Raw genomic sequence first — 276,441 nt, forward strand, 5'->3', positions numbered from 1 at the left:
CACCTTAAAGCTAAACGTGCAGCACATTAATTATTATCATAACTAATAATTATAACTGTACAGGGAATAAATGATCAGCTACAGAAATAAACTGAATTTACACCAGAGATTAATTAGTTAAGTTTCTGTAGCAACGCCTATAGAAACTGAGTTAGCATCATTTCTTCACTAAGCTAAACCAGTCCAGTAAAATCCATTCATGTTTTTGGCAGTAAACTGACATCATGTGTGAAAGGTCAAGGGTCATTCATTCCCTTGCGACCTCCTGCAGTTTCACAAAGAAATGCGGCGCAACAAAGATGGCTGCGCAGCGGCCAGGAAAATGGCCGCCAGCCCAGATCTGTGAGCTAGCATGTTTACAGTTCTCAGCGCTCCGCTGTTTGGATAACCTTTCCTCACAGAGCGGCCACACATACACACACACACACACACACACACACACACACACACACACACACACACACACACACACACACACACACACACACACACACACACACACACACACACACACAGAGCGAGCGCCGCCGGCCTCCAGAGGAAGCCCCGTCATGGGAGCGGCCCTGTGGAGCTTATCAGATCGCGGCTCTCCGACCTCACACGGTGACCTCCGGCTCCCCTGCTGCCCCCTGCTGGTCGGGTTCCTGCAGCAGTCAGGCTGCGCAGCTGGATGAGATTCTAACTGGCAGAAATCTAATAAACCATCATCTGAACATTCGCTAGCTAACTGGGCTAACTGGTTTCTGTCATTTCTTTCATCAGATTCCTTCACACGGTCCAAACCAGCCAGAGCTGGTCGGTGCCTCCCATAAATCATCTCATTTTACCACAGAACACAGACCTAAAATTTAATATTTCTTTATTGATAATGAGAAAATTATTGAACTGGATTGGACAGTTTCAGCAAAAATAACTTAAAATATTTTAAATTATTTAAAATTTTGATTTAATTTTTAAATTACTGACAAGTTTACTCTGTAAAAAAAAACCTCATTGATTGTTGGGTTGCCATAGTAACGTCCTGGTGCTTTGAGCTCAGCCAGTTAATCCCAGATCCCAGCGTTTCTATGGAGACCGGTCCGTTTGGTCCGTCTGAGGCTGTGATGGAGAAAGTTATAAAGAAAGTTGGAATATTAATAATCATCTTTGTTTTCAGTCTCAGTTTAAAAACAAGAAACTAAAAATAGTTCAGCCAGAAATATTGCTAATTTACTAGTTTAGTTTCTGTATTAAAGTTTTCACCCCCTTCATGCTACCATCAGCAACTATAACCCCTTGGTTTGTTCAGAACCAACAAGCCAACCTGGACCGGTTCGTTTCTGACCCAGAACCGGATCATCAGAGTAATCTGTTTCTGTTTCAGATCCAGACGGAAGAAAATCTCATAAAGTCCGTTCTCTTGTTCTTTCTATGGTAATGACAAATAAAACATTGGCAGCAGGATCAGGTGATGGCAGCATCATGGCAGCTGATGCCCCGCCCTCAGGAAGGAACCAGCCAATCAGAACACAGGCCAGGAAGAGTTCATCCATCCATCCATTTTCTACAACTTTGATCCTAATGGGTCAGGAGGAGCTGCTGCCTCTCCAGCCAACGTTTTGGGCGAGAGGCGGGGTCACCTGGACAGGTCGCCAGTCTGTCCCCGGGCAACACAGAGACAGACAGAACACACACACACACACACACACACACACACACACACACACACACACACACACACACACACACACACACACACAGGGAGAATTTAGAGACCAATTAACCTGACAGTTTCTGGACTGTGGGAGGAAGCCGGAGAACCGGACAGAACCCACCATGCACAGGAAGAACATGCAGAAAGATCGAACCCTGGACCTTCTTGCTGTAAGGCAACAGCTCTACCCACTGCACCACTGTGCAGCCTCAGGAAGAGTTCAATGGAGAGAAAACATCTGAGAAAACTCAAAGTTAACAGTTGAAATGACAGCAGCTAAGCTAATGCTAACTGGAGAAAGTGAGGATCAGTTTGTCCTGCAGAGTGGGGGCCACACGCAGAGGCCCACAGACCTGAGGCTGTTTTCCCGGCCTCCACGGCCCCCAGGGCCCCAACGATTGGCCCGTTAACAGCCTGGGCCTTCTGATTGGCCCGGTAAGAGCCGGCCCCCTGGGGAGCGTCTGATTGGCCCGTTAAGAGCCCTAGAAAACACACATCCCCTAATTTATAGACACGGAAACAATTAGTAGCTATTATAGAGCATTATAGATAAAATCTAGAAAACTTCCCGTTGTTGACTAAACGTCTACCAGATACACACACACACACAGAGAGACACCGACACACACACACACACACACACACAGAAAAAGACACACACACACACACACACACACACACACACACACACACACACACACACACACACACAGCAGTGAACAGAGGAAGGTAAACATGGTGTTTGTTGCGTCTCGGCTGTTTTCAGAACCAGACTATAAAAAGCAGCAGATCAGAACATGGAGGCCTCTGAGTCCAGCGGACCACCCAGAACCGGACCGGATGGAGGCGGGACCCAGAACCGGACCGTCTGTCCTGCAGCGGTTCTGGAGGAGGGTGATCCGATCCGACAGTAACTGGATGTTTGAACTGATTCCTCCGAAAGGGTCATATATATACATACACCCCAGCAGGGCTGAGGGAGCTGGAGCCCAAGTCCTTATGGCGACATGGAGGCGGCCTCACCAGAACCGGGTCGGTTCCTGCTGCAGCTTTTCTTCACATGGCGGCTCCAGAACCACCAGCACTGTTTCACTGTGGCAGGCCGCAGGAATCAAATCCATGTTAAACTTAGAGTTTTATGAAAAATCATGTTTTCCCTGCAGTGTTGCTTTGATTCTTTCATGATTGAGAAATCCTTTAGTCTCCATGGCAACCATTCAGCTGCTAAACACCTGGACCAAGCCCCGCCTTCAAGGCGCAGCTCCTGCTGCCGGTTCTGCTGCCGGTTCTGCTGCCGGTTCTGCTGCAGGTTCTGCTGCTCTCAGTCGCTCAAACCAAACCCAATAAAATAAAATAAACTTGTTTCAGGTGAAATGGAAGATGAGAGGAAACTTGTGCACCACGTCTGGAGGAACCAGAGAGGGGGGGGGGGGGAGGTGGTGGTGGTGGGGGGGGGGGGGGGGGGGGGGGGGCGTCTGCAGCTGCGGAGCTCCGAGGATCAGCGGCTGATCAGACGATGGTGGCAGCGGAGCAGGACAGAACTGCTGCTGGGCTTCAGACGGTCAGTTCGGTTCTGTTCGGGTCGGGACGGTTTCGGTTCGGTTCTGCTGCTGCCATGTTCGATCACTCCGACTATCCGTTCAACTGTTTCAACTATGACGGGGACGGATACCCGACCTCTGGGACGGACGAAGACAAGAAGATATGCAGACCCGCTTACAGGCAGGAAGACTTTATTATTATTATTATTATTATTATTATTATTATTATTATTATTATTATTATTATTATTATTATTATTATTATCATTATTATTATTATTATTATTATTATCCTGCTCATAAAAGTCTAATTACTTTGCAGTCTACATTTATTTAAACTACAATAAAAATAATGACAATTATCTTCTGTTATTGTAATAAATTCAGTTTGAGAAAAATATCTAAATAAAAATTGTTTCTATGGAGGAATTGATCTCAAATTAAATATAACTTAAAATACAGAAATGACCAACACAACGCTGGATATTTATCTGCTTCAGTTATGATTTATTTGTATATTTTGGAAAAACTACATTATTTTCTACAACAATGAAAATAAAGTTTTAATAGTTAAAAAAACATCAAGTAAATTTGACTAAAATACAAAAAGCAGGAGAGCGTCACATCCTGTCCAAAAACATTTACAAAATATGATCATTAAATGTTATTAAACTGAGATGAGAGCAGATTCTGTTCAAACAATGATTTTTTTTAATGTTCTTTATTAAAACATTAAAAATGAATCTGGAAAAAGAAACGTTTCCATGTTTTAATCATCTGATTCATTAAAATATTATTTTATTGTTAAGCAGCAAAAAATACGAAAATAAAAAAGTTTAAAACACTTAAAGAGAAAAACAGGAAACCGTCTGAGGCTCCGAAGCGGGACAGTAGGAACCGGCTTCAGTCGGGTCAGAACCGGGTCAGAACTGGTTCTTTTCTGTGTGTGGCAGCTACATCGCTCTGATCGCCATGGCGATCCAGCAGAACCCGGACCAGCGGGTCACTCTGTCCGGCATCTACGACTTCATCATGAGGCGGTTCCCCTACTACCGGTCCAACCAGCGAGCCTGGCAGAACTCCATCCGGCACAACCTGTCGCTCAACAGCTGCTTCATCAAGGTACCGACCCGATCCGACCCAGTTCTGATTCTGCTTCTGGTTGTAATACTGGTGTTGGTTCTGGTACCGCCCTGCTCAGGTTCATCCAGACCAGCAGCCAGAAGGTGAACCGATCAGAGAACCGCTTCTCTGATCGGTTCGGTTCCACCAGAACCTGAAAGATTCGGATTCTGCCTGATTTCTGTTGAAGGAAAAGTAACTGCGGATCAGAACCGGTGTGTGTAAAACGGGCCGGTTCTGACCGGTGTGTTCTGGGCCTCAGGTTCCGCGGACGGAGGGGAACGAGAAGGGGAAGGGGAACTTCTGGACCTTCGCCGCCGGCTGCGAGTCGATGCTCGACCTCTTCGAGAACGGAAACTTCCGGCGCCGCCGCCGCCGCCGGAACCCCAAGATCGGCCTCCGGGACCCGGCTGAGGTTCGGCGAGACCCGGCGGCACGGCGACCGCAGCTGGACTCCGCCCTCCGCGCGCTGCCCCCTGACCGGCCCGGCCCACTCCAGAACCGCCGCCAGAAATCCGAGCCGGAGATCAAGTTCAGCATCGATTACATCCTGTCCGCTCCGGACCCGCCGCCGGCCGCGTTCAGGACCGGTGCCGGCCCGGTTCGCCTGGGCCCGACCGGGCCGCCGGTTCTGGAGCCTCCGCACCTCAACCTGCACTTCTGGACTCTCTGAGGCCACAGGAGGCGAGACTTGGACTAGGACAGAGAGGTTCTACTGGACCAGCGCCGGGACCGGTCCAGAACATCAGAACTCAGAGTCCCTGTGCTGTCTGTGACGTAACTTGAATACCATGTCGCGTGTAATCGATATTCATTTTAGTCTAACTGTGTTGTGAAGGTGGACCGGGTCGAACCCGGCAGAACTTATCAGAACCCGGCGATCATTTCTGCCGGGAGGGAAAAACCTCGGAGTTTAAATCAGAAAGAGAAAAATGATAATTCAGTTTTCATTTTCTTTCATTTCATAAATAGAAAAGTTTAGAAATGAGATGAATTTAAATTTTAGAGGCAGAAAAGTTCAGACAAAATGAAATAATCCAAATATTCTGTTAATAAATAAGTTTCTGCTGGAAAACAGTTTAAAGAAACAAACTGTTTCATATAAAAGTGATTTAGATGCTGATCTGAATGGACTCCAATAATTTCCTCTTTTGTTCCCATCAAAGTTCTGAATGTTCTGGTTCGGCCCGGTTCTGCGGGTTGTTCTGTTTCTGCTCTGATGACCCAAATCATCATTAATTTTCTAAAAATGAAAACAGAAATGATAGAAATATGAGGAAAATGGATCCGAGTCGCAAAACATGAACCCAGAGGTTCAGATCTCCCATGATGCTTTGCCGGTTCGGCCCGCTTGTAGCTCGTGTTCCGTTGACCTTTATGGCGCCTGAGTGACACCTGAACGGCGGGCGTGACGTCAGCAGGAGGGGCCCGTGGAAACGGGAGCCGAGGAGATCAATCATGGCGTTTCCCAGCTTAACCTTTAGATCGAGTCTCTCCGCCGTGACTGGCAGCTAATAACGGGAACAGCGCGGGGTGAGGCCGGCTGACCCATTTAAATACCACGGCCCAGACGGCGGCTCCTCCCCCGGCCGCAGGTACCGCTAAACACACCTTCCGCCTGCTGACGGTTCTGCCCGCCAGCTACCCGCCCGGCACCGAGCCTTCATGGATCAGCGGCTTTCCATTAACACAGTTGTTGCTGCCGTGGATATATTTGGATAAATTAACTTAGCATAAAGTGCTGGGAGGCTGCAGGAGTGTTTGCAGGATGAAAAGTCAGCGCACACCGTGAAGCGTCGAGAAAGCGGCGCCGCTTCCGCCGCTGACGGAAACTCATAATTACTTCCAGAGTTTCTGACGTCTGAATACGAGCAGCTCATTATGAGCCGCTGACGGCTACAGCGGCTCCGCTAAAGGGACTGGAAATTGGGAAACTACTGATGTGCGACATTAATAACAATAAATAATAAACACAAAGAGGTCATTTAATCTGCGATGTTTGGTTGAGGTTTTGCTTTTCACCGAGGCTGTGGAGAGAATTACAGGAATCAACTGAAATATTGTTCATAAACTTCCTCAGAGTTCACGTCATAAAAATATGTTTTTATGTTGAAATGTCAGCTTTGGTCTCTTCTGCAAAACTTTCAATTACATTTTTAAAAATAATATATATAGATTAATAATAAATAACACGAGCTCACCTGCTACAAAACTTTCCATTTAAAAATATCCTGCTTTTTACTAATGCAAATAAAAGTAAAAATGGATCAATAAAAAATGTACTTGAAAAATATGTCGTACAATATTTACACAGAAAATATATTTAAGCAAATTTAAAATGTAGTGAATATTCAGTAAAAATTAATAATATGAACAAAAATGGGGAATATATTTATAAACACACGCAATGAATAAATATATAAAATGAGCAAAAATAGTTTATCTGGAGATCAGCAGGAAGAGTTTCCTCAAGAAACGGGACGTTTAGTAGAGAAAATGTTTGACATTTAAATGAAGAATAAAATGAACCAATTGAATAAAATTTTAATAAAATGGCTTCATGGAGTTTTTAAGTGCAGATTTCAAACCAAAAGCAAAAAACTGTTGTGGTTAAAAATCACAGAATCTCTGACTTTCTAACTAAAACGACTTCATGCACAGAGGAGGACCTGTGATGCTGCGGGCTCAGACCGTGACATCATCATTAATATTCCAGTCAAATCCCAACAGGAAGTACTCACACCCCGACCTCTGACCTCTGACCTGAGTTCATCCTGAAAGTCCTCAGAAACCAGAAACAATCAGGATGAAATTACAGGAACTTTTACTTTTGAAACACATTCTGGATCAAAATCATTTCAGTGTTTTTATAGAAATATTACAAACTTTACACTTAATTATTAATGAAGAGGATCAATTAAATGGTGGAAGAATAAGAACCTCTCTGGAAGAACAGAATGTCCTTATATGGACATCAGGGGCGGGGCTTCCGGGTCTGAACGGGTTCAAATCTTCGGATTGATTTTCTGTAATAATCTCATTAAGAGAGAATCTGATGGTTCACAGCTGCTGAAAACCAATAATCAAAATGATCAATAATAAACTGACTTTACAGTTTAATGAATCCGAGTTCGACTTTCTGAACTAAATTAATTTCTTGCTGAGCTTTAGGATGACGAGGTCAGTGTGGAGGTCAGGAAACTGGGAAGAAAAACCTGGAGATGGATGTGGATCACACCGATTATTTTATTTAGAGTTCATGCATAATTGAAGGAACACAAAGAACAGAAAGATGGAGCAGCCCAGATCCAACATGGCGGCTCCGAGTTCAGATCCAACATGGCGGCTTCGCTCTGGAACCAGAATCACCAGCGACAACAAAACCCAGGAAACCAAACGAAATCTCTAAAAAGTGCAATCTTCATGTTGGTTATTGTTCTGGTGACTTCAGACTAAAACCTTCATCTTCATCTTCATCATTTGATTTCAACCAACGACATAAATCCTGATCAGCAGCAGCGGGTGGGGGAGGGGGAGGAATCTCTTCAGCAGAAACAGAAGCAACAACATTAAAGTCCAGACATGATGCCAGTTGATCCTCAGCTCAATAAAATACTTAAATACTGATCAGAGAATAAATTACTTCTGCAGCTCAACGGAAACGCTCGTTGCCGCGGCGACCAAGCGCTGGTCTGGACCTAAACGCTGCGACTCTTTTCTGAAAACTAATGTGGTGTTGAAAGGTCAGGCCTCTGAGGATGTCAGCAAATCTGTAGATCAATAACGATGATGTGCAAACTCCATCTGTAGTGTGAAGCTGAATCAGAAACAGGAAGTCGAATCGAAACGTTTGGTCCTCTAAACGAGTTCAGGACAAAACAAACAGTGAAGGCAGAGCCGGCCCAAGGCATGAGCAAACGTTGCGGCAGCAGCTTCTTTTAACAGTCAGGATATAATGTAAGGGGGCCCCACGGTGGGGGACAGGGGCCCCGGGCCCCTGGGGGCTTTGGGCCGGCCCTGCCAGCAGCTTCAGTTGGATCAACAGGAAGTTCCCGCCTTTCTTTTTCCTGTCGCATCATGGAGGTTTTTCCCTTTTTGTTCTGAACAGAAACTAATGAAACCAGCGACTCTGAAGCAAATATACACCAAACATTTACAAACCAACTGGGAGATGATTTGACTAGGACAAACATCAGAGAGGACGGTCAGTCCTACAGAACCAAACGGGTCGGTTCTGCTTAGAAGCAGCTAAAACAAACCCAACGCTGATATGAGGGCCGTCCTGCCTCAGAGTTACTGAAAATGTCTGGAAACAGGAAGTGGGACACAGGAAGCAGGAAGTGGGTGACCTGGACGTCTCTGGACTGCAGCCGTTCTGGTCTGGAGACGTAGGAGGATCAACGGGGTCTGATGGTCTACATGGCCAGCAGAGCGTCTTCCTGTCTCCCCGTCTTCTTCCTGCTGGGCGTTCCCTGCGCCGCGCCACTGGGGGGCGACGGCGGGCCGGTCTCGGCGGCTTTGGCCCGCTCCTCCAGGAACTTATCGAACTCTGGAAGAAGGAGAGCTGGGATGAAGCTAAACGACGCCAACTGACTCTGCAACAGGAAACAGGAAGTGAAACCAGCTCTACGTCTTACCTTCGCTGGTCACGCCTTCCTCTCCTTCGTCTCCTGTCTGTTGGACAGAAAAACCAGAGAAACGTCACGACTGCAGGGCAACGTCTGAAAAGTGTGGAGTGCATTTGGATTCAAGCCAAGTAACTGATACCACAGCTGGTTGCAATAAATCTATAAATTACATTTTAATAGATTAAAATGAACTCAATAATTTCCACTGTGATGATTAATACGTTTTGTATTAATCATCAGTTAATCAACAGTTTTGTTGTTTGACTTTATTTATTCTGGTTTGTTTGGTTTTACTTTATTTATTGGTTTTGGTTACTTTATTTATTTTTTATTTTATGATTATATTAGTTCAAAATGATCTCAAAACAACGATATTATTGTTCATCACAATAATTACTGGGACATTTTATCATCAGTCTTCAGAAGTCACATAATTACTAATTATAGAATCTCAGGCTCCATGCACGGTGGTGGCAGCATCATGCTGTGGGAAGGCGGATGGAGCTGAGACTGGAGGTTCAGCTTAGAGCAGGACGACCAGCCAGAGATATTATCTGATGCTTTAGGTCAGAGCACATTCATGGCCTAGTCAAAGTCCAGACCTGCATCCAAATTTTTTGTGTTTTTTTCCTCCAAAGAGATTAAATATTCTCTAGATGTGTGAAGATGGAAGAGAAATGCCACAGAAAATTCTTCTAGAAAGCTGTAACTCACAGCTGCTGAACATAAATGCACACCACACTTTTCAGATTTCCTTAGAAAACTCCATTTATTTCCATCTGATAATTGACTTTGACACATAAAACCAGTTAAATACTTAAAGTTTATGGTTGTAAATCAGATCAATGTTTGTAGAAGAAAATGTTAAGAATTTCAGGTCTGATGAATTTAATTCATTTGATGTGAAACAAACATGTAAACCTGACAGAGCTGATATCTAATCCATCAAGTTGATCAGTTTTTATTCTTGGATCATTTCCTTCACCAACACTTAGCGGTGCGTTTAGCGGTAAACTCAGCTTAGCGAGAAAAGAAACCAGGAAATGATTAATCCCACTTCAAGGAAATGAGACGTTTTATTTTCCAGAGAAACTCAACAGAAGGAAAAGCAAAGAAAAAGATGAGAACTAAAAGTTGTGATGCGTCTCACCACATCGGTGCTCAGCCACTCCTCTATGTCATCCATGACAGAGGACTGACGCTCCTGGCCCTGCAGGGGGCGCCGCAGGAGGCCGCCAAATGAAAAACACACAAATAAACATCCAAAGAAACAGAAACCAAACTGAAACGCATTAAAACACGTTGAGGAAGATGACGAACAGAAAAAGACGGAAAATAATCTGGAGATGGAGATTACATCATCTGGAACGGAGCCGCTAATCCACCTGCTGCTCTCCTCACCTCAAATAATAGTTTGGTAATTATTATGTATTAGATTTACGTTTTATTTCATGGTGAGTATCTGCATGTGTGACTCCAGTAAACAGACCCAAACGGGTCAGAACCAGTAAAACATCTGGACTAACTAATTAATCTGACAGCAAAAAGAAACATTCTGCAGGTTTTTCATTTAAGCTTATTTTATACAAAATGAGAAAAAATGATTTTTTTAAAAATAAACATTTTTAAGAGCTTTCCTCTAGAGAACATCTGATCATCTGCAGCAAAAATCCTTCAAACGTCGACATGAGAAAATCTGAACATCCATTCTGGGGATTATTATTGATTAACTGGTTAATAACTGAACAGGAAAAGGTGATCAATGTGAACCAGGACAGGCCAACAGATTTACACACTAAATATTTGTTTTAACTTCAATTCAAATTGTTTCGATTTATTTCTGCTCTGCTGTCTTTCACAAAAAGAGTCTGTGGACGTTAATTCATTCATCAATTACTAAATTAGATGATTATTTCAACAATCAATTAACCAGTTCAGAAGAAAACAAATTAATTACAGTTGAGATTTAAGTTTTTATGAGGATTATTTACAATTATTTCAATAATCCTGAGGATACGAGACATTTTCTGTCCCATTAATTGTCAGAATAAGTGATAGATTAATTGGTAACTAAAATAATCATTAGCGGCAGCCAAAATCAAAACTGTTAAAATTCCGAATGACCAGGATGAAATGGGTCCAGAGGTGGAGGACATGGACCCAAACTGGTGTGCTTAGTGGTCCCAGTAGGAAGTGAAGGCTGGGTATGAAATAATCAAAACGAAGCAAACTAAAAGAATCTTTTCCTGGTGGAGTCAGACGTAACGGAGAGTTTTATCAGTGGGAGAAGAATTTAGTCATGAATGCTGGGATAACATTTATGACAAATGTTTTGTTGTCCCCAATAAAGAATCCTTTCCTTCCAATTGGAGGATAATCTGACATTTAAAGGCTCAGGAAGTGACATCACAACTCACCGCGCCCGCAGCAGCCGGCTGCTGGACGTCCAGCGTGGGCGGAGGGTCGTCCGCTGCAGCATCTGCTGCTGACAACCTGAGAGCAAAACAATGCAGTTAGACTTCAGCAGCTGGAGGTTAGGCAGGGGAAACCCTGGAGCTCCTGCAGGGGAAACCCTGGAGCTCCTGCAGGGGAAACCCTGGAGCTCCTGCAGGGGAAACCCTGGAGCTCCAACGGAAGGAACCATGACCGGATTCTTACGTTCTGTGTGGTTCTGCCAGCGCGCCGCTCCGGGTCTGAGCGAACACGTCAAAGTCATCCTGCGCTGCTGCTGGCTTGCAGCTGCTGAGCGTGCTCAGAGTGCTACTGACGCTGTCGGCGCCCACGTCTGCAGGAGATGCAGAAAAAAAGCCAGTCAGGCATAACGCAGGCAGGATCAGCTACACAACATTAAAGCAAAAATCATCTTTAAAACTTAGCTCGTTTTATTTATTTACGATTTATTACCAATTAATAAATCTCTGGCTGACCATATTTTGAATCGTTTCAGTGTGCATGAATAAATGATAGTCCGGCATGAATTACATCTGTAGCACTGCTGCCTCCTAGTGGTCAAACCTGGGAGCTACAGCAGCAGCTGGCTCATGCTTCAAGCTTGTTAGAGATGAGGTTCTTTCAGTGTCTAGTGTTTGGATATGATTATACAAAAAACTAAGCAAACTAAAATCAATTTGTGAATCTATTCTCTACAGAACTGATTTTGTCTGGACCTCCAGTTACTGTGAACATGTTACTGCATGTGTAATGTGTAACTGCAGAAACGAGGTGGAAATGGACCTAAACCGGCCAGGCGGGAGGCCAGGGAGGCCGGGGACGAGGGCCTCCCTGCAGCGCTGCTCAGGGCGGGGGGCAGGCTGGACGGAGCGGCGCTGGACATGTTGCTGACCACCGCAGGCGAGCCGGGTCCAAGGTCAATCAGATTGTCCTCTGTGGCCTCACTGAGCACCTAATCAATAAACAATAATCAATACTTAAAGCTCAGGAGAAACTGGAACACTTTGCAATACTTTAATCATCAGAACATAAAGTCCGGTGAGATGCACAGCGGTGAACAGCTCAGTGGTTAGCGCAGGGAAACATGAGGACAACAGGAAGTAGCTGCTTCTTAAGGGGACAGACAGGAAAACACACCGAGGGTCAGAAAAGGAGAATCAGCAGAGATTACAACATGGCCGTGCTACAGGCTTTTATTTTGGTGCCTAGATCTACTTCCTGTTTAAGGCGATGAGAGAAGGTGAAGGGAAGACATGCTGATGGCAGCAGCTCACAACCTGACGACAACAGGAAGCAGCTTGGAGGAAAAGCTTTAGAGGGTTAAACCTCAGGAGGAAGTAGGTCCAAACGCTGAACTTCTTCTCAACTCCAAACTAATCCTCCTTTCTCCCTCATTTACAAACTAATGGAGCGCTCGCTCCTGATTGGCCGACAGACTGACGAGAGCTCGCTCCTGATTGGCCGACGGGCCCCTGTAATGTAATGCCTCTCTGCTTCTGCCACGTCCAACGGCGCCGCACGGTGAGCCGTCACCATGCCTGTAGCATCAAGCTAACACGCTGCTTCATCTTCCAGAGCTTTACCTCCAGCAGCCGCAGTGTGTCGGGTTTTATCAGTGGCTGGTTGCTTTGCACAGGTTAAATCTGAAAGGTTTGAGAGCTGCTGCCATACGGGGTAAAAGTACTGGAAGCTAAAGAAACCGCCATCTTTTATTGCCTCTGAGGTGGCGGCTGATTTAGAGAGGAGGACAGTTTCCATACTTGCCTGTCTCAGCTAGCCACAGAAACACATGGACAGAGAGGAAGAGACAGTGGACAATGTTAGCATGCTAGCACAGAGACAATGAGGTGACGGTCAGTCTGGATGAAGATCCCCGCCTGAAGCTGCATCTCTCATAGCGCCACGCCAAAACTAAACTGTGCATTAGAGTTAATTTGAAGAAAATTTAGAAAGTAGAAAGAAAAGCTTCATGTGGATTTGTGTTCATCCCCCTTTTCTCTGGAGCCCCTAAAGAAAATCCACAGCCTGAACAAGTTGCCTAATTAGTAGACAGCAACCTGTGAGAGTAAACACAGAACTGGATAACAGGGCGTGAATACCTTCAAAGGCTGCGCCGGTCAGAAGCAGCCTTTGTTTTTTTTACCCCACCAGGGGGTCTTTTGTGGGCTCTAGTGCCCCTTATATGACAGCAGGCTGGCAGGAAACGGGGAAGGACAGGGGGAAAGACATGCGGCAAATGTCATCGGGTCCGGGAGTCGAACCCGTGACGGCCGCGTCGAGGACTGAAGGCCTCCAAATACGGGTCGCGCTGACCGCTACGCCACCACGGCACGCCCAGCCATTTTTAACTGAAGGCATTCAGAGGCTGAAACAAAGCAGGTTTCATGTAAGCTGCTTAGAAACCGGGATGGAGCTTTGACTAGACCGTTTTAGGTCTGCAATGGAGAACAGCAGCTCAGCTCCTGATCATTACAATGTCTCCATAACCAGGATGCATTTACTTTGGATCCAGCCCGTGTGGCGCCCCCTGCTGGGCACAACCTGGTCTCAGTATAAATCTACACCTATTGAAGGTTTTAGAGGAGAAAGTGACGGTTGGTTCCAGCTGCCTGGATCTCAGGCTGGGCCTGTTCATCTGATGGACCATCTTTCACACCATGATGAAATGTGAAAACATAAGAAGAAATAACCGAGAGCAGCTAATCAGCCACAGGTGAGTTTAAAGAAAAGGTTCAAAAAGCCAGGTGGAGATGTTCAGAAAGTCTGCGGCGACTCACCCCGTTGTTGACACTCTGAGCCGAGGATCTGCCGGACCGAAACCGCTCGTACCTGCAGCACAAGAAACAGACACCGAATCAAACTGGAAACCAACAAATTTCAAACTGACAAGGCCAAAAGTTCTGGGACTGACCCAAAACTGGGTTCAGAGCAAAACCAGGCGGGAACCGGCATGAAACCAGGTGGAAAACAACCGGAAACCAGGCAGAAACCAGCCGGAAACTAGCATGAAACCAGGCGGGAACCAGATGGAAACAGGCCGGAAAACAGGCAGAAAATAACCGGAAACCAGGTAGAAACCAGGCAGAAAACAACTGGGAAACAACCGGAAACCAGGCACTTCAGGGCTCTGACCTGTCATAGCGGAGGAAAATGTTGTTGAGGTCGTCGTTGGCGTGCAGCAGCTCCTCGGTCACCGCCTCGTTGGAGACGCAGGAGATGAGCTCCACTATCCTCTGCTGCATGGCTCGGCACGTCCTGTTCAGCTCCTGACAACGCAGACAGACGATTCGTGGTTTATGACGGTGTTCAGAGTTAACCCGAGGCCCGAGGCCCGAGGCCCGACCTGCAGCAGCTCGTAGTCTGATGCGTCCTCCTGCCCTGGCACCATCTCCGTCAGCATCTCTGACATCACCTTGGTGTTTCCACGGACGACGTCCAGCTCGCTGCGGAGCCGGCTAATCTGAGCAACACAAACACCAACAACCATTAGGCTGCAAGCTGGAACAAACACCAAATAAAGCTGCAGTTTGTAACTTTAATAAAAATGTTTTTACATATTTATTAAACTGACTCCATGTTGTTACAGTCTGAACAGATCAATCCTCTCCTGCTCCTCCCTGAGCTGCTGCTGCCGTCTGAAACCATTCAGGATCAAAAACAACCAATCAGAGCCAGGGGGAGGGGCTTAGAGCTGTCAATTATACTCATGTACTCGCTGCTAAATGTGCTAATGGCAGAGAAACAACTTACCATTACAGGAAAACTGTCCATCCGCCGTCATCGGTGGCTATGCTAACTAGCATTAGCTTTTATGACAGGCTATGCTATCTGTAGCGTAGCAGTGGGCAATTGTGAAGACGAGCAGCACAACATGGAGGGCGATTGACAGCGCTAAGTCCCGCCTCCCGGCTCTGATTGGTTGTTAGAATTGGGAGAAATCAGAGGAGCTTCATTTTTCACAGCTCATCTTTTTAAACCATCATGACATTTTCAACAAATATTAAAAAATATTATTAATATTATTAAAGTTACATACTGCAGCTTTAAATCACTAAACCTGCTTTAATCTGCGTTTAGATAAATCATCAGGTCAGTGAAGCGGTTCGCTGCAGCACCTGCTCAGGACTGGGGGTGACGGCGCCCCCCGGCTGCAGGCTGGGGGCCTGCGGCGCGCTGTAGGCTGGTGGGATGGGCTGCAGCGCGGCTTTAGTCTTGCTGCTGTACTTGTGGAGCGCAGAGTCGCCCTCTGGAGCCGACGCCGCCTGCAAACGACACACAAGGAGGCCATGGATAAAGCTGCAGAGGTCAGGGAGAGTGGGGGCGTTTAGTGAGAAGCGGCGGCGGCTCTGACCCGCTGAGGGGTGTGGATGGGAGACAGAGTCTCCAGCTCTGAGGTGGGGAACTCGATGCCTTTCCTCTTCAGCTCCTCGTACACCTGGACCACACCTGTGAGGTCCGGACTGCTCCTGAACGCATCGGCCCAAGCCTGCAGGAACAGAACCAGCAGTTAACCCACTTCCTGTATGAGCCGAAAACCTTCAGCGGCCATCTTCAGAGCCGAGGTTTCACACTGCAGCACTTAGAGTCTGTTCCTGAAAATTAGAGCTGAAATGACTCATCAGATCAATCGATTATTGAATTGATCTGCAACTAATGTAGTGATTCATCGTTAACTGAAGCGCAGGTGCTAAAAAAGAGTAACCAGAGCGGTAATTAAACCAAAACTGTAGACCTGTCACGATAAACGATAAATCAATTAATCGTATGATAAATTAAAACCATCGACGTCATTTCAATTATCGGCATTATCGTCTCTTCCGACCTTTTTCTCTTTCTGTTGATGACACCGAATGAAAAAAGGCTCAACTCCGGTGCTCTCCACTGACCCTCCTTCCTCATTTCCTCAGTGTAAAGCCCAGCGCAGACACACGATCTTAGAGCTGTCAGCCGATTGTCGGTCCATTTTCAAACCCTGACAGACCACACATTAGCCGACAGAAATCCTGGGTATAACGGTTCGATCGGGTTCGGTCCTGCCGTGTGGTGTCCAACAATGGGCACAAAATAATGACTACAAGTTCAGTGAACTAATTTTAAAACCAGGTATTAATCAATGCTTTACTACAATCTACCTGCAATGCATGTGGCTAGTGTCAGAGTAAAGTCCTGACTGAATGAAAATCATTAGAACCTGTTTACGTCACGTTAACGAAGAACAGCTGAAAAGTTACCGGGTTTATCAACTGCGGTAGCAATTTCGCTCCAACTCCTCCTCTTGTCATTTCTATATTCTTTGCATGTTGAATAAACATTAATGTTGTTTCCACGTCCGCTGGACTTCGGGTTGCGCCGTGTCAGCTGTTTGGGATTCCCCTCCGTAATTTCCCCTCAGAAAACACGGAGGAGAATCCGCGCTTTCTGATTGGCTACCTGTCACATTCAACAGGCTGCATTAAGATCCCAGTCGGGGAAAAACCCTGATTTAGATCAGAGCGGCAACGATGATCTACCGTAACACACCACACAATCTTAGGAAGACCAACGTTTTAAGATTGTCGAAAAATAGGAGCAAAAAATCATGTAGTGTGAACTATTGCATCATGTAGTCGATGTGCCCATTTTCTCTATTTAAATCTAATTATTACTGAAGGGCAATATAATATACAGACTTCATAATCTGCCCTCTTTTGGTTGAATGCAGTATTTATTTCCACTTTGGCTTTATGTTGTTTAGTTTTTATCAAGTACATTTTTTGTTAATGGAGACTGAGAATCCATTTTGTTTTTGGTTGTTTTGTTTATCAGCTCCAGTGTTAAATATTATTTTGAAAATAAAGTGTATCTATCTTTGGCAGGAAATCACATGCATTATTACATCACTTCCATTAAATCAGTGTAAAAAGGTCTTCAGACAATATTATCGTTTATCGCAATAATTTTTAAGACAATTAATCGTTGAGCAAAATTTGCTATCGTGACAGGCCTACCAAACTGTATGAAACTTTTTGCATGCAAGATAAAAACCTTCTTTATCTGTAAATATGTGAGTTAGTTTGTACTTTTGGTTTAATTATCGCTCTGAGTTTTTCTTCCAGATCAATCAATTATTCCAGTAATCAATTCGTTTGTCCAGTTGTTCCAGCTCTACTTCAGTAGCTCCGTCTTGACAGCCGCTCAGGTGGAAACAGGAGCTGCAGAGTCACCTGATCTGGTTCAGGTAACCCAGAACCACAGTGACCCAGACTACCTGCAGCTGTCCTACCTGGATCAGAGCCAGGACTTTGTCTTGAACGATGGTGGGCGGATTGTTCTTAGGAGAGATGACTTTAACGAGGACGCCGTCCACAAAGTCCTTACTGGTCACCAAGGCGTGGAAACGATGGCCGCAGTTCTTCACACACGTCTCCAGAACCTGGTGGAGATGCAGCAGCTGTCAGCGCGTTTCATCACAGAAGAGAGGCAACCTTCACTCCTCAGACATGCTGACAGATTTATCCTGCAGCTGCTGCATCTCACCGTGAGAGTCAGCATCACTTCCCTGTAGTTTCTGTTGCCGCTCAGCCGCTTCTTCACCGCTCTCATCGCATCCTTCGGCCTGAAGGGAAGAGACACAGAGCCGGACGTCAGCCTGGCGTTCTGAAGCCTCCGCATGGGTTCAGACAGGACAAATACCAGCAACACACCATGAGAAGAAAGATAACCAGCAACATCTTCAGGGAGACGCCATTCAAACTTTTTCACACCCTACCAATCAATCAATCAATCAACCAATCAATCAATCAATCAGTCAAATTTGATCTGTATAACACATTTCAGCAGCAAGGCATTTCAAAGAGCTTTACATCATAAACATAAAAACACAAAGTCATGCAGCACAGGTGCATAGAAGCTGAATGCTGCTTCTCCTCATTTGGTTCTGATTCTGATGCAGAGTAGAACCAGAACCTGAACCTGAGGGGTCTGGAAGGTTGATCCAGCAGCAGCAGATCTTTAATGTGTTCAGTGATTTAACTAACAGAATTTAAAGTTTATTCTCTGAGCTACAGGGAGCCAGTGGAGGTTCTGGAGAACTGGGTTTATGTCTCTATCCTCCTGGTTCTGGTCAGAACTCCAGCAGCAGCATTCTGGATCAGCTGCAGCTGGAGGATTGATTTGTTGGACAGACCTGTGAAGACGCTGCTGCAGGAATCAAAGCGACTGGATGAGTTTCTCTTGATCATTTTTCTAGATCTATGAGCTTTTTTCATGTTAACCACAAACATTGATGGAAATATTATAATTTCATATGAAAAACCAACACTTCATAACTGAAGTGGAAAGAAAATAGTTTTGATTTTTAAGCAAAATCCTAAGCGTGGCATGCATTTAAACTCTCTCCCCAGATTTGCACAGAGGAAGAACGTTTAGCTAGCTGCTATTAAACACACCAAGCTTTATTTGTGGAAAAGGTTGATTGAATTTTCTTCTGAAAACTTAATAAAACTTAATAAATGACATTGAGCCCTGCTGGGTGATAAGTTGAGCCAGTAGTTATTGTGATAAATGATAATATTGTCATGTTGAGACAATTTTCAAGTAATATAATGAAAATGTCATAATAATCCAAGCACAGAATCTCAAAGATTAATAAACTTTAATTTCTAATGAACACTTAGTTCGGTAATGGAACTGGAAGACATTTTAAATATCCAAAACAAACAAACCAAAGAACAGAAACAACAAATAAAATGAATTATGAAATCTGTTGGACTAACGGGGCCAGCTGAGACCGAAGGCTCGAATCATCCAGTGTTTTTAGAGACAGATGAGGGAAAACTATCATGCAAATAGAAATGATCAAGTTCACTTCGACTTATCATGCAATTAGTTGATTTATTGCAACAAGCTTCAGAACAAGAACATGTGAAAATAAAACCTGTTGCTAATTGTGGATGGATCAGCAGGTGAGGGAAGGTGAAAACAAAGAAAAAGTGTTTGCTATTCTCCAAGAGTCCACCTTCACTCAGGCATGCTGAGTGAAACCAGCTGAAGCTGCTCTGGAGGGAGGGTTAGGGTTAGGGTTAGGGTTAGGGTTAGGCAGCTGCAGCATTTCAGTCGCAGTTTGTTTTAATGTGAAAGAGATCTGCCGGGCCGGGCCGGGCCGGCCGTTTACGACCCGCTAATCAAACAGAAAGCTGGACTTCACACACCAGCTAAAGGAATAAAAGCAGAGGATTATGGAGCAGGAGATAAGCACTGAGGCCCCACACACCCAGAGCTGGACTCCTTTTCTCACCTTGGCCCAGGTATGGAGGACAGGTGAGGGAGGAACTCTGAGGGCCTTCAGTCAGCCTTTCCTCAGGTAAAAACAGCCGAGTACAGATTATTAGCCTACAGTGATGGCTACTCACCCGTCCTCTGTCTCATTGATGATGTCACAGATCTCCATGTTGAGGGTCCAGTCTTCACTCTGCAGGGACCCATCAGTGGCTCTCTCTGGAACAAACATTAAAACATTAACGTCTTTCCATAACCACAGCAGCCTGATGACGATGACTGGTGGCTAGCAGAGAGCTAACTTCACCCCAGCCCCTTAGCTAAAACAGACCTGACTGCTAATACAGTTAGCACCAACTAGCGTTAATTACAAGCACATAAAGGAGACGTCTAACTAGTTAACATCCAGGTTTCCACGGTGACCAGGGTAGGACTAGAGGCTCATTAGCTAGGCGGCTAACGGAGGCTCCACTCATTCAGAGACGTCAGCATGCTAAAGTAGCAACATTTTAAATGACTTCTCACATAAACCTCGAACATGTCCATCTTGTGCGACCTCGGGATTTTCTGACTCACCGATACAATGACCCACCGGGGTACTGAAAGGATTTCCCAGAAGGAACTCCATCTTGCTCGACAATAAACAAGTCAGTCCATGGGACGACGGTGATGATGCAATAGGAGACGTCTACTAAGCCACGCCCACAGACTTACACAATTGGTCAACAGATTCTAGAGCTTTATTTTGATTGGACAGTCCCAGCACTCATTAAACGGGCTGTAGATAACGCTTGCCAAAGGTTGGGTCAATAAACTCCTGATAACGGAACTGCAATATTCATCTTATCAATGTAATTATGAAAATAAAGAATATGTTCTACTTTTGTTTATTTCCATACAACAGGTAACAGTAACATGAATTTAAAGAGGTTGCACAATATAATACTTTAATAAGTAATTAGGCTACAAATATTCTAATTAAAATGAAGTTGTAGATAAATGCATTGAAGATGCTATCATGATTATTTCAGTCAATAAATACTTAAGTGAATAATTATTCAATTCAAATGAAAAATACTTTGTTGACCCTAAAGTGAAACTAACTGTAGCTGTAACTCATATTATAAAAGGTTCATCAAAAAATTATTCTAGATGGTGATGGATGTGGGCAGCAAGGATCTCCTGTAGCAGTCTGCACTACAGCAAATGTGAAGAAGCCTCTGACTGAGATAGAAAGTCACGGAGAGTCTATATTATGACTTGGAAAGTTAAAATTATGACTTTAAAACTCTAAATTATGACTTCTTGTTGGGCTTTTATTTTCTCTTTCTTGGCAGAAATGGGCTTCCATATATTTGCACTTGTTCGGATGAGATGTCAAGGTCACAAGTTTAGAGTTCAAGAAAGCAAAAAACTGAAGAGGTTGATCACAGAATCCAATATGGCTGCTGACTTAACCGACTGTCCTTTTTTATACGTTATATTAATATCAGTTTTGACTAAATTTCATATCAGTGCATCTCTAATGTCTTTAGTTTTGATCACATCCAAGAATCTAATTCCAACCTGTGAGATCAGCAAGGACCTTTATCAGTAAAATTTGGATTCTTCAACCTGCAGCATTTGGGGTCAAAGGTTAAACCCAACAAACATGTTTTCTATTGTAAACTGGGAAATCATTGGGATGTTCCAGCTGCTGGTTGCTGTGAGAACAGAAAGAAGCTGGAAAACATGCACAGTCAGCAAGTTACTCACAGACAAACTCCTGGACAGGTGAGCTTGGTATTTACTGACATGACGCTTTATTTTGAAAGGGTTGAGGACCAACCTGGTCCAGAATGTCCCAACAGAAAGTGAAGAGTTACAACATTTTAAAAAACCTACAAAAAGAAAAACTGATCTGAGATTTAGTTGACCTGACAACAGTCTGCTGTGATTGGCCGCTCCAGAACCATGTGACCCGACGGTCTGGATGTTTCCGGGCCGGTTTCCAGAACCAGCCGATCAGTCCTGCATCAGTTTGTGTTTGACGGTTGAGCTCTCGGATGAGAGGTGAACGAACAGCGCTCCCGCTGCCGTCCGCGCCTGCAGCTCATACATGTCGTAGTCATGAGCCCACTCCACGTTTCCCCAGCGCCGGATCTGACAAATAACCACGAAAGATGAAAGATAAAGCAGGTCAAGTTCAGCCAACAAATCTTTGAAAAACATTTTAAACCAGACAAAATCTTGGTCAGACCAATCTGAAAGACAGACAGGCCTAACTGTGACCAGCTGACATAACTAGGACACACCGACCCACTCGATTCCCTTCCGATACCGATACTGATATCTGAAGTTCAGTATCGGTCGATACCAATCCGATACAGAAAAACAGCTGAACTGACTTAAAACATTAATTTTTTTTAAAACACAGAAATAAATGTACTGAATTACTAATTTATTTGATAAATAAATTTTATTGAATTTATTTTTTTCACCAGAACAGCTCATTCAAATACAGCAGTAGCGCCACCAGCTGGTCAAACATGTAAAAACAACTTTAACCTGGAGTCAGGAGCAAAACAGCCAATGGAAAATAAGAAACTGACTAAAACAATAAGTTCACTACTTTAGTTAAATACGTAAAAATAAACTAACAATGTTCAGAAAGTTCAATTAGGAATTTTACGTTAAGAATTAGATAAAAATAAATCTGTCCTTAGGACCAGCCATATTGTCACTGATTCTCAATCTAGAAATTATTTTAATATTGGGACCGATACAGATATCAATATTGGATCGGTGCATCTCTGCAGATAACTCCCTAAAGCAGGTGCGGTTCTGTGATTGGTCAGTTCTACCTGGTATTCCTCCTCCAGTCTGGACAGCAGCACGGCCCGCTCTACGCTCAGGTGCCGGTCCAGCATTCCCAGTGACAGAACCAGAGACTTCAGCTGTGTGATGACGAACTCCAGCCCTGCACAGCAGCAGACACACGTCAGCAGGAACCGGCGCCCGGCCCGAAGCAGTGGCCACAGCGAGCCTCACCTGTCAGGGGCCAGAGGGAGAAGGAGCCCAGGTGCTGTCTGAACGTCTCCCTGGTTCCCTCTGGGACCTGGGGACCCAGAATGCTGGATGATGATCCGATAGTGACCTTGTATCTGTCGGTGAAACGCAGGTCAGCGGGTCATTGTTGTTGCATCTCGTCTCCAGCTGAATCTAACTGTTACCTGCTTTCGATCCAGTGCAGCACAGGATCCCACTCATTCCTCTGCAGCTCAACCAAACCTGGAGGTTCATCTACTCTGTAGCTAAAAACACAGAAAGCAGCTTTACTACAGAACAATCGAATACCTATTTTAATTTCACTCTTTAAAATTCAATCTAATCTCAAGTCCAGAAACACACACACACACAGATTGCTCTTCCACAAAACTTTCCATTAATGTTTTTGTTTGAGATGAGACGTCCAATAAACGCTGAATGATGCTTTCAGGTTCTGGTGCATCCCTGTTAGTTCCTTAGCGGTTTGATACAGCCAAACCAGGTTTTACAGATACTACAACAACATGATAAAACGTCAGAACCTGAAAACAGCAGAAAGTGAGTTTAGGTACAATGAGATTAAGAAAATAGGAAATGTGTCTGTAGGTTTAAAAGGCAGAAAGTCTAAATTTTGGCTACAGAGACAATGTCTCATCTAAATGCAGCAGCAGCAGCAGAAAAACATTTATTTAAAACATGATACCAGATGGTGTCAGTTTCCAGAAACTTCAGAGCGGCGCTGATCATCTGCTCTTTGCTGCGCTGAGTGGGATTATCCAGAGCCGTGTTGCACAGAGTGGTCTGCAGAAAACATTTCATCATCAGTTCAAATTCATCAGGACAAAGATCCGCTCTGAGGTTAGAGCTTCATCTGCTCAGGTGATGCTCATCATGTCTCAAACTCTGGTTTCAGCTTTTTGCTAAAAACTGAAATTATTTCTCCTGTTTCCAACAGACTGACAGACACGCTGCCTTTTGTATGGTTATATGCGATCAATCAAATATTCTGGCACATATCTGGTAAAACCGTACCAAATGCATGGTGTAGAACTTGATGGAGTCTTTCTGAGCGTCCCACTCCGTAGCCACGGCGATGGCCAGGGCTTCATTTGGCACGGTGAACAGCTTCCCACTGGGGGTCTTCAACTTTTTTCTGTCCAGGTTTACCTCATACAGACCACCTGGAGGTTCATTCACATCATTAACGCATATTATCCACTAGAAAGCAGAATCATGTCCAGTCAGATCTGGGGGAGCCTCGCCGTTTCTTAGGAAGGTAATAAACTGATTCAGGGTTTGTATATTATATTATATTATATTAATGCTTACCTTCACTTTGGGATATACTGACATGTTGGTAAAATCTCTTCCTCTCTAGAAAAGAGCAAACACAAAATCCATTGAGAACATAAGATAGCAGGGTTGGCACAATAATTTATCTGCCCAGTTTCATCCGACCTGCTGAGGCTGTGGAGTATTTCACCGCATTCCTGAAAGGTTCATGTCTGGGACACACTTTACAAAAGGTAATCACACCACCTAAGCGGCTCTGCAGTCTAATAACGTTTTTAAACATAGCGGAGCTTAATGAGGAGCACTGCTACAGTAGATAAAATCTCAGATAACTGACAGCTCTTCATTTAATTTCACGCAGCGTTGCTGGAGTCCGTCTCCTTTAGCGGTAAGTAGCTAACTGTCCAGCAGCTAAGCTAATTTCTGCTGTTTTTATTTGTTTCTCGTATTACGCAGCAGCTCCTCTGTTCAAAAACACGCTTCTGACCTTCTCCTTCAAACTTCTTCCCAAATGTCTTTAACTGAAGGGAAATGTAGTCTTGTAGAACCTCTGTAGATGCGTGGAACACAACGAAATAAACTACACTCAAATGTTCACGTAAAGTCTTCCGCGGTTTACTCCAATCAGCGTTTCCGATGTTTGGGTCGTGAATTCCGTTGACCAATGAGAGAGGCTGATGCTCCCGGTCAGAGCGCAGCGACGAAGTCCACTTTACTTCTCGGGCAGCTTGGTTAAACTGTGCCGCGGCGGAGATAAACGGGTGTTTGGATGTTTTTGAACAGATCCAGCGTTTCTTTAGCGGTTTCTAGAAGCGACTGGAGTCCTTCGCCAGCACGGCTGCGGTTGGTGCCTGCGGTTGGTGCCCAGCCAGCGAAGCAGGAGACATGCCCGTCCCCGCTGGATACCTCAGCGACTTCCCTGCGGCCTTCACATCCTCGGCCTCGCTTATTCCGCCGCCGCCGATAAACACCCAGCAGCCGGGCGTCGTCACCTCGCTCCTGTACAGCGGCTCCAAATTCAGGGGCCACCAGAAAAGCAAAGGAAACTCTTATGACGTGGAGGTTGTGTTACAGGTAGGGAAGTGAAATGTTTGCGTGTGAATGTTTTGGTGTAAATGTGACAGAAATGTGGTGATGTGTCAATCTGACGCGGTGATGACTGACAGCTGGAGAAAAACGGGTCTGTCCCGGCCTGCCCTGAACTAAGTCACCTAGCTGGGGGTGTAGCAGAGCAAACTTCTGCTCTTCACTAAAAAACACTATAGAATCATTTCTAATGATTATTTAATGCGGTTTAAATGTTGATAAGTCATTATAAACAGTATGAACAGCAGCAGGCAGATTTTTTTTGCTACATAAGTGGATAGAAATGAGTAGTGGAATGAAAATATTCTCTCTTTCTCTCTCAAAGCATGTGACCATGGAGGATTCCTACCTGTGTGGCTACCTGAAGATTAAAGGATTGACAGAAGTCAGTGCTTCTTCATGTTTGTTTCCATACCAGCAGACAGAAAAGCTGCTTTTTTAAAACATATATATGTCTGTCCACATGGTCTGAAAGGTCATTCACATGTATACAGTTTACTGGCTCTTCAATCCATCCTTTTATACAATTATTTCACTTTTCTTGGTGGATTTTCAGGTAAATTATAAATGTTTGAATGATGGTGATAAATTATAAATGGATGATTGAATCCAAACTGCCGTGTTCAGGAGGCCAACATGTTTCAAAACAAACTTCATTTTTTAATTTTTGTCATAAATCCTATGATCTTCAAAGAATCTCCGGTAGCAGTCAGTTTTGCAGCAAATCCAAAGAAGCCTCTGACTGAAGACTGTTGCTGTATGAAGGTTTCATGGCCATCAGAATATGCTAGCAGCCTGTTAGCGTTACTATTCCATAGCAACATGACTGATGGACAAAAACCCAGGATCTATTTCAGCTAATGGGAAATTGAAGGAGCTTTAGCTGAACAAAAACCTTCACTACCTGTCTTCCAACCATTTCACAAAGTGTTTAAAACTGTTATTTAATTAGGATGCCCCTCCCCTGCTTGTTTATGTAGGAATACCCAACACTGACCACCTTCTTTGCTGGAGAGATCATCAGCAGGAAGCGTCCGTTTCTCACCAGGAAGTGGGATGCAGATGAAGACGTGGATCGTAAACACTGGGTATGTAGAACCTTTTAAAACTGTCTGGCGTCCACAGACATCCCATAATAATCCGGTTTCTGTTCAGGGGAAGTTCCAGGCCTTCTACCAGTATGCAAAGACCTTCAACTCTGATGAGTTTGACTACGAGGATCTGAAGAGCTCCGACTATATCTTCATGAGGTGGAAAGTAAGCTGGAGTTTAAAGGTGGGTCCGGTCCGGTTCTGTTCTCCTGCTGCTAACGGTTCTCCTGGTTCTGACCCCCAGGAGCAGTTTCTGGTTCCCGATCACACCATTAAGGACATCAGTGGCGCCTCCTTTGCCGGTTTCTACTACATCTGCTTCCAGAAGTCCACAGCGACCATCGAGGGTTTTTACTACCACCGGAGCTCTGAATGGTAACGCCTGCAGTTCCAGTTATCCCAGTTAGGCTGACCAGTGAAACTAGTGTCAACATTAATACAGTTGTTACAGCTGATAATAAATGTATTGGATATATTTATCTACAGTGAAAGATGACCAGAACCTTTTCTAGGCTAATGCTAACAGATGTTCAGTCTGTTGTGATAGGACTTGTTGATGTTTCGGCTCGTTAGCACTGGTCCAGTTCTGCTGTGGTCAGAACCTGCTCTCCTGTTTCTGGGTTCTTGGTCACAGACTCTTCATGCAGTGTTCTGGTTCTGCTGTCCAGGTACCAGTCCCTGAACCTGACCCATGTTCCTGAGCACAGCGCCGCCATCTACGAGTTCCGGTGACGCCGCGCGCTTCCAGGCACTTCCTGTTGGACGGGCAGAGGGTCCAAAGCTGCTGAGAGGACAGAGGACAGACGCTCCCACTTCCTGAACGGCTCAGTGAATGTACGGAGGAGCCTGGACGGACCGGACCGGTTCCTGTAGAGTTCCCCTTCCCTTCGTTTGTTTCACTGCCTGGTTTAAATGCTTGGCTCAGCTTACCGAGACACGGACCGGATCGGCACCGGCTCTCAGAACCGTACTGATTTCAGAACCAGTCCGGTTCCTTCCAGAACCAGCAGCTTGCACACACTGAGCGGGTGAGGACTCGGGTCCGGTGTTGGACCTGAAACAGCAGGAATTCATTTAGTAATTTTGCTCTGAGGTTGAGGAGTGAGCGGTGCGTTCAAGAGACAGTACAACCTGGGAGATCCCAGCTTTGCTTTGTTTTGGTTGTGCTGCTTTCTGGGACAAACTGTTGTGGAGTTCCTTCTGTTCTCCATCTCTGTGTTACCATGACGCCCACAATGAGGGTTTTAGACAGAAGTCAAGTTTTAACAGTGAATCTTTGAGCCAAAATAATCCTATAAAGTATTAAAGGAGGGAATTTATCCGTCGGCATCATCAGATGATGCTCCCACAGCTATGCAACTCTAGAGAAAGCAAATGTTAGAGGTTTCACACTTTATTCCTATAATATATAAACAGATTTATCTTCATTAAAGAGACTATTTTTGTTAAATCGCCTGCCCCCCCATCATGTTTCTCTATGATGCCATGGTTTCCACAGCGCCACCTACCTGAGGGTGTTTGTGAATTAAGGTTGGAGTGAGTGTAAAGAGTGACTATTGGAATCAAAGAAACATTTAAAACCTGCTTCTGTGTCTTTTATCATAAATTAATACATATCCATATGATACATTTACCATGAACTAATGTATATTTACCAAAGTCAAACTATGGTTGCATTTATTTTCCAAGATGAACTGATGTTCCCTGAAGGGGTCGGAGCAGAATCCACAATGAAAGCCTCGCTGCCCCCTGCTGGCGGGGCAAAGCTCTGCTGCGCTGCCCCCTTTCCTGATTAACACTAATTAATTAAAGTTTATCTGAAAGGGACAGACAAACAGAACAGTGGTTCCCTGTTTGTCAGTGTTTAGATCACAGGTGTCAAACTCCAGTCCTGGGGGCCCGCTGCCCTGAAACGTTTAGATGAGCCTCTGCTGCAGCAGCTGAACAGAATAATCAGGTCATTAAGGCTCTGAGACCTGAGCTACACCAGGAGGAAATGAAGCCGTTTCATTCCAGGGTTTTGTTCCAGAGGCTCATCTAAAACCTGCAGGACAGCGACTGGAGTTTGACTCCCCTGTTCTGTTTAGAGCAACAGCTAATACGCAGCACTTGTCCCTAGATGGGCTTTTAAACAGTACATCTTAAAACTAGGAAAAATTGAAATATTCATTTAAAATAGCACAACATAAACACAATCATGCATATAAAACAGTGAGACATAAGACTTTAAGTATAGATGCAGTTCTGTTTTTGACATAACCAGTTTTTTTAACACAAACTGGTTACAGACAGATTAGATATCTTCTTATGATTATTTTGGAGTCGCCACAGTCAATAATTTATTTAATTTAAATTTCACACTGCACATTGATCATATGACACACTGGACACAATATTTATGCCAACATGAGGCTGTCAGGACCTGGAGCCCCAAAATGTTCACAGGGGAAGAAAACAACATATTTCTTCACTTTTCTTTCTAGCTACATAAAGAAGGTTCACTGTAAATATAGTAAGATTAAAAGGATTTTTAAGTAAACAGAAAACAAAGTGTTTCAGAAGTAGGTGAAGTTTCTAAATGCTTTTAGAAATCAAAATATGGTTAAAGGCCATTTAAAGGTTTTCTGGGTCTGCAGAGGCTCAGCAGATCAAATATCAGATGAATATTCATGAGATTAATTTGGCTCAGCGAGCAGAACAGAGGCTGCGCCGCTCAGTCCGCCCGCTAGGTGGCAGCACAGTCTGCTCTGCCTGCGCTGGTTTATCCCGACAGCTGGACAAACCTCAAACATTTCAGTGAGATTTTCTGAGAAAACTAAAAGTATCAAATAATTATGAAAAAATAACGCATGATTTTATTTTTTCCAAATTAAAAAAGAATAAAAATGTAAAGTTCAGATAATCTGAAGGAGAAAACCTGAGCACAGATCTATACTGAACGTTTCACTCTACAAAACAGGCTCCGTCCTAACATGGTGGTGGCAGCATCATGCTGTGGGAAGATGGATGGAGCTAATTGAGAAAAATCCTGGAGGAAAACCTGGAAATGAGCTGAGACGGGGTCAAAGTTCAGCTTCCAGCAGGACGAGCAGCCAGAGATGTTAGAGTCATGGCCTAGTCAAAGTCCAGACCTGAATCCATCTGTGAATCAATGGAAAGATCTGAAACCGGACTGATTCCTGTCAAAGCCATTTAGTTTTAATATTCCCAGATTTCCTTTTGTTGGTTTTCCTTGTTTGGTTGTTTCTTCGTTATTTTCACTGATTTTCTAAAAAACAAAATCCAAATCAACCGCTTCAACATTCTTACAAACTTTACAAAAACATAAAATAAATTACCACACAAACTATTTGAGCAACATTGAAACCAAATTAAAACAAAGAAATAAAAACTAAATATTAATGCGATTCATGGATTCATTAACATTTTCATGACTTGAATATTTCAGACTCAGTTCTGCTTGGTTTCATTTTCTGACACATTCATGTCTCTGAGTCAGAACCGGGTCAGAACCTGTCAAAACTTTTCACAAATTAAATCATGGCCTCTTGTCTGGAGTTGATGTTTGATGATTTTATTTAGGGGCGTCTGCCTGGAGGGGCTGCGGTTTGTGTTTTGGTCTGTCCTGTTTTCAGACGTTTCGGTTCTGGATGATGAAACTGGGTTATTTCTGGCCCACAGCCTGATGCTGCCATCGCCGGACCAGACGCCGCTTCCTTCCTGGTGAGTCGCAAACAGCAGGCTGAAAACAGCCTGAAGTATTTTTGGTATGAGACTCATCAGCTGCAGCCACAGCAGGCAGAAATACACACCCTGATGGGACCAAATATAGAAAAACACACCTAGACTCTGAGGAAGAGGAGCTCATTCAACAGAAAGAAGAAAACTGGAAAAGTTTCTGGATGTTTCTTCATTTTACTTGAACAAAACTTCCTGTCTTCATCCTCTTACCGAACTAAAGCAGGGAACTGAGCCCGGTTCCGGTTCTACTGGAGGCTCCTTTATTTTTATTTGTCTACAATTGCTACTCAGTGGTGGTTGTTGTGTGTCTTGTCTCTATGCTGCTGTAACTGCGAAATAATTTCCCTGCTGGGATGAATAAAGTAATTCTTCTTCTTCCTGTCCTCTCCTCTGTCGCCCCCTGCTGGTCTAGGAGGAGTGATGCTGCGGGTCAGTGAGGTCATGCTCTGCTGAGGTTCCTCAGATCAGGGGTGTACAAACTTTCTGCCATAAGAACCAAAATAGTTAAACTGAAAACATTTTTGTTTGATCCTTTTTTTATTTTAACTGCTCAATAATAAACTAAAAATGACCAAAATAGTTGGATCTTAGTTTTGCAGGAAGCAGCAGGCCTCCAGGCTCATCAGGTTAGTTTCAGGATTTGATCTCCAGTAAAATCAGGTCAGTCAGTTTGGATCTAGTTTCTCCAAAATTAAGATGAAACAAAAACTTCCTTCATAAATGGGAATCTATCAATATTTTTATTCAGAACGATGGGCCACACTTTTACACTTAACAACATTTTAAACTAATTTAATGAATAAACTGAACTTAAAGAGGAGCTTGATAATACTTCATTGTTCCTGAAGTGCTTTGTGTGAACCGGACTGGTCGGACTGGTCTGACTGGTTTGTAACTGGACACATTTACAGTATTTGATTGTCGGGAATCGCTGCGCTGCTCTGACTCACTGCAGGTGAAACGTGGGGTTCGGTCTATTCCTGGAAATGAAGGACGCAGAATTATTTTCATAACCAGAAAACAAATGCCTCAGGAAACGCCTCCATGATGAAGAGCGACCTGCAGGTCAGAGGTCAAACCTTTCATAAAGAGCAGCTGAGTCATTTTCAGGCCAAACAGAGTGAAGTGGATCTGTGTCAGTCTTAATGATCCGGTTTCCAGGCAGAGAAATCCAGTTTGATCTCTGGACTGTTTGGGAAGCGTTTGACTCATGGTGACCTTTGGTCTGACCTCCTCACCATCATCCTGGGCCACCAAATCAAGGAAACGCAGCTCGAGAAAACAAATTTACCAAGCAGCTTCCTTCAGGGTTTTCATTGTTTCACAAGCAGTCAGAGCCGCGCCTGTACCTGGACAGAAAACATTTTTATTGCACAGACGAGAAATGACGGCTGCAGCACAGAACAAAAGGTGCCAGCTTCACGTCACGTCTTTTATTTCCTCGGTAGCCAGACGTTATCTCTCCTGCAGATTAAAGTGACACTAAAACAACTCACATAATCAGAAAACAGAAGCAGCAACTATTTCACTTCCATCTTTAATCAGTTATGGTTTTAATTCAAACGTCCTGTACAAAAAATGTCTGATAAAGTCCTAATCTTACAAAATAGCTCTGCTAATTCTAAAGCGCTACATTAATATGGTCTTTTATCAGAAGCTAATGCTAAAGCGCTAACTACCACCGTTGATTCCCAACGTGCGTCATGAGGACAAAAAGGCTTTCAAAACAATTCAGAAACATGAATATTTGCATTTATTTCTTTAATTAACTCCTGGTTGTTTGTTCATGTAAGTGTCGTCATCTTCCTTTGATGTTTCCTAGAGATTTGCTCAATAAGGTTGAATGAAAAGGAGATAAAACCAAAAGAGGAATCGGAACCGCTGCTTTCAGACTTCAAAATAAGAGCACAAATAGCCATCTAACTAATGGTACTGATCGCAAATGACGTCAAAATACTAAATTTAGAACAACGAAGTTCCCTGTTGGGGGGAAACGTCTGAACAGCTGATTTAGTTTGATCGCCTGATTCCAGTTATTAATATGTACAATTTATTGTCCACCAATAGTTGTTTGTTAACCACAAATAAACTCAAGAAGAAGAACTGTTTCATAACGCCAAGCTTTTATGGCGGCAGTGTTGTTCACGAACTGCGACAGGAGCTTTAACCGATTCACACGTTTTCTGAATTAATATTTAATAGGAAAAATTAACGGAAAAGCATTGACGAATCAATATTTTTACCAAACTGATTACCGAGCAGGAACTTGGTAGAGACGGCCCAGATAAGTTAGTGCTAGCGAGTGTTAGCTTTCACACTGTCCATATCCAGAAAATAACTAACCTTTGAACCGACGCTGCCTTCTTCCTGCTCACTTTGAGTTTTCTGCTTTTCAAGCATTGTTTAAGTTTGTCCGCTCTGAGCTTCTGTATGGGAGAATATTGAAACGAAGCTCCCTGGACACCAAGTCCACCCAAGTTCACCTCACTGCAGCAAACAGGAAGGGCGGGACGGACGCTGTCAGTTTCATAGCTTATTTGGAAATGGGACCACTGCACTCCGGAAGGAAGGGGGCGCTATTTCCTGTATTATCCGCGGTCTCCCGTTTTTATTTTCTTTTAAAATCTGTGATATATCTTCACCTTTAGGAAGGATTTTCACTCTCAGCATGTATTTGAACTTTTCTCTTTTATTTACTTCAGCGCAGCTCACAGTTTTTAACACATTCTGTAGCTTTCTGTGAACTTCTAAATCTGCTCCTTAGTTGCATCTTTTCGGGCCTGATACTGCCTCTAGTGGCGTGGGGGTGGTAACACAACTAATATAATTACATTACTAAATCAGAATAGCACAAAGTCTTTATTATTTATTATTAATCCCGGCATTATTGGCACCATGAAAAATTAATTTACTAATAAAACACCATACTTTTTATTTTCTTAACAATGTAGAGCTAATTAAATGACATAAACAAGACCATTACACGTTCTGAATAATATCTACCTCTCTTCATCAATTATATAAAAGAAATAAGGAGACATGAAAAGCAACATAATAAACTATAATAAAAACCATTTACAATGTATGCATAAGAAACTTAATTAAGCAAAAATCAACAACAAACAAATGAATTAGGTTCACAGAGGAATAACAGCCCTGGTTCTTACAACCAGGGCTGTTAAACAGATACAAGCAAAAATTCACAGTTTTGCTTTTACAGTGTCATACATATTATTCTGAGACACTTTTTGTTGGTAGAGTCTCATACAGAAGAAAAAATAATATGAAACTATTTAGTATATTATGGTGGAAACTTTCCTTTGACTCTAAAACAATAAAATAAAACGCATTCATAGAATCACAATATCAACAATCTTTGCATCGAGTAAAAGACTTTGCATGCTATAGATAAATGTTATCATTAAGTTTGGTTAAGAATGAAACACCTGCAGTGTTTCTAACTGCTTCCTTCTAATCAGCTGAAGAAAATGAACAAACATGAAGATTAGATAGAAAAAGTGAAATTATGAGCAGGTTTGATCTTTTCTTTATTTTATTCCCTTTAAATGTTCCAGAACATTTTAGATTTAAGATAAAAGCTGATAAAAGATTCAATCAGTTATCCAAACCAGCCTCTTTTATTACATCATAAATTTACTGTAATTATCAACACTTTAACCAGAGCAGGTCAAAGGTCATCCTGAGTGCCAGGTATCAGCTTCTGCTGCAGAGGGAGGAACAGATTGGTTTTTACTCAGATCATCTCCAGGTTCATATTAGAGATAATCTCAGAACAGATCCAGATTAAATTATTACAGCAAAAATTTCATTTATTTCAACATGTTTCGGTTTTTTAGGTCAAATTTATTACAAAACCCTCAGATTATGGAAAGTTAGGAGATCAAATGTTTATGACTAAACCTGAACTAAAACTGAACTAAACCTGAACTAAAACTGAACTAAAACTGAACTAAACCTGAACTAAAACTGAACTAAACCTGAACTAAAACTGAACTAAAACTGAACTAAACCTGAACTAAAACTGAACTAAACCTGAACTAAAACTGAACTAAAACTGGACTAAACCCGAACTAAAACTGAACTAAACCTGAACTAAACCTGAACTAAAACTGAACTAAACCTGAACTAAACCTGAACTAAAACTGAACTAAACCTGAACTAAAACTGAACTAAAACTGAACTAAACCTGAACTAAAACTGAACTAAAACTGGACTAAACCTGAACTAAAACTGAACTAAACCTGAACTAAACCTGAACTAAACCTGAACTAAAACTGAACTAAACCTGAACTAAAACTGAACTAAACCTGAACTAAAACTGAACTAAACCTGAACTAAAACTGAACTAAACCTGAACTAAAACTGAACTAAGCCTGAACTAAAACTGAACTAAACCTGAACTAAAACTGAACTAAGCCTGAACTAAAAGATGTTTCTCAGCTTCTCTTTCCTGGAGTTTCTGACAGTGACATCACTTCCTGTTCCATCAGTCCTTGTTGTGCTGAATGAGGCTGGCTGGAAAGGTCTAGCATGGATGACCTTTGACCCTCTGACTAGGAGGAAGTTTGATCTGCAGTTTCCCAGCCTGACAGATCTGAGCAGGAATCACCATCCTCCCCATCAACTGGACTTTGACTAGGCCATTCTTTCCTGCAAATCAGCTTTTATTGTGCTTCTATGCCAATAACCATGCCATAAAATTTGAAGACTTCGTTCTGTAGTTTGATTTTATCTTCCAGTCCAAACTTTTATCACTCAACATGAAGTTACAAAAAAATCAACAATAAAAATCTCTTTTATGATAAATATTTAAACATGTTTATTACAGACACAACATGTTTGACTGCAGCAGTGAGAAATACGGATGGATGTTTGCAGTGACGTGCGGTGAGGTTCATAGCTGGTGAGGCACTGACGTCATCAGAATCAGATTTGCAAATAGATGCATAGATTGACAGCAGTTTACAGGTTATGTTTCACTTCTGCATCCTTACACATACAAACTGTAGCTCACAAAATCTATCGCTGCACTTGACTTGCTTCCCGAATCGTTTAGCCTAGCTCGCTGTCACTTACTCGGCAGTTGAGGAGTGAACAAGACGAACGTCTGGGATCTTGAGCGCCCCCTGCCATGAGGCAAGAGAACTGCCTGCCTCACCTCGAACCTGTTCTCTGCCGTTTATAATCGCTCATTACACGAAACACGTTACACAAACACAGTTGGTGACAAAAAGCACTGTACATTATATACATAAGCTAAATTATTGGAAATAAGTTCACATATTAAATTTGTTTAAACCATTTTATTGACGCCGTACAGCAACATGCTCTCTCCGCTTAGCAGCCAGCGCAGAGCCAGGGGTTGCGCAATCCAAGGTGAGGCAGAGCTCGCTGCTGCCTCACCGGCATCGCTTCCAAGCATTTGAATGGGAAAATAAGAAAATTCAGCGATTTTGAACAAATAAAAATCGAAATTGGTGAAGCTACATGAAAAATAAATATTTTTTAGTACAAACCACCGGATGAATATAACAATTTAAATTACTTTATGATTATATATTTTCTTTCTTTCCATGATGGCTGGTGAGGCACTGCCTCACCTGCCTCCCCTGACCGCACGTCACTGGATGTTTGAAAGGTTTGTGTTTCCAGATGTTTCTGGTGACTCTGTTGTTTCTGATCTCGGCTGATCAGGTCAGAAAACCTTCAGGTATTTTATGCTTCCAGAAAATCAGATCAGGTTTGAGAAGAATGCAGAACAATAGAACGCCTTGTATTGCTGAATACTGAATGCAGATCCAGTCATTCCTCTCTTTTGTTCTACAGCGGGAGGGAAACCAGTAGCCAAACTGGTTCTGCTGGTTCCCAAGAACCACTGGCCCAGTGGGTCGGGTCTGAACTCTCATTTCTCTGGGGTTTATCCTGCACACATCCAGAGTTTGAGTTTGTCCTTCTATTCTCCCTAATAATAATAATAATAACTTTATCTAAGCAGGTTTGAGATCAAAAGTCTGTTTTTCAAAACAAAGTGAAAGTTTTCTGATGTGATGAAGATGATAAAGTCCAGAGGCTGCAGGTTCTGCTGCAGAAAGAGATCAGATTACAGATCAGTTCTGTCAGATTAACTATGAAAACTGCTTTCGCAGACAGTGATGAGTTATGGCTCAGATAATAATTCATCAGATAATCTGAGATTTGCAACCTTTGCAGTGCAAAACAACTTCAAAGCAAATGTGTTATTTTTATTTTCATGTCTGGAAATAAATAAAAACAAGAGATTTGCAACATGGATGTTTTTCCAAAAAGCACAATATAGTTTAAAGGCTAATGAGAAGAAAAACTGAACGATTAAGCAAATGCAAAACCTGCATGTTATTGTTATTATATCTATACTTAAGATTATTTATTAGAGCCAAAGAGCCGCAGGGTGGAGACCCCGCTGTGATCAATAATCAGTCAATAATCAGAAGAAAGTTTGACCAAATTTACCCCAAAAACAGAATTTATTTGATTAATTTACAAACCTAAAATCCAAGTGAACGATAATTCCCATCACGTCCAAACCTCACGTGTTTCAGGTTCAAAGCTCCACAAACCCGACATTCAACGCTGCAGCACGTGCCGCCTGTGTGTGTGTGTGTGTGTGTGTGTGTGTGAGTGAGTGATAAATACTGGCATCCCTTCACAGCAGGGGCTTCACATCCACCTGATGAGAGCAGCGATAAGCCCTTTGAAGAAACACCTGCTAACACACACACACACACACACACACACACACACACACACAGGTGAGCGGTTTTAATGGCGCTGGATGACAGCAGCAGTGATGTCAGCGGCTGAATGTGATGAATTTATGTTTTCATCATTTATTGAAACAATAAACTAAACTAGTTTATTTATGTTTGATCTCAGTTTTTAAATATGCTTCTTCTTCTTAACATCATTTTATTTTTTAAATCTTTTTCACATTTTACTTTTACCTCATTTTAAACATGTTTTCTTTTGTATGAAATATTTCATGCTTTATATTTTCGTCACAGCCGCCATGTTGGTTTTAATATGAACGATGGTTTGAAACATTTTTGTTTCCTTATTCTTCTGCATATTCCGCCTCATACAGCGGCTGTTTCCCGGTTGGAGATGTTTACGGTCTCTGCTGCAGGTTGGTGCCTCACCTGTGTGACGTCATTCCGCGGTGCTGCTGCTGCTGACGCCCCGCCCCCCTGCATCCTGGCTCCGCCCTCTTTGTTTCACATAACTAGAGGAGATGCGGCTGCTGGAGCTTCACATCCTCACCTTCATCCTCCTCATCCTCAGCGGCAGCCACTGACCTCAGAACCAGAACCAGAACCAGAACCAGAACCGCGGCAGGATGACCGGAGATCAGCGCTACGTCATCAGCGTCAGGTTGGTTGGAGGAGTCCGCAGAGAGAAGCCGAGACTGAAGGTTGGTTAAAACCTCACAAAGGTTTTATTTATTCATTTCATGTCAGAAAATAATCAGCTCTCCTCCTCAGACATTCATGCTGTCCGTCCTCTGGTCCGATGAGTCGGAAGTGATCATCTACAGGTCCTTCCAGGACTTCCGGTCATTTCATGTAAGTCAGGAAAAATCCGAGCTGCAAACCATGAAATCATTTTCGTTTTTATTTAGTTTATAATAATAAAAAGAAATTAAAAACTGTCAAATAAAAATCATTTCATAACTACATTTCTCCAACAGACGCAGCTGAAGAAAAGATTTCCAAACTTTAATCCCTTCAGGAAGAACGACAGGAAAATCCCAAAGTTCTCCGGTGAGCAAACAATAAATCCAGCCTGGAGAAGAAAATATAGAAAATGTTTTATGATCTTATGATTTATGACAATAAAAGTCAGTAGGTGGAGAAAAAGGAGCAGTTCACCATTTTTACAGATTAGAACCTGGATCTGTTTTATAAGGAATTAGTAAATCTAGTTTTCAATAAACTCATTAAAAACAAATAAAAATAGAAACTAAATGTTGAATTAAAGCATCTGAAGATAGAAGGATAAATTCAAACATTAATGAAAAGTTTATTTATTTCAGTAACTCATTAATTCGAAGCTGTGAAGTTTTTATTTGTGATGATTTATTATTTATGATGAAAACATTCTCGATGCAGAAAATAATCCTTCATGTTTGCTTAAGTTATTTAAAATAACTGACCAAACGAGCCTCAGCTGATTGAGATCTGGAACATTTTTCATCTGCAGATTGTTTCATCTTTAGTTGATTTTATTAGATTTGTTCTGGTTGTTAACTGGTTCTGGTTCTGGTTCTGGTCCAGGGAAGGCCCGGCGCAGCAGCCTGCAGCAGACCGGATCCAGGAAGTCGGTGAGGCAGATGAGCTTCTTGCAGAGTTACTGCGAGGAGCTGCTGCGCTGCGATCAGACCGTGACCTTGAGTTCAGAGGTCACCCGGTTCTTCACGCCCAGAGATCACGACCTGCAGACGGACTTCACCAAGAACACGTAAGTTCTGGTTCCGGTCGGGTTCCGGCGGCCGCTTTGATCCGTTTCTAACACGTGGTCTGCTGCAGCGTCATGATCCTGATGTCTGACGAGGCGCAGGACGCAGCGGGCGGCGCGCGGCGCCAGCAGGTGGGCAGCGTGACGCATCCGTTCGTGACGCAGACGTACCGCTGCGTGGCGCCGTACGAGACCAGAGACACCAAGAACCGGACCTTTAAGGCGGCTGCCGACGACAAGCTGGACGTCCTAATCAAAGACCCGGCAGGTCAGATGATGAAGCTCATCCTTACACTGTAAAAACTGAACAGTTGTTCCAAACTAAATATTTAATGTGGAGTTTTCAAACTAAACATTTTGCTCCAAATTAAATATTCAGCTAAGAAAATAAATATTATTTCCCAACTAAATGTTTAGTTTTCAAATTAAATATTTAGTTTGGAAAATAAATATATGGCTCAATAAACCAAATTATTGCTGTTAACATTTTACTGTGTACAATATGAGTTGAGGCCACGGCAGCAGCATGCTAACTGCTAACTGCTAACTGCCCGTTGCCTGCAGGGTGGTGGTTGGTGGAGAGCGAGGACAAGCGGTTAGCCTGGTTTCCAGCGCCTTACCTGGAGCTCTGTGACGAGGAAGAGGAAGAGGAGGGAGGATTCCTGGGAGGTGAGTCACTCTTCATCACCTGGACCGGACTCTGTCCAGAACCTCCTGAGATGTTGACGGGTGGTCTGCGTGTTGCCTTCAGGGTCCCTGTACTGCGCCGTGAGGAACTACTCCACCTCCAAGAGCGACGAGGTGGGCGTGGCCATCGGCTGCGTGGTCGAGGCGCTGCGCAAGTCTGACGACGGCTGGTGGCTGGTCAGGTACAGAACCACAACAGAACCACAACAGAACCACAACAGATCATCTTACAGAACATTTTAAATCCATTCAGAAATGAACACATTATTAAATACATTTTGAAGTAATAAAATCAACACTTTATTTCCTGACGCCAGTGACAGCGCCCTCTAGTGGCGGTTTGGTCAAACATGAGAATCGGTGCAGCGGCTGGATTATTTTCTAGATTAATAACTTAGATATTAATAGGAGATATCTGACCAGAACCGAACCGGTGGAGTTCTGGTGAACAGATGAACAGACTGAGACGCTTTTCATTTGAAATGTTTGTGTTTACAGTTTCCGGCTCAAATGGCATTTTAAATGAGTAATTACTAAATTAGAGGAGGACTATTTGATTGATCGATGGGTCCTGATTGATCGATCGGTCCTGCTGCTCTGTGTTTGTCAGATCTAACTCTGACTCCGCCCCCTCCAGGTGCGGCGGCAGGGTGGGCTACCTGCCCTCCATGTACCTGCAGCCCTACAGCAACCCGCGGCGCGGGCTGCACGGCCGCCACCTGCACGGCTCCTCCCTCAACCTGGCCTCCAGCGGCGCCCGGGGCTCCCGCTCCTCCCAGCCGGTCCAGAACCAGGAGCCGGGCTCCAGGCGGGGGTCCGCGGTCCCGGAGCGGCTCCCCAGAGCACAGTCCCTGGACGTGCTGTCAGAGAGCTGGCTGCAGGACGCCGCCGCGCCATCATCATCATCATCATCATCATCATCATCATCATCATCACCATCATCATCATCATCTTCATCAGCCGCATCCCACAGCAACGACTCCATCTTCTCCAGCTTCTCCTCCAGCAGCGCCTCGTCCTCCTCCAGCCTGAGGGACGAGCCGGGCCGCACCGACCCGACCCGCTCCTCCAGGTCCAGCACCGGGAGCTCCGGGTCGGCCGGTTCCAAAGGCAGCGAGCCGGGCCCGGCCCCCGGCGTCCCCCGCAGACCCGACACCCAGGAGATCCTGGTGCGCTGCAGCACCATGACCCGCAAGGCAGCGCTGGCCTCCAGAACCCGGCTGCAGCCGCAGGACGACCCGGTCCACAGCCGGCTGTAGAACCGCTGCTTTGGGACTGAGGCACCGAGTCTTTGTTATCATATTAATAACTAAATATGGACTCTGGGGGGCGCTGTTTGTCCAGTTACACTGTAAAAAATGAACAGAAATAATTGGTTGCCGTCATATTTCCTCCATGTTGCTCCAACAATAACGTCACAGATCCAAACTAAAGATTTAGTCATTTTTTACTAACGTGTTACAAACTAAATATTGATTTGACCGGCTGTGTATTTTATCATTTTTCCTGTGTAACCATAGAAACGGCTCTTTGTATCACAGCAGACTTTATATGTTTCAGCTGCTCAGTTTGTAGCTTCAGTGAAGCAGAAAACCTGATTGAACCTTTGATTCATTTCATCTCTTCCTCTTCCTCTTCCTCTTCCTCAATCAGATCAATCAACCTGTTTGAACTCACATTGTTTTGTTTGCTTCAGTGAAACAATAAAGGTTTAATATTCAAACACAAGTTTACACAAACTCCGTAATATTTCAACTGGATTCAGTTGATGATGGAAATCATCAGGTCACAATTATACATACCCCCACCAAACATCAGTTCAGTTCAGTTCAGTTCAGTGTTCGGTTCAGTTTAGTGTTCAGTTCAGTTTAGTGTAGTTCAGTTCAGTTCAATGTTCAGTTCAGTTCAGTGTTCAGTTCAGTTTAGTGTAGTTCAGTTCAGTTCAATGTTCAGTTCAGTTCAGTGTTCAGTACAGTTCAGTGTTTGGTTTGGTTCAGTTCAGTGTTCAGTTCAGTTCGGTGTTCGGTTCAGTTCAGTTCAGTGTTCAGTTCAGTTCAGTGTTCGGTTCAGTTTAGTTCGGTTCAGTTCAGTTTAGTTTAGTTTAGTTCAGTTCAGTTCAGTGTTCGGTTCAGTTTAGTTCAGTTCAGTTCAATGTTCGGTTCGGTTCAGTTCAGTTCAGTGTTTGGTTCAGTTCAGTTCAATGTTCGGTTCAGTTCAGTTCAGTTTGGTGTTCGGTTCAGTTCAGTTCAGTTCAGTGTTCAGTTCAGTTCAGTGTTCGGTTCAGTTCAGTGTTCGGTTCAGTTTAGTTCAGTTCAGTTCAGTGTTCAGTTCGGTGTTCGGTTCAGTTCAGTGTTCAGTTCAGTTCAGTTTAGTTTAGTTTAGTTTAGTTCAGTTCAATGTTCGGTTCGGTTCGGTTCAGTTCAGTTCAGTTCAGTGTTCGGTTCGGTTCAGTTCAGTTCAATGTTCGGTTCGGTTCGGTTCGGTTCAGTTCAGTTCAGTTCAGTGTTCGGTTCGGTTCAGTTCAGTTCAATGTTCGGTTCGGTTCAGTTCAGTTCAGTGTTCGGTTCGGTTCAGTTCAGTTCAATGTTCGGTTCGGTTCAGTTCAGTTCAGTGTTCGGTTCGGTTCGGTTCGGTTCAGTTCAGTTCAGTTCAGTTCAGTTCAATGTTCGGTTCGGTTCGGTTCAGTTCAGTTCAGTGTTCGGTTTGGTTCAGTTCAGTTCAGTTCAGTTTAGTTTAGTTTAGTTCAGTTCAATGTTCGGTTCGGTTCAGTTCAGTTCAGTGTTCGGTTCGGTTCAGTTCAGTTCAGTTCAGTTCAGTGTTCGGTTCGGTTCGGTTCGGTTCAGTTCAGTTCAGTTCAATGTTCGGTTCGGTTCGGTTCAGTTCAGTTCAGTGTTCGGTTCGGTTCGGTACAGTTCAGTTCAGTTCAATGTTCGGTTCGGTTCAGTTCAGTTCAATGTTCGGTTCGGTTCAGTTCAGTTCAGTGTTCGGTTCGGTTCAGTTCAGTTCAGTTCAGTTCAGTTCAATGTTCGGTTCGGTTCGGTTCAGTTCAGTTCAGTGTTCGGTTCGGTTCAGTTCAGTTCAGTTCAGTTCAGTGTTCGGTTCGGTTCGGTTCGGTTCGGTTCGGTTCGGTTCGGTTCAGTTCAGTTCGGTGTTCGGTTCAGTTCAGTTCAGTATCAAATTCTTCAATCAGTTTTTATTTGCACATCTTCAGATTTCCGTCAATATAAAAACAAGTTACATTAATAAACTTCTTCCATAAAAAAGAGAATAAAATTACATACAAAAAGAATAAAAAACGAAATAGCAGAAACGTTTACAATACATAAAAACACATAATGAGTATAAGACTCGAATGATGAGTTGCATAATTAATGATGCCATAATTTTATTTTCTGAAATGATTTTAAAGCTTCATAATCCGAGATTCAAAACCTGCAACATTTTAGAGACAGAAGCTTCAGCAGGAAAGATTTATTTCCTTATTTATATTTATTCAAATATAAAATCCTCACAAAACAAGACATGAAGCATTTTATGACTCTGGTATGTTTATATTTTATGGAGCCAGTTTTTCCACCAAATCGTTTTTATTAAATTAATATTCACCATTATTGCTGCAGATGTTTTAGGAGACGTTTGTTTAATCGAATCGTTTTATTTTTATTTAATGTTGTGACTAAAGATGCCTGCCGTGGTTTAATGCAGAAGGAATATTAAAGAAAAGTTTTTTATTCAATATTAAAATATTTTTCAATCAATGGGAAAAGAAAATAATTCTGATTAGAAAAATTCTTTGTGTAACTTTTCCTAAAAATATTTTATTCATTCTGTTTTAACTGAGCTGCAGCAGGAAGAGCGACTGAGAAGTTCATCCAAACACCTTTTGTTACCTGTTCAGGTGTGGTTCATTCCTGCTGAAGCATCGGATGACCTTCTGACCTTCTGACCTTCACCAGCCGCCGCTCGCAGGCCGTCGGTCTGCATACAGACGTTAGCAATGGCCAGAGCTAATGCTGCAGCACAGGCTGTGTGTGTGTGTGTGTGTGTGTGTAGATGGGAGCCATTGAGGAATATTTCTATCTCTGCTGAATCTGAAGCGTCCAGATTTCCTGCTCAAAAATTAAAACGTCTCGCCAGATGTTTCTGTCTTGTTCTTCAATTTCCACCTCATGAAGCAGAAAATTAAATATTTCAGCAAAAAGTCTTGCTTTGCTGAAAGCAAACTCTTTACCACTGAACAATTCAAGATGGCTGCCATGCCATCTTGCCATGGTTAAGAAAAAAATATTTGCCAAAATTTGTCCCAAATTAATACTTCTGGTGTCAAACCAGACATAACTGGACCCATAGAAATCATATTTACTGATACTGATTTTTTAAGATGTCCGACATGGTTACCATACCAACTTTATTATGAAGCACTTTATACACCAACAGGACCAAAGTGCTATACACAATCATAAAATACAATGCGATTATAAAATAGAAAAATGGTTATGAAAATTTTATTTTTGCATTAAAATGGAGAACTGGGTGAATGTGTTTGTGTCAGATTATGGTCTACATATTTCAAACCATGCATATAGAAATCATGCATGTTTTCTTGATCTTGTTTCCATTTTCTGACTGTAAAGCAGTTATTAGCCACCACTTACTAAAAAGTGACGTTCAATAACCAATAAATCACTAAACAAGAATCATATAATCATATAGTCGCATGAAAACATTACTGGAAGCTAACGCTAATGCGCTAAATTGTTAGCGCCAGAGCTCAAACATTGAGGGCCTGGATGTTTGATCTGTCCGCCTCTCCTGAGCTGCAGAACCGGCTTCGTTTGTCGCCGGGAGGCAGAAAGTGAGTTTCCTGTTCAGTTGGACTGAAGCCTGATCGTTAGCTTAGCAGCAGCTTCTTGCATCACGTCTGTTACAGTAAGACCAGGGAACAGAAACCTAATTTATGCTTCTGCTTCTGAAAGTTCCTGGTGTTTCTGAGCATTCGCCTGGTTTCTCCTGAAGACAAATAAAACTTCCCCAGATGTTGGAACAATGCGTCTCTGTGTTCAACCTGGCAACCCATCAGAAATGAGATTTTCACTGAAGGTTTCTGTGAACCTTTAGAAACAGACTTTAATCATCACAGCTGGGTGTCTGAACGCTGCAGGTGAACCCAGATCTTCTGAAGACGCAGGAAACCGATCAGCTCCGGTTGCTCAGATCTCCTCCTGCAGCAGGTTGTCGGTTTCAAACCCAGATGTTCTGGTTGAGTCCACCATGAAGATGTTTGCTGTGCAGGAAGGGGTTAAAGTTCAGCAACCTGGGTGACAAACTAAACTGATTCATTCAGTTTGATTGCAAAACAGTAAAAAGTCCAAACAAGAAGGTCAAAGGTCAAAACTGTCAAAGAGGTTCACAAACAGCAGTTTATTGTTTTTTGACTAAAGATCAGAAACCTTCAGTCAGTTATTTTATAGTTAATATAATAAATACATAAATAATTCAATACACATGAGCAGAGTGGTGAATGAATGAACCTCGTCTCTGACTGATGAACGTGTGATTTTCCTCCTGGTATTTTGTAGCTGCAGAAAATCACCTGGACAGGAAACATTCAAGCTGCATCGCTTGGTTCTCCTGCTGGGTTTCCACGTCCAGGTCATCAGCGCGGGATTCAGTGTGTTGGAGGTCATGACCGCACAGGAGGTCATGACCCCACAGGAGTCTGCTGTCTGTAATATAGAAACAAAATAAAAGTAAAATGTAACAAACGAAGGGAAAGCCGAGTTGAACAAAGATCCTGTTCTGCTCCATTAAATATAAAAATGAAACCTGATCCTCACTCCAGGGAAACGAAGCCAACCTGCTGCATCGAGCGCAGGGTGCTGGGCACCGGGCGCAGGGTGCAGATCGCAGGGCACAAGGCGCAGGGTGCAGATCGCAGGGCACAAGGCGCAGGGCGCCGGGCACAGGGCGCCGGGCACAAGGCGCAGGGCACAAGGCGCAGGGCGCCGGGCACAGGGCGCCGGGCACAGGGCGCAGGGCACAGGGCGCAGGGCACAAGGCGCAGGGCGCCGGGCACAGGGCGCCGGGCACAGGGCGCAGGGCACAGGGCGCCGGGCACAGGGCACAGGGCACAAGGCGCAGGGCGCCGGGCACAGGGCGCCGGGCGCCGGGCACAGGGCGCCGGGCACAGGGCACAAGGCGCAGGGCGCCGGGCACAGGGCGCAGGGCGCCGAGGATCCGGGTCAGATTGGCTGCAGGTGGAGCTAATGGAGGAAACGAGCTGCAGACGTTCAAATCCAGAAATACTTCATTGATCCCAAAGGGAAAATAAGTGTTGTTGTAACTCATTTTAATTCAAATTCTTCAAGACATATAGACACTGACAGCTGTTGGCAGGAAAGATCTCCTGCAGCAGTCTGTATTGCAGCACAACTTAAGAAGCCTCTGACTGAAGACGTTCTGTTACTGCTGCTGAACGTCTTCAGTCAGCAGCAGAAGACGGATGAGCTGCTGAGCTCATCGATCCTCATCGATCCTCGCGGGTCAGCATGCGGGTTAAAGACGACCTCTGGCCTCTGATCAGGGTCAGATGAAGTTTCAATGCATTAATAATCCATTCCTCATAATAAACCAGCTGTGAAGTATATTTAACTTCCTTTAATAAACCACTTGGAACATATTTTAGCGTTCCTGGGCTGCACTGAATGAGAGAGGTCAAAGGTTATCAAGTTTACCATTAATCATAAAACAGCTTTGTTTCCTTTAGGCCACTTACCATCAACAGCGTTTATGGAGAAATATGAGGAAGCCTGAGGTGAGTCATGATGGGAATCAGCGATGGATGTTTTTGTTCCTCAGTGTCCGACCTTCAGGTTGCTGGAAAACTTCCCTGCAAAGCTCCTTTCACATAATAATTGACCTTCTTTACTCCATAATTAACTCATAAAACACGTCCGTTTTGTGTGTTAACCCTGTTTTGGTGTGTGAGCCCAGAGGAAAGCAGCGATTTGTCTGGCAGACGTCCAGGATCCTCTGATAAGCTCCGGTTGGGTCCACTGAGCCGCAGAACCACTTCCTTCAGAGAAACGCCTGAAAGCTTTTCCTTTCAGGCAAAAGGAAAAGATGGTTTGCTAATAATAAACCTGGGCAGGTTTGACTCACTCCTCTGTTTGTTTGAACCTTTTTCCTGCTGAGCTTCAGGAACTCTGCTCTTCATTTAATCATAAAGGAATTCATGCAGTTATTGTTTTGAAATGAGTCACTGTTGTTTTGTTTCAGGAAGAAGATTTGAAATTTACCACAAGTGTTACAGGACATAATGGCTGCTGCACCTTTTCCCCAAAGTGACAATAAAAACGACTCGTTTAAAATATTTAAGGTGGAGCTGATGTTGGCTGGATGGCTGAAGCTTTTCATGTTTTCAGCTTCTGACAGAAACTGGGTCAAAGGTCAGGAAATAAAATAATAAAAAGACTTTATGGATCAAAAAGGGAAATTAAATCAGAAGCTCACTTCCTTTAACCACCCAGCCATCGTCTGCACCATGCAGGGTCACGGGGTCACGGGGTGCCAATGTCTCTCTCTCCAGCTGTCTCTGGTTCACTAATCTCAGGCCCATAGAGACCAGTTAACCCAGTTAACCCAGTTAACCCAGTAAGAGCTGGAGTACCCAGAGAGCATCACAGAAAGAGCTGGGCCGGGATTCGAACCGCGACCTTCTTGTTGCTAGGTAACAGTGTTGCCATATTTCAGAGCTCTGCTGGTTTCTGGAAACTTCTAGAAAGTTTCCTGCAGTCTGGTTCACCAGAACACAACCAGTCACCATCTGGGAGGAAAACCAGTGCTACCAGTCCACCATCCTGTCACATCTGACCCTCTGCAAGGCGCCACAATGCATTCTGGGTAAACGTATCTCCATCACTGCTTTGGCTTTCACTCACTCTCTCTGTTTCCTCCAAGCAGCTTGTTGGCTTCCAGGCTGGAGATCTGCTGGATCTCTGAGACAGACAGTAAGAATCCAGCAGATCTCCAGATCTGATGGGAAACAGAAAATCTAAGGCCAGTCTGCAGCTGGTTCGGCCAGCCAACCAGTTTAACCTTATATGGTCACATCCTGCCTAGAAGCTGCAGTTCCTGTGTTCCAGCGCCATCTACTGGTTGTGACGAATGTTTGAGAGTCAACAGGATCTTTGGGAGATATTTAGATTATTATCACCTCTTAGAACCTGAAACATGAAAATATGAAAACATGAGAATTATTTTTTTCATTGCTCCAAAGGAATCAGTTCTGAATCAGAGGCAGATTTCTGTAGAGTTATCCAATCAGAAACAACCAGCAATTATTTGGTCTATTTAATCTGTAATGAGAGAAAAAAAGATCAATAATTTTCATTCTAATTTTCACCGTGTTATTATTCATTCATTTATAAATGTCAAAGTTCAAAGGTAAATATTTATTTAGCTTCAAACCAAATATTTAGTTAGCCAGCTACATATTTAAGTTTACAAATTCTTTCTGATAAGCAGAAGTTCATTACCAAAATAAAAGTTGCGTATTTCAGGAAACTTTGTTACTGAACACAAACATTAAAGTGAAATATGAATAAATCAGACAACATGTCAGCGAATCAGCAGCAGCTGTTTGTGTGAAACCAACTAAAATAAATGAAACAATAACAGAATGACGTTATGGCGTCTGCTTCCATTTCTAATTTGATAAACAAATATATATTATTTTTATCTATTTATTTTTCAGAACGGCTTTTTCTAGTTTAGATTTTCTCCACATGGACTCGCCTGATGTAAAAACCTCAGATGGCGGCGGCGGCTAAATGCTGAAGCGGCAGCTAAATGCTGCGGCGGCGGCTAAATGCTACGACGGCGGCAGCTAAATGCTGCGGCGGCTAAATGCTGCGGCGGCTAAATGCTGCGGCGGCTAAATGCGGCGGCGGCTAAATGCTACGACGGCGGCAGCGGCGGCTAAATGCTGCGGCGGCGGCGGCTAAATGCTGCGGCGGCGGCGGCTAAATGCTGCGGCGGCGGCGGCTAAATGCGGCGGCGGCTAAATGCTGCGGCGGCTAAATGCGGCGGTGGCTAAATGCTACGACGGCGGCAGCGGCGGCTAAATGCTGCGTCGGCGGCTAAATGCTGCGTCGGCGGCTAAATGCTGCGTCGGCGGCTAAATGCTGCGGCGGTGGCTAAATACTACGACGGCGGCAGCTAAATGCTGCGGCGGCTAAATGCTGCGGCGGCTAAATGCGGCGGCGGCTAAATGCTACGACGGCGGCAGCGGCGGCTAAATGCTGCGGCGGCTAAATGCTGCGGCGGCTAAATGCGGCGGCGGCTAAATGCTACGACGGCGGCAGCGGCGGCTAAATGCTGCATCGGCGGCTAAATGCTGCGGCGGCGGCTAAATGCTGCGGCGGCGGCAGCTAAATGCTGCGGCGGCTAAATGCTGCGGCGGTGGCTAAATACTACGACGGCGGCAGCTAAATGCTGCGTCGGCGGCTAAATGCTGCGGCGGCGGCAGCTAAATGCTGCGGCGGCTAAATGCTGCGGCGGTGGCTAAATACTACGACGGCGGCAGCTAAATGCTGCGGCGGCGGCTAAATGCTGCGGCGGTGGCTAAATACTACGACGGCGGCAGCTAAATGCTGCGGCGGCTAAATGCTGCGGCGGTGGCTAAATACTATAACGGCGGCAGCTAAATGCTGCGGCGGCTAAATGCTGAAGCGGCAGCTAAATGCTGCGGCGGCGGCTAAATGCTGCGTCGGCGGCTAAATGCTGCGGCGGCGGCTAAATGCTGAAGCGGCAGCTAAATGCTGCGGCGGTGGCTAAATGCTACGACGGCGGCTAAATGCTACGACGGCGGCAGCGGCGGCTAAATGCTGTGGCGGCTAAATGCTGAAGCGGCAGCTAAATGCTGCGGCGGCGGCTAAATGCTGCTGCGGCTGCTAAATGCTGCGGCGGCTAAATGCTACGACGGCGGCAGCGGCGGCGGCGGCTAAATGCTGAAGCGGCAGCTAAATGCTGCGGCGGCGGCTAAATGCTACGACGGCGGCAGCTAAATGCTACGACGGCGGCAGCTAAATGCTGCGGCGGCTAAATGCTGAAGCGGCAGCTAAATGCTGCGGCGGCGGCTAAATGCTACGACGGCGGCAGCTAAATGCTACGACGGCGGCAGCTAAATGCTGCGGCGGCTAAATGCTGAAGCGGCAGCTAAATGCTGCGGCGGCGGCTAAATGCTGCTGCGGCTGCTAAATGCTGCGGCGGCTAAATTCTACGACGGCGGCAGCGGCGGCTAAAAGCTGCGGCGGCGGCTAAATGCAGCGGCGGCTAAATGCTACGATGGCGGCAGCGGCGGCGGCGGCTAAATGCTGAAGCGGCAGCTAAATGCTGCGGCGGCGGCTAAATGCTACGACGGCGGCAGCTAAATGCTACGACGGCGGCAGCTAAATGCTGCGGCGGCTAAATGCTGAAGCGGCAGTTAAATGCTGCGGCGGCGGCTAAATGCTGCGGCGGCGGCTAAATGCTACGACGGCGGCTAAATGCTGCAGCGTCCGTCCAGGACTCAGTAATGGTCTGACTGCTTATTGGCTTATCAACCCAATAAAACATGAGGTTTTGGAGCCTTTATGGTTGATGGATTATTATATTGTGTTTCTATGGAGATATTAGACTCTGAGGTGGAAGAATAAATATCCACATATTTATTTAAAAAGCTTTTATTTCTGAATGTTTCACATCTAATATTCCAAAATAAAACTGATTTATGTTGAATAAATAACTAAAATCAGATTATTGACATGTAAACTTGTTTAAACTGGATGAATTCGTTTTTTAAACATGAAGGTTTTTTGGTTTTACTCGGTTCTTCATGGTTTCCTCAGCAGCGAGGCACTAGCAGTGAGCGTCGGCCGGATCCTCCCAGGAGGAACTGAGGGACTCGTCCATCCCAGCATGCATCAGCGGGACGGAAATGTCGTCCATGTTTGGCAGCACAAACACTTTCTAAACAGGAAAAAGGAGAAAGCAAAGGAAACATGAGAACTTGGTTCAGAACGAAAGACGTTTTTTTATCTTCCTCACCTGGAACTCGTCCTGGAGCTTCTTCTCGATCCAGTCGCTCACATGGCAAAAGCTCAGCTCTCGCTGCCCCAGCTTGGGGCAAACATGCAGGTCCAGTTTGGGCGGCACGCAGAAGCTGTACCTGCAGAGGAGACGGAAGAAACCGGTCCGAGTCTGAAACACGAGAAGACCTGACTGCTGCACTAACCACGAGAAGGAAGGAAATGATTTTACTTTTGGAAGGAAATGGGGAGAAAATTATTTCACATGATGCAGATTGTGATCAGGTTTTGATCAGATTGTGATCAGGTTTTGATCAGATTGTGATCAGATCATTGATCTCTGGTAATTTCTGGATGTTTTACACAGGAAGTTGATGAAGCTGTGGCTGCTGCGTCCGTCAGGCTGTGAAAGTTGAGCCTCAACGTTAAAGATGAAGAATCGGCTTCATCACACGATTTTAACCATATTTTTAGGAAAACTAAAAATGGCTCCTCAGTTCTTCCAAAAGCAGTAAAGATTTTATGAATCTGATTCTGCAACCAGAATATTGAGTTTGTGTGTGAAGCTCTTCTTCTGTTCCTCCTGGCCATGCAGCTAGGAGGCGCTGTGCCGCCCGTCATCATCCTGTAAATATTCACCACTTTATGGTCAAATCAGCTGATAATGTAAACAAAATGTAAATATTCGCAAAACAAACTGCCAGTTTGTGAGACTGGACGACCTTTAACCCCCGGGCAGGGCAGGATGTCACAGCGACCCAGGAAGATTTAATTCCTCCTCTCCATCGTCTGCATGTTGATGCCTTACCAGATCCTGTCAGTAGGGGGCGCTGGGATGTTGACCACCAGCGTGCCGGACAGTTCCCGGACCTCCACCGACAGCAGCAGGGGCGTGTTGGACAAATCCTCAAACTTCCTCCTGATGAACTCGTTCTCCGCCGCTCGCTGGAAACACTTGGATTTGGCGATTTTGTCCACAAATCTTAAAATCTTCCTCCCGGTTCTTCCTCTGCGAAAAAACGCAAAAAGGAGGAGAGTTTTACTCATCCTGTTTTTGGCAGCAGTTTGGAGGAGAGACTCTGCATCCAGAGCCATCTGCAGCTTCACAGATTTCACCTTTTATGGAAATGATTTCATAAAACTGCAGAAGCTGCATAAAGTATTCACGCCCCTCACACACACTGATGTTCATGTCTTGTTTTTATTGTTGCTTAATAAAAAAATGAAAAATGTGGAGAGCACCTTTCACTCTGTTACCCCCAAAATAAGTCAGAGCTGAGACTGGGTGGAGGTTACTCTTCCATCAGGAGAACCGAGGACAGGGGTCAGCGACCTTTTCCATTCAAAATAAGATGTCTGCAGCTACAGAAACAGATGAGCTAAGGGAAATGCTTATTTCTGTTCATTCCATCTTTTATACGTCACAAACTTGTTTTATCACAGCAGAACGTGGCCTAGTCAAAGTCCAGTCCCTCCAATCTCACTACTGCTCTTCTATTTTGCGAAGAAAACTGGCAAAAATGTGAAGTGAAGGCTGACGCAGAAACGCTGAATATACGTGCACTCCACACTAATCAGGTTTTTGTGGTAATAAAATTAGAAAATGTCGTTTTTCTGTGGACCGTTACAGTGAGTCGGCTTGTGATGGTGGTAGTTTCTGGTTTTAGCCTGGGGCCAGGAGCATGACGGTGTGTGTTTACCCTTCAGGGGGCGCCACCGAGCCTTTCTCCCCGGCTGAACAGTGAGGCTCCGACAGCAGCAGCTCCTCTTCATCAGAAGAAGCAGCACTGGACGACTCTTCATCGCTGTCCGCCAACACGCTGAGGACGGGCCTGCAGCTGGAGACCACACGCAGCAGCCAATCAGAGGCCAGCAGGAGGAGACAGGCCAATCAGAGGCCAGCAGGAAACAGACAGAACAATTAATATTCATGTTTCATAACTTCCTGTTTCTGGAGAAAAGCAGCTGAACTAAAAAAACCTCAGATGGTTCCTGACAGCCTCATTAAGGGAGAAAGATGGGGGAGGTGTCTGTGTGTGTGTGTCTCTGTGTGTGTGTGTGTCTGTCTCTGTGTGTGTGTGTCTCTGTGTGTGTGTCTATCTCTGTCTGTGTGTGTGTCTGTCTCTGTGTGTGTGTGTATGTGTGTGTGTCTCTGTGTGTGTGTGTATGTGTGTGTGTCTCTGTGTGTGTGTCTGTCTCTGTGTGTGTGTGTATGTGTGTGTGTGTCTGTGTGTGTGTGACCTGGGGCCTCCAGCTTCGGGGCCGCTCTGCGCTGTCTCCTCTCTGCTCTCTCTGCCCAGCTTGGACAGGTTGAACTTGGTCTGCAGCGTCATCTGCAGGTTCCCCGTGTAAACCAGCTGCAGTTGCACCCACAGACCTGCAGGGGGCGCACAGAGCAGCTCAACACCAGGCTGACAAGACAGGCCAAAGGTCATGGTGCCTAATCTGATCCCGGGTCTGGCTGAGAAGATCGGGACAAGAATCATTAGTCCTCTTTAGAAGCTGAGGGAGAAGGGAAGATCTGGTGGAAGGATGACCTCTGGATACGCCGTACAAGGACACTGACTTCTATATTTACTAGAGTTGGAATTAGATTAAAATTTGAATCTGGTTAATTGCAGGTTCTGTAAGTAATTAAGCATCTATGACACTTTAAATTCCAATTCTCTTTTTCCTGCTAAATTATTGAATGAATATGATCAGATATGAATATCTGAGATATTTCTGGTTTTTAATCTTCAGGTTGTTGTAGCATTAGCTGCTACATGTTACCATTCAGGTGCTATTTTAGGCTAGCATAGCTTTGCTGATAGGCTAACTGCTTTAGCACAACAATAGTGTTTTCCATTGTCCAATCAGATCGTAATGAACAGAGAATCAGCTTCCATCGCTGCTGTTAGCGATGTAGCTTTAGCATCGCGGATAAGAAATCGTGGTTTTGGGCAAAATCTTAATGTGTAAAAAAGAAACAAAAAAAACAATTGCATTTAATCCATGTAATTATTTATCCATCCATCCATCCATCTTCTTCCGCTTATCCGAGGTCGGGTCGCGGGGGTAGCAGCTTCAGAAGGGAGGCCCAGACTTCCCTCTCCCCAGCCACTTCTTCTAGCTCCTCCGGGGGAATCCCGAGGCGTTCCCAGGCCAGCCGAGAGACATAGTCCCTCCAGCGTGTACTGGGTCTTCCCCGGGGCCTCCTCCCGGTGGGACGTGCCCGGAACACCTCACCAGGGAGGCGTCCAGGAGGCATCCTGACCAGATGCCCGAGCCACCTCAACTGGCTCCTCTCGATGTGAAGGAGCAGCGGCTCTACTCTGAGTCCCTCCCGGATGACTGAGCTTCTCTCTCTAAGGGAGAGCCCAGCCACCCTAAGGAGAAAACCCATTTCGGCCGCTTGTATCCGCGATCTCGTTCTTTCAGTCATGACCCAAAGCTCATGACCATAGATGAGGGTGGGAACGTAGATCGACCGGTAAATCGAGAGCTTCGCTTTTTGGCTCAGCTCTCTCTTCACCACGACGGACCGGTACAGCGCCCGCTTGACAGCAGACGCTGCGCCAATCTGCCTGTCGATCTCCCGCTCCCTTCTTCCCTCATGTAATTATTCAAAACGTGTTAAATGTATTCTGCTATAACTTTTTTATTTTACCAAAATGATTGCAGTAATGCTGTGAAAGGTGGTAGAGGACCCAGCAGCCAGCAGGGGGCAGTCTGACTCCTGGTGGAGCGGGATTAAAAAACACTCAGCAGTGGAGAGGAACCACAGATAGAAAACAGGATGAACAAATTTGGACATTTAAGAAAAAAATGCGGAAGAATCTAACTAATCTAAACAAACAAATTAAAGTGTTAGCATCTTCTGAGCAGGAAGCTGCAGGCTGAGCTGACCTCTGTGGTTGACCTCTGGCCTGGAGGCGGCCACGATGTGCGGCATGCTGCAGCCCATGTCCAGCTCGGTCAGCGTCAGCTCGTTCATGAAGTAAGGCAGCTGCAGGAGGAGGAAGCCGTCAGTTTATTACGTATCGATAGACGACCGTCTGCTTCTGCTCGTCCAGCCTCACTCTGATTCTGCTCAGCTTCTTCTGGATCTTATGGGCGACGGCGTCGGCCCACTGCTTCTCTCGCAGGAAGTCCCAGAAGATCCGGCCAATCAGAGCGTTGACCCAGGAGGCGGGGCCGGCTCCGGGGGGCGTGGCCTGATCGCAGGTACACTGAGAAAGGAAGCAGCTAAGAGTCGCTCCAGATCCATTCACAGGAAATAAAATCTCTCCTAGCTTACGGTGGTGTTAGCGGTGGGGCTAGCCTCTGCGCTGCTAGCCCCGGGGCTGCATGGGGGCGTGGCCTCATGTGCAGCCAGGAGGTGGGCCATGTAGCTGTGGTAGTCAAGCGCAGAAAGACCCCTGGTGGCGCTGCAGGGATCTGCAGGACCATAGTAGGCCGCGGGCGCGGCGGGCGAAGCAGGCATGGCGGCGGGCGAAGCAGGCATGGCGGCGGGCGAAGCAGGCATGGCGACGGGCGAAGCAGGCGCGGCGGCGGCGGCGCTGCTGGGGCCTCGGCTCCGCGGGACGGGGACGCTCTGGGACGGAGCGCCTGGAGGACAGAGATCTGCTGCAGATTATTCAGTGTTATACATTAAGTTTCCTCCAAAATGCAGAGAATCCAGGCAAAGCGAGTTTCTGGATGTTACCTCAGACAGGAGCAGAGGTTCTCAACATGAGGGTCGCAAAATGATTTCTGCACGGAAACCATCAGGTGGATCCACAAATGATCTTAGTGGTTTAGGCTGTGAGTCTCATGGGAGACCAGGAACCGTCCGTTTAGAAACCTGGTTTGTGTTACAGCACCACCGACTGGCCCGGCAGACCTACTGCAGCGCTTTCTGTCTCATTGACCAATATTTTATCTCACAAACCGAAAATAAACTGTCTCATTAAGAATCACAGTGATGTGTATGGAGGCCCAAAAGAGACAAATTAGACAGTCAATACATTGTGAAATAAATAAGTATATCATTATATGTCTGACTGAATAATGTAATATACTTTCTGAATGATATAATTATTTCACTGTTTAATGAAATAGGATGAAATAATGATGTATTTTTTGAGAAATCTGCTTTCTGGCAAACATCTGATAATAAATGCAGATTTCATTACAATATGATAATCTCACATTAACACAACCATTTATTTGAGTCAGTTAATCTGTGAGGATAACTCATTCAGAAATTATTGGCACCCTAATAATTCCTATAAAATCTGTCTTCAGTTTTAATCTGAGGTGAAAGTGAGCCTGTTAATCATCTGTAGGAGCCATTTTCTACGGTTTCTTTCTGCCTTTTCATGTTCTGTTCATCAGTTTTAATATTCCTGATGGTTTTGCTCTGTTTTTTTAATATTTTAGGTTTTTCTGTTCTGCAGCTCTGGTTGTTTTCTGTAGAACCGATTTCAATTTAAAAAATGCTCTTTTCTTTAGATTAGTGGATTTATCTAACTAGATATTTAATTTGAAGCTAAGTGTTTGTATTAGCATTAATTTTTAGTTTACAAACTAAATATTTAATTATATTTAATAAATATTCAATATTTAATTTGAAAGTTTCATTTATTTACGACTGAAAAACAGTGAAAATGATCCTCGTTGTTTCTCTTGTCCATATTTAACTATATTATTGCTGTTAATCTCTGACTGTGTGACGTCACTAACGCCGCCCGCTTCCCGACCCGCTGCAGCATTTGGACTCTCAGTAGTTCTGGTTCTGCCTTTAGCGTTAGCGTTAGCCTCTACAGCATTTATTCATGTGGATGATTTCCCAGGAGACTTTCTGATCTCTTTCAGTCCAGAACCGGAGGCGTTTGTTACCGGGTCGTTCGTTTGTTACCGGGTCGTTTGTTACCGGGTCGGGTGGACCATCGGCCGGGGCTCGGCCCGGTCCGGACCGCAGACGCCAACAGGAGATGGCGGAACCACTCCTCCTTCTCCCGGCCCGTGCGTCCGAACAGGTAGAGCGCAGGCGGGGCGGCACCAGGTTGTGTGGAGGAAGTCTGTGCTGGATCAGAACCCAGGTTCTGTTCTGACCCGGTTCCGTCGTCCTCTGCTCCAAGCTGGATGCAGATGGGATACTTGGGGTTCCAGACTCTCTTCCGAGCCAGCGCCGCCGGCAGGAGGAAGACCTTCAGGAAGGAGGCAGCATGATGAAGAGTCAGACCCATCAGAACCAGAACCGCAAGTTTTCCTGTGGAACTCTGCAGTAAAACATGACTCTTCAGATCAAAAACTCTTTGTTCTTTGATTCCTGAATGAATTTTTTGAACGTTTATAATCACCTCATTTATTATCTGTTATCATTTTCAGCTTTAGTTTTAAATGCATCTGTTATGTATTTTTATGTCTTCAAAGCTTTTTATTTCTGCCTGTTTTGAAAATGATAATGATTAATAAAAAGGTCATTATTACAAAGGTGATTAAGTAAACAAGCTAATAAAGAGACAAACGTTTGTCTCACTGTCTAATATAATTACCGCCAGCATTTATTAATTTACCGTATTTTTCATCTTTTGCTTATTTTTCGAGCATTTTTTAAAATTTCTCTATTTTCTCATCATTATGGCAGGATTGGCTCTCCATAGTTTACCGCCTCACTTTTTCATCAGTCAGTTGAATTTTCTGCTCCTGAACCCAGAGCATAAATCTGCATTAAGAATGAAAAGTGAAATGAAATGTTCAGATCTTACTTTGCTCTTTTCCAGCCGGAAGCAGCGCGTCTTGACGAAGCCGACTTCCTGCGGCGGGTCGTCGTGCGTGGCGCGGCGCCTGATGTTGCAGCGTGGGTAATCCAGGCGGAGGCCGCAGCCCTGCAGCGTGGCGAACACGGAGTGAGTCAGAGCCGGGTGGAAGATTTCTGGGTCGTAATCCTGGATCTCATTCATCCAACCCTGAAGACGACAGCAGGTTTAACACCAACATTCATTCAGCAGCTGCTGACCTTCAGGAATCAGCGACTTGAGCTGAACAGGTCAATAATTACTATCATTACAACGTTTATGATTACAATTATAACTATCATCAATAATGATAATAATAGTGATAAAAATTACATGATCAATAATGAGCTCTGTTAGCTCTGCTGTTTGGATCATTATTCCTCTGGTTCTGTGCAGCTGGCAGGATTGTTGCTCTCTTTTACCTTTGGACAGTTGTTATGGAGCGTAACCATGGTAACAAGGTTATTAGCATCCCAAAAGCTCAAATAATGCCTGGAGTATGAAGTCAAGCATCAAGACGGACATGAACCAAATCCCAGACTCCCTCTCTCTACTCGTCTTTCTAACCAACGGATTTAAAGAGGAGCAGCAAAAGCAAAGGAGGAGGATTAGCAGAGCTAGCTAACAACTGGTGATGGCACCCAGGATGTGGCTGTGGAATATCAACTCTGCTGCCTGACGAGCTGCTAGCATGTTAGCATGAGACCAATCAGTCTTCAGTCAGAGGCCTCTGCAGACTCGCTGAAACACTGACTGCTACAGGAGCTCCTTCCTGCCCTCAGCAAGAAAGTTGGAGGATCTGAGTTAAAAACATTCAGTTTCCCTTTGGAGAAGAACGGATTCCTGAACCAGCTGCGTTTAGACAAACAAACCAGACGATATAAAAAGATTAAAAAGACTTGGAAAACCTTCTGAGTTCGGAACGTTTTGAAGCTCCGAGCTAAAGCCAAGCTGCTAGTGATCAACCGGGACAGAGATTATCCTTCTACAGCGTTTTCATCCTCCAACATGGAGCTGCTGATGGCGACCTCTGACCTCCTCCAGCCTCTGAAGCCTCCTGCTGCAGCCGGCTGCCAGGAGCGGCTAATTACGGTGCCGCCGCAGTTCTAACGGGCCTAATTGGACCCAGGGCGCCTGATGTTCTGGACTTGCGTTCCTTTTAATAAGACTTTAATCTGTGATGGAGACGGACGGAGGAAGGGAAGCGGCTCGGACAACAACCAGGAGAAAAGCAGCACAGCTTCCTGCTGTTCAGGTTAAATTCTGGTTCTGGATGTAAAATATTTGTAATATTTAATATTGTTGGTGTTGATGCAGCCTGAATCTACTTTAGATCTTCAGTTCTGTTCTACCTCCCGTATATCTGAGCTCTGACAACATTTGGTATGAAAACTTTTGACCCGAGCTTCAGTTTAATCAGCAGAAGATAAAAAGAAACAGAGTGGGAGTCGAACTCTGTCAGGAATAAAAGATCTAAGTTATGAGTTTTTTGTGAATCTTTTCTTTCAGTTCTAATGGATGAAATGCCTGAAAATGTAATAACAGATGATTTATTATCTCAGGTTCACATATGAGTATCTGAAACCTGCGGAGACGAATGAATGAGATGAAGCTGCTGCGACGTCGAGCTTCTGTAAAGTTACAGTCAAAAATTAGCAGCAATAATTTAATTTATCCTGTAATAAGAGAAAAAATGGGATTCATTTTTAGGTCTTATTCATTTATTCAGTTATAAATGTCATATTTTCAAACTAAATATGTGAATCCACTTGCCTATAAGCAAAAGTAGACTATCAAAATAAAAGTTGAGTTGCCGCTGATGCAACATGTTGCCGCAGATCCGTTGCTAAATGTCTGGATTGCCTTTAAAACAGAGAATCTTTGTTTTAAGCTGAAATGTTCAAGAACAGAAACAAAGATAGAGATGACATGAAGCGACTTGAAAGCAGGAGTTTATCGAGGCTACAAAGAGACAGCTTTTATTTTGGTAGTTCACTTCCTGGTAGCGGCAGGTGAATTAGCTTCCAAGCTAAATATTTAGTCCTGAGCTAAATGCTAATGTCCAAACTAAATATCTGGCTTGAAACTGACATTTATAACAGCAGCTTTGTGACAATATGACTTATTAATCCAGATTGTTGGTGGTAATTGTTGACGTCACAAACGGCAGCCCGTACTTCAAGTCACCTACCTGAAGGACGTCGGACTCGGCGCTGGAGCCACCTGGGAAACGGGCCTCAGCCTGACGGGTCAGCGCTGCTCTGTGCACGTTAGCCGAGCCGGATGAACCGATCCGAATGAGGAACAGGCCAAGCAGGAAGCCCAGAGCCAGTCCCAACGCCAGACCCGAGACGTACGGACCCAGAGGAAGGATGAAGTAGCCGTAGGACAGAACCGCCACGCAGAGTAGACTCATGCGTGGCAGAGGAGGCTGAGGATCCGGACCGGACCTGGAGCTGTTCGGTGCTGGAGAGCCAGGCAACCTCCTGGGAGCTTCAATGGCAAACACTTGCATCGTGTCATCATCTTGGCATATTTCCAGCTCCTGCTCTCTGTGGTGATGGACGGGACATGGGCGGTGCCGCGCTCCGGGCCGCCCTTCAACCGAAGGCCAGTCAAACACGGGCAGAACGTCTCCATCTGCTCTCCTTCCGGTCCTCACCGGAGACTCTGAGAGGACGGTGTCCACGCTGCCGTCCCTCCCCTGATGAGCCGCCGTGGACCTGCTCTGGTGTTTGGGGCTTCCTGCGCCGTCTTCCCCCATGATCTTACTGAACATGCTGCTCAGAGGCTCATGCATGGCCTCAGACAGCTTCCTCTTCGTGTCCTCCAGCTCCATCTTGAAGAAGCCCCCCTTCAGGCCCTCCGCACTGGGAGAGAGAGCGCTGGGGGATGGCGGGGCCGTCCGGGGTTTGGTTTGGGTCAGCTGCTTCCACAGGTGGAGGTTGAGACGGGAGTCCGATCTGGACTGAGACACTTCGGGCTCCGAGTGGGACAGCTCCGTGGAGATGGACTTCACCAGGCTGAGGAGAGGCTTGGGTCTGAGGGTGGAGCCCTCTTTCGGCTCAAGTTCAGTGGAGCGTGACTTGACGAGGCTGGCCAGGGGCCGCTGGCTGGGTGAGGGCGGCCCTGGGGAGAGGAAGCTAGGGGGCGCTGCAGAGCAGTTCCCCAGGGAACCAGGCGATGACGGGGAAAGAGGAACATGGAAGTTCTGGGACTTCAAGTCTCTGTCGTCCTCCGCAGGAAGCGGCTTCTCCTCGCCATGGTCCAGGGGGAAGATGAGCTCATCGTCCTCCAAGCTGTCCCACTCCCCTTCGGTGCCGGTCAGATGGATCACAATCCCTCGGGACTGGTTCCGCTTCGTGACGCCAAGTGGGAAGAGACTGTGAGGGTCATGAAAGGACCTGCTGCCCTCGCCTGAGTCCTTCCTGCCTCCTCCCTCCCCGTTTTTTCCATCATCCGCCATTTCTCTAGTTCACATCTCCAAACCGAGACACCTGCGGGTCAGTAGAAGACAAACACGGTCAGGCACATCAGCTCTACGCCTCCCCACCTCTGCCCCACGTCGCCTCTACCCCTCGTCGCCTCTACCCCTCGTCAAACTACTTTTCATAGCTTCTGATTCATTTCTGCAAAAAGAGCACCAACCAGGCATTAACTTGTCACATTTTTGTCCTCTGGCTTTAAAGAATTATGAAATAATCTGAGGACTAGTGAGTCTGAATCCCAGCCAAGTCAACATGTCGCTCTATATACCGATGAGCTTCTCAGGCTCACAGTTTCTCTCTGAATCTGGGGCGACTGGGCCTGGAGTTTGATAACCAAACGTCTGATTCAGACACATCCTTCACAAGAACAGGAAGAAAATGTTTAATGACAGAAGAGTCACTCTGACATCTGAATTAAAATCCATTCCAGATCATTATCTTCAGCAGACTCTTAGTAACCAGCTGTGTGTAACTCAGGCTGCGTTCACACACCCAACGTCCTTTGGTTCGTTTGTTTGGTCCGGAACAAAAAAAAAACTTTATATTGTTTGGTTTGGTTTGTTTTGGTTTCGGTTTATTCGATAATCCGTAAACAATTCCACGTGTTCTATGATCTTTGCTCTCTTTGGGCAGAAATGACGGACAGACCCGCAGAACCCAACAGTCCAGTTCTGCTCGTTCAGCTTTATGATGTCATATTTCTGATTCTGGATCTGCGGCGGTAAATTCTGCTGAGGCTCTGCAGGTTCTGACCCACAACCTGCTGGCAGCACCGCGAAGCAGGAAATGGATCAGGTTCAGTCCAATCAGAACCAGCAATGTTAGCAACCCGGAAGGCCCATCGTTACCATGACGCCCAACTACGGTGGCTCATGAAGTCCTAAAAGACGTTTATTTCCTGTAGTTGGTTTGGATCGAGGTTGGTTTGGACTCACACTAGAACTGGACCAGGAAGCGGTTCTGGTTCCGGTTTTGTAGAGTTCTGGTTCAGAGCAGCTGATTTTATTGAGACAGAAAATCTCAAAAAAATACATAACATTTGAATCTGAAGTGATAAAGTTAGTGATGCAGCAATCAGGCGCTGATTAGTTTGGTCTGACCATCAAACATTGAACTTGTTTTAAAACAGAAGATTTTCTCTGATCCACGTTGATCTGAGTCAGAAAATCAGCTGTGAGTTTTGCTGCTGGTCAACGGTTCATCATCATCTGGATCAGAGGAGCAGCGGCTCATTTCCTCCGTAACGACTTCACCGGATGGAAGTGGTAGAAATGAAAGCATCTTAAATCCTCCTCAGGCTGCTGGAGCCTCATCGCTGCTCTGCTTCCAGCTGAGATGAAACCAGTTGTCCTTCCTGGAAACGGCAGGAAGCTCAGCGACGTGGCTGCAGGTCAAGCTCTGGATGCAAGTTAACCCGACTTCTAACTGATCACATTTATGTAACGGCATTAAAATGCCACGCGGCACAATGTGAACTAAGTCCACAGCAGCTGGTGGAGTCGCTATAATCTGCTCTCGTCCAAAATGGACGGAGGGGGATGAACCTGAGGGCTGGGGTCAGTCTGAGTCCCAGAGTTTCCCCTGGTGGGACGGGAAGCTGCAGCATCAGAACCGTTTCATTTCCTGAGCAGTAAACCGGCTTCGCCTGAAGGGAGAGATGCTGCTGAGAGATTCTTTATCCATTCCTGCTGTTGGATTTTACACTATTAGAAAATGAAATAAATATTTCTGCCCAAGAAAGGAGGAGATTAAAGAGTTACAGTATATTTTATCTGAGTGGAACAGTATTCATCATGAAAATGTTTCTCTGGATAAAATCTGCATAATGAGTTCTTGGGCGTCGGTTATTAAATTATATCAACATATTTCTTTACAGATTTGTGTTGCAGAAGCAGCCATCTTGGTTTGACTTACAATATCTGCAGAAAAGTCAAAAGCAGATGGGTCTGGTGTTTTACTCGTCTGACCAGAATATTTTGTTAATCTGATGGAAACATGGCCGTCGTTAGCATTGTTAGCATCTCTGTAGAAAACAGGCTAACAATGCATCATGCTGACATCATAAATGATACAAAATTAAACCAGAGCAGATTTGGAAAGTCATAAAAAAAGGTTTCACAAACTGGAGCTCAAAGTTCAGACGTAGTTTGACTAGGCCATTTTCATAGCCGGCCTGAGGTAAAAGCAAACTGCAGCTGCTCAAAGCCCAAACAAGAAATCCTCAGATTGACGAACTTCAGCTAAAGATAATTGATCAGTTTTAAATCTCTAGATCTGCTCGTGTCCAGGTCTGTGGGCCGTCTGAACGCTCACACCCACCAACAAACTCAGATTATCGTTAAATCAGGATTTTACTGTAAAATCTGACAAATCATCCAGCAGGATTAGGAGCTAAAGCTAAAGCTAAAGCTGATTCCCATTAACTTTCCATCTTGGAGTCTCCAGGTCTGAGCGGCTGCAGCTCACTGAGCTTTTAGTTATTTATGCTTCACATAAAAATTCATTTATCTGCTAGAGCAGCTCTGGTCGGGTCCTGGGTTCCCTCTGGGTCCGCCAGCTTCCTCCCATGACTGTTACTGGGTTTACTGGTTCCTCTCAGTGATCTGTGGAGACCCCAGCCCCCCTGCAGGGATAATCGGTCTAGACAAAGGATGGACACTTAATGTAGAAAAGGTCCCAGAGAAACCGTCCAGCTGACAGAATTAGGAGTTAATCTGTTGGTTTATTAATCTCTAATCTGATTATTAGTTCTGGATCATCCCCCTGGAAAATTTCAGTTCATGTCAGATTCATCACTTCATCAGCAACAATAAATACAATAAAACTGTCAGGTTAAAATGTTCTGTTGTTTCTGTCAATATTTATGACAGTTTGCAGATAAATTTACCAGAAGCAGATAATCTGATAATCTGATCATTTGTGGAACAATAAACTGCTATTCAGTTGCTTTTAGTTCTGTGTTCATAAAATAACAATAATTTAAAACATGATGACCATCCAGGCTCAGCTGCAGAACGTGAAGTCTAAATTTAATCATCATATTTAAACCTTTCAGTGTTTTCAGTGAGGCTGCATGTCTAATATTTCAGTTTATGATCAGGCTTCTTCAGGGCAGCCTCACATGAACAGCTGTGAAAACTTTTATCACTAAACTGCAGGTAGTAATTATATTTCAGCATATTGTTGAGTTTATTGATATTTATTGATGTTTCTCAGCAAAATAGAAAACAGTAAACGCAACAATCCTGACAATTTAGTCTACATAACTGGAATTTAATGGTTTTATTAAAAATCTAAATTCTTATGAGAAATTTCCCATGACAACGGTGAACGATGCGATGAACGATCCGGTGAACGATGCGATAAACGATCCGGTGAACGATGCGATAAACGATCCGGTGAACGATGCGATGAACGATCCGGTGAACGATGCGATAAACGATCCGGTGAACGATGCGATGAACGATCCGGTGAACGATGCGATGAACGATCCGGTGAACGATGCGATAAACGATCCGGTGAACGATGCGATGAACGATCCGGTGAACGATGCGATAAACGATTAAACGTTACTTTTGCTTATAGGCAAGTGGATTCACAAATTTAGTTTGATAAACGATAAACTTTCATTATTGAAGTGATATTAAATTTCAGACATCATTCGTGTATTTACCTGATATTTTAATTAGTTAATGACAGTAATAATCTATGACTTATTCGCAGAGAGCAGAAGTAGGAATGAAAAGTTCTGCTCTGCAAAGAGGGAAACACATGTTAATAATAATAAATAACAATAATAATAATCATTCAGTTTAAAAAACAAAGCTTTTAATAAGGAGGAATAAAGACGTTTGACTCACCGAGCCTTAAGCTGCGGCTCCAGGTTGGTTCTGCTGTTGGTTCCGGTTCCATCTGAGAGGTTCTGGACCGAAGAGCGGAGGAAAATCTCTCTCTCTCTCTCAGCCTCCCAGACTACCAGATGTGTGACGCTGCAGGATAATCCAGATTAAATAATCCAGCTGTCTGCCAGCGGCTGCTGCCTGCTCTCCTATAGCTGGACGTCTATAGGTTCTGCCATAGCTCCTTATATGGGCAGTTTCCGGTTTACAGCTAAAAGGCCTAATTCAAGTAGCAGTGTGCCAAGATTAATTCTAAAATGATGAATATTTTCTCATGTTTTATTGACATTTTATGTGATATAAAGTATTGAAATTCTGCATGTTTCTGTTTTTACAAATAAAATGTTGCTTTTATTAAGGAGTGAATACTTTGTGAACCAGCTGCAGTCATTTAAAGGGGCAGCATTTCGTGTTTTCCAAGTTCATAGTTCCATTTTATATCACAACCAGTAACTATATTACCTTCAGTTGTTATAAAATGCTATAAATATTAAATATAATCTACTTTGTAATTTAAGGCGTTGACATTGGGCCTCTGTCTCTTTAAAAGTTCCTGCTGTTTCTGAAGCTCCGCCTCCAGGAAGTCGTCCCAACATGGCTCCTCTATTAACGGATCCAAACCATCCCATAATATCTGTCTGGATGTTCAAGCTCGTCGTCCTGCTGAACCTTCAACTCTTCTCCAGAGTTGAACTCTTGGTCATTTCTCGTCTTCAGCTCCGGCCGGCTTCCTGTTCCCACAGGAAGCAGGAAGTTGCTCCTGTTTCTGCTTCCTGTTCCTGCTGGAAAAAAGACTCTCAGCTTGTGGTGAAGCTGCTTCTCCCAAACATTTCTCTCTTCCACACATTTCGTGGTTTGCTCCAAACTTGAAACCAAACCTGTTGAGAATTTTCTCCAGCGATGTTGTTGTTCCTTAAGGCTCAGACTTGTGAAGTGTTTTTCCTTTCAGCAGACTTTCCACCTGAACCATGGTTCCCTGCAGCTCCTCTGGAGTTACTCAGGCCTGTTGATCACTTCTTGTGGTTTTAAAAATGTGAAAAAGTTTTGGTTCTTCATTATCTCTTGTGCAGAAATGGGTCAAGAAATGAAGCAGAGGAGATGAAATGAGAATAAATCTCTTCCTCCACACTGACCTACAAACACCAGAGAGAGAGGGAGAGAGAAAAGAGTGGAGTGGAGACGTCTGCATTATCCATCACTGAGTGGAGACTCAGCGTGACTCAGCTACACAGAAACTAACCTCCGTGTTTTCCTTCATATCAGATTTATAATAACAGGAAAGTTTATTGTGAAGGAATTAATTTCCTGCTGCAGTGAATCCTCTGATGTGATTAACAGCAGATGAAACGAACCTGCAGGTTTCTGTCGACTCTGGAGGAGCTAAACTTTCCTCTACTGGGGTTTCCTCTGGTAACACAGTGGGCGGCCATCTTTAATTAGCGTGCTTTATGAATGTTTGTATCCCGGATGTTTCTGCAAGTTCCCCCTGAACATGATGTGTAAGAATTCATTCTGATTGGATCTGATGTAATGATTTAAAATGATGTTGGATTTAGTTGTTCCTGTTATTCCCGTTCATTCAATGCTCACACACACACACACACACACACACACACATATACACACACACACACACATACATATACACACACACACACCTCTCCCCTGTTGACACAGGCAGCCATTTAAAAATAGCCCCAGCAGAGCAGAGGCCTGCTGAAGTGTCCATGGTGCCTCCGGTCTTCATGTGTTGGACTGAGGTCAGACGATCAGCCAGTTTGACTGGAAACTTTGATCCTTATTGTTTTTATTAGCTGGTTCCGTTGGTTCTGATTGACAGAAAACGAAATGGACCTGCAGGCTCTTTCTGACCAGTTCCTGGAGTTTCACCCCAACCACGGTACCAACATAATCCTGGACCAGTCGGGAACGCAGGCCACCCGAGTGGAAAGCTTTGCTAATGGGGTTTGCTTCAGCAAACGACCGCTGAAACCCGGACAGATCTTCCTGATAGAGATCGAGGAGAAGGAGCTGGGCTGGTGCGGCCACCTGCGGGTCGGCCTGACCGCCTGGGACCCGGACAGCCTGGCCGTGGTCCCTGAATACTCCATCCCAGACCTGATGGAGCTGGGAGACAGCTGGGTGTTCGCCATCACTCGGAACCACAACAAGGTCCTGGAGGAGCCTGAGGTCCGACACGCCGGGCGGAGACTTGGACGAGGAGAGGAAGAGGACGGAGTTCAGGGAGAAGAAGGTGGAGGCAACACCAAACCAGAGACTTTCTTCACGGACTCTCACCTGTACATTGACTCGGTCCGAATCCCCAGAGACAAACTGGCCGGCCGGAGCCGTCCGGGGCGTTTCAGCCACATCCTGGACGACCTGTATAAGAGCAACGCGCTGCCGCCCACGGCTAGACGCAGCAGGATCGGAGTTCTGTACGTACCGAAGAGCAGAGACACGGCCGACATGCACATCGTGATCAACGGAGAGGACATGGGGGCCTCCGCCAAGGGACTCCCGTCCAGCAGGCCGCTGTACGCCGTGGTGGACGTCTTCGCTGCCACCAAGACAGTTCGCATCGTCCAGGTGGAGTACGGATGTGAGTGTCAGGAGCCATCTTCACATCCAATCTTTATGTGAATTTTGAGTGAACTTTTAAAATGTTGCAAATGAAAATGTGAGTGAGTCATACTTCCATCTACTGGTTTGGCTCGAATCCACAAGCAGAGCGTAATGGTGCCGATTGTTGGCGCTACGCATAATCCATCTGGTTCTGATGGATGTTCTTATTAACTTTATGTTCTAATAATTTAAAAGTAATTCAACCTCTCTGTCTGTCATCTCAGATGAACTTCCTGACGCCATTTTTAATTCCTAACAGGAAGTGCTGGTTATTTTGAAGCAATCTGATTGGCTGACGGGTGTTAGCATAGCGCTACACTGCCCCCTATGGGTTGGCATGTTTAAAACAATGCTCAGGAGATCGATTCTACATTTTTAAAAATGTGAAAGAGATATTTATTTTTATGAACACTCTGCTATGTGTGGACAAGTCTTCTTTGAAAAAGCCAAAAACATCCAGCAAATGTAAAACCTTTTTTTTTTTTTGCAAAATTGAGGAAGTTATTAGTTTTTCTGTTTCCATTAACTTTTTCTAATGCGGAAATGACTTTAATAAGAGTCTGGATGAGAAGAAATAAGAAATGTATTAAAACGTTGCAAGGTGAGAACAGAAACACAGAATGAAAGGAGTCCGTCTGTCTGCTCTGACCAACAGTGGATCCGGTTCCTTTTATAGGTTCTGGTCAGAGAAGAGAGACTTGATTGGACTAGAGGTGTGAATCCCTGATTGAGATGAACCAGGGATTCTGTAGCCCAACACAGATGGTCTGGCCATTCGTCTGTTGTTAAGGACAGGGGGTTGTTCTTTGGTGCTAAAGGGGCAGATAAGTTCTGGGTTGGGAAGAAACATTTCGATGGTCTCCAGGATCGAGGAGCTCCTGCTGTTATATGACACTGCAGGGGTCAATGTGAGAGCAGCTTGACCAGTCTCATGATGAGACTATGCAGACAACCAGGAGCGGTTAATGGAATGGAAAACAGTATTTTCCTGTTGATGGAAACACGACTGTGGGATGTCATGGTGTTGTTGGGCTGACATGGTTAGAATTTATTTTTCAATTGTTCCTCAGATAGATCTCTGTCATGTTGTCTTCTTATTATAGTTTCTGGAAATTATTTGCTCTTATTTGAGATTTTCTGCTTCTGCATTCATCAGCATCTCTTTTAGGAGCCTTTTATGGTAGCTTTGTGTTTTTGACAGGTTTCTAAGTGGTGTCCTGTAGATTTCTCCTGATAAGTGATCTGTTGTCTCTCTCAGTCTCCTCTCTGCAGACGCTGTGCAGGCAGGCCATTCAGAAGCACATTGTCCACAGGACGGCCATCGACTGGCTGCAGCTGCCTGCCGCGCTGAAGCACTACTGCAAGTATGAATGAAGCGTCTGGATGTGCAGAAAAAAGAAGAACCAGCGGAGATCTTTTCAAATGTCTGTGAAGAAATGAAATAAAAACTTCCATTAATTTCTCCCAGATAAACTGTTCTTGTTTTTTATGCTAAATAAAGCAGAAAATGATCGGACTGAGTCCAGCTGCCATATGAAACAAATAATATCCTGCTGTTGTCCGACACTGCCATCTAGCGGCAGCCATGATGGAGGGGAGGAGCTCCACCTTTATAGTGCTATTAGCCGTGATGACGTCACACGTAGCAACCAGAATCTAACGCTTAGATTCTAAGCGGTGCCGTCAGTGAGGAGGAACAGAATCCAGATTAGGATTATCTTTGTGGTTCTGGTCGAGCAACCGAACATGTCCTTCTGTCGGTTCGGTGGAGAGGAAATCTACCAGGATCACTTTAAACCAGGTGAGTCAACCGGAAGTGACGTTACATCCCAGAACGGATTTTAGAGAAGGTTCTGCTAGATTCTGGATCAGTCAGGAGACGTTTCCATCAGAACTAACAGAAACTCAGTGAAGTCGGCCCCGATCAGCTGCAGCGGTACCAACGACTGGACCTCCAGAACACCATGCCCACAGTGAAGCATGGTAGTGGCAGCATCATGCTTTAGGCAGCGCTTCGATTTTTATCATAGAAATACAACATCAACAGTTCACTGCATTTTTTTTTGCACTGATGGATAATTGTGAGTTATGTTTTTTGTTGCAAATTTTCAACAAAAAAATGGTTAAAAACATTTAGCTCAAGTGATGCTACCTCCCACCTGCAGGTGGCAGTATTTCGTACTGCGCTGCCTCAGCCTGACCTATGACCTGTTATTGTCCGTGATCGATGTGGAGAGTAACAGACACCAAACTATTTTAAGTTCTTTAAAGAACAAAAATGTTTGTGTGTCCAATTTGCCCGCTTATTATTTTGTTTTAATAATAATGATAATAATTCATGTTGTGTATCAGCACCTTTTAAGTCGCTCTGCAGGAAGGAAGAGAATTTGGATGAGAAATGATTCTGTTGAATCTGATCTGGATGTTGTAGCAGTGATGCTACCTTCAAGAATAACCTCTGACCTCCTCCATGCAGTGACCTCTGACCTCCTCCATGCAGGGCTGTACGTCTGCTCCCGCTGTCTCCACCCCCTGTTCTCCAGCCGCTCCAAGTTCCCCCACTCGTCTCCATGGCCGGCGTTCAGAGACACACTGAGGGAAGACAGCGTCACCAAGATGATGGAGACCCTCACCGCCTTCAAGGTCCGATCGGATCCAGGACCAGAACCAGGACCAGTACCATGGAGGACTAACCCCCTTCTGTTTCTCCTTCACAGGTTCTGTGTGGGAAGTATGACTCCGGACTGGGCCACCAGTTGCTGAACGACGGTCCAGAAAACGGGACGTCCCGGTTCTGAATCTTCAGCCATTCTATCCACTTCATCCCAAACAAAGGTGCTGGCGACCCGGTCCTCTCTGCGGCCCGGTTTATTTCAGAACTCTGTGTTTAGGATCTGCCGGGTCAGGAGAGTCCAGAATCAATTCGGGGGAAACAAATGAAATACTGTAATGAAATTATTAAAGAGACAGTATTCTGTGGCACAGAGTTTTATTTTACAGCATAAGCCAGTAACTATGTCACCTTCAGCTGTTATAATGCTATATATATCAAATTTAACTCCTTGAAATTGGGCCACTGTCTCTTTAAGAACTCCTGCTCTTCCTGAAGCTCCGCCTCCAGGAAGTCGCCCCAACATGGCTCCTCTATTAACCCTTTAATGTTTTTACCAGCGCTGCTCTGAGCAGCAGCTCCAATAATGAGCTGTTTGCTAATTGCTGCTGGCTAGTCTGGAGGAGCTGAGAGGGGGAGGAGCTGCACCTCGGAGGCGGGGCTAGGTCTAACTGGGCATTTTAACAGCTGAATGGTTGCCATGGAGATCAAAGGATTTCTCAAACATGAAAGAGTTAAAGCAACACTGCAGGTTTAATGTTATGAGGGGAAAACATAAAAACAAGATGAAAAATCAAAACATGATTTTACACGACACCGGCCCTTTAAACTTAACTACAGCAAATGTTTTTAAAGGGACATGACCTTTAAAAAGGTCATGACCTTAGTCCTGATCTTTCTGATGAAAATAGACACTTTGTTTCTAAAACTATCAGCAGAGAGGATTCATTTCCTTCTAATAACATGAAAAAACACTTTTTATGTTTTGGATCTACAGTATTTTCCATCCCTCCCTACAAAAGCATAAATTCTTTATTTTTAAAATTAAAATCTAGATAGGTGAGTTTATTGTTTTACGGATAAAATAAGATTTACAAGACAATTTTAGATGATTTTATATTTTGCTATTTTGCTCTCAGTGTAGAGAAGTTTGGACCTCTGCTGAGTTAGCTCACTGGCGCCCCTTCTGGCAGAATTTGCATTTCTTGGTTTGGGGCATTTCTGTTCAGGCGCTCTGTGGGTCAGCTTCTTGAATCCTGTAGGACCTCAAAGGGTGCTCCTCTGGTGTTTGGGTCGTCATCTTGTTTGAGAATCAAACTGAATCTTTGTTTTCTGATCGAATGTTTGAGAAACGTCAATGAGTTCTTCCTCTGGCAGCAGACTGGCCCCAGAGCATGATGCTGCCACCACCCTGCTATAAAGCTAGCCAACTTCCTGTTAGGGGTTTAGTTCCCGTGTCAGATCGGGTTTTGGTCAAAGAAATCACTTTAAAAGTTTCAGTGTTAGTTCCAAACAGAAGCCAAGCTTTATTAAGACGTTTGATGATGGGGTTTTGTTGCTGTTTTATGTCTGACCTGTTGCAGGTGAGGAGGAGCTTTAGAGACGCTGGTTCTGCTCAGACCGGGTCGGGTCAGAGGGCGACGTGGATGAGGAAAAGCCTGAGAAGGACGCCCTGCCTGCTGAAGAATCATGACCAGCTCAACCTGTAAAAACTGAACTTATTCTGTTCCTGTTGGTCAGAAACACTTAAAAGCAACATGAAGCTTTACTCTGCTGTGGAAGAAGAACTTTTTATTTTTGTTTTCAATCAGAGTAAAATCATTACAGCCCAATTAAAATCTTACAATAGAAAATGTTGGCTGGAGCAGAAAGTATTGAACCCCCAGGATCACATCTATCCAGCAGCTCCAGATCAGCTCTAATCAATTTATTAAACTTGGAAATTTAATAAAAATGACCTAAATATTGTTTTTATTGCTCAGAACAGATAAAAAAGTTTTTTTTTTATTTTCTGTCTAGACTTTTAAAAATGTCAAAGTGGATTCCTTTCTTTTAAGAGACAAACCTCCTTTTAACATTTTTAATTTCCAAAAGTCTACACAACCTTTTCCAGCAAAAAACAACACATTTATTTATTTAACTAAAGTATTGCTACCCAGTTTATTATTGAGAAGGTGAAAAGTTTTAGCTTCTCAGTAATAAACTGTGTCCTTTTCCCCTGTTTTTTTGGGCCTGAGTCATTTTGACTTGGTGATTTGTGATAAAACGTTTTGGTGCCCAGGTTGCTGATCCTCCGTCTGCAGCCGTTGTTCTCCATGTTGGCTTCAGCAGAGCAAGGCGCCGCCAGCGGGACAACCCCCCAAAAAAAACCACTTTCTGTGTTTTTGTTGTTTTTATATTAGTATTTAATAAAGGAATCTGTTCCTGCAGCAACACCAGGTCACACAGAACATTTTAAATCCAGACTTTTTTTTCTACATTTATTCAAATATGAAAAATGTTAACGTGACACAATAATTAATATCTTCTGTCTTCTGTGAATAAGAACTGATAACATTTCATAACTGATAACTAAAGAGGACTCTCTCTACAGATTAAGTGTGGCCTGAAGGCAGGTCAAATGTATTCTTCAGAATTCTGATAAAATTGTTTTATAGTTTTGTTCAGTTTTTTTTCTTAGAAAAAATGTAAAAACTTTTTTTTTAGTGAATTTAATTTCAATGATCCCCCCTCAGAATTCTAATTTTAATCAAAAAGTAACGTTGTGAGTTCAGGACGTTTTTGTGTGTGGCAATATTGATGTTCCATAGCTCATGGTGTTGGTGTTTTTACAGAGTTTCCCTATGGGCAGCGCAGAGGGTCATATTTAGGGTCATATTTAGGGGCATGAGCTGCGCTGTTTGGTCCGGGGAGGAGCTGCGGCCTCGGGCTGCGGCGCTACTTCCTGCGCCGGTCCGGGGAAGAGGAAGAGGCCGAGGAAGAGGAGAGCCGGAGGAAGAAGCCCCCCTCCAGGATTATTGCGCTCAGCGTCGCTAGCTCGTCGGCTAACGGTCCGGACAGCAGCCATGAAGAGCCGCTGGAGCCAGTGAAAGTTCGCCGCCTCTCACTTCTGGACTCTAATGTACGTAAATGTGCCCAGAAGGAGGTTCTGGGAGGTTCTGGTGGGATGTCGGACCTCAGCGGAAACTTTTCCCTAAATTTTCTCCTCCGAGAGGGAAGAGGGGCTAGCTGGTGGTGCTAGCAGCCGCTTTCTAACTGGGTTCGGGCTCCAATGGTTCTGGCTTGTTTTTCCCTGTCATAGCGACGGCTGCGCGGTTCGGGAAGTTCGGGTAACTGGGCCAGAACCCGCTGGAGAAGCCCGACCTGAAGAGACTCGGCTGGCGGAGGAGCGAAGATGAAGAAGCAGTTCAATCGGATGAAGCAGCTCGCTAATCAGACTGTTGGCAGGTTAGTGGGGAAGTTTAACTGGACAGAACCAGAACCGCTGCTCACTGGGCTTCTTTATTGCAACAGCTGCACACACAGGCCCGGCTGGCTCTCAGTCAGTTACTTTCAGTTTGAATTCAGAGAGAACAGAAGTCACATGAGTCTAAATATAAAGTACAATCCGAGCATTTCTTGTGTTTTTGATTATGGCAGCAGAAACACAGCAGGGTGCGAAGACTTTCTAAAGGCCACAAGTACGGAAAAAAACATTTTCACGTGTGGGAAATAAAAATCAAACATCAGATAAATGTATCGCATTATAACGTGGGACCTAAAAGCCACAGATCCACAATAAAACCAAAAAATGTGGAAATCTGTCATTTAAGAGGAAATATCTAGAACCACCATCTTTCTTCATGTTCATCAGTTTTTGCAGTTGTGAATAATCTGTTGCTGCTTTTATTCACAAATTATTAAATTATCCAACTCAGTAATAAATCTGCAATAAAGTCTTTATTGTTTATGCTTCAAATGAGTTAAAAAGAGCTGAGAAGTTTTCAGTTTGGATGGATGTTTATCTCATAATCAAACAGGAAGTTGCACAAATGAAAGGACTGAATGATTTGATTGGCTGTGATTTTATTAAAACCGTCCAGTAGAATATTTATCCAGCCACTGACGTCCGGAGGCTCGGAGAGTCTCAGTCACCGTGTTCAGCAACCTATTGATTATTGATCGCTAGCTTCAACAAACGCTAACGTTCACTGAGGATCCAGGTTTGAGTTGAGCCGTAGTGATGCAGCAGCAGGCGGTGCTGCAGCAGCAGGCGGTGCTGCAGCAGCAGGCGGTGCTGGTAAACAGGCTGATGGATGCTCAGCCACTTTGTGTTCATAAATTTGCTGAATTTTCAGATGAAGGAGAAAACAGGATCTGATTCGTCGTCTGAGGTCACCAGGCGTCTCCATGTTCCAACTCAAACTTTATTTAAAGGGCCGGTGTCGTGTAAAATCAACTTTTTGATCTGTCAGCTATTAACACAGATAAACCTAGCCCCGCCTTCAAAGTGCAGCTCCTCCCTCTCAGCTCCTCCAGACTAGCCAGCAGCAATTAGCAAACAGCTGATTATAGGAGCTGCTGCTCAGAGCAGTGCTGGTAGAAACTTTAAAGGATTAATAGAGGAGCCATGTTGGGACGACTTCCTGGAGGCGGAGCTTCAGAAAGAGCAGGAGATCTTAAAGAGACAGAGACCCAATTTGAAGATATTAAATTAAAGTTGCATTTATTTCAAGTAATATTTGATATATGCAGCATTATAACAGCTGATTTCAAAATAGTCACTGGCTTATGCTTTAAAAGGCACCATGTGCCTGGAAAACACACAGCACCGCCCCGTTAAGAGAATAGAAATGTCCTTATCGGCCCTCAGTGGAAACGTTGAGGTGAGACAGAATCAGCTCCAGCACCAAGCTGCACATCTGGAGACGTCGCCGTTTGTTTTTACAGCAGCAGCAGAGAAAATGCAGAAGCAGACGCCTTTTTTCCTGCTGCTGCGTCGGCATCAGAGGGGTTAAACTGCCAGGTTCAGGCGGCGTCTGCAGCATCCGTCGGGCTGCGTGTCTCTGCAGCTCGGCGGCCTTCCCCGCCGCCCGGGGTTCCTGTGATTGTGCGAAGGCAGAACAGCGTGTCCAGAGCGCGGCGGCGCAGGAAGTCTCTCCTCTGTCTTCTACAAACAGGAAGATGGCTCCATTTTCTGGAGAGACCGACGCAATTAGAGCAGGCAGCACATGATCCAGGTCAGCAAACATCTTTAATTTCTTCATGTAAGCTACTCTGATTTACTGCGTTTGACCTCTGAACCCGTCCTGGTGAGGCAGTCGGGTCAGAGGAGAAGATCAGACGCTGCAGCCTGGAGGATAATAACCCTAAAATCAGCCGAGTGAAAACCTTCACAGGACGTTTAAGGCCATACGCATATCCAAAATAAGCAAGATTTCAGAAGAATTAGAATTATGAACAGTCCCTTGTTGCCATGGCTGCGCTCAGCGGAGGTATGGATTGGACCAGCAGGGGGCGACGCTGCACAGACTGGTGCATCGGTTGATGAAAAACGAAGAAACGATGTTTGTGTTGGTTGAATGTTTGTTCCAGAGGGAACCACTCATCTCCTCGCTTGATTTGTTGGATTTTATGACATCATTGACGTAAAGCTGTTACCAGAACCGGGTCGATGTTTACAGTCTGAACAATGAAACGGATGGTTCTGATGACCTCACTTATATTTGATAGTCCAGTGGTGGACCTGAGGTTCCCCCTGACCTCTGACCCCTGTGGGGTTGGGCGGGCCGCTGGTACCGACCTCCAGCGAGACACTTCGGGCGAGAGGCGGGGTCACCTGCTCAGTCCAAGGTGGCGGCTGCCACTCTGAGCTCCGTTAATCCTGCGGCTCCGTCCATCTGGACCGGGGTCCGCTGCCGTCGCCCTGAAGCCGTCTCTTCCTGCTGATCGACGCTAACAGTCTGTCCAGTTTGCTCATGGCTTCAGCTTTCACTTCCTGTCTACTTTCATCCTGAATCGCCATGGTTACCGTTCAGCTGAGGGCACAGGATGTTGACCTTGCTGCTGCGGTGCGGCGCGTTGGGTCGGCCATGATGGTTCTGATCAGCTGACTCAGCAGAACAGTTGCTGTCCTGTTGGTTCGTCCCAGGAAGCAAACGGCTGATGATCCTCGGAGGTTGCAGACGTCTGGAGAACACCGACTGGACCGGGCTCAGAGAAATGAAACCAGAACCCGACCATAAAGGGAAACATTAAAACTTTTTGTTCCACCTGGTTCACATTCTGGAAAATAATCGTGTTCAGCATCTTTTGCATGTTATTAATCTGTCAATAACAAAGCAGAAAGTCTTTTTAGCTGCAGATGGAAACCTTCAGTAAGGGAAGGAGAGGAGAAACAAGAACATATTCATTTTCTGATTTTTAAAACAGGAATTGAATTATTTGCATATTAAGTATTTCTGATATTATATAAAAAAGGCTTAGGTGGTTAAATCTGCAGAATGTGTCTTTAATCAGAATAATTCCTAAAATAATCGTTAGCTGCAGCCATTTAGCGCCGTTATCCAGTAGCTCTGAAGCTAACTCAGCATATAAAGCATGAGGGCAGACAAGCTTAGCGTTAGCAACGAGCTTATGGCAGAACAATGGCTCCAGACTGGGGAGGTGTGTGTGTGTGTGTGTATAAATCAGTTAGATCCCAGTAAACACTTTGAAGTTTGTGGTTCAGTTTATTTACATCCTGCTGCTAATAAATGCCTCAAAGTGCATCAGAAAGACAAATCAGCTTCTCCAGAGAAACGTGACGTCACTTCACATTGTCAACATGAGTAGTTGAAAGGTGTGAATAGTTTTGCTCCTGTCCTTCTGTAGAGGCCAAAGGGAAGCCGTCGTTTTGAAGCTGCTGGCTGAATTGTGCCGAGTCGGGAGGTTTTTCCTGACCTCTTAGGCTGCCCAGCCGCGCTGCCCCAAACCCCCACCAGTTTCCCTCCGAGTCCAGCCCAGGCTCGGCCCAATAAAGACGCTCTCCATTCATCTCCAGCCTCTAAAACGCAGCGTCTGTGTTTTGGTGCCGCAGCCTCAGCTGTAAGTGGAAGCAGCTGTTGGAGGTAACTGGAGTTCATGGTGAAGCTGCTGCAGCCAGGCCTGGGCTGCATTTAGAGCTGCAGCACTCAGACTGGCAGCTGCTGCATGCCACTTTAGAGTTTAGTAGTGAAATCTGGTAATTTATGCTAATTTCTTCACTTTATAGCTTAAACATGCATTAATATTAGATTAAAATGTTTAATGGTTAATTTCAGGGTCTGTTGTTATATAACCACATTTTATTCAAACTATATATCTCAACAAAATAAATAAATAAATTTTAAATGTTCAATTAAATAGACAAATAAGCTCAACATCATAAATATCAAGTCAATATCAGAGATGAGTTCATCTCAGAGTTTCTCATCATTTATGGAGCTTCTTTAGAAATCTGCACTGTGGACGCTAACATTAGCATTAGCTGCTACATGTTAGCATTCAGGTGCTATTTTAAGCTAGCATGGCTTTTCTGATAGGCTAACTGCTGTTAGCACAACTTGAACACAACAACAGTCTCTTCCATCGTCCAATCAGATCGTTTAGAAACAGAAACTATCTGAGAGAATCGGCCTCCATCGCTGCTGTTAGCAATGTAGCTTTAGCATCAGATTTACAGGCGGATAAGAAAGCATGGGTTCAGGAAGAACCTTCATATGTCAAAAAAATAAAGAATAATTGTGATTTATTGAGTTAGAATCTATGTAATTAATTAATCGTTAGTGGATCAGGTTTATGGCTACCAGAAACAAAATCCACAGGGTTCGGCTCAGTACTTCTGTCTGCGTTAAAATCTTTGTAATTATCAAAACGAGTGCTGTTAATTAGACCCGCTGCTAATTAATACTCATACATGTCAGCAGGTTCATACAGCAGTCTGATCATTTCAGTGTCTTTTCTCCTACAGTAAATCAGGTTTAGTCTAAATAAACGTGGTTCTGGTGAACCTGCAGTCGTTCCTCACTCAGCCCGGTTCCCTCCTCTTTCTTTAACTGAATCTAATCTGCATGACCTCTTCCACCTCAACTCTTAGTTTGCTATTAATAGGCTCAGATCTGCATGGCTGTTACCTCGAGTCTCTGCAGACATGAGGGCAAGACCAGAAACTGAGAGCAGAAACACAACATCTGTCTTCTTCTCTTGTTTTAGAATCTGTATTTATCACTAAAGCTTTCATAGATAACACACAATAAACACACAATATAACTATTATGAAGCTGGATGGTATTTAGGAAACGTGTTGAAGTGGATTATGTTTCTGATCAGAGGATTGATGATGTTCCTGTTTTCCTTCGCTGTCTTTTCTCCCCACAGAGCAGAGAAGACAGAAGTCCTCAGCGATGACCTCCTGCAGGTAAATCATTACCTCCCAACACGGCTACACCTGTTAGCGTCTCAGTGGAGTCACCAAGCAGCCATCTGATTGGCTGGAAGCAGCTCCACTCCATCTGCTCTTCTCCAGCCTGAGAGTCTAGAAGAGTCTGGTTTCCTCCACCATCACTCTGGTTCTCATGTGGGAATTAAATCTGTCCGCTCAGCTGATTTGTTTTTCTACTACACACAGGAAGTGATGTCACATCTAAATGTTTTGGTTCCTCATGTTCAGGGTTGCTGTTTTTACTTTGAGCTAACTAATGGGTCCCGGTCGATCGCAGAAGGTTCTGAGTGGATCTCGGCAGCAGGTGACAAACTGAACGGCGCCAGGACGCTGAGACCAGAACTTCCTCTTCTGACGCGCTTATCAAAATATTCACTAAGATCCTAAAGCTTCATTAAAGAAGAAGAATAAAAATTTACAAAACATGTTAAAATTAATAATCTCAGTAATTACTGTTTCAACAAGGTGTTGCGCAATTCGGTGCGTTTTGGTTTCATTAACAAAAAAGCGACTCAGAGAGCAACTGGCAGCAGAGCAGGAGTTTAAATCAGCTGATCAATAACAGAGAAATAAATATCAAGCCTGGAAAATTGATACCGTAACGAACTGAATGTCATGTTTTTAACGTAACCTCTGCTCGGCTTGCGGGGCGCAGGCGGTTGCCATGGTAACAGGTGTGCTTAATGACAAAAAGAGAGAGAGAGTAAAAAGGTAGGAGTGGTTCCGAGTTGATCACCTGTTCAGGTTATTTTACCTTTGTTTACCTTCGCTGTGGCTCATCACAGCCGCCGTAGTTTCTGAACGTTCAATAAACGACAAACTTGGACTGATGACCTCGTTCCAGTATAAGTCATTAACAACAAACATCAAACAGGACAAATATATTTCAGTAAGTAACAAACAAATGGCTTCTACCGCCATAATTATATCCCAACTTCAGAAGATTTGCCTTTACCTTTACAGAGCTCTTTGGTTCCTCCTGTCAGTTTCTCATATTGAGGTCAAAGTTCAGATCTACCATAACTGACTGACACCTGCTGGCCTCAGGTTTGCAACCAGCTTGTGACTGAGAAACCAGTAACCTCCTCCCAGTGACAGAGTCTCACTGAGGAAGAAACTGCATCAGGTTTTCTGTCACTTTATTATTTCTGCTGTAACTGATGGACATAAAATAAATCAATAGAGTTTAATTTACAATTTTTATGTCTTCGTGTCGTGAGGCAGATCTCAGCCGCTGGTGAGAGAAAACGTAGATCTTGGTCTCGTTTGGGCTCCCCTGAGCTAACGGGTCAGCACCGGTCCTGACCAGAACTCCCTGCATGACCAGGTTCTGGAGGTTCTGGTGGGTTGGCCTGCTGGAGGTTCTCCCCTTGTCCAGGTGTGGATCATGGTTCTGCTGAGGTTCTCTGGAGCCCAGAGCCTTAGACCCGGTTCTGTGAGCTTAGACCCGGTTCTGTGAGCGTTTCGGTTTGTTTGGGCCTACTTGGTGAAGTCGGACATAAACCTGGAGGTTTTTCTAACGTTGGTGCTTTTAGCGACTCTGTCCTGAAGTTTCCTAAAACTGGATCATCGTCCTTAAGATTATTCCTGCATATTTCTGGTTGCAGCTGTAAAGAAACGGGGAATCAGAACTTCATGCCTCTTAAATCGGGCCGATGGTTCGTTTCTGCCTCTTCTTTAGTTTTTTAGCTTCCCTAATAAAAACAACTTTTGAAACCCAAGTCCCTGTTTAATTGAATAAAGACATTAAATCCACACAGTGAGCCAGAGTTCCCTCATCCTGGTCCTGGAGCCAGAACCACTCACTTCCTGCATTTCTACAATAATCTAAGATTCAGGATTATTTTTCAGATTTTTTGGAGTCAAAGTCTCTGATTTTGTGGTGCTGCTTTTTAAATATTTCTTCCTCATTAAAATCCATCTAAAATCTATGAATTGAAGAAAAAGACGAGAAAACAAACTTAAATAACTTGATAGTTGCCGTATGGATCTCGATCATAACTTGTTATGGTACCAGAAAGAAACTCGTCATGACTGGAAGTGAGAACTGAGCCACATCTACCAGTCCAGGACTCGTCTGGACTCGTGTTCTAGTCGGTAAATAAACTGGGTCGTGTCTTTGGGATTCGCTGACCTGTGACACATCATGAGACCGACCAGGGAGCGACGTCTTCACACAGCAGGAGGAAGAACACACACTCTGTGTGTGTGTGTTGGCGCTGCATGGAGCCCAGCTGCTCTGGGAATGCTGGGTCGCTGCGGGGGTCAGGAATGACGTGGGACGGGGAGCAGAGGATTCCTGATTCAGGCCGGTTTTTGGGTTTCCTCGCCGTTCGTCTCCATTTCCTTCCAGTTTCCATCCAGATGCTGCTGCCAACTTCAGCTGCTGGCCAGAAGTTAAGCTGATTTAAACTCATCAGACGGTGACAGTTAGTCTAACGCTGACTGTGAGACGCCTGGCAGGACGGGGACACGACCCCCCACAGAGCTGCTGCGGCGTCCGTCTTTGAACCTGATTGGCTGAGACCGCAGTCGGGCCAGAGCCGGGCCAGAGCCGGGCCGCCCTGAGTGGCTCTGGGTGGGGAGGTGGTCCCGGTCATGTTTAAGGGTTTTCCTTCTCCTGACCTGGTGAATGAATCAGATTTCATATCTATAAAAATGAAAAGCATGTGTAATTTCCATTCTGCTTTAGAATGACTCTCTACATTTAGTTGCTATCTGAAACAAGACGAACTTCTGAAGCTTGAGTTTTTGAAGGGACTCAGTGTAAAAGTTGTGAATATTTCAGGCGTTCATTCAGTCTGTTGCTGACAGATTGAGCGGCGCATGGAGTTGGTCCGCGTTGTTTCCCACAACACGCACAAGAAGATGGTGTCATGTCTGCAGGGTCACATCGGAGCAGAAGCAGAGAAGAGACATGTAAGTTCATCACCTGTTGATCCCTAAATGTCCGAGTTGTTTCTGCACCGCAGGGGTCGGCAGAATGCTCCATGATGTTCTGTTTCTGTTTCTGACCAGTCTGTCCCGCGCCTCTATACAGGAAACGGTCAGGTAAAAACCTCCTGAATCGTCACGTCTTCCTCTCCTTTCCATCTCAGTGTCTGTTTTCCACGCATGAAACTCTGGGAAGCAGAACTGGATCTTCATCTCCAGCTCTTCATCACTTCGTCTTCCTCCCTAGTCTTCCTCCTCTTGTCCTGCTCAGTGGAAGCTGCTGAAGGCTTTTCCACTGCTGCAGCTGTAGATCCAGAGCTTTGCTGGTTTCCTCTGTAATGTGAGCTACTGTGTTGTTTCAGAAAAAGCTTCCTCTCACCGCTCTGTCCCAGGCCATGGTGGAGGGAGGAACCCAGCTGGGGGAAGACTCGTTGATGGGGTGAGTCCAGTATCGGCTGCCGTCGGTTCCGGGTGAGAAACCGTCACCCGGCCTGATCCTGTCTGCGTCCACAGGAAGATGATGGAGGTGTGTGGCGAGGTGGAGAACCGTCTGGCCACAGAGCTGATGCAGCACGAGCTGCAGATGGAGAAGGAGGTTCTGGACCCGCTCAGCCAGCTGGCAGAGGTCCGACATGCTGACGGGTCTGGTTCTGGTCCATTATGATGGAGGGACCTGGGCCGACTTCCTCCTGGATGTGTGCTTCCGTGTTGAACTGGACTGTTTCTGTCCTGCTTGGTGATTTCAGGTAGAAATCCCAAACATCCTGAAGCAGAGGAAGCAGCTGGCCAAGTTGGTGCTGGACTACGATTCTGCCAGAGCCCGGTCCGTCTGCCTCGGTTTGGTTCTGATCGTTTCCAGGCCTTCCTCCGTGTTTCTAACGTTTGCTTTGCGCTGCTGCTCTGGACTCAGGTGGTTGCAGGCGACCAAGTCGATAATCTCAGGAACAAACACTCAGGCGCTGACGGCCAAGGCGGACCTGCTGAAGGAGGAAGTGGACGAGGCCATGAACAAGGTGGAGCTCTGCAAGGTAACCCACGGCAACGCTCTGCAGTCACTGTGCGGCGTTATCATCACGCCACAGAAGAAAATGTGATTTCAGAGCTGCTGTGACGGTCTGCCGCTTCGCTGATTAAGTTTTCTAAACACATCAGAGACATAACTCCTTCATATCCTTCATAACTCCTTCATATCCTTCATAACTAACTCATGATGCTGCCTTGCTCAATGGCTTCACTGCTGAGGTCCCAGTAAAACAAACTGGGAGGAAACCAGGGCGGCAGGTTGCAGTTTCCAGAAGTTGTTTTACAGCAACATAGTTTGCTGTTTTTATTTATTTTATTCTATTATGATGTTTTAAAAATCATAATAAACACATTTAGGGCTGCAAATGATTATTTCAGTAAATATTATTCTGTTGATTATTCTGGCATTCAGATTAAAGTCACATTCTGCAGATTTTTCATTTAACCGCTTCATCTTAATTCATGCAATATTAGAAATACATTAAAAGATGAAAATAAACATTTTATTGCCTAAAAGTCACTTTTTTCATTCCTTTAGTGAAAGTTTAATCATCTGCAGTTTAAAACTCTTCACACATGAAAAGCCCAACAGAAATGCAGAGTATGGATGATCTGGGGATTATTATTGATTATCTGATTAATTAATGGGATAAATCTTCCAGGATGTGAAGCTAAAACTGAACCAGAGGAGTTAGAAGAGATTTACAGACTAATAATGTTCTTATTTTATATGCTAAATGTTTTTAGATTTTGTGTAGTTTGGCTTCATTACTGCTGTGTTTCAGTAAATGTCCTTTTTTAGTCTTTATTCTGCAGCTAATAATGAATGGTTGCTGTAATGTGATTAACGGTTTGTGGAACAGGACCAGCTGGCTGCAGACATGTACACCTTCTTCTCTAAAGAAGGCGACTACGCCCACTACTTCATCACCGTGAGTTCACGTCTGCAGAGCCGCCAGCAGCGTATCCATCCATGATGTTTGTTATTGTGCATCAGCTGATCCCTCCCTCCTCTCGCTCTGTGTGTGTGTGGGTGTGTGTGTGTGTGCGCAGCTCCTGGAGGCTCAGGCTGATTACCACAGGAAGTCTTTGTCTGTCCTGGAGAGCGTTCTGCCGGCCATCCGGGCCCAGCAAGGTAGAAACCTGCAGGAAACACCAAACGGCTCAGCTGTCCACTTACTGTTCACCACATTCAGCGAAACCAGAACCAGAGTCCGTCCTCTGCTTCAGATCCTGAGCCGTGAAGATTTCATCTAGTTTTTATTTCTTTGCTCTGCAGCCTGGTTGCTTTCTGTTTGACCAAACATGTGACCTTAATCAGCCCAGCATGAGGCCCTGACTCACAGCCTACACACACACACACACACACACACCTGGTTTTTCTAGCCGCCCTCCCGTCTCACTCTCTCTGATCTGTATTGACTCTGACATCTCACTGCTGATTGGACAAAGTGTTTAGGAGAGTTTTGGACGGTAAACATGCATCAACAATAACCTTTGACCCTCAGTCTGATGCTCAAACTCCTGCTAGACATTTTCTTTCTAACTTAGTCCCACAGAGGCAGACAGAGAAACATTTCAAAAACATTTAAATGACCACAGGACGCGGCAGGGGGAGGAGCTTAGCAGCTAATGCTAATGCTAGCTGTATAAATGAAGGCTGACGGTGGTAAACGGCAAAAAGAAATAATATGGCAGCTATAGAGGACATGGAAGAGATTAATGTTCACAAAGCTTCATGTCAGGGGAGTTACCATGGCAACGGGAGCGTTTGCTCAGAGCTGTAAATAAAGTGAAGTCACTAAAAACGACACTGATGGAGGATCGCGTTTTTTAAATTTATATCCAAAGCACTTAAACAAAACCAGATTATTAAGAAGAGAAACAAACGAAACTTAAAACAAACAGATTCAGAACAGTGATGATGGAAAGATGCATTCTAGTTAACGGTGTCACTTTATACAGTATCTATAGTGTGAAACCACTATGATGAAGCATTAAATAATCTGATGTTTGGTGTATTTGAAATAGGTTCCTAACTGATTTTCTCTTTTTGTGAAGACGGAGCAGGTACAAGTTTATTCTTTCATTCAGGATTTCTTCTGGTTCTTACATGAACTATTCTACTAGAGAAAGGAAAGAAATCATCTCCATTCCCTCTGCTGTCTCCTTTTCCGGCTCAGACTCCTGGATAGAGAAACCGGCGTTTGGAACGGCTCTGGACGATCACCTGAAGAGGAGCGGCAGAGAGATCGCCGTGCCGATGGAGGCCTGCGTCATGATGCTGCTGGAGACGGGCATGAAGGAGGAGGTGAGCCGCTCAGCTGGAGGACAGGCTAGCATCGCTCTGCTAGCAGCAGCAGAGAGCAGCTTTGACTGGTTAACAGGAGACAAATGTATCATTTCTTCTATCAGTCTTAGAAAACAATGGTCTGATCTCTAAGCTGCTGTCAGTAAATCACAGCTTTCAGACAGAAGAAGTGCTGCATCTGTCCTGGCTGCTCCGCCGCCGTGTGTTTGGCTTCCTGCTGTGCAGCAGCAGATCCATTTTACTCATCAGATCTGGAAGCTGTTCACAGTCAGGGCTGGCTTCTGCAGTTTCTCTGTGTTTTAACTCACATTTCTGCCTGTTTCTATGTTCCAGGGTCTGTTCAGGATCGCAGCTGGAGCCTCCAAGCTGAAGAAGCTGAAGGCGGCGCTGGACTGCTCCACCTCCCAGCTGGAGGAGTTCTACTCGGACCCCCACGCTGTCGCCGGTACGGTCCAACCCGCTCACAGCAGGTGGCTGCAGTGGCCGGCCAAAGTATTCACACCCTAGAACTTTTTCACCTTCATTCAGTCATAAACTCAGGTTAGAAAACAGCGTCGGCCAGCCTGAAATGTTGAGTGGTGGAAAGCTAACTCTGACTCACCATCCCCTCGGTGAGGCAGGGTGGTGGCAGCATCATGCTGTGGGAAGATGGCTGGAGCTACTTCAGGTATATCCTGTTGGAAAAACTGTCAGTTTCTGCAGAAGAGCTGAGGCTGGAGGTTCATCTTCCAGCAGTTCAAACATTCCTCCCCAACATCAAAGGGTTGAATTAACACCCATGTTTTACATTAATTATAAATTAGTTTGTTCAATCATACAAAAATCCATTCACTGAAAAATACATTCAAAACTTGACAAGCCCAGGAATCATAGGCATTAAGAATGCTAAAAGCATTAGCATTTCAAAACATGTCAAAAACTTCATAAAAATGAATAAATGGGTCCATGGCAGTTCAGCCGAATCGTTACGGATCCTTCCAACATCAACCAGTGCTAATCAGTAGTCCTGCTTCAGGATCTCAAATAGTTTTATACACAAACTTATCAAAAATAACCAAACTTCGGGTGTGCCGTGGTGGCGTAGCGGTTAGCGCGACCCATATTTGGAGGCCTTGAGTCCTCGACGCAGCCGTCGCGGGTTCGACTCCCGGACCCGACGACATTTACCGCATGTCTTCCCCCCTCTCCTTCCCCGTTTCCTGTCAGCCTGCTGTCACATAAGGGACACTAGAGCCACAAAAGACCCTGGAGGGGTAAAAAAAAATAACCAAACTTCTCTGTGGAGTTCTGATCCGAGAACCAGAAACGATCAAATAGACAAAATGACCTAAAAACAAATCCCAGCAAAATAATTAGCAACTCCCAACAAAACGACCCAAACACCCTGAAAGTCGAGCAACTTGCCGCTGAAATAGTAACTTCATACCAAGTTTCCATGGAGTTCAGGACGAATGAGGCAGACGGCGCCCCCTGTGGCTGGAGGGATGAAGGGTCACATAGAGCAGGCCTGGTGAGGTAGCAGAAATGTCCAGTTGTTTTCTGGTTAGTTTTTTTCCAGCCGGTTGAACTGAAGCCGTTTTGCAGTGGATTGTTTCTGTGTTTTTAATCAGGCGCTCTGAAGTCGTACCTGCGGGAGCTCCCTGACCCTCTGATGACCTCCCAGCTTTACGACGAGTGGATCCAGGCCTCCAGGCAAGGCGCCCAGCTCCCTGCAGCAGACACGGAGGATCTCTGTCCAGCCTGAAGCTAACGGCTCCTCTGTGTTCCTGTGGTTCCAGTGTTTCAGACCCAGATAAACGGCTGCAGGCGCTCTGGCTCGTCTGTGATAAACTACCAAAGAACAACAGGAACAACCTGAGGTCAGTCAGCTCAGCCTTCCTTTAGCGCTGCGTTTCAGGTTTCAGCGTCCGTCCCCCGTCTCCCTGCAGGTACCTGGTGAAGTTTTTAGCCAGACTGGCTCAGGACAGCGAGACGAACAAAATGACACCGAGCAACATGGCCATCGTCCTGGGACCCAACCTGCTGTGGGCCAAGACTGAGGGGTAGGAGGCGGAGCGGGCGCTCGCTCATCGGCTCGTCTTGTCTGGGTCTCATCTCTGCTCTCGTCTCGCTGGCCTGCAGGAGTCTGGCGGAGATGGCGGCAGCGACCTCAGTGCATGTGGTGGCCATCATAGAGCCCATCATCCAGCACGCCGACTGGTTCTTCCCTGAGGGTAGGTTCTGGCCGAGTCGGGACCTTTGGGCCGGCTGTGGTTCTGGCCCTTCATCACTCTGGAACAGGAAGTGGAGCTTTAGAACTTCCTGTTCCTGGCTGAAAGCTGGACATGATAGTAACGGTCTGCTTCCTGTCCAGACGTGAAGTTTAATGTTTCCGGCATGTTTGTGATGCCGCCGCCGGCAGCGTCCAATCACAGCAGCCCGCCGGACGCCGACTGCAGCGTGGAGAGGAAGAGGAGCAGCATGCTGGGAGCAGACGCTGACGCCACGCGGAGAGACAAGTAATCACCCTAAGCTCCGCCCCCCAGGAAGCCCTTAGCTCCTTCTCCTCCTCTGATCCGCCTGTCAGGAGTTTATTCTGACTTCAGTTCTTCCTCTTAAAGGGCCAGCATCATAAAATCACGTTTTGATCTTTCATCATGTTTTCCCTGCAGTGTTGCTTTGATTCTTTCATGTTAGAGGAATCCTTTAGTCTCCATGGCAACCATTCAGCTGATAGAACACCTGGGTGGGCCTAGCCCCGCCTCCAAGCTTCAGCTCCTCCAGACTAGCCAGCAGCAATTAGCAACCAGCTGAGCTCATTATAGCTGCTGCTCAGAACAACGCAGTAAAAACGTTAAAGGGTTAATAGAGGAGCCATGTTGGGACGACTTCCTGGAGGCGGAGCTTCAGGAAGGGCAGGAGCTTCTTAAAGAGACGGAGGCCCAATTTCATTTTTTATACAAACAGCATTTTCTACCACCTGAAGGGGCTGTTGGGGTAAATCTGTGCCGTTTTGTCCTCCTGCCCCCCCAGCTCTAACAAGCAGTCGGACCCCGCCCTCCGTAGAGGCAGTAGCACCTTAGCTAGAAAGCAGCACACCTCACCTGCCTTCCAGCCTCCCCTGACCCCTGTGGAGGCCCCCATCCTGGGCCCTGGGGTCCCTCACGGCCCCCAGGGCCCTCAGGTTGACTCTCAGCCCCCGCCTCCAGTGGGGGGGTCGGGGCTGGACGGCCCCCAGCTCAGCCTGGTCCAGGATCTGGCAGCAGCGCAGCAGCTGCTGACCCAGAACACAGAGGAGCTCAGGTAAGAGCTGCTGCAGCAGCATGGCTGTTGCTGCAGCAGCTGCTGCAGCTCCAGATGTTTTGCTGTTTAAACAAACATCTCCAGATCTTCATGAATTCTGGTGTTAAATGTTTAGTGATGTCATCAATGTGTTCCTGGATCCAGTCCAGTAATCAGATTACAGTCTGTAACTTACAGTCACTGTAATCTGGATAAGTTACTATTTTGATGAGCGTCGAGTTTAAAGGAGACATGATGGATGAGCTGGAACAGGAAACAGGAAACAGGAACAGGAAACCTCCTGCTCCCTGGAGGCCGTCGCCCCCCGGTGGAGGATGGAGGCACAGCAGGAAAATTAATGTTCATATTTTCATGTCGACTCCAAAGTGAAATAATAATAATGAGTCGCAGCTTCACACCAGCAGAGAGCAGCTCTGCACTTTGACTAGGCCATTCTTTAAGGTGACTCTCCAGCCCAGACTCAGGTTTTCCTCCAGGGTTCTTCTGGGTTTCGTTCCGTCCTTGAACTCTGACCTGCCTCCCACAGCATGATACTGCCGCCACCGTGTTTCACTGTGGCCGCGTTGTGTTCAGGGAGAATCGTTTCTTTGTGTTGATCGGATAAAATGTGACCGATGGAGTTGAACAGCAGCAGCAGCTGATGCTCAGCCCGGGTTCTGACCCACAGTGTCCAGAACCAGAACACGATGGCTGCTGGTTCTGGACCAGAACCTCCTGCTGATGGACTCTGGTTCTGGTTTCTGTTCTCTGTGCAGCAGCCTGAAGCTGCGGGACTGCGCTGCGGCGGCGCCCACGCCGGTTCCTCAGAGGAACGGTTCTGGAGGCGGCGGGTCGTCTGGGACCGGATCCATGGGGCCCAGTCCTCACACGATGCGGCGAGGTGAGTCGGCGCCCGACGCTTCACTGCGGTCTGATCTGATCTGTGGTTGCCTAGCAACAACCTGCTGGAGCAGCAGCAGCTTCAGGTTTTTTCACTTTGTGGAGTAAAACAGGAAACGTCTCCACCAGGTATGAACATGGAACCGGATCAGAACCGGGTCTCTAAACCCGTCAGTCAGTTTGGATGATATGATCAAACTGTGACGGTTTTTAGTTTCAGTGACCTGGTGATGACATCAGAACCTGTCCGTCTGTCCTCCAGGTACCAAGAAGCAGGCTCCGCCCCCTCCCAAGCCGTCCAATCCCCTGCCCAGCCAGCCGGTGGCCCCGCCCTCCTCCTGCGGCCCCGCCTCCCCCCCGCCCTGCGCCGCGCCCCGCCGCCACTCCAACAACCAGCCCCCCCTCCACGCCCCCAACCACCCTCCGCCGGCGCCGCCCGCTCCGGGCCCCCCGCCCTGGACCGACCCGCCCTGCCCAGAACCAGAACCCTCTCCTCCGGGTACCCCGAGCCCCCCGGACTCCCCCCCTCCCCCCTCCACCGCCGGCCAGGACGCCGTCCCGCCCCCGACCCAGTCCGGGTTTGGGTCGCTCCCCCGGCCGCGTCCAGTCCCGAAGCCTCGGAACCGGCCCAGCATGCCGCCGCCGCCGCAGCCCCCCGCCCTGAGCGGCGACACCAACGGCGTCTGCAAGATGGCGGGTGGGTACCAGCTGAGACCCGGTTCCGGTCCAAGGCTGCCGGGTCCAGGTTCTAATGCTGTTATTGCTTCCACAGGGTAGAGTAGCGGTAGTGAGGTTGGTAGATTCTGGTTCTGGTTCTGTCCAACATGTCCAGAACCACCAGAGTTCTGGAAACTGGGTCGATTTAAACCAGACCTCCAGCCGGGCCGCTCCTGAACATCCATCATAACGAAACCAGATTCGGAAGGGGATTTATTTCAGGGCAGCGTATCGTTCAGTATCGACCCAACGAGCCTCGGGCCGGGCCGACCCGGAGAGTATTCCAGAATTTATTCGCCATGGAGAAAATGGTTCTGAATTTAATCACGTTTGAGCCAAAACCCAAATGACCTGAATACATTCCTCCCTCAAGAATTCACCTAAACCCAGATGGACCAGAACCACAGCTGGTTCTGATCCGACCGGATGTTTGATTCAGATTCAGCCGACAGGAAACCGCCCGATTTCAGCCTTCAGAGGAGACCAGCGTCCATCTGTCTGTCCATCCCTGAACATCCGGATCATCTGAACCCAGTTCTGTTCAGACGATTCTGGTTTCATTTGGATCAGAATCATTTTAATGAGACGGACTCGGAGCTTTAAGTATCTCCATTCCTGCGCATCTTCCTCTGTCGCCGCTTTCCCGCCCTGAGCCGAACACCGCCCCCTGCTGGTCAGAGCAGCAGGAAGAAGCGGCTCCGTCACATCCTGGGAACATCCAGAGCTGAAGCTCCTCGTCCGTCGGTCCGTCCGGTCCACTCAGGGACTCACAGCTTCCTCACGCTGTCGCCGAGGTTCGGGACAAACTAGGTCAGAAATGTGAAGAAAAGTGAAGCAGGGTCCAATTTTACACCTTAAAACGTTGCAGTAGTTTGATGTTTGGATCCGGTCCAGAACATCTGAGATGTTTCATCAGATTGGAGCAACGTGCAAATTTCCAGTTTCTCTGATTCATGGAGCTTATTAAAAAAAGAGAGGATCATTTAATGCTAGCTTTGGACAAAACCTTTGGGTCCTTCCTCCTCTTTTAATTTAGCCCGGGATCGAGCGGCGTTCTCCATGAGCGACCCGCAACCGCGTGCTGCTAAAACGAAACAACAACAAAGCGTGTTGACGTCACAGATCACAGAGTTTAATCTCATACAAAGCAATCGACAACAAAGCTGCAGAGGAACAGAGATATGCATTTTCTCATAAAAATAAAAACACACAAGGGGAAGACAGACAAACACAAAACACATAAGACAGACAAAGGCGCCCAACGTGGAGTAAAAAGATGAAAAAAAAACTCTCCGTTGGCTTGCTGACTTGTACTTTTTTAATGAAAGAGGTGTTTCCCTATTTAATATATGCAGTCAAGGCGTTCCGTTCTTTGACCAATTAGAAACTTAGAAACTCCCCTCATCACAGCCCCGATGTCTGGTTTTTGTCTAAGTGAAAGGGCGGACGACTTCGTCTTGGGCCGCGCCAGGTACGAGGGAGAGGCGCCAAGAAGTCTCTTCCCCCTTTTCGGAATGCAAATTTATTGCTCTGTCTTCAGCGGGGGAGGCAAAAAAGGCCCTGCCTTGTCTGCTGCATTCCCAACTGCTCAACAGAAACTATTCCAAATTAAAGTGTTGGCTATACCTTTACACATGTCGTGGATTAGCTGTATTAAGCACCAAACAATAATTATTTTTCTTTAACAGTCCCCCTTTTGAGGTCTGAAAAACAGACCTCACTAAAATTGATTAAGCCTTCTAATACAGAGCCAAAAACTGTGTATTAAACTAAAAGAAAAACGAAAAAAACCAAAAAATGAAAACCAAAAGAGTGACGTACCCTAATTATATCCAGTCCCCCTTTTTAAACAAAACCCAAGGGTAAGAAATACTTATCCTTACAAAAAATGTAAAATCATAAAACAAAAATTATCACAATACAATCAAAAACACAGGACAACAAAAAACCTAAAGTATAAAATGAAAAAAATAAAACAGGAACATACATAGAAAAATTAGTAAGAAATGTCTGCAACTTAAAGGACAACATTCACCACAAAATTACAATCTGTCAAATGAGAAACACACAAAATTACAATCTGTTGCTCGTCTTTTTCTGTTTTTTTTTTTTTTAAATGTCCATGAACAGTCTCTCAAAAAAAAATATGAAGTCTTCGTCAGGAATTGTTCAAAAAATGCGCGCAAAAAACAAAACGACAGTCCTTGTCAGAGTTCACAACGAACGAAAAAACACGCAATAAAAATTAATGTCGATCCTCTTGCAGCCTGAACTCCTCGGTTGGAAACCTCAAGTTTCCACCTTAGCGTCCGTTGCTCACTGAAAATTGGATTATTATGCCAATATAACCGTGAGTTTCAAAAAGAAAGTGAAATCTCCTCGTGAGGAAATTAGATCTTAGGAAACGACCTGTCACAGGTTAATAAAACAGACATTTTGTTTCAACATGAATTTCATTAGCATCAGAAACACAATTACAACATTCTTTAATATCATCTGCATTACTGTCAGCATAATCAAACGATGGTTTCACCTAAAAATAAATTTGCTTTGTTACTTCCCATCAGAGGAACTATTTTAATCCTTTTTATCAAAGAACGCAGAGTTTGAATGAGACCACACCCACAGGGCACCAGGAAAACGGCTGCAAACTGAAACGACAAACAGAGATCAGATTTTCCAAAAGCATCATTCATTTTGTGTATTCAACACAAACATCTCAAGTCACTCGTGTCTGAGTGAATCCTCCACCGCTCGTGACTCTGTGGCTGCTATCGTTTAAAAAGTGTGAAACCGCTCCTCCAAGCAGCCGCACTCCTCCTCAAACGACAGCTTGTGTGACAGAGTCCCACCTGGAGCTCGAAACTCCAGGCCAGTCTGTGTGTAAAACCATGAGCAACTCATCCCGTGAAGCCTTATCTCCTACTTTGTCCAGTTCTGTTCATCAAATGGTGGATGTGATCCATTCAATTTACGTTGCTATTATTATATACTATAGCTCCAACCGATGAAAAATACCAAAACCCTGTAATCTTTTGCTTCAAAAGACATGTTTCCAAAGTAACGTTTTCCCAGAATGTTAAACAAATGCAGATTTTTTCTTAAAGCAATCTTGTAAAAATAGGATCAAACAAACGAAACAAAACAAACACAAAAACCTAAAAATGTAGTTGTAAAGCTTACATTTACCATCAAAAATGAATAACAATGTGAATTAAACAGTCCAGGTCAAATTACTTTTATAGAACAAACTAGATCTTACTGGTTGTTTGTCTAAATCATTTTACATGCGTTCCTTAAACAAAATTCAAAAGAGTCAAACCTGGAGAAATTATAATGTAACAAATCCAGACATTTTCAAAATATACCAATCTTACCTAGGCTTTTACTTGTCGTCGAATTTAAAGTTTTATTCAAAATCGTTTTAAATGGATGTAAATCAAAAAATCAAAATCAAGTTTAGAAAAATCATTATAATCCCGCCTGTGTACTTTTACTGATTAGTGATAACTTTAATCAAGAACAGATTCTTCAAAACATTTCTTAAAACATTCATGCTCCATTAAAGCAATGCTCTGAAAATGGCTGACACAATAATATTTTAATTTCTATAATTATTTTCCCAAGTTAATTAACCAAAATATGCTTCATTATCACTATAAATTTATCTAATTTCTCAAAATATGTTAGCCCATTGTCAGAAAATCTTTTAATGGAGAACAACTCAAAGCCATGTAAAATAAGCACATATCAGACAAGTTCTTCAAAAGTTTTGTTTAAGTAATATAAGTGTTTCAGTAATCTAATTAAATAATATAAAAATAAAAATAAACCCATAACATATTCTCCCTCTGTATGATACATTACTGGCTAATGTATCATCATTACCTAATATGTTAACTAACGATGTTGATGAAACAGGGTCATTATTTTACTGAGAAATTCTACCCAATACTGCCCCGTCCTAACAGGCAAACTGTCAAAACAAACAGAACAAGTTATTATAGCATGCTGTAAACCTTCAAGATTACTATTTTCAAAAAACATTTCACATTACAGTTTTAAAACTCATAATTACATTTTACTGTTATGATTGTCAAATAAGTCATTTTACAAACTTCTCAAAAATTTTCACTAGCGTTTGACAAAACGTGTGTACCAATTAAGACTCAGTGAAGGTTATGCATAAACCAGGCAGAAAGACGTTGAAGAAAAAATTCAAACACAGTTAACAAAGAAAATCCAAAAATAACAAATTGGGCCCCTACTGAAATCAACATAACAAAAAACAACACAGGTATAACAGAACGACGTAAGCACAAACTGACCGAATAAGACATGAGGGGAACTTAGATAACGGCTGATCAGACCATTAACACACTAAGGGGTAATTAAACACAAAATCCTAAAATACTGGTCAGTATATCACTAAATCTACAAATGAAAGAAATTAAACTAAAGACCAAATTTCCCCCTCCCCTTTCGAACGGGTCAAGAGGAAACTGGTGACTCAAAAGAAAGAAAGTAATTTGTTATATTTAACAAATAGACAAAGAACTGACACAAATAGCTAAATAAAAAGTCAGACTAATGAAAACAAATTTAAAGATAAAATCTAAACCACTCACTACTCAATATATAAAGTAATATGAGAGGAAACCAGAAAATCATTACCAAGAGTGTCAGCATGTGACAGTCGACTCAGTGTTTTGACGCTAAAAACTTATATTTAACATCTTCCACATTATTCCTTACTCACTATGTATTCGCTTGTTTAAACTATCTACTTTAAAGAGAAAATGTTTCACTAAATCTAGGAAACCAAACTGCATCAAAAATCCTGTCTTATGTGATGAGAAAAGACTCTCTACTCCTTCCTATAATCTATAATGTGAAACAATACCCTAAAATTTAAACAGCCAATCTCTATGGTCCTTAGGGAAAAAAAAAATTAAATCCTTTTGTATTGTTAAATTTTACAAGTTGTATTTTTAAAGTCACTACACTTATCCGAGCAACCTCTTCTGCCAGAGCACAAATCAAATCTACAACCCACCATAAAACCCCTCCCTCACCTCTTGGAGGGGCTGATTTTATGGCAGGAAGAGAGCCGATAAGGATTTCAGGAGGAACACCTAATTCTTTATTAGGCTTTGGCACTGGAATCATCAGATATGTTTTAGTTCCTTCTACTTTTAAAAATGAACTTACATGCAGATATTTCGTCAGGAAGTACTGTAAACGATGGGAGAGAGTATAATTTGCCTTACAGCTGCTGGTGCTCCCTTGCTGAACTTCTGTGAGCAGAGGTTGCTTCGCACTTAAAATTAGTGGTATACAAAGAGGCTTCACATGTTAATTAGTTGAATCTAGTGGGGGTAGAAGTTACAGCACAGCTGTAGCTCGTTCTCCCGTGCTGAAGTTCTGTGAATGGGGTTATAACTCCTCCTTGAGCTCCATCAGTCTCATGTCTAAATAAACATACTTGTCGCTTCTTCTCGTTTCGTGCTATTTATTTATTTTCCTTAATTTTCTTATGTTATTTGCAGCCCTCTCGTCTGTCTACAGGCACTATTTAATCATCTCTTATTACAGTTTAATATTGATTCTCTACAATAGTTCCATATAATGTTTTTTATTAACCAATAAGTTATTTCAAACTTAATGTTATCCTTCAACAACAAATCTTGTAAATTTTAGCAAACTTTTCTATATTTAACCAATTTCTATTTAACAAGAGAGTGACTTCTAATTTATCCTGTCTAATTATCCGTAAGTCCTGTAGATTTAACAATATTTTATCTATCTTAAAGTGTTGGTCTGTTTGAAAAAGACTGATTGTGAAAATATCTAGAGTCAGTTGCATATTGCAGTTTGTTGTTATCTGAACAATTACCTCTTACAGTTAGAGCCTGTTTCTCTAAAAATCTTCGTTTTTTCTTTATCCTCAACTCATTAAAAAGGTCCTATTTCAACTCATTGTATTTTATTCTATTTTCCAGCTACCTTCTCAGCCTAGAATGAATAATTAACATTTTTATCTACTATTTTAGTTCTCAATTCTATATACAGTTTTATTTTATGTATTTCTCTACTTAATCAGTCATGTATTTAGCTATTTATCCATTCACTTCATTTATGTATTTATCTATTAATTTGCCAATACATCATTACTACAATCCTCCGTGACCTAATTTTCTTGGCTTATTCTTTCTTATTTTATTTATGTATTTATTCATTTATTTAACCTTAGAACCCATAATTTATTTTCAATTTGTTCAGATGATTTATTTTATCAAAATTCTATCCTTTAATCACCTTCCTAACTTTACACTGCAGTTCACACTTACTGCTGTTATTGTTTAATTTTAAGAAGTTAGTTCAATTTAACACAGAGGATGTTTGTAAAAACTAGAAATTTTGCACCATCAAACAGCACTGAGAAATTGCTCTGTATTTATATGACATAAAATACCAAATGGTATCTTATCTCCGATCACACACTCTTTCAGACCAACACGAATGACAACACAAACGAAGACAAAAAACACAAAACACAACACATCTGGCCAAGTTTTATAGTCAGTCAAAATTTCCTCAGTCAGTCATCATTTTATCAAAGTTTTACTGTAATTTATATCAAATTTACTGAAATTTATATCAAATTTACTGAAGCTTCAGGAATTGTCCAATGTTTTATTAACATATTTTCATGTGTCAATTTAATTAATTTTAAACTCCAATCTTAAGGAACCTTTTAATTCCCCGTGCACGTTTAAAAAGAGAGATCTCAAAGTTATGTTAAAATCAAACCACAACCAATAATTTTGTTTTCTGGTACCAGTTTTTATGTACTTAACTCCTATTTTATTTATTTAATTATTTATTTTTTAAACTAAAAGACCACGTTTCGCCATCGTTCTACTTTCCCCGTTAAGACTCTTCTACGAACCCCGACCATAAAATAGCGTATAGCACGTGTCGCAACTCAGTGTCCATAATAACTGTACAATAAAACGCAGCAAAATCAACTCACGTTCACGCGAACAGCGCTTTGCAAACAACTTAACACTCTGCTCAAACACACAGCCAGCCCGAACTCGCGCACGCGCACACACACGGCCACACAGATACACACACACAGACACACACAGACACACATACACAGTTACAAACAAACGTAAGAGACAAACGGGGGAATTAAAAATAAAATGCCGGCTTCAAAAATGCATCCATTTTCCAACTTGCAAAGTTAGTCCTCTGAGTGATTCAACTCGAAACCCAATATAAGTCCAATAGAGCGATTCAGCTCGAGTCCAATATAAGTCCTATTTCAAGAGCGATTCAACCCCTTTTTCAATGTTTGACCAGAGAAAAATTAATTTAACATACTTTTCAAGATTTAACCGATGAATAGAGCGATTCAACGCGAAACCCAATATAAGTCCAATAAAGCGATTCAGCTTGATTCCAATATAAGTCCTATAGAGCGATTCAACTCCTTTTCAATGTTTCACCAGAGAAAAATTAATTTAACATACTTTACTAGATTTAACCGATATAGGCCAATATAAGTCCGCTGGAGCTGAGTCAAATCTCCGGGCCGATTCAAGCCCAAACTACCAAATTGATACACAATTCCCAAATTGCTTTTTTAGGGACCCAGTCATTGATTCCCAGGGCACAAGAAAAATAATTAAGAAACCCAGCATTTTTACGATAGAGGCAACGTAAACTCCTTCCATCTGAATCCGCCACGATTCCCTGTAATGTGCATCTTCCTGTTAAATTAGTAAACAACAGACTCTTTTAAAAAACAAATCTATCTTCTCCTGCAGCGTCGAACCTCCGCGTGGCTGTACACAACAAAAGAGTAATTAAAAAACGTCTTACCGCACGAGCCGGACAGATCGATCGGGGAGAGACCGCCACCCGCCAAGATTCCAGAACCGGACGAAGCCCCCAATTATTAAAAAAAGAGAGGATCATTTAATGCTAGCTTTGGACAAAACCTTTGGGTCCTTCCTCCTCTTTTAATTTAGCCCGGGATCGAGCGGCGTTCTCCATGAGCGACCCGCAACCGCGTGCTGCTAAAACGAAACAACAACAAAGCGTGTTGACGTCACAGATCACAGAGTTTAATCTCATACAAAGCAATCGACAACAAAGCTGCAGAGGAACAGAGATATGCATTTTCTCATAAAAATAAAAACACACAAGGGGAAGACAGACAAACACAAAACACATAAGACAGACAAAGGCGCCCAACGTGGAGTAAAAAGATGAAAAAAAAACTCTCCGTTGGCTTGCTGACTTGTACTTTTTTAATGAAAGAGGTGTTTCCCTATTTAATATATGCAGTCAAGGCGTTCCGTTCTTTGACCAATTAGAAACTTAGAAACTCCCCTCATCACAGCCCCGATGTCTGGTTTTTGTCTAAGTGAAAGGGCGGACGACTTCGTCTTGGGCCGCGCCAGGTACGAGGGAGAGGCGCCAAGAAGTCTCTTCCCCCTTTTCGGAATGCAAATTTATTGCTCTGTCTTCAGCGGGGGAGGCAAAAAAGGCCCTGCCTTGTCTGCTGCATTCCCAACTGCTCAACAGAAACTATTCCAAATTAAAGTGTTGGCTATACCTTTACACATGTCGTGGATTAGCTGTATTAAGCACCAAACAATAATTATTTTTCTTTAACAAGCTTCTTTAGAAATTTGGACTGTGGATGCTAACATTAGCATTAGCTGCTACATGTTAGCATTCAGATGCTGTTTTAGGCAGTTAGCCTATCAGCTTGTTAGCACAACTTGAAATCAACAGCAGTGTCTTCGGGCGTCCAATCAGATCGTTTGGAGCAGCTTCATGTTAGCCGATGTAGCTTTACTGTCTGACTGTCGGGTGGTCCGGAAATCGCGGTTTCAGGCATAATATTAATATGTGAAAAATAATAATAATCGCTGAAAAATTTAAACGACTTCAAATCTATGTAATGAATCTAAATGAAAGCGCCAAAGTCCCGGTTCTAGTTCAACTTTTTCTTTTTCCTTCCATTGATGTGTTTAGTAGAGCTCTTCATCATCATCATCGTCAGTCACTCACCTGTTCTGTCTCATTTAGAGCCGCTGATGTCTTTGAAGAGACCCGGTCAGGCTTCCGTACCCGAGCTCACTGTGGACCAGCAGCTAACGGCCGCCAACTCTTCCTCCTCCTCCTCTTCCTCCTGCGACCTGGACACTGAGAGCACCGCTCTATGAGGACCAGTGCATGACCTCACGATGACCTCACGGCCCAGCCCTCCACACCGTCGCGTCCTGCTCATATGAACTGAACTGATTCACGTGGTTCGACGCGTCACACTGCCCCCTACTGGCTGCTGTTATGTACTACACACACAAGTGTCTTTAAGCCAAAGTTCCTGTTGGAAGCGACATAGCAGCTTCTCTGTGTAACATCGTTCTCTCACACACACACACACACGCACACACACACACACACACCACCAGGTGTGTTTCTACACGGCTCTTTGTTCTGAATTAGCTGGAGACAATCGGAGTCGGTGAAAATGACGGGACGAGTTTTCTTCCTGTTTTCTAGTTGAATCTGATTCAGATCAGGTGAAGAAGTGACTGCTGGTTCTCAGTCATCAGTTTCTCCTCCATGTTTGTATTTATTAGGTGGTTTAAGAACACACACACACACACACACACACACTGCAGTTCAGCGCCAGCCATGCCTTACGGTTCTGTTTCTGCCTTCAGGGACATGAGCTGCCATCCCTCACTAGAACCCGGTTCTGGTCAGAGTTTCTGCCTTTCCTCAGCGCCGTCTGGGTCAGAGTGAATGTAGAGTGGGCCGGTTCCGAGCGACCGGTTTTGCACAGATGGACTGATGATGATGATGACAATGCCTTCGTCCCCCTCTGAGCTGACAGGAAGCCTCAGCCATGACGCCGGGGGAGGTTCTGCCGGGTCGGGTCTCGCTCGGTGTGTTTGGGTCAGACGGAACATGAAGGCGTTGGCCGCTCGGCTCTCCCTCCTGAACCTCGCTGCCTTATTTCCCAGAATCCTTCAGGCTCATTTATTGTAACGTTTATCATGTTTTCTGAGCTGAAATATGAAAAATCCTGTAATATTGAAGCTTCCCAAAGAAAATAAAGTATATGAAGATTAAACATGTTTGATGGCATCTGCATGTTTCTGATCAGAATAATCAGGAAATGTTTTATTACGATAAAAAATGTGGAAAAATAAAAACCCTTATTAAATCATGAGTTATCTGAAATCAGTTATTGAAATAATCAACTAACTTAATCATTGATTAGTTGAATTATTGAACCAAAACTGTTCAATATGAACATTTAATATAATATCTTTATTCTGTTCTACCAGAACTCCTCTAATAGAGGAAATGAAATCATTTAAATTTATTTTAATCTTTTATTGTATTTCTAACAGTTTATAGAATAAGATCAAATATTCAATGAAAAATCTGCATAATTTACCAATTTGTTTTTATTCAGATGACTGTTCGTTCTTTGGTTCCTTTCAGAAGAACATCTTAAGTTCTGCTAGAACTTTTTCTGAAAACCAGAACTGAACAGGACTGACCCGGTTCTGACCCAAAGCGTCGGAACCGGAGAATAAATGTAAGGAGTCAAAATCCAAAACATGAAGTTTATTTAAAGCAGAAAAGCTTCCAGAACCACAGAACCAGAACAGAACCTTACTGGAACTAGAAATATGCTACCAGCTGCACATCCCAACAGGAAGTGACGTCATGCCGCTGCGCCGCGTCGCCTCACCGAAGCCGCAGAACAAGAAAAAGTTTCATAAGAAAATAAACGGATTTTTGGGGCGGAGCCAACAAGCAGGATGCATAGAAAGATCAGAAAGAGACTGAACAGGATGAGTCGCCATGGTTACCAGGTAAACCAGCAGGCAGCGGCAAATATCTGGACTCAGTTTATTAATAACCTGAAGCCAAACTGAGGCTAACGGATCAGAACGGATTTTATCGGATCGCAGACTGAAGTGATGAAAAACGTTTATCAGATCAGAAATTTCTTCATATCGGCTTCTTAAAAAATAAAAGCATTTTTACGTAATAAATATTCACTTCGCTCTCCGTCTGATCGTCACTGATGTCAGATTAAATCTAGAATCATCTGGAGTAAATCTGGACCGCAGCTCCTCCAGAAAACTGATCCAATCTATCTGGTAAAATCTATGCTTCAGCTCAGATGAAAAATAATCTCCAGAAGTGAAAACATGAATTTACTGGAGCTGCAGAACAAACCGAATATCAGATATTAACGTCAGGATATTTAACGTGAAAACTTAATATTTACAATATTATCATAATATTAGCAATAATAATATTATTAATAATATTATTATTAATGACAATAAATATTCTCCTTCTTACAGAGATAGCAATGTTCTGTCTGTTTCAGCACCTAATCTAACACCTGATCCAGTTCTGATCCGGTCCGGTCGGCCCGGCGGCTCCTACCAGGCCATGGGGGAGGACAGTCGGGGGCTGCGGGGGTTCTCAGGACTCTGGGTCTCACTCAGCGCTCTCTGAAAGACAGAACCAGAACCAGAACCAGAACCTTTACCAGGCTACTCTTACATGAGGCGCAGGCGCTCCGTCTTGCTGAAAACGAGACGCTTCCTGCCTGAGCCGGATCCAATTTAGCCCGGCCGGTTCCGGGAGGCGGCTCACCTCAAACTTGGACATGAACTCTGCAAAGATGGCGAAGAAGGAGTCGGTGCTGGTGGACCGGCTGTCCTCCCCGAAGAAGGACGCTACCTTGGAGAACTCGGCCATGGCCCGGGACTGGAGGGACTCCAGGGACTGCAGGGCCGGGTGGCTGTTCTCCAGAAAACTCTGTGGAAGGAAGACAGACTTCACTTACTGTCTGGGTCTGCTGGTCCGGTCCAGAACCAGAACCAGAAGTCGTTCAGCTTGATGGATAAATATTTGATTAGAGATAAAGACTAGCTTCAAACTGAATATTTAATTTGTAGCTAAATCTTTATCTGGAAACTGAAACATATGAATGAATGAATGAATGAATGAATGAATGAATGAATGAATGAATGAATGAATGAATGAATGAATGAATGAATGAATGATCTTTTCTTTGCTGGTAATCTGTGAATGTGTGAATGACTTGCTCTCCAGTCCTGGTCTGTTTTTATTCTCTCCATTCAGTTTTTCCATCTAGATGATATTGTAAACGTTTTATTGTAAACATTTTATTGTAAACGTTTTATTGTAAATATGTTTTTGCTTACGCTCATGACAGAAGCGAAGTGATCGTCGGCCGTCGCCGGGAGCGTCTGGCAGGCCGTCCGGATGTCCTGGGCCGCGGCGTGAAGCTCGCTCAGCTCCGTAGTGACGGCCCTCTGGTTGACTGGAGCAGAACAGCGACAGGGGGCGCTACTGAGCAGCTGCCGGTGGCGTCATACTGACCTGCAGGAAGTGGCGGCGTACCTTTAGCGGCCAGAGGAACCGTCGGCAGCTCTCTGGGGAAGCTCAGCAGCTCGGGGAAGTGCTGACTCAGCGACTTGGCCAGAATATGAAGAAAGGTGGATTTTCCATCGACAGTCTTCGTCGTGCTTAACTATGAAATATGTAGAGTTATTAAAACAACTGGATCTCATCATTTTATTCATTCATTCATAAATGTCTCAGTTTCAAACTAAATATTTAGTTAGAAATCTGAATATCTCATGTGGAGCTAAATGTTGCTATGGTTACGGTCTTACCTCCGTCAGGAAGTTGATCTTGAAGCTCGTGGTTCTGTGGCTCTTAGGCTGACCGTTGTTCAGGTAGTTCCCCATCGCCAGGACAAACTGTGGGCCGCAAACAGAACCAATGAGAACCACTCAGAACCAGCAGAACCGTCCGGTACCGACCCACCTCCAGGATCTTGGCCAGCTTCCTGCTGCCCTTCAGCTCCGCCGAGGCCTTGTAGATGTAGTCAAAGGCCGCCTTCATCTCCTCGGCCCGCTCCTGCAGTGTGGTTTTGAACAGGAGGCTGCGCAGCCGGGTCTTGTACTCCGGAACCGTCAGCATCTGAAACGGGCCGGCGGTCAGTGTGAGGGTCGGTTCTGCCTGGGCCCGGCGGGCCGTCGGCGCGGTACCTGGTAGATGAACTGGTCCGGCTCGCTGAGCTTGGCCGGGTCCTGCTGGAAGCGCTGGTACTGCTGGACCTCGTCCTGGTCGGGCGCGTAGAGCAGCAGCTGCTTGATGTGGGCCGGTTCCAGCCGGTCCGTGCTCAGGTCCAACAGAACCTGGCGCAGCTCGTCAGGAGACAGCTTCAGGTGGGCCATGAGGATGGCTGCAGGGTCAGCACAAAGGTCAAATCTGCTGCTTCCTGATTGGCTGCTGAGGTCGATTAGATCATCAGTAACAGATCCATCCATTCTGTTAAAAGCCTTCAGTTTTCAGTTTGAGGATTTCTATGTAAAGTTCTACATTTCTGTTGGATATAAATTAAATTTAATGTAAACTTTCAATAAAAGGATGGATGTTTATAAAGTTACAGGCAAAAGTTAACAGACATAATAAATTGGGGGTAATTATTTATTTACATAAATGTCACAATTTCAAACTAGTTAGTAGTTAAATATTTAATTTGAAGCTGAATATTTAGGCAGCAAGTTAAATATTTAGTTAACCAACTAAATACATAGTTATAAAAATATTTCTGCTTGCTGCCTAAATATTGAGTTTAGAAAACACAAAATCAAAAGCAGCAGAAAAACGCTGCAATCACAGAAACCAGAAAGGAAAAGCTGCTGAGTGCATGAAATGCTCCAAACCGGCGTCACCTAACGGACCTCCAGGCCACTAGGGGGAGTCTGGAGGACCTAATGCTACCTAGGTAAATATCCTGATGTTGTTTAATGTTGTAAAAGAATGTTTGAAAAGACATGAAGTGGACATCCTGTCTTACTGAGTCTGGAGCCATCTGGTCCGCAGCTCGACTCCCCCTAGTGGCCTGGAGGCCTCCATGTGGTGCAGCCAGTTTGCAGCGTTTTTATATTAGCTGTTTTTGCTACTTGCAGCTTTTTCTCAGTTTTTCTGTTTTATTGTTTGACTTTTAGAGTTTGCATCATTAGTGTGTTTGCTGAACGTTTGCCGTCCTGCTCCGCGCTAACGCTAATGCTAACCCTGCCGGTGGTTAGGGAAGTTTGAGCTGGTTCTGTTCAGAGTTCCTGGGTTATGACTGAACAGAGTGAACTGCACATCAGCCAGGATGAAACCTGCAGTAAATGCGCTGCAGATTGAGGACAGCTGGTTTTATTAGCTTCTCTCTGTGGTCGGGTTGGTTAGAAGTTTCTGGTCATGCTTCTGTTAGCGTGGTCTCATTCATGTTGGTCTGTTTGCTGCGGCTCTTACAGGCGTTGTAGGCCTTCTTGTGGGACAGGATCTCCACCACGTCTTTCTTCTTCAGGTTCTCTGGCAGGAATGCTGGTTCTGTAGGAGAAACTGGCCATTTTAACAGACAGAGAGTCAATGCTGGTTCTCCAGGCACCAGGAGGTCAGTTAGCATCAACGCAGCTCTGCCACGACAGACCGCAACGCTTCGACCGCTGAACGGGTTGCTCCTCTGTCGCTGGCAGAGCCTGAAGAATGAAGCGCCCTGCTGAGGTTTTCATACCCTTTGACCTTTCCAACATGATGCTGGCCAACAAACTGCAGACCAAAGCTGAGTGGAAACAGTTCCACTGAATTTAAAAACTCTGAATTCTTCACTTTTTGCCTCACAAAATAAAGTGCTGCTTCGTTTTGGTCCATCATCTGAAAATGAAATAAAATACTGGAAGGTTGTGAAAACCTGAGCAGAGCTCAGCAGCTGACGGCGGACATGACAGTCTGAGGTTAATGGCGCCTTATGGAGAACGGGAGGAGCAGCGCGACAAACATCCTCAGTAAGCCGAGATGCAGATCAGCAGAATGAAAAGTAAATGACAGGAGGTGATTACTGACAGGAAGTCACCATGTGACGCTTTATTTTGAAAAGAAGGCTAGGTTGTTCCAGAATCACTCACTGGGTCGGCGCTGAGTCCCAAAGTGCAGGTCCAGGTCCAAGTACTTCACCATGTCACTGAGCTTATCGTAGTCCGAGTCTTCTCTGAGCTGAAAGCAAACAGACTGGTTCCAGTCACGACTGGTGTCTCACCAGTTAGCTTGTTAGCTCGTTCCTGTAGCGCTCCAGAACTCACCTGACCCCAGATGGTTCCCTCCGAGTTCTCCACCTGCTCCCAGCGCAGACGCTTCACGCTCATGTGGTTGGCGTCGGACAGCTGCTGGCCAGCTGGCAGCGGGGGGGGGTCACAGGGCGGTGGGAGGGGAGGGGGCGGAGGAGGCGGAGCCTAAGACCGACACACATCATGAACAAAGCGACTCCTTCAGGCAGCAGCCAGAGATTTACCTGCAGCCTCACCTGCTGGGACTGCGGCTCCGGTGGGGGGGCGTCAAAGCTGCCGGTGTGGGTGGGGAGGGAGGAGTTCTGGTTCTGGTTCTGGTTCTGCAGGGAGGGGGGCAGAGGGCCCTGGTAGCTGTGCTGGTGGTGCAGCTGATGGTGGCGCTGCAGCACCAGCTGGCTGGGCCGGAGCGGCAGGGGGGAGGCCTGGGGGGCGGGCTGCGGCTGGCTGAGCTGGCGGGGCAGGTGGGTGCTGCGGGGGGGGGTGGCGCGCAGCGTGCAGCAGGTCGGGGCGGCGCCCTGCGAGAAGCGGCTGGACGAGGAGCGGAACCGCTGCCGGGCCTTCTCCACCTCCTCCCTGGTGGGCTTGAGCAGCGGCGAGCGCGCGGCCAGCAGTGTGCGGGGGGGCGGCGGCGGCGGCGGGATGATGGGGTGCTGCGGCTGGAAGGGGGCGCGGCCGCGGGGGCCGCGCTCTGGGGAGAACCGCGCCGGTGGCAGCGGGTCGGTGAACTGGACGGGGGGCGGGATCAGCGCCTGGAGGGGCGGGGGGGGCGGGGGGCTCTGGTCGGGCGGGGGGGGGATGGGCTCCGACCCGGAGGAGGACGAGGGAGAGGGGGCGTCCTCGTCGCCGCTGCTGCTGCTGCGCTCCGCGCTGCTGCCGCTGCTGAGGCGCCGCGGCCGGAAGGCCACGCCCACTTCCTCTGGGAAGCTCATCTGCAAGGAGGGAGAGGTCAGAGGTCAGCAGTGTCAGGCTCTGGTCCTGATGTGTCCTAACTGGACCCAGTTCCAGTCGTGTTGGGTCGTTCTGTAGAACCGGGTCAATCGATCAGATTAATCAATATCTGGTTTGTTAGTTTAAATGTGAAAATGCAAAATAAAACCTTTTAACGTCTCAGTTTTATGGTTTTGTTTCTCGTTTCACTGATTCGTCACTGACTGCAGCACCAGGCGCCGCTGTTACCACGGTAACCCTGGCCTCAGAGAGGCTTTCAGGATTTCCCAGTATTCTGGTTTCAGGACGTTCCCTCTTCACTGGAACTGGGTTTATAAGTCGATGCTAACTGAAAGGCTAACGGCGCGTAAAGGAAACGCTGCATTTTTCCAGTTTCCTGTTTATAAAAGCTGATCTGCATGAAACACAGAGATGAAGCTTCACAAACCTCTGAACTCCTCCCAGCTTGACCAGGTGGAAAACTGACATGGAGGGAAAATGAAACGTTTTCCACATTGTTACAGAAAACACTCTGAAACGTGTGGCTTGCATCCGTTTTCAGCTACCATGAATCAGAACATCAAACCATGAGTCATTTTCCTTCATCTCCACCGTTAGATCCCAGTGAAACCAGTAAAACCAGTAAAACATTTTGCTGTGAAAGTGTTCAGAGGTGAATACTTTAGAGTGGCTAACATGCTGCTGCGCTCCGGCGTGTATGGAGCCAGAAACGCAACGCTGCGACGGAAAAGCTCTAAATAAAGAAAAACTGTTTGAATGTCAACGTAAAGATCAGGTAGAACATTATGACCACCTTCAGCTGCCAGAGCATCTATCTATCTATCTATCTATCTATCTATCTATCTATCTATCTATCTATCTATCTATCTATCTATCTATCTATCTATCTATCTATCTATCTATCTATCTATCTATCTATCTATCTATCTATCTATCTATCTATCTATCTATCTATCTATCCTTCATTTTAATGTTTAAAATACCAGAAATGTTTCTCTCTCTGTACTTTAGTCGCCTTTTGTTCATATTTTTTTATCCTATTTTCTCCTTTTACTTGAGTCAAATCATATTTTAGTGTTTTTATCAGCTCTGACCTGCTGCTTCACACTAACGGCAGAGATGATGGAAACCCTCTGGTCATAATGTTGTGCCTGATCCCTGCTGATGTGTTTAAAAGTTTCAGCTGCTACTAAGAAACAGGTTTTACTTACAGACAACCCTCTTCCTCTGTAACCATGACAATCACCTTCATCAATCTGTTCATTGAAGCAAACAGGAGAGTCGCTGAGTTTTACTGATGGAGCATGAAGGCATCACCAGCTGCTTCCTGTCAGCCTGGCACTCTAACGCCAATACAATCATTCGACATGCACTGTCCCTGTGGCTCCGCCCCTTTCTGGTTGAACATGTTCCCCTGTGACTCCGCCCCCTTTCTGACTGAATGCGTTCCCTTGTGGCTCCGCCCCCTTTCTGGTTGAACGTGTTCCCTTGTGGCTCCGCCCCCTTTCTGGTTGAACATGTTCCCTTGTGGCTCCGCCCCCTTTCTGACTGAATGCGTTCCCTTGTGGCTCCGCCCCCTTTCTGGTTGAACGTGTTCCCCTGTGGCTCCGCCCCCTTTCTGGTTGAACGCGTTCCCCTGTGGCTCCGCCCCCTTTCTGACTGAATGCGTTCCCTTGTGGCTCCGCCCCCTTTCTGGTTGAACGTGTTCCCCTGTGGCTCCGCCCCCTTTCTGACTGAATGCGTTCCCTTGTGGCTCCGCCCCCTTTCTGACTGAACGCGTTCCCCTGTGGCTCCGCCCCCTTTCTGGTTGAACGCGTTCCCCTGTGGCTCCGCCCCCTTTCTGGTTGAACGCGTTCCCCTGTGGCTCCGCCCCCTTTCTGACTGAACGCGTTCCCCTGTGGCTCCGCCCCCTTTCTGGTTGAATGCGTTCCCTTGTGGCTCCGCCCCCTTTCTGACTGAACGCGTTCCCTTGTGGCTCCGCCCCCTTTGTGACTGAATGCGTTCCCTTGTGGCTCCGCCCCCTTTGTGACTGAATGCGTTCCCTTGTGGCTCCGCCCCCTTTCTAGCTCAACGAGTTCCCCCTGTGGCTCCGCCCCCTCACCTCCTCGTAGTCGTTGTCGTCCACCAGGGTGACCCGGTGGCCCAGCTGCTCGCTCAGAGCGTCCAGGAACTTGTCAGTGTCGCGGCTGCGGGGCGGCCTGGAGAAGGTGAATAACTTCCTGCGGCGGGTCAGCGTGCTGGGGCCGCTGGCGGGGCGCGGCGGCGAGGCGGGGGGGCTCTCCAGGCTGACGTATGGGTTGGACTCCACGCTGCTCTGGTGCTGCACCTGGTAGATGGCGGAGGGGAGCGGCTCCTTCCAGGACAGGGACAGACCCGATTTCCTGCTGCCTGTGGGACAAACGGACACGCCGTCTCTACCTGCGGCTGATCGGCCGGATGCAGCTGGGGTAACCATGGCAACGGGCTGCATGAGGCTGAGCTGCAACACATTCAACAATCAGTGGCTATTATGTCATGATGAGAGAATCTGAGTTAGCATGATGTCATCATGACATCATCATCCGCCAGCAGGGCTTCTCTTCATTAACCAATCAGACGCTGCTGATGAATGACATCAGACCACTGAAGGAAGCAGCTGAGAACCTGTGTGTGTGTGTATGTGGGGTGGTGTCTCTGTGAGTGTGTGTGTGAGTGTGTGTGTGTGTGTGTGTGTGTCAGCCCTGGTACCTGTGAGCGGGGGCAGAGTGAGGGGGGACAGAGAGCGGCTGTAGGCCTCGGTCTGTCCCGCTGCCTCAGGCTCTGCGGGCGACACGCTCTTCCCTGCGTACAGGTTCTCCAGCTCCGTGTACACACCTGTCATCTACGGGTGAAGGCATGATCAGCTGGTTAGCACACTGTCGCCGACGGCAACGCCTCGGCTCGCACATCAGAGCTGCAGATGTGCGAGCCGAGAGCAGAAAGAACCTGCAGCGCTCTGCAGACTTACTGGCAGCCTCGAAGCGAAACACGAAATTCATCTCTAACAGCAGAAAACCATTTTACTCAGGTTGTTGTTTTAAATGAAAAGGTGATAAAACAGAGACACTAATTGGTTATTATTTTATAAACGGTAATTTCTTAATGTGCATTTCCTTTGGGTGCTGTTTGTTACACAGTCTGGAAAAATTCAGGTTTCATTTGCAAAGTCGTATTTTCATCATGTTTATCATTTCAATATTAATTCAATATTTAGCTTAGAGATAAATTCAAGCAAAGCATTTGGCTCCTAACTAAATATTACAGCTAGCTGATTAGTTCTAAACTAAATATTTAGTTTAGAGATCTTTAGCTTCAGGTTAGTTTACAAGCTAACTATTTACCTCCAAGCTAAATATTACAGTTAGCAAGCTAAATGTTAGTTAGCTTGTTAGCTAAAGGTTTAGTTTAGCTAACAAACTAAGCATTTATTTTGAAACTGTGACATTGATAAATGAATAAATAACGATGAAAATGTGATTTTGAAAAATGAACCCTCATTTCTTCTCTCATAAGAGGTGAAATAATAAACATTGCTTTTCATTTTGACAGTGTAACTTTAAAATGGCACCATATCTTCTAAGCCAAGGAAAAAGAGAATGAATATGACTTAACTTTGGTGGTTTTACATGTTTGGCCATCAGGTGCCAGTAGGTGGCAGGGTGCCATGATGGTGTGTGTGCAGAGCGGCATGCTGGGAAGCTGCAGGTCTACCTACATGGCTGAGGTCCGGGGACTCGGGGAAGGAGGTCCCGTCTCCAGACTGCCTCTCCTCCGGGCTCCCACATTCATCCACATGAATTCCTGAAGCAGAGCGTGGAGAGACATGGCCGTGAGCCCGGCTCCGCCCGGCTCGCCCGGAGGAGAGCAGGAAGCACAGAGAAGCAGCTGCAGCTGATGGAGGCGACGCGCGGTGGACATGAGCTCAGCTCCTATCTCTGACATCAGGCCTGACTACTGGTGGAGCAGCAGCTCACATCCTCAACAAATAATAAAAGCTGCCTACTAGCCTCAAAGGATTTCACAATAAAATACATAATTAATTTGGAGACAAATGCTGTAAAACAGAAACACCTCTGGAGTCACAGCTGTTGGTTTTTCCCACCTAAACAAACAATAAAAACGATTCTAGACCAATGGAAAATCTATAGTTAGATTTCTGTGAAGCCGGCGGTTCTGTCCGGCCCGTGTTTCCAGGCGGCGTACCCATTCCCAGGTGAGTCCCGATGATGCAGTCGTCAGAACTCCGCTCCCTGACGCAGCTGCGATACGACGATCCAGTCACCCGCATGGAGCTGCTGCGTTTGTGGTGCTCTGGAGCGCCGTCAGGATCCAGCAGCACTACAGACAGACAGACAGGGAGGGAGACAGACAGACAGACAGGGAGACAGACAGTCTAAGTCTAAGTCTATAAATGTCACAGTTTCTAGCTAAATATTTAGATCTAAATATTTATCCAACAAGCTAAATATTTAGGTTGGAATTTCAATATTTATTTCCAAATATTTGCAAACTAAATATTTAGTTGTCTATTTGCCTCAAAGGGGCTAAACATCACGTTAGCAAGCTCACTATTTAGCTTTCTAAATATTTGTACAATTTGTGCAAATAAAATTATGCTGAGTATTTCTACTCAGACCCGTTCCTTCTAAGCCCTGAGTTCTGACCCGGGCGGTTCTGACCCGTACCGCTGCTCTTGAAGCCCAGGAAGCGAGACAGCTTGCTCTGGCAGCGCTCCTGCTCGTCGTAGGTCAGCAGCTGGTGGATGAACTGCCAGATCAGCTGCTTGGCCGGAGTGTCCAGCACCGGGAAGATGTCCACTATCAGGCTGTCCAGGTTCCTGCCAGCAACAACACACCATATGAGGTCACTTCCTGCTCCCCGCCCCACATTGCCCCACATTGCCCCACATTGCCCCGCATCGCCCCGCATTGCCCCGGCCGTTGCTCACCTGTGCTGGAAGAAAGTCTCCAGGGCCTTGCAGACGGTGTAGCGCTCCTGGATGGTCAGCAGATGCTCCAGCTGCTGGCTGAAGGTCCGACCCTGAACCTTTATGCTGGGAGGGAGGATCTCTGCCACCCACTGCAGGGAGCTGAGCGCCGGGGACCTTCCAGCAGAGACACAGAGTCCAGCAGAGACACAGAGTCCAGCAGAGACAGGGACAGAGTGTCAGGAATGTCTTCCTCTGTCTCTGCTGTTTGTTTGTCTGAACATAACTCATCTTCACTATTGTAGCACAAATTAATAATGAATTTGTTATTTAAATTAATAATGAATTTGTTATTTAAATTAATAATGAATTTGTTATTTAAATCAGACGGAGGAAGTGAACTGCAGCCTGGTAGAAAAGTAAATCAACTTTTCAAGATGCCTTCTATTAACATTGTGTAAATAAAAGTTGATTTTAGAAAACAACTTTATCTTACATACTACAATATTCTAAAAAAACATAATTAACAGTAAAATGTCTTCCTTATTTTAACCAGAGGCCTAAAGCTTTCTGATAAAACTGGAGGATCTCTGAGTATCTGTGAGGCTAAAGAGCTTCTGTGCCGACCTGGAGCGGGGAACCATGGCAGGAGCCAGACTGGGGGATTCTTCTGGGTCGGTCTGGTCCGAGGAGTAGTCTGACGGGCCGTCCTCCACCAGCAGGGTGGGCACCGCCCCGCTGCCCTGCAGCATGGACACCACCTTCTCGTGGGAGCAGTTCCTGCAGGAAGACGAGATGGAGGGTCTGAAACAGGAGATGCAACAAACCATCCAGAAACAGAAACCTGCTCCAGGCCTCTGCCGGGTTCCACATGAAGCCCAAGAGCAGAACCAGAGGAAATAACACAATAAACGGATTATTCTGAGCTAAACACGGAGAAAATGGAGGCCGATTCTCCCCGTTCATTTCTGTTTCTAAATGATCTGATTGGACGATGGAAGAGACTGTTGTTGTGTTCAAGTTGTGCTAACAGCAGTTAGCCTATCAGAAGCTATGCTAGCTTAAAATAGCATCTGAATGCTAACATGTAGCAGCTAATGCTAATGTTAGCGTCCACAGTCCAGATTTCTAAAGAATGAACGATGAGAGAAACTCTGAGATGAACTCATCTGACGTTCAGATCTGATCATATTTTGTCAATAATTTAGCAGAAAAAAAGAGAAATTGAATTAAAAATATTAATTATTTTGTCCATAGAGTTTGATTAACTGGAATTGTCCTGATGAAACATTTTAACGGCGCCAGTTTTGAGTCGTCTGTTTATGAAAACATGAAATCATCACCATATTCAGCTCAGCTGTTTTCCTCCTGATCTGGAAGCGGTTTCCATGGTTACGGCTGTTTTGCACCGTATGTTGCCTCTGCAGGTGCTACGCTGCTGCCGTCGCCTGGTTCGGCAGCTAAACGATCAGGTCGCCATGGCAACAGCTCTCACATGGCTGCCAGGTGACAGCATGAGTCAGGACGGGTTTCAGACCGAGCCGGTCCCAGATTTAACAGCAGGTTCTGCTCTTCATGTCGTTCATGAAGCTTTGAGTTTCATGGGGAGCCGGTGATGTGAGGTGGGAACAGCAGCAGCACAGCAATATTACATAATGGCTGCTGCAGCGCTAAGCTAACTCATGCAGCTATCGCTGACAGTAAGCACTGAAAACTGGCCTGGTTCTGATCTGAAGCTGTCAGAAGAATTAAAGTTTAGCATTTCTATGTTTAGGAGAACGAAGAGACGAACCTCCTTGCTGGGTAACTGCAGCGTTTTACCAACCAGCAGCAGTGAAACCTTCATGTTTCCTCTGATTTCTGCTCTGGATTTCCAAAGCAGATTTCAGTAAATAGATGCAAACATTATCAGGGAGAGAAAAATCATCCAAAAATGACTTTAGGAGAAACTGATTTGTAGATTCTAGCTTCCCTGAGATCTGTAGGAACATCTGAATGATTTTTAATTTGTTTAAGAAGTTTCCAGAGGCACAGTGGTGCAGTGGGTAGAGCTGTTGCCTTACAGCAAGAAGGTCCAGGGTTCGATTCCCGGGGTCTTTCTGCATGTTCTCCCTGTGCATGGTGGGTTCTGTCTGGTTCTCCGGCTTCCTCCCACAGTCCAGAAACATGACTGTCAGGTTAACTGGTCTCTAAATTCTCCCTGTGTGTGTGTGTGTGGTTGTGTGACCTGTCCAGGTGACCCTGTCCAGGTGACCCCACCTCTCTCGAAACGTGGCTGCAGAGGCAGCAGCTCCTGACCCAGTAGGGTCAAGGTGTTAGAAGATGGAAGTTTCCAGATATGCTGCATTGAAACCAGCCTGATGTTTTCTTAATGTTAACCAGGAAAATAAAAATAAAACATTATTGTTCAGTTGGACTTCACTCACTGTGTGCAGTATTGACCCTACATGCCTCCCCACAGTAACGGCTGGTTCGGTTCTAAATGTGCAGAATTTAACCTGAAATCTGGTTCATTTTGAACTGAACCTGAATTTGAAGATGAATCAGAGGAGAACCTGCAGGTCCAGAGTACTGGACCTGGTTCTGAAGGTTGGTCAGGAAGGGACCGACCTCATGTCCAGGCCGTTCAGGAACAGGATGCGGTCACCGGGTTTCAGGCCACACTCCTCAGCAGGGCTGTCTGAGAGGGACAAGACAGGAATAATCAATCAATCAATCAATCAATCAATCAATCAATCAATCAATCGTTTACTAGTAGCACATCTCAGCAACAGGGCAGGTCCGAAAAACATCACTGAGTCACTAATAAGAGAACAAATGCACATTTTGATGAGTGTTCACAATCATCAAACATATTGATCAATATTCAATTTGTTACGGTGCTAAAACAACTAAACATGATTTTAGTCTGGATTTAAAGGACCTCAGAGTTTCAGCTGTTTTCCAGAAGTTTGTTGCCTAGAAGCTCAAAGCAGTGACCGAAAAACGCCTGGATGAGTTTCTCTGACGCTCAGGAGTTGGTCTCTGTTCCTGCGCCGACAGAAGGCCGGCTTTGGAGCCTCTTTATGTGGCTCTGAGGGTCCAGACACACAGTAACCCCAGCAGACCGACAGCGGCTCCAGTTCTGCTCTCTGTTCTTCGTGGCTCGTCTTCCTCGGCAGGTCTGGCGTCGGCCTCACGACGCTCCGCCCCCAGCAGGCCCACTGAGTCAGGCCGGTGGGCGGCGGTGGGCGGCTGGGCGCCGTCATCGCTGAAGCTTCAATAACAACCTGATGCTTTCATCTCGGAAACCCAAAGCAGATTATTATGAACTGATATAAAGGATCGTTATTAATCTTACGGGATTAAATTAACAGCTTCAGTCTCATGTTAAAATATCTCAGACAAAAACAAGTGAAAATACTAAAGAAAAAAGAAAAACAAGCTAAAGTACTAAAAGTCCAACCAACACAAAGTGCAGCAGGACCAGGCAGGGGGAATTCAACAAATAAAATCTGAAAAGTGTGGCATGTTTCTCTACTCAGACTGGCTGAGTCAGAACTGTGCAGAAGCTGCAGTTTTCAACGTCTACAGACTGAAATCTTTCTCTGCCACAGATTCTTAAGGGTAGTTAAATCTGGACTTGGACTAGGCCATTCTAACACATTAAGTCAGGCTGATTGTCCCAGCTCTTCTTCAGCCCCTCACAGGTTTTCCTCCAGGATTGTCCTGATTCAGTTCCCAGCATGATGCTGCCACCACCGTGTTGCCCCTTGTGTTCAGATCACAGCTTCCCACTGCTCAGCGTTTCGTTTTGTTCGCCTCCCTCCACAGGCGATGCTGGAGGTCAACTGCAGTAACTTTCAGAAAAATAAATGCTTTTACATATTTATTCAAACTGCCTCCATGTTGTCACAGTTTGTTATGAGACAGATAATCTGTGAAAAGATCGATCTCCTCTGTCTTCACCCAGTGCTAACTGGAAACAACCAATCAGAGCAAGGGGGCGGGGCTTAGCGCAGTCAATCACAATCTTGTACCCTCAGCTAGCATAGCATATCGTGAATGCTAAGGCTAGTTAGCGCAGACACAGGTGACGGTTGATAAATGGCTTTTCTGTAGCAATAAGTTGTTTCTCCACCTTTACAACATTTAGCAGCGAGTCTGTAACATGATTGACAGCGCTAAGCCCCGCCTCCGGCTCGAATTGGTTGTTTTTGGTGCATTTCTTCAGACAGTAGCAGATGAGGGAGGAGCTGGAGGAGATCCATGTGCTCACAGATTATCTGTCTCAACAACACGGAGACAATTTATTAAATAAGTAAAAATATTTGATAAAAGTTACAAACTGCAGATTAAAACTCAGATTATATTCTAGGAAGACAAAGCTCCACTTCCTGTTGGTCGTCACATTAAAGCACCAACCGTTAAGGCAAGTGGATCCGTTCTGATCCAACCCGGGTTCTGATCCGACCCGATCTGAACCGACCCGGTCAGAACTGACCTGGCGTGAACCAACCCGTTCTGAACCGACCCGGGTTCTGATCCGACCCGGTCAGAACTGACCTGGTGTGAACCAACCCGTTCTGAACCGACCCGGGTTCTGATCTGGAAGCGGTACCTGGGATGACGGAGTCGATGCAGACGGGGGCGTGGCCTCGCAGCGTGAAGCCGAAGCTCTTCTTCCCTCTGTAGACTCGGATCACCCTGCAGACGGAGACATCAGCTGGTACCAGCAGAACCGGGCCGCTGGTACCGGCTCGCAACCAGGCCTGGAACCATTAACCCCGTACTGGAATAATCACCAACTAATCCAGTAACAGATTAATCTGGATTTACAGACTAAAAGAGGACAATCAGAAATGACACAAAATAAATAAACAATTTGGATTTAAGATGAAAAATCGTCTTTTCCAAAAACTCCTCCGGTTTAGTCTAGTCTAGTTTAGTCTAGTCTAGTTTAGTCTAGTTTAGTTTAGTCTAGAGTAGTTTAGTCTAGTTAGTTTAGTCTAGTTTAGTTTAGTCTAGTTTAGTTTAGTCTAGTTTAGTTTAGTCTAGTTTAGTTTAGTCTAGTCTAGTTTAGTCTAGTCTAGTTTAGTCTAGAGTAGTTTAGTCTAATTTAGTTTAGTCTAATTTAGTTTAGTCTAGTTTAGTTTAGTCTAGTCTAGTTTAGTCTAGTCTAGTTTAGTCTAGAGTAGTTTAGTCTAATTTAGTTTAGTCTAATTTAGTTTAGTCTAGTTTAGTTTAGTCTAGTCTAGTTTAGTCTAGAGTAGTTTAGTCTAGTTTAGTCTAGAGTAGTTTAGTCTAGAGTAGTTTAGTCTAGTTTAGTCTAGTCTAGTTTAGTCTAGAGTAGTTTAGTCTAGTTTAGTCTAGAGTAGTTTAGTCTAGTTAGTTTAGTCTAGTTTAGTTTAGTCTAGTTTAGTCTAGAGTAGTTTAGTCTAGTTAGTTTAGTCTAGTCTAGTTTAGTCTAGAGTAGTTTAGTCTAGTCTAGTTTAGTCTAGTCTAGTTTAGTCTAATTTAGTTTAGTCTAATTTAGTCTAGTCTAGTTTAGTCTAATTTAGTTTAGTCTAGTTTAGTCTAGAGTAGTTTAGTCTAGTTAGTTTAGTCTAATTTAGTCTAGTCTAGTTTAGTCTAATTTAGTTTAGTCTAGAGTAGTTTAGTCTAGTTAGTTTAGTCTAGTCTAGTTTAGTCTAATTTAGTTTAGTCTAGTTTAGTCTAGAGTAGTTTAGTCTAGTTAGTTTAGTCTAGTTTAGTCTAATTTAGTTTAGTCTAATTTAGTCTAGAGTAGTTTAGTCTAGTTTAGTCTAGTCTAGAGTAGTTTAGTCTAGTTAGTTTAGTCTAGTCTAATTTAGTTTAGTCTAGTCTAGAGTAGTTTAGTTTAGTCTAGAGTAGTTTAGTCTAGTCTAGTTTAGTCTAATTTAGTTTAGTCTAGTTTAGTCTAATTTAGTTTAGTCTAGTTTAGTCTAGAGTAGTTTAGTCTAGTTAGTTTAGTCTAGTTTAGTTTAGTCTAGAGTAGTTTAGTCTAGTTAGTTTAGTCTAGTCTAATTTAGTTTAGTCTAGTTTAGTTTAGTCTAGAGTAGGCTAGTCTAGTTTAGTCTAGAGTAGTTTAGTTTAGTCTAGTTTAGTCTAGAGTAGTCTAGTTTAGTTTAGTGTAGAGTAGTTTAGTCTAGAGTAGTTTAGTCTAGAGTAGTTTAGTTTAGTCTAGTCTAGAGTAGTTTAGTCTAGAGTAGTTTAGTTTAGTCTAGAGTAGTTTAGTTTAGTCTAGTTTAGTCTAGAGTAGTCTAGTTTAGTCTAGTCTAGAGTAATTTAGTTTAGTAAAGGAATGCTGCTGCTTTAGTTAGTTTATTTTTGGATTAATTTGTTTATTTGCATCAGCAGCTGATTGGTTCATATTTTCCATTTGAATAACAGCTGGGCGTTCAGGATCGCAGTCCAGGCAGCCAACGTACCACTGGGGGCCCTCGCACCACCGTTTAAGAAACAGCTTTAAGTTCCTGTTTAAACCTTTAATCTACCAGATTATTGGGATCAATTATTAAATGATTTATTGTTTATTTTGTGATTATGTAGCCTCAGCAGAACCTTGTGATGCGGTGTCAGCGGTTGGAACCGGTCCGGTCCGGTCCGGTCCGGTCCGGTCCGATCCGCTGCTGTTCGCCAGCCTGTTCTTTGTTTTTGTGTGTCACTTCCTGTCAGTGGGAGTCAAAGCAAAATTGAGGCATGACGCTCTGTTCCCTCTCTCTCTCTGTGGTTCTGTTCCCCTCCCCTGTGCGGTTCTGTCGGGTCTGTTCTGGTCCAAAATAAAACCAGATCGTGACATTTTCGTCGCCGACAACAGCCGTGACATTTCGATTGCGGCGGTGCTTCTGTCGGCTTCGTCAGCATCGGCGGTGGAGGCGGCGGAGGCCTGCTGAATGCCCAGAGCCCGTTGCCATGGAAACGGCAGGAGGCAACGCAGCCTGGGCGTTTCTGAGCCGAGGGAAACCTAAAAAGGCAACCTGCAGAGGAAAACCGGGAATCTGCAGCATCTTATGTAAGGCGGGATGAGAGCAGCCTGAGGGGAAAATTCAGTCTGATTTATTTCATATCAAACTTGATCATTTTTCTTTCCTACAAAATAAATGACAGAAAATATTTTCAAAACTGTTTTAATTCCAATCGTCCCTTCTGGGAATCAGACGATGGAATATCAGGGCCAGGCTACCCTGACAAATTTACCAGAATACAGTTTAGTTAGAATATTAGCAGAATAAACGTGTAATTTTACCAGAAAGGTTTGAGACCAAAACTTCAGTTGAGAGCAGCTCAGCTCATCTGGCTGTTTCTGTTAAACTCAGTCGGTGTTAAATGGTTTCAAAGTTCAGTAATGATTGACGCTGATGTGTTAAAGATGAACAATTTCCTTCATCTGTGAATCTGATGCCAAATTATAATTTAACAAGATGCTCAACGTTTCATTTTTACTGGACTTCTCCTAATATTGAATCTTTACTGTTTAATTTAAAAGAATAAAACTCTTAGCCTGACTCTAATATTGCATCATAGAGTTGACCTGAACTTAAAGTCCAGATAAACAGAAGCTGCCTACCAAGATGGCCGCTCTGAGTGCGATGACATCACTCTGAACTAGGGGAACCCAAAGAGCGAAACCCCAATTTCCCAAGAAGAAAAACTTTAAAGGAAGATGATTTCTGGCCCGGTCCGATAAGAGCCCGATGATCTGCTACGTTACCCGACTCCAGCCGGCCCACATCATACGCAGCGTCGGCATCTCTCTCCTTCATGAAGCGTTACGGTGAGCGTTACGCCACCGCAGCTCGCCGTGTTAATCAGAGTTTTCCTGTTTTCAAACTGCTGAGGTTAAAAATCTCACTGGGATGAAAGTTGATCAATCTGCAGGTTTCATTGATTATTGGTTTGTAAATATCAATACCTGCTGGTTAATCATTGTTTATGATTTTATTCAGGAGTCAGTTTAGGTTATTACAATGGATTTATATTTTTATAATGAATAACCAACATTAAACAGGATTATTGTAAACCACCACATACCTGAACTCTTCAGTTAAAACTGAAAATATTATATTTCTCACTTAAAACAACAAAATATATTAACAGTGGAACTTCAGGTTGTTCTTCTTCTCTTAGTAAATTTAAAAGTTGCTTGTATTTTCCTATAATTTTTGTAGATTATTTGTGAATAACTGAAACGTGTCTGTATCACATGACACCATCTAATGGCTGCTGTGACTTTAAAAATAATTTGAATTAAATAAAATGATAGATATTTGATTTTTGATACTTTTTATGCAGATAAACCATAAATGATGCAGCAAATGTTGGAATTTCAAACATCACAGGAATTATGGTAACATTAAAATCTGAGAATTTGATTAAAAATATCATTTTAAACATAAAAATGTCTGAGTTCCTCGTCTTCTTTACATTTCTGCTGCCTACCTCTGGTTGGGCCCCAGCGGGGGGTACGTGGGGCCCCCGGCCTTCCTGGCGCCCCGCTCCCTCTCTGGTTCTCCGCCGTCCCTGGGCACGGAGCTGGCCCGCTTGGAGCCGTGGCGGCGGTCGGACTGGTCCTCGCTGCGGCTGCGGCGCATGCGGCCCTGCGGCTCGCTGATGCTCTTGGAGCGGCAGAGCCGGTTGATGACGTTCTGGGAGACGGCCTCGTCGAAACGCTGCCGGTGCTTCTTGGGGACGAAGATTCTGGCAAACATGGCGGCATGCGAGGAAGACCGAGAAACGTTAGAAGGCTGTCCGTTCAGGTCCGGTTCAGATTCAGGTCCGGTTCAGTCCATGCTGGAGACAGAAACTCAGAGTTCAGATGGAACTAACTCAACAAGATTCCCTTCAGAGAACTGAAGAAACCGATTCCCAGAGGGAGAGAGGAGGAACTCCAACGAGTCTGGAGGCAGAAAACTGATCAGAGATCAGATCTGCATCTGAGGAGGAAACTCTGCCTGCTGATCAGAACTGCTGCAGAGAGAAACGGCGGCGCATCGATACAGTGGGACAGAAAAGGTGTGGGAGTGAGCGAGCGAGGTGAGATTCCTCCCTCTCTCTCTCCATCCTCCTCTCTCCTCCACTTCCGCCAGCATCTCACCTCCCTGCATCCGTCGGCCAGACAACAGAGCTGAGAGATGATTGGAGGAAAAACACGGGGATGAAACTTTGTAGACTATAGATGGACGGATGGACGGACGCTCCTGCTGTGTTTTCTCTGCTACATGCTAACATGCTAACTATCATCCAATCAGACGTCAGCAGCCTGTATGTAAATATCCGTATAAATTAGAGAAAATCCTCATTTGGTTCAATTCTTCTTAAATTCGCTGCAGTCAGATGTTACATAACGACTCCAGGCCGGAAAACAGCTGATAAAATGAATCAATAACAAATAATATCAATATAAAACTGATGATGAGTTATGAAAATGATTTTCCTCTTTCTAAACAAACAGCTGATAACTTTTCATAAAAATGGCCATAAGTCATCGTCAGATTTTAACTCTGCATCTGTTTGTGGAGGATTTAGGTGAAGTTTTAATCTGGAGTCCCGTTGCGGTGAGAGTGAGAGCTGAGCGACAGCAGGCTCCTCCCACCTGCCTGCTGTAGGAAAATGTTTCAGAATCTAAACAAACACAAAATGCTGGTTTTTTAACTGATGATTTTAGATTTTAAAGGAACAAATATTTCCAAACCAACCTGACCAATGTGGAAATCTAGTCACACCCTAATCTGAGATTATAGAATATTGGTGTTAAATAAAACTAAACTTATATTTTAATACTTTTTAGAGATTATCTTTATTTAATTTGCTGCAGGGAAATTCACAATTCGGCAGGAATGTCTGGAAACGTACCAGAACCAAAACCAGAACCAGAACCAGAACCAAGACCAGAACCAGAACCAGAACCAGAACCAGAACCAAGACCAGAACCAGAACCAATACCAAAACCAGAACCAGAACCAGTACCAGAATAAATCAGTGAAATTGAACAGAAATTTCTAGATTTTTATCAGAAAACAATGGGTCAACTGGGTCGACCGCACCTAGCAACGGACCGAACCTAGCAACAGACCGCACCTAGCAACAGACCGCACCTAGCAACAGACCGCACCTAGCAACGGACTGGACCCAGCAACGGACTGGACCTAGCAAAGGACCGGACCCAGCAACGGACTGGACCTAGCAACGGACTGGACCCAGCAATGGACCGCACCTAGCAACGGACCGGACCTAGCAACAGACCGGACCTAGCAACGGACTGGACCTAGCAACGGACCGCACCTAGCAAAGGACCGGACCCAGCAACGGACTGGACCTAGCAAAGGACCGGACCTAGCAACGGACTGGACCTAGCAAAGGACCGGACCCAGCAACGGACTGGACCTAGCAACGGACTGGACCTAGCAACGGACTGGACCCAGCAATGGACCGCACCTAGCAACGGACCGGACCTAGCAACAGACCGGACCTAGCAACGGACCGCACCTAGCAAAGGACCGGACCCAGCAACGGACTGGACCTAGCAACGGACTGGACCTAGCAACGGACTGGACCTAGCAACGGGTCAACCAGGCCAGGGAGTGTTGGGGAGGTTTGTATATTTACAGCTTTGGGCCATAATAAGATCAAACATGAACTCTTGTTCCCAGATCGATTTGAAGCGTCCCTCTAGAACAGGGGTGGGCACTCCTGGTCCTCGAGGGCCGGTGTCCTGCAACTTTTAGATGCATCTCTACTTCAACACACCTGAGTCAAATAATGAGGTCGTTAACAGGACTCTGGAGAACTTGACTGCACTTAGGAGGAGATTCAGCTGTTGGATTCAGGTGTGTTGGACCAGGGAGACATCTAAGAGTTGCAGGACACCGGCCCTCGAGGACCAGGAGTGCCCACCCCTGCTCTAGAAGGACTCAGTATTTTCTGCCAATATTTCAGACAGAAGCTGTAATGAATAAATACGCGCTGTACCTTTAAATGGCTGTGACTCTGGGGGCTGTCAGCAGTTTCTCTCCCTTTAGAGGAGCCGTCATCTGTTTCACAGATGCATGTTTGGTGTTTTTCTGGAACCAATCAGGATGAAAGCCTGGTGCTGCCAGCGCCCCCTGCTGGCTGCAGGCAGCAGACCGCTGGGATATAAATAAATGTTCTGCAGCAGGCAGCAGTGGCCCACTCACTGCTCTGTTCCCAGCACAGAGTTTCTCAGCTTAGATCGCTTTGTTCCTTTAAAGCTCCTGATCATCGTTTAAACAAACTGAAAATTCACCTCAATGTTTCAGGTGTTAACCAGGAGGAAGGCTCAAACAGACCTTAATGTTGATTCTTCCAGATCTGACAGGCTGGCTGACTGGGAACACTGGGAACCACTGACATGTGTTTTCTACTCCGCCCGTCCCGATGGAGGCGGGGAGCCGCTCCGACCTCTACCTGATGCTGGAGATGAGCTGCCGCTGCTCTGCGGTGGTCAGGACCTCCGGCAGCACCGAGGCCAGCCACTCCACCTTCTTCTCTGCCGCGTACTGCTTCAGCACGGAGAACAGCTTCTCCTTCACCTCCGGGGCCTCGCCCAGCAGCTGCTCCACCTGCAGGGATGAGGGGCGGAGCTTCATGTGAGGGGTGGGGCTTGAGATATTGAAGGAGGAGCTACAAACACTGAGGGAGGAGCTAAATAAACAAGGGAAAAGCTTCAGACTAAGGGCGTAGCTTCAGATGTGGAGGAGTGACTAGCGCTGCCACTGGAACCAGAACTTTTTCATCAATATTAAGGAATTATTGACTTAAAACAAGCTAAAAAAATTTGATTAAAAGTTACTGGTAAGTTAGTTTTGTCCAATTCTAAGTGTGCTAAGATACAGTGTCAGTGTAAAACGGTGGTATCTTTATTCAGCTCTGTGTTTTAATGGAGAATGCTGAAACAGGAAGTGGTGCGGTTCCTCTTCCTGCTGACCCTGGATTAGCCTAGCGTCTGGACTGAGCCGCTTCCTGTCTGCCTGCCGTACCTTCATGTTGAACTCCAGAGCCTTGTGCTTGCGGTCCAGCCGGGCCCACTCGCCGCCCGCCGGGCCGTCCTCCAGGCTGGTGCTGCGTTTGTGCCGGGGCCCCAGGCTCAGCACGCCCAGGCGCAGCGTCCGGCCCTGCGACGCCTTGATGAGCGCGGCGGCCATCTCGTGGTGCCTGACGGGGATCCCGTTCACCTCCATGACGAAGTCTCCGGCCCGCAGCCCGGCCCGGCCAGCGGGGGAGCACGGTGAACAGTCCTCCACCAGCAGGGGGCAGTCTCCCACGATGGTGAAGCCAAAACGACTGTCCGGACCCGGAACGATGTCCATCTGGACCAGACACAGAAACAACGGTGAAACCACAGAAACCTGCTGCTAGCTTCAAAACAAAACATCACAGGAAGTCACACTGGAGCCAAATTAAAATATAGATTATCCTGGTCTCTGCGATGGACCGGCGACCCGGGTGACCCCGCCTCTTGCCCGCTGACAGCTGCAGAGGCACCAGCACCGTCCAGACCCCAAAGGGACAGGGTGGAAGAAAATGGATGGATGATGACCCTGGTCTTTAAAATGTTATTTACAATAAACATTTACTGTTAATCTGATTAAAGCACAAATATAAAGTAAACAAACAAACCTGGTTCAGGCAACCTGGTTTCTGAACCAGTAACAACCAGTTACTAAACTTTTTATCAGTTTTTAAGTGAAACTTAAGGATGGATAATTAAATTCTCATTATACCTGAACTGCACCTTGAGATACATGAGCAGATGAATACATGAACAGATGAATACATGAGCAGATGAATACATGAACAGATGAATACATGAGCAGATGAATACATGAGCAGCAGGGACAGGCGGAGAGCTGAACTGGACCTGCTGGATGCGGGACACCACGCCGATGCTGGGCGGGATGTTCTTCTGCGTCTGTGCGATGGCGATGACGGCCTGCGGGGCCAAAGTGGACACGTTGTGGCCCTCGATCTCCAGGACCTGGTCCCCCGCCTGCAGCCCGGCCAGGTGGGCGCTGCTGCCCTCCTCCACCCACAGGATGTAGCTGGGTCCGCTTCCGCCCAGCTGGAAGCCGAAGTCCTCGGGCCAGCCCTGGTTGGACGCCGGCATGCTGAGGACTGGACGGGGAGAGGATGAAGGTGATGATGATGATGAAAGCATCTCAACTCTTCCCACCATCAGATCCTCCACTTACCCACCGCAGCCCAAACCTCCAGCTCCATTGATTTACCTCCAAAGTGTCTAATCTGAGTTAATCTGAGTTAATCTGCCTCCTCAGCCTGCGGCTGAACTGAGAGCTGCCTTCGCCCCGAGCCGAACCGAACTCGACCCGCTTCTAAAAGCCACGGCAGCCAATCACACGGAGGCATGACACAGACTGTGACCTTAATTAGCTTGAAAGACAAACGTTTGTGCAGAAATGAGCACATTTTCATTAAATGGTAATTATGGAGCAAAGGAAAGTGGAGCAGCTCACTTCTGTTGGACGTAATTATCAAAGTCAAACTTCAAGCTTCTTAAGACTAAAACCTGAAAACAAATTACTCCAAAGCAACAGCCTCAGAAATAATTGTTAAACTTGACATTAAGCTGCGAATAATTCTTCCAAAGTGTAAGAACTGAGAGTAAAAGCTTACAGAAATCTTTCGATGGACAGCGAGGGCCACGTTTGCTTTGCCGGAACGAGTATCTGCCCTTTTTATTCTGCAGGAACTTCTTCATCCTGCCGGTCAGTCAGTCAGTCAGTCCAGCTGTAAAACGTCCCAGGAGGCCAGAGGCAGGCGGAGCAGGTCAGCGGCTGGAGATGCTCCTCCACCCTAAGAGCGCAGCCGCTTCGTCATGAACAGAGGGTGAGTGTGCAGTGAGTCTCTCTGTGAGTGTGTCAGGGAGTTAGTCCCTGATTCATCCTCAGCCTAGCCAGCTTGCACACTGGTAATCAGAAAACTGGGACGCCTGCACCGCGCACCTCACTTCCTTAATAATTCTGTCCAAAAAAGGCCGTTGTGAGGCCTCATTTAGCTATAAATACACCGCAGTGTCTTCTCCTCCTCCTCTCTGGGCGAGGTGGCTCTCCCAGGGACCGCTGCTGGCCCAGAATCACTCTGCGCCGCGCTGACGAAGCCTGACGGACGCTAACTGGAGCATCCGCCTGCCTGGAAGTCTGCGGGTCTGTGCAGGACTGGGGGCGACTTAATCCTTCAACCCACAGGATTAGGATTATCAGATGGACCTTTAGTCCTCCTCCAACCCCGTCATCAATACAGGAACACCCCTCTAAACCGCCTCAGTCCTCATACTGATGGTGTTTTATCAACCAAGATGGACGACAATAACTCATTAAGTCTGAGACGATTCATCGCATCAATCACGATTATTGAAATAATCATCAACTAGTTTAGTAATCGATTCATCATTAACTGAGAATAAAGACTCTAGAAAAACCATTTAGTGAAAAACAACACAATCTGAGCAAAAGTCCAAACAAAACTAACAAAATATACAAACATTTAGCATTTAAGATGAAAAACCTCCTTCATCTGTAAATCTGTTCTATCAGAACTCCTCTAGGTCAGTTTTAGCTTCGCCTGGTTCACATTCTGGAAAGATAGATCTATTTAGCACATTTTGCTACCCAAACATTAATCAATAATAATCTCAATATCATCCATTCATCCTGATGCTCAGCTTTTCTCATGTTGATGATTTTTGAGCTGCAGATTCATCGTTTACTACTGATGATAGATTTCACTATAGGCATGCTGTTACCCAATATTTATGTTTCATTTAAAAAAAGAATTGAACTTCCTGTTTATCATCTATCAATATATTTCTAAGATTTTACTGAAGTAGAATCAAAGTATCCATCCAGAAAACTACCCAGGAAACAGTGAAAAGATATTTCATAGAAAGACAATTTCAGCTCTGAGTAACTGATTAAAACATGTGATTCAGTTTTAGTGGGTTCCAGTTTGTTTGTGATATTTTACAAAATGATATTTACAAATGTTATTTATTTAAATCAACCCTAATGTTAACCAGGAAGAGAAGCTGGAGTTCACATTAAACTGATCATGGAAAAGACATTTTTCTATTACACATAATTTAATACTATTGCAAAACATCATATTAAGTAAATCATGTCAAACAATCCTTACAGATCAAGAGAAAGTCCTGGATGTGTTGTAAACAGTTATTAGTGGCAGAGAGCACACTGTAAACAGGCAGTACGTTACACCTGAATAATTAAACAAAGCGAGCATTCTCCCAAACAGGAAACAAACTGATCCAGACAGAAACATTTACCGCTTTAGCTGCTTTAACTGTAAATCGCAGGATTTAGATGGAAAAATCACCAGGACAGGAAGTTTCCCTCCAGTCTAACCTGGACACAACCAGTACCTTTTTATAGCGCAGCCACAGGTGAGCTCACAGCTCCGCAGTGATGTGGTCCTGCCAGACCGGAGGGACGAAACCTGAGCTGCAAGCCGGCCGCGTCCGCAACCAGACCCCGCCGGTATCCCATCATGCATCAAGGCGCGGACAGCGGGCCTGGGCGGGACAAAAGCTTAAAACACCTGCAGAGGGACAGGTGTTTCATCTGCAGGTGTTTTATTCTGAACGTCAGGCGAGTCCAGACTTTTTGTAATGTCATCAGCTCAAACATTCTCGCAGGTCAACAAATATCATTTAAAAAAAACTAAAATCACTAAATATGTTGAAATATTTTTTACCTACATAACAATAAACTAAGCATGAACTATTTTAATTAAACAAATAATCAGATTCTTTTTGTAGGAACAGGATTGCAGATTCAAATGTTTGTCCTTGCTAAATGAGAGGCGTCCAGATGTTTATTATTTTAGATCAGGGGTACCCAAAGTCGGTCCTGGAGGGCCGGCATCCTGCATGTTTTAGTTCTCTCCCTGGTTTAACGTACCTGGATCAAATAATGGCTCGTTAGTAGGCCTAAGAAGAACATTGACATGCTGAAAAGGTTGTTGGTTACCAGGGAGAGAACTAAAACGTGCAGGATGCCGCCCCTCGAGGACCAACTTTGGGCACCCCTGTTTTAGATTAAAGAAAACTCAAATTTGTCTGCTGGGTCAACCTTCGTTTGAAAACTCTTCCTGTATTCAGTCAAGTTTTAATAAAGCAGTTAAAAGTAGATTTTGATGAACTAAGGTCTAACTCTTAATATATGTACATGAGTAAATGTGGTCATAGTTACCATGACAACAGATGGAAACCTTGGGAAAAAAATATCACTTTGTGTTGCATCTAACATTCTTGTAAATAGATTAAAAGTTGTATTTTTGTCCTAATTTATTCTTGAATTGTGGTTGGGGACATAAAATATCTGTGAAGAGAAGAATAACTGGGCCAAGAATACCGTGTAACTTCTTCTACTTTATTTTATATTTTTATTATAAAAACAGAACTTTTTTAATGCAAAAAGTGCATCCCTGTAAGTTTTACAGGTAGGCTCATAATTAGTGGAAAAGTGTTTATTCTGCCTGAATTTGGAATTATCTTTATTTATTTGATTTTTCTATTATTATATTTACTCTTTAAAATAACAGGATTTCTGAATATTTCTTTATCTGTCTGATCCCGTAATTTAACATCTTTAATCCAATCGAGTAAAACTATATTGAAATAGAGATACCTTTACTGGAGTTACATCCATTTTGACCCGGCGAAGCGCATCAAGAACCACGTGATCATGTTATCGTCAGGCTGCGGAAGTAGCGTCATTCACGGATGCAGAAGGTGGGAGAGACAGGTGAACCTGGTGGTCAGCAGGCCAGTTATGTTGAGGTGAGAGAAGAGCAACATCTGGCTCTTGGGAGTGAGCCGCTGTGTTTATGGTTAGCGTGCTAGCGGCGGGGCCGCTGTGTTTATGGTTAGCATGCTAACGGCGGGGCCGCTGTGTTTATGGTTAGCGTGCTAACGGCGGGGCCGCTGTGTTTATGGTTAGCGTGCTAGCGGCGGGGCCGCTGTGTTTATGGTTAGCGTGCTAACGGCGGGGCCGCTGTGTTTATGGTTAGCGTGCTAGCGGCGGGGCCGCTGTGTTTATGGTTAGCGTGCTAGCGGCGGGGCCGCTGTGTTTATGGTTAGCATGCTAACGTAAGTTATTTATCTGGGACTTTCAGAGAACCGGATCTTCATGTTGTAGTTTTTATGTTCTGTTTACATGAGAACTGAATAGACCGAGCTAACAGTAGCAAAGCGTTCCCGAGGCAGGAAGGACAGGTTTAACACACCTGTACGCCCCTGCCAGGTGAAACATGGACTTCCTCACCTTGTTTGGGATCTACGTCGTGGTAGTGCTAACCTGTATGTTCCTAGTTTGTAAATACTCCGGCCAGCAGCACAGCCCCTTTAACACTCTCATCAGTTATGTTACAAAGGTAAGTTTTTTTAATTCTGTCATTTCTTCAACCCACCGCTGAGTGGCGCTGTTGAGGTTCATACAGGTGCATTTCCTTCCCAGGTAGTTTCACTGTTTACTCCTCGGTGGCTGCAGAGGTTTTCACACTGGATCTTCCACAGACTCTTCCATCAGAGGTTTGTTTTTAATTAAAACATTGAATATTGAACGTAGTTTGGAACTTTTCAGTTTCAAATCTTTTCAGTTTAAAAAGCTTCTTTTTTTTTTTTTTACTAAACATTATGACCACAATTAAGGGGTTGACAAAAAGTTGACTATTAGGGACAGACTAACAGATTTTTAAAAATTCCATTAATAGAGTCATTAGAAGAATCAAAGCTCAATGTTACCTGAAAAAAATGAAAAATTACGAGACAAAAGTTTTTTAATAAGACAAAAGCTTCAATAAAGTTATGAAGATTTGGCGTGAGCAGCTCGTCTGGTTCGCGCTTCTTCTAAATAGATCCAGTCGATTTCATGATTGTTTCCTGCTGCTGATGTGAATCTGATGCTGTTGTGTTAAAGATGAAGGATCAGATTATAAACATTATAAACATGCTCAACAGTCCTCATTTTAAGTTTTTTTTCCATGTAAGAGTTACCATAAAATTATTTCATTATACTTTATTCTGTTAATATTAACACTTTATTCTCATAATGTTACAACTTTATGTTGCAAGACATTAATTTTGTATCATTACAGCTAGGCCTGTCGCGATAAACGATAAATCGATTAATCGTACGATAAATTAAAACCATCGACGTCATTTCAATTATCGGCATTATCGTCTCTTCCGACCTTTTTCTCTTTCTGTTGATGACACCGAATGAAAAAAGGCTCAACTCCGGTGCTCTCCACTGACCCTCCTTCCTCATTTCCTCAGTGTAAAGCCCAGCGCAGACACACGATCTTAGAGCTGTCAGCCGATTGTGGGTCCATTTTCAAAACCTGACAGACCACACATTAGCCGACAGAAATCCTGGGTATAACGGTTCGATCGGGTTCGGTCCTGCCGTGTGGTGTCCAACAATGGGCACAAAATAATGACTACAAGTTCAGTGAACTAATTTTAAAACCAGGCATTAATCAATGCTTTACTACAATCTACCTGCAATGCATGTGGCTAGTGTCAGCGTAAAGTCCTGACTGAATGAAAATCATTAGAACCTGTTTACGTCACGTTAACGAAGAACAGCTGAAAAGTTACCGGGTTTATCAACTGCGGTAGCAATTTCGCTCCAACTCCTCCTCTTGTCATTTCTATATTCTTTGCATGTTGAATAAACATTAATGTTGTTTCCACGTCCGCTGGACTTCGGGTTGCGCCGTGTCAGCTGTTTGGGATTCCCCTCCGTAATTTCCCCTCAGAAAACACTGAGGAGAATCCGCGCTTTCTGATTGGCTACCTGTCACATTCAACAGGCTGCATTAAGATCCCAGTCGGGGAAAATCCCTGATTTAGATCGGAGGACGGTAACACACCACACAATCTTAGAAAGACCAACGTTTTAAGATTGTTGTATGGGGAAAAATAGGAGCAAAAAACCTGTAGTGTGAACTATTGCATCAGGTAGTCGATGTGCCCATCTTCTCTATTTAAATCTAATTATTACTGAAGGGCAACATAATATACACACTTCATAATCTGCCCTCTTTTGGTTGAATGCAGTATTTATTTCCACTTTGGCTTTATGTTGTTTAGTTTTTATCAAGTACATTTTTTGTTAATGGAGACTGAGAATCCATTTTGTTTTTGGTTGTTTTGTTTATCAGTTCCAGTGTTAAATATTATTTTGAAAATAAAGTGTATCTATCTTTGGCAGGAAATCACATGCATTATTACATCACTTCCATTAAATCAGTGTAAAAAGGTCTTCAGACAATATTATCGTTTATCACAATAATTTTTTGAGACAATTAATCGTTGAGGAAATTTGCTATCGTGACAGGCCTAATTACAGCTTTTCTAATATTATGAATTTATGTTCATATGAATTTTTTTCTCAGACTTTTGAGACTTTATTCTGTTAATATTAAGACTTTATTTTCATAATAATATTGGCCTTATTCTTGTAATATGAGTTAATTCCTAAATAATTTACTTTTTTATGATATTTTATTGTACAGCTTAATTCTTGTAACATTTTGACTTAATTCTTGTATGACTTTTTTCTTTCAATATTATGAGTTTATTATTTATAGGAATTTTTTCATAGTATTCTGACTTTAGATGATTTTTCTTAGCCTTGCTGCATCACTCTGTTGTAATTTCCTCCTGTGTGTAAATGTTATTTCTGCGTTTCTTTGCAGGAGCAGCTTGTTCATTTACCTGCACATCCTGCTGGAAGGCGCCGTCTTCGCTGAGTTCAGCTTGGAGGTGTTTGGTTTCTGCAGGGAGATGGACAGCAGCCTGACCAGCCTGTCGGTTCCTTACGTCCTGCTCGCCATCAAGACCTTCTTCTTCTATCTGTGCATCAAGACAGACCCAGGTTCACTTCCTCTTTCCCCCCAGTTTTTACCCTAAAGCCAGAACAGAGGCGGTGTTGGGTTATTTTTCTTGATTAGTAGGAAAAAGTGACATTAATGTAGTTTTTTAGATTATTTTGTGCGGGTTGCGTCTCACCAGGAACAGTCACAAAGAAGAAGGCCTCCAGCCTGATTCCCATCTATCCGTACGACAGGCGGCTGTTCCACCCTGGAGTTTCCTGTGAAACGTGTCAACTTATCAAACCGGCACGCTCCAAACACTGCAGTGAGTTCACACTCTGCTCACAACATTCTGCAAAGTTCCAGCCACAAACGTTTCAGTGTTTGGTTGGGACTTTAGCCGGCTGATGAGCACAGAGCAGCTCGTAATTATGATGTGAACCAAAAGAAACGTGATTTCAAAAATGTTTTCCAAATAAAAATCTGAAAAGTGTGGCATGCATTTCTCTCTTGGTCATAGTAAAACAGTTCAAGCTCAGTCAGAACGGGTGGCGGTCTAGGTACAACTGGGTCTCAATTGTATTTATGTCTGGAATTTGACTAGGCCATTCTAACACATGAGCAACCTTTAAAGCATCCCATAATATGTCTGCATGTTCAGGCTGGTTGACCCCCAGCCTCTAACTGGGTTTTTCCTTTTATTTAGCTCCATTCAAAGCATTCCCACAGCATGATGCTGCCATCACCATGTTTCATCTCGGGGATGGTTGGCTGGTTGCCGTTAGCCAGCAGGACTCTGGTTACTGAATAGGCAACTTCTCGAGTCGATTTGCTGAACTGGGTTTTATTCTGATTAAAGGGAGCCACGTAAAAATGCATGCCACACTTTCAAGATTTGTATCTGCAAAAATGATTTAAAACTTTATATCAGTTTCTTACTTTGGGAGTTTAGCTATTTTGTTTGGTTGATGAAACACATTGATGTTTGCAGCTGCCAGGGGTCAGCCTAAAGGTCAAAGTTCATGCAGGCTTTTAGCAGCTTTTCTTGTCTGAACCTCAGGAGTCTGCAACAGGTGCGTCCAGCGCTTCGACCACCACTGCGTCTGGGTCAACAACTGCGTCGGCGCCAGGAACACGCGCTACTTCCTGCTGTACCTACTGAGCGTGTGCGGCATGGCGCTGGCCATCGGCCTGCTGACGGCGGACATGTTGCTTCACGCCGTGCTGCGTTCAGGACTGCTCAGAGCCAGCTATGTCAACGAGCGCGGCCAGCAGCAGCCGGCCGGGCCGCTGTTCATCGTTCAGGTACCAACATCCTTTGCATCAGAACCAAACTGGGTTCATGGAGCCAAAGACCATGATCCGTCTCCATGTTTCTCCCAGCATCTGTTCCTGACGTTTCCACGGATCATCTTCATGCTGGGCTTTGTGGTCTTCGTCTTCTTCCTCCTCGCCGGTTACACCATGTTCCACTGCTTCCTGGCTCTGGTCAACCAGACGTCCAACGAATGGTTCAAAAGCCGAGGTTTGGCGTGTCGCCGCTGCCGTCCGGCGCCGCAGGCGGACGGCCTCTGTGGCCCCGCCCCCGACCGCTCAGAGCGGCACTGCTACAGCCGGGGGCTGCTGGGAAACCTGCGGGAGATCTTCTTCCCTCCGAATGCCGGCCAGAAGAAAGGCAACTGAGGAAGACTCAGCCAGCCAGGACGGACCAGCGCTGTAAACGCAGCTTTACCCTCCTGGGCTTCACTAATGACCCAGCAGAAACCAAAAGGGGCGTGCTGTGGTGGCGCAGCGGGTTAGCACGCCCCACATTTGGAGGCCTTAGACCCGCGGACGTCGCGGGTTCGACTCCCGGTCCCGACGACCTTTGCCGCATGTCCTCCTTCAAAAATGGCGCCTGCAGACGCAGCTCCTGTCGTGTGCTGTAACTGCGAAATAATTTCCCTGCTGGGATGAATAAAGTAAAAATTATTATTATTATTAAAAACAAACTTTATACACAGGAAGTTGCTTTTATGGGTCTGATTTAATTCAGTTCTGTTTATTTTTATAGTGTCATTTTCTACCAAATAAAGAGGTCTTCAACATGGGGGTCGCAACCCCTAAGTTGGCTTTGAGATTTCTGATTGCACATTTTTTTATATGTGTAGTTTTTCTTTTTAAATTCAAAGTAAAGTCTTTAAACACACTAACATGCATCAAACATGTAACACATCGATGAAATGAGGCAAAAATTATATTTCAGTCAGAAATGGAAAAAATTCATTTGGGCAAAATGTTCAAAGTTCAGCTTTTTATGCAAATGAAATGTTTTAGTTATGGTGGCATCATGAGGTCATCACTTTAAATTTATGCTTAATTAACTACTGGGTATTATTAATACACATTAGTATTGAATAAAATAAAAAGTTTCATTTAATTTATTTTCTAATTTACATAATAGAAATAGAGCTTAAGTATTTTAGATGTTTATATATAAATGTATACAGACCCGGCTGGAAACTACGGTTGTTCTACCGGAAGTGGGCGGGACTTTTAGAATTGCGTCGCTTCCCCTTTAAGCCGGTGCGGAAGTGATGGGCAGATTGCCGCATCGCGGGGCAGAAGGTCAGGTGGGTTGTCGGGTGAATTTCCACAGCGAATAAATGCCAGTGTGAGCGTGGATTGGGTCTGTGACGGTTCTTGGAGCCTGAGCGGCTGAAGCTCTCCTCATGTCCGGGTCACGGTGCGCGCGGCTGGGCGGGCCGCTGGTCCGCCAGCTGCTGGACTCCGTGGACAGCGTGCTGTTCGACTGCGACGGCGTGATCTGGCGGGGGGACCAGGCCATCCCCGGGGCCGCCCGGGTCATCAGCCTGCTCAAGCAGCGCGGCAAGAAGGTCTTCTTCGTCACCAACAACAGCACCAAGACCCGGAAGATGTACGCCGACAAGCTGTCCTCTCTGGGCTTTGACGCCGCGGAGGACGAGGTGTTCGGAACCGCGTTCTGCTGCGCCGCGTACCTGCGGTCGGAGTGCGGGCTGCGGGGCAAGGTCTACCTGGTGGGGAGCGACGCCATGCGGCAGGAGCTGGAGGCCGTGGGCATCCAGGCGGTCGGCGTGGGGCCGGACCCGGTGTCCGGGAAGCAGCTGGACTGGGCCAGCGTGCCTCTGGACCCGGAGGTCCAGGCGGTGGTGGTCGGGTTCGACGAACACTTCAGCTACATGAAGCTGAACCGAGCCATGCAGTACCTGACCCAGAAGGACTGCCTGTTTGTCGGAACCAACAGGGACACCAGGCTGCCTCTGGAGGGGGGCAAGGCGGTTCCAGGTAGGAACTGATCCCGGGCTGCTGGTCCTGGAAGAGGGTTACACTAAATATTATTATTATTATTATTATTATTATATGTAACGAAAGATAGCTGAAGGGTTTTATTTATACCTAAATTTATATAAGAATTTCATCATAACTTTTATTATTTTAGATGCATAATAATGAAGGACTGAATATGTTTTAATTTATGTTTTATTTGTACAATGAAATATAACTCAACTTTTTGATTTATATACATAAAATAAAAAAATAACTTCCTAAAGTTTTAAGTATTTTTTCATTTATGTAATAGAACTTTGCCATAACTTATTTTGTAATATTTGTAAAAAAATATATATATATTTAATAGAAATAAAAAAGAACTTGTGTTTTAGAATGTTATTCATATAATTAAATAGCCTTAAGTTTTACTTTTGTAATTTTTTTACTCGTATAATAATTTTTATGTAGAATTTAAAATATAATTTTTTATAATCCACATGAGTGACTGGACTATGATGATGATCCCAGTTAGGATGAGTCAATATTTAGACATGAAGATGATCCAGAAGGTTTGCTGCGATGCTCATCCTGCATGCAGCCTTTCCACTTATTTGAAACACACAAACAATAATATAAACTAACTGGAGTTATGCTGAAGTAAAGATTTCCATTAAATGGTTCTAATCTGAGTTAATCTGATTCATATTAAATATGCTGCGCAATATTATTAGAACAAGGCAACTATAGCCACCTAAATATTGCGTCCACAGTTGTTTTCTATGGTGATCTCATAGATGGTTGTATTGAGCATTAATGAATTTGTTCAGAACCAGGAGTCCTGAGAGAGACGGCTCCATTAGGTAAAGAAAAGAATAAAACCAGCAGCTTCTCCAGAGTTCCAGTAGTTCTGCTGGAACGACGTTTTACTCGAGTAGAAGAAAAGCGACCCGAGTTACTAACCATCATAACATCTGAGTTCATATTTAAAATCATGACAAAAATATAACAATGTTCAAATTCTGGTAGATTAAAAAAAATAAATAAGCACAACATCACAAATTTAATCATAAGTTGTTTTTTATCATTAAAGTTATGAAACCAGTGGGTAATAATTATTAATAAATAGAACATCCCATAATACAGTGGAGTAAAATGCCTGCTAAAGTACCTTAAAAAGTTACTCTTGTCAAAGTAACTAGTTACTAGTCATGTTCTCCAGCCTTAAACAATAAAAACCAACTAACTCACATAACTGACCTAATATTTGCTATAAAAACTTTAGTAACAAAATTCCAGGTAAAATCAGGTCAGTGCTGCTTGATACTTTAATGAACATATTAATATCAGTTCTCCACATATAACGTCAATACTTTAAAATATTAAATCAGTCCTAGTTGATGTTGGCCATCTAACGAGGACCCCTGCGCTTCCACTGGCCGTCCAGTAGGGGGCGGCGTACAGTGGCCAGGTTTGAGACAATCAGGCTGATTTTCTCTCGTTTGTTCACTTTTTGAGACCCTCTAGTCCAAGAATCATATATTTTTATTACATTTTTAAAACAAACCTTTTGTGCTTTTTAAAAAATATATATATCTGCTCAATTATAAACTAAAAAAATTACAGAAATCAGCAAAAGTCAGCTTTTTATAGTGAACAATACAGTAAATCATTTTAAACATAAAAAATGTTTTTGCAGTACAAGACCAGTTTTTACATTTTCCGGGTTGCTTTATATTTATTTTTTTATTATTTTGGCTACATTATTTTCTTTTGAGTAAAAGCAGGTCAATAATTGTGATTCTAGTTACTCCAAAATTAAGATGAATGCCAGAAATTTAGTAAATGGGAGCATATTTTTTGCAACTCTTGTTCATCTGTAAAATAAATAAATAAAGATGAAAATGTTGCCCTAGAACAGGGGTGTCCAAAGTCCTGGAGGGCCAGTTGCATCCTGCACGTTTTATTCCCTCCCTGGTTTTAGTAAGAACCTCTCAGCAGGTCCAAGTTCTTCTTAGTCTCTAATGATCCATCATTGGATCCAGGTGAGTTAAACCAGGGAGAGAATAAAACATGCAGGATGCCGGGAATCAGGGGCCCACTTTGGACCCCACTGCCCTAGAAGTTTTGATGATTTCTAGAATCGAGGTTGCAGGGCCGCCTAAAATCCTTCAGAGGGCCACGAATGGCCCCATGGGCCGTACTTTGAACCCCCCTGCTGCAGCCGGACCTGAAGCTTCTGGGTCAGACCGTGACCCTGAAGAACCAGATGACTAATGATCTTCAGTTTTATCTGGTTCTTCAGGGATTTTTAGCTCAAAGATGATGTGTGTTTGTATAAACAGGAAGTGACATCATTTCCTCCTCCTCTCCAGGTACGGGCTGCCTGCTGCAGGCCGTAGAAACGGCCGCCCAGCGCCAGGCCCAGACGGTGGGCAAACCCAGCCGCTTCATGTTTGAGTGCGTGGCGCGGCGGTTCGACCTGCGGCCGGAGCGCTGCCTGATGGTCGGCGACCGGCTGGACACCGACATCCTGCTGGGCTCCGCCTGCGGCCTGAAGACGCTGCTGACCCTGACCGGGGTCAGCACCGCTGCCGAGGCCGCCGCCCACCGCGACAGCGGCGACAATGAGCGCCGCGCCATGGTGCCCGACTATTATGTGGAGAGCATCGCCGACCTGCTGCCGGCGCTGCAGGGAGAAGACGACCCGTCGCTTTGAAGGGAATATTTTATCACTTGGCTTAAAGCTGCAGATGAAACGTTTATAAAAATGTATATTTATTGAAATGATTCTATGGTGAGACAGATAATCTGTGAAAAAACAGAGCTCCTCTGCTTTCTCCAAATGCTAACTAGAAACAACCAAGCAGGCAGGAGGCGGGGCTTAGCGCAGTCAATCATGGCTTTTGCTAAGGCTAGTTAGCATAGCGACAGATGACAGTGGATAAACGGTTTTCCTGAATCGGTAGGTTGTTTCTCTGCTGTTAGCACATTTAGCAGCAGTACATGAGGATGATTGACAGCGCTAAGCCCGTCCTCCTGCCTCTGATTGGTTGTTTTTGGTTCATTTCCTCAGAGCATCTGGAGATCCGTCTGTCCACTGATTATCTGCCTCGTATTAAACTGGTGACAGTGTTAACTAACATGTAAAACTTACTGCAGCTTTAAATGCAGTCACAGCTGCAGGAAGAATAAATCCAGGCTGTACTTAATGTTTTGACTAGGCCATTCCTATGATGGAGAGCCGCCGTCTGCAGTATTGTTTCTGTTTCAGTTCATGCAGCTGTAAGGAAGCACTTTGTCTCCATCCTGTCTGTGATGTCATTTCCTGTTGAGCATCGCCATGTTCAGCCTGCAGCTGTTGGTTCTGAAACAGGGGTGTCCAAAGCGCGGCCCGTGGGCCATTTACGGCCCTGGACTGATTGTTTTTGCGACCCACGACTCCAATTAGAGATAAAAGGTGGTCGATGCAGATGGAGGATTTTGTTTTTATTTTAAATCGGGGCAAAATTATTACAGCCAAGTTAAAATCTTACAATAGAAAATGTTGGATGCAGCACCAAGTATTGATCCCCAAGACGATCATACCCATCCAGAGCTGCTTCTGATCACGTTATTAAACTTGGTTTTACTTTTTAATTAAAGTGATAAATCTAGGTTCAATTCTGAGCAATAATTATTGCTCAGAATTGACAAAAATGTTTTTATGCTCAGTAAATTCTCAAATTAGACCTTTTCTTTTAGAGGTAAACCTGTTTGGATCAGCGATTATTTACACATAAACATTTTACTAATTTAATCCACTGGTTTATTGTTCAGTGGATTAAAAAGTCAGCATTTTGTTTCTTTTTGTTTCTTGGTGACCAGTTTGGACATGTCTGCTCCAGAATCTGTTAAGTTCCTGTTGGGTTCAGTTCATGGTGCAATGACAAGTTGTGCAACCAAAGCATTTGGAAGATGTGTGAGGGGCTTATTACTGGTATTATGGATCGAATTAAAAGTAATTTTCTGCTAAAAACACAAATTTTGATTATCTCAAAGGTTTTCTAGAAAAGAACTTGACATTTTTGTGAGTTTGAAAACTCAAAAGTTGGCTACAAGAATCTAAGAAATTTTCCAGAAAAACTTATTTACTGATTTTAAGTCAAATAATTTCTGGAAAAAATTTAAATTTTAGATTAATCTCAGAAATTGTCTAGAAAAATCAAAAATTGAAACATTTTGACTTTTGAAATGCAGAAATTTCCAAGTTTTTCTAGAAAATGTGTGAGATTACCTTCCAAGTTTTAGTTTGTTGGCGGAAATCTATTTTTTTCCATCTATGGCCGTACCACGCCGTCGCACGTTTCTGACCAGTTTGTATCTAAATGTTTAAGATGTATCTGGATGTTTAAGATCCCCAATAAAGCCAGTATTTTCCCAGCGCCAGCCTCACCTGAGTGTTTCAGCTGAAAGTGACCCTGGTTCTGTCAGCGGTTCCGGCTCTCCTATCGCCTCCGCGCCGCTGACGGCTGCTGTCCGCGCCGCGCCGCGCCGCTTTGTCCATTGTCTGGGCCGGGCGGCGCGGCCCGAACCTGGAGGAGGATCAGGAGTTTAGGGGTTTTGTGCTGAGGTGTGCTACCTGCTGGGCGGGGTGGGGGTAAAAAGCGCGTGCCCAGGTGAGCCAGCCTCAGTCGGAGCGGGTCATGACTGCAGACTGATGCGGGTAGCTGCGTGAGGAGCCACCAGAGGAACCAGGATGGTGAAGTGCTGGACGCGTTCAGGAGGAGGCCGGGGCGCGGTAAGGACGGAGGTCCGGCGGCGGGTCGGAGGTCCGGATAATCCCCTACCCAGAAATTCACAATAACCCGGAAAAAAAAATCAAACTGAATTTACAAATGGACGAGAGCAGATCAAACATGAGTATATCCAGTTGATGATCCGGGATTTATTACAAAACGATAGAAAAGTTTTCATGTTCAACAAATAAAACTTCAAGCAAAATGTCACGGATTCAGATACCAATCTGAAAAGTGTGGCGTGCATTTCTATTCATTCCCGCGTTAATCCCAGGTGAGACCGCCGTTCGTTTCCAGCTTTCAACATCAGCCTTCGAGTCTGTTCACAGATCCTCAGTTGGATTCAGGTATGGACTTTGACTAGGCCACGAACTAGCTCTGATCTAAACCATCGTCCTGCTGGAAGCCGAACCTCCAGTCTCAAGTTTTCTTGATTCAGCTCCAGCCATCTTCCCACAGCATGATGCTGCCACCACCACATCCTCAGTTCCATTTTGGCCTCTTCTCTGCCTCTAGTGGCCGAAGGCGGGACAGCCGGCTTTATTCTTGACACTCAGACCTGAGCTGTGGATCTCTGCAGCTCCTCCAGAGCTTCTCTGGTTAGAGCCGTCCTGGTAGCTCTCCACACTTTTCAGATTGGTGTGAATACTTTTCACTGCTGATGTCTTTAAACGCTGCAGACCTACTGATGTTCATGCCGTGTTCTCAGGGTGAAGGTTCTTACTCGGCCCACTTCCCAGCCAAGGGGTTCTGGATCTGCCTGTCGGCGCTGCTGCTCCTGGTCGCCATGGCGATGGGACTGACCGGCTATCTTGCGCTGACCGGGCCGGGCTCTACGGTACCACGTTCACGTCCAGATCGCGCTGCGTTTTTCCTTTGAGCCGCCGTCTAAACGGATCTGTTTCCGTCACTTCAGTCCCTGCAGACCGTGCGGCTGACGGCGCCGGACCAGACGGGGGTTCTGCTCAACCAGACGGCCGTTTTGGACCCGCAGAACCACCTGGTGACACTTTCCGTCACCGCGGCAGGAAACCAGACGTCCACGGTTCTGTTCGACGTCAAACATGTACGTGATTTACACCGTTTACCCTGCAAACCAGGACAGCAACTAACAGCTGGAACCATAATGCTAGTTATTCTGACGATTAATCGATTATCTTAATGATTAATCAGGTAACAAAATTGGCAGATTTGTCCCTTTAACCTTTCATTCTGTAATAGAAACAAAGAAACATTTTAACGTCTTACTGCCTAAAGGTCAACAGCAGCATTCCTTTATAAACTCTTGATCATTTGCAGCAAACGATGAATCTGCAGACAGAAATCCTTCAAACATCAACATGAGAAAAGCTGAACATCAATACAGTGAAGGACTGATCTGGAGATTATCCATTAATAATTGAATGTAAAAGGTGTTTAATAGATTTATTTCCAGAATGTGAAACTGAAACTGAACTATAAAAGTTCTGGTAGAACAGATTTACAGACTGAAAAGGTTTTTATTTGAGAATTTTTATACTCCAGTTAATGATCAATCAATTACTGAATTAGTTGAACCATTTTTTATTTTATTTCCTTTTCTTAACGGGTAAAACCGCAAAGAGATCCAGAAGACGGACCTGAGCAGAAATCATTCTATTGTTTCAATAACCGATTAATCAGGATTAATCAGGAATATTCAGTCATTTGGAGATGAAGATGATGATGAAGAAGATGATGATGAGTCTGTTGCTGCAGGGCCTGATCTGCTACCGACCTGCAGACCAGCAGCGCTGCTTCCTGCAGACCATGGAGCGCTCCGACTACGACCACGTGGGCTCCCTGCTCAGCGGACCGCAGAACCAGGTGAACGGGCTCAGCAGCGGTTCGGTTCTGTCAGGCTCAGCAGTAGTTCGGTTTGGTTCTGTCGGGCTCAGCAGCAGTTCGGTTCGGTTCTGTCGGCCTCAGCAGTAGTTCGGTTCGGTTCTGTCGGGCTCAGGCAGCTGCAGCTCTCCCTCCGTGGCCTCCAGGCTGAATCGGCGATCCGATCCGGGCGGATCCGCTTTCAGCAGCGACCCGACCGGGGCACAATGGTCGCTCTGTGCGAAGCCTCTCAAAGGGCCGACTGTTCCTGCTGCTCAGATTAGAGGCGGAGTCCAGTTCCACGCCAGGTATGATTTCTGTTGGATTATCTGATTTCTAACAATAATCTGAGGCTGAACGGAGCCGGGTTTGTTCCTGCATGGACAGCAGCAGAGAGTAATTTAATCTGTCATGGAGGATTGCAGGCCAATGAGTTTACTATCGGAAGACCGCTGCGTCCATCTGGTTTGTCGTCAGTCATCAGAAGCTCTTTAAGCTCAACATGATTCCTGCTGGTTCTGGTTCCGGTTCTGTAAGCCTTTGTTGGTGTGGACGTCTGAACGGCAACCCTGTCCTTGCAGGGAGACGTCCAGCTGTCTGGGAACGAGACGCAGAGGCGGACGCAGTTCCTGGGCGTGATGGCGGGCGGTCAGGTGGGCGTGGCCTCGCTGGACGAGCCGCTCCGGACGCTGTGTCGGGACAGAACCGTCCACCAGACCCGCAGGACCGACGGTGAGAGCAGAAACATGCCACTGATGAGACAAAGGTTTTCCTTCCACTCAACTCTCCACTCATACACACAGCAATGACTCTCAGGCTGCTAACTGGTGCTAATACATGAAAATAAAACGGAATCAGTTTTAATCCCAATCAATAACCGATCAAACTGCATCTGTCTGCGTCATGCAGCCTGGGAGAAGGAAGGACTCAAACCAGCAGAAACATGAGACGAACTCTGACCTTTCAACTGACTGAAAGGTCGTTGTGTCCCTGAACGCTCAGTCAGCAGAGACCAACATGCTGCTGCCGTTTCTGAACTTACTGACAAAAACTAACATTTAGCCTGAAGGAATAGAAATGTTTTGTTATTCAGAGTCATATTTTCACCATTTTATTTATTTATAAATGTCAGTTTCAATATTTAGTTCAGAGATAAGATCAGCCTCGCTCCAGACGAGTTTAACAGGGCGGGCATTGGCTTGTTTTGGGGGGCAACACGAATCTACGTAGCAATAATAATATTACTCAAGTAAAAGATAGAGGCACAGTATAGTAAAACTACTCTTATAAATACATTTTTTACAAAAAAGTTACTCTAGTGAATGTAAGAAGTCCTGCCCACTTCTGAACACAGACAACACCAGTAGTCTATGTTTGTTAACAGGCTTAAGGTGCTGTATTGGTGTTAGCTAGTCATCTTTAGCTAACATTAGCTAGTCATCTTTTAGCTAACATTAGCTAGTCATCTTTTAGCTAACATTAGCTAGTCATCTTTATTTAATATTTAGCTTATGGCTAACTAAATAGTTACATAGCAAGGTAACTTGCGAAATATCTAGTTAGCCTGAAGCTAAGTATTTAGTTAGAAAGCCAGTTTGCCCGGTAAATATTTAGCTTACAAACTAAATAGAAATCCGACTCATCTCCCGGTAACCAAATCCACCTAATGCTACAAATAAAGTTGACTGACTATTTATTAGCTAACAATCTAGTTTGTATCTAAATTTTTAGTTTGAATCTGTGGTATTTATAAATGAAAATAAAACGTGACAAACTGTTTTCTCTTCTTTCAGGCTAATTCACCCAAATTATTTCTGTTAATCTACTGTAACTTTTCAAACGGTGCCCTATAAAAACCAAACGAGTTTTAATCTGATTGTCAGCTGAGTGTGGAAAACGTTGGTCCATGTAAGCGTTTATCAGCAGCCTGCTCTGTTTCTAACCCCCATGGTGTCTCTAATTGCCCCAGGCCCAGGCAAACAGCGGCTGGTCTACTTCTGCATCGACATCTGCTTCCCCAGCAACATCTGTGTGTCGGTGTGTTTCTACTACCTGCCTGAGTGACGGAGGTCAGCCTGTAAGCAGAGCATCGGCATGGTGGTGGAGCAATGCGCCCCCTGGTGGCATCATCTGGAGGTTCCAGACAGAATCTGTTTTTGTTTAGACTGGGGTGTAATTATGTGCAACCATTGTAGAAATGTTTTTAACTGCCTTATAAAACACAGACAGTTGGTATTTATGTTGATGTTGTTTTCATTTCATCTCACAGAAAAGAGACTAAAACTGATTTTAAATAATTTGAAATGGTTTATTCACAGAGAAACAGATCTGAACAGAGAGCATCACAGACGCGTCACAACCACAAACTTTTAGAAACTTTACTGGGATTTTATGCGACAAATTAAAGCACCACTTTGAAGTGAAACAAAAATCTGAAAAGTGTGGTGTGCATTTGTGTTCAGCCTCTTAATACTGACACTCCTGGTATCAGATTATAGCAGATGTAAAACTTTAATTCTTTAAATGAGACATACAGAAAAAACCTGGGTAATTCTACAAACCTCTGTTTATTTTGGGCTGAATATGAAAGCGATTTATTTTGTATTTTTCTCTGTCCTCTTCACAATAATTCTGCGTTTTTTCATCTAAAGTCCCAATAAGGAGCTCTGAGGTTTGCTGCAACGTGACACAATGTGAGCCCTTCTGGAGCTCAGCTGAATGTCCAGTTGTGGTGAATAAATACAGAAACGTGTTGAAATGTGAGGTTTACCTTCTGCTTCTCCTCCTCCTGCCTGATAAAGTCTGTCCTGTAAAGCCTGAGGCGGCCATGATGCTGCAGGGAAACCTTTAACTCTCCTCCACTGTGAGGAACCGGCTTGCTGGTGTGTTCGTCGTCCTCCTCGTCTTCCTCAGCCGAGCACGCTGTCGTTGAAGGCCAGGCAGACGACGGCCTTCTGGTGGCCGCTGTATTCCCGCTTGATCTCCCCCGTCTCCACGCACCACAGCCGGGCCAGGTTGTCTGAAGACGCTGTGGAAGGAAAAACTGTCATCAAGGACTAAAGAAATCTATTTAAAGTGGAGGCCAGAAGTTTACATACACAAACCAACATCATATTGAGCCTTTAAAGCCAGAACACTGCCCAGGGTTAGAATAGTTCAGTTCAGTTTAGTTGTGACTTTTTGTCTGATTGTGATTATGTTTACATGGATTAATTAATAAATATTCAACAGAAAATACTATTTTCAAAAAGTGTATTTAATAATTACTGAACAACCAAATGACTGGAGTTTCCTGTTCACTGGCAGATTATTTAACTTCTAATGTTTTCATCACTTTTTCACCTTCTACCATGTGCTGCAGTGGCAGCATTATGCTGCGGGTTTGTCAAGCTGCCAGAGGTTAAAGAAGATGAAATAATAAACAAACCTGAGTCTAAAACAACCCAGAGATGATTTAAACTCAAACTCTGGACAAACACACATATTGCTGGTATATGTAAAGATCTGAGCCTGGAAGTTCCACTCTGATAAAAAGAACTGTTCAAATGAATCATGAACAGGTCAGAGACTTCCTGTTCTCCAGGGCTCGTATACAGACCAGTTACGATGTACTGGGAGTCCCCAGAGAAAGCGCAGTCCCACATCCAGCCTCTAGAGGTCTCTCCAGGGTTGTTGCTCTTGATGCTCAGCTCCGTCATGAGGGAGAAATTCGACGTCCTCCAGATTTTACAGGTCTGGTCTGCTGAGCATGTGGCCAGCAGTCTGGAGGGAACAAACACAAACACAACTTATCTACAGAGAAAAACAGACAAACTGCATCTGGAGGAGAGCATGCAGGTCAAAGGTCGCTCACGTGGAGTCTGGGCTGAACTTGCAGCGCAGGGAGTAGCGTTTGTGTGCCGGGATCTTGGTCTTGGGAATCAGCTGGGTGACTTCGTCTCCCATTCCTCCAGCCAGGTTCCACACATAGCAGTTTCCCTGCAGAGGAACCAGCGTGGGTTAACGCCCCACAGGGGCGTCTCCAGGGCCGCCTCAGGGGGCCCGCAGCCCCCGGAAATATTCTCAACCCTCACTGAAATAAGTCTTTCAAGTTTTTTGTTTGTTTCTTGTTACAAAAAACTGCCAACAAATTCAATATATTGTGGCCATAATATGAGTTTAAATAAATAATCACATAAAGTATCATTTTTAAAGGGGCAGTCTCACCTAAAATCAACTTTTTTTGATCTTTCATCATGTTGTCATGTTTTCCCTGCAGTGTTGCTTTGATACTTTAATGTTTGAGAAATCCTTTAATCTCCATGGCAACCATTCAGCTGTTAAATGCCTGGGAAGACCTAGCCCCGCCTCCGAGGCACAGCTCCTCCCCCACTCAGCTCCTTCAGACTAGCCAGCGGCGATTAGCAACCAGCTGAGCTCATTACAGGAGCTTCTGCTCAGAGCAGCACTGGTAAAAACATTAAAGGGTTAATAGAGGAGCCATGTTGGAAGACTTCCTGGAGGCGGAGCTTCAGGAAGAGCAGGAGTTCTTAAAGAGACAGAGGCATATAAGCATTATGATGTGAACATGAGACTGCTGTTCTGTCTGTCAATGTGTGTCTGTCCCTATCAAATAAGCTGAAATTAAATTAAATTTGTCAGCTCCCCTTTAATTATTAGTACAATAGTCTGACTCTAACTGCTCAGAAGATGACACAGGCATGACAGTTTGCACTGAAGTTTTTCTAAAGGAACCTAATAATTTTAGCTGCAGAGAATTATTATTATTATCTGAGCAATGTTTGCTAGGAAATCATTTTATATTATATTTATTACCTGTTTACAGTCATATTTGTAGTAGAAGAGTTTTCTATTTTAAAAATGGAAAGCATCTTTCTGTTTTGTTGCAGTTTGAGCCATTTTGTCCTCGCCCGCTACGCTTGCTGCTGGGGCCTAAGCCCCCCTCGTCCTTAAAACCCAGTGACAGCCCTGCTGGCTCGCGCTCTGTGCAGCCTGACTGACCGAGCTGTTGACTGCAGCCATGTAGCTGGCGTCTGGGTCGATGTGGACCGAGTTGACGGAAACCTCGGGTTCTGGAATCAGCTGCTCATTGTGATCCGTTTTCAGGTCCCAGACGTGAATGACGCCGCTCTGGTCTCCCACTATCAGCTCAGCCTGGAAAACAGACCATGAAGCAAACGCTGCGTGACTCCAACACAAACCGCAGCGTCGGCTTATCTGGAGGCAAACCGTTTCCCAACCTGGGGTGTGCAGAGGAGGGCAGGGGCCACAAACTGTACTCAAGCAAGAGCAGAACCACTTCAACATGTTTTTACTCAAGTAAAAGTAAAAAGGGTTAGGGTTACCCGTCCAAAAAATTACTCAAGTAAGAGTAAACAAGTATTTGGCAAAACGTCCACTCAGGTACTGAGTAACTCATAAAATGATCAATCACTTAATATTCAAAAATTACATCATCAGATGGACCAAAATATAAAGTTATGTGGAAATTAAAATATTTCCAAATGAAAATAATTTATATAAATACCACAACTGCAAAATAAAATCAGGCAAAAAAAACATTTTTCCAAATGACAAAAACTGTAGGTCTGGTGACATTTAAAATAAGCTCATAAATTTTACTCAAGTAAGAGTAGCAATACTTCATAATAAAATGAGTAAATGTAACTAGTTTCTCTGGAGCCAGCAGACTCACCTGGTTGGGATGTAGACACACACAGTTAATGGGAGCGTTGACCTGGAAGATCCTCTGGCACTGCAGGTTCCTGGACCTGAACAAGGACAGCGGCTCAGCCTGCTGCACGGCGAGCTAACGGCGAGCTAACGGCGGCGGTACCTGAGGTCCCAGATGCGAGCCATGCAGTCCTCTCCTCCCGTGTACATCCAGCGCCCGTCCTCATGGAAACCCACAGATGTGATGTTCTTGCTGACACCGTCGTAGTTGATGACAGGGTTCGGATTGTTGGAGTTCAGGTCATACATGCGGATGTGCTGATAGCCTGGAAATCACAGATTCAGAAGATTCAGACATAACAGCAGAAGCCGTAATAAAAAGCTTCCTTATGCAGCCGAAGCAAACAAGAATGAGAAACAGTTCCAGTCTGCAGATGCTCAAAGCTGGAACAACCGTAAAGACTGCAGCGAAGTGTGGTTCAAATGAACACATAAAAACACCCACCACACTTTTCAGATTTTTAGTCGTAAAGATTTTGACGAATCGTTATCCTTCCACACATAAACCTGCTTTATTGAAACAGATAACATAGAACATGTAAAACAGTTGATGAAGGGTTGAACGGACCTGCAGCAGCTATCATGCTGCGGTCAGGTGTGACCTCCAGAGAATTCACCTGCTGCAGGGAGGAGTTAAGGAAGTCACCTGTTACCGGGCAGATTATTAAACCGCTGAAAATGTTAACATTTCTTAATGCTGTAGCTTACATACAGAATGATTACTGGGGAAAGCCCAGATGATGATGTCATGGACGGGTTCTGGTCCAAAACCCCAGAACAAAAACCAAAGACCTTGTGGGGATGGCAGCATCATGCTGCGGGACTGTATGAACTGATGAACTTCATAAAAAAGATGCAACATGGATAGACATCAGCCAGGAAGTTAAACTCCAAACGTGTCCAAATGGGCCCAGATGTCCCTCCGCATTCAGTCAGACTACAATCCTGACCCGATTCTGCTGGTTCTGTCTGGAATGGACCAGAACTACAGAAAACTATGGAGAGAAGCTTCTGGAAGGAAACCCAGAACCTTAAGTCATTCAGCTCAAAGGCAACGAAAATAAATTATAAGTAATAAACGTTATTTATGAGTAAACGTTATTTATAAGTAAACGTTATTTATGAGTAAACGTTATTTATAAGTAAACGTTATTTATGAGTAAAATTTATTTACATCGCACCTTTTGCAGGCCAGGAACCACGCAGTGCTTTACATAATATAAAACATAAAACCACAGAAGACATAGTTCCTTCTGTTTTTACAGTAACTTTTACAATAAAGTTACAACTTTATTCTTGTTACTTGAAAACTTTATTCTTGTGAAGTTAATACTATTCTCGTAAAATTATGACTTTAAGTCCCTAATATTACGACTTAATTCCCCTGCTATTATAAGTTTATTCTCCTAACATTTCTAATATTAAAATCCCTCGGCTCTTCGCGGTTCAACATCCAAAACATTTGAGAGAAAATGAATCTTTGTGGGCGCAATGCTACGTGACGCGCTATTGTAAGTAAACTGTAATAAAATAAAGTAAGTACAATGTAAGACATAATATTGTCTTATAAAGTTGCTCTGATTTAACCTCAGACAGGGCGGTAAAGGCTGATTGTGGGTCAGGATACGGAGTCCTGGTGCTGGACCGTCCGGGTGCAGATCCCGCTGTGGGCCTGCCAGAACCGGACCGTGTGGTCGTATCCGGCCGTAGCCAGGATGACCGGGTCGCTGCCCACCGTCCCTTGGTTCACATTCATGGTTCTGCAGCTGGAAGGTGAACTCTGCAAAAGCTTAAAAACAGGAAATATTCCTTTTACCAGCGTCAGAAAAACATATTCTGACGTCACTACGTCTGATCCTAGCCAGCTTAGCTTCTAGAAAATAAATAAATCTAGCTCTGCTAGAACTAAAACACCGTTTTTGAACAATAAACAGGTTATTTTGTTTACATTACCTTCTGTTTTCGCTCCTGGCTTGGCACGGCTCCGTAAAATGTCCGTCAGAAACCTGAAACTGGACCTAAAGAGTTCCGCCTGGATAAAATGATGGGACACTACCGCCACCTGCTGGAGCATTTCAACCCCTAACCCCCTAACCCTGAACAGACTTAAAACAGCTTTAAACATCCATTTTCTGATGGATGATACTTTTTTTCTTCGTTTTCAAGACTTACTATGGAGGACGGAAACTGACAAATGTAACATTTTACATTACAATATAGAAATAAATAAATGACCTGCTAAAGTATTGATTGCATCCAAAAACTAAAAAATAAGAACTTTTATTTATTTTATATTATTTAATGTTCCATTTTATTTCTATGCTTATTGCTCAATTAGTTTCCTTTCTTATTTCATTATTTATTATGTTCTGTATTAATTTAACATTTCATATTTACTGTCACATTTCTATTTAATCATTTTTTCTATATATAATTTCTGTATTTATTATTTTTTAATCTACTCACTTTATTTTACATCAGTTTATTATACTTCCTGAAGAGGAATAAATAGTTATTAAATTGCTGCTGTAGATGATAAAAAATATACATTTATGTCACACTATAATTAAACAAGTAAGCAAAGTTGTCATTTTGTTGATACAATATTTGGCAAATTACTTACTCCATCAAGAAATGTATTAATTTAAGTCAGGGGTGTCAAACTCCAGTCCTGGGGGCCCGCTGCCCTGAAACGTTTAGATGAGCCTCTGCTGCAGCAGCTGAACAGAATAATCAGGTCATTAAGGCTCTGAGACCTGAGCTACACCAGGAGGAAATGAAGCCGTTTCATTCCAGGGTTTTGTTCCAGAGGCTCATCTAAAACCTGCAGGACAGCGACTGGAGGCCTGGAGTTTGACTCCTATGATTTAAGTATTTATTACCAATTTTGGTAGAATTTGACCTCCATATTTTATAAGTAAAATTTTAATTAAATACAGGATGAATGGATGAAATTTTAGAGGGTCTGCAAACATACATATTTTTGCATTTATCTTTATTCTGACATGAAAATACTTTTTCAAACTGCAGACGAATACTGAGTTCAATATTGGCCGCTTAATAAATATAATAAATATTGAAACATTTCACAAAATAGCTATGGATGTTTTTAAATGAATCATTTATTTAACACATATTTAATAATCTAACAAGCTGTCCATGCCAACAGAATAAATAGATGTAGATGAATAAGTTAAATAAATATTATCTGTGAGTTTTGTCATTAGTTGCGGCTGCATCACTGCTCCTGCAGCAGGGCAGACATGCTCTGCTTCACCTCTCCGGGGTCGGCCAGCGAACAGTCCAGGACCGTACCCCTCATCCCGCTCTTCATCCTGGCAGAGGGGAAGATCTGCAACACATCGCCTGGCGTTAAACACCTGGCTGGTCTCCATAGCAACACCAATCCATGCCTGCGGTACCTTCAGGTATATTTTGCACCGTTCCAGCAGAAACCTCCACTTCAGCACCGTCCGCTGACCGTTGGTCAAACCGACAAACTCTTCCGTCTGCAACACAGGAAGGGATGCTTGGTCTACTGGTGAACTTTGACCTCAGAAGCGTCAGTGAGGAGGAACGGACCGTGCAGCCGAGGGTCTGCTCTGCCACAGGGCCGCGCAAGCTGCAGGCCTGCAGGGTGCCGGTGTGGTCGGTGACGTCCACCAGCAGGTCGAAAGCGGTGCAGGCTGCCAGCGGCCGCTCGCCGTCCGGACACAGCGGGTTGCTGCAGCGCTGCAGCTCCTGCTGCACCAGGAAGCGGCACCTGGCACTAGGAGGCAGAGCGGGTCAGTGCACAGTCGCCAGCACCGTGGTGCATTCAGGGGCCGTCTGAGGCAGCGAGTTGGAGTACCAGCGCGTCCTGACCACTTTGGACACGGATGAGTCCAAGTCCAGCTTGGAGACGAAGCCGTAGGCGAGGCAGAAGAACGGCTCGACGTTTTCTCTGGCCTTCTCTTTCAGCTGCTTCACTGTGAACACGGCCGTGATGGACGACACTGCAACAAGATGCCGCAGTTACTGCAACAAAACACAGCAGGGTGGACCAGGGAAAACTCTTTGTTGCTGCTGCTGTTGGCGGATGTAGCTTGTGTGTCACATTAACAGGTGTACCAGAAACATGGGAAGAGAACGGTTCCAGTTTGGGACTTTTATATGTAAAATAAATCTGATAAAGTGTGTTAAAGAGCAGTGTCAGACTGCTACCCCCTCCACCTGTATGATCCAATTCTAATTAATAAAACAGAGGAAATGATGACTCATCAGGTTCCAGATGATGATAAATTCATCTAAATTAAATAAGGAGTGTAATTGCTCCTGAAACCCACCAGGTGGATCCTCCAGAGCCTCGTCTTGGTCCAGAGCTCCAGACTCTGACAGTTCTTTCACATAGCTGAACAACAGGCTGGCTTCTCTTGTGTCTGAGGACCAATGACCACATTTACACACTTTACAACCTGATATTACTGGGTCTGGTTCTGATCGCTCAGACTGTGTGGCTGTGTTTTCTCACCAGGGTTGACAGTAATGATGGTTTTGGAGGTCACCGTTGCCACCATGCTGCCGCGAAAGCTGTCAAAGCTCATCTTTGCATCGGCAACAAAGAGAACTAGAAAATAAAACCAATTCAGCGAATGGAGAGGCAGAGAACCCAGCAGCTGGGCCAAGAAGCAGCTGTTACCGGTTTCTCTGGGTACCAGGTTCTGCAGGAGCTGAATGGCCTCCCGGTCCCAGCTGGGGACAAACGGAGATAAATGATCATAAATCCCTGATCAGGAGGCATCATGAGGAAACGTGGCGCTCCCAAACAAACCTGATGAGAGGAAACGATGAGACGGAGTCATCAAACAGCTTCAGCTCCAGCCTCTGGCCTCTGCGTCCATCTGAGGTGACAAACTGCTTCGTTTCTCCGATCTGACCAGAGGAAACGGAACGCTTCAGATCACAGCCGCTTCAACCCTTACAGGTTTCACTGTCAGCTTCATTAACCAAAAACACACTGCAACCCGTCTGAGTGCGTTTTTAAGTTTAACCAGAACATGAACTTTATTGCATCTTTGTACACATTAAAAGACAAAAAAAAACAACAACAAAAAACAATTTGATCATCTGCAGCTAAAAATCAACATAAGAAAATCTGAACATCAATACTGTGCATGGATGATCAGGGGATTATTATTGATAAACTGATTAATGGCTGGGTAGGAAACGTCTTTAGTAGATTTTTTACTGGGTGTGAATCAGGTGAAGTAGAGTTCTGGTAGAACAGATTTACAGACAAATAAGTTGTTTTATTATCTTAAACACAAAATGTATAGATTTATTGTCCAGTTTTGGTTAAATTACAGTTCTGAGGTTATTCTTTTTTAGAGTGTCTATACTCCAGTTAATGATTAATCGATTACTAAATTAGTTGGGGATTATTTCGATATGCGCTGTGATGGATGGGCGACCTGTCCAGGTGACCCCGCCTCTCGGCGGTTGACCTCTGGAGAGCAGCACCAGCACCCCTCCTGACCCACCAGGGAAAAGCGTGGAAGACAATGGATGGATTATTTCAATAATTCATTTATCTGATTGTTTCAGCTCATAAAAAGATTCATACTTTGTGTTGTATTTAACATTTACCGTTGTAAGTTGTCAGTGATGATTTTACCCTGATTACAGAGAAAAAGTTTCCCTCTGCATCCATCACCTGTCCTCAAATTTGTATCACTCCTAAAATGCAGCTGAGGGCCACAGACGGCCCCTGAGCCACAGCTTGGACACCCTGGTTTGGCGTACAGCAGCGGAGCTGAATCGGGAAGCCGGAGCCCCGTACCAGTTTGACGGCTGCCAGGACGTTGATGACGGCGCCGTCCAGCTGCTGGCCGTTGGCCACTATGTCGGCCAGAGAGTAAAAGTCTCTGTTGTCCTTCACTGGCAGGTGGAGCAGCGGCAGCAGCCGCTCCACGCTGGCGCCGTCGCCACACACACTCACCTGGGAGTGGGTCTCCGTCAGCAGCAACCTGTAGTGGCTGCAGCAGCACAAACACTGCTTACATCACGCTTTATGACATATCACAGGAGTTTAATAAAAGTCATATTTACCATAACTTGACCCACTTACCTGGGTGTTGCCGGGCAGAACTTGTCTCCTTTCTCTGGGTCTTTGGTGGAAACTAAAGGATTTTCAATGATCACTAAGAAACAAGCAAATAACAAAACTGTTAGAAAAGATTTTCAAATAATTTACTATTGTATTAATATTTATTTTTAGGTGTTGGTTTAAATCAGTTTCTACAGATTTTAAGTTCAAATTTCACACTTTTCCAGACATAAATCTTTGTAAAGTTCTTAATTTATTGCTTAATTCAACATATAAACGGTTACCAAGAATTCACCAAAGACAGTCATCAGTTTAAAGTTTAAATGTTTACAAACAACCAAAATTGCAGGAAGGAAGGAAACAAGGAAGGAAGGAAGGAAACAAGGAAGGAAGGAAGGAAACATGGAAGAAAGTATAAAAATAGAAGAAAGGAAGAACAAACAGAAAGATGGAATGTAAAAAAGAAATAAAAACATTATATACACACATTTTCACACATTTTTCTTTCACCATAATAATTTTAGACATAAAAAATAAAATTGAATAGGTTTTCCATATTTTGCAAAAATAATATAACAAAATCTTGTTTATAAAAACAGTCCATCATTAAACTTTCAACAGGAAATATTTGGAGCCATTCTTTCTTGTTTCTAATGTTTCTATGTTACATATATGTAAGTGAGGATCCTGGCAGAGCAGCCAGCTGGTCGTCCTCACCGCAGTCTCCCATGCTGAAGCTGTCGGCCAGCCCGCTGATGAACGCCTCGCCGCCCCAGGCCGACACATTGATGAAGAACTCTGCAGAGTCTCTTACGGTGAAGCCAAAGGTGAATCGTTCAATCTCAATATCTGTAATCAGAGGAGAAACAGATTTGATTGGTGCATTAGGTTTATAAATAATACAGGGGTGACCAGCAGAGGGCGCTGGTGTTCAACACAGCCAGGTTAAAAGCAGGTTAGTCTTAGGAGGTGAAAAAAGAGACTTGTACTGACTTTTTCTGTCGGGGAAACTTCTCACATCCGTTTTTCCAATGATGACCCCAAAGACTTTCTGGAAAACATTAGCATAAAGAAACAGAAAGCGACAAAATCTGTGGGAATTTAAATAATTCAGCCCAAATTACTCAATAAGTACATGTCTGAAAGTACACAGCGTTCAAAAACATAAGATAACGTCCCAGCCAAATAACCACGTAAGTTTATTCTGGGAAATCCGCAGAAATAATATAAGCTGTGAACTCACAGGATGGGAGAGGTTGGGGTGAAGCTCGGAGATGGAAATGTAGCTCTGGGAAGCCATTTGATGCGCACTTTATGGAAAAACACGATAATACAGTCACGAATAGGATAAAGAACACTAAATAAAAATAAGTATTTTACGCATTTATTTTTGTAAAAGATTTGAAAATAAAACTGACTCTAACGCGTTAGCTTTAGCTAAAAGAAACGTTTACCATAGCTAAAGCTAGTCTAACACTGCCTAAACAAAAACATTCATAAATTATTTTCAGCTAACTTTAATCAAAGACTCCTATTAATATTAAACAATGTTGTTTAACATTCATCTGTGTATTATAAGTCGCTGTCTTTCACCTGCCAACGTCGTTTTTATCAGGAAACCGCCGCTGGCTTGTTTTACTTTTCGCGCCGCTGCAACATTGGCGCACGCGACTGAACACAGATGCTGCCTTCAATGTTGTCGGAAACAAGAGTATCATTGTTGTTTGTTCTAAATGGGGAGAGTTTTTTTTACTTCCACACTCCAAAAACTATTATGCGATGGATGAATAGTTAAATAGTGAAACAGTTGCTGATGTTTGACTTCTTATCACCACTAATCACTGATGTGTGTGTTCTTCAGTTTGCTAAAGGGTCACACCTCTGGTATTTCATGGGTCAAAACCTAAACTTGTGTAAATACAGATGGATACAAAAAAGATTTTAAAGTTATTATGCAGCTGTTTTTCTGTCATAAATCTTAAAATAAAAACATAAAACTGGTTTATTTCAGTGTTAATAAATTAGAGAAGCAGAAGAAAGTCTCCACCAGCAATGATCACCGCCACAGACATTGATCAATAGCTCAATTTACAATTAATTCCTGATCAGTTTGACTTCTGATTGCAGAGATGCTGGTGCCCAGATTCAACCAAAGAAACTTTATTCATGTGATTAATAATAAATGATCATAAACGGTGATGCAGATTTTCATTCCCAGACTTTTCTTGGTTAACAGAACATCCTGTGTGAAATCTGGGAGCAGATGTGAACTCATAGAAACATTAAAAACATAAAAAGTCAAACCAGCTTTGAGCTCAGGTCGTATGAAAGGTGAACTGGGACGTTTGGGTCTGGATCTGCCGGTAAATCTCATGTGATGAGGGAGCAGAGCTGATGAAGGATGTTCCCTCTGTTCTGTTTCACTTTCTGTTCTCACGCATTAAAAACAACGGAGCTTTTGTTCAAAACCCGACAGATTTCAGTTCTTTAATGGCCTAATGAATCCAATCTGCATTATTTTATATAATCCCGCTAATAAAACGTACTGTCCCGTGCACAGTGAGCAATATCCTGGCATGGCGTGCCTCCACAGCCATATAGCTTTAGCAGTTGCTGGCAGGAGAGCCTGCCGCTTTATTGGCTTCTCTGACCTGGAAGAAGTCCAACCTGGAGTCTGCTGTAATTTCCCTGCCACCTGTGTGCCTGCCTGCTTGCCTGCCTGCCTGCTTGCCTGCCTGCCTGCTTGCCTGCCTGCAGCTGCAGCCTGCGTCCAGCATGGAGGCCTTGTCCCAGGGCGGCATGACGTCAGTTCCCGTCCTGGAAGACGGCCGTCCTGTTCTCGCTGTGGCCCGGTTTCTGATCTGCTGTTGGATGATTTAACCGCCTTGTTTGGTGACTTCAGCTCTGTGGCATCTTGGCAGGCAAGAAACATGACATTTTAGGACATAAAGAGGAAATATTCTGACATTTTCCAGTGTTTATGCCGACATTTACTCTTTATTGTTCAATGCAAAACAGAGACTGCCTCCTAATCCTAATCAGGACAGTTACAGGATGATGGTGAACAGAGAGACAGGCTTCAACAAGGTCTTCAGTTCCAGTGCCAACATTGGTGTCATCAGTCATCTTATCAAGGTGAGCGCTCTCTTCACGTTCCCCTCGTGATCTCTAGATTCCAGATTAGAGATATTTGAACATTTTAATCCAGACAACTTTTCTATTTCGGATATATTGAGTTAATAATAGTTAGATTGACATCACTAATATGTGGAGTAATTATTCTATCTAGCCAAAATGTCCCAGATTTAATTAGCATTTAGAAATTTCAATGAAAAAATGAAACATGTTCCATTTTCATTTTGCTACTGGGTCGATGGCAGCAAGTTCTGCTCTTCAGCACCAAACAAACAAACTGCAGAAATTTAATATCCACGAAAATCAAAATGTATCTGTGTCTAGTCAAAGTCCTGAAATGTAAACAGATAGTCAGACAAAACCGATTTTATGTTAAACGACTTGCCGTAGCTGTGGGCAGTAAGTAGCAGTCAGTGTTCCAACTAATCTGAAGAAGCCTCTGACTGAAGACACTTTGCTGTGTAAACACCTGGTGTAGAGGATGACAACTTTTATCAGGAACCAGAACCAGAACCAGAACCAGAACCAGCCTTCTTTCTCAGTTTGTTTTGCTCTTCCTGTCATTTCCTGGCTCTTTATTCTGTTTCTATAAACAGTTTTAATAATGAATCTGTGACCAGTGAAGTTTTCATGTTTTCTAATCTGATTATTATTGGACGGCTAACGCTGCGTTTCGCTAACCGTTCGTAAACGGGTCGGCAGGCCAGAACCAGAGCCTGCCTTTAGCTGGAAACTTCTTCCACATGTGAAACGTGCTCTGTAAATCTTTAAATCTTGTAAATCTTTACTTGCTGATCTCAAATGTAAAAATGAAAGTACGGCTCAGGTTGTGTCTGTTCCTCTGCGTTTTGCTGCGTGTGTGTCTGATTTGTGCTGCAGTCAAACAGGTTCAGCAGCTCAGGATAAAATTGCTGCTGATCTACTGCTGCTGTCGGCTTCATGCTGTTCACACACACTTTCTGGCCATTCGTCATTTTTACTGGGAAAGAGCCGCAGATGAATAGTTTTATATTTTTAGCTGAGCAGGATCCAGAGTTGAATCAGTTCAGATTTTCAGATTAACTTGATTTTAGTAAAAGTTACAAAAAAAGAAGTCAAATTAAATACTATTTAACAAACCAATAACTTACCAAAAAATAAACATGTTGAAGCCAATTAGACATCTACTGACCATACAGACATAAGTACACATACATTTACATTTGCATATGCATATGTAAACTCACATACATACATCTACCTTCCAGTATAAGTTTAAATAATTTCTTTCAAAGATCATAATTTGAGATCATTTAATTTTTTCCAGTTTCACACTGATAACTGAAACACAACTGGATTTTACTTTACTTTCTACGGTGGCCGACAGGTGCAAATGCGCAGCAAAAGAGAAAACATGCAAACAAAAAAGAAGACACCCCCGAATGAAATGCAGCAAACAAAAAGAGAGACGCAAACACCCCCGAATGAAATGCAGCAAATAAAAAGAGAGACGCAAACACCCCCGAATGAAATGCAGCAAACAAAAAGAGAGACGCAAACACCCCCGAATGAAATGCAGCAAACAAAAAGAGAGACGCAAACACCCCCGAATGAAATGCAGCAAATAAAAAGTGTTGAAAACGGAAGTGCTCCAGACCACTAGGGGGAGTCAAAGAAAATAGTATTCATTTCTATGGGGGTGTCTTCTTTTTTGTTTGCATGTTTTCTCTTTTGCTGCGCATTTGCACCTGTCGGCCACCATAACTTTCCTCTTCAAATGTTCAGATATTAACAAACTTTGTGAATTATGTTTACTCTTTTTTAACTGTAATAATTTCTGAATTCCAGAAGAAAACTTTTGTTCAGTGTTTTATACATTATTTCTAGTATAACATTAAAGTAATGTTAAAGTATTACTTTAAATTAAAAGTATTATATCAGTTGTTTTATTTGCATTGCTCCAGATTTGTGAGGAATATGACGAATAGTGAAAACCAGAGAGGAGTATATAATATGCAAACCTTCTGCATTTATTAAATCTTTTATTTTAAATATTATTCCAATAGTTTCTGCCATTTTAATTCTAATACATATAATATGAGGCTTGTAACTAAGTTTATACCTAAATATTTTGTCTCATAAACTCTGCTGGTTCCTCTGACAGGTTCAGCTCCTTCACCTTTGACCTCAGGAAGCTCTCATCATTTAAAAACAGGCTGTTCAACATTTCAACATCAGATCAGAAACACGTTTCTTCAGTTATTGCTGAATGAAACATAAAACAGGAGCGTTCATATTTTTGTCACACTTGTTCCTCTGAACAATGAAATCGTTCTTTTTCTCTGAGCGTCGCCGTAAAGCCGTACATATAAAGGAGATTTGTGGGCGGCCATGTGGGGGACGGCAGCGCTGCTGATTTTACAGCATCTGGAACTGATGATCTGCAGAAAACACCGTCAGCAGCGACGCAACAACTGGATGCAGAAAAACTATTTGATAATCCAGAATATCTGAGCTTCACCACACACTTCTAACATCTGTTAAAGTTAAACGCTTTTCTGATCCAAACATGAAAGACTTTGACACAAAAATGTAAATTATTTCAGTTTATTTTGTTCTTTAATTCAGTGGTTCCAAAAAGTGGGGCGAGGGCCTTTCAGAGGTACGTGAAACACCAATGGAGGGGCGTGAAACTCACCTCCATACACACTGTAATATAAAGAAGATTGGTTGCAGTATTTCTGATAATTTCCATATTGACTTTAAGAGTCCAACCAGCAACACAAGTCTTTCACCTTTATTGGAACATCATAGAATAGAATAGAATAGAATAGAATAGAATAGAATAGAATTACTTTATTCATCCCAGCAGGGAAATTATTTCGCAGTTACAGCATAGAGACAAGATCATGATAATTTATTGATTTATTTGCTTTGTAAAGGAAAGATCAGCACCATTATTTTATCTTCACGTGTAGAGGCACAATGTCTTGTTTCATCTGCGTTAAACAACTTTACCCAGACTATCAACATTATTTTGGAATAATCCATCCTGGGATGTTTATTACTTCAACAGATTTTGAGCGCTACCTTAGCTAGCTACTTCATCTATTAAAAGCAAAACCTGTAACTTTGGCTGATTGGGCGTAATCTTTGTAAAAGTACTTAAATGCATCTATATGGTAGAGCTAAAGCAATTTAATACAAAAGCACTTTCACAGTTCATGTCTTTTGCATCAAATATCCAGATGTTAGCTAGAGTAAATTATGGCTAAGCTAGCTGAGGATGCATCAAACTTCTCTCTTTTTTTTAACACAAATGAAATTAAATAACATATTCCTCAAATTTTTACTCTTTGAAAAATGTATCAGTGTTCTTTTTCTTTTCTTCAAATTTTAAGCAAATATTGATATGATAACTAGGCTCATTTGCTAAACTAGCATACCAGAACCGGTGCTACTGACAGAGGTCACAGGTCAACAGTTAAGCTACTTAGATAATACTAGCCATCAAATCTGATTAATGAATATTCAGCAGCTAAATACCAGACACATTTCAGAGTTATGAAATGCTAGCTAGGTTACCTTAAGCTAGCTAAGCTAATGGAACCTTTACATCATTCCAACTGGAGCTAATCTGTGTAAAGGTATATACTAGAGAAGAAGTGATTCTGCTTCACCAGGAGCATCTTTTTATGATCATATCTATATAGGACTTACCAAGGTTTAAAAAAGGCTAAACTTTTTATGCTGGGGAAACAGTTTTGAACTAATATTAGTTGTGTTAGCTAGCTTACTAGCCTTGGTTTCATTCACTTCTAGAGAATCCTGCAGTTTTGTAGTTTTTCTCAGATAAACATGATTCGATGTGCAAATTGTTCTTCAGATTGGATGTTTTTCAGAGCGTCACATGGACGGCCGGGCTGCCATGCATTAGACGCGTGTGAAGGCAAACCATGCTGCTCTGATCCCAAATCCAGTTGGATGTCATTTAGGTTCTGCTCAAGCCAAACTCTACAATTAGAGGGAAAAGATTTTGCTTCATCTGTCTCTTTTAGCATTGAGATGTAGTGCTGGGCCTTGGGATGCTAGTAACATCACATATGGAAGACATCATGCTGTTACAGAGCAGCTTCTAATAACAGTGTGGCTATGAGTTTAATAAAAAGGAATGGAACGAATTATGGCCCCATCCTAGTCAGGGCCATCATGTACTGCAGCGCATTAGCTTGGCCTCAGCCGCCAGCCCAGACCAGCACAGACAGGGAGGGGAACTGGGTTCAGAGCTGCGGTTCTGCAGAGGAACACACAGAGAGATCCGGAGCCTGTGGGAAGCCAGACCCGCCAGACCCGGCTGCGTCTGATGCGTAGTGACGGGACGGTAACAGCAGTCTGGCAGGGGTTAAACTGAGACTGAAAAGTGGTAAAGAGAAATCAACATACTGACGAGTCGAAACGGAGACAGAGATCCTGAACCTGCAGAGACGATTAGAGACCAGATCAGTTCTGGTCCTCAGATCCAACTCTGCATCGTTCTTCAGTTCTGTTCAGTCCACTTTAACCCGACTCCTGTCCGCTTTAACCCGACTCCTGTCCGCTTTAATCCGACTTCAGTCCACTTGTCTATAAAATCCGGTCCGTTGGTGAGGTGTAAATGCTAATCGACCTCTGACCTCTGACCTCTGGTCCTCCAAACCTCAGTCTGGGTTTGGTTGAACTGAACTCTGGTTCAGTTTGAATGTGAACGCCAAGCGGACTGGAGACCGCTCCAAAAACTGGACTACAGTGCAGGGCATTCTGGGTAAATACAACCAAAGCTAACATGTTAGCCTAGCGCCAGCAGCAGAAATGGCTCCTGGTCTTCAGCCAAAGACTAAAGAGAAATCCTCCAACACTAAAATCCTCCATCTTGTTTCCATCTGGTGAAGAAGGAAGTTGCTCTCAGCGTCTTCAGAGGTTTTTGTGTCGTTTCCTTCAGTGGTTCTTGGTGCAGCGCCCCCACAGGCCAGGAGGGGAACAGGTTGGTTTGGGTCAGAACCACAGCAGGTGGAGGTGGAGCAGATGATGGAGTTCTGGTTCCAGTAGAACCGGGTTGACTGGACCATCAGGAGGAAATCACCTTTAATCTGTTGTCCAGTTTTTTGCGATTCCAAGGTCAAAACCATCAGATCCCTTCATTTTTTCATTCTAATTCATAATTCTTAGTTTATTGCAAATTTTCTCCAAAAAATGTAAAAAACAAACAAACAAACTGAAAACTGATGCTAACTCTTCTCCCTCGGTCTTACCTGACATCACGTTATCGTCTGCGTTACAGAAACATAAAAATAGAGTTTAAGTTCTTTCAGTTATTATAATGTTTGCGTGTCCAATCTGTCTGCCTGTTTTTTCTCATCTTTTTTTCTTCTATTGTAGATTTTATAAGAGGTTTAATTTTGGAAAGTATCACAAAATTCCTCCCAAATATTTCTAAAGTGGCTCCACAACAGATCTCTGGAGGGATTGCTTCATGTATCTCTAACTTACATGAACCATAAAGTTTTATTTTGAAACTGTATGAATTTCCCAAGGAAATTAGCTGCAAACTTCCTTTAAAAAATCTGTTTTTGATTAAAAATCAGGAGAAGCGCTCACAAATCTCCTGGATGTGCTTTTTATTAAATCAATAAACCAACTCAGTGTCTGCTTCAGCCTCGCTCAGCCAGGCTTACCGTTTCATTTATGACCATAAGAACAAAAATGCATGACCACTAGAAACATCCCCTGTTGGTAAAGTCCGAAGTTTTATAAATCTATGATTTAATGAAAATAAAATATTTTAACCCAGCCTAAACAAACTTGATGTGAGTTTTCAGTCTGATAATTCCAGCAGTAATTTTAGGGATTTATGTTGTTTTACTGCAGTTCAGCTGGTCTGATTCATTATTAATAAATTCATATTTAACACATTAAATATGTTTTTATTCTTCAGTAATAAAAAAAACATTCAGAGCAAATGAAGGCAAAATGGAATCAGTAAGTTTTTCCTTCCTGGGTGGGCAGATTGGTTCTGACCCGGTTCTGACCCGGTTCTGACCTGGTTCTGACTCAGTTCTGACCCGGTTCTGACCTGGCATGAGATTAGATGGAGAACATCAGTTTTCAAGTCTAGTCTCAGACTCCCAGCTGGATTTAGATCTGCACTTTGACTAGGCCACCTCTGGATCCTGAATGTCAGAAGGTGTTGATAAAATCAGAAACAAACTGTCTGCAGTCGATGATTCCTTCTTAGAATTAAATCTTTTTGCAGATCAGTCTGTCCAGAAACGTTTTTATGTTTTATTTTGATCTGATTTAGACATTACATGGTTCTGTGAATTGGACCGAGACGCGGTGTGATGTGATTTTCTCCCTGCTGTGATGAACAGGAAGTAGAACATGAAGCTAGCATGGACCAGAGACAGTTCTTTTTCTCCTCTAGGTTTGAAAATGGACATTTTTCAGGTTTTGGTTCCTCTGGTAAAGCACAGCGCCACTAGTGGACGGGAGGGTTCACTACATCAGAATCTATTCAGCTAACAGTTAGCTAACTTGTTTCCATGTTTTATTGATTCTTTTTCTGAAAAGCCAAAAACCAAATCAAACGAAAAACTTTCTTTGTAAAATTATTATTATTAAAAGTTATTTTGATTTTTTTAATGCGACACTTCAAAATACACAGAAAAAACATTGATGGAAACACGATTTATGTCAGTTTGGACCTGGGTAATCGACAGTGAATGAATGAGTTATTCAGTCCGGATGAATTCAGCAACCCGTCTGGTCAACAGCATGACGTTTTAAATAAACCTAAGAATAACTGCAGGTTCTGGTGTGTAAGGAGGATTGTTGCTTGTTTGTAAATCATATTGATATCTGAGTCCATTCATAGCTGAACCTCAGTCATAATATTAAGATCCTGCTGAGTCTGTCATTGATTTCCTGCAGGCCTGACACTCACTGCTGCAAACCCAGAGGATGTAAGCTGGAAAAATATACATTTATGTTATGAAAAGATCAATTAACTCAGGGTTATGTCTGCATACATGGCCGCTCTCCACACACACACACATCCTGACACAAAATCAAACACATCTGCTAAACATCGCAGTAATTGCAGCTCCATCGATATCATATTACCTGCTCCTTTCGCTGCCTATTGATCCTGACGGCTGCGGCTGTTCATGCGCTGCATTCAATGCGCTCTATTAGCTGTTCCAAGTGTTGGGACTGACGATGCATCACAGCTGAGCTGAAGGGTGGAGGAGCACAGCGCCCATCGATCTCTGGCAACGGCAAGTGGCTCCGTCTCAGACGGACACGTTCTGGAGCCTGAGCCGCTCTGCAGGACGCTCACTGACAGAAAAACAACCAGCTAACCAACTAACTAACTAACTAACTAACTGAACTCGGTGTGAAGCAGCATTTATGAAAAGCAAAGAAAGATGAAAAATGTGCTGAATATGTTTTATTTTTGCTGTCTCGTCTCCCTTCGTCTTTTTGTCTCTTCAGGGTTTTTTGTGTTTCTGCGTCTCTGCAGAATCTAATGCCTGAACATCCGCGGCTGAAGCAGCTCCGTTTCCTCCTGAGTGCGACTTGCTTCTTATTCACCATTAACCTTTGACCTCTGAGGAAAGCGCTGGGTTATTACACGAAGAGACTCTCAGGCCCTGCAGGCAAATCTGATTTTGTTCTCCTCTCTGCTTCTAAAGCAGGAATTAAGCGAAGTCCGGCTCTCAGGGAACAGGTGCTATGCAGAGAAACGCGGCCCGTCGCCGGAGCACACATCGCTCGAAACTCATATTGATGAGAAAACGGACTGAAATATGACCAAAGAGAAAACTTTGAAAAAAGATATTTGTAACATTATCATGTTTCCTAACCATGTGAGCCCTGAACCGGTGGGTTTTATGTTGCAGATGAATTGAAATAAATACGGTTTTGACTCCTTTAATGAGACACACGAGTCCAAAGTTTTACAGTCACTGTCTGATGAACATGTTCTCTGCTCACGTTTTGTAATTCACCGCTTTTTCTTTTAACACCATAATAGCTTCAAACATGAGAAAACATTATGTAGAACATTTAATACATAATAATATCATAATAATACTGTCCAGTCTATTAATGTAGGGGGGATGCATTTTAATTTCAGAGCCTGCTAATATCTGCATCCTCTGTCTATTGTCCTGTTGATATGAAACTTATATCCTGAGCCCAGAGTCTGTTTTCTCATCAATATGTGAGTTTGGAGCGATGCGCGCTCCCGCGACAGGCCATGCGTTTCCCTGCAGAACATCTTCAATAAACTGTCTACTGACTCCATCCTCACGACTTCTGCAGAAATTTCTGCTCTACAAAAACCAACCAGGTAATGTCATGTCATTTCTTTCTTCCCGAAGGTCTAAACAAATCATTCCTCATAAAGAACTGATTATTGATTGAGTTTCTGATCCTAGTTATTATGTAAATCCTTAAACAGATGAATATAGAGGAAGTGGAGCTGTCCGTGGAGGCCGTCCCTGAAAGGCGATGGGTTCCCTGCAGACGTTCCCCAGCTCCTCTGTGGCTGTGAGAAAAGCCCGGTGACCCAGGAGCCCAGAGAGACTCTGAGTCCAGGCCTCTGCTGCGTGGGACGGAGCCCGGTTTAGATTTTAGAGCAAAGAGGAATGAGGCCTGATGGGAGCCTTTTGGAAGGTCACATAGTTTCACAGCACAAATCTGAGTTGTTCATCAAGTTATTCGTTTATAAATGTCACAGTTTCAAACCAAATATTTAGATAAAATGCTAATTCACTTGCTTGAAATATTTCCGTTTGGTTTCCATGGTGGATCCACTGCTTCCTGTTTCCTGTGAAAATATTCACCAAATAAAAACACATCGAATCGTTTTTCTAAAATCGTTAAAATCATATTTTACGTGAACCTTAATGTGACTCAAACTGAACGGTACCAGAGTTCACCGTTCTTTCCCCCACCGGACCAGCTGTTAGCTTCAGCCTCCAGAACCAGGTAATCTGGGTTTACACCAACGGTGTCCAAACTGTGGTTCTGGGGCCGTTTGTGTCCCTAGAAACAATTTAATTCGGCTCCTAATCTTAAGTCAAGAATGGTACAAATTTGGCCAACAAAACAACTGATGAGCCCAAAATGTGGAAACTGTCAGTTTGTCTTGTAATGAGGCAAAAACCTGAACCTTTGATGTTTCTGGGTCAGATTTTGTAATCTGGACTTCTTGTCTTTATTATCAGAACTGTGCGGTTCCTGAATAACTGAAGCATTAATTACTCATTTCACAAACTTAATGTCCACTTTAAGGGTCAAAGGTCATCTGCAGATGCCTAATTTAGGGTCACCCTGATTAACTGTAAATGATCCCCTCTATGGTGGCCCTGAGGCGCAAAGCACAACATTAACGGAAACACAACACAACGGAAACCCTAACCCTTATCAGTAATAATACACTGAATTAAATTCTGATATTTCAAATCTGTTTTCCAAGGATTTTTTTTCTTTCCTGAATAATTTCTTCACAGCAAAAATGGAAAGATTCTTGGATCGAAAGCAGAGCAGAAACTTCACCCAGCTGGATCTGGAGAACATATGTTTGAATGGATCCTCGGTTATATTTATTAAACTGTCATCACCAGGGCATGCAGATGAATTATTGTGAAATGCGAGATCCCTGATATTCATCCTGGGAATTAGTAATCAGGTTTGGCACATTGTCCTCGCTGCAGCCTTGATCTGCTAATTAGAGAGGAAATGTAGGTGCAAATCCGTTCTGATTTGCTGCCAGGAGCTCTGAAGTCTGGCTGCAGATGAGGATGTTGGTCTGGCGTCAGCACAAGCAGCTGGGACGTTACAGAGAGGAATGAGACATCTGAAGGAATTACTTTTAATATTTTAAGGCCTGATTCCCATTTAAGATCACTCTGTTCTTGTTAGCGAGCTAGCGGCTCGCCTTCCTCTGGAAAAACTGGGTCACTTCTGTCTCACGTTCAGAAACGGCTCATTTAAAAAGCGTCCAGATTTCCTACAGACCCTGAAGTAAACCAGCTTTATGCCGTTTGGGTTCATTAGACAGAAACATGTTGACAGAAACTTCAGGCTGAGCGATCAAGTGAAGGTGTCACATTCAGTTTGTCTGACTCCTCCACTTCCCCACTCCTTCAGACCTTCAGGTCAAGGGTCAACAGATGACCACTCTATCCAGTGACCACCAGGAGAACCAGAGGACAGCAGTTGTTCAGTCACGACTCTTCTTCAGGATACTATCATAATCACTGTATTGGAGCAGAGGATTCTGGGAAGCGGAGGGGGTCAGATGACCAGAAGTGACCCCTGGAAATGAATGCACTTTGAACTGTAACCCCAGAGCCGGGTGGAAGCCCACAGAGGGTTCTGTGGACTGGATCAGAACTGGGACCAGTTGCTGGAGTCCCTTCAGGAGCGAAGTGGGCCCAGAGGGGGCGGACTGAGCGCGCTCAGAGCGGCTCTGCTGCTGGGTTATTACTGAAAACAGAAACATGCTCTTCATGGATGGTGTTTCATTTTATAGAACAGAAAAAAAAGATTTGGTCATTTGAAAATGAATAGAGGACATTTGGTGACAGATCAACAATAAAACATCTGGAATGATTCATGCCTTTCTCACAAATTCATCTGGAAAGTGGATTTGTGTTATGATGCACTTATGATATTTATAGTGGAGACTAATTTATTCCCTCTTTTGATTTTTTTTCAGATAATATTTTCCACAACTCTGAACAGGAAGTGACCGGCGCCATCTTGGTGGTCCAGCGCAGCGCAAAGCATCAGAACGATGGGAGAAATATATCTAAAGAAAATGTGAGCTGTGGGGATCGACCCGTATGAGAGGGAGAACGGAAACATGTCAGACGGTGTGAAGGCGCTGTCTCTGACCTCCTACTGTGACATAGTTCACTGCTTAGTGAACAGGAAGAGTTGATCCAGCATGGAGGAGCTTCACAGCCTGAAATCCATCCAGTCAAATTTAAACGGATTTCTAGACGACGTACCAACTCTTGGTGTCAAAAACGAGGTTCTGCTGACTGGCAGAGTGAGTACATGTAGTAACAAACACAAGGCTACATGTCCTGTTAGCTAGCAGATAAAAGCTACATCAGCTAAGCTAACGCTGCTAGTTCAGCAGTAAGTACTACAGTAAATATCACTGATGTTTATCTGAGTATTACACAGGCGGACAGAGTACTGAAAAACTGCAATTAATTAATAGTTGTAATATACATATATTATTTATAAGTCAATTAGGAACGAGGCGAGAGCTAGTTCTAAACTTGTGGCTTGTTTATTGTTGTCATAGCAACTGACAGACTAGAACCACGCTGCAGGCCTTAATGCTCAAGTCCAATTTTTTGTGAAATTGGATTTTTGTGTGTGGTCGTTCACAAATGACCTAAAAGAGTTCAGCATGAGCAGTAGAGAGCGCCGCCGTGACGTCACACATAGTGAGCATGCTCAGTGTTTGTGGAAGTAACATGGATCCCAGAGTGAAAGTATCCATATACCTATCAAGATGGCTGTCAGCTACAAAGTTTTAGTCTCATGAAAACTATTCAGTTCTATATTATCTTGATTTTATTTATTCTGAAATTAATTTAAACCTTATATTGAAAACTATAAACAAAAAATATGAACGTGACAGAAGCTCCAGTCTGACACTATAATCTTAAAAAGATTGAAGTCCGTGTCCAGCGATCAGATTGATCGTTTATCAGGTGAAAATAAAATTTTACAGATAGACGCCGGTGACCCCTGCTTGACCTCAGCGTTAAATCAAAGCAACATGCTGCCGACCAGCGACCAGCTATAAACTAAACGGACGAGCATCGATCCCTGCATGCCGCCTGCACATCGCAATATCAGTGGAGCAGGACGGAGCTGCTGCATGCCTGTGTGTGATCAGGTGTGTGTGTGTGTGTGTGTGTGTGTGTGTGTGTGTGTGCCTCCATTTACCAGCCTGGCCAGAGTGCTCAGCTGTTTATGGCAGCCTGGTTCACAGGTCAACTGAGAGGTCAGAGGTCAGAGATTAATTAAACGCTGACACATCAGAACTTCCAGTCTTGTGTCAACTTCACATCTGACCAGCGGCGTTCATTTCACCTCCTGACCAACTAAAATATTTCCCGTGTTAGCGAGGACAAACTGCAGCTGGGTGAGGAAAGATGGCGGCTATCAGTATTACTGTGTTTGATAATAAATGCTAATAAATGTTAGCTCTCATGCTGCAGGCTTGATCCTGTTGTAGAATGAAACTGTTAGCAGAGCCTTTAGCTAACAGTTTCAGTCCGAGGCAGACACCCTGAATACTTTTTAGATGAGGCTTTCAGCTGTAACCAAACCCTAAATCCACCTTTTCTTTGCAGATAAACTCTATAAATATGACATTTAAGGTTCAATCTTTATGTTTCTCTGCACATTTTGACATTTTCATAAAAATTTCTTCAGTTCTGCATTATTTTGCCTAAAACACAAGTCTGGTCTGCTGTTCTGGTTTGGGCTGACATGACGCTGGTTCTGAACCCGGTTCTGGTTCTGCTGGAGGTTTCTTCCTGTTTAAGAGAAGTTTTTCCTTCCCACTGTCGCCGCCTGCTGGTCAGGAGGAGTGATGCTGCGTAACGTCTCAATGTTCTGCTGGGTTTCCAGATACAAACATTTCAAACTAATTAGAATAATAACCTGAACTTGATGCATGGATGATAACTAGGATTAATTTGATTATATTTTTTAAAGTGCCTCGAGTCGACATTTGTTGTGAAATGTCGTTATCGTAATAAACTGAATTTAATTAAAATTTGTAGAATGTCCACAAAACTGTAAAAACTAGAATCCAGTAGGATCTCTGAACTCTTTAAAACCCTTTTTATGTCTTATCTCTGTCAATAAACGTCACTTAAAAAGGTAAACTATCCCTTTAATTACCGGCCCTACAGTTAAAGATGTGAGTGAAAAGTAGCTGTAGTCAGCTACAAATTTAGTTTAGTGGTGTTCCTCTTCTCTTATTTTGTATTAAATTCAGTTGAAGTCTTTGCTGTTTGACTCTTAATGGCAGATGGATCCGTGAAAAGGCCTGAAACCCAGAAGAACTTCCACGCTTCTCTCAGAACATGCAGCTAATGCAGGACGGAGGCTGCATTAGGTTACAGGAGCTAATGGACAGCGGCTTCTGCTGTCCGGCCTCCGTCTCAGAGTTCCTGTCAGGAGATTAACGCCACGCTCCAGGAACGCTTCAGTAAACATGCTGTCAACTTCTACAGAAGTGATTAAAGTCGTCGTCATCCTGCTGCTCCACAGGGCCAAGTCATCTGCCCGGCAGATGTAGATCGTGTTTTTGGCAGCAGCAGCATGAACCGCTCTGAAATCGATACAAACAGAAGGAAGTGACGGTTTCTCTGGATAAATGATCCTAAAGCACGTCAGGGTAAAAAGATTTAGTCACAATTTCACTTAAATAAGAAAATCAGATACAAAATTCTCAGACAAAAACGCCTCTACAACATTTTGTTTTCTAATAAATTAGGTTTTTACAAAAATACAAAGTTGCATATATGAGCACCAGGGCAGTCAGTCAGGAAACAGCTGGGAGTTTTTGTTCAGGTCTGTAAATATGCAAAGCAAAAGGAAACGTTCAGCACAGTTTGCATGTCAGAACCTGTTTGGACCAGGAGTACTTCCTTAATTCATAAAGAAATAAACTTTAAAAGTTCTTCAGTTTGAAATATTAAAATGATTTTTCCATATAACTGTAGATGTGGAAGTGAGCAGCTGATTCCCAAACTATGTGCTTTTATTGTGATAGTACCATGACTCTAAGTGCCTCCCTTGGTTTGTGTGGTTCTGTTTGGGTCCATTAGCCCTTTGACCCACAGATTAACTGTTTGTGTGCTTTTATTTTGACAGGTCATCATACTTTCAGCTCTTTGACGTTGGAAGTTTGAACAACTGTTAAAGTAGTGTGCTTCACAGTGGTTCTGAGGGATTTGACTAGGACTTCAGCTTTACTATCATGGCTCAAGAACTACTAGCTTAAACGAGGTTATAACGCCTCGTTTCGGGTCGGGTCGGTATTGTAGTTTATTGGAGTGGGAACCTTTTACTAGCTCACCTTTGATTCAAAATCAATTTTTGATTCCAAACAACTGGAACTTCTGATGTTGCCATTTCCGTCCAGGAGTTTTTCATTTTTGGTTATTAGTAAAGAATTGCAAAACTGTTGATATTTCCTTCACCAAGTTGGATAAACGTTCCTTAAAAGTATTTGTGTCGTCTGCAGATAAAGCCCCGCCCACAACCCTTTGACCAATCACAGCCCACCTCCCAAAGTAATGGAGGGAACGTCGTAGCTTAGCTCCGATCATTAGCGGAGTCCAAATGTTTCGTGGCCGGTTGAATCTCTCTCTTTGGTTTTCCTAGTTTTCTCTCTGTGTTGGTGCTTTGTGGTATGTTCCAGTACCGTCTCCGTAGCGACGTCAGAAGGTTACAAAATGGAGGTGCACAGACGGCGGATTTATTTTCAATTTTTTTCAAGTGATTCTGAATCGGACTTTTATGAGAATTGATTGTTTTTCATCGCTGCTGTTCTGTCTGTTTCTAGACCCAAACAACCGACTGGTACCGCACCATTCCTAGACCTCCGTCAGGTCTAGGTCCAGAGAACAACGATCTGGTCCGGTCCGGTTAGGGAGGAACTGTTGATGTCACACAACACAGCCCTTTGATTGGACGACAGAAAAACGTCACTGTTTGCGATACTCAGAAAGACACTAGTGTTATGACATCAGGTTGGGTGTTTGGGTCTAACCCCGCTGGCCCCGTGGCGCTGAATACACCGGGCATAAAATACAGAAACAAACCAAGCCGACCCGTATCGTACCGCTCAGTGGAATCAAGACATAAGAATAACTTCTGCAAGGACCTTGAGGACCTAAAAGTCTCTTTGGAAAAGCTTCACAACCAGCCTGGCGTTGACCGATGGAAGATGTTTGGTGGTTCAGCTCCAGCCAAAGTCTTGGCCGGTCATTTGGTAGAACTTGAGGTTAAAGGGTCTGTAGAAGTCTCTGAGCCTGAGCAGAACCTCAGTCGGTATCTGAGGATGCGGTCTGCCCTTCGACTTCCCCAGGCAGCGCGGCTGGCTGCTGCCCTCAGGCTTCTTCAAGCAGGGGAAACCTTTGGTCTGGTTGAAGTAGAAGTGTTTGTCCGTCACCACGCGTTTGAGGCCCAGAAAGTCCTGGACTCTGCCCATCTCCCCCGCTGGGTCTGTCACCAGCCTCTCCCCGCTTACGAACAGGAAGCGCGACAGAGGAAAGTAGCGCAGCCAGTTCTCCAGGTGCTTGGCGTAGATGCCGATGCGTACGGCGCTCCAGGACGTGTCGATGAGCGCCGCGCTGTCGTTGCGGAAGGCGAGGTTCTGGAACGATGGAAGCCCAGGAGATTTGGACAGCGTCTGGGTGTAATCAGAGATGGCCCGGGTCACTGGGTCACGCACCACCACGATGAGTTTGGTGTGGCGGCTCATGGCGTGGACGCGCCGCGGAGCTTCTTTGGTGATGAAGTAACTTGGAGTCTTTTCCATGGTGATCTGACCCTCCAGAGTCCGAGGCATTAAACTCCTGTAGGAAAAACAACAAAAAACCCAGAAAGGAATTAGAATATTTAAACATTCATATGTAAAGTTTTCCCACATTTCTGTAAGTTTTTTTTAATTTTGCACTTTAAAATTCCTTATGATAAATATTTTAACAGTCTGAGTTTAATTCAGTGAGTTAGGGAGGAAAACAAAGATATTAAAAGACATCATAACCTCTTTATTCCACCACCTGGAGTCTGGGTTGATTTTGCTTCGTCATGCTAGCTCCATTTCGCTAGCAAAGCTAAAACGTTAGCCCAGAAGGATGCTAATCCAGTCCTATAAAACTGGACCACCTCTAAAAGCCAGACCAAGAAAGGATGAAGAAACAATCAAAAAGAGCGGCGCTGATGGCTGACAACAGTAACGTGTTGGAGCTAGCGAGAATGAAAGCGGACCGGAGTCGGATTAAAGCGAATTAAGCAGAGCTGCTGTGAACGCAGCCCTGGCCTGGTTGTTTCCATTATCGCGTCAGTCTGAAGGTTCTGGTTCTACTGGTAGCTTTAGGGAACTGGATCACACGCTTCTCTTTTATCTCCTGGCTCTGCTCTCTGATGAAGAACCAGATTAATGATCTGTAAACCTCCTGAAACACCAGAGCAGGCTGTATAGAAATGGAAGGAAATTACAGGGGAAGGAAAATTTATTTGTTTTGTGTCATTTACTATATTCAAGAGCAAGCATGCAAAAATGGAATGTAATAACCTCTGTCTTTTTCTCTGAAGAGCAAAAAATACAGCTCCTTTCACCAAGTCAAGACAAGATTTAAATAATGGAGTTAGTTCATGTGTAAGCAGTGAAGAACGCCAGAGCTGCAGCTTTGAAGGAACCCTGGGCTGATTTCCATGCTTCCTCTCCGTCCTCAGCAGGCATGTGGTGGCGGTCGGGTCGGAGGCTTCGTGGTTGGTCTGTCAGTGAAGGTCTTATGAAGCTCTGTCTCTCTGATCCAACTTTACACACTTGGTTCCAAGTCCAGCATGTCCTCTGGCATGCGGCGCTGAGCGCACCGCCTCAGCTCTTCACCAGAAATGTCTGAGCTGCATTAGCGGCTGGAGCGAAGCTAACCGGAGGAGAACACAGAAATCCAAACACAGAGAGGTTTTGGAAAGTGGTGGTGTTTCTATGGTTCGTTCTCTTTAGGGATCCTTTAAAATGTCAGTTTGGAGCCAAAGTTTATACCTCAACCTGCCTGCTGGAACCTGGATGGGATCTGCTGGATCAGCAGAATTTTGCTGGTGACTGACTGACAAAGTCCTACAGAAGAAACAAGCTTCACGTCTTATTCATGACCCAAACGCTGCTTTTAAAAGTAAATTCCAGCTTTGGATAAAAACTTGTAGAGTTTCATGGTGAAAGGTTTTTCTGCAGTGATGCACCTAAAACTTCAGATCTCGCACTATCTGTGTTTTCTACATTTTTCTAAAGTCTATCAGTGAACATGCCAAAGCCATTAAGTGCTTCCAGTAAAGAAAACAGGGAAAGTTTTGTTCTTTAATGAACATATTCAGAATTCAGTTGGAGGCTGTAATATTTGTGTCTCAGAAACGTTTCTCCTTTCAGCTGCAGAAAGACCGACGTTTTGTTTCATTTAAGGAATACCAGAAAAACTGGATTAAATGGAACAATGTGTTAAAGACTGCGTTCCAGTACTTCTTGTGTCTCCTGTGGCTGCAGGGAGACGGTCGAGTGTTTGTAGCAGAGAATCAGTTTAATTCCAAGCTGTTGTTCCTGCTGCAGGCGCAGAGGTTCTTCCATCCACTCTGTGTTTACATGCAGCGGGTCTGTGATCCGGAGCCACAAGCAGCAGAACCAGCAGAGACCCGGCAGATAGAGGCAGAGGCCTGCTGCTGCTAATGCTAATGAGTTAGCATTAGCATTAAAGAGAAAGGACTTTAATCTCAGCAGGCTAATTCTGTGTCAGTCTATGTCAAAATCCAAGTAAATAACCAAATATTCATAGATGTATTTCAGTTATGTTGTTAGTATATAGAAATAATCGCATGACTTTTGTTTTCCTTATCGTAAATTTGCGAACGTATCCACACTGAAAGCCTTTCACAAATTTATTTGGTAGGTTTGAGTTTTCAGACTAGATTTTTCTGATGCTGCATAAATAATTTCAACAATCTGGATTCTGACAAAAAAACGTCAGAATTCTTCTTTTTCAGTGGCACTAATTCTCTTCCGTACTTCTCTGATTTATGCTGGCGTTTCTTAATCTCTTAACTAGGAAACTGGGATTAGGGCCAGTTTGGGGCCCATTAGGGCCAGTTTGGGGCCACTTTCCTCCATTCTTGTTTGTACACAAACACAAAGACTTAAACTTTCCCTCAACACCACAGACTCACATCTGTGAGCAATGAAGCTCCCTGTGTGTGTGTGTGTGCGTGTGTGTGTGTGTGTGTGTGTGTGCGTGTGTGTGTGTGTGTGTGTGTGGGTGTGTGTGTGTGTGTGTGTGTGGGTGGGTGTGTGTGTGAGCAGCGCTATTGAGGAAAGTATTTCTGGGTTAAGAAAGCCGTGATCCGTACGGGTTGTGCCGGACCGGAAGCCTCAAATGGACTCTTCCAACCTTAAGGTCAGAGTGAAGGTCAGAGTGAAGGTCACTGTCTGTTTCTCTTTTGGTGAGGTCACTCGGGGGTCACAGGGATCATGTAAAGAAACGTCATCATGATCAGAGTTTTCTCAACGTTTTGTTTCCTCTCAGTTTTTCTTCTTCACTTTTCCATCCTGCTCCTCTTCCTCATCATCCTGCTCCTCTTCTTCATCCTCCTCCTCTTCCTCGTTGTCCTGCAGCTGCCCAGGCGTTGCTGTGACTCCTGCGTCCTTCAGGCAGGAATCTGACAGAAGAGTCCAGAACTGAACAACGTCCTTAAACACCACAGAGCCTCTGCGGGAGTTTCCCTGTGGTGCGTTCAAAGACCTGCCGGCCGCCAGGAGAAGCCAGTGATTCCGGACTGTGGCTGCAGCATGAGCAGCTCCTGTGGGCTGATGGCAGGGAGCTCAGGTGATGTCTGTCTGTCTGTGTGCTGCATGATGTGGATGATGAAGTCTTTTCTTGTCTCCATGTTTGTAGAACTAGATTCAATCATTTCTTCAAAGGTTTCAGTTTCTCTGCTGTCACTTTGACTAAAATTAGCATCAGATCAGGACGGAGCCGGTTTGATAAACACCAGTAAAATATTCCAGCTTCATGATATGTACATCAGAAATCATGACTGAAGCATGAATTATTACCAAACCTGTTAGAACAACCAATAAACTACGTTTGGACGAGGCTTCCAATAAAATATAAAAACCATTAATGATGCCTGTTTTCAGTTCTGGTGTTTATTGAGTCTGATACGTTAGAGCTAGCTCTTTTTTTAGGGGCAGGAAAGTGAAGGAGCTTTCTTTCAGCCTGCTGGCTGGCAGTGTGTTGCTGCACAGATCAATAATCCATTTAAAACTGATCACTTCAGCATTTCTGAATGCTGAGCTCATTAATAGGATGCTATTATTATTGATATTGTTGGTACTAATTTTGGCAGAATGACTGAAGGTCAGAGGTTACATCATGTGATGTAAATCCTTCGGTTCTTGGTTTGTAGCTCATCTGGCCGCCTGGCCGGCGCTCGGCGGTGAAAAGCGTTTTTACTGAGGAGGTTTGCATCACTGGGGTAGGTCGGTAGGAAAGAGCTGAAGAATGTGTCTGACTGAGAGGAAAAACAGAGGCGTAACGGTTAATACCCGCGTCTCAAGGCCTGAGAGAGAGGAGGTCAGAGTTTCCTCTCAGGAACCAGAACCAGAACCAAACAGGAGAACCTGAGAGTTAACGTCTCAAGGATTCAGAAAAAGTTCATCTTCAGCTCGTGATTCTGAGAGGAAATGGACTGCTTGTTCAGAGCTGCTGTGAAGAGAAGCTGAAACTCAGCTGGAGATTTTTACACGTTAGCATCACATGCTAGCTCTATGAGACGTTAGCTTGGACGTAAAAACTTCAATTAGATCAACTTTTCATGTCTTTCTATGGATTTTTAGGTGTTAAATAACTAATCTTATGGGTTAATGTTAGGACCTTTGTTGCGGCTAAGCTAACCACATGCTAGCTTTAGCCTTTTATTTAAAAAAATGTAAACATCTGAGTGTAATCAAAGTGTATGGATGTCAGATCTCTTTAAAATTTCCATATAATGTTTTATCATTGCTTCTGTTACGTCCTTTGTTTATGATGAGCTAGCAAGCTGCTAGCCATAGCCTCACAATGCTGCAGGACGCTAAAACCTTGTGTTATCAGACATGGAGGAATGTTGCTCATAATTTAATACCTCCAGCTTGATCCTTTGGAGTTAAAATTTATTTACTGTCCCTGAAAGTAAATCTCAATAAATAACCGGCTCATTTCCTGGGCTAGCTTGTAGCAGCTAGCCTGTTCAGTTCAGACACATTGGAGGTTTTTCTGTAATGGAGGCCATCATGGAGGCAGGAAGTGTCACTCTGTAATCTGCCCATCTCTGCACCAGTTTGTTGGTTCCTCCCTCCCTGCGATCAGGCAGGGCGTGGCCCCCCGCTCCCCCTGTGGCCCCTGGCTGCTCCTAGATAAAACCACACAAGGAGACCAGTGTGGACCAGCAGGAACACAACTTCTGATTTTCCCATCTGATAACTGAAGCGGGAGGGAGCAATTAGTGGCAGTGACACACACACACACACACACACACACACACACACACACACACACACACACAGAGACTCAAACACCCAGGCAGACTGAGGTCATGTCATTCAGGCTCTCAGGGTGTATAAATGGTTTCATGTTTCTCTTTTCTTCTTCATGACTCGGCCGGTTTATCATTTTCATGTTTCTTTGGGTTTTATTTCCGTGTTGGAACCAGAGCCGGCCCAAGATTGTCTGAGGCCCTGGGCAGACTTTAATGTGGGCTCCCACTGTGAGTTTGGCTCTTCTCTCATTATATATCTATGATTTACAGATCAGCTGGTTTCTGTTAACGCTCACATTAATCACTTCATATTTATCAAACAAATTAATTTCTCTGATTTTCTTACTTGGTTTGACAGTGGCAGTAGAGAGAGGACAGAGGAGGAGTCCAGTTTAGAGACTCATCACGGTCAGAAACACTGCTGGTTTGGAAAGATTAGTTCACGTAATAAAAAAATGAAAAAACGTTCTTTTTGTGTTAAATCAGGTCATTTTGTCTAATAGATAAATGTGTTTGATGTGAAACATGATGACGGACAAAAAGGCAGGAGAAATCAGGAAGGGTGTGAAAACTTTTCTGTCTGAGCCACATGTGAAGCTCTGGACCTGGAAACACTCCGAACGCAACTGGAGCTGTGTTAACCAGTTAACTCTTGAAACCAGTAAACCAGTAAACCAGTGAAACCATTGCAGACTCAACATCTCCATCTCTCTAAAGAGGAAGAAGATCTTCCTCTTCCTCATCAGCCATCCTCTTAAATGTGACACAGGTCAAAGGTCCAGTTTCATTCCACCTCCATCTGATCAGCTCTGATCTCAGATTCATTTACATATTTATCAGTTCCACTTCCTGTCTGAGGTTACAGTGTCAGTTCCACTTCCTGTTTGCGGTTACAGTGTCAGTTCCACTTCCTGTTTGCGGTTACAGTGTCAGTTCCACTTCCTGTTTGCGGTTACAGTGTCAGTTCCACTTCCTGTTTGCGGTTACAGTGTCAGTTCCACTTCCTGTTTGCGGTTACAGACCAGGCATCATTCCTCTAAAGCAGGGGTGTCAAACTCCAGTCCTAGGGGCCCGCTGCCCTGCAACCTTTAGATGAGCCTCTGCTGAACCACCTGAACAGAATAATCAGGTCATTAAGGTTCTGGAGAACTGATCTACACCAGGAGGTGTTGAGGGAGCTGGTTAAAGCTTTAAACAGAACCGGAACCTCCCCAACCCGTCTGCTGGGTTAACTGGTCTCCCTCAGGCTGGTTGTTCTCCAGAACCAGAACCAGAACCAGAACCTCTGCAGACGGACTTGGATTGAATGACTCAAACTGGGTGATTTCTGAGGGAAACTGGATTTTATTTAAGGGTATTTGAGTAAATGGGGCTGAATATAAGCATTCCACACATTTCAGATTTTAATTTCTAACAGAAAACCTGACCAGGTCGTTTAACTTTACAGTTAGATGTTTCTATGTGTTGTTTATTTCATAAAATATCAATAAAAACAGAGTGAGGATGTGAATCAGTTCTGATGTTTGACCTGCTCAGAACCTGAAGCCCAGTTCTAATAAAACTCAGATTCCAGATGTAAACCATTAATTACAGCAATTAAAGATGAAGAGCAATTAAATATAAAGTGATATGCAGATAAATCAATATTCATCTAAATTAATCAAGGATTCCTTATGAAATATACGATGAACGAGTAAAATAGTCAAGAAAAATATGAGTTTAATAAAAAAATCTTGCTGCAGTTTTAACTGTTTTAAATATCTCACAGTTTCTATAAGCAGAGATTCATTGGTAGGAGACAGAACCTGCTCGGTTCTGATGAAGGTTCTGATGACAGATTCTGTTTTCTCTAATATGAGGACATTATGTCATTAATAAATAAATCATGTTTCCTTTAACACAACAAAAGGACATAAACAGCCTGAACATTTCAGAAAATTAAATTTACTTCAAATTTAAACCTTTAGCAATAAAAATAAGTATTTGTTATTAATATTTATCCTTCATTTAAATTGGACAATAACTCATTGGTATTAAAACCTCTTTACCAAAACAGCATCATAAAACACAACACGTCAAAATATGAGACCAAATACATCAACTTAGCTGACTGTGCTACATAACCATAACATAGAAACTAATTAGATTAAACTATATGTTTTTTCATAAACTTTGAACTTTTTCTCAGGTTAGTTTGATTTTATTTAACAGATCAAGAAGTTTAAAATTATGAAGAGGAAAGAAATGAAAGCAACAAGAAGCAATTAATCAATTAATTGCATAACAAATTCAAATGAGCTTAATAATTTAATTTCTGGAGGTTAATATTTGTTTACTGAGACTTTATTGTTTCGGTTTTAATTTCCATTTTATTTATGGTTTTTACTTGTTTTATTTATTTCGATATTTAGAATGTCTTCCATGTCCAGTGATAAATGTTTGTTAAAAACTGTATTAATGTTTGAGAGGGAGAACTTGCATTATTAAGCTATTATCAATATATTATGTGAAAATGGTCTCAAAACAATATTATCATTTATGCAATAATTTCTGGGATAAGTTCATCCAGTCATTTGTTAATGAATCTACAGTTATTGTGTCGTTTTGCATTTATCTTTACAAATTTCTTAAGAATTTTCATTTATTGTTGTTTTGTTCAAAAACTGACATAAATACTATTTTGAGCTGTTTATTCCAGGAGAGCATCAACAAATAACCAATAAACTGTCAAACTGATGAAGTCCAGTGACTGTGTTCAGTTTAGTGATATAAATGAAATATTGTTTTAACTTGGCGACATCCTGAAGAAACTCCTATCAAATAGAAAAGTTTTCCAAGAGCAGGATTTGTGTTTGTGACGCAATGAGTGCTTTTCCATTCACAACAATACAGTTAAGTAAGAAAGAATAATTTGTGCATTTAATTATATTTATCGCTATCGCAATAGTACTGAAATATCACGATGAAATTCTAACCCCATATCGCCCAGTTTTTTTCTGTGTCAGCTTTAGATTTAATGCTAATATTATGAAACATTCCAGGCTGCAGGATTAGTTCAGGAAGTTGTTATCTTAGTTTTCCTCATCCACCATGTCCGCGTCTCCCCCGGTGTGTGAACACACCTTCCCGGCAGTGTGACCCGGCTGCAGGTCTTACCTGTACCAGCCCAGCCCCTTGTCGTAGCAGCGGTCGAAGAAGTGCGGCTCAGCGCCCACGGCTCTGACGTCCGGGTGGACCCGCAGGAACTCCAGCAGCGCCCGGGTTCCGCCCTTCTTCACCCCGATGATGATGGCCTGCGGGAACTTCTTGCTGCCGAAGTTATTGGAGACGGAAATGTTGTCGGGAGGCCGCAGGCCGCCGGCGGAGTCCGCCAGCCGGTGCCGGAGCAGCGGCACCGGGGAGCCCAGGAGCCGCTCGGCCGCCGGAGCGCCGATGCTGAACACCGGCCGGGGCAGCGCGTCGCAGCGGCTGCTGAGGCAGTAGCAGAGGTAAGTGAAGAGGAGGATCATGGTGAGGAAGACGGGCAGCCTGGACTGCGCCTTCAGGTGTCCGAAGTTGAGCGCAGCTCTCCATCTACTGCATCCCATGGAGGACGGAGCGCAGGAGGCATGGCACGCCGAGGGACTTCATGGTTCAGCCGCGAACCGGATCATCTCATCCACAGGCGCGATGTGCGCCAAACCTGCCCACTGCGCGTCACAGCGGAGCGCCACGCATCCATCACTGAGGGAGCCTCACGTCCCCAGACTTGAGAGCAGCATGCCGGGATGTTCGGCTGGTCCTCCGCGGGTTCTGGTCCCGGTGCTCCACGGGAAACTCACATCCACGCCCCGTCCGTCCAACACACGCCCCCTCCGGCCCCAGCCCACGCTGCGCCACGGCGCGCGGAAATAACCCCGAAAATAACGATTATCCGGTCAAAGAAAGGAAAAAGTCTCATGTCAAATGATTATTAGAGCAATTTCAGAGGAATATGGTCGTTACTTTAATGATATTTAATGCGCTTTTAATGCGCTGGAAGGGAAGGAGGCCTGGAGAATGATGGAGGAGGAATATTAGTCTGTGATTGTCGACCAGAGTTCATTTCTCCTCATTTCCGCTCAAACCTCCTCGCTGCTGCTCTGCAGCTTCAGCTCCAGATTCAGAGGTTTCATGCCTCCACATCCAGAGGAGAGGAGCCGCCTGCATGGACACACACCCTGCTGGAGCCGAAGATGACACTGATATATCCCCCAATCACACACACACACACACACACACACACACACACACACACACACACACACACACACACACACACACACACACACACACACACACACACACACACACACACACACACACACACACACACTTAGACAGACTATAACTAATCATGATGCCTTCAAAGACCTTGGAACCTCTTAAACTCAAATAAACTTTTCTTCACAGACAAACTGTATAAATTGGTATAAATTTATACAGATATATATATATATATATATACACTGCTCAAAAAAATAAAGGGAACACTTAAACAACACAATATAACTCCAAGTAAATCAAACTTCTGTGTAATCAAACTGTCCACTTAGGAAGCAACACTGATTGACAATCAATTTCACCTGCTGTTGTGCAAATGGAACTTTGTACAGAACAAAGTATTCAATGAGAATATTTCTTTCATTCAGATCTAGGATGTGTTATTTGAGTGTTCCCTTTATTTTTTTGAGCAGTATATATATATATATACTGTATATATATAATAATTCCCTTCTCACCCATGGCGGGTGGTTCTTATCCTCTGAGCTCGGGTCCTCTACCAGAGGCCTGGGAGCTTGAGGGTTCTGCGCAGTATCTTGGCTGTGCCAAGGACTGCACATTTCTGGACTGAGATGTCTGATGTTGTTCCTGGGATCTGTTGTAGCCATTGGTCCAGTTTGGGGGTGACTGCCCCGAGGGCCCCGATGACCACAGGCACCACTGTGGTCTTCACCTTCCAGGCCCTCTCCAGTTCCTCCCTGAGCCCCTGGTATTTCTCTAGTTTCTCGTGCTCCTTTTTCCTGATGTTGCAGTCGCTTGGTATTGCTACATCTACCACAACGGCTTTCCTCTGTTGTTTATCCACTACGACAATGTCTGGTTGGTTCGCCATTACCATTTTGTCTGTCTGGATCTGGAAGTCCCACAGGATCTTAGCTCTGGCGTTCTCCGCCACCTTTGGGGGTGTTTCCCACTTTGATCTCGGGGTTTCCAGTCCATATTCTGCACAGATGTTTCTGTACACTATGCCTGCAACTTGGTTATGTCGTTCCATGTACGCTTTCCCTGCCAGTATCCTGCACCCTGCTGTTATGTGCTGGACTGTCTCAGGGGCCTCCTTGCACAACCTACACCTTGGGTCTTGTCTGGTGTGGTAGATCTGGGCCTCTATTGCTCTGGTGTTTAGGGCCTGTTCCTGGGCGGCCAGGATGAGGGCCTCTGTGCTGTCCTTGAGTCCAGCTTTGTCCAGCTTTTTCCAGCCATTGGTAGGATTTACTGATATCAGCCACTTGGGTTATTTGCTGGTGGTACATCCCATGTAGGGGCTTGTCCTCCCATGATGGTATCTCTGGCACCTCAACCTCCGTTCCCTGTTGTCTGAGATATTCACTGAGCACATTGTCTGTTGAGGCTTTGTCCCTGATGTATTTATGGATCTTAGTTGTTTCGTCCTGGACTGTGGTTCTCACACTCACTAGTCCTCTGCCTCCTTCCTTGCGGCTCGTGTACAGTCTCAGGGTGCTGGATTTGGGATGGAACCCTCCATGCATTGTTAGTAGTTTTCTAGTCTTAATATCAGTGGCTTTTATCTCCTCCTTTGGCCAGCTAATTATTCCAGCAGGGTATCTGATTACTGGCAGGGCATAGCTGTTTATCGCACGGATTTTGTTCTTGCCATTGAGCTGGCTTCTCAGGACTTGCCTTATTCGTTGGAGGTATTTAGCTGTGGCTCCTTTCCTTGTGACCTCATCGAGGTTGCCATTTGCTTGTGGTATACCTAGGTACTTGTAACTGTCCTCTATGTCTGCTATTGTTCCTTCTGGGAGTGAGACCCCTTCTGTGCGGATGACCTTCCCCCTCTTTGTGATCAGCCGACCACACTTCTCTAGTCCAAATGACATCCCAGTGTCCGTGCTGTAGATCCTGGTGGTGTGGATCAGTGAGTCGATGTCTCGCTCACTCTTGGCATACAGCTTGATGTCATCCATGTAGAGAAGGTGACTGATGTTGGCCCCATTTTTGAGTCGGTATCCATAGCCAGTCTTGTTGATAATTTGGCTGAGGGGGTTCAGGCCTATGCAGAACAGTAGCGGGGACAGAGCATCTCCTTGGTATATGCCACATTTGATGGACACTTGTGCAAGTGGTTTGCAGTTGGCTTCAAGGGTGGTTTTCCACAGCTTCATCGAGTTTGCAATGAAGGCAGAGTCTAAGCATTCAATGATCCAAGTATGCGGCATTGCGGCAACTGTGCGGTCTACGAGGAGTTGATTTTCTCTGTATCCCCTGACTGGGTGGGGACCTGTAGTTAAGTCCCCACAGTTCTGACATCCAGGTTCCTCCTTTTTGCCGTAGCATTTGTGTTGTATCTCGTCAATCTCAAGTTGTGATAGCAGTTGCCGTTTGCGGATGTTGGAACACTGAGCTACTAGTTATTTAGTGCTTAGTGTTGACTGGGGATGTTGAAGTAACCATTCCTTCACCAGTCTTTGCATGTAACCTCTCTGATTAGGGTTACTTGAGTAGGTTACTCTCGCCCATTTCCGTCTTGTTCCAGTAGCCCATTTGTCATCAAGGTACTCTGGTTCCCCAAAACATTATGCATTTTAGTGTCTCTCATGGTATGACGTAGGCAGTAGCTTGAAGGGTCTTGCCTAAGGACCCAGACTGGATTTGAACCCCACCCTCTCGGTGTTATACTGATGTCTTATCTATTGAGCTATCCAGTCAGCTGTAATATATATATATATACTGTGTACATATATATATATATATATATATATATATATATATATATATATATATATATATATATATTCTGGCTGCAGCAAAACATGCAATGAATAAATTGCTACAGCGAATCAAACTCACTTTATCCACAGAAAACAGTGAAGGAATTTACCAGAGATGTCACTGAGAAACCAAGAAGAGAGCGGTTAGCTGCTGCCTAAGTATAGCACTGCAGCACTGCAGCACTGCAGCACTGCAGCCCTGCATTAACACAGGGGTTTGGCCTGGAGTGCAGCAAGGAATATCAGGTAATATCAGGTAGCATCAGGTAATTAATATCAGTTAATATCAGTGATCAAGAGTTAACTGTTATTAACTCCTGATAAAATTAAACTTCTTAAATGAACAGCATTAATTATGAAAAGTTAAAAGTCTGACAAAATTACACATGAGACTCCATGTCTAATTAAATGTGTCTAAAATATGTTTGAAGATGATACTGGAGCTGATCTTAGTTACAGACAGAAAAAGGGGCGGAGCTGTCAGTTACCGGTTGCTATGGTAACCTTTTTGACTAAACAGAATAAATTTGAAGGATAAATAAACCAATTTTGACCAATTTAATAAAATCCTGCTAAACCTAAAAAAGAAAAAGATTCAAAGAGTTGAAGAAAAATGGATCAGAAAGAGTTTGAGACGGTTTGAGTTTGGGTCACGATCAGAACCGGATGACATGAACTCTTCATTCCTGAACAGAACTTCAGGTTCTGGTTCTTCTTAATGTACGGGTCCATAAAGACCTGAATTGAGGGACCCAGAACCAACCCGACCGGCCAGGTTCTGTTTGGTTCTGGTCACTTCTTGTTGTTTCTGGTTGGGTTCTGGTTGGTTCTGGTCAGGGATAAATATACTGCTGTAACATTAATATTTAAGACAGCAGACATGATCTTTAACTCATGACATCCGGTCTTTACTGAGGATCCGGTTCCGTTGATCTAGTGGTCGACTCCCCCTACTGGTCTGGAGGACTTCTGTTTCATTCAGACACTTTGAAGCATTTTTTGTTTGCAGAATTTTTTTCAGTTCCATTTATTTTTGTTTGTTTTGAGGTTTTCCTCCTTCATGTCTTTGTACCTGTTAACACAGAATATTTCTTCATTTTTTCATTCAATAATAAGTAATCAAATATGAGCAGAGAACTGATACTGATGATGTTTGAACATTTAGTTCATTCAGTGGTGAATCTCAGGGCTTCACAGAGAGCCCATAGGCTGCGGCTGCAGTAGAACCGGGCTTTATATCAGCTGGAGGTCTTTGTTTGAGGAGAAACTTTTCTTTGTGTCTGCAGAAGCCAACAGTTGGCTCAGACGTCCTGGACGCTGCAGCAGCATCACCTGAACTCCCTCTGTCTCAGTGAGTAGAGCTTCCCTTGTTAGCAGACGTTTCAGGCTTGACTTTTCTCCTTTCTGTGTGTTTTGGCTCAGAAATCATCTGTAATGCTCGAATAGCTGTGATGTCACCCACCTGCGTTTTGGCTCTGGGGACTCGAAGAAAGATGGAATAATTTTCAACAATCATCTATAATCTGATCTGGATCTCAGGAGCTGAAATGATTTATTTTCCAAAATAATTGTTTGCTTTGAGATAATTGCAGAATAAAGTTCTTTCCAGAGTTTTTCTGAGATAATATTTAGAAAGTCTAATCCGTGTTGGTTTCAGACTTGAACAAGCTTGGAGGAAATGTGCTGTTTGGTTTAATTTGTTCTTCCAGTGGTTGGATTCACCTGTAAGCAGGGAGGAAATGGAACACGGCGTAACGATGTGGCGGCCGTCTCAAAACCTCCGGGTCATTTTCTGCAGAACGCCGCCGGCCGAACCCCGGGGGTGAAACGTCTCAGGGCCGTCGGGTTAATGGAGTGTTTGTGCAACGCTGTCATGTTCTGTCTGCAGCCTACCAAGAGGCTGACCTTTGACCTGCGATTCATCTGGGAGAAAAGATGTCCCCTGGTGGCGGCACGGCTTCTTTTCAGATACCTCTTTCATTTTCTCAGCAGAAAGTCGGGAGGGAAACCCAAATGTTACCTAATGGATGTGAGTCTTAATAACCATGATCAGGTGATCCAGTTCAGCCGATGTTCTCCTGTGGAAGCTTTTAAAGAATCACAGCCGGGTCAGAACCGGCTGACGGGTCAGCAAGCTGTCTGTTCAGTCTGAAGGCGCTTTAAAAAGCAGAATGGACGGCTTTGTTCTGTTTATCTATCTAAACCTGAAGCCTTTCATTCCTCCAGCTGATGGTCAGACATGGTGACCAGGCATGAGAACGGTGATATTCACACAGAAACCTGAATAAATCCAGTAATAAGCTAAATAACAAACAGCAGGAAACGGCTCTTCCTGTTGATTCTAATATCATTTTTATTACCGTTGGAATAAAATTACCTGAGACGTTTATTTATTTTCCTTTTCAGATAAGTTAAGTCCAAAATTATTCATACCCCTAGCAGATCTAGATTTAAAATAGTTTTCAATAAACTAAGAAGTTTGTTTCTGACAGAAAATGAAAAATAAATAAGGATGTCAATATAGATCAGGTTTTTTTATTCTGTTAACTTTTTTATTAAAAAATCGCAAAGTGACAAATATCATTTATGTCTTTTGTTCAGCTGATTTATCTTTGGTGATGAGATTCAGGTCTTTGCGGTTGGAAGGTCTGCTTACCATCACCCTAATCTTGAGCTCCCTGATTCTCTGGGCAGATTGTTCCCCATCCTCAGGATTATGTGTGTGATTGTGAGCGTGAGGGAATAAAAAAAGCAGCAGGTATTTTGTTCCATATAACACAGTAGGAGTGTAACAGGTAAACCTTTATGGATGCAAACTCGACTAAAACCCACCTGTTTAGGATTGAATTTCAAATGTAATCAATTACAAATTTAATGGTGGAACTTGACTTAATGTCGTGTTTTGATTGTTGATTCTATGTTGCTTTATGTTTCTGTGTTTGATATGATGTAAAGCACTTTGAAATACCTTGCTGCTGAAATGTGCTATACAAATAACATTTGATTGATTGATTGATTGATTGATTGATTGATTGATTGATTGATTGATTGATTGATTACTTCCTGTCAGAAGAAATATGTTGATGAAATTAAAATATTAGTTTAATCCTAAATCTGCCAAGTGTATGAATAATTTTGGGCCTATTTCTATCTGAAATGTTGATTTAGTTCAGAAACTAAGAACCTGAGGATCCAAATAATATTGCTAAAACATTTTTTAGTATAATAGAATTTTACATAACTAGAAACACGAGGCAGGCATTACAAAGACCCTTCAGGGTAACCACGCTAGCTAGCTGCAACTAGCCAGCTAGCTAGCGGCTAACATCCAAACACATGATTTTAATAATAAATTAATAAACACTAACTTTATTCACTTGTTCAGGAGATATTTATTAAACAATATACATATCAGGTGAAGTTCTGCTTGAGCCACAAACCAGCAGTTAAATTTTATACCACAGTGTTAACCATAAAGATTATTATAGTTAGCTGCTATCCGTTAGCACCGTCTCCAAATGCTGGTTGCCATGGTGAATTTAGTATTAATCCCAGTGGTTTGTGCAAATAATCATTGTCATTTAGCAAGAAAATATAACTCTGATAAGTAACTTAATAAAATATGCTATTAAATAAAAGCAGTATTTAGAGCACAGCTATGATCAAAACATGAGGAAAAATCAGTTTAACAGAATAAAATGGTTTGGATCAAAACCGCAGATGACGAATTTGGTGACGCCATCTTGAAAGGCATTTTAAACAGTCTAAATTTTAATCAAGTTATCTTGAATTCTTATGCTTAATAGTCAGAATGTAAATGCAGAAATCTTAAATCATCATCAGCTGAGACAAAATGTAGTTGTGTCTAGTCAAAACAAATTTTTAGATATCTGGAATGTTATTACAGATAGTCAGAAGAAACCGATTTTATGGCCTGCTATACAAATGCAGCAATCAGAAACAGAGGAACCAATACATTGGCTGTTGGTGATAGTGTTATTATTCTGATCCGCTCCGTTATTATGTTGTCGGTCAGAAGCCGAAAGGTTGGGAATCTCTGATGTAAGAGGCTGAACATTGAGCTTTGCTGCCCCCTGGTGGCTAGTGGGCAACCATACTGCTCTGCCCTGTGGGTATTTTCAGATTAAAATAACAGAAAATGTATTTGACTAAGAAAGCATCGCTTTCTTAGTCAAATACATCATGATTAATAAATACAACTTTAGATACTTCAGATCTCTCCAGAGATTTTGTCACATAATCAAAACATGTATTAATTTATAAAAACATAAAATCTTATTATGAAAATCACTAACCGGAAGTGTATCATGTTGTGCTTCCGGCTGCAGTTTTCCACACATTTTCTGTTCCCGTGTTTAGTTATTTAGTATTTTTAGCGTTATTTTGTCACTTATGCTGATGTTTATATCCTCCCCAAAGGTTGTTGAAGCTCCAGGAGACTCGGAGCAGCAGGACGGACATTAGGCAGCGGCAAGACGCTGCTAGCGGGAGATCCAGCCGCTGCTAGCGGGAGATCCAGCCCTGATAGCGGGGATCCCGCCGCTGCCCGCACTGCCCCCGGCCTCCTTCCAGGCCGGTCTCATGCTGCACCAATAGCGAGGCTCTGGGTCACCGATGGCCGCCCGGCAACCCTTCGCGGATGCGGACACTGCGGATGAAGCGGTCCGGGCCACCTGCGACGATGCGACCACCTGTAAAAGGTGAGAAGCAGCAAGAAAATCTGGCAACTGGTCGCACTGTAACTCATTCATTCATTCATTCATTCATTCATTCATTCATTCATTCATTCATAGCGTTTCTCTCATTTTACTAATCAGAACCGCAAACTTGAATAGATTTATCGGTATTTACGCGACAGGCCAACTAAACTCAGAGTTCAGTGGAATGAAGTAGAAGGAACAAGATGCATGGGTTTAGGTCTAGACTTTGACTAGGCCATTCTAGCCCCTGAATCTGTTTTTATCTGATTCATCTGTCATCCTGTAACTTTCAGACGTGTCTCTTGTCCAGCCTGAAGCAGATCAATGAATCTCCTCCTCATCAGAACCGGTCCTTCAGGCCTGGTAACCGGACCTTCACCTGATTCAGCCGCTTCAGCAGGAACACATCTAAACATCTAAAAGCTGCAGGATTTTAGTTCTCCAGGATCAGACATGGCAACCTTTGATCTAAACCATCCCATTATATCTCTGCTTGTTCAGGGTTTCTCCTCCCAGTCTCTAACTGGTTTTCCTCCAGGGTTGTCCTGGTTCATCTCCAGCAGCATGGAAACTCTGCTATTCTTATTCTTCCTGATAACTGAATTTATTTATCAGGTTTGCCACCAGTAAAGGCTACTGGAAGGACTCCAGCCTCCAGTACTTTGTGAGGAACGTTGGAGAGAGGAAGGCGCCCGAGATCAACAGAGGTGAGTGATCCAGTCTGGGATCCGGTCTGGGATCAACAGAGTGATCCGGTGTGTGTAAACCTGCCCCGCCGCCGTTCACGCTGCTCTCTGATCTCAGGGTACTATGCCCGGGTTCAGGGGGTCAACCTGCTGCTGGATGCCTTCCTAAAGAAAACCCAAGGTCACTGCCAGGTGATCAACCTGGGCGCCGGCCTGGACACAACCTTCTGGAGGCTGCAGGTGAGGAAGCAGAGAGCGCTTCATCCCAGCATGCTCTCTGTCCTGCTGCAGACCAACTGAAACTCCAGCGTGTGTGTGTGTGTGTGTGTGTGTGTGTGTGTGTTTAGGAGGAAAACCTGTTGCCACGGAAGTTGTTTGAAGTTGACTTTCCGACTGTTGTGGCTCGGAAAATCCACCACATAAAGTGAGTCTGCAGCTGTTCTTTACTCCTGTTAGTTGCTTTAATGATCCGTTACAAGATTATATTATAGTTATTGATTAATCTATTAATTATTCAGATGAATGATCAGATAAAAAACTAGTGTACTCTGCAGTTTCTAAGCCTTTTTTATACAATATTAGAAATGCATAAAAAATGCAAATAAATATTGGATTCTTTTTTAAATAATAAAATCAATATTTTCTTGCCTAAAAGTCAATAACAGCATTGCTTTAGTTAACTCTTCATCATCCTCTTCAAAGGATGTTTGAAGGATAAAAAGATGAACATCGATAGTGAAGCTGATCTGGAGATCCAGTTATTAATATATATTAAATATTAATATATAAACATTAGAGCAGATCAATGCAGAGAAACATCATGTTACTGATAACAACACAGCTTCAACTAGAACTGCTCTGGTTCTCCAGCCAGATCAGATAAAATCACCTTTGACCTCTTCTCCTCCTGGCTGGTCCTGCAATGCGGAGCAACGTCCGCCAGGGGGCGCCACAGTCTGGTTCAAAATCAGCATATAGGAGCTTAAAGGAGCTGAACATGAAGACAGGAGAAATAACTACCATGTTGTGATAAATGTGTGAAAGTCCGGAGTTTTTCCTCCAGGAGAAAGTATTCACAGCCTGTTGGTTCAGGTTACAGATTCAAACTTCACTGTTTGTATTTTGATCGTTTTTGTTGGGGTTTTTTCTCCGAAGAGTTTTTGCGGCGCTAGTGGCTCGTTTTTTTTTTTTCTACACTAGGCAGACAGGAAGGAGGGTGAGGAGAGGGGGGAAGACATGCTGCAAAGGTTGTCGGGACCGACAACCTTTGCAGACCGGGAGTCGAACCCGCGATGTCCGCGTCGAGGACTAAGGCCTCCAAACATGGGGCGTGCTAACCCGCTGTGCCACCACGGCACGCCCCTGTTTTGATCGTATTTGACTGTAAATAATAAAAACCTTGTTATGTGTGTCCTGCCCTGCTGAGGTTGAATCACCTACCTGAAGTTTCTAGCAGCTTTCAACATCCAGATTCAAACAGGTTCAACGTTTCGTTTGTAAAACAGTCCAAATTTGGACAGAAAGATAATCTGAGAAAAGTCAGACAGAACATTTCTTACTCTGACATTAATCTATCTAATAAAACTTCTGCAGCTTTCTCTGGATTCTTTATGTTTAAGATTTTCTCGGGTTTTTTTCAGCAGAGGGAGAATCAGGTAAAGCAGCATTTAAACCAGTGGAGCCCAAAGTGGCCCCTGAGGGCCGGCATCCTGCATGTTTCAGTCTCACCTGGATCCAATGATGATCATTAGAGAAGAACATGGACCTGCTGAAAGGTTGTTACTAAAACCAGGGAGAGAATAAAACATGCAGGATGCCGGCCCTCAGGGGCCACTTTGGGCTCCCCTGATTTAAATAGCTGACATTGTCTCAAAATGACAATATTATCATTTATGGCAATAATTTCTGGGACAATTTATTGTTTAGCTAAATGTTATTGTGACAGATGTTTCTGTTTTGGTCTTTGACTAGGACAAAACCCCCTCTGTCCAAACCCATCATCGATGTTCACTCCACCGACTCCTTACTGCTGGGTAAAAACCATCATCATCATCATCATCATTGTTATTATTATATGTTATTGATAAAATGTTGATGTCGTCTCTGTGCCTCCTCAGAGTCTCATGTTCTGGACTCGGACCGGTTCTGCATCATCGGAGCCGACCTCAGAGACGTTCCCGGCCTGGACGAGAAGCTGAGGCGGTTCCAGCTGGACCCAGAGTACGTTTAGCGACCTGAGATCAGCGTTTCCATGGAAACCATGGTCTCTGTTTTCTCAGCAGGCCTCTGCAGGTCCAGGAACTGCAGCTTATCTGCTGCAGCGCCGCAGCTGCAGAGCAGCTGCCGGTCAGAGGCCATCTGGAGGCTGATTGTAGGCGGCGCCACGCCCGCCGCCGCCGCATCAGAACTAAACCTCCAGTTTGCTGAGTCACGTTTTTAGATGAAATCTGCTGATTCAGGCAGAGCGAAGAGGCTTGTCAGGCTCAGGAGTTGCTGCTGTGTTTGTGTTGCCTTCATATTGCCTGTCCTGGTGTTGCCGCAGGTTGCCCACGCTGCTGCTGTCAGAATGCGTCCTGGTCTACATGACCCCCTCCCAGTCGTCCAGCCTCGTCCACTGGGCCGCTCAGACGTTCCACACCGCCATGTTCATAAACTACGAACAGGTAAAAATCACTGATGCAGCTGTTTGCTACTTGTTGCTATGGAAACCAAACCAAAATCTCTCCACACCATGTGTGGCAAACTAAACCCAGTACCTAACATGGCCGAGGATGACCTTTAACCTTCTCTGCTTTGCTGAGTTGATTAAATTCTGACACTTTGGCCTATTTAAAGTCACACTGCAGCACCATTTGCCTCGTCAGTGTTCATATGCTTTTCTGTACTGCCAAGTTCTCAGGAAGTAGCAGGAAGTGACCTTTGACCTGTCCGTCTGTTCCTGCAGGTGAACATGAGCGACCGCTTTGGTCAGGTGATGATCGAGAACCTGCAGAGGCGGCGCTGCGCGCTGGCCGGAGTGGAGCTGTGCCAGTCCCTGGACTCCCAGGTAAAACCAGTCGGCACAAAACCAGTCAGTAAGAACCAGTCAGTAAGAACCAGCTGTCGAAAGCAGCCTGTCTGTGTGTCTGCAGAAGGAGCGTTTCCTGAGGGCCGGCTGGGATCAGGCCAACGCTCTGGACATGATGGCGGTCTACAGCGTCCTCCCTCAGGACGACGTGGCCAGGTAGGACAGCTGCACTGCCCCCTGCTGGCAGAGATGGTATTAAAGCGGTCCAGTCCGCTTTAACCCGACTCCGGTCTGTTTGTCTATAAAATCCGGTCCGTTGGTGAGGTGTAAACGCTAATCGACCTCTGACCTCTGACCTCTGGTCCTCCAAACCGCAGTCTGGGTTCAGTTTGAATGTGAACACCAAGCGGACCAGAGACCGCTCCGAAAAGTGGACTACAGCGCACGGCATTCTGGGTAAATACAACCAAAGCTAACATGCTAGCCTAGCGCTAGCAGCAGAAATGGCTCCTGGTCTTCAGCCAAAGACTAAAGAGAAATCCTCCAACACTAAAATCCTCCATCTTGTTTCCATCTGGTGAAGAAGGAAGTTGCTCTCAGCGTCTTCAGAGGTTTTTGTGTGGTTTCCTTCAGTGGTTCTTGGTGCAGCGCCCCCACAGGCCAGGAGGGGAACAGGTTGGTTTGGGTCAGAACCACAGCAGCTGGAGGTGGAGCAGATGATGGAGTTCTGGTTCCAGTAGAACCGGGTCGACCGGACTGTGAGGAGGGAAACAGAATAAAACTTTCCTTAAATTTAAAGTCAGAACAGTAATTATGAATTTTAAAGCAGCTGAAACATCAACTCAGGTTGAGCTTCTACCTTACAGAAAATAATGGAAGCTCATTGTTAGAAATGGAGTTTCCATAGCAACCACTGGTTTCTAAGGGAGTCTAATGTTGAGCAACAACCCGGAGGATCTGATGTGAATCAGGTTCATATGTGGACCTGCCTTGCAGCAGGAAGGTTGTGGGTTCGAATCTGAGTCTGACTGGGTGACTTTGTGTCCTGCAGAATCGAGCGTTTGGAGTTCCTGGATGAGAAGGAGCTTCTGCAGCAGCTGTTGCAGCACTACTGCATCTGCTGGGCCACCAAGGACCGGCTCAACCTGGGTGAGACCCGCCACAGGCTGCATGTGAGTGGCGGCGGCGCCGCAGAGCGCCACACGGTGCCGCAGAGCGCCACACGCCGCTGCTGGACTTCCTCCGGCCGTCCACCATCTTTAACCAGCCGGGTTGGTTCTGCTTCCTTAGGTCTGTCGCAGCTGGCCTTCTGAGGGTCAGAGGTCACGGTCGGGTTGCCAGAGGCAGCAGGGGAAGAGGACGCTCTGATCACCTGGGAGCCGTGGGGTCAGAGGTCACACTGGAACCAGATGCTGGAAAAAATTAAACAGGAATATTTAAAAATGTTTGACAGAATCTGCTGGAAATAAAGTTTGACAGACGAGAAGAGATTCATGTTATTATTATTATTATTATTATTATTATTATTATTATTATCATAACAGCAAAACGTTCTTAAACCAGTTATCTTCGATTTTCATGTGAAAATCAACAATGTAGAGGAGAAATAATTTTTAAAAATGAATTATTAGTTTTTTTCAATTTAAAATAAATTGTCAGGTTTTCAGATCCGTCTAATTATTACAGCCAGTTTTTCACTTATAACAGGAAAATATCTTCTTATCAGTGAAATATAATTTATTAACTAAATATTTGTGACATTTATAAATGGTGAACATTATATAACCGTAACATTTTTTACAGTGCATCGTTACAAACGTCTGAGGCTGTTAACCTTTCTGATACTCAGGGGTCAAAGGTCAAGTCCAGTGTTTGTTTCTGTTATCTCCCGTTCATAACAGAGTTTAAATCATTTTCATGGAAACATTTCCTGGTAACTTATCTGCGTCGTAAAGCCTCGGCGTCGCCATGGCGACCTGAAGCTTTGAGCTTCCTGCTTCAAGGATTTTCAGAAAGTTTGATTTTATTGTTGAAAGTCTTTAAACCATTTTTATTATTTGATTCTAAAATGATTCTTTGTGATAGTTTTATGATTTCATTAGAAATAGTTCAACTGTTTTAAAAATACTTTATTAATAATTCTGACCTTGAATGACAATAAATTCATAATTAGGTGAAGAATAAACATCCTGACAGGCTGAGGAACATTTTGCTTTAGTTATTCAAATTATTGTCACCATGTTAATGAGAGAAAATCCACAAAATACTTCAAACTGATAAAAAGTCAATAAATTAAATTGACTGGAAATGAACCAATAAAAATCAGGCGTTGCTTTTAAATGGAGGCTCAAATGAATCCATTTAAAAAACCGACCTGAATGGTTTATGTAGTTTCATATTTTAAGTTACGGCTTCTTAAAGAGACAGAGACCCAATTTCAAAATGTCAAATTTCTTTTAAATAAAGTTTTAAATATGCAGCATTTTTATAACTGGACATGAACTGAGACGTGTGGACGACGTTTTATTAATCATATTTAAAGTCTTTCTACTAATAATCTGGAGGAAGAAATTAAAAATGTATAAATATTCTTAAACAATAAATGTAACAATAATCAATAACCAGTTGATCAATTGTTGGCTGCTTGGTGACCAGAGAACTCGAGTTTTTTTAATTTAAAATGTTTTTCTTCTGAATATCCAGAGGTCAGAAATTGTTGGCTGTTGAAACTTTTATTTTGGAATCTGTTGCAGCTGGAAGCAGAAGAAACATTTCGGATAATAAACGTGACGGACCTGACATCTTTATGATCGCTGCTGTTGAAAATCTTCAATGAAAAATTGATTCTGATTGTTTTATTGGTAACATAAGGTCACAGAAAGGTCGTAAAGCGGCAACTTTGATGGCAACCGCAACAAATTCTCTGATTAACGTCAAAGTTCAAACGAAAGATCTTGTGAAAAAGTTTTCACAGAAATCTCCATTTTTGTTTTTGATGTTGGATTTTTTCTTTAAATACGAAAGAAAATAGAATAAAATCAAAAATCTGTTTCAGACGATTTTATTCACTGAAGAAAATAAAAACAGCCTGGAAAGTTTTCACACCCCTCCAGTGTTTCAGTTCTGTCTCAAGTTCATGTTCCTTTGACTAGGCCAGTCAGACGATGACCTGCTGGCGACCTTTGGGTCGTCGTCGTTCTGCTGCTAGAGAGCAGAGCCCACAGCGTCATACTGCCTCCGCCATGCCTGGCTGTAGATCTGATCTTCTGGTTCTTAAATGCTGAAAAACATTTTTTGAGTTTGAAAAGTCAACATTTTTGAGAAAATGTCAGTTTTTTAGTGTAAATTTCCTCCTGATTATTTTTCTTTCTTTGTTGATAAAATGTCTGACCTGGAAACAGCACAGACTTAGAGTCCAGGCTGAATTCATTCATTCATTCATTCATTCATTCATTCATCTAAATGTTATGAGAGAAATCCTGACGCCTCCAGTGAAGACAGAAACCAGACGGTCAGAAGGCTGAAAAACGTCGTGTGATTAAATAATGTGAGTCTGATTCCTGCAGACTTTGACTTTTCTAATCTTTTCTGCAAACAGAAACTTTGAGGCTTCGCTTTGGGCCGGAGCCAGAACCTGCAGAACCTTTAATACTCTATGACCTCAGATAGTCGCTTATCCTTCACCTTTGGATTTTATGAGCAGTCGGTTGAACTGACAGGTGGAAACAAACAGAAGTTCGCCTCAGTCAGCAGACTGCATCAGGAGTGAAGGGACACCATGGAGAAACTGGAGATGGAGGCTCCAGACTCTTCCCTCATGGATAAACCCAAGAAGCCGATCTCCAGGACGCTCAACAAGTACGAGCGGATTTTCCAGCCCTGCCTGGCGGAGGTCCTGGGCACCATGTTCTTTGTCTTCGTTGGCTGCGTGTCCGTCATCGAGAACTTGCCCGCAGCGGGGCGGCTGCAGCCGGCTCTGGTGCACGGCCTGGCGTTGGTGGTTCTGGTGGCCGTCATGGACAAAATCAGGTGACTTTCCTCAGGATTAGAACCAACACATTCTCCTCCGATCATGGATTAGATGGTTCCTTTATTTAAGAATCATTTTTTAAAATTCAGAATCGTTCTGCAGTGTTTCAGTCGGTCATCCTGCGGCCCGCCGGGTTTTGTCTCAAAAATGTTTAAAGTTGACAAGAAATGTGAAAATATGAGCAGATAATTATTTGCTATTGGAAGACATTAATAACGATACTAAAGAGTCTTAAAAAGGTCAAACATTAAAGAAATGAATGAATTAAACTAAAACAGTTTTTGACTTTGCTGCAGTAGTTAGCATGCTGACATGCTGAGTTTCTCACTAAAGAGACTCTTTAACCATCTTCACTGCTACAGGTGTTAAAAACACCTTTAATACAAAAACAAGCAACACTCAGCCTGGCGGGGGTCACTAGTGAAGCCTGGTGACCCGCCAGGCTGATGAGGAAACTCTGGTTTAGTAACGTTTTTCCTTCTCTGGTTGAAGCGGCTCCCATTTCAACCCTTCCTTCACTGTGGCCGTCTGCCTGTGTGGCGGCATGGAGCTGGCGATGGTGGCGCCGTACCTGGTCAGCCAGCTGGTCGGAGGAGTCCTGGGGGCGGGCATGGCTAAGGTTGGTGCTATCAACATCAAAATGTCCTGATGCTGTTTGGTCGGCAGCAGCATGTAAAGCAGTTCTTTCGTCGCCAGCTGATGACCAGCCCAGAGCGCTTCAGCAACGCCAGCGGGGCGGCCTTTGACCTCCTGAGGTCAGAGAGCCAGCTGTACCGGGCGCTCTTCGGAGAGGTGGCCATGACCTGCCTGGTGACCCTGGTGGTGCTGATGGTGGCGGTCAACAGCCGGACCAAAACGCCCTTCGGCCCGTTTCTGGTGGGAAGCACCATCATGTTCAACATCCTGGCAGGGTGAGTTAGCAGCATGACCACAGAACCTAATGGGACACTAAGGTCATTAAGGTCATTAACAGGGTGATTAAGGTCCATCATGACTCATTAGTGACCTTTATGGCCCCATTAGTGACCTTTATGGCCCTGTCAGTCATGAGCTTGTTCCTTCCATGTTGATAAATCCATCATTTTGGTGAATAATGAAACAGAATCAATATAAAACTGTTTTATCTTTTCTAACCATAACACCATAAATGTTTTTGCTGATATCATAATTTCTCTTAGAAACAAACAAACCTTGAATTTTCTGACCAACCTGGTTCATTAAGATGGCGCCAGCAGGGGGCGCTGAGTTCTGGGGAGTTTTAAAGAGACAGAGCTAAATTAGCAGTGAAGAAGCGCTAACCCTTTAAATCTTCAGCGTTATTTAGAATATGACTGTCATTTGCAACATATAATAGAGAAACTGACATTAAGTTTATGCAGCGTTTCTTTTTCTTCTGCTTGTTCGACTCAAAGATCACATTTCAAAAAACATTTATGATCGACGTTTTGCTCAATAGTACCAAAATATGTATAAAATTAACTTTTTCTCCTGAATATGGAGATCTACTGTTATCTCTCATCATTCACAATTATTTGTAGGTATTTTAATGAATAACTAAATTCTGTTTTATGGAAACACAGAGCTGATATTTCAGGAGCTTGTATGAATCCGGCCCGAGCGTTCGGTCCGGCCCTGGTCACCAACCACTGGACCTACCACTGGGTTTACTGGGTGGGGCCCATTACAGGCGGGGCGGTGGCCGCTGCTCTGGTCAGGTAACGCTTTGCACCGAAACTGTCTGATAAACCAAACCTTTAGGAAAAGCTGTGACCAGATGGTCCTTGGCTCTGTTTCAGGCTCGTCCTGGGAGATCAGAAGTTACGAATCTTCTTGAAGTCATAATTCGGCTCTTTATTGTGGTGGAGGTATAAACTTTATCTCTGCATACTTTTGACTCATATAATATTTCATGGATGTTTTTGACATTGGCAACTGTTGATTTATGAGTAATAAAAACAGAAGTTAATGTTTATGGGGAACAGTTTCTAAAGTTACAGTGAAAAATTAAAACAATAATTCTGTTTATTTAGGTGTTCATCCGTCAACGTCATATTTTCACCGTATTATTCCCAGATTTATGAATGTCTGAGTCACAAACTAAATATTTAATTCAGAAATTAAATATTTAGTGAAGATACTAAATATTTAGTTTCCAACTAAATGCTTATCTGAGCTAAACATTTGGTTTTCAAACTAAATGTTTAGCTCTGATTAAATATTCATTCTCTTAATTTAATATTTATCTCCAAATTATTTATTTTCTAAGCAAACAATTTAGCTCAGACCTAAATATTTATATCCAAGCTAAATGTTTAACTAATATGCAAATTAGCCTGTTGATAAGTGGAAGTGGAATATCAAAATAATATTAATATGTTAATATATATATAAATTATACATAACTGTATATAAATCTGTAATTAAATTATAAATAAATGATATATAAAAATGACTTTATTACATAAACACATTTTTACTCCTTGAAGGTAAATAAATGATGTTTAACAGCAACATGTTTGTCGTTTGTTGGTTATGAGAGGAAAAGTGTAAATAAAAGAAGCAGACATGTTGGGTGGCAAGCAGTTTATTGCTCTGTGGGGTTGTTCATCGTGCTGCATGATGCTGCGTCGTGCTGCGTCATGCTGCGTCATGCTGCAGCGGCTCAGCGGTATTTCTCGGACAGGGCCAGGGCCACGTTGGACAGGAACTTGTCCAGGGCGACGTGAGCCTCCGGGGTGAAGTCGTTGGGGAACATGGTGGCGATCACCACCTGCAGGCACTGCGCCAGGATCTGCGGACAAACACACGTCACATCACACCCCAAACACCGGGAAGCAGCGGGCCGAGTCGGGTTGGGCCAGAACGGGTCAGAACCTTGAAGTTGGCCGGGTCCACCCTGAGCTGGAAGGCGTGCAGCTCGCTGAGCTCCAGCAGGCCGCCGGACAGGTCGTCCATCTTGGCCACCGCCAGCCCGACTCCAGCCATGATCTTCTTCCCGTGCTTCGTGACGGGACCGGAACCGGCGCTCAGGTCCGGCCAGTGGGAGAAGTAGGTCTTGGTTTGGGGGTACACAGCCAGCATCCTGCCAGGAGAACAGGGGTCAAAGGTCACAAACACAAAGTCTGAATTATGAGAAATTTGAAGACAGAAAAAATGAAAATGTTTGATTAACAAATAAAATTCAGAAATACTTTATTGATCCAAAAAGAAAATGAAATGTTATAGTAATTCATAATACATTTAATTTTCAGAGAGTTTTTGTAGACACTGATGGCTGCAGGCAGGAAAGATCTCCTGTAGCAGTCTGTATTACAGTGGCTCTGGAGGAGCCTCTGACTGAAGAAGTCAAATCAATCTTTAAGAATTATTAAATGTTACATTTCCTGACTCTGTGCTGCATTTTATTTCAACCTGCTGCTGAGCTGAACGTCTTCAACTCTGAAATCAAATCTTTGCTGTGGTTGTCATGGAAACACCGTCAGAGTGAAAATTAATATTTCAGCTTTAATCTGCGATCTGAACTGAAACAGAGGAACAAAATGACTTTCTTTTCTAGTTCAGTGGATCTACGTTTGCTTTACTTGGTTCTGGTTCTCCGGGTGCGGCCGGATGTCGGGTCACCTACCTGGCCAGAGCTTCCGCCCCGATGGCGTCCGCCCCCTTGGCGATTTTGGCCCACAGCGCCTTCACCGCAGCCTTGTCCTTCTCCGTCAGACTCATCTCTGCTCGTCTCGGTCTCTGCCTGAATCCGACGTTTGTTCCCGGTTCCGTTTAAATCCCCTCGGCCCGGACGTCCCTCCCACCGCGCCGGTGCCGAGCCGCCGCTGACGCAGATGGCCCGGTCCGGCCCGCCTGATAGGAGGCCGGGTGGCGGGGCGCCAGCAGCGGGGCCCCTATCAGCGGCCAGCATCACGGGCGGAGGCGCAGAAACACCATCAGGAACAAACGGCTTCCTGGAAGCAAAGATAGAAAAACTGTTAGAGAACGGCAGAGGTCAAAGGTCACAGCCAATCAGAGAACAGCTGAGAGACGGTAAACACAAGGCCACAGAAATTATACACGTAAAACTCATGAACCATCAAGTATTCAAAGTCTTTCTGGAGTCAAATCCGTTTTGTGACGTAATAAAATCATAATTCAAATAAGAAAATAAATAATAAAAAATAAAATCCTGATCAGTTTTAACATTTATTCACTTTCAGTTTTTCTGAGCTCAAACGTCTCGTCTCACAGTGAGGCACGGTGGAGGCAGCGTCATGCTGCGGGGAGGCGCATGAAATCATAATAATAATCAGCTTTCTGGTTCATATTCTCCAGTTTGATCCTGTTTTCTGGAGAATTTTAATAAACTGGAAACGTTTTTATTTCCTGATTTTGATCTCAACATTTTATTCTGTTTCAAATGTTTTAATGTTCAACATTTTTTCATTTTATGTCTGAAAAACTACAAACAAACTTTACTTATTTTCATGAAACCAGAGACGAGAAAAATGATCCTGAAAATGAAACGGATCAAAATATGTAAAGTTTTTAAAACTTATTTTAATATTTCTTTGTTTTTTCTCCTCAAATAAACTGAAAAAGTGGAAAAATGATGAACAAACTAAATGAATTAACAGAATAAATAAAGTGTTCAAAATCACTGAGGATTTCCTTTTAGAAATAATAACATATTTTTATTTTATTAAAGTCCCAGTGAACCATAAACATATTAGTTTATTTTCTCTAACATTTAATCATATTAATATTTTATGATGTTAATAAAAGTTTTCCTTCCAGTTAAAAATCCTCTGAGATTTCTTCTCAGATTTTCTCTGATTGTATTTTTTTTATTGCTCATTTTTGGCTCGACTTATAAATTTATTTGCTATCTTTGCTCCAAACTTGGCCTGCAGCTTTTATCAGGGAGTTCAGGTTCTGGTTCTGGTTCAGAACCAGACCCGCCTGCGGAGGGGAGGCGGTGCAGATAAGAGGCGGCTGGGCGGGTAGATAACAGCTGCAGCAACAAAATGCTGCAGCAACAAAACCTTCGACAACCAGGAGGAAATGAAATGAATCGTTTTTAAGAAACTAAAAACAAAAACTCCTTGAAATATTAAATAAAAACCAGATGATGATGATTATAATATCACTCTAATGTTTTGTTTTGATCAATCAATCAATCAATCAATCAATCAATCAATCAGCTTTATTGTCAATTCCTCTTACATGTCCAGACATACAAGGGAATCGAAATGACGTTTCTCACGGTGATACAAGACAGAGTGTCACTAACACTGAGTAACAATAAGACACAGTCTAACTAAAATGATCCTAAACAATTAATAAATAGATGTACAATAACTAGACATATAGCGTAAAACGTTTTACAACTGAGAATGTATATGTTTATATATAAGTATATGGAGATATACAGATAAAAAAGTGCAGAGTTTAAATGCTGAATTTGCCCTCTGTGTTAGGAGGAAGGGCAGTTGTGCAAAGTTCTGGGTTTCTTCATCTTCATCTTCTTAGCCGCTTTGATGCTTTGATGTCTGTTTTATTAGTTTTAATGTTTTAAAATACTTTAGAAATAAAATGGAATTTTAAAAAATAGCAGCAGCTTAATAATTATTTACTATTTTATTTTTCTTATATGACATAAGTGACCAAATGAACTTGATGTCCATTATTATTATTATTATTATTATTATTATTATTGTTATTGTTATTATTATTATTATTATTATTATTATTATTATTATTATTATTATTATTATTATTATTATTATTATTGTTATTGTTATTATTATTATTATTATTGTTATTGTTATTATTATTATTATTATTATTATTATTATTACTATTATTATTATTATTATTATTATTATTATTATTGTTATTGTTATTATTATTATTATTATTATTATTATTATTATCATCATTATTATATTTTGTGACCATGTTTTTAAACAATGTGCTCCATTAATCTGCAGCTGCTGGTTTTTCTCCAGAAGGAGTAAAATTATATGAATTCATATGAATTCATATGAATTCATATTTCTGCTTTTTGTCTTCAGGCATAAAAAATGTTCAGATCACTTCATTAAAATCAAATAAATAAAATTATCATCATGTTTTTATGAATTGATTATTTTAACGATGGAATTTGACAAAATGTCATTTTCTGATTCTGGTTTTTATATTTTAATATTTTAATATTTTGATGTTTTGATATTTTTTTTTATTTGTTTTTATATTTTTATGAAGTAAAACTTTGTTTCTCGTGTCTGAAATGTTTCATAATAAACTTGATTGAAAACGGATTGAAAGAAATAAAAGTCATTAAAATATTTGGGTCAGCTTTATTTTCTGAAGTCACGTTACATTAGAAGATATCAGCAGTAAATGTGACTCGGTTCGGATCTCAGTCCAGGTTTTTCTGGTAAGTTCTGGAGCGATGTCCGGTTTATCTCCAGCCAATCAGCGGCCTCCTCCTCAGGGCGTGGGGAACCGCGGGGCCGTTAAATGGACCCGGTTCGGCCTGCGGTCCATTCAGCGTTTCTCTTTCAAGCCTGAAGCAGAAGAAAGCCGACAGCAGCCGCCATGGTAGCCTGGTCCGATCAGGAGCGCAGCATCATCACCTCCATCTTCTCCAACCTGGACTATAACGATGTGGGCCCCAAGGCTCTCATCAGGTACCGGTCCGGTCCGGTCCGGTTCGGTTCTCCCAGCCTTCCGCACCCTCTCACCGCCTCTCTGTCCCCAGGTGTCTGATCGTCTACCCCTGGACTCAGAGGTACTTCGCCAGCTTCGGTAACCTCTACAATGCTGACGCCATCAAGACCAACCCGAACATCCAGGCCCACGGAACCAAGGTTCTGCACGGCCTGGACCGCGCCGTCAAGAACATGGATGACATCAAGACCACCTACGCCGAGCTGAGCGTGCTGCACTCCGAGAAGCTGCACGTCGACCCGGACAACTTCAAGGTAGGACCCGGCGCTCCAGCGGCTCCCTGCACACCCAGCGTGCGGGGAGCCGCTGATCTGTTGCGTGTTCCTCCCGCAGCTGCTGGCTGACTGCCTGACCATCGTCATCGCCGCCAAGATGGGCTCCGGCTTCACCCCGGAGATCCAGGCGACCTTCCAGAAGTTCCTGGCCGTGGTGGTGTCCGCCCTGGGGAAGCAGTACCACTGAACCCGGCGGCGGCGGCCCAAACCCGGGAGCAGAGCTCCGCGCCCGGCCGGGAAGCGACTCTCCTCTGGGAAGAAATAAAAGCTGAGAAAAAGCAGAACGTTCTCCTGACTCCTGTTTAAACACCAGAACCAAATGTGACATATTCATGTTGCAACAAATAAAATGAGTCAATGAATCAAGTTTTAATGAATTTCACTTTTGGATTATTATTATTATTATTATTATTATTATGATTCATTTTTCGATTCAATCACTTTTGTGGCGCTTAAAAATCTAACAGAAAAAAAACAATTTTTTTTATTATAAATCTTTATTTTCCAACATGAATTAGTTGAGAGCAAATTCTCATTTTGAACAGCGACCTGCTTAATAATAATAATAATAATAATAATAATAATAATAATAATAATAATAATAAGCTTCGGTTCTAAGACTCTGAGCTGTTTTCCGTTTGGGGTCAAAATATGAAATATCAAATAATTCAAAATATAAACAAAATAATATATTAAATTATTAAATTATTCAAATGATATTTTTATATCATTTGAATTCAGTATAATAAATCCAAACATAACTGATGTTTTTCGGGACTGTTTGATTTATCTGTAGTGCAAAAGTAACAATAATAATTTTAAATAAAAACATCCATCAGTCAACAATCTCATTAGCAGCTTGATATTTGTTGTAAGTAGGAAAACTAAAATGAATTTCATAAACATATTTTGTCCCACCTGTTTCTCACCTGAACGTTGCAGTTCAGGTTGGATCCAGCAGGAGGCGCTATTTGGATGAAACGATCAGTTGATCAGCAGAGCTTTGTTTATAAAATCCAAATAAGTTTTTAAAAATTCATTCATCAGGAAATCAAATCAAATCAGAAAAAACAAGTTTAATAGATCTGGAAAAAAAACAAACTGTTTTTATGAAACATAAATTCTCCTTTTAGCTCCAGAGACAGTCAAGGACAGCGCCGCCTGATTTCATATAATAATGACAATATCATAAATAATATAATCAATAACATTATAAATAATATCGTAAATAATATAATCAATAATTTGAGGAATAGCGCTTCTTTCTTTTTCTCTTTCTTCTTAAAAACATTCATAATTTATTGAAGCTCTAATAAATTTCAGTTTTCTATGATGTTCAGATGAATGATTATTATTTAGTTATTTCATACTTTGCTGTAGATTTATTACAGATCCCAGAAACTAGTGATCTTCATTTTTAACACATTAACGTGTTGATTTATTGACTGTAAGGTGACGTCACCAGCGAGCCGCTGGCCAATCAGCTCCGCTCTTTAAACGCTGCTGCTGTTTTCTTCCTTCTCTGTCTGGTTTTATTCAGATTTCTTCTTCTGCTCTGCTGCGTTTGGTTCTTCAACCACAACCTGCAACACGACAAAAGAAAGTTTTAAGGTCTGGAAACAGATTCTCAATTGGATTTAACGCTAAACTTTGACTAGGCCACAAAAGCCAACCTTTTCACGTTAGCTCAGACTGGAGGTTTTTCTGCAGGAAGCGTTCTGCTGATTGGCCACATGGTGGTGCTGTTGCTTAATTTACTATTTTTTCTGGTTCTTCAAACTTGGCAAAGATTTGTTGGTTTTTAAAATCTTCAGTATGATCAAAAGTTATGATTGTCTGAATTTCTCATCCTGGTTCTTCTGCTGGTTTTCTTTCATAACAGATATAAATGTTTTTATATCTTTTGGCCTTTACATTAGTTCACATTTTGGTTATTTAATTTCCAACATGTGAATAAAGTTTGGATGGAAATAATTTATGTTTTCAGTGGATTAATGAAGTTTGATAAATTAGTCCGTTTTAATGCATTCAGTTTCACTAATAGTTCTTTAATCTGAAATGTTTAAGTTTCTGCGTAATCCGTAACAATAAAGGTTTGGGAGCGAGCACACAGCCCTGTGGTCCATCACAAACAAGCTCCAGGAAATTAGAATAAAATATTGAAATCTGAATATTTTAATACTTGTGCTTGAGGTTTGATTTGTTGTAAAATCAACATGAAAACAATTTTCATAAAATGTAATTTTAAAAATCTTTTTATCATCTCCAGTTTATGTTCATTAAACTGTAATTAAATGTGTCAACATAAAATTTAATAAACATAATCAGCATTTCACCAGGAGACACAAAGAAAGACAAACAACGTGTTTAATAAATGTTTGTACAATAAAACCAAAAATGACTCATTTATGCTGCAGTTGTTTATTATAACAAAACCCATAAAACAATAACACATCATTTACATGTACATATGATCTGGAACGGTGGCTGAGTCTCATCTGTATTTCTCTGAGAGAACGGCAGCGAAGGCTGACAGGAACTTGTCCATGGCAGCGTGAGCGACCGGCGTGAACTCTGACCCCAGGTAGCAGGCCAGCGTGACCAGCATACAGTGAGAGAGCAGCTGCAGGAGGGAGAGAGAGAGAGGAGCAACGAATGAAACCTGGAGCAGAACCTGGACAGCACAGCAGCGGCAGGAGAAACATTAACTCACATTTCAGAAAAGAAACAGGCATGAAAAGGTTTTGATTTATTTATATTGTTTATAAAAACTGGCTTGAGGTCTGAAAGTACAGAAGGTAGAATAATAACAACGATCCACTCCGGTCTATTATTTTATTTATTACCAAATAAATATAAAAGATTTTTAAACATAATATTTCTACAAACCTCGAAATTCAAAACAGAAATTTGTCTATAAAAACATTTTCTGGATGTTTTGCTCCATTTGGCCACAAGGTGGAGCCAAGCCAACCTCCGTGTGTGGAGCCCACAGTGGGTCCTGGAGGCCCGGCACCCTGCATGTTCCACTTCCTCCCTGCTGGTGGCAGTAACTTCCTCCTCAGCAGGTCAAAGTTCATCTAATGAGTCGTTATTGGATCCAGGTGACTTAAACCAGAAAGGGAACCGACACATGCAGGATGCCGGGCCTCCAGGACCCACTGTGGGCTCCACTGAGCCCGGGAACCACGGTTTGAACCGCCGCAGAGACGAGTATTTTCTGACATTTTAAAGAAACGACTTTCAGATTAAAGTTTAAAACGCCGTCAGCCTGGAGGTGAAACTGTGAGAAAGTCTCAGGTGTGTTCCAGGAATGTGTCTGTCTGGAGAGGATAAAGTTTGTTATAATTACTGACCTCTGACCTCTGACCCTGACCACAGACCCCAGCCTGACCCCAGCCTGACCTTGAAGTTGGTGGGATCTATCCGCAACTGGTAGGCGTGCAGCGTCTGCAGCGGCGCCAGCGTGACGGTCAGCTGGCTGATGTCCTTGGCACCCTCGGCGATGGCGAGGACGATCTTCTTCCCGTGGGAGGAGAGGTGGGCGGAGCCAGGGCTGATGTCCAGGTGGGAGAAATACGTCTTGGTTCCCGGATACGAAGCAAACATCCTGCAGGACAGAAGAACAGGTTCATGTCCAGGTCCAGACTTTGGTGAGACAAAGATGAACAGAAATAATTGAGTTTAGTTGGAATCTAAATATAATGTTCATTTTTCAGTCATGTTTTCATTTTTTGTGGACATTCATTATCCACAACTTAATGAATGTAACAGTTCTAAACTAAATATTTCTATCACAAACTCATCATTTAATTTGATCGTAAACTAAGGATTTACTTTGAAAGTAAATCATTTGAAAATTAAATATTTAACTCACAAACTGTTATCGTTCATATTATATATTTACGTAGCTATTTAGCTTGCAAACTAAATATGTAGATTACAAACTACATGCTTAGTTTCTAAACTAAATACAAATAGTTTGTAATCTACTTATTTTGTTTACAAACTAAATATTTAACTGGTGCTACATATTTAGCTAAGAGGCTAAACAATTAGCTTCGATCCATATGGAGCAGATGGATACAAGCTGCATAGCTTGCAACCTGTTAGCTAATCATTAATTACATGTTTAGTTTACAAACTAAATATTTATCTTGTAAACTAATTTGCTAACTAAATATTTAGTTTGTGAATTAAAGGTTTTGTTCTGAATTGTGACATTTATGAATTGTTGAATAACTTGGTGAATATGATTTCACCATGTTCTATTTGGGTTCTAAATAACCCAAATTATTACTGTTCATTTTTGCAGTGTAACAGAAACTATCCCAGACTTGAACTATTCCCTCCACAGTCATAAAGACAGAAGCTTAATGCTTCTGTAACGTCACTTCATCACACATGAGTGGGTAATATTTCTCCGTACCTGAGCAGAGCTTCAGAGCCGATGTCTTCGGCCACCGGAGTCAGACGCTCCCACATCTCCTTAATCAGCTTCTTCTCCTTCTTGGACAGCATCCTGCCCCAAGTCCCCGAGGTACAGACTCTTCCCTGCGGTCAGTTCGGCCTCAATCAACCATTTTATCACTGCGTTAGCTAAACTGACCCTGGAACTAACTTGAACTAACTTTAACTCAGTCAAACGGCTGAAAGGAGCCAGGAAAACCAGAAGAAGGTCAATAATTCCTGTTGGAGGGAAAACGAGGCGTGAAGCTTCAGCCTTGTTGTTCCTCTGTTATCAGACGGCGCCGGGCAGGGCGGGGGCCGGGCAGGGCGGGGGCCGCAGCCCCTGCTATCAGAACCTTCTGTGCGTCATGCTGCTCCAGTAGCTAACTGTGTCGCGTCTCCTGGGAATTGCCTCTAACCGAACTGAAGCCTCATCCAGGTTATTAATTATTGGTATTAAATATGATTCAACTTTAGTTAAAATATCTCACCTGAAGAAGCTCCTGGCTGGAATAAAATACCAGAAAGCATAACAACATTGTTCTAATTACTTTCCAATTTAAAATTATGGGGAAAGTATATTTTTATGTGGTGAACTGCTGGGGCTTATGGCTTTTTATTCTTTTCAAATATGTAACCAAATATGTTTTCAAGGGTTTCTTAGATAAATTCCATTTATGATTATTTTCTTTTCTGCTTGTTAGCTTGCCTGCACACTAACATATTGTTTTTATATTGATAATAACCTAAGAGACTGCAGATGAAAACTAGCATTGATGGCTAACTGGCATATTTTGTAATGAGCATTTTGCTTTTGAAATAAATTAACAACATTCATCTTGTCAAGACTTGACAACAACAAAAGACACTAAGACGTCAACATATTTATCTTTAAAATAAAACATAAGCATGTTTTATTTTAAAGATGTTATTAAATCATCTTTTAATAACTTTAAATGTCAAAGTAAGGAAATTTTAACTCCATTGAGAGAAACAAACATAAACACTGTTGAGCAGATAAAGTCGTCCATCTGCAGGGTGGAGAGTGTGAAGCATCTGATAACACTGAGGATCTTCGCTCTGTCCGACCAGCTGACCCCATGCTCGGTTCAAACTCCTGCAACTTTCAGACTTTGGATTAAACATAACCCAGCAGGTTTTACAGTGTAGACTGGTGCCCCAAAATGAGCAGAACATCAGCAACTTTTCAGGAAATGCATCAAAGTAGAAAAATATATTTTATTTTTCTTGTTTTCTGCTGTTCTCTAATAATAAATTTGCTGTACTAACGTTGAGTTCATCAGTTTCCCTGTTTTCTGACTTGAAAACCAGTTTTTAGTGAAAAGTGTTTGAGTTTTTCCCAGGAGAAGCTGCGGGTGGGAGAGAGAGATCACTCCGCAGCAGATATGAAAGAATAAAAACATTTTTCTGTTCACTTGTTAAATAAAGTCTGAGTTCATCGCCTGAACTCAGAATCCCAGCTGTGAACTGGAGAGATTGTAACTTTAGCCAGTTTAATAATAATTCAGGTCAAATGAAAAAAAATAAAAATAATTTTAAAAAAGGAATTCATTTTTCAAAGTCATGTTTCACCATCTTATTCATTCATCTATAAATGTCACAGTTTCAGACTAAAGCTAAGCATTTAGCTTTGAGCTAACCAAAAATCCAAATTCACGTGCCATTAGCCGGAAGTGGACTGCCAAAATAAAAGACGAGTCTACCGAATCGCTTCGTGTCTCCTCTTTATCATCGTTTTGTCCTCTTTACTTGTTTCTTGAACAACATTTGATCTTTAAACCGGATGACAGTTTTAAAGACAGTGCAGATGTTTACCAGCAGCAGAGATATACGCTCTCGATACAGCTTTTATTTTGATAGTCCACTTCCGTTTGAATTCCGAATGAATAACATGTTGAAACTAGAAAATTCCTGAAGAAATTTAACCGGGGCCTGCCAAAGTGTGCCCGTCGGTTTGGACCCAGCGTTCTGATGCTACAAATTAGCATCAATGCTAAAGAAAGCTGCAATCATATGAATACAATGACAAGAATGTTTACTAACATTGACTTGCACCATTCAGTATGATAAAGTAAGTGTATCAGCTAAAATTAGCAAAAATGCTAATGTTAGCGTGATTGCTGTCAGTAGCATGTGGGACATCACTGGGATGTTTTCTATAATGGTATTACTCCATTCAGTAGACTAAACATGGCTAATAAGTCAAATAAATAGCTAATAGCTTATTGTTAAAGAAAAATAATTATTGTTTGGTGCTTAATACAGCTAATCCACGACATGTGTAAAGGTATAGCCAACACTTTAATTTGGAATAGTTTCTGTTGAGCAGTTGGGAATGCAGCAGACAAGGCAGGGCCTTTTTTCCTCCCCCGCTGACAGACACAAAGCTATAAAATTTACACTCTGATAGGAGTTACAGACTCTTTGGCGCCTCTCCCTCGTACCTGGCGCGGCCCAAGACGAAGTCGTCCGCCCTTTGACTTAGACAAAAACCAGACATCGGGGCTGTGATGAGGGGAGTTTCTAAGTTTCTAATTGGTCAAAGAACGGAACGCCTTGACTGCATATATTAAATAGGGAAACACCTTTTTACTTTAAGATTCCGTGTTAAGAAAAAACGAGAGAGAGTTTTTTTCCATCTTTTTACTCCACGTTGGGCGCCTTTGTCTGTCTTATGTGTTTTGTGTTTGTCTGTCTTCCCCTTGTGTGTTTTTATTTTTATGAGAAAATGCATATCTCTGTTCCTCTGCAGCTTTGTTGTCGATTGCTTTGTATGAGATTAAACTCTGTGATCTGTGACGTCAACATGTTTTGTTGTTGTTTCGTTTTACCAGCACGCGGTTGCGGGTCGCTCATGGAGAACGCCGCTTGATCCCGGGCTAAATTAAAAGAGGAGGAAGGACCCAAAGGTTTTGTCCAAAGCTAGCATTAAATGATCCTCTTTTTTAATATTATATAAGCTAAAATGCTAATGCTGATGAACTGCCTTGCTGCGCAAGGCAGTTCCCTGACCTGAGAGAAAAAGATAATGCAGAATAATATTATTGCACCGCCACAGGCGGTGCACTAACCTCAGGGGCATGTTGAGGCTTTTATTTTGAAATTTTTGTTAAGCTTAATTTCAAAGGTCCAAACTAATCCCATGTCTAATAGTCATTGGGTTAAATCAGTTATTTATTGCTCAAAAGAGCAATTACCTAATGTAAGATTTCTCAAGGCTTTTATTTTGAAATTTTCAGTATGCTTCATTTCAAAGAGCTAAACTAATCCCATGTGTAACAATGGTTGGGTAAAATCAGTTATAAAAAGCCCAAAACACAAGTAGTTCTAAAGGCCAGCTCAGTCCTCCTCTGTAGTAACTGACAGTTCCACCATGTTGTAGTTCTGACATTCAGCTCAGACCTCTTTTGTAGGCACTGAGTGTCCGCCATGTTGTAGTTCTAACCTTCAGTCATTGTAGTTCTAAAGAGCAGTTCAGAGAGGCAGACTAAATTCTATGTCTATTTTGAGTCTAACTGACACTGTTTTGTGTCAGTTAGACTTTTGTTTTGAGTTAAATTTGGCTCGTTTTTTGTTAATTATGTCGCCACAGTTACTCGAAATGCCAACAAAAGTAATAGCTCCCCTCACGGGATTGAGCCGCACGTTTTGATATATATATTGTGAGGGGGCATGCAGCGGTACGAGCCGCATTAACGGTAGTAGGAAGCGGCAGTTATTTTGAGGTGTAGAACAATAGGTGCCTGCCATGCAATGCATAGGGATGTAATCCCTATGCATTGCATGGCAGGCACCTATTATGTCTTTGAAAAATTAACCCCATTTTTCTCTCATAAGAGGCTAAATAAGCCAAACTGTTGCCGTTCGTTCTTGACAGTTAGCTAACAGTTAGCTAGCAGCAGCTAGCAGCAGCTAGCAGCAGCTAGCCTGGCTTTACAACTAGAGTTTGGTGCTTCATAAAAATAGACACAGGACACTGCAAACTGATAATTGTGGGATATTATGTGCCATAAATAGGGAGAATTTTCTTCTATGGCATCAAATTCCATATAAAATGTATTTATTACTGTAAAAGTTTGAAAAAAAAAGTTCTTTCTCATCCTTCCAGGGACCCAGATGGATAATATTTGCCATTTAAAGTTCAAAGGTCAAACACACAAGCCTCAACCCAAACTGTTCCCACCGTTATACTTTAATTGAACCATTTCACTTTAGCAGAGCAGTGGGCAGTCCTGGTCCTGGAGGGCCGCTGTCCTGCAACTCTTACACGTCTCCCTGGTCCAACAGCTGAATCTCCTCCTAGTGCAGCCAGGTTCTGCTAACGGCGCCATTATTTGACTCAGGTGTGTTGAAGTAGAAATACATCTAAAAGTTGCAGGAGATCGGCCCTCCAGGCCTGCGTTAATCTGAACCTCTATGACGGATTAAATTAGATTATTTTTCAAAAGATGCTATATTCCGCCACTAGAGGGCAGCAGAGCTAACATAAGGGACTTTCTCGCATTGTTGCATAGAAACACTTTTACAACTAAATGGTCAGCATAAGCGTACAACAGCTGGTTATTGTTGTAGATTTTAAAAAGGGAGCTCGGGAAAAAACGGGGACATTTCTGAGCTCGAGAAGGCAAAAACTTTCAACTTTTGTAAGTCAGAAAATTTCAAAATTTTGATTTTTCGTAAAGTCAAAAAATCTTTGACTTTTTGACTTTACGAACTCCGAAAAATTTCCAAGTTATTTCTAGGAAATTTATGAGATTAATTTCAAAATGTACTGCAATCTACAATGGCCTTAATAAACACCACTCATATTACAAACAAGAATTTCTCTATCCACTTCATAAATCATATTTTATGTTTTCCACACTAAAACAAATCGTCTGCCTCCGGTTAACGCTGTGAATTTTGATTTCTTTTTACATATTTGCAGAAATATCAACATTTTCTCACTTTGTTTATTGTATTAATAATGTTGCAACAAACAATGAACTGAGTCTGTATGGGGGAATTTTTCTTGAATCTCACTTTCAGACTGAAAATGTGTAGATTATGGCAGAAAAATTCCCCCTTAAGTCTATTTTTAATAACGTTCTGCATTCATTCTGGATCGCCTCCATTTTGCCTGCAGCTTCCTTGTTTGGCCGCTAGGTGCCGCTGGAGGAGCGGCGGCCAGCTGTGCAGCTCCAGCGGGGGGAGGACCGCAGTTAGACCGAAACTCCGAGGCACCAGAGAGCCGAGCAGCTCCGAGGAGTCCAGACGTTTCTGCCCGCTTCTTCGTTGGTTTTATTTCCAGCTTTCAGCGCGCGCTTGAAAGCAGCAGCCGTCCTCGCGCTCCTCGTGATGAGGCCGGAGGAGCGTCTGAAGTGACCGCCAGGTGTTCGCGCCTCACCGGTGGAGGACTTCCGGCCCGGACCGGTGGACCAGAACCGGACTTAGCACGAAGGTGAGCGGGGAGAGTCGCTCCTCACCTCCTGGGTGGGGCTGGGCCCGCGCTGGGTGGGGGCTTTTCCACAGCTGGAGGCGCTGTAAGAGATCTGATAGGGACAGGTGTGTGTGTGTGTGTGTGTGTGTGGGGGGGTGTCTGACTCTCCATCCCGGGTTTTTGGATGATATGGATCTGTAAAGGCTGCCCTGCCCCTCTGAGGCCATTTGACCTCTGACCTTTTTACTCAAGGATTTGTATGTAACTTCCTGTTTGGGAAGATGAGAGGAAGCGGAGACATCTGGCCGACACACAAACACCTGGACCAGTAACTGTACATTCACATAGAAAGTGATTTAAACCTGGAAGTTGAATTCTGGACTTCCTGTCATGCAGGATCCCGGCTGGTTTTGGGTTTTTCACTTTTTTGTGTTTCTTAGTATTTAGTTGTTCATGAGTTTAGGGACTATGTCTCTCGGCTGGCCTGGGAACGCCTCGGGATTCCCCCGGAAGAGCTAGAAGAAGTGGCCGGGGAGAGGGAAGTCTGGGCCTCCCTTCTGAAGCTGCTACCACGGCAACCCGACCCCAGATAAGCGGAAGATGGATGGATGGATGGATGGAGGGAGGGAGGGAGGGAGGGAGGGAGGGAGGGATGGATGGAGTTTAGGTTGTTCTGTCCTCTGTTAGAGCCCCGGCTGCTTCCTGTTGCTAATCGGCCAGATGGAGCTGAAGCAGCTTCGGGTGAAACTGTTTAGTAGAACTGGGTCTGGTGTGACACTGAGCATCTCCTGGCTGCTATGGAGATGAGATTAATTTCAAATCTCATCTCGGTGGGGGACTGGTGATGCTGTGGGCCTGTTTCTCCGCTCAGGGAACTTTATTCAGGTCTTCTAAAAACACAATCATTAAATAAGAGCACACAACTATCTGAGTCGATCCAAAACAGACAGGAAACGGACCTCAGATCCGAACCACACAGAAACTGTTTTTACTCTACTTATTATTAAAGGTTGGATTTTCATAGACAGAAGATGTTTCTGTATTTAAGGGGCAGTTTGATATCAAATCAACATTTTTATATTTTTCCCTCATCAGAATCAAACCTGCAGTGTTGCTTCAATTCTTTATTGTTTGAGAAATCCTTTAGTCTCCATGGCAACCATTCAGTTGTTAAAACGCCTGGGTGGACCTAGCCCCACCTTCGAGGCGCAGCTCCTCCCCCTCTCAGCTCCTCCAGACTAGCCAGCAGCAATTAGCAACCAGCTCATTATAGGAGCTGCTGTTAGGAGCAACGCTGGTAAAACCTTAAAGGGTTAATAGAGGAGCCATGTTGGGACGACTTCCTGGAGGCGGAGCTTCAGAAACAGCAGGAGTTCTTAAAGAGACAGAGGCCCAATTTGAAGGAGTTAAATCAGAAAGTAAAATTAATTTTAAGTCATATATATATGTTTATATACATATAAAGATATATATATATATATATATATATATATATATATATATATATATATATATATATATATATATATATATATGTATATAAACATATATATATATATATATGAATTAATTATGCTACAAAATGACACTTTGTGCCTGGAAAACATAAAATTCTGCCCCTTTAAGATAAACGATGACTTCATCTGACTGAACCTGATGCAGTTTTTTCTAATGAAAGTTTCTCCTTGAAACGTTAAAATCTGAAGCCGATTTATTTAATCTCACAATCAGATAACATTCTCAGGTTTACATGAGTTAATTATTCAGGAAGTAAAAGCATTAGATAAACTTTGAGAAATAATAAATAAACAACACTCACATTACAAACAACTCAAGTATAATCCATAATCCATAGTAATCCCATTATAATCCCATAATAATCCCAGGGAAGATTGAGACAGATTTACAGTTCTGATTTATGTCAAAAACAGAAGCTGAACTGCAGCAGGAAGCTGATTGAATCCAAAACCACGGTGTGAAAAGGTTGCAGCGTTTTGTTGCTGCGTTCTGTTGCAGCGTTTTGTTGCTGCGTTCTGTTGCAAAGTTTTGTTGCTGCGTTCTGTTGCAGCGTTTTGTTGCTGCTTTCTGTTGCAGCGTTTTGTTGCTGCTTTCTGTTGCAGCGTTTTGTTGCTGCGTTCTGTTGCAGCGTTTTGTTGCTGCTTTCTGTTGCAGCGTTTTGTTGCTGCGTTCTGTTGCAGCGTTTTGTTGCTGCGTTCTGTTGCAGCGTTTTGTTGCTGCGTTCCGTTGCAGCATTTTGTTGCAGCATTTTGTTGCAGCGTTCTGTTGCAGCATCTTGTTGCAGCGTTCTGTTGCAGCATTTTGTTGCAGCGTTCTGTTGCAGCATTTTGTTGCAGCGTTCTGTTGCAGCGTTTTGTTGCTGCGTTCTGTTGCAGCATTTTGTTGCAGCGTTCTGTTGCAGCGTTTTGTTGCAGCGTTCTGTTGCAGCATTTTGTTGCAGCGTTCTGTTGCTGCGTTCTGTTGCAGCGTTCTGTTGCTGCTTTCCGTTGCAGCGTTCTGTTGCAGCGTTCCGTTGCAGCGTTCCGTTGCAGCATTTTGTTGCAGCTTTCCATTGCAGCGTTCTGTTGCAGCATTTTGTTGCAGCGTTCTGTTGCAGCATTTTATTGCAGCGTTCCGTTGCAGCATTTTATTGCAGCGTTCCGTTGCAGCATTTTGTTGCAGCGTTCCGTTGCAGCATTTTATTGCAGCGTTCTGTTGCAGCGTTCTGTTGCAGCATTTTATTGCAGCATTTTGTTGCAGCGTTCTGTTGCAGCGTTCCGTTGCAGCATTTTATTGCAGCGTTCCGTTGCAGCATTTTATTGCAGCGTTCTGTTGCAGCGTTCCGTTGCAGCATTTTGTTGCAGCGTTCTGTTGCAGCATTTTGTTGCAGCGTTCTGTTGCAGCATTTTATTGCAGCGTTCTGTTGCAGCGTTCTGTTGCAGCATTTTTATTGCAGCGTTCCGTTGCAGCGTTCTGTTGCAGCATTTTGTTGCAGCGTTCTGTTGCAGCATTTTATTGCAGCGTTCCGTTGCAGCATTTTATTGCAGCGTTCTGTTGCAGCATTTTGTTGCAGCGTTCCTTTGCAGCATTTTGTTGCAGCGTTCTGTTGCAGCATTTTGTTGCAGCATTTTGTTGCAGCGTTCTGTTGCAGCATTTTTATTGCAGCGTTCCGTTGCAGCGTTCTGTTGCAGCGTTCTGTTGCAGCATTTTGTTGCAGCGTTCTGTTGCAGCATTTTGTTGCAGCGTTCCGTTGCAGCATTTTATTGCAGCGTTCTGTTGCAGCATTTTGTTGCAGCGTTCCGTTGCAGCATTTTGTTGCAGCGTTCTGTTGCAGCATTTTGTTGCAGCATTTTGTTGCATGTTCTCCCCTTCGCTTGGTCTGGCGCGTTCTGCGAGTTCCAACAGGCTGTGGGAGGAAGTGCCGCGCTGCGGCGTGGAGAACCGGTTTGGGTCGGCAGCAGGTTTCTGATGAGTCGGTCTGCCAGCGGCTCGGTTTCTCTCAGCGCCGCTTTTTTCTGGTTTCTGAATCAGCGAAGGTTTTGATCTGACTGCAGCTCATCATGTTGTGGCAGTAAAACCTTTAATGATGGTGATTATTTCCCAACTTCTCCCACTTTTATTGCAGCGTTTTGTTGTTAAATTATGTAATATTTGGTGTTGCTAATGTTACCAAACCCGAGGCGCCGGGCTGCCAGAGAACCACAACAAGAACAAACAAAGTCCTTAAAATACAGAGTCCCAGGTTTTTACTATGAAAGACACAAACATATTTGTCTTTCCTTTTAAGTTTTTTTATTGTCTTTCTGATAAACTAAACATGTAAAATTGTATTTTAGTTTACTGCATTATTATAGAACAAGAAGTTTTGGTGTATTAATGAAAACGGATTCCAACTCTGATAAACTTTCTAAATTAAAGTATAAAATATATAAAAATGCTTTGTTTACATTTGTAACTGTTGGCAGTGATGCTGCAGAATCTGATGCTGCAGAAACTGGTGCTGCAGAAACTGATGCTGCAGAAACTGCAGCTTGTCATCCACTCAGAGAGCAAATGATCGAGATTTGATCTGATCCCCAGAGATCTACATGAGGATTTCTTTAATCCGTCTCTCGTCTCTTTCATTTTTTACTCTTATTTTCTGTTGTCGTCAAATCCTAAATTAAATTTCTTCAGACTTAAATAAAAAACACATAAAAAGGAAATATATGCAAGTTGTGAAAGAACAAAACTGGATACATGAAGCAAGATTACACATATTTTATTTTATAGGTGTGATTAATGAAAAACCAGCAGGTATTTTCCATCCTGCTGATATCTGGAGCTGAACGTCTCTCTGATTGTCTCAGCTCAGCGGTTTCCTCTGAGCAGCAGAAGATCTTTGTAAAGATCGTCAGTAATAAAATTGCGCTGCATAAGTCATAAGAAATCCGATGCGACAGCTAGTCCAGCAGCGCTTCGCTTTCAGACGGTGGGAACTACGTCTAACTTTTTTCGTCACTTAGAAAAGAAGCTCAAAGAAAGTTAAGCTCCGTTGACGTGATGTTAGCAAAGTTAGCTATAAGAGACACATTAGCATTTATGATGAAAAAAATGTCACTCACTGCCTGAATTATTGTGTGGAGGTTTTGACTATAGTGATGAGAGATTCACGACCGATCCGAGTCTTCTGAACTGCTCTTTACTAAGAAGATAGGACTGGAGCAGGGCCGGCCTAAGGCATAAGCAAACTAAGCAGCCGCTTAGGGCCACCAAGGGGCCCCTCAGTAGAGCTGATTTTTCTTTTTTTTTTTGTAATAATTTCTGTCATTATAATAACAAAAACACACAATTTCATTACGAAGTGATTTGTTTTTACAATAACATATATGGTAATGTATGTAGAAATTATTATTTTATGGATAAAATGAAAAATAAATTGCTCTCCGGGCCTCCTGGAGGCCGCGGTAGGTACCGCACGCTTCCTCGGTACCGAGCTGCCGAGCAGAACATCCAAAGGTCCAAAGGTCAGAAGTTAAGTTAGCAAAATAATGTCTCAGAAAAGGAGAAAAGAAAGAGAAAGAATAGAAAAGGCCAAGATAAAGGTTTTAATGAGCCTTGCTAATGTAATGTAAAAGATTAGTAAAGCTGCTAACAGAACATTAGCTTGATAGCGACCTGGACCGGTCCAGTTCAGCAGTAAACATTTATGCTAGAGTTTAAACTTTAAATGAGTTGATTCTCATGGTGGCTCTGGATATTTCTGAGCTATTTTGGCTTCAAACCGTCTTTAATAAGAATAATTAAAACTTGTCAATGTTTGACATTGTTAGCTAAATGTTTGTCCTTCAGGCTACAAGCTGCTACATGATGAGCTGCTCTATGTTGTTTGCTGCTGAGCAAAATCATTTAGTGGCTAAAACATTATTTTTACATCAACTTCTAAGTTATGAGAAACTTCTGTTAAAATCATTTGAAGGCTCAGAATCAGCCCGGTACCGGTACCGGTCCACTTTCTCAGGGGAGAAAGACTCACCTGGTGTAAATTACATTTTTAGCTATTGGAGTAACGCTTAATAGAAATTAATTTCGTATGCGTGTAGAGCTGCAGCTGAGGGGCTGGGCGTGTGTGTGTGTGCGTGTGTGTGTGTGTGTGTGTGTGTGCGTGTGTGTGTGTGAGACGTCCACGTAAACATGCAACCCAACAGCGGCAACATGTTGCTGGATCAACAGATGCGTTCTGTTTCCGTCTCTCAGTGGTTCCGTTTGTTTCCATGATCTCATTGAAGGTTTTCCTGTTTTCTTCTTCTGCTGATTTTCTGTTGCATCGTTTTCAGTTTTGTCTTCTTCTCTGTCCTCCTTCCTGCAGACATCTTTGACAGAGTTCAGCTGTTTGTCTATGTTGAGGTTTGCAGCAGGAAGTGACACGTCTCTGTGTCACTTCCTGTTCAGACCAGCTGTGTGTATCTGGGTCAGGTTTCCATACATGCATCACTCTGACTGTGGAAACTCAAACTTTGCTTTACGTCACGCTGCAGCCCAGCCCTCTGCTTATAACTCCTCTTATTATTATTATTATTATTATTATTATTATTATTATTATTATTATTTTATGACAGTGGCAGAGATCTAGGCGCTCTGGATTACTTTATCTGCTGTTCTGTTGAGTTCATCCTCAGCTGATTGGTTCAGAGGAAGCAGAAGATTCGGTCCTGCGCTCTGATTGGTTCCCACGGCTAAGCTGCTTTTTCATCCACGTCTCCGAGTTATGAACAACAAATCATCTTTAAGCTCCTGAATTTATTCTCATGCATTTGAAACAGATTCTCAGAGTTTCAGCCGACAAGTTTTTAAATCTGATTTACTGCCAACATGTTTGATAAAGACGGTCAGTTTTGTCTGACTGGGCAACTAAACCAAACCAAACTAAACCAAACCAAACTAAACCAAACCAAACTAAACCAAACCAAACTAAACCAAACTAAACTAAACTAAACTAAACTAAACTAAACATCAGGTCTGATTATTTTATCTTCCAGATGTTTCTGTAATGTGGATGAACAATGATCAGGATGAAAAGTTAAAATCTGTTTTACACACTGAAGTGTGTAAAGTTTTCAGTCAGTGCGTTAAGCAGCAGCATGGCAGGTCAGAGGTCAGAGGTCAGCTTCAGCCTTTCTTTGTTTTTCTCTGTTTCAGTTTCTCTGATCAGACGAAGCGTCAGGCTACAGATTTATTTGTGTTTGTTAGCATAAAGCAGCTGAAACATGGAGGAAACACGCTGTGTGTGTGTGTGTCTCTCTGTGTGTGTGTGTGTGTGTGTGTCTCTCTCTCTCTCTGTGTGTGTGTGTGTCTCTGTGTGTGTGTGTCTGTGTGTGTGTGTGTGTCTCTGTGTGTGTGTGTGTGTGTCTCTGTGTGTGTGTGTGTGTGTCTCTCTGTGTGTGTCTGTGTGTGTGTGTGTGTGTGTCGGCTCTAACATCTGGCAGGCAGGTGGGGGCGGGGGGCCTCGGCAGCAATAGTATAATTCATTTTAATCTGCTCCAGTCCTTCTGGTTACATAACGGTTGGATGAACTTTGCTCTGATTGGACGGTTTTATGTATTTAATAAAAAGACATTTAAAGTGTAAAAGCGAAATAAAGAGTCTTTCTTGTAAATATTTCTGTGCTGTTCATAAAGAGGCAGAATTAGTTCAGATGAATGTTTGGATCTGGACGCTTTGACTGCTGAATATTTTTGATTTGCAGATAAATTAATTGTTCAGGTTTGTATTTTCATCATTTGAAACCTTGAACCTCATCATATCTGTAAATGTTTTCTGGTTTAGCCTCGTCTCTTCCTCTGGGCTCTGATGAGCGGACGGCGGTTCTGGTCCGGTCCGGGCTTGGTCTGAGCCAGCGGGCCGGGTCATGTGACGCTCAGGGATTACAGATTATAATCTGACTGTCATGAAGCCCAGAGAGGAAGAACTGAGCTGGACAGAGGAGGAAGGACTGGCGGCGGCGAAGGATTTCTGAGTCCATTTTGGTTCTGATGGAGAATCAGAAAGGCTGAAGCTGCAGCTGGTGAGAGTGTGTGTGTGAGAGTGTGAGGGTGTGTGTGAGAGAGAGTGTGGTGTGTGTGTGTGTGTGAGAGAGAGTGAGTGTGTGTGAGAGAGTGTGTGTGTGTGAGAGAGAGTGTGTGTGTGAGAGAGAGTGTGGTGTGTGTGTGTGTGTGAGAGAGAGTGTGTGTGAGAGAGAGTGTGTGTGTGAGAGAGAGTGTGGTGTGTGTGTGTGTGAGAGAGAGTGTGTGTGTGTGTGTGTGTGTGTGTGTGAGAGAGAGTGTGTGTGTGAGAGAGAGTGTGTGTGTGAGAGAGAGTGTGTGTGTGTGTGTGTGTGAGAGAGAGTGTGTGTGTGTGTGTGAGAGAGAGAGTGTGTGTGTGTGTGTGTGAGAGAGAGTGTGTGTGTGTGTGTGTGTGAGAGAGAGTGTGTGTGTGAGAGAGTGTGTGTGTGTGTGTGTGTGTGAGAGAGAGTGTGTGTGTGTTCATGCTTTAGTTCCTACTTCCTGTTTCAGCAAATCGATTCAGTGTCAGTTTTTTCTCTTTATGCATCAAAACAAGTCAAATTTCTGCAGATATTTTTTCTTTTGCTTCTTTTTAACATCTAATTTTCATTCCTGATCATTTCCAGTCGTTACAGTTTTAATCATGGCAGCAAACATGAACATGCATAATATCTGTCATGATGTCATCACGGGGTTCTGGTGCTGCAGGACCGACCGACCAATCAGACTCTGACTCAAAATCACCTTCACTAGGAATAAAATTGAGCTGCATTTTAGTTTTATTTTGACCTTTATGTCTGTTTTCTATTTGTTTCCTTTTATGATCCATATTGTGTTTTAATTATGGTTTTATATCTGTGGTTGTGATTTGCAGTGCCGCTGCCAGTCTCTCTGGAAATATTTATTAAAATCCTTGAAGCAACAGCGGCACAAACTAACATTTTTGCTATAAAACATTTAAACTGAAATTGTTAAATTTTCTATTTTCTGCTGGTTTTCCAGCTGGCCGTCCAAAATGGAGGCGGAAAACCCGGATGGGGCGGGAAGCAGAACCAACAGCTTCCAGAGGAAGAAACCGCCGTGGCTGAAGCTGGACATCCCGACCATCCAGCTGACGCCGGACGAGCCGCCGCAGGCCGCCGCGCCGCATGTTGGGCCACATGTTGCTGCAGTCAGACGCAGCAACGAGGCGCAAGACAAAACTGAATTCCAGGTAGAGAAACAGGGAACTTTACCTGGGATCCAGCTGATCCAGCCTCTTATGCTGTGTGTGTATGTGTGTGTGTGTGTGTGGGTGTGTGTGTGCGTGTGTGTGTGTGTGTGTTGCAGCCAGTGAAGCGAGTGCGGAGTGTGAGCATGCCCGGGGAAAATCCACACACACACTCTGCTGCCATGGAAACGTCCAACGTCTACCTCAAACCTCCAGTGGAGAAAATGGCCGTCATGCAGTCCATCAAGAGGTCAGATACACACACACGCACACACACACACACCTTCATCTCAGATCACCTGCTTGCTGCTCCTCTTCCTCTTGCTTCTTCAGGGCTAAACTGATTATTATTTAGTCATTAATTATTTTAGTGATTATTTTCTGATGATTAATCAGTAAAAATATCACATTCTGCAGATTTGTCATTTTTATCAGTATAATAATAATAATTATTATTATTTCATTTTCCTGGCACCAAGGTGGGAGAAAAATAAAATGTAAACAGAATCAACAGAATGAAGGATAAAGTAAAACCTGATTATATTTAAATTTTATCTGAATAATAAAATTCTGGATGATATCAAAGTTTTCCATCTGTTGGTTCTTTAGCCACTGCAGATGTTTTATACCTTAGAAATACAATAAAAATGCAAATAAAAAATGTGATTCATTTTTTAAATAATGTTTTTTTATTGCCTAAAAGTGAGTAACATGGCTTCCTTAGTGAAAGTTTGATCTTCTGTGACAAACGATGAATCTGCAGATTAAAATCCTTCTAACATCAACATGAGAATTAATAGTGGAGCTGATCTGGTGATTATTGTTTATAGATTAATAATTGATAGGAAAAGGTGATGAATAGAGATTTTTTCAGGTGACGCTAATAGAGCAGACTCTATTTTTTAAGGAAGCTGAGATCCTTCAATGTGTGCAGCAAGATGTTGGAGACCTTTTATCACAGTGTTGTTGCCGGCGCCATCTTCTTTGCTGCTGTGTGTTGGGGAAGCAGCATCAGAGCCAGCGACTCTAATAGACTGGACAAAATCATCAGGAAGGCTGGCTCTGTACTGGGACTAAGGCTGGAGTCCCTGGAAACTGTGGTGGAGAGGAGGACACTGAAGAAGGTTCTGTCTATGATGGACAATAAACAGCACCCTCTCCACCACATAGTGGACAGACAGCGGAGCTCCTTCTCACATAGGCTGCTCCAGCTCCGCTGTCGTAGGGACAGATACAGGAAATCCTTCCTGCCACATGCCATCTCACTGTACAATAAAAGATAAATCATTGTTCTGCACTAATCAGTACAATTTGCACAACTGTACTGTGGCACACTTGCTGTACATATATTTACATATACATATCTGCATTTTTTGAATCTTTGTAAGGACTGCTCTAAGCTGCTTTTATATTGACAGCATTTCATATTTTACTTTATTTTGTCTACAATTGCTACTCAGTGGTGGTTGTTGTGTGTCTTGTCTCTATGCTGCTGTAACTGCGGAATAATTTCCCTGCTGGGATGAACAAAGTAATTCTATTCTATTCTATTCTATTCTATTCTATTCTATTCTATTCTATTCTATTCTATTCTAAAACTGAACTAGAGGAGTTCTGGTACATTTATGTTTTTAATTTTATCTTACATGCAAAATGTTTTTGTTCAATTCTGGTTTCATTTTTGCTCCAATTAAAAATTAATAAATCCCTAAATTATTAGAGTATTATTTAAATAATCAATTCAGTCCCTTTCCTGTCTGTTGAATCTCAGTAATCAGTTTTTTCTCTCTTCCTGCTTCTGATTGCCTGATTTAACACTTCCTCTTCCTGTCTGCTGTCCTTCCTCTTCCTGTCTGCTGTCCTTCCTCTTCCTGTCTGCTGTCCTTCCTCTTCCTGTCTGCTGTCCTTCCTCTTCCTGCTGAGTGAAGTGAGAAGCGGGTTCACTTCGACCGCCTGAACACCGTCCCTCCAAAGGGCCAGCGCCGCGCCAGGACGGCGTCGACCGGCCGCCGGCGCTCCTGCGTTCCTAAAATTCTGGCCCGGCGCCGCTCGTCTATCCCCAAACAGATCATCAGGTACCGGTGGGAACCGGTTTGGGTCGGTCTGAGGCTGACATGGAGGGGGTGCGCTGCTCAGGTGGAGAAAACAGGAAGCCATGCGTTGCCATAGCGATATGACCATTCTTCTTTCTGCTGTGTTTATTTAAATTCTGAGTTTGGATGATTTTATTTCCATCACTGTGAAACTTTAAGACCAGAATATTTGATTTTACTTTTAGGATTTTTCCTGACTCGGTTCCAACTGAGCGTCAAATCAAACTGAGCTTCGTCTCCATCTGGAATAAAGGAGCAAACGTTCCCTACAAACGTTCCCTACAAACGTTCCCTAAGCAGAACCCACAACTCTTCCTCGGCCGCTTCTGCTGGTTTTTCCAAAGTTGTTCCAGAAACATTCCTGTCTGCAGGAGGAGCCCGCAGCACTACTCCTCCCCGTCATGTTCAGCCTTAAAAGGTGCTGCTGCTGTCCATGATGACGGATGAGTGTTTATGTAACGTTCAGCTCTCTAAGCACTCCTCTTCCTCCTGATGAAGCACAGCCTGCCCTCGTTTTTATTTATTACTCTGATCTACAGCAGCGTTTCCAAACTTTTCCATTTCCATCTGCAAACCCACACAAGATGCAGCAAAATATGTAAGAAACTTCAGAATGTTTTTCTCCCAGTTATCAGTTTATTCTAAACACAAACATTCATTCAGAGTGAATGAATGAATGAATGAATGAATTCATACCTCCTGATTCCAGGACGCTTTTCTGCAGCTGGAATCTTCATACAGCCGCTTTCTGCTCACAAACTTTTCCATTTTCTTTCCACTAGTTGGTACGCTAGTTGCTACGCTACTTGCTATGCTAGTTGCTATGCTAGTTGGCATGCTAGCTGGAGGAGAAAAGCAGCATGGCGAGTTCGACTGGCAGCCAATCAGAAAGATGAGAAGTTTTTCTAAAAATGATGGAAAACAGATTAGATTTTATTAAGAAAAATGATCATTAAAAATTTACGATGCGTTCCATTTAAAGGGACGATAGAGAGGACCTGAGCCAGAACTGAACAGTTCCTGAACTGTTCATCTGACTCTTTACTGTCAGATCATTTGATCTTCATCAGAATTGCAGCTTTTAGTGATGAAGCTGAACGGTTCAGTTTCTCCTGCTGGTTTCTTCCTCATTCCTGACATTCAGCTCCTCTTCTTCACCTTTCTGCTTTTCTCTGTGGAAAAAGACAAAAAACATCTGATTCTGTTTAATGAAATGATCTGCAGTGATGAAATGAGGAAGTGATGAAATGAGGAAGTGATGAAATGATGAAGTGATGAAATGATGTAACTTTATAGTTTTTTATTCACATTGTTCACAAGTTTTTTCTTCATGTTAAAAACATAAAACTGAAAATATTTATTTGGATTTTATGGAATCAACCAACAGAAAGATGTGAAGGAGAACAAAAGTTTCCAGTCTGACCTCTTCTGCAGAACTGGTTTCCAGTCAGAGTAACTGGTTTCTTCCTGGATTCATCCATCTTCAGCTCTGGGTTCGGCTCAGTTCACTGGTTCTCTAAAGAACCTCTGAACCAGAACCTCTGAACCAGAACCTCTGAACCGGACTCAGACTAAATGACGTGTTTCTCTGGATTTTTTCGTACTTTCTGGTATCTAAAACGCCTGGGTGGACCTGGCCCCGCCTTCGAGCCTCAGCTCCTCCCCCCACTCAGCTCCTTCAGACTAGCCAGCAGCAGTTAGCAAACAGCTGGTTCTTTTAAATCATGTTTGACATATAAAGCATTTTTATAAGTGAAGGTAAAACAGTTCATGGATATTTTACATCTTAAAATGTAAATCTGAACTCTGACCCTGAATTCTTGTGGCGCTAACAAACATGTTTGTTTTGGTTCTGATGGCGCCTGTCCTGCTGCAGGGGGACGGCTGATTGGTTCGGCGTGAGTAAGGACGGCGACGGCGGCCAGCGCTGGAGGAGGCGGAGCCTGCAGCACTGCAGCCAGCTGTTCGGGGGCCTGAAGGCCCAGGTGACGCTGCTCAGCCTGGACAGCCTGTCCCTGTCCAGCACCGACCCCCACCCTGACCCCACCCCCAAACCCCGCCCGCCCCCACGCCGCCACCGCTACGGGATGCAGCGGGTAGGCTAGCTGCTAGCTGCTAGCTGCTCAGGACGCAGGAAAGAACCGGAGAAACATTCCCTTTTCTCTCCCTTGGTTTCTTCGTTCCTCATCACATTTTCAGTTCAAAGTTCAAATGACACGAAGCTTTCCTTTCTTTATTTTTCACTAAAGTGCAAAAAGGATTAAATTTTTTCTAGGGCTGTCAAAATGAACCTGATCATTTACGTTCTTTTAGCGACTTTAATTCTTTTAGTTTTTACTATGAACTGTAAAGTAATTAAACTATGAAATGTAATTAAAAACAAAAACATGACTGATAAAGACTTCATGTTTTCCATTTTAAGAAATTTTTAATTTGTGTTTTTTTTAAGTGTTTCATCTTTCAAACTAAATTAGTCCATTCTTAAATTATAATGGCGGGCCCTAAACGGCCCCCGCGCCGCATGTTGGACACCTGTGACCTGCAACAGGGTTCGACTGATTCAGGACTGAAGAGAAAACAGAAATAGTTTGATTTTAAAAAACAACACTGATTAGTAGAAATGTTTCCACTAATGAGCTGAGGGTTTTACAAACGTGATACTTGGACTAGACCGTACCTGATGAGCTGATGGTCTGAGTTTTATCACAATAAAGTGGAAAACATAAAAGAAAAATGACACAAAAATGAATTTCCTTTTCCATTTAAATATTCAAACCTTACAACTTTTAGATTCCCAAAATAATCCTCCGCAGCGACATTTGATGTGCGTGTTTCATGTGTGTGTGTGTGTGTGTGTCTGTGTGTGTGTGTGTGTGTGTGTGTGTGTGTGTGTGTGTGTGTGTGTGTGCGCAGGTCGTGGACCCCCTGGCTCGCGGTCGGGCCTTCCGGATGGGGGATGACCTGGACGGACCTGGCGCCCCTCAGACGCCGCTCACCCCAGGCTCCGCCTCCCTCTGCTCCTTCTCCAGCTCACGCTCCGCCCTCAACAGGTTGCCACGGCGACGCAAGCGGGAGTCCGTGGCCGTCATGAGCATCAAGGCTGCCGCGGCGCTGATGAAGGTTTGGTTTCTGTCCGTTTACATTTACAGAGTAGAAAATATTCAGTGATTTTAATGTTACTAATGAAAAACTGAGTTTAAAATTAAATTAAATCAAATCTGATGAAATGTAACTCAGGTTGATTATTTTCACCAACTAATTAATGTCTGAGGCCATTTTTTTTTTGTGGGTGTCAGAGTAAAAGGGGCCGCCTTACACAAACACACCACACTTTTCAGATTTGTGCTTGTAGGTTTTTGGTATTTTCACCGTTTGTATTATTATTATTCACAGCTTCATGTTCAGCTGGTCCAGGCAGAGAAATCATAGACTATCTGAAGGTTGTGGGTTTGACTCCTGCTGCCAATCAATAAATCAATACATCAGATATTGGTGAATGTTACAGAATATTTGAGAGTTTGATGAATTTATTCTGATTTCAGGGCCACAATTCAATTCATTCACAATTTTTAATTTAGAAATAATTGTTTTATTGAAATAGTTCAGAGATTCTGAATAAATTATGACTAATGAGAGAAAAACCTTCATAAACATTTATTTTAAACTATTTTATTAGGTTCCATAATGTACCAGTTTATTTTAAATCAGTTTACATAGAAACAAAAATAGGTTTTACATTAAACTCTGTAACTTAAATGACCAATATTGGCTTTTATGCAAATGAAAAATGATCAACGAATAATTCGAGATACATAAAATACATAAAGAGGACAAAACAAACAGGATGTAAACATGTTCAACTTAAACGCATTTTAACATTTATTTCATATAAAGGCTTGCAGATATTAATGCACTGTTCTAGTTATAGATATTTAGAAAATACTGAAAGTTAAAACTAAATTAATAGGAATAATAATTGATTAGATGAGGTAAAGATGAGTTCAAAGCCAGAGGTCAGTTAAAATGATCAGATTTTACTCTTTATGTCTGAATCAAATGAACATTTTATTCTATGAACTACTGACATGTCTCCAAAATTAAAAGCAAAAATTTATTATTTAAATGGTCAAAATATCGAAAAAGATGCAGCGCTTTCAGGCCTCAAGTAATGCAAAGAAAAAAATTATATTCATTTAGAAACAACAAAACAAAAGTTTAAACTCAGGAAATCAATATTTGGTGAAAAACCAGGAGGTTTTCAGTGCAGCAGTTCATTTTCCCCAGAGCTGTATATCATACATTATTCTTTTGTTTGCTTTACATTTATTTTAGTTTGAATTTTAATGAACTATGTTCAATAAAGTCCAACTCAAATTTTTGAGCATTCTGAATCAATTCCAGTGAATGAGGCTCTGCTGTTCAACTCGGTTTGACCAGAGAAACGTTGCATAAATATTCATTTATTCAGGACAAAAATATAAACATTAGTTTGTTTTTGTAACATGATCAAATGTGATAAAGTTAAAAGTTTTATAAATTCTTCATTAAAACTCTGGATTTTAAGATTTGGAAATGAAATTTCTTTGTTTTCTGCTATAACTGCTCCTCTTCCGCCGTTTTAAAGCCATCGGTCATTTACACACACACACACACACACACACACACACACACACACACACACACACACCCTCGCCCTGCGCGCTCCTTCCTCTCAGGTGGGAAATTATCCCGATTCGCCTCAATTTCTGTTTATTTGTTTAATATTTATCACAGCCCATAGCGACACAGTGTGGCTTCATCTAAAATGACAGCAGTCAATATGATCAGCAAGTACTGGGGAAAAGTTAGCCGTCCGGTTTGTAGACTCCAGTAGAGAACGGACCTGATGATGTCATCGACCCTGATGATGTCATCAGCCCATCGGTGAAGAGATGGAGACCTCCATGGGTGAAAAATATATCAAAAGATGAATATTTTTGAAGTAATTATGAGTTTTGGCGAATCACAAACAGCAATTTTTTAGGTGATAGGAAAATTGCAACATATTTAGGCAACATGTTCAACTAGTCCTGTATCCCTTTAAATGTTAATATTTTAATAATATTAATAAATACAGCTACAGTTTTACTAGATAGAGCTCGGTTTTGATTGTTGGTCATTTAGGAAATGAAAATAAATTGATGATCAGAGTTTGAAGTTTATTGAAGCCTTTTCTCATCCAGATGCTGGAAACAAACCTGAGCCATAATGCTGCCACCACCGTGCTTCCTGAGGCCCAGCACCGTTCTGTTCCTGTCTTTAAATGGGACACTTTTTATTTAAATCTAATTTTTCCATCAAATTAGCTGCTAATCCAGGAATTTTATTTAAGTTTTTTCAAACACAAACTCTGAATAATTGTTTGTTTTGACAGATTTTTTAATGTCGGTCTCAGATCCTGTTCCGGGCTGGTCCGGTTCTGGTTCTGACCCGGCGTCCTGACTGGGTTCTGTTGTTGATTTCAGGGTCGGACGGCGGCTGAGGGCGGCGCTGGGAGGCGAAGGCGGAGCTTCATGCCTCCCAGTTTCTATGACGACGACACGACGGATTTCCCGGACGAGTTGGACACTTCGTTCTTCAGCAGAGTGAGGAAACGCCGTTTATTTAAAAATGTGAAGAATAATTATATAAAGTAGTATTATTTGATGTTGATTGGATCTCACACTCAGTTGTTGGATTTTCATATGGAGACTCGGCAATAAATCAATTATTAAATAATAAATGTTTTGGTTTTCAAAGATTTAATTTAGAAAAATCTGGATTTTATCCCACCAGTCTGCTCTTTGGGCTTCTGTAGTGATGTCATCGCTCAGGGCGGCCATCTTGTTCTGTTAAGCGTTCTGTTAATCTGGACTTTCAGGTCAGTGAGTGTTGTGGTCAGGAGAAGACTGATTAATTTTAAAGTCGTAATATTAGGAGGATAAATTAGTAACTTTATGGGAACATTCATCATTTTGTGACGCTGCCATCCGTTCTACAGGTAAAGAAAAGTTTCATGTTTTTACACGCCAGCATCAAAATGTCACCAGGAATTTCAATTGATTTTCCAAATAACTGAGTTTGTTTAGAAGAAAACTGAACTGATCACATCAGACCCTGATAACTAATACAAACTTTTTTCTTCAAAACAAAACGTTTGAGACGTTCTGCTGGTAAAATTGTGTCTTTAATCTGCTAATATCACAACTTTATTTTTGTAATTAAACAAAAATTCTCCTAGCTTTTCCCTGATACTCCGTCTTCTGAGGATTGAGATAAAATCCACTTTTTGAAAATTATAATAATTTTTTTAGGAAAGAAAGTGAAGAAAAAACCTATGAAATCTGATTTGGTATGAAATAACTGAGAAACTTTTTTCCGCTGCAGGAAGAGACGTCCAGCTACGCCGACGACGTGTTTGAGACGCCGTCAGAGACCGACCTGCAGCCCGGCGCCGAGAGAGGAAACGCTCTGACAGGAAGTGCTCTGGACCGGACCAAGCTGGAGCGGACTCACCTGATGTTGTGGGCGGAGTTTTGAACACGAGTGTGACCTCACAGGTAAACCGGAGCGTTTCCATGACTACTCCTTCCTCCCTCTCCGCAGGCCGCTGGAGCGAGGCTGGCGGAAAGCCAAGGACGGCGCGCCGCCGCAGCGGGAGGCGGCGAGCAGGCCGCAGCGGCGCGGGCGCAGGATCTCGGCGCCGGTCCAGAAGCTGTTCGCCCGGGACAAGAGGCCGTATGGACTGGGCATGGTGGGCCGGCTCACCAACCGGACCTACCGCCAGCGCCTGGACAGCTTCGTCCAGAAACAGATCCAAGACATGGACGACCACAGGCACGACCTCTGCTCGACCTCTGCTCCGGGTTCAAAGGTCAGCCGGCTCTGTGACTCGTCATGTTTTCTTCTTCAGGCCTTTCTTCAGCTACTGGATCACCTTCGTCCACCTGCTGGTCACCGTCCTGTCCGTCTCCATCTACGGCATCGCGCCGATCGGGTTCACGCAACACGAGACCGTCGACTCTGTGAGCCGGATTATAATCTGTAATCTGTTCCATAATCCTTCTCCTCTGAATGTTTCACCTTCCATTCAATCCAGGTGCTGAGAAATAAGGGAGTTTATGAAAACGTGAAGTTTGTGCAGCAGCAGAACTTCTGGGTCGGTCCGAGCTCGGTGAGAACCAAACCACTGAATCGCTTTCAGAAACTGTAACAAAACAATTACAATATTTTGATAAACGCTTAAAGAGATAATTATATTAACAGGAGAGAAGATAACAAATGTTAAAGTTGCTGAACAAATATTAGAAATGAAAAAATTTGCAGTAGCAAAGAATTCTGAAAAATTCAAGTAAGATTATTTAAAGTGAACATGAATATAACAAATATTCTATTATGAACATTTTGAAGAGGAAACAGACCGACTGTAAAATTCACTTTCATGTTAGTAGTTCAGATCTGTAAGGCAAACAGTTAATTCATTTCTTCCTGCAGAGAACATCATTGAAGATTATTTAAAGTTTTTGTTTCTGCCGCTGTCCTGCAGGAGGCGCTGATCCACCTGGGGGCAAAGTTTTCTCCTTGCATGCGTCAAGATGAAGAGATCCAGCAGCTGATTGAGGAGACGAAGGCGAGAGAACGACAATCCGGCTGCTGCGTTCGGAACGACCGCTCCGGCTGCCTGCAGACGCTGCAGGAGGAATGTTCGGTGGGTGGAAGAACTCCGCCATGCTCTCAGGTTCCCTCAGACTAAAGCTGAACTGAACTGTGTCTGTCTGCAGAGCACCCTGGCAGTTTGGGTGAAGTGGCCTCAACACGCCAGCGCTCCATATTTAGAGGGGAAACCACGGCAACACGGCTCAGTCTGCCACCAGGACCCCAGGTGACCCGGAACAGAACAGAGTCGGCAGTTCTTAGCATTTGGACCCAAAGGTTTCTGAGTTTTGTTGCTCTGGAGGCCAGCAGTAAACTAAAGGATGAAATCATCAGTCAAAACTTCTGGACTGATGAAAACCCAAACCTTCCCTCAGCACAAAGCACGGCGGTGTAGGAATGAGGCTTTGGGCCTGTGTGACGTTCACAAACCGGGCCGGTACTCCTCCACAGTCAGATAGAAAACTGCAGCATTTGTGTTTTTGGGATGGTTCTGTTTCATCTGCAGGATGTGTTTTATTTTTACACCTCAGAACGTCGAAGCTGAAGTTCAACATGTTGACAGATTGACTGTAACCTTCACTGTTTCTGCTCAACGCGCAGAATCTGCCAAGAACCCGCTTCAGTTTCACCGCATGAGTGGAGCGACGACATCACACAGTGGCCGGTACGACCAGCGCATTTATGATTATTATTTTTATTATTGTTATGATTATTATTATTATTATGTCTGCTTCTGCCTCCTGGTTCTGGTCGGTCCTGTAGATCTGCACTAAGCTGGACTCTGGGAACCACACCAACCTGCCTCACATCGACTGCAGCATCACGGGTCGGCCCTGCTGCATCGGCACCAAGGGACGGTGAGAACCCGACCAGGACAGAATCTTCTGGATCCAGAACACGGTTCCTTAAAACCAAACACAGCAATGGCTTCAGGATGTCTGTTAACTGGAGGTGAAACAGGAATTGTTTGTTTCAGATGTGAAATCACGTCCAGAGAATACTGCGACTTCATGCACGGATACTTCCATGAGGAAGCTACGCTCTGCTCACAGGTACCAGAAAAAACTCCATCATCTGCTCCACCTCCAGCTGCTGTGGTTCTGACCCAAACCAGCCTGTTCCCCTCCTGGCCTGTGGGGGCGCTGCACCAAGAACCACTGAAGGAAACGACACAAAAACCTCTGAAGACACTGAGAGCAACTTCCTTCTTCACCAGATGGAAACAAGATGGAGGCGTCAGATTTTTCTCTTTAGTCTTTGACTGAAGACCAGGAGCCATTTCTGCTGCTAGCGCTAGGCTAGCATGTTAGCTTTGGTTGTATTTACCCAGAATGCCCTGCGCTGTAGTCCACTTCCTGCTTTTGGAGCGCTCTCTAGTCCGCTTGGCGTTCACATTCAAACTGAACCCAGACCGAGGTTTGGAGGACCAGAGGTCAGAGGTCGATTAGCGTTCACACCTCACCAACGGACCGGACTTTGCCTAGGCAAACGGACTGGATAAAGTAGATTTTCAGCAGTGTCACAGGGGCGGGGCTTCATGGTCGACACCTGATGATGTCACTGTGTCTTCCAGGTGGCCTGTATGGACGATGTCTGCGGCCTGCTGCCGTTCCTCAACCCACAGATCCCAGATCAGTTCTCCCGCCTCTGGCTGTCTCTCTTCCTGCATGCCGGGTCGGTCAGCTTCTTCCTGTAACTGCAGCGCCGCCAGCTGGTGGCGCTGCAGGCTGACTGCGGCGTCTCCTGTGTGTCTGCAGCGTCCTGCACTGCCTGGTCTCGGTGTTTTTCCAGATGTCGGTTCTCAGGGATTTGGAGAAGTTGGCCGGCTGGCTCCGGATCTCCATCATCTACCTGCTGAGCGGCGTCACAGGAAACCTGGCGTCCGCCATCTTCCTGCCCTACAGAGCCGAGGTACAGCAGCCTGGCAGAGACATGCTGGCTCACACGTCTTACACTCTGCCTTCATGTTTCTCACATTAAATCCACCAACTGGAGGTTTTGTTGGGATTTCATCCCAAAGACAAACAGCAGAAAATGTTAAACTTTCTCCACCGTTTCTGTTCTATCCTTTTTGTATAAAAAAAACAATCAAAATTGTAGCTGGTTCTAATATTCTGTCATATTCAGCCTGAATTCAAAGTTGTTGTTGCGCAACCCCCCCCCCTCCTTTCTGTCTCTACTCTCTCACTCTCGTACTTCCTCTTCTGAGAGGGGAGATGTGCTACCAGCTCTCCTTCTAACGGGTTAATTGAGTTTCCTAAATCTGCTGGGATTTACCCTGTCCAGAACTGAAGTAAACTCTGTTTAAGCTGGTTTCGAGAAACGATTCGCCTGGTTTCTGACGGCCTACATCCAGGTGTCTCACCCTTCTTCCCCCTGTGAATTAGCCAGACTGAGCAGCCTGCAGCCAACTAGTTTCACAGAGCACACCTGTTAATGGTCGCTCGTTCTCTATTTTACAACCTGCTCTTGTTATTGAACCAGGTAGGTTTTAGTGACTCGGGCGAGTCCCAAGGATGATGTTTTACATTTGGGCTAACAGCAACCTAAAAACATTTTCCACTTTTTCCTCTCCAGAATCAAACATCACAGCTATTTTACAACCATCAAAGAACTTTAAGGCGACTCATTAACTGAATGTCCACAACATCTTTTAGATTTTCTTTATGCTAAATATTTTATTAGTAAGGCATTTTTGCAAGGGTCAGTACAGCTTAATTCAGTAGCAGAAATAATCAAATAAGTAAAATCAATCATCTAGTCTATCTTTCCCTACTGCTGACACTGAGAACTAAAAAAGGGAACCTTTGAGAGAGACGGACGGAGTTTGGTGTTTCGAACCCCAGACCTGGCCTGATGATGATGAAGATGTTGCAGCAGGAGGAGGAAGATGTTGATCGGCGAAGGCTGGGATCTCTGTAGGTCTGATGAGCTTCTTCTCCGCATGGATGGTGAGGTCACACAGGACTTGGTGCTGGCAGGAAAAAAGGCACCAGTTCTTCTTCTTTGTCTGTGGGCTCTGAACCCAGCCGATGAGAGAAGTGCGATTCGAAGCCACAGGTTGTGGGCCTGACGGGTTGGTCTCCATGAGCAGGACAGTCTTCGGCTCTGTGGCCCCGGCTCTTCTTCAGCTGCAGAGTTCTTTGTCCATCTCTTGGCTCGAAGCTGCCCGGAGGATCCAACAACGGTTCCTCTTTTGCTCCCACCTTTTATAGGGTTTCTTTGGCTAGCACTGTTGCTGGGCTTGTTTCATTGGCTGTCTGCTTAGACAGATGATCTCATATCCATCACTGTCTTACAGACATTATGTCCTGATGTCTGTGCTAATGTCTCAGGGTTGCTCAACCTCCTATGTCTCTTGCCTTTCACCTTTCACCTACCATCTACCTCCAACATATCAGTGATGTTTAATTGCAGTTACACCTTTTTACACCATTTCAAGTTTAATGTCAAAATGAAGCCTAGGCGCAAATTCAAACTGGAAGACTCTTTTATCCCCACCGGGACCCGTTAATTGAAGCGACCTGCCCACAATCGTCGACCTATCAACGCCGGACCAAGCCACGTCACGTCCAATCACCGACCAAGTCCCAGCTGATAAGGACCTTCATCCATGGTGTCCTTCGCTCTCCAGCCGAGCTCAACCTGTTCAGCTGCACGCCTCAGCTCTCAGTCAGCCATCTCACCAGATCCTTTTCGTCGTCATTGCTCGTCCTTCCACCTCTAATGTCAGTCACAAAAGCCGCTTAGCCGCGGGCTCGGCGCCTTCTTTTCCTTCAGACGCTCCTCAGATGGAAGAAGAGTTCCTCCCGGTCCAGGCCTCATTCATTCCAGACAGCTTCTCCCGCCGCTCTCTCGCCGATCTGGGATCTACCGGCCCTCGCTCCTATGCCACCCGCTTCACGATCCGTCTCTGGCAAGTGGACACATAATCCCACCGTCTACGTTGCATACGTCCCCTGGCAGCCTTTCTCCGCCCCGGCCGGGCCGCAACGTCTCGCTGCTTCGATCTATGCTGCCGTTTCCTCCCAGCTCATCGTCCACCATCTTCCTTTCCACCGCCAGCGTTCATCGCACCGCCTTCCCACTGGTTCCCCGCTTTGGCTCAAATCCGCATGGCCGCTGTCAGCCCGCCCGTCAGCACCTCCCATCGGACTTCCCACGCCACGCCCGCCTCGGGCTTCGGGGGTAAGATGTAGCCTTCACGTGCCTCATTCACTCTTTACAACGCGACAAAACGTAGGAACTTTATTAGTTTATCCCCTTCCTGAACTCGCAGGCCCTACTCGCATGCGCCTTTCAGGCTGCGTTCCAAACTTCATCATTCTTACATCAGTTAGTTACATTGGGGGCTTCCGTACTTCCCATGCATGTGTTCTCGCTCTTTTTCGCAGTTAAAACTGCTTATCTGATGTTTTCATGTCGTGGCCTTTTTCTCCAAGCCGCCTTTAAACGCATCATGAGTGCTGAGACACTCGCGCCGGGTTACCCAGAGGGCAGCGAAGGAGAGCGCAGGCGCGTTAGAACCTCGGCAACAATCAGCAAACGCAAAGAACCGTGCAAATGTTTCCCCAAACCAACCGACTGAGGCGAATAGGGCCGTTTGATACAGGCAATCATAGCTAAAAGTTCACTCTCATAATACAGATAGCTAAAAGGCGACTCTAGCACTTCAGTTAGCTAAAAGGCGACTCTAGTACTACAGATGGCCAAAACGTGACTAGCAATTCAGTTAGCTAAAAGGTGACTCTAGTAATTCAGTTAGCTAAAAAGTGACTCTAGTAATTCAGTTAGCTAAAAGGTGACTCTAGTAATTCAGTTAGCTAAAAGGTGACTCTAGCAATTCAGTTAGCTAAAAAGTGACTCTAGTAATTCAGTTAGCTAAAAGGTGACTCTAGCAATTCAGTTAGCTAAAAGGTGACTCTAGTAATTCAGTTAGCTAAAAAGTGACTCTAGTAATTCAGTTAGCTAAAAGGTGACTCTAGTAATTCAGTTAGCTAAAAGATGACTCTAGTAATTCAGTTAGCTAAAAGGTGACTCTAGTAATTCAGTTAGCTAAAAGGTGACTCTAGTAATTCAGTTAGCTAAAAGGTGACTCTAGTAATTCAGTTAGCTAAAAGGTGACTCTAGTAATTCAGTTAGCTAAAAGTCGTCTCTAGTAATTCAGTTAGCTAAAAGTTGTCTCTAGTAATTCAGTTAGCTAAAAGATGACTCTAGTAATTCAGTTAGCTAAAAGGTGACTCTAGTAATTCAGTTAGCTAAAAGATGACTCTAGTAATTCAGTTAGCTAAAAGGTGACTCTAGTAATTCAGTTAGCTAAAAGGTGACTCTAGTAATTCAGTTAGCTAAAAGGTGACTCTAGTAATTCAGTTAGCTAAAAGGTGACTCTAGTAATTCAGTTAGCTAAAAGGTGACTCTAGTAATTCAGTTAGCTAAAAGGTGACTCTAGTAATTCAGTTAGCTAAAAGGTGACTCTAGTAATTCAGTTAGCTAAAAGTCGTCTCTAGTAATTCAGTTAGCTAAAAGTTGTCTCTAGTAATTCAGTTAGCTGAAAGTCGACTCTAGTAATACAGATGGCTAAGAGTTGACTCCAGTAATACCTTAAGCTCGTTGACAAGTAGCCTGCAGGCTACCGATGTTGTGGTACATGTTCAGCCTCGTAGATTCATTTCGCCCTACCCGTTAAATTTTATCCTGAGCCAGGGCGGTTCTCCGCTAATAAGCAAGCTGTCCCATTTTCTCATATTTCAAGCTCATGTCCCGTCCAGTGCTTTTACGCTTCATCTCTCATCTGAAATCTGCATACCATTTTTCTCAGATTATCCTGCCACTTCCTGGTTCACTCAGTTTGTTCTCTAGCTCACTCAGGTTCCAGGCCCAGATGCGTTCGTTCCATCTCGCTTCTGAACTAATCATCATAAAGCACCCTCCGGTTTCCCTTACGGATTCGTTAACACGGCCATCAGCACTTACAAGCCGCCCTGAAGCCACGTCTTTTTATAAAGGAACCAAACCCCCTCATCATCGCCTGGGTCCAAGTCAAGTAGTCGCACGGCACTTTTCAACTAGCCAGCCAAATCAATCAATCAAATTCCTATCGTATAGCATGTCGTAAATGGATTAACATAACTGCGCTTTAAGAGCTCAGGAAACCGTCCGATTCACATTTACCTTGATTGGTTCCTTGTACTCTCAAGCTGCATCAGCCGTTGTTGTAAGACAGGGGTGTCAAACTCAATTTCACCAAGGGCCACTTCAGCATATTGGCCACCCTCAACGGGCCACATTGACCGTATAAATCAGGAATGCCCAAGTGCAGTCCTCCAGACTGCAACTTTTAGATGTGTCCCTGCTAAAACAAACCCCAGACAAAAAGTTGACTTCCCTCATTAGCAGCAACTCAGTTCTGTAGAGGCCTATGAATGAGTTTATGATCCAGGTGTGTTAGAGAAAGAACGCATCTAAAGTTGCAGAGTGAAAGGTCTGGAAAACTAGACTTGGGCAACCCTAGCATAAATGTATGAAAATACAATGTTAAAAATAAATTAAACAACACCTCACATTGTTAAATAACTGATTTTATGTATTCAAGTTTTAAATATTACATTTGAGTTTACATGGATGTAAAATTACTGCTCAGTTTAAAAATTACAATATTTTTAAACTGCTCAGCTAAACTTCGCTCTTTAGCTTGTTAGCTTGTCGATGTTTCAGTTTTATTCGCTGGGAAAATTAATCTTTGTCTGCTTTAAAGATAAGCAGACAAAGAATAAAAACAAGTTTTGATATTAACTCTCAACTTCATTCACAAAACCTTTTCGTTATTTATTACACAACGAACATGTATTTCACATAAGAACAAAACAATGAGGTGATGTTGCCTGTAATTGAACACAAAGCTGATCCTCTTCACCCTGTCACCAACTCACACATCCTCATTGTGTTGTGTTGTGTAAATAAACACAACACAAGCAAAATCAATAAACTATATGCATATTCCAGTATACTGAGTTTTGGTTTTACATTCATTCTATTTAAATGTATTTCGTTTGTGCTTACTAATGTTTTCTGGCCGGATGTCTGGCACCGTTTTCCCCTGGTCAGTTCGTCCATGTCTGGTTTTAGTTCTATTCTGTGGAAATCCGCAAAACGGCGTGTAGGTTTTCGTCAGTAATGCGCGATCTGGTCTTGGTCTTGTTTAAATTCATTATTGAAAACATCTGTTCGCACAGATAGGTGCTTCCAAACATGGACAAAACACGAGCTGCATGGAGTCGAAGCTGTGGCATCAAATCAGAGGGCAGTAGACGGTAAAAATCCTCGATTGAAACATCTCGGAACTTCGCTCTTTAGCTTGTTAGCTTGTCGATGTTTCAGTTTTATTCGCTGGGAAAATTAATAATCAGCTTGAGGTGACTCTGCTGCACTCTAGTGGCGAGAAGCCGTAATGTTGGCTGGTAAGAATCGGACGGCATTATGGGAGATGTAGTTTGTAGTCAATTCGTGCTCAAAACCTATTTTAAGTCAATCAATGGGGCTGTAAAACGGTGGTGGGGGTAGAGGGCCACATAAAATGACGTAGCGGGCCACATGTGGCCCGCGGGCCTTGAGTTTGACACATGTGTTGTAAGAGCTCACGTTCAGCGTTATGAAGTAATCGTTAGAGGCCGTTCAGAGCTGTTTGTTCAAGAGACCGGGAGCGGGTCAACGAATAAAAGTAAGTTTTCTCCGCGTTCAAGCAGGATTCGTATATCCGAGCAACTTAAATTCAGGTATGACAATCTAAAGAGTTATCATCACGATAACGTTTTTGCGGTTTATTTGTCGTCTCGCTGCCATCTGCTGGTACAAAAAAAAAAAAAAAAAAAAAAATTAACTCCATAGCGAGTGAAAATAATAGCTTCATTCGTCTCATCTTCTGTATTTCTCGTAGACCACTCTCAGCTCTATTTAATAAATTTCGAACCAGAAATCTCTCCTCTCATCCCTTACCGGATGCTTGTGGCTGCTGTAGTATTTAAAGATCTCACTCAACAAAGCTTTTTAGCAGCAAGGTGTCTTCAGCGCAAGTGCTTTTATATCATAACAGCTCAAGAACCAAAGTCATGCATAGGGAAGCAACAAACAAAATATGATATCAAGTCAAGTTCCATCATTAACTTTGTAATTGAGCATGTTTCCAATACATTCTAAACAGGCGGGTTTTAGTCGAGATTAATCAAAGTCGTGTTTCAGCTGTTTTAAGGTCTCCCGGGAGTTGCTCCAATCCGCGGGGTTTAGATGCTGAATGCTCCTTCTCTTTCTGGCCTGGTCCCGGGGTCGTAGAGCGGCTCAAACCGAAAGACCTCATGAGCCTGGGAGGTTGATGCTTTACGGCAGATCCTCATTGTTCGTGGTGCCAAGTCGTTCAGTGATTTGCAAACTAACAACGGTATTTCAAAGTCAATTCTTTGGGCAACAGGGAGCCAGTGTCGGGATCTTAAAACTGGCGTTTCATGCTCCATCTTCCTGGTTTTTAGCGAGAACGCGATCAGTAGCATTTCTGATCAGCTGCAGCGTTCGATTGATTTGTCGGAAAGACCCGCGAAGTCGCGTGGCAGTAACCAATGTAACTGAAGATAAACACATGGATGATGATCTAGATCTGGCGAGTCGTTGTTCTTTATTCCAATAAGTGCAAAAAATTTTACATAATTTATATTTGGGCATATATATATAAAAATCCCCAGTTCATCTTCAGTATTCTTTTCACGTAATGAGTATCTCTCCTCCGTGTTCGCAGCTTCCCTCAGTGCCAGACGAGCACTGCACGATCCACTGGTGGTGGTTGGTCAACCTCAGGCAAAAGTGCACACTCTTATGCAGCAAACGTGATGCATGTCCTTCCCCCCATTGTCCTTCACACTTTTATTTTCAGGTTCATTCTAGAATGATCTTGTCTTTCGCCCGTTTCCTCTAACGTCACCCTTTGAGTCTGATCCTAGCATCAGCATCCCACCTACAGTAGCAGGCAGTTATTTTCTCACTCTAGTCTATTCATTCTCCCATCCTCTTTTGCTATCTCACAGCTAGATTCCTTCCACCAGCTAACATATCTTTTCATAGCATCCACTTTACCTTTGTTCACCTTCATCTACCATCTTCTCGTCTCTTACCTCTATCTCTGCAATCATCTTCTAATTACTCCTCGAGACATAGCCCGTAAGCCCCTAGTTAGCCTAGCTCCTCCTGCCTCTAATTCTGAGCTTCGGCCCCGGCCTCAGCTCTTTTTGGGGGGATCTCATTCTCTATCAGTAATATCACTCCATAGTATCATTATTTCACCTCTACTGGCCTTCACCCATCAGCATTCCACCTTCTCTTGCCCCGCTGTGTCCCCGCTCACCCATAGTGATCACTCTTCTCCCAGCGGCACTTCTCCCTATGCCTCGAACCATTCCCAGCTGTCCTTCAGCCATCTGCCTCTCTCCTCTAATGCCTCGCTGCGCTTCCAGCTTGCTTCTTTTTCTAACCAGCTGCCCCTCATCCCTTGTCCTGTTCCTTCCTCTGCTGGTCCCTTCCATGTCTTCGTTACCTCCTAAGCCCTGCCGCTACCAGCTGGCTTCTTTTTCTAGCCAGCTGCCCCGTATCCTTTTCCCTGCTCCATCTCCTCTATTCAATGCGTCCCTTTATCTTAAGCCCTGCTCCCTCTATCCTATACCCTGCTTTAGTTAATGCTGGCGTTTTTTAACCAGCATCCCCCATCATATGCCCTGCTCCCTCTATCCTACACCCCTCTTTAGTTAATGCTGGTGTTTTTCAACCAGCATCCCCTGTCTTATGCCCTGCTCCCCTCATCCTACACCCTCCTTTAGTTAATGCTGGCGTTTTTCAACCAGCATCCCCTGTCTTATGCCCTGCTCCCCTCATCCTACAACCCTCTTTAGTTAATGCTGGCGTTTTTTAAACCAGCATCCCCTCTTCTAAGCCCTGCTTCTATCCCTTCATTCTCACCCCACGCATTCCCCGCCGGCTTTCCTATCATCATGCCCTGCCGTGTCCCCTGCCAAATATCTCCAGCCCACGTCCATCCCACTAGTCCCGCAGCATTTCCAGCCGGCTCATCCTCCAGCATCCCTATGCCCTGCGTTCTGCTACTCCATGCCCCATTGTGTCCTCAGCCGGCCGTCACCTCCCAACATCCCTTCCTCCCTTGTCCTGCCGCATCCCCAACCGGCTCTCACACCACGTCCCTATGCCCTGTGTTTTGTGTATTCTACCACCTCTTGCCCTGCAGCATTCCCAGCTGGTCTTCACTTCCCGTCCTACTCTCCCTCTCCTTTAACTGTCATGTCACGTCCTTTACGTTATTAACTCGGTAGCCAAAGTCAGCGCAACTTCTTTCCCCCTTTTACTTTCTGCCTTATATTCACGGCCTCGGCCTCTTTTTGGGGGATGACGTTCCTAACAGCATCGGGGATGCTCATCTGAAGCCTATCGCTAACGCTGCGATAACCGTTATCCCCAGCCGGGGCCCGAGCGCCAAAGACTTTAAATTCTGTTTGTCAATAAACTCTTCTAATTGTCTTCTCATCTCCGTCTGAGTCTCTCCAGATTGAAATCACATTTATATCACATTTATTTTCTTTAGCTTCTCTGATTTATCATTCATTTATAATTTTATAACCATAACTTATTAATAATAATTATAATCTTAATGTGAGTTATTACAGATGTTTTCTAAAATGAAACCAAGAATAATCCATGATTCTAATTATTTAATACCAAAGTTACAGTTGCTTGTTTTTCTTGTAAGTGTTCCCACAAATGTAAGTGTAAGTATTATTACAAGTAAACCAATATTAATATAAGTATTTTACTTTGAATCTTATCAAATTACTCAAAATGTTTTAGATTTCATTCTTAAAACTTTCATGCTTTAAAATAAGGAATAGTCTCAGCTATTTTTATAAATCTGCAGGCTGGAAACTTACTTTCTCTTTTTCCAGGAAACCTGCTTTTCCTGTTTAATGACTCTCTCTGACTATGATTTCTGATGATTAGATAGAAAAAAGTAGAATTAAAGCAAAGTTTGCATGAGACAAAAACAACACACACAACCAGATTTATTTTATTGACACTTAAGTCTACTGTTGGGCCTAGATGTCACTTGAGTGATTCATTTTAAAGATAACTTTATTTATTATTACTGTTAAACTAAAATCTCCAGCATGGGGAAGTGGGATGAGCTCGGATTTTCTTGACAAAGTCCAGATAAAATCACTTTTATCTACCAAAATGGCGCCACTGGGTGCGATGACATCACTCTGAACTACGGCAACCCAAGGAGACAATTGGTGGAAAATATTCACTTTTTTTTGAAAGCAAACATTTTATTCATTGGTAGATCAGATTTATCGACCAGCCCTACCCAACCCTACAGAGGGACCTACTTCCTGTTTCCTCTTCCTGTTTCCTCTCCAGGTGGGTCCCGCCGGCAGCCAGTTCGGCATCCTGGCCTGCCTCTTCGTGGAGCTTTTCCAGAGCTGGCAGATCCTGGAGCGGCCGTGGCGAGCGTTCACCAAGCTCGCCGCCATCTCCGTCTTCTTCTTCTCCTTCGGTCTGCTGCCGTGGATCGACAACTTCGCCCATGTCTGCGGCTTCCTGTCGGGCTTCTTCCTGTCCTTCGCCTTCCTGCCGTACATCAGGTGGGTCAGCGGAGCGAAACCAAAAGGATCCAGGATCCGTTCCGTCTGTAAACATCCACTTCCTGTTTCAGCTTCGGCCGCTCCGACTCGTACAGGAAGCGGCTCCAGATCTGCGGCTTCCTGCTGGTCTTCCTGGGTCTGTTTGCCGCGCTGGCCGTCCTCTTCTACATTTACCCGCTCAAATGCGACTGGTGCGAGTTCCTCACCTGCGTCCCGGTCACAGACAAGTTCTGTGAGAAGTACGACCTGAATGCACACCTGCTCTGAGCGTCAGAACCGGGTTTGGGTGTCAGAACCGGCTCTGGGCGTCAGAACCGGCTCTGGGCGTCAGAACCGGGTCTGATAACTGCTTCCTGGTGGCGCCGCAGGAACCTTCTGGAACAAATGCATCACTTCTGGATCAGGAAGGACCAGAGGTTGGCGGATCAGAACCGCTGCAGGGAGAAAGAAAATTTGCGCCAAAAACACTTTAAAAATTTGAGATCAATCTCAGAAATTTTTGGGAGGAAAATGTGAAATTTCTGAGAATTTTCCCTGTTTTTTCTGGAACATTTCTGTGATTAATCTCAAAGTTTCAGTTTTTTTCTAGCAAATTTTCAACATTGCAAAATCGGAAATTTCCAACTTTCTAATCTGAAAATGTGAGTGTTTTGTTGACACTTTGAATTTTCAAACTCAAATTTCCACGTTTTCTAGAAAAACGTGGGTTCACACCTGAACACAAGGAGCAAAGTTAACCTGTTTTTACTGTAAAGCTGACGTCACAGCGCCCCCCAGCGGCCAGACGGAACATGACACGCGGTCGGAGTTGACCCGTTCTGATGAAACGTGCCTTGGCTTCATCCTCCACAGACTCACTTCCTGCCTGGAAATCCTCTGAGTGGCTGAGTTATGATTCAGTTACAGCCTTTGATACACTTTGTTTATGTCTGGAACTTTGTTTATGAATGAAACGTTTTTATATCCGGTGGTAAAACTTCATCCTGTGAATGAAGCACTTAAAGCTGAATTACTGTCAAATCAGGGGTTTTTTTCCGTGTTTTATTAAATATTGTAGCGTTTTAGCTACTTTTTTTTTTTTCTCCGAAGAGTTTTCGCGGCGCTAGCGGCTCGTATTTTTTGTACAGTAGGCAGACAGGAAGGAGGGGGAGGAAGACATGCGGTAAAGGTCGTCGGGACCGGGAGTCGAACCCGCGATGTCCGCGTCGAGGACTAGGGCCTCCAAACGTGGGGCGTGCTAACCCGCTGCACCACCACAGCACGCCCCGCGTTTTAGCTACTTTTCAGCTGAGCTGGACTCGTCCTTTTCGTTTCTCACTAACAGCTGAACATTTTGGTTCAACCAACAAACTAAATGCAGGATCACTGATACTGATACCGATACACCAATACAGTTTGTTAAGTTTGATACACATCAAACTTCTGACCATCAGGTGTTTTTCTGGGTTTTTTAAATTATTTTTCTATAGGAAATAATTTAATACATTAACATGATAAACTGAAACAATAGAGAAACAAACTTGTGTGCATTTTCTTTTAGTAAAACGTGCAAAAAATATTTGAGAACAAATCAGAACTGATTTGATCCAAAATACTGGAACTATTAATCGATACTGGTGAGGTAAGATCAATGCTTCAGTTTTAGATTTTTTGATTTATTGCTGTTTCTCAATTCTATCTGATATTGTCCAAATTCTGCCTGAAGTTTGAACAAAAATTATTTAAAGAAAAAAAAATCATCTGAAGGTCAGAAGCCTGATGATTTTTTAGCTTTATTATATTTATTACCAAAGTATTGATATCAACACTGGCCCTTTGTATCGGATCAATACTAAATATTTAGCATCACTATTAATATTCATGTCTCCAGTCCAACTTCATCAGACAAACTAAAGGTTTTTCTCTGTCTGCAGAGTTAAATTAAGCAATAATGACATTGTTCCTTTTTTCATTTCCTTAAACTTTCCAGATTTTATTATTCTTTCATGTAAAACAAAATAAATGTTTATTCCTTCGATGACCGCTAGATGGCGCCAGTGGAGTATTTCTGGGTAAAAACCTGCAACCTTTGGATGAAGGTTCTGTTGATTAAATCAGGTTTTCTAAAGTCATCAACCAGAAAACATGTTGGTTCTTCCTGGCTCAGTGACCACACACACACACACACACACACACACACACACACACACACACTGACAGCATTGCTCTGGATAAAAACACCTGAAGCAGAAAAGCAGCAAAGAGGTGAAAAAAGTTTATTAAATGTTTGAGATTCTGGTCAAATTTATTTTCTCAGTTGATAAAAATAGAAATCAGATGAAGAATCTTTGACCAGATGATTTGGGTGAATATTAAATAATTTGTCATTTTGCTCATCCTGCTGCAGGAGGCCATTCATATCAGTGACAGCCTCTTGTTACTTTAAATAGGCCATCTAAGTTAAATGAACTTGAATAAGGTAGCTGTAGCTACATTTTAGCATTGTTAGAGATAAGCTAAGCTAGCAGATGTTCTGGTTCTGCTCTGAATTATTTCATTTTTAACGTATTTCTAATATTGTATAAAAAATGTTTAAGTGACTGAATAAAAAATCTGCAGAATGTGGCAATATTTTTATTTGATTAATCGATTAATACCTTCCTGTTTCCTGCCTTCATCTTCATGAGGAATCATCTCTCCTCCTCTTCCTCTCGTTCCTCCTCATTCACATCTCATCTCATCACTCTGTTTAGTTTTAGTTTTAGTTTTAGTTTTAGTTTGGGGTTGAACCCGGGCTGTGGGGTTCCTCAGGGAGCGGATGCTGGACGTGGAGGAGTCGTGTTTACCTGAAACGGGACCCTGCCAGCTGGCCAGCTGCCCCTTTCTATTCACTGCAACTCACACACACACACACACTCAGATCCATCAGCAGCCTCGCTGTCAGGTGAAGTGTGTGTGTGTGTGGTATTTAGACACGTGTGTGTGACGGATCCGTGGCGTACACCTGCCTGATGAGCCGCCGTGGCAGAGTAACGTTATACCCCCCCCCCCATTCTCCCAGTGGGGTCCCATACACCAGCTGGGCTGACACTGACAGACCCCCCCTCACACACACACACACACACAGATTAAGGTTTTTTCGGCTCCTCAGTGAGAATTTTTTGTCATTTTCCTGCTTATAGAATAATAAAACATCACATCACACTTATTATTTTAACTAAATTAAGAAGACAAATAAATAAAATAGTACATTTTAGTAATAAATAATGGATGTTATTCATTGTAGATCCAAAGTTTTAAAGGGCCAGTATCATTTAAAATCTATTTTTTAATCTTTTCATCGTCATATTTTCATGTTTTTCCTGCAGCGTTGCTTTGATTCTTTCATGTTTGAAAAATCCTTTTGTCTCCATGGCAACCATTCAGCTATTAAAACGCCTGAGAAGACCTAGCCCCGCCTTCGAGGCGCAGCTCCTCCCACTCTCAGCTCCTTCAGACTAGCCAGCAGCGATTAGCAAACAGCTGCTGAGCTCATAGAAACTGCTGCTCAGAGCAACGCTGGTAAAAACATTAAAGGGTTAATAGAGGAGCCATGTTGGGACGACTTCCTGGAGGCGGAGCTTCAGAAACAGCAGGAGTTCTTAAAGAGACAGAGGCCCAATTTTACCATGACGATTCTGCCATTTTCAGGCTTTTCAGCAGTTAAATTCACAAACATCCCAGAATAATCAAACCGACTCTTCACTGCGACAGGTGAGTTCCTTTCAGCATAATCAGTAAATTTAACCCAAACCTTGATGTTGATGTTCAGGTTTCAGTTTTTGTGCGTTCTGCTTTTCTTTGCAGGCGTTTTGCAGGAATAAACGTAAATCCTGAGAGAATCGGACCGGACCTGCACAAAGTAAAACACAGAAACTCCCGAGTGGCATCCTCCCTGCAGACACTCATTTCATCTTCATCTCTGGAGGCAAAGCCTCTTCATCGCCCTCCAGCTGTCCTAAACACTGCTTCTCATCACCTCACACACACACACACGGCTCATTAGCAATCACTTCAACAATACCTTTTCCCTGGATGCCGTCCTGAAGCCTCTGAAGGAGATTCTCTGTTCATCCATCCGGCTCTGCCGTCTCTCCTCCCTCCTGATCGGTTTGAGTCTCTACAGACGTGTTTTCATGGAACGCTCACCGGGAACCAGACAGGAATAGTAAAGAACATTTAGTCAGACAACCAGGAACAAAGAGTTCTCACAGCAACTTTCAGCTCCAAAATGTTCAGACGGCGTACCGCCAGGAGGCGGCCTGGTTACCTGTTTTGTCTTTTGAACCTGGAAAATATTTACTGATGACAAAATCTACCAGACTTATAAAACCAGAGACTCCTGCAGCAGTTCTGCTTTCCCAAACAAGTTTAATGCACATTGCAAAGCAGCTAGCTGCATAAAGAATTTATACATTATATAAATAAAGGTTCAAGCTTTGATATTGCTGTCTTCTTTATGAGCTGATGCAGACACAGCAATCAGGTCCAGCGCGGGCAAAACTCTAAATTATTTTTTAAAAAGGAGCCTTTTGTCTGTTTGTAGGATTTTATTGTTTCCAGTGCTGCTAATCTGCTAATGCTCTAATCACAGCGCTAACATTTTTGCTTAGCACTTTTGCATTTTTGGTAACTTTCAAAATGTTTAGCACGTTTAACTTCCCCTAAATGCATTTTTTGGGTAAATTCTAAAACTCTAATTTAAATGTCAACCTTTTATGATAGATATCAATATGATTGAATAAAGTGTTTTAGAATATTAGCCTAGCTAAGTACTGCGCTTTAGCGTTAGCGGAACTATTTTTTAAATTTCCTTTACTGAACCAGGTGAACCCCGTTGAGATCTAGATCTCATTTTGCACATTTACACAAAGTGTAAATTTGCACGTTTACCACCAGGGATATTCTTAAAACTTCACGTTAGATTAGTCATTTGATGTTTAAAATGTTGCATTTTTATGACTCTTTCTGAATGGTCACAAACACGTCTGGGTGTAAAACTAGAACACAATCAGTTCTTCACATTTCCAGTGTTCAGGCTAATTATGGGCTGTGGAATGCAGCTCTCCCACATTGCATGTGTTTTATTGTTCTTAATGAAATGGTCTGGTCCTCCCTCCTGGTTTCAGTCGGTTAGTGATGGGTCAACAGGGATGCATAGCTGAGAGGAGGGGGAGGGGCTTGTTGTGTTTGCAGTAAGACAAGAGGACTAATGATTGAACAAGACAAGTCTGGGCTTGACTGGACTGGGAAGCTGCTGGAAGTTTCCTTCCAGTTGGGATGTCGTGATTGATCATTATTATTAAAACTTGCAGAAATATCAGTTTATGAGCAATTACTTTGTTCTGACATTACTGCTGCTAGCACTAGGCTAGCATGTTAGCTTTGGTTGTATTTACCCAGAAAGCCCTGCATCCACTTCCTGCTGTTAGAGCGGTTTGCGCTCCGCTTGGCGTTCACATTCAAACTGAACCAGAGTTCACTTCAACCGAACTTAGACCGAGGTTTGGAGGACCAGAGGTCAGAGGTCGATTAGCGTTCACAGCTCACCAACCAAACCAGACTTTATAGACTGATGAACTGCAGTTGGGTAAAAGCGGACCAAACCGGACTGGTGGGACCCTGTAGTCTCCCCCTTTGCTTTGGGGACGTCCGGGGGCTCCAGCCCAGAGAAAAGATCAACTCAACTCATCCACCCAAATGTCAGAACCTCTTCACTTCAAGCACACTGTCCTAACGTCCTGAGCCAATCTTGGTTAATCAGAAGAAAACAGGTGAATAGAGGGTGAATGATGACTGGGACCTTAACCCTAACCAGCAGTTTGTGTCATCTATGTTCCTATGCAGAAGTGGCTCCTTGTGCTGGAGAACGATCAAAGATTTCACATTTGGCTTAAGCTTTACACAAACAGATGACTGACTGGGTTCAATGGTGTGATCAACAGCTGAAGTCCTGACAGTCAGCAGTGTCTCTATGTACTGCAGTTGGTCAGCATGTTACTTATCAGACTAATCAGACCAAAAATTTTCTGGGCCCCTATAGATTACAATAAAATCCCCCAATAAAGAAAAAGAATCAGCTGGTCACACATCGTTCAACCAGACATAAACCTCAACACATATTTTGTTTTCAAACTCCACTGACGTTTATTTCACACTTCAGGTTGCAACAAAACTACAAACCATCTTTACAGTGAAACACTTTTGTGTAACTTTAGTTTTTTTTTTTTTCATTCATCCATACTGCTTCCCCCCACACCTCCCCTGTAATGGCACTGTGCCCCTCCAGGGGGCGTGCCCCACACTTTAGGAACCACTGCACCAGGTGATCAACCATCAGCTCTAGTGGCGCAACCAGTCAGTGCACGGTACTTATAGACGATACAAGGTGCCGAGGTTGTGAGTTCGAGCCTCACCTGGAGCACTGGAGTTGCAGGTGCTGGAGGGTACCTAACCCCTACCCTCACTAATATATTAATATCACAGCTGGATGAGAAGTTCAGCCTCTATGTCAACTGAACACGAGGAATTATGAAACTGCTGAAAATTTTCAGCTGTTTTTTTATTCTGATGAAAATTATATTTCTTCACTTGTTTGATATATTAATAGTCTTTAAAATATATTTTAGCTGCAGTAGATATTTCTATAAACAAAGCATTGCTAGATGATCCAGTGGTGTGATGAACAGGCCCATCAGCTCCAGTGGTGGGTCGCAGTTTTGCAGTGACCAACAGAGCAACATGTGGGAGACAAGCTGAGGTTGTGAGTTCGAGTCTCACCTGGAACAGGTTGGGCAGGTACAGATTAACTCTTCCACATGATGATGTTTCTGCTAGTGCAGTTTATTGATTTGTAGCTGAGTTTACTGACTGTAGATGTGTTGCTTTTAATTAAAGATTCAACAAAGATTTTCTCATCATTTAAACTGTAGCGATTAGTAAAGACATGAATTAGACGGTAAGGTTTATCAAGACCCCATGCTGATGGTGGCAAGCTACTGGATAGAAGCCGCAGCTGCCCCGGGGCAATCTGACCACCACCAGCAGGTTAGACGGGTGGAGTGTCTTGCCCAAGGACACAATGACAGAGCAGGAGTTGAACTGGCAACCCACTGATTGAGGAACAAACTCCTAAAACCAACAATTACTCCAGAAGAAAAGCCAAAGTTTGGAGACAGAGAGTGAGATTACAACCCTTAAAACACAGAATTGTCCTGAATTTAACATTTATGGTGTTCCATATTTTGAAGTCAATTCACCCAGTGACTTTAGACAGATTAATTAATGAATCCTAGTTTGGTGAACAAGTTCTAGTGGTGCAACCGGTCAGCATGCGGTACTTATAGACAGTATATGGAGTAAGAGGTTGTGAGTTTGAACCTCACCTGGAACATGTGTCTTTTATTGGCGCTATGAGGAAAGACGTGAATTAGTCGGTAAGGTTGAAGGACAGTTGGAGACCAATAGTGATGTTACCAAGGCTTAGACACGGAAATGTCCTAAATATAAAATGTGTGGCGTTATTTTGAATTGGGTACACTCTGTGACTTGTTACAGATTAATTGATCAATCCTGGTTTGGTGAACAAGTTCCAGTGGCTCAATCGGTTAGCGTGCGGTACTTATAGACAGTGACCAGCAGAGTCATGCCGAGGTTGTAAGTTTAAGTCTCACCTGGAGCAAAGTGTTTTTTAAAGGGACAAAGAAACTTAAAAATGTGATAATTAAGGAAAGAAACCAGAGATCTTAGATCTCAGCTGAATTTCAGGCAACAGGAGTAGCAGCAGGTGTCGTGCGTTACTTTGAAGACTCATCTGAATTTTTACAGTTAGCTCAACTGTTAGCAGATTACTGGCAGGATGAGCAGGACCCAGTGGTCTGATCCACAAACTCATCAGCTCCAGTGGCGCAACCGGTCAGCGCGCGGTACTTATAGACAGTACAAGGTGTGAGAGATGCCGAGGTTGTGAGTTCGAGCCTCACCTGGAGCACAGAAATTTTAACATTGCATCAAACAAAATCCTGCTAGGGGCTAATGTAACAGCTGTAAATGATATGTTACTCAATATTAACTGAATTCAAGGCATTAAGGTGAGTTTTGTCAAAGTTTCAGGCAGCAGATCTAAAGACTTTCTAGTATAGCAGCTAGTGACCAAAGATTTAGTTATTATCTGACATTTGAGCTGCTGAGCATTTAGTCAGTTTGAAAGAAAAGCACAAGTCTCCCAGTGGGAACAGATTCACTAGATCATCAACCATCAGCTCCAGTGGCGCAACCGGTCAGCGCGCGGTACTTATAGACAGTACAAGGTGTGAGAGATGCCGAGGTTGTGAGTTCAAGCCTCACCTGGAGCAGTTCTAGCCGTTTTATTAAGATGTGATGGTTAAAATGACTTAAAATGCTTTTTTATGCCAATCAAGCCAGGCTGCATGGGTAAACAGACATTTCACCCCAGTAATAAAAATCACTGCCACTCTCAAAAATCTCAAAAATCACCGTCTCTCCTTGGTAGGAAATGTGGGATGTATTTTAAACCTTGTGTGAAGTGAAATCAGCTTTCTTACATCTTATCACTATAAACCTCCTGTTGTTGGGTTTGTTTCCCCCCTGAGTGAAAATGCTTCTCATCAGGAGTTTTTATTAGTGTCACAGAAATCCCAAACAGTCTGGAGAGGAAACGTCTGCAGTGGAAATTTCCACAGTAACCCCAACAGGTCCCATTGGCCATGCATGGCCCTCTGTCAATACGTTTAGGAGGACGCAGGCTGAATCAACAGAATCTCTTCCTCTGGAAGTCGCTCCGTTTCAGCGAAGATCTGCTGCTTCAGGACTTGTCAGCTGGTTATCAGAGACTGTGTTTTGTTTGCTGCAGGTCAATAACAGCTGGATCACTCCCCTCCCCCACCCGTTTCTCTGTGGCCTGCAGTGATAAAGCACAGATGTGGTAACGGATAAACGCGGATGCATCATACGTCGGAGTGTTTGTTCGCTCTGCGTGTCTTCAGGCTTCGTCTCTGCCAGGTTCTGTCCGACCGCCGGGCAAGTCTGGGCTTGCCCGGCCTCCCAAGGTCTGAGGCATGCAACTATGGCTAATACACACATCACACACTTCACACACACACACACTGAATGCCGAACATCTGAATCTAGAGCGTCTGACCAGCCATGACTGACTGATGCTGAAGAGCTTTTAGTTTTCTGATGATTCCTCCTTGAAACATTTTGTGATTTTATAATTTAGCAAACAGATTTGATGAATCTCAACATTTAGTAAAGAATAAATAGAGGAAGTCAGCCAGGAGCAAACATCCCAAACCTACTAAAGGTTTCCTGAAGCTCTTAAATATCATTATTCATACCTAAACTTTATGAAATATTGTTTTCTTTATCAGCCAAACATCCTGACTTTATGATTAAATGTACCTTAAAAAACCTCAGTCTGAGGCCTGCCACAGGCCGGCGACCCGTCCAGGTGACCCTGCCTCTCGCCCCAAGCGCAGCAGCACCTCCCGACCCCAAAGGGTCAAGGTGTTAGAGAATGGACGGATGGATGAACCTCAGTCTGAATCCAGACCAAATGCAGGCATGTGAACGCAAAGAGGACCGGGGGCCGCTTTGAAAGAGGAAGTGGACTACAGCTCTATGGCATTCTGGGTAAATACAAAGCTATGGTGGTAGCCTAGCTCTGGTAGGAGAAATAGCTAGTGGTCTTTAGCTAAAGACTAAAGAGAAATCCTCCAACTGCTGCTGGACTAGTCTCGACGTTTGACATGGAGACGGAAGTAGCTGCACACTTGCCTAAGGTCGCCACCAGGGGGCAGTATAGTGAGAGACAGACTGTCCAGCTGCCAGTTGTCAGCCAGGAGTCCAGAAAGGTCCAGCAGGACAAACCAGGACAGACTAGAGGATCATGGTGCTGGTATCATTTTCTCCTAACCTTCTACAGATCTGCTGGTTCTGGTTCTGGTTCTGAATGTTCTGGGTTCACTGCCCAGCTTGTGGGGAAGGTTTTCTGCTGCTGCACTGTTGGTACCGATCTCTGGTACTGTTTGTGTTGTGTTCTTTCTGGATGGTATTTTCAGAGCTTCCAGTTGATGTTCAGTTGGATAAGTTACAGTAACGACTCAAAAGCAAACTTGTTTTTCTCTGCTTCCCGTCTTCCTCCTCCCACTCTGGACACTCTGTCCTCAGCTGTGTCCCCGTCCTTTCAGACCGGCCCCATCCACCAGGTTCAGAAAATCAAACTCCTCCCGTTTCATCTGCTGACAAAACCATGAACATGAACCCAGCCGGTCCAGCGCGCTGCTGGTACCGTAGTTCAGACACAACAAGTGTAGAGCTGTGAGTTTACGGGCTGCTGGCGCTGCTGCCAGCCTCTTTATGACCCGGGAGGGTCGCAGCACTGAAAGGGCCGCCAGCAGCCAGCGGTGGGCCACTCACACACAGCACTGCTTCTCGGCAGGCAGCTATTGTCATGGTAAACGGGGGTCTGAATGGAAGAGGATGGGCAGGACACACACACACACACACATAAAACACAGGAGGCGGGGGAAGGAGGGAGGACAAACACCCCGACCACCTCAGAGATACATCAGCTCTCATCAGGAGAAAACTCAACTTCACTCATTTTCTGCCCAAATTCTAAACTTTTACGACTTAATTTCATTCAGGACGAACATTTATGGTTTTAAAAATATTCAAATGTAACAGAAAACTGTGCATTAATGAGGTAAAACAGCTGGTAGTCATGTCTGAATGTCTTTTAAATGCTGCTGCTGTAAGTTTAAACTTCATGCTTACAGCAGCAGCGACATGGAAACAGAAAACCTTTAAATATTTGCTTTTCTGAACACAAAAGCTTTTCAAATTACAGGACGACCTCTGACCTCCAGCACAGCTCCTGGTGGGAGACTTGGCAATAAGATGTGAAATCATCAAATTCAGAAGAAAAACTCAGAAAATAATTCAAATTAAATCTGTATTTTTGCATTACATACAGATAAACAGCGTTATTTCTACCCCTGCAGTTTAAGGTTTTAAAACATTTTTTTACTGTGATCTGATTGTTTTGGATTTCGGACATGAATCTGATAGATACTTTGAGAAAGATTAGGGTGATGGTATGGAGGCCTTCCAACCGGAGGAACTGGAAAACCTGCAGAAAACTGCTCTGCTGCTAGAGGAAGAAAAAGTTCATCAGCTCATGAAGAAGATGGGAATCAATGATTTCTGGCAAGCAAATTTTAATAAAACATAATATTAGATTTCTCTGCTGACATTGTTTTACCATCACTTCAGCAATAAAACACATTTAATCTAAATCTATTAGGCTTAGCGGTAAAATATTTTTTTGTAATACAGAAGATGTTTTCCATGTGCAGCCAGTGCAGAGCGTCTTTAGTTTCATATTGATTCAGACGAATCAGACGGTTTCTCAGCTGCTCGATGAAACAGAGAGATTATCCTCCACGGTTAAAAGCCCTTCTGAAAGACCTGATGTGTGCCAGGTAATCAGTAAAAGACTCAAGTGTGCCACACACACACACACACACACACAACACGCCCATCCCCACATACACACACACGCCTACACACACACACACTTCAAACAGATGAAAAAGGAGGCAAAAGACAGAGCAAAGGAGGGAAAACACTGAGTAAACCTTCGTCCTCCTCCTCCTCCTCCTCCTCAGACTCTCCCTTTTCTGTTTTCTTCATCTCACTTTTTTGTCTCTTTTCTCCCACATTCTGCTGCTTTTACAGCAACACAAACTTTAAACAATACTTTACAGTTTTACAGCTTTACACTTCTCACATGTTGTTTCTGGTAAATGTTGCCCAAATATGGAGCAGAAATTATGATCCTAACAAATAGTTTTTAAACTTTGTGCTAAAGGGAATATGTGGACGTGTAAAAGCTCCAGTGGTCTCTGCTCTGTTTCCTAGAATAGAAACTCCTGGTTTTAGTTTGGCCAAAATTTCCTTTCTGTTGCCTGAGACGGAGCCAGAAGTAGTTGTAGCAATAAATTTGATTTGAAACACTTATTTCAAATGCAAACACAACACTGTAGGTGAGTGGAAATATACGTTTTTATGCGTCTGTAAAATGTAGTCACCCGGGCGTCGCCATGCTGTTTACACTGCAATGCATGCTGGGTAGTTAGTGTATGCTAGGTGCTACGGTGCTAGCTCCGTCCCTTCGGACTCGGCACAGTAATTTTGCGCATTGAGGGAAATTCAGGCCTTTCAGTTTGAACCGGAGACAGTTGAAATGGCGATGAAGAGGAGCGAACAGAGGAAGAGGAGCGAGTCTGAAGAAAAAGCTGGAGTTTGTCCTGCTAACGAGCTAATGAAGGTTAGCATTGCTAACGAGCTAATGAAGGTTAGCATTGCTAACGAGCTAATGAAGGTTAGCATCAGGATCAGAACATTTTCTCTGACATGTTCCAACAGTTTGTTAGAAAAACTGAAAGATGCTTCATCGCCACGTTAATCCGTCATTTACTATGAACTCAGTGGGATTTTCTACCCACTGAGTGAGAAGCAAACTTTTGAACGGAAACCTCACCAGACTGACAGCTGCAGCTTCTTTTAAAGATTGTTATTAAATTAGTTTTTTATTGAAAGAAATGATTTTGAAAACTTTTCTTTTGCTTGATTTTTTTGGTTACTTATATGATTTATTGTAATTTTTGTCCTTAAAATACCAAAATTTCCACATAACTTTATATTTTGGTCCATCTGATAATGTAATTTTTAAATATTAAATGACTGATAATTAATCAGTTACTCAATAATTGTATTGACATTTTGGCAAATACTTTTTTACTCTTATTAGAGTACTTTCTTGTAAAGCTTCTTGTTACTTGAGTAAAAGTATGTAGCAGTAGTTCTACTGTAACTTGTCCTGTTTGTGTCTCTCCCCAGAGGAATGGAGATGCTAACCGCTAATGCTGCGGTGCTGAGCTAAGGGGCTTTTAATGGCTGCTGATTACTCTGGAGAGGGGAGACCATAATTATAACCACGGATCGGGTCACGCCTCTCTCCGCCATGCGGCTCTGAAGCTAATCACAGGGAAGCGTGTCACTGAGAAACCAGGCTTCCCTTTTGTGTCTCATATGGAGAAAAATACGTGCCGTAATTTTCCCAAAGGGGCAGACAGAGCTGCTGGGTTCTTTATCAAAGAGACTCCAGCTTTTCTTCCAGCTCTACTGCAGATCAGCACACAGATATAAAAACACAAAGAGAAAAATCAATCAGATCTGAAATGTCTGCCTGTTTCCATCCTAACTCATGTTTTCCAGGTTCGTCCTGAATCTTCTGTTCAGCTGCAGGAATTAGAAATGAACTTGCTGCAGCAAAAGGCTGGATTATTGTTTTTAGACTCTAGATATTTTTTTATTCTGTGTGTGTGAGAGATGCCAAGATATAAACTGGACAATATGCTGGCATTTTAGTGATAATTTTACAGTTGTGGTCTTGAAATAAAATCCCAAGTCTTCAGCTTCCGAGACGAGATGGAGACCATCAAAAAGTGTTCTGAGACCAAAACCGGTCTCGAGTTCTACAGAACTAGCCTTGGTGTCAAACTTAGAGATATTTCAGTTTTCAGGTTGAACAGCTTACATTAATTATCATATTAATGAAATATTACATACAGAATGAACAGTTTTCTTTAGTCCCAGCTGAGGGGAAACATTTTTTTCCAGAACCTTTTCTTGTGTTTGTAATGTTGTTGATATTTTTCTGGTTCAATGTGTTTGACATGCAGCAGCTGCAGCAGCTGCTGCAGCTGCTGCAGCTGCTGCCTGACTGGAACCAACAGGAAGCTCCTTCAGCAGCGGATCCGTCCACATTATTTAAAATGTTCCTAAAACTGAAACAAAATGCAGGAAAACTGAAAGTTTAGTGGAAAAACTGGAAACGTCCCAGCTGTCTCTCATCCTCTTTGTCCTCGTCTGAGCGGCCTGCTGGAATAATAAGATGGACCTGGTTCTGGTTCTGGTCCAGATCTGGCTGAACACTTGTTCTTCTCCTGCTTGTCTTTCGTCTCCCAGATGATGAAAGGTCAGAAGCGTCGGTCCCAGCTGGCTCAGGACCCGATGTTTGTCCAGTGGGGACGAGTCTCTGGTCCATCATGGACAGACAGACGGACGGCTGGACCGGTTCTGGCTGGACCGGGTCACAGCCAGAACCAACAAGGAGGTTTGCTCTGCACCACAGGACGATTAAAGTTACACAAAGAAATGTTAAAATTTAACCTGGACAATTAGAGACACAAGTTGCATAAACTTTAGATTAACTGAAGAGAAACGATACAAACGTAACAAATAAAATAAATTGATCAAATTCTAACAGATTTTAAACAAACTGATCAAAGATTGGGAATCTGTCAAACTAACCTCTCCAACAAAATGTCTCATCCTGTTTGAATTATTTCACTGTTAATTGTGACTCATCCTGATCTTGTTCCATATCGAGCCTCGTTTTAGTTTAAGTCTCTTACCACTGATATAAAATTCACACCAGATGTTGGAAACAACTCAAATAATTCACAAAGACAGCAAATCAGATCATCAACAAAGATAAGGGTCAAAAGTTGGACGCATTAAAAACACGATGAGGAAAAAATCAGACAACCAAGAAAGCAGCAGAAATCTGTCAGAATGTAGAAAACATTCCAGTCGGTAGAAAACGGATAAAAAACAAAGTTTTCCTGCTGCAACGCAAATAAATGACAACGTCTGCAGCAACATCCCGACGGTTGGTTCAGATCTGGTGACCAGCAACTTTAAAATCCATCTACAGACGGCGGCGGCCATCTTTACTGCCTAAACGGAGTGCTGCGGCGGCCATCTTTACTGCAATAAACTGAGCGCTGCGGCGGCCATCTTTACTGCAATAAACTGAGCGCTGTGGCGGCCATCTTTACTGCAATAAACTGAGCGCTGCGGCGGCCATCTTTACTGCAATAAACTGAGCGCTGTGGCGGCCATCTTTACTGCAATAAACTGAGCGCTGTGGCGGCCATCTTTACTGCAATAAACTGAGAGCTGCGGCGGCCATCTTTACTGCAATAAACTGAGCGCTGCGGCGGCCATCTTTACTGCAATAAACTGAGCGCTGTGGCGGCCATCTTTACTGCAATAAACTGAGCGCTGTGGCGGCCATCTTTACTGCAATAAACTGAGCGCTGTGGCGGCCATCTTTACTGCCTAAATGGAGTGCTGTGGTGCCTAAATGGAGCGCTGCGGCGGCCATCTTTACCGCAATAAACGGAGCGCTGCGGCGGCCATCTTTATGGCAATAAACGGAGCGCTGAGGCGGCCATCTTTACCGCAATAAACGGAGCGCTGCGGCGGCCATCTTTACTGCAATAAACGGAGCGCTGCGGCGGCCATCTTTACTGCAATAAACGGAGCGCTGCAGCGGCCATCTTTACTGCAATAAACGGAGCGCTGCGGCGGCCATCTTTACCGCAATAAACGGAGCGCTGCGGCGGCCATCTTTACCGCAATAAACGGAGCGCTGCGGCGGCCATCTTTACTGCAATAAACGGAGCGCTGCGGCGGCCATCTGTACTGCCGTAAAGTGCTGCAGGGGGACGGTTTGTTCTTCTTCTTGGGTCGCTGTTTGGTCGGAACCTTCATTCAGATGTCTGACTGCAGTCGGGTTTCATCTGCAGCTGGAAAAACGACAAAAAAAAACACTTTTATTGAGGATCTGCTGTGACAACCTGAGTCTCAGTAATTTAGTTCTTGTCTTATTTTGAAAACACGTCTTTCCTGTCTGCTTGTTTCCTGTTGCTTCTTTGTTCTCCTGTCGGCTGTTTGGTTTGAATCAGGCCTTTAATTCATCACATGATGAATTAAAACGAGCTCAATTCTTTCCATTTGCATAATGTATCATTTTTCTCTTCCTACTAAAAACTGGATGATAAAAGTTTTTATTCTGGTGTTTTGATTTCAACTAGCAGAAACTTCATAATTCATTTTATTTGTTGTTTCTATTTTGTTTATTTATTTTTGATATTTCAAATGTCTTCCAGTTTTAAATTTTCATTGGAATTTGAATTTTTACCAAAATGGTCTGAAAGCGATATGATCATTTATCGCGATAACTTCTGGGATGAATCCAGCAGCATCAGTTACGGTTCCAGGTCTGATTCGGGTCGACTCCGCTCGTTCTGTCGGTTCTGTTTGTTCTGCTGCCTGTATCGGGTTCTGATCCTCATCATTTCATAAATCTGTTTCTGCTGCCAGCTGCAGATTTCTAAATGAGACAAAAGGAGGAACATCAGAGATAATGATCTAGTTTGACTCTCGATTTTTATTTATTGTGTTAAATTTCTTATCAGGAAATTTGATTTATCGTTACCATGATTAATTCCAGTTGATGATGCATAAAAGCTAAAAACTCTTATTGTTAGTTTTATTATTTGCTCAATGAAACCATCAATAAATATGAATAAATGTGGAAATAAATACAATAAACTGTGTAGTTTAGTGATATGAATCACACCTCTTATTGTGACTGGTGTCCTACAGAAGCATTTTACAAATAGGAATGTTTTTAAAGTGTTTGTGGGACAATAATTGCTGTGATACACAGTTGCCTAAAATGATAAATAATAAATAGTTCTTATCGTTATTGTTATGATAGAACCGCATAATATCGTGAGAAAGCTTTCAGCCGTTTGTTCATTCATGCCTCGTGTTTTCCTGTCCTCCATCTTCTCTCTGTTTTCCGTCTCTTGCGTTTCCCCGTGGAGATCCTGATGGCTTCGTCCTCCAGAGGCTAATTTGACTGTTCTACCTGCCAGCTTTGGTGTGTGTGTGTGTGTTGGCGTGTGTGTGTGTAAAGCACCTCTCCCCTGCCAGCCTCCTGTTGTATTAACACCAGTTTCACCGCTGCACACAAACAGCATCAGTGCATGCAAACCGACGGCTCTGACGGCCGCTGCTGCCCTGCGTGGCTCTGCGGCTGCATCCATCAGGAGGGAGTGAAGAACCCTTCAGCATGCGACGCGCAGCGGCGTTTCTGTAATCAGCGCAGCGTTGAGCTGAGGAGGCTCTGCTCTTCCAGAGGCAGACAGGTGTGGAGCAGCGATTGGTTCCAGGCAGAAAGCTAATCAGGCTTCCTGAATAGGCTCTCACACACACACACACACGAAATGAATTAAAACAAAATGCAAATAGAGAGTTAAATATGGAGGCTGCAATGCATATGCATAACCTAACACACACACACACACACACACTCCAAAGGGATGAGCGTTAGAGTATGCTGTGTTCTTGATGCGCTAAGCACAGCCACACACACACGGTCACACACACACACACACACACACACACGCTCAGATACACCTGTCAGAGGCCGGCGCTGTCTCTCTGGACCCAATCAGTTTAATTAACCCCCGGTGGCCCAGGCTGGGGGTGGGCTGCACTCCGCCTCTCCTCCGTCAGCACCGTGCTGATTAAAGGGTTAATACGCAGAATTAGAGACCCGAGTTCTGCTGCGTTAGCCTTTAGCTAGCACACATCGGCTGCTAGATGCTTTTTTGTCTTTCCCATTTTAATGAGTGGCTAAGAGAAAACTCTGAAAACTGAAGCAAACAGGAAGTCATGGAAGACTGTTAAACTTTAAACTCCCAGTTACACTTTTAATATTTTATTTGATCTCTGCATGTTTTAGTGTGTAAGGCTGCGTTCCCACCAGCCCAGTTCATTCGCTTTAATCCGACTCCAGTCCGTTTGTATAATCCGGTCTGTTGGTGAGTTATAAACACTAATTGACCTCTGACCTCTGGTCTTCCAAACCTCGGTCTGGGTTTGGTTAAAGTGAACTCGATCGGTTTGAATGCGAACGCCAAGCGGACTGGAGACTACTGCAGAAGCAGGAAGTGGACTACAGAGCAGGGCATTCTGGGTAAATCCAACCAAAGCTGTCAGTGGTTCTTGGTGCAGCGCCCCCACAGGCCAGGAGGGGAACAGGTTGGTTTGACTCAGAACCACAGCAGCTGGAGGTGGAGCAGATGATCTGGTTCCAGTAGAACCGGGTCTGCTGGTGACTCTCTGGCCTCCATGTTGCTTCTCCTCTTCATCAGGACGCTGCAGGGAGTTTGTTGTTGAGCCGCGCTCCGGCAGCAGCTTTGATCCTGCATGCATTATTAACGCGCTGATTGTTGGTGAAGCTGCGGCGCTGCAGATCAGGTGTCGGTCGGTAATCGTTCTGACAGAACCGGAGGTTCTGATGGACAGGCCGGGATGAGGTCATGGCTGCCGGCGAGGCGGCAGAGCGCTGCTGTTCTCACGCACAAGAATATCACAAAGTTTTAGAATTTACTCTAATTTAGCTGAAATGTTTCTGATGGTTTTACAATCAGAGTAAAAACAAAACGCAGTAATTAAACCGTCTGAACCAACCTGGAAACGTATTACTGTGAGCGGCCCGTTCTTTGACTAGACCATTCCAACATCTCGGTGGGTTTTCTCCCTTCCAGATGGACATTCTGCAGAATTCATGGCTCTTTGAAACAGCCCACAGCATCATTCTGCCACCGCCATGTTTGGCTGTCAGGTCCATCTTACTCTGCAGAATATTTTCTCAGAATCATCAGGAATCTGTTTTGTCCTCGTCTGGACGAACTCGTGGATTTTATTTAGTGGAACCAGAGGAAAATCTTTCTCTGGTTTTTGTTGGTCTGTCGCATTGAGTTTCCTTCAAATAGACTGAAGTTGGTGGCTGTAAAGTGACAAAGGGTGAAAAGGTCAAACTTTGTGATGATTTAATTTTATTTAGTAAAAATCTGGAAGTGAGTAAAAGTTGAACCAGGAGTTTCTGGGCTGAAAATGAGTCGAAGGCGACCAGACTGGTTTTCTGGTGCAAGTTGCCTTGGCTCGTTTTCCACGCTGTGTGTGTGTGTGTGTGTGTGTGTGTGTGTGTGTGTGTGTGTGTGTGTGTGTGTGTGTGTGTGTGTGTGTGTGTGTGTGTGTGTGTGTGTGTGTGTGTGTGTGTGTGTCTTGGCATCCAGGATCTGATCTGGTCAGTAAAAGACATTCTTACTCTGTAGATTCGGTCTCTGTGGTGGCAGGAGAAGTTGATTGTCTCACAGCCAGACAGGAGGAGGGCAAGCAGCTGCCACACACACACACACACACACACACACACACACACACACACACACACACACACACGCACACACACACACACACACACACACACACACACACACACACACACACACACACACACAGCCGGAACAATTCAGCGTAAATAAAACAAGATTTCTTCATCGTGTGTCGACCAACATCTGTTAAAATCCTCCTAAAAATTTCTTTAACTTCAGGTTTTCCTGTTGTAATAAAATCTTTCTGGCTTTGCTGAAGTCAGAAGTTGTTTTTTTTTCTCAGGTCTTTCAGAAAAACGAAGATGCAGTAGAAATTGTCGCTTCTGTTATTCAAACCTAGTAAAGTTTTTACATTACAAGCAGACTTCAGTGTTTTACTGGGATTTTTGTGACAGAACAGCAGTAAGTAATAAATCCCTGCAAAGCACAGCTCAGTAAAATCCAGTGCAACCAGTTTCAGACGTTCCCTAACCAGAACCAGAACCAGATCCTGACTGCAAACAGAAACATCCTGAGCTGGAACCTTTGTCTTCTGTTTCTGTTAAACACATAAAGCTAACGACTACTAATAACAGTGAGTTCATTTCTGCTTCTGTACAGATTTTAACATTTTAAAAACTTTGATGCAATTAATAATTATTTCTTTTTACCTGTAAATCTGATGCTAAAGCTACATCGCTAACTCGTCTTTTCTGGTTCCACTAAGGGTTAGCTTTAATTAAGTTGTGCTAACAACAGTTAACATAGCAGTGAAGTTATGCTAGCCTAAAATAGCATCTGAATGCTAACATGTAGCAGCTAACGCTAATGTTAGCGTCCAGATTTCTAAAGAAGCTCCATGAACGATGAGAGAAACTCTGGAAACATGAACTTGTCTGATGATATTTATTCAGTAACTTGGCAGCAGAAATGGTTTTTCATTGATAGTGTTGCTGATTTTGTGGATTAAATTGGATTAATTGATACAGACTCTGCATTTAAACTGGATTAATAATTGAATTGAGCCCCACCTCCAGTAAAACTGCACATCCATCCATTCCTTGCATAATTAAGATCCTTTTTTGTTCACATATAATCTTAATAAAACACGAAAGTTTTGGTTGTAATTTGTCAAAATGTAAGAAGCAGTTGTTTAATAATTTTGCTGCCTGTCTGCAGCGTCTTTGGCCTCTAAACCCTGCAGGATGTTTCCATAATGTTCACACCTGCATCTGTCCGTACAGATGCCTGAATAAATTAAATTAGCACATCAAACCTAACCTGAGATCTTTTCTGTTTGGACTCGTGCAAATAAGACCCAGTGAAGCTGAGTGAAAGTAATGATCCTGTTCTGAAACCAAGTGGACCGATCCCACATGCTAATAAAAGCCTTTCCTCCTCGTCTTCATGCACCTCAGCGGCTTTTATTCTAATTCAGCGTTCATGTTTCCTTTCAGCCCGGAGCAGGCCATCTAAAGGGAGCCTCCATTAGCATTTCATCCATAATCAGCAGCCTGAGGAAACCTGTTGAGATGCATTTCCTGCCGAAGCCCCTCCTGTTAAACCAGAGCCATTAACGGACGGTCAGCGCTCCACGTTCTGTCCTCGCTTATCAATATGTGATGAAGCTCTGGAAACCAGACAGGCAGCAGCCGACAACAAACGTAGAAATGTTTCCTCTAATGCACAAAGTATTTTTATGCTCAGCTACAGGAAACATGAGAATCTTGCAGATTTCTCGTGTGTTTCCTGAATCCTGCAGTTTTGTTGTATAATTTCACTTCCTGGACATTTATCATTTCGTTTATCGCGATACGTTTTATATCATGATGAGAATTTTGAATTTTTTTTTCTCCACCATTTTTTCACTGAGATAATCAAATAAATATCAGTAAATTTGAAAATCATATTGAAGGCAGTTACTGTGTGCAGTTAATGATACAAGTCATTATTTATTTCACTGACTGGTCCTAAAGAAACACGCTTCACATTTTTTAAAGTGTTTGTGGAGCTTTGATTACAGTCACAGCCAAACCTAAATTTAGCTATAGAATAAATCCTTCTTATTGTCAGTTTTATTGTTGTTATGAATAATTGTGATAAAACCTTTAAGTTCATATCGCCCAGCTCTACTTCCTGGAGTATTTTGACTTGTTGGTTGTGATTGGTTCCTTTTTATCCAAGCTGAACTCTGATTGGAGGAAAACGATCCGTCTATCTTTGTGAGGATTCATATGCTGGACAGATTTCTGCCATACTTTATGTATGAAAGACATGAAATTTCACATCTCTTTGGCCCTCTTGGTTTTCCGTACATGAGCAAATTTAGCAATCAACTGGTGGACATAAACACTGAACAACACAAATTATTAGGGATTCACCATGAGTGATAGTTTCTCATTCCAGAGATAACACCTGGAAGTAAAACAGTCACGTTTTCTGTTTTTAAACAAAGATATAAAACGTTGAACTGAAAAATTAAGTCAACCTTTTATACCCTTGTTCTTAGCTCCTTTTAGTGTAAATTGATGAACTTGAAAATTTTTTGAAAATTTCTGTATAACTGCAAAAATGTAATGGTTTTTTAAATGCTTACAGTAACAATAAAAATTTTCGAAAGGAAAAAAAAACAATTAAGTCAACCTTTGTCAAAATATATGAACAGAAATCTCAAATGAAGATCTATTTTATTAATGTTAAAAAAACAAGATGTCTAGAATTGATCAGGGATTTAATATGAAAAGATTTAAAAAGATTCACACCACTAGAACTGATCTCATCATTAGAAAAAACACCGCCAGTCCCCAGAGAGGCGGTCAGCAGGAGCCTCCTTCCTGCTGACCGTCCAGGTTTCAGGCTCTTATCTGAGCGCCGGCTCTGCGGATCCTCTGGGATATAAAACACGTTTTTTCTTTTTGCAGCAACAAAAGGATGTAATTTGTGGGTCTCGTCTTTCTGCTTCACCCAAAACGAATCGCTCAGGCCGTCTTGTTTGTGCCTGACTCTAATCAGAAGCGGTGCAGAGCGCTGGGAAGGCAATAAAACATCAGCAAACAGTCGCAGTGAAGCCCGGCCTCCCAGAGGAGGCGATAAAGCAGAATAATCCGGGTCGGCTGCAGACGGCCGCTCAGGAGGTCCGCATGCTGTGCCGCCCACCAGCTAACCTTAACCCCTGACCCTTCCTCAATAGAGCCGCGGGGCCCTGCTCCACTGAGATACGTTATCTGGGCCCAGCACAGCCACACACACACACTCGGCAGGCGACACACACACCCACCAGGCGGGCGAAGCCACCTGTGGATGGACACACACATGGAGGCTGGGGAGGAAGTTCTCCCCCCACAGAGCAGCAGCTGCTTCTTCATCACCTTCATCACTTCAGGTGACTGTCCAGATGCAGAACCCGGCCTCGTCCTGCTGCTTCAAGGAATCTGAGTTATTCGTGCTGATCCCGGCGCCGCTGGGCGCCGCGGGCCGGAGGGTCGTGGATAAGCCGTGTTTACGCCCCGCTTCCTTCTTCCAGTTTAATTAAAAGCAGATTTGGGATGGAAAAGCACATTTTTTATACAAGACGAGGAAATAAAGTCCTGCAGCAGGTTGAGCTGTGGTGATGGTGACGCCTGGGTCCGGTTTCTAAGTCCGGACAGAGACACTGAGCTCTGCTGCGCAGCTGGCTGAAAACTGGAACACCTCTTAGGTTTCAGGTCGTCATCAACTTCACACTCAAATCACACCTAACTGGGTTCTGCTTTGGTAGAACAACACAAAATGCTCCGCAGTTATGAGGCAGAATCTGAAAAGTGTGGCATGCATTTGGTTTCCACCCAGTTTACTTTAGAACACTTGAATAAAATCCAAACCTAGGTGCTGCAGTTCTCAGTGTGTCACAGGCAGCCATATTGGATTTTAACGCTGGGCGACGGTCTTCAGATTAACGTTAATCTGGTCGTCATCAGAACTCGCCGTCTGAAGATCCCGATGTTCTGGGCTTGGCCAGGGAAGGAAGTCGTCTCAGTCGGCGTCTGACTGAGATCAGCTGCAGAACGCCTGAAATCTCCATGATGGATTTCTCTTAACATTTGAAGGAAATAAGTAAAACTCGTTCTAGAAGCTCTTAAAACTTTTGTTTTTATGTTTTAAACTCAAAAAATGTTTTTGTGCTGCTTTCTTGGCAAAGATTCTTCTGTAAAAGATTTGTTTCCTGATTAATGTAAAGTTGGTTTATGGCTGCAGTATTTTAATCTCGCTGTTCATACAGTTTACTGCTAAAACATCAGATACAGCAGGGGAGTGAAACGAGCTGTGAAAACATAAAACTTTCAATAAAACGGTTTCTTCTGCAGTGAGTTTTTGACTACAGATCTTTTTCCTGTTGAAACAAGCAGACGAGTCCAAACGTGTCTGTTCTGATTAATGATAAACCCTGATAGGCTGTTTATCTGCAGATTACACACAGCGAGCCGGGCCACCAAGCTGCGCTGCTGCGGAGCTGAAACATGTTGAATTGACACCGTTTATTGCATTAAGGCATGATTGCATCCCAAAGCTCTTTAAAAAGTACAAATGAACACAAAATCAAACAATAATAATCAAACTTATTACAACGAGAGTCTGGCTTGTTAATAAACTTTTTCCCTAAAACTTTTCTCTCCATTTCTGATCAAATCTGTGAAAACAAACAATAGAAATAAAAAAAAGTTTAAAAAAATCATCAGCCAATCATAAAACCAAATAATCATTTTCTGATTAATCAATAAAAAAATAACAGCAAACTGCATAATTCTTCGACAGATTTGGCGCAAATTCATCAACAAATATAAATTTTTACATAAAACCATAAACACAGCGTGGATGAAGCTTACTAGAACTAGCCAGTTTGAGTTATTGCAAACTAATGTGCTAAGAATCAGTAAAAACAATTCAACACAATAAACTAAAACAAAACCAAACTGCTGCTGCTTATTAAAAGTGCATAAAGTTAGATTTGATGAACTTGTTCTGGTTTTATCAGGACAGATGGCGGCTCATCCTGTCCAGCTTCTTCAGCTGTTAGGATGTTGTGGATTTCTAAACTCTTTTTATTGAATCTGAAGTTTATGCATCTCCATTTATGTTCATCTTTAGTCATCAAACATAAATAGTTAGTATAAAACGTCAATGCTAATGTAGCACAGTAACATCCTGTCAGTTTTCAGAGTTTCTCTCTGGAGAGTCCGTCGATGGAGGATGGTTGTGCGTCAGTCCTGTTACTATGACGACTCCAGAGCAGCCGGGGTCTCCGGGACAATCAGGTCCCTCATAGTCCTGCTCCAGGCCTCCCAGACCTTTCCATTTTCACTCCGTTGATATTCCAGAATGAAATGGTTAAGATCTGATGGATCTCCATTTCACTGACATGTCTTCTGTCCAACCTCCTTAAACCAGGAGAAAGAATCAAAAGTCTTTAAAACACACATTACACTCCATCATGTTTTAGAGAAGAAAGAAATGAACTGATCCACATGACGTTATGGTGCACCAGCACAGGTAGGAGGAGGAACACTGTTCATCTCGTTATAAAGCAACTTTCTGCTGGATTCACAAGGATGTTGCTTCAACACTTCAATCATCGCCAGCTTTTGGAGACCGATCAAATGTCTAACATGACATTAACCCTCCCCTGCAGCCCCATGGCTTCGGTAGGACAGGAGGCTGGAAACTTCAACCCTTTGCCATTTTTAACTTTGGTCCTTTGATGCTTTAGCGATTATGAAAAATAGCTGATTACTGCTGAAGATGTTGTACCAACCGTTGGTCAGTTTCAACCCAGCAGGGAAGGTTTTGTACATCATAAGACCCTACGCTACTGTGGGACCCTACTGCACCCTAAGATCCTACTGCACCCTAAGATCCTACTGCACCCTAAGACCCTACTGCACCCTAAGATCCTACTGCACCCTAAGACCCTACTGCACCCTAAGATCCTACTGCACCCTAAGATCCTACTGCACCCTAAGATCCTACTGCACCCTAAGACTCTACTGCACCCTAAGATCCTACTGCACCCTAAGACCCTACTGCACCCTAAGACCCTACTGCACCCTAAGATCCTACTGCACCCTAAGATCCTACTGCACCCTAAGACCCTACTGCACCCTAAGATCCTACTGCACCCTAAGATCCTACTGCACCCTAAGATCCTACTGCACCCTAAGACTCTACTGCACCCTAAGGTCCTACTGCACCCTAAGGTCCTACTGCACCCTAAGATCCTACTGCACCCTAAGATCCTACTGCACCCTAAGACCCTACTGCACCCTAAGACCCTACTGCACCCTAAGGTCCTACTGCACCCTAAGACCCTACTGCACCCTAAGATCCTACTGCACCCTAAGATCCTACTGCACCCTAAGACTCTACTGCACCCTAAGGTCCTACTGCACCCTAAGATCCTACTGCACCCTAAGATCCTACTGCACCCTAAGACCCTACTGCACCCTAAGACCCTACTGCACCCTAAGGTCCTACTGCACCCTAAGATCCTACTGCACCCTAAGATCCTACTGCACCCTAAGGTCCTACTGCACCCTAAGACCCTACTGCACCCTAAGGTCCTACTGCACCCTAAGACCCTACTGCACCCTAAGGTCCTTGTACAGTTTATGCATGATGCTTCCAGTTGATGGCAAACAGAAACATCACAGAACTCTTAAGAACCTATTTAGACAATTTATCAGCAAAAAGTTGATTTGGGGTTTAGTTGTACTTTAAAAACCAAACGCCCCCTGGTGGATAGTCCCTGACAGACGGTCAGGACATGAAATGGCAAAAGGACAAAGTGGTCAACATGCCTTCAGACCTTTCTGGGAAAAGATTGACTTGTGAACATCTCTGTAATAAGATTGAACTATTCTATAACTATTTATCTGTATTATTCATTAAAACAGACAACTACAAAGAAAAATACACTGATATGCATTGGTTAAGTAAATGGAACCAAACTGAATTGCTTACAGGTATGAAATGAAAGTAGATTGGAACAAAATGGCACAAAATGAAGAAAATCACTATTAAAGGCTAGAAGAAGATGATGAGTTTACTCCCCAAATTCTGATCTGATGGGATCTGACACCTGACCCAAAGAACCCGGTTCTAGAGACATGAAGACCTGCTCGGTGTTCATAATGGCTCATCAGTGTGAATGAATAATTCAGTGGTCGCTGGATCAGATTAGAGGAGATGAGATGAGTAGCTGGTTTACGTTTCATTGAGCCGACCAGCGGTTGGACTCTTCTCCATGAGTTCACAGGAAACTTTCTGCTCGCTCCCACTGCTGCATCTCGGTGAAGAAGCCCTCGTAAAGCCCAAAGCCCGGGTCCAGGGTCAGGGGAATGACCTGCGGCTCCTCTTTAATCTCCTCCCACGGCTGCAGCGCGGCGTCCACCGGCTGCTCGCCGAACAGCATGGCTGACTCGTCCAGATGTTGCAGCTGGTGTTGTCCCTGCAGCAGCTGGTCCTGCTGCGGCGGCTGCGACATGCCGACGGTGCCGTCTGTGGCGGCGTCGCTCAGGTCCAGGTAGCTGTAGGACGGGTAGTGGGTCACATCCACGGCGCCGCCCCACCGCCCCGGGCCTGCCGCGTGCTGCCGGCCGTTCATGGATGCCTCCATCTCGCAGCCCAGCGAGCTCAGCGCCGTGTTCAGGTCCAGATCCTCGAAGGTGCTGCAGCCGCCGCCGAGAACGTCATCGAACACGGACCCCAGGTCAAAGTCCCCCTTCAGGATGTCGACTTTGTTGGCCTCCATGGCGAGAAGCGGGGACTCGGTGGAGCGCATCAGCTTGCTGCGGTCGGTGGAGGACAGCTGCTTCCGCTTGGCGCCCGCCTGGTGAGGACAGCTGCCGGGGAAACCCTCCACCAGCTTGCTCTGCCTTGCTGCGGCGCCGCCGCCGCCATAGTGGTTGGCAGACATCCTCCTGCGCTTGAAGATGCCATTGACGAACATGTCGGCGTACTGAGGGTCGATCTGCCAGAAGCCCCCCTTCCCAGGCTCGTCTTTCTGCCTCGGGACTTTCTTGAAACACTTGTTGAGGGACAAGTTGTGACGGATCGAGTTCTGCACCACGAAGAACAAAAAAACACATTTAACACAAGGAAAGGCAGCCAGGCAGGAACTAAAACGGTCCGTCTGTCAGCAGGCAGCAGCGTGGGCAGCGGGGCAGAGGCTGTTGTTGTTTATAGAGAAGCTAATGTTGCTAATGAGGCTTTCTAGTAACAGGCAGCTGAGAGCGTTTCAGACCTGATCAGCTGCTTAGCTGCCAGCTCTCTCAGGAGCCCTCATTAACACACACACACACACACATCCCCTGGTTACACACACACACACATCCCCTGGTAACACACACACACACATCCCCTGGAACACACACACACATCCCCTGGTTACACACACACACACATCCCCTGGAACAGAAAACGTAGAAGAAGAGATGCAGAGCACCTGTCTGCTCCTTAAAGGTTCTCCACATTTCCTCCCATCCAGGCGACACGTTGGGTTTTTGTTTCAACAGAAGGAAGTCGGATAGTTTGTGTTTTGTTTTCTGCCTCTTTCCTTCAGCTGGATGAGTTTTACAGTTCTGGTCTGAACTTTGAATAGACCATTCTAACGTAAGCAGTAAATCAGATAACAGAGATAATTCTTGTTTGCATTCTTGAAGAGTTTGTTTATATTATTGAAAAGCCACCATTTTGAAAAATCCTTTTAACATTTGACATCCAAATAAAGTATTTAGTTTGTACTTTATTATTTTACCAAAGTCTTACCTGGCAGTTCTCCATGTCCTAAAATTATTGCTTCGAAGTTTAATTTTGAGACATAATTTGTTTTATTTATTGTTCATTTACTGTTATTTGTAAAAAGTTTTCCAGTTCCAGTTAAACGTTCTTTGGAAATGAAAGTTAATAGATTTTTGTGTCCTTGATTATTCTGCCTTTATCGTTAGATTAGTTGAAAATGACAATATTATCGTTTATCGTGATAATATATCATCCAGTAACATTTGTTATCAGGCCCGTCCCGACCCATAGATCTGATCTAATCCATCCCATAATATCTCTGGCTGTCCTCTGGTTTGTATCTCCGTCCATCTGCCCACAGCATGACGCTGCCACCACCATGTTTCACTGTAGAGAAACTGTGTGATTTTTGTTTCACTCTTAAAAACCGCAGATTTTTTTTTGTTAGAAACGAACTTCTCCTGCCTGCAGATCCATTCTCCTGATCTCCTGATCTCCGGATCTCTGCTGCTGCCGTTTCCTCTGATGGTTTTTATTTCAAGAACTTAGAAAATCATGTTGATTTTCCATAAACCTGATTTGTTCTGCTTTGAGTTGGTCTGTCTGTTAAACCAGTAAGTGTCTCTTTGCTCTGTGTGATGGTGACACTGGAGTGCCGCGCAGCTCAGTATTGTCAGACTCATGAATTATGGACGGACCGGACCGGACCGGACCGGGCTCGGTTACCTGCCAGCTTGGCTCTGCGTGTCGGTAGTAGCAGAAGTTGTCTGTGATCCAGCTGTAGATGGTGGACAGCGTGACTTTGGGCTGCTTGCTGGCCTGCATGGCCATGCAGATGAGAGAGGCGTAGGAATAGGGCGGCTTGACCTTCGGGTTGCTCCGGTAGTCCACCTCCACCGGCGGGCCCGCCTGGACCGGGAAGCCCGGTGCGGGGAGCGGGGAGAACCGCGGCGGCGGCGCGGCGGTGGTCTGGCTGCCGGAGGTGGCGGGGCTGCCCGGGTACCGCGGCATCCCGGCGGCCGCCGCCGTGTCCCCGGCCGGCGGGCTGGACGGAGAGTCGGTCCCGGTTCTGGGGAAGCCGAGCCGCCTGAGGAGCAGGTGGTGGTGGGAGGAGGGGCACTCCGGGCCGGTACCGGCCAGCCGCTCCGGGTCGGCGCTCAGGATGGAGAAGTTCTGCAGCCAGTGGAGGCTGGTGAGGCTGTCATCCAGGGGGGCAGAACCGGAACCGGCGGCCTGGTCCAGCCACCTCTCCCTGAACCTGTTGGCGCTGTCTGGGCTCGATAGGACGGGCATCCTGCTGTCTGCACGGTCTGGGGCGGCGGCGGGATTTTAGCGCATTTAAAGTTCGGTTCGCCGCTTCAAAATGTGAAAAATAAGCAAGAAAAAAAAAACAGAAAAGTTCACGAATAAAAAGAATCACATAAAACAGTTCAGCAAACTGACCGGATCCCTGCAGAAAGACCCGAAACTGGAAAACCTCCCGGTGCCAGAATGGAGAAGATGCTGAGAGGAAACCTGTTGCTGCTGCGCCTCTCCTCCTCCTCCTCCTCTTTCTCTCTCCTCCTCCTCCTCTCTCTCTCTGTTTCTCTCTCTCTCTCTGTTTCTCTCTCTCTCTCTGGTGAAGGGCGAGCAGCAGCAGAATCCGTGCAGCACCGTAAACTGGCCAGTCGAACCGAACCGGCTTCCCTCATCCAGATTCTTTATGTTCAAATATTGAAAATAATCGAACCTGTCGATTATTTTCGTTAATGATGGTTGCAGCTCCGCTCCCTGACTGATCACTAGCTGAAGTTGAACTAGAGGAGCTTCTGGCCTGAAACGAGCTGAACTTTGACCTCTGGCGCTCATGGCTGCCGGACTGGCGCTAAAATCCGCGCCACGTCCCGCTCAGATCAAACCTTTTCTTCACCTTCAGCGTCTCTGTAATTACATAAATATATAATTAGATAAACCGGTGATGTTATGAACTTTTCAGCATGTGAGTCACAATCGTCTAATTGGAAGTGATTGAGCCACAAAATGCAGATATTTGATCAGTTTTAATAAGAATGCAGTATTTTGCTAAACATTTCTTGGACAATTATAAACAAAGCATAATTTCCTAATAAAGAAATAATAAAATAAAGATGTTATGCTGTCAGATGGCAGCTGATGACAGTTTTCATAATGCAGATCAGATCATTAAAAATACCAATAAAACAAAACAAAACATTTTACTGAGCTTTTTAATCTTATAAAACGTTTTCTTTAAAATTGAACTGCATTGACTGATATTTTATCATGTTTCATGAAGCTTATTTTGATGGCCCCCTTTTAATATATATATATATATATATATATATACATATATATATATATATAACTAAAAAATATACATATATTTAGTTACATAAAAAAGTATAGATGCCCTTGTTCTTTGTACAAACTGTTGTATTCTGTTAAGATAAATGTGTTGTTGAATATTGTTCGACTTTGAATCTTTTCTGAATTGAAGATCAGTTCGGGTAAGTTAATTCAGCTAATTTAACAAATGATTATTCTTCACATATCAGCACAAGAATAGAAACAGCTGGTAAAACAATATGTGGGACTGAAGCGAAGTCGAGCCGTCATTTATCTGACGTCATACGTGACGTTCAAAGCGTCACTTCGTCTCTCATCGAGTCGGAATTAAATCATTTTCTACAACTCCGATGATAATTTACAGAGGATTTGAATAAATTGGGGATTCGTGAAGTTTTAGTCAGTTGGTCACAACCGCTTCATAAACATGAGAACACCGCCACCCTGTGGATCATTTCTGCACTGCAGGTCAACCAGAAACTAAACTCAAAAGTTCGGATCCTTTAATTCATCAGAGATGCAGATTTCAATAAATAGCCAATTAAAAATGTTCAGACGCTCCTTTATGTTGAAATTCACCAGCCAGGGCCCAAACTCCTCCTGAACCATGATGCATGCTGGGTAAATGTGTAAAACTGTTTTTTTGTTGAATGTGGTTCTGATCCACAGTTGGTCCAGTCAACTGAAGAATATGAAGCATCATAAACTTACTGAACTCTGACCGATCTGCTCTATATTACTTATTGGAGTACATTAACAACATTGTTGCAGCAAACTTTTGAGAATGGAAAATTGCTTAAATTATCAGTACAATATGCTGAGAAACGGCAGATATCTCCTTTTCATACCCAAAAAGGTCAGCTATACGGAAGACAATTAGGGCCAATAAAAACAATAAGAATTCTGACAAAAATGTAAAACATTTCTCAGCATTCTGACTTTTTTCTCAGAATTTTAACAATTTTGTCAGCATTCTGACTTTAATCAGCCATTTAAAAATAATAATAATAATAGTTTCAATCTGTCATGTTGCTCCAGAAAGTGAGTTTGCGTCTCCCAGCTGCCCTAAAGTCAAAATTCATGATTTTTTAATAAATAAAGTTAAATGTTTTACCAGTTTGTCTGAATGTCATGCCTTTTACCACCAGCAGGTGTCTCCACTACCCCTGTTTCTCCCATTCCTGGTGTCATAGCTACTACCAACCACAATGTTTACAATTACGTTTTCCCACAATGCTGAGCGGCTCATGTTTTGCACTTTTTTCTTTTAGTGTTAAAGAAAAACCGCAGCAGAAGCGGAAGTGTCTGCTGTCTTTAAACTGCCATCAGTATTTGTAAAGTCACAATATGATCAGGATTATGTAATAATCTGACAGTCTGCTAAAGGTATCAAATCCTTTTTAAGAGGAACAAGTCATGATTACGTGCTAAAAATACAGTGTTGTTGTTAGTAAGCAGCATTTTTAAAGTGAGTTTTGACAAAGTCATAAAGATGTTTCACTAAATGAATCGTTTCTCTGTCAAACCACTTCAGACAAAAGGAACATGTCAGAAAACTGTTAACAAAGGACAGAAGCGGATGTGTGCGGTTGCAGCCCCGCAGCAGCCCCGCAATACGTGCATCAGATGCGCTGCAGCATTTCGGCGTTCCCCGCACCGAGCCACGCCGCCGTGCGGGAGCGGCGAGGAGCGGACACGCCGCCGCGCCGCACCGCACCGCACCGCACCGCACCGCGGCGCGGCGCGGCGGCGCGGCCTAATTTAACTCCGGCCCGTGTTATTGGTGCTGCTGGACTTGTTTACCATATTTGGCAAGCGGCTGACAACAGCGCGTGGGAATTGGATGAGCGAGGCCATCATTCAGAGAAGTCAACCTTCTGGAGCTTTTACAAACAACGCGCATGCTCATGGGATTTGTAGTCCAAAACAAACGCCTATCGCCGGAACGCGTCGATTTCTGGGTCATTTCTGACCGACAAAAGCGTCATATTTTAAAAATACTTTAATTTTATAACTTATGCTGGTTTAATTTATGTTTAAAGATGAAGATTCTTCCTCCTTTAACCGCCACCAGACAACTACACCCAGGCCGCTGGTTGACGGCCTACAACTCCCATCTGCGCATGCTCTGCGTGGATTGGCTGCGTCATCGTGTCAATCAGGCCCAGGTCCTTCCTCACCGCTCCTACAGTAAATATTTGTGTTTGCTCAACCGGCTGTAATGGTGGACGAGTGAGGCAGAGTGCGACGGGGTCCAACAAAAGAGCAGAAGGAGGAGAAATAAACGCCGAGCGTTGGAAAGTCCGCCTCAGAACCAGCTGCCGCCACTTCTCGGAGGAAACGGACGGGCTTCGGTCGGAAAATGGATGAACTCAAACATCAAGTGATGATTAACCAGTTCGTCCTGACGGCGGGTTGTGCGGCAGACCAAGCGAAGCAGCTCCTGCAAGCGGCACACTGGCAGTTTGAGGTGAGAGCAGCCGGGGGGAAGCGGCTCGGCTCGGTTCGGTTCGGTTCGGCTCGGCTGGGTTAGCATTAGCCGCTCCGCTAATGTTTATCCTGCCAGTTTCTACAGACACTTTATACAAACAAGGTAGAAAAAATAAAAACGTTTCTACTTCAGACCGACTGTTCCTTCAACCACGTCCAGAACTTTTCGGAACCGCCATGGTTGTTGAGTTCGGGCTTAATAAATCAGCGTGAAGTACAACAATGTATCGCACAAGGTTAAGCGCATCCAGTTAGACTTTACTCCAGATTAGATACTATAATCCGACAGCCGAGGCCAGAGTACTATTACGCAATAAAGATGACCGCCGTGTTGTACAGACTGGCCTATAAACGATATAACACATTTACACAGATTTACACTAATCAGGTTCAGTGACTTATTTACACTCTTTGTAAGATGAATCAACACCTAAATATGTGGTTTTCATCCGTATTTCCACCCATAAACTGCTGCGTTGTGTTTCCTTTTTCAGACTGCCCTCAGTGCCTTTTTTCAAGAAACAAATATCCCATATGGCCATCATCATCATCAAATGGTGAGTTCTGACAGAAACCCGCCCGTTCTCAATCTGTTTCCGGCCGAACCGAGGTCCGCCGGCCGGCCTGTGGTTCTGGTGATGGGAGCCGCAGAGGGAGACGATGTTGTACTAACAATAACAAAGCACATGTCGGCCATGTTGTGAGCTTCCAGAAATAAACACAGCCAGGCTGCAGCTCCGGCAGCGGCCACAGGGGGCAGGCAGGAGGAGGGACACGGTGTACATTCAGCTCAACTCACCGGGCTGAGATCCGGCATGCTGCAGAATCTGAACTCAAATCACAAATCTGTTCATTTAATAACAGTTAAACCCAAACTGGTTACTGTGAGGGAGCGGTCGCTGTAAAACTGGATGTCTCTACATTAAACCAAAGACTGAGTGATTATGGATTTCCGTTTTAAGCCTCCTGGTTCTGGATTAGCTCAGTTGGTGTTTCCATCCGTCTGATGGAGTTTTACTCAGACACCAACAAGCTGCCAGGATTTCACATCCAGAGTTTGAGGAGAAAACTGAGTTTCTGCTTACAGCTGGAAAGATTCATCAAATTCATCAGTTATTGAAATAAATCAGCTAATTTAGTAATAAATTCAGACTCTAGAAAATGCCGTTTTCTGACAAAACAACACATGGAGCAGTAATTTAACCAAAACTGTTCAAAGTATATAAACCTCTTGAATTTCACATCACAGACTTTCTTTATCTGTAAATGTCTGCCAGAACTGGACCAGAAATCCTCTGGTCCAGTTTTATCTTCACCTGGTTCACATTCTGTAGATAAATCTCTACGTCTCATTAATCAGTCGATCAATAATAATCCTAGATCAGCTCTGCGCTGAATCCATGGTGAAGGATTTTCAGCTGCAGATTCATTTAAAAAAGGAAATAAATTTAGTTTGTTTGTGTTTTTTGATGTATTTCTAATATTGTATTATAAACTTAGATGTTGCATAAAAAATATGGATAATAAGACTATTTTATTTTATTAATCGTTAGAATAATTAACTTATTAAAATAATTGTCAGCTTCCTTCCTGTTATCTATTGAAAAGCTTCTCCTTTTGTTTTAAACATTTTATTTATACAGAATAAAGTTTTTCACTCAGTGACCCGGAGACAGTTCAGCTCTTCTCCACCTGGTGCAACGATTATAGTAATAATAATAATAATTCATTAATATCAGCCAAACAGTGACTATTGGATCTGTTTCCAATCAGCCGCTCTGTGTGTGTGTGT

The 276,441-nt window shown here is 43.7% G+C and overlaps 25 protein-coding genes, 3 long non-coding RNA genes, 2 other non-coding genes and 1 pseudogene across 44 annotated transcripts in view; 18 read left to right on the plus strand and 13 right to left on the minus strand.

Annotated features, from left to right (window-relative positions):
• Positions 1-3,230: 3,230 nt before the first annotated feature.
• LOC102225314 (forkhead box protein L1) lies at positions 3,231-6,639 on the plus strand. The gene is made up of 3 exons (XM_023340612.1): positions 3,231-3,415; positions 4,170-4,356; positions 4,619-6,639. Exons 1-3 carry the CDS (start codon positions 3,309-3,311, stop codon positions 5,027-5,029), a joined length of 705 nt encoding a protein of 234 aa, XP_023196380.1. The 5' UTR covers positions 3,231-3,308; the 3' UTR covers positions 5,030-6,639.
• A 943-nt stretch (positions 6,640-7,582) lies between these two features.
• Positions 7,583-20,379, minus strand: LOC102223763 (TOM1-like protein 2). 2 transcript variants are annotated; one of them, XM_023340610.1, is made up of 15 exons: positions 20,268-20,379; positions 19,826-19,910; positions 17,952-18,030; positions 17,698-17,847; positions 15,787-15,921; positions 15,551-15,697; positions 14,779-14,895; positions 14,568-14,701; positions 14,213-14,264; positions 12,219-12,387; positions 11,643-11,769; positions 11,402-11,477; positions 10,135-10,194; positions 8,994-9,030; positions 7,583-8,905 (listed from the first exon to the last, which is right to left on the minus strand). In XM_023340610.1, the coding sequence occupies exons 1-15, from the start codon at positions 20,317-20,319 to the stop codon at positions 8,772-8,774; spliced, it is 1,554 nt and encodes a 517-aa protein (XP_023196378.1). In that variant the 5' UTR covers positions 20,320-20,379; the 3' UTR covers positions 7,583-8,771. The 2 variants fall into 2 exon arrangements, with proteins under 2 accessions (XP_023196378.1, XP_014330085.1); XM_014474599.2 differs by lacking the exon at positions 10,135-10,194 and having other exon boundaries at positions 20,268-20,319.
• Positions 20,380-21,469: 1,090 nt separating this feature from the next.
• On the minus strand, positions 21,470-24,522 carry atpaf2 (ATP synthase mitochondrial F1 complex assembly factor 2). Its single transcript, XM_005814189.3, has 8 exons — positions 24,177-24,522; positions 24,048-24,092; positions 23,751-23,899; positions 23,422-23,519; positions 22,904-22,984; positions 22,722-22,834; positions 22,535-22,650; positions 21,470-21,833 (listed from the first exon to the last, which is right to left on the minus strand). The coding sequence occupies exons 1-8, from the start codon at positions 24,292-24,294 to the stop codon at positions 21,696-21,698; spliced, it is 858 nt and encodes a 285-aa protein (XP_005814246.1). The 5' UTR covers positions 24,295-24,522; the 3' UTR covers positions 21,470-21,695.
• A 185-nt stretch (positions 24,523-24,707) lies between these two features.
• Positions 24,708-27,772, plus strand: gid4 (GID complex subunit 4 homolog). The gene is made up of 6 exons (XM_005814188.3): positions 24,708-25,085; positions 25,423-25,482; positions 26,078-26,185; positions 26,253-26,354; positions 26,433-26,563; positions 26,857-27,772. The coding sequence occupies exons 1-6, from the start codon at positions 24,897-24,899 to the stop codon at positions 26,918-26,920; spliced, it is 654 nt and encodes a 217-aa protein (XP_005814245.1). The 5' UTR covers positions 24,708-24,896; the 3' UTR covers positions 26,921-27,772.
• Positions 27,773-35,575: 7,803 nt separating this feature from the next.
• Positions 35,576-37,212, minus strand: LOC111609844. Its single transcript, XR_002753365.1, has 3 exons — positions 37,126-37,212; positions 36,475-36,692; positions 35,576-36,032 (listed from the first exon to the last, which is right to left on the minus strand). It is a non-coding gene; the product is annotated as an uncharacterized LOC111609844 (long non-coding RNA).
• Positions 37,213-37,224: 12 nt separating this feature from the next.
• Positions 37,225-40,848, plus strand: LOC102225054 (NADPH oxidase organizer 1-like). The gene is made up of 8 exons (XM_023340567.1): positions 37,225-37,397; positions 37,468-37,548; positions 37,674-37,746; positions 38,260-38,443; positions 38,512-38,708; positions 39,005-39,109; positions 39,192-39,309; positions 39,765-40,848. The coding sequence occupies exons 1-8, from the start codon at positions 37,323-37,325 to the stop codon at positions 40,384-40,386; spliced, it is 1,455 nt and encodes a 484-aa protein (XP_023196335.1). The 5' UTR covers positions 37,225-37,322; the 3' UTR covers positions 40,387-40,848.
• A 2,629-nt stretch (positions 40,849-43,477) lies between these two features.
• Positions 43,478-46,579, minus strand: LOC111609861. The gene is made up of 3 exons (XR_002753376.1): positions 45,903-46,579; positions 44,659-44,853; positions 43,478-44,411 (listed from the first exon to the last, which is right to left on the minus strand). It is a non-coding gene; the product is annotated as an uncharacterized LOC111609861 (long non-coding RNA).
• Positions 46,580-49,833: 3,254 nt separating this feature from the next.
• LOC102224785 (testis-expressed protein 2-like) lies at positions 49,834-64,802 on the minus strand. Its single transcript, XM_023340407.1, has 12 exons — positions 64,309-64,802; positions 59,152-60,457; positions 56,931-57,131; positions 56,093-56,369; positions 54,476-54,786; positions 54,258-54,407; positions 54,085-54,184; positions 52,438-52,573; positions 51,897-52,034; positions 51,005-51,205; positions 50,216-50,336; positions 49,834-50,137 (listed from the first exon to the last, which is right to left on the minus strand). Exons 2-12 carry the CDS (start codon positions 60,424-60,426, stop codon positions 50,027-50,029), a joined length of 3,021 nt encoding a protein of 1,006 aa, XP_023196175.1. The 5' UTR covers positions 60,427-60,457; positions 64,309-64,802; the 3' UTR covers positions 49,834-50,026.
• A 1,204-nt stretch (positions 64,803-66,006) lies between these two features.
• On the plus strand, positions 66,007-68,434 carry neurl2 (neuralized E3 ubiquitin protein ligase 2). Its single transcript, XM_005814191.2, has 2 exons — positions 66,007-66,949; positions 68,231-68,434. The coding sequence occupies exons 1-2, from the start codon at positions 66,196-66,198 to the stop codon at positions 68,344-68,346; spliced, it is 870 nt and encodes a 289-aa protein (XP_005814248.1). The 5' UTR covers positions 66,007-66,195; the 3' UTR covers positions 68,347-68,434.
• A 211-nt stretch (positions 68,435-68,645) lies between these two features.
• LOC102224279 lies at positions 68,646-71,540 on the plus strand (annotated as a pseudogene).
• An 893-nt stretch (positions 71,541-72,433) lies between these two features.
• Positions 72,434-99,430, plus strand: arhgap17 (Rho GTPase activating protein 17). Of its 3 annotated transcripts, XM_023340586.1 has the most exons (22): positions 72,434-72,704; positions 72,885-73,030; positions 77,960-77,999; positions 80,838-80,942; positions 81,042-81,074; positions 81,320-81,396; positions 81,471-81,582; positions 81,704-81,780; positions 81,868-81,985; positions 82,844-82,912; positions 83,034-83,115; positions 84,164-84,291; positions 84,625-84,736; positions 85,902-85,983; positions 86,070-86,150; positions 86,220-86,333; positions 86,413-86,504; positions 86,645-86,789; positions 87,304-87,573; positions 88,329-88,453; positions 88,715-89,149; positions 98,281-99,430. In XM_023340586.1, exons 2-22 carry the CDS (start codon positions 72,978-72,980, stop codon positions 98,415-98,417), a joined length of 2,487 nt encoding a protein of 828 aa, XP_023196354.1. In that variant the 5' UTR covers positions 72,434-72,704; positions 72,885-72,977; the 3' UTR covers positions 98,418-99,430. The 3 variants fall into 3 exon arrangements, with proteins under 3 accessions (XP_023196354.1, XP_023196355.1, XP_023196356.1); XM_023340587.1 differs by lacking the exon at positions 81,042-81,074; XM_023340588.1 differs by lacking the exon at positions 87,304-87,573 and having other exon boundaries at positions 72,435-72,704.
• A 392-nt stretch (positions 99,431-99,822) lies between these two features.
• grid2ip (Grid2 interacting protein) lies at positions 99,823-120,962 on the minus strand. Of its 3 annotated transcripts, none has more exons than XM_023340584.1 (21): positions 118,720-120,962; positions 114,881-114,966; positions 112,891-112,960; positions 110,908-111,060; positions 110,302-110,457; positions 110,039-110,190; positions 109,557-109,691; positions 109,069-109,154; positions 108,063-108,195; positions 107,437-107,723; positions 104,624-105,316; positions 104,403-104,552; positions 104,229-104,316; positions 103,576-103,653; positions 102,315-102,511; positions 102,091-102,246; positions 101,937-102,023; positions 101,662-101,791; positions 101,463-101,581; positions 100,888-101,052; positions 99,823-100,742 (listed from the first exon to the last, which is right to left on the minus strand). In XM_023340584.1, the coding sequence occupies exons 1-21, from the start codon at positions 118,986-118,988 to the stop codon at positions 100,671-100,673; spliced, it is 3,462 nt and encodes a 1,153-aa protein (XP_023196352.1). In that variant the 5' UTR covers positions 118,989-120,962; the 3' UTR covers positions 99,823-100,670. The 3 variants fall into 3 exon arrangements, with proteins under 3 accessions (XP_023196352.1, XP_023196350.1, XP_023196353.1); XM_023340582.1 differs by having other exon boundaries at positions 103,576-103,665; positions 118,720-120,960; XM_023340585.1 differs by lacking the exons at positions 108,063-108,195; positions 109,069-109,154 and having other exon boundaries at positions 103,576-103,665; positions 118,720-120,961.
• Positions 120,963-121,138: 176 nt separating this feature from the next.
• Positions 121,139-126,836, minus strand: LOC111609850 (delphilin-like). 3 transcript variants are annotated; one of them, XM_023340594.1, is made up of 4 exons: positions 125,693-126,836; positions 123,158-123,411; positions 122,277-122,606; positions 121,139-121,859 (listed from the first exon to the last, which is right to left on the minus strand). In XM_023340594.1, the coding sequence occupies exons 2-4, from the start codon at positions 123,401-123,403 to the stop codon at positions 121,701-121,703; spliced, it is 735 nt and encodes a 244-aa protein (XP_023196362.1). In that variant the 5' UTR covers positions 123,404-123,411; positions 125,693-126,836; the 3' UTR covers positions 121,139-121,700. The 3 variants fall into 3 exon arrangements, with proteins under 3 accessions (XP_023196362.1, XP_023196360.1, XP_023196361.1); XM_023340592.1 differs by lacking the exon at positions 125,693-126,836 and adding an exon at positions 123,931-124,724; XM_023340593.1 differs by lacking the exon at positions 125,693-126,836 and adding an exon at positions 123,489-123,919.
• A 178-nt stretch (positions 126,837-127,014) lies between these two features.
• zdhhc4 (zinc finger DHHC-type containing 4) lies at positions 127,015-132,271 on the plus strand. Of its 2 annotated transcripts, XM_023340589.1 has the most exons (7): positions 127,015-127,111; positions 127,575-127,704; positions 127,788-127,861; positions 130,036-130,214; positions 130,352-130,477; positions 131,213-131,457; positions 131,536-132,271. In XM_023340589.1, exons 2-7 carry the CDS (start codon positions 127,582-127,584, stop codon positions 131,833-131,835), a joined length of 1,047 nt encoding a protein of 348 aa, XP_023196357.1. In that variant the 5' UTR covers positions 127,015-127,111; positions 127,575-127,581; the 3' UTR covers positions 131,836-132,271. The 2 variants fall into 2 exon arrangements, with proteins under 2 accessions (XP_023196357.1, XP_023196358.1); XM_023340590.1 differs by lacking the exon at positions 127,575-127,704.
• A 463-nt stretch (positions 132,272-132,734) lies between these two features.
• On the plus strand, positions 132,735-136,257 carry pgp (phosphoglycolate phosphatase). Its single transcript, XM_005813251.2, has 2 exons — positions 132,735-133,458; positions 135,816-136,257. Exons 1-2 carry the CDS (start codon positions 132,864-132,866, stop codon positions 136,157-136,159), a joined length of 939 nt encoding a protein of 312 aa, XP_005813308.1. The 5' UTR covers positions 132,735-132,863; the 3' UTR covers positions 136,160-136,257.
• Positions 136,258-138,082: 1,825 nt separating this feature from the next.
• On the plus strand, positions 138,083-142,290 carry bricd5 (BRICHOS domain containing 5). The gene is made up of 6 exons (XM_014474183.2): positions 138,083-138,220; positions 138,928-139,056; positions 139,135-139,284; positions 139,956-140,063; positions 140,642-140,792; positions 142,030-142,290. The coding sequence occupies exons 1-6, from the start codon at positions 138,179-138,181 to the stop codon at positions 142,122-142,124; spliced, it is 675 nt and encodes a 224-aa protein (XP_014329669.1). The 5' UTR covers positions 138,083-138,178; the 3' UTR covers positions 142,125-142,290.
• A 57-nt stretch (positions 142,291-142,347) lies between these two features.
• Positions 142,348-147,802, minus strand: mlst8 (MTOR associated protein, LST8 homolog). Of its 2 annotated transcripts, XM_005813250.3 has the most exons (9): positions 147,747-147,802; positions 147,421-147,582; positions 146,362-146,413; positions 145,897-146,059; positions 145,756-145,831; positions 145,062-145,214; positions 143,914-144,038; positions 143,659-143,822; positions 142,348-143,088 (listed from the first exon to the last, which is right to left on the minus strand). In XM_005813250.3, the coding sequence occupies exons 2-9, from the start codon at positions 147,547-147,549 to the stop codon at positions 142,970-142,972; spliced, it is 981 nt and encodes a 326-aa protein (XP_005813307.1). In that variant the 5' UTR covers positions 147,550-147,582; positions 147,747-147,802; the 3' UTR covers positions 142,348-142,969. The 2 variants fall into 2 exon arrangements, with proteins under 2 accessions (XP_005813307.1, XP_023197158.1); XM_023341390.1 differs by lacking the exons at positions 146,362-146,413; positions 147,747-147,802 and having other exon boundaries at positions 147,381-147,464.
• Positions 147,803-149,015: 1,213 nt separating this feature from the next.
• Positions 149,016-153,483, minus strand: meiob (meiosis specific with OB domains). The gene is made up of 14 exons (XM_005813253.2): positions 153,472-153,483; positions 153,122-153,188; positions 152,872-152,929; positions 152,596-152,727; positions 151,900-151,972; positions 151,612-151,807; positions 150,604-150,704; positions 150,472-150,524; positions 150,304-150,399; positions 150,119-150,211; positions 149,644-149,788; positions 149,376-149,562; positions 149,216-149,302; positions 149,016-149,145 (listed from the first exon to the last, which is right to left on the minus strand). The coding sequence occupies exons 2-14, from the start codon at positions 153,176-153,178 to the stop codon at positions 149,032-149,034; spliced, it is 1,392 nt and encodes a 463-aa protein (XP_005813310.1). The 5' UTR covers positions 153,179-153,188; positions 153,472-153,483; the 3' UTR covers positions 149,016-149,031.
• Positions 153,484-154,898: 1,415 nt separating this feature from the next.
• Positions 154,899-163,815, plus strand: LOC111609865. Its single transcript, XR_002753378.1, has 3 exons — positions 154,899-155,013; positions 162,523-163,381; positions 163,493-163,815. It is a non-coding gene; the product is annotated as an uncharacterized LOC111609865 (long non-coding RNA).
• A 4,450-nt stretch (positions 163,816-168,265) lies between these two features.
• On the minus strand, positions 168,266-179,179 carry LOC102225681 (heparan sulfate glucosamine 3-O-sulfotransferase 6-like). The gene is made up of 2 exons (XM_023340418.1): positions 178,534-179,179; positions 168,266-170,663 (listed from the first exon to the last, which is right to left on the minus strand). Exons 1-2 carry the CDS (start codon positions 178,962-178,964, stop codon positions 170,045-170,047), a joined length of 1,050 nt encoding a protein of 349 aa, XP_023196186.1. The 5' UTR covers positions 178,965-179,179; the 3' UTR covers positions 168,266-170,044.
• Positions 179,180-186,721: 7,542 nt separating this feature from the next.
• Positions 186,722-192,313, plus strand: lcmt1 (leucine carboxyl methyltransferase 1). Of its 2 annotated transcripts, none has more exons than XM_014474962.2 (11): positions 186,722-187,132; positions 187,748-187,839; positions 187,937-188,058; positions 188,166-188,242; positions 189,790-189,851; positions 189,936-190,038; positions 190,361-190,481; positions 190,763-190,864; positions 190,950-191,041; positions 191,877-191,997; positions 192,116-192,313. In XM_014474962.2, the coding sequence occupies exons 1-11, from the start codon at positions 187,047-187,049 to the stop codon at positions 192,191-192,193; spliced, it is 1,056 nt and encodes a 351-aa protein (XP_014330448.1). In that variant the 5' UTR covers positions 186,722-187,046; the 3' UTR covers positions 192,194-192,313. The 2 variants fall into 2 exon arrangements, with proteins under 2 accessions (XP_014330448.1, XP_005815185.1); XM_005815128.3 differs by having other exon boundaries at positions 186,723-187,132; positions 191,877-191,974.
• A 2,226-nt stretch (positions 192,314-194,539) lies between these two features.
• On the plus strand, positions 194,540-196,827 carry aqp8 (aquaporin 8). Its single transcript, XM_005815127.2, has 5 exons — positions 194,540-194,854; positions 195,348-195,474; positions 195,552-195,766; positions 196,436-196,570; positions 196,652-196,827. Exons 1-5 carry the CDS (start codon positions 194,604-194,606, stop codon positions 196,695-196,697), a joined length of 774 nt encoding a protein of 257 aa, XP_005815184.1. The 5' UTR covers positions 194,540-194,603; the 3' UTR covers positions 196,698-196,827.
• Positions 196,828-197,423: 596 nt separating this feature from the next.
• LOC102231383 (hemoglobin subunit alpha-1-like) lies at positions 197,424-198,962 on the minus strand. The gene is made up of 3 exons (XM_023341448.1): positions 198,481-198,962; positions 197,730-197,937; positions 197,424-197,646 (listed from the first exon to the last, which is right to left on the minus strand). Exons 1-3 carry the CDS (start codon positions 198,573-198,575, stop codon positions 197,518-197,520), a joined length of 432 nt encoding a protein of 143 aa, XP_023197216.1. The 5' UTR covers positions 198,576-198,962; the 3' UTR covers positions 197,424-197,517.
• Positions 198,963-201,372: 2,410 nt separating this feature from the next.
• On the plus strand, positions 201,373-202,213 carry LOC102230337 (hemoglobin subunit beta-1-like). The gene is made up of 3 exons (XM_005815126.2): positions 201,373-201,532; positions 201,604-201,826; positions 201,906-202,213. The coding sequence occupies exons 1-3, from the start codon at positions 201,441-201,443 to the stop codon at positions 202,032-202,034; spliced, it is 444 nt and encodes a 147-aa protein (XP_005815183.1). The 5' UTR covers positions 201,373-201,440; the 3' UTR covers positions 202,035-202,213.
• A 2,039-nt stretch (positions 202,214-204,252) lies between these two features.
• Positions 204,253-207,014, minus strand: LOC102230074 (hemoglobin subunit alpha-D-like). The gene is made up of 3 exons (XM_005815125.3): positions 206,277-207,014; positions 205,253-205,457; positions 204,253-204,470 (listed from the first exon to the last, which is right to left on the minus strand). Exons 1-3 carry the CDS (start codon positions 206,366-206,368, stop codon positions 204,342-204,344), a joined length of 426 nt encoding a protein of 141 aa, XP_005815182.1. The 5' UTR covers positions 206,369-207,014; the 3' UTR covers positions 204,253-204,341.
• LOC102231127 (inactive rhomboid protein 1-like) lies at positions 205,434-244,028 on the plus strand. 5 transcript variants are annotated; one of them, XM_023340465.1, is made up of 21 exons: positions 205,434-205,500; positions 211,443-211,757; positions 220,256-220,466; positions 220,583-220,713; positions 222,392-222,538; positions 224,433-224,652; positions 225,470-225,676; positions 228,061-228,180; positions 228,962-229,098; positions 229,181-229,411; positions 229,488-229,599; positions 229,674-229,748; positions 230,121-230,282; positions 230,356-230,456; positions 230,831-230,894; positions 230,993-231,087; positions 231,207-231,282; positions 231,804-231,904; positions 231,988-232,141; positions 241,694-241,917; positions 241,989-244,028. In XM_023340465.1, the coding sequence occupies exons 1-21, from the start codon at positions 205,481-205,483 to the stop codon at positions 242,182-242,184; spliced, it is 3,099 nt and encodes a 1,032-aa protein (XP_023196233.1). In that variant the 5' UTR covers positions 205,434-205,480; the 3' UTR covers positions 242,185-244,028. The 5 variants fall into 5 exon arrangements, with proteins under 5 accessions (XP_023196233.1, XP_023196234.1, XP_023196235.1 ...); XM_023340466.1 differs by having other exon boundaries at positions 205,435-205,500; positions 224,433-224,541; XM_023340469.1 differs by lacking the exon at positions 205,434-205,500 and adding an exon at positions 209,190-209,226 and having other exon boundaries at positions 211,463-211,757.
• A 5,803-nt stretch (positions 244,029-249,831) lies between these two features.
• trnai-uau lies at positions 249,832-249,925 on the plus strand. Its single transcript has 2 exons — positions 249,832-249,869; positions 249,890-249,925. It is a non-coding gene; the product is annotated as a tRNA-Ile (tRNA).
• A 270-nt stretch (positions 249,926-250,195) lies between these two features.
• trnai-uau lies at positions 250,196-250,289 on the plus strand. Its single transcript has 2 exons — positions 250,196-250,233; positions 250,254-250,289. It is a non-coding gene; the product is annotated as a tRNA-Ile (tRNA).
• A 16,264-nt stretch (positions 250,290-266,553) lies between these two features.
• LOC111609900 lies at positions 266,554-268,322 on the plus strand. Its single transcript, XM_023341189.1, has 4 exons — positions 266,554-266,570; positions 266,710-266,722; positions 266,804-267,634; positions 267,671-268,322. Exons 1-4 carry the CDS (start codon positions 266,554-266,556, stop codon positions 267,704-267,706), a joined length of 897 nt encoding a protein of 298 aa, XP_023196957.1. The 3' UTR covers positions 267,707-268,322.
• On the minus strand, positions 268,304-271,310 carry LOC102231725 (forkhead box protein J1-B-like). Its single transcript, XM_023340478.1, has 2 exons — positions 270,543-271,310; positions 268,304-269,136 (listed from the first exon to the last, which is right to left on the minus strand). Exons 1-2 carry the CDS (start codon positions 271,107-271,109, stop codon positions 268,327-268,329), a joined length of 1,377 nt encoding a protein of 458 aa, XP_023196246.1. The 5' UTR covers positions 271,110-271,310; the 3' UTR covers positions 268,304-268,326.
• A 2,610-nt stretch (positions 271,311-273,920) lies between these two features.
• LOC102231981 (UBA-like domain-containing protein 1) overlaps positions 273,921-276,441 on the plus strand; it is a 12,932-nt gene continuing 10,411 nt past the window's right edge. The window contains exons 1-2 of the mRNA XM_023341271.1: positions 273,921-274,629; positions 275,144-275,206. Coding sequence (XP_023197039.1) covers positions 274,522-274,629; positions 275,144-275,206 — 171 coding nt within the window. The 5' untranslated portion in view covers positions 273,921-274,521. The remainder of the gene's footprint in view (positions 274,630-275,143; positions 275,207-276,441) is intronic.

Source organism: Xiphophorus maculatus, chromosome 10 (assembly GCF_002775205.1).
Source record: "Xiphophorus maculatus strain JP 163 A chromosome 10, X_maculatus-5.0-male, whole genome shotgun sequence".
Taxonomy (NCBI): domain Eukaryota; kingdom Metazoa; phylum Chordata; class Actinopteri; order Cyprinodontiformes; family Poeciliidae; genus Xiphophorus; species Xiphophorus maculatus.

Bases quoted from the DNA above. Each gene is read 5' to 3' on its own strand.
- LOC102225314 (XM_023340612.1), top strand. From the start codon at position 3,309: ATGTTCGATCACTCCGACTATCCGTTCAACTGTTTCAACTATGACGGG. The intron at 3,416-4,169 runs GCAGGAAGACTT...TCAGAACTGGTT, and splicing joins ATATGCAGACCCGCTTACAG to CTTTTCTGTGTGTGGCAGCT. The intron at 4,357-4,618 runs GTACCGACCCGA...TCTGGGCCTCAG, and splicing joins TCAACAGCTGCTTCATCAAG to GTTCCGCGGACGGAGGGGAA.
- LOC102223763 (XM_023340610.1), bottom strand. From the start codon at position 20,319: ATGGAGTTCCTTCTGGGAAATCCTTTCAGTACCCCGGTGGGTCATTGT. The intron at 15,698-15,786 runs GTCAGAGCCGCC...TGTCGTTTGCAG, and splicing joins CCATCCACACCCCTCAGCGG to GCGGCGTCGGCTCCAGAGGG. The intron at 12,388-14,212 runs GTGAGTCGCCGC...TTTATTGATTAG, and splicing joins CTCAGAGTGTCAACAACGGG to GTGCTCAGTGAGGCCACAGA.
- atpaf2 (XM_005814189.3), bottom strand. From the start codon at position 24,294: ATGTTTAAAAACGTTATTAGACTGCAGAGCCGCTTAGGTGGTGTGATT. The intron at 23,520-23,750 runs GTACGGTTTTAC...TGTTTTCTGCAG, and splicing joins AGTTCTACACCATGCATTTG to ACCACTCTGTGCAACACGGC. The intron at 22,835-22,903 runs GTAACAGTTAGA...TTTCACCGACAG, and splicing joins CTGCACTGGATCGAAAGCAG to ATACAAGGTCACTATCGGAT.
- gid4 (XM_005814188.3), top strand. From the start codon at position 24,897: ATGCCCGTCCCCGCTGGATACCTCAGCGACTTCCCTGCGGCCTTCACA. The intron at 25,086-25,422 runs GTAGGGAAGTGA...TCTCTCTCAAAG, and splicing joins ACGTGGAGGTTGTGTTACAG to CATGTGACCATGGAGGATTC. The intron at 26,355-26,432 runs GTAAGCTGGAGT...TCTGACCCCCAG, and splicing joins ATATCTTCATGAGGTGGAAA to GAGCAGTTTCTGGTTCCCGA.
- LOC102225054 (XM_023340567.1), top strand. From the start codon at position 37,323: ATGACCGGAGATCAGCGCTACGTCATCAGCGTCAGGTTGGTTGGAGGA. The intron at 37,747-38,259 runs GTGAGCAAACAA...GTTCTGGTCCAG, and splicing joins GAAAATCCCAAAGTTCTCCG to GGAAGGCCCGGCGCAGCAGC. The intron at 39,310-39,764 runs GTACAGAACCAC...CGCCCCCTCCAG, and splicing joins GACGGCTGGTGGCTGGTCAG to GTGCGGCGGCAGGGTGGGCT.
- LOC102224785 (XM_023340407.1), bottom strand. From the start codon at position 60,426: ATGGCGGATGATGGAAAAAACGGGGAGGGAGGAGGCAGGAAGGACTCA. The intron at 50,337-51,004 runs GTAAGGCATCAA...TCTCCTCTGCAG, and splicing joins CCCCCTACTGACAGGATCTG to GTACAGCTTCTGCGTGCCGC. The intron at 50,138-50,215 runs GTGAGGAAGATA...TTTCCTGTTTAG, and splicing joins AGCTCCAGGACGAGTTCCAG to AAAGTGTTTGTGCTGCCAAA.
- neurl2 (XM_005814191.2), top strand. From the start codon at position 66,196: ATGGACCTGCAGGCTCTTTCTGACCAGTTCCTGGAGTTTCACCCCAAC. The intron at 66,950-68,230 runs GTGAGTGTCAGG...TGTCTCTCTCAG, and splicing joins CGTCCAGGTGGAGTACGGAT to TCTCCTCTCTGCAGACGCTG.
- arhgap17 (XM_023340586.1), top strand. From the start codon at position 72,978: ATGAAGAAGCAGTTCAATCGGATGAAGCAGCTCGCTAATCAGACTGTT. The intron at 82,913-83,033 runs GTGAGTTCACGT...GTGTGTGCGCAG, and splicing joins ACGCCCACTACTTCATCACC to CTCCTGGAGGCTCAGGCTGA. The intron at 84,737-85,901 runs GTACGGTCCAAC...GTTTTTAATCAG, and splicing joins GGACCCCCACGCTGTCGCCG to GCGCTCTGAAGTCGTACCTG.
- grid2ip (XM_023340582.1), bottom strand. From the start codon at position 118,988: ATGTTTGCCAGAATCTTCGTCCCCAAGAAGCACCGGCAGCGTTTCGAC. The intron at 108,196-109,068 runs GTAGGTAGACCT...CTTCACCCGTAG, and splicing joins AGTCCCCGGACCTCAGCCAT to ATGACAGGTGTGTACACGGA. The intron at 102,247-102,314 runs GTACCGCGCCGA...GGCCCGTTTCAG, and splicing joins CGGACCAGTTCATCTACCAG to ATGCTGACGGTTCCGGAGTA.
- LOC111609850 (XM_023340592.1), bottom strand. From the start codon at position 124,015: ATGAAGAAGTTCCTGCAGAATAAAAAGGGCAGATACTCGTTCCGGCAA. The intron at 123,412-123,930 runs GTAAGCTTTTAC...CTCCCCGTCCAG, and splicing joins CTGTCCATCGAAAGATTTCT to TCCTCAGCATGCCGGCGTCC. The intron at 122,607-123,157 runs GTCCAGTTCAGC...TGTCTGGTCCAG, and splicing joins TGGTGTCCCGCATCCAGCAG to ATGGACATCGTTCCGGGTCC.
- zdhhc4 (XM_023340589.1), top strand. From the start codon at position 127,582: ATGGACTTCCTCACCTTGTTTGGGATCTACGTCGTGGTAGTGCTAACC. The intron at 127,705-127,787 runs GTAAGTTTTTTT...TTTCCTTCCCAG, and splicing joins TCATCAGTTATGTTACAAAG to GTAGTTTCACTGTTTACTCC. The intron at 131,458-131,535 runs GTACCAACATCC...TGTTTCTCCCAG, and splicing joins GGCCGCTGTTCATCGTTCAG to CATCTGTTCCTGACGTTTCC.
- pgp (XM_005813251.2), top strand. From the start codon at position 132,864: ATGTCCGGGTCACGGTGCGCGCGGCTGGGCGGGCCGCTGGTCCGCCAG. The intron at 133,459-135,815 runs GTAGGAACTGAT...CCTCCTCTCCAG, and splicing joins GGGGGGCAAGGCGGTTCCAG to GTACGGGCTGCCTGCTGCAG.
- bricd5 (XM_014474183.2), top strand. From the start codon at position 138,179: ATGGTGAAGTGCTGGACGCGTTCAGGAGGAGGCCGGGGCGCG. The intron at 139,057-139,134 runs GTACCACGTTCA...CCGTCACTTCAG, and splicing joins TGACCGGGCCGGGCTCTACG to TCCCTGCAGACCGTGCGGCT. The intron at 140,064-140,641 runs GTGAACGGGCTC...CTGTCCTTGCAG, and splicing joins TCAGCGGACCGCAGAACCAG to GGAGACGTCCAGCTGTCTGG.
- mlst8 (XM_005813250.3), bottom strand. From the start codon at position 147,549: ATGAATGTGAACCAAGGGACGGTGGGCAGCGACCCGGTCATCCTGGCT. The intron at 145,215-145,755 runs GTGAGTCTGCTG...TCTGTTTTCCAG, and splicing joins TGTGTCTACATCCCAACCAG to GCTGAGCTGATAGTGGGAGA. The intron at 143,823-143,913 runs GTGAGCGACCTT...TGTTCCCTCCAG, and splicing joins AAGTTCAGCCCAGACTCCAC to ACTGCTGGCCACATGCTCAG.
- meiob (XM_005813253.2), bottom strand. From the start codon at position 153,178: ATGGCTTCCCAGAGCTACATTTCCATCTCCGAGCTTCACCCCAACCTC. The intron at 150,525-150,603 runs GTTTGTTTGGGA...GTTTGTCCCCAG, and splicing joins TCATCGTTTCCTCTCATCAG to CTGGGACCGGGAGGCCATTC. The intron at 149,789-150,118 runs GTGGGTTTCAGG...ATCTTGTTGCAG, and splicing joins GGCTCTGGAGGATCCACCTG to TGTCGTCCATCACGGCCGTG.
- LOC102225681 (XM_023340418.1), bottom strand. From the start codon at position 178,964: ATGGGATGCAGTAGATGGAGAGCTGCGCTCAACTTCGGACACCTGAAG. The intron at 170,664-178,533 runs GTAAGACCTGCA...TTTTTCCTACAG, and splicing joins AAGGGGCTGGGCTGGTACAG to GAGTTTAATGCCTCGGACTC.
- lcmt1 (XM_014474962.2), top strand. From the start codon at position 187,047: ATGGCCGCCCGGCAACCCTTCGCGGATGCGGACACTGCGGATGAAGCG. The intron at 188,059-188,165 runs GTGAGGAAGCAG...GTGTGTGTTTAG, and splicing joins CAACCTTCTGGAGGCTGCAG to GAGGAAAACCTGTTGCCACG. The intron at 190,482-190,762 runs GTAAAAATCACT...CTGTTCCTGCAG, and splicing joins TGTTCATAAACTACGAACAG to GTGAACATGAGCGACCGCTT.
- aqp8 (XM_005815127.2), top strand. From the start codon at position 194,604: ATGGAGAAACTGGAGATGGAGGCTCCAGACTCTTCCCTCATGGATAAA. The intron at 194,855-195,347 runs GTGACTTTCCTC...CTCTGGTTGAAG, and splicing joins GCCGTCATGGACAAAATCAG to CGGCTCCCATTTCAACCCTT. The intron at 196,571-196,651 runs GTAACGCTTTGC...GCTCTGTTTCAG, and splicing joins GTGGCCGCTGCTCTGGTCAG to GCTCGTCCTGGGAGATCAGA.
- LOC102231383 (XM_023341448.1), bottom strand. From the start codon at position 198,575: ATGAGTCTGACGGAGAAGGACAAGGCTGCGGTGAAGGCGCTGTGGGCC. The intron at 197,938-198,480 runs GTAGGTGACCCG...TTCTCCTGGCAG, and splicing joins GGGGCGGAAGCTCTGGCCAG to GATGCTGGCTGTGTACCCCC. The intron at 197,647-197,729 runs GTTCTGACCCGT...GTTTGTCCGCAG, and splicing joins TGGACCCGGCCAACTTCAAG to ATCCTGGCGCAGTGCCTGCA.
- LOC102230337 (XM_005815126.2), top strand. From the start codon at position 201,441: ATGGTAGCCTGGTCCGATCAGGAGCGCAGCATCATCACCTCCATCTTC. The intron at 201,533-201,603 runs GTACCGGTCCGG...CTCTGTCCCCAG, and splicing joins GGCCCCAAGGCTCTCATCAG to GTGTCTGATCGTCTACCCCT. The intron at 201,827-201,905 runs GTAGGACCCGGC...TTCCTCCCGCAG, and splicing joins TCGACCCGGACAACTTCAAG to CTGCTGGCTGACTGCCTGAC.
- LOC102231127 (XM_023340465.1), top strand. From the start codon at position 205,481: ATGTCCAGGTCCAGACTTTG. The intron at 224,653-225,469 runs GTAGGCTAGCTG...GTGTGTGCGCAG, and splicing joins ACCGCTACGGGATGCAGCGG to GTCGTGGACCCCCTGGCTCG. The intron at 231,088-231,206 runs GTGAGAACCCGA...TGTTTGTTTCAG, and splicing joins TGCATCGGCACCAAGGGACG to ATGTGAAATCACGTCCAGAG.
- LOC102230074 (XM_005815125.3), bottom strand. From the start codon at position 206,368: ATGCTGTCCAAGAAGGAGAAGAAGCTGATTAAGGAGATGTGGGAGCGT. The intron at 205,458-206,276 runs GTACGGAGAAAT...TCTGTCCTGCAG, and splicing joins GGCTCTGAAGCTCTGCTCAG to GATGTTTGCTTCGTATCCGG. The intron at 204,471-205,252 runs GTCAGGCTGGGG...TCCCTCCTGCAG, and splicing joins TAGATCCCACCAACTTCAAG to CTGCTCTCTCACTGTATGCT.
- LOC111609900 (XM_023341189.1), top strand. The intron at 267,635-267,670 runs GTCCTACTGCAC...CTGCACCCTAAG, and splicing joins AGACCCTACTGCACCCTAAG to GTCCTTGTACAGTTTATGCA.
- LOC102231725 (XM_023340478.1), bottom strand. From the start codon at position 271,109: ATGCCCGTCCTATCGAGCCCAGACAGCGCCAACAGGTTCAGGGAGAGG. The intron at 269,137-270,542 runs GTAACCGAGCCC...TTCGTGGTGCAG, and splicing joins ACGCAGAGCCAAGCTGGCAG to AACTCGATCCGTCACAACTT.